The sequence below is a fragment of the Homo sapiens genome, chromosome 2 (genome assembly GCF_000001405.40).
Source record: "Homo sapiens chromosome 2, GRCh38.p14 Primary Assembly".
Classification (NCBI taxonomy): domain Eukaryota; kingdom Metazoa; phylum Chordata; class Mammalia; order Primates; family Hominidae; genus Homo; species Homo sapiens.
Window position 1 is genome coordinate 218,127,940 of NC_000002.12, and position 243,793 is coordinate 218,371,732.

Consider the following 243,793-nt stretch of genomic DNA (forward strand, 5'->3'; position numbering starts at 1 on the left):
TTTCCCTTGACTGGGGATGTAGTGAGAGAGGCAGCATGTTATCAGTGAATAAACTATTCCAGTAATAATGATCACAACAATAAAGGTTAACATTGTACTTTATGTATGTTTTACGTGATTTACAAGCAATCCCTCATTTCATCCTCACCACAACCCCATGAGTTGGATTCTGTATTGGCCCCATTTTACAGATGAGTAAACTGAGACTCAGAAAGGAAAAGTCACTTGCCCAGAATTGCTCAGCTAGCCCTGGTGTCATCTGCCTCTCTCCATATGTAATAAGCCTCTATCTGGTTTTAGCATCAACTGGCCAGGTGGCATTGCATTCTTCCCCAGCTTGGGAAAGAGAGGTGACAAAGACTAAGAAACATTTGCTGAACAGTTGGACTCAAAGATTCTTTCTTTGGGGTAGGCAGGCAATTTAAGTGCGTCTGCCACAGGGATTGAGTCCCCTCTGGGCCCTGGGATGCATGGAGCAAGAGATAGGGTAAGGAATAATGGAGGGGATTGAGGTGTTGTTCACTGGGGTGGGCACTTGTGAGACAGCAGAATTAGTGTTCATGGCTCTGCCTGGATTAATTCATTCATTTGTAATCAATAGCAAATTGATAAAATACATTCTTAGGGTCACTTAACATTGTTTTTAAAAATGCATTTGGACTTTGGTGGAATCTTCCCTTTTACCAAAAGGCTTTCTTTCCAAATTAGAGGGTCTTGGCTCCAAGGGTGGTAAGCTGCTGCAGAGTTGGTGTCCTCAGACCCAATGCCAAGTGTGCGAAACAAGAAAGAATATCAATACCCAGAGATGGACTTGTGGTCAGAGCAGATGGTTGGGGAGTGAGGGGAAAGACAAGAGGCAGGAGTGGGGCCAAGAAGTAGAGGCATCAGGTCCAGGGAGGAACGCCACCAGACTCACCAGAAGCTTTAGTCCATCTCTGTCATTTTAATGCACTGCTCCCTTTGACATGTGAAAGACATTGAAGGCTATAGTACTGCCAATGGTATGATGGGGAAGCCTGAGGCAGCTGGAATGCCAGGAGACTCAGACAAGGCAGCTGAAGGAGCCAGCGGCTCTGAGATACAGCAAAGATGAAAGAAATCCATGCAATCCTGGGCAAGCCATTTCCTTTGGGCTTCAGTTTCCCCATCTGTAAAATGGAAAGACTAGGTAGAAAACCCCTCAGGTCCCTTCCCAATATAAACTCTACGAGTCTATGAAATGACTATGCATCCGAGAGCTGATCTGGGAACTAATTATTCAAAGTTATCAAAATCACCCGCACCCTCAGGAGCTCCACCCCTGAATTGCATTGAGCAATCTAATCTACCACTCACTTCCTCCACTGTGTTCTCACCACCACCTCCCTTTCATAGGTCACAGCTGCTCTTCTGGAGGTGTCCTACAGGTGAAAAGCCCAGCGACCCAGTAAGTCTTGGAACACCCACCCTTCCCACCAGCTAGAATGTCTCTGTTCTCTGTTTCCCTTGATACCCAGCCTACATTTATCCTAAGCATCTCTCCCCACCCTTGGTGGGCCCCTCACCCTCACCCCTTGGCCTCTTCATTTTCTCCCTTTGGGGCTCTCCATCCCCAAAGGAAGAACTTCTGTTCCTCCTCCCTCACAACCCTCTCCAACCACTCAGGGCCACTTGCTGCCCATGCTTTTCCCTTGGCCTGGCAGCCTTCCAAGACTCAGCCAGCCCTCCTGGCCTGGGCTAGGACTGGGTCTGAGGATGGGCCGAACACTGTTCGCTTCCCACTTCCCGACACTAAATGCAATATTTGTGGATTATATTTATAGAGAGAAAGAATACTGGAACTGTACTAAAATGACTCTTTTGTTGTTAAAAAGATTGCCTTAGATGTTTGAGATCTTGTAAATGTCTCTCGTTCTATAGCATTTTCATGTAATAAATTAGAATTCATGCCATCATCTATGGAGTTTCCAAACTACCATGAGTCACTAAGGGGCTGGCATTTTCCCTAAGTCAAGGAAGCTCCCTTTTTATCCTGGAATATATGACTGTGTGGTCAGCCGGACCCAGCCAGTTCAAGGGTGTTTGGTTTATCATCCCTGCAAGAGCTGTTTCTTTCATTCTGGGCCAAAGAAACGGCAAAAGAAAACAATGCATAAAACATGAAAGAATGTGAGTGGACCATATACAGGTTGATTTAATGATATCTCAAGAACTTAGCTTTGCTGGGCACGGTGGCTTACACCTGTAATCTCAGCACTTTGGGAGGCTAAGGTGGGCGGATCACCTGAGGTCAGGAGTTCGAGACCAGCCCGACCAACATAGTGAAACCCCGTCTCTACTAAAATACAAAAATTGGCCGGGTGCAGTGGCAGGCGCCTGTAATCTCAGCTACTTGGGAAGCTGAGGCAGGAGAATCACTTGAACCCGGGAGGTGGAGGTTGCAGTGAGCCGAGATCACGCCATTGCACTCCAGCCTGGCAACAGAGCGAGACTGCATCAAAAAAAGAAAAAAAGAAAGAAAAAGAGAACTTAGCTTACAAATATGTTTAATAGATGAGGTGCACTTTTTTTAAGAGGAAGGGCTATAGACTACAAATAAGGCAAGTGTAGTCCTTTATACCTCACTGGAACAGTGGTTTCACCACTTCTCCACCCTGTGATCGCAGGCTGGTTACTGAGCCTCCCTGTTAGGTCAGCTGATCCTCCTTGTGCCTCAGTCTTCTAGAAACAGGGCCTAATTGTATCTATTTGTAATGAGCCATGGAGATCATGTACCTGTGAGGCACAAAGCAGACCTCAGATGTGTCATCTCCTTCCCTTAGTTTGTCCCTCTAACTGCCAAGTCATCCTCTGTAGAGATTGGTAAACTAAAAAACAACACCAACAACAAACACCCCTCTCCCTACCCTAGGAGCTGGAGGTCACTGGCCTGACCTGGTTCTCCTTGCTGAGTTCTCTACCTTCTGTCCTGACTTGCATGCTCTCCCTCTGGAACCTGAAGCTGACCCATAATGCCTGGGAGCATGAGCTCACCCATACACCTCCAGCCCACCCCCAGCACAGCTGAGCACTGGATTATCCACAGTGAGGATTTACCTGTGAAACATGCTCTGCCACTGCTGCCTGTGCTGACATGGCAGTTTCTGCAGCAGCCTCAGTCCTGGCTTCTCACAGCCAATATTCATACATACAAGGCCCTGCTCTCTAAGAGCACAAGCTCTCTGCACCCAATATGCCCTACATCTACTCTCAAAGATGGGTCTTCTGTTGGGTCATTTGTTCCCTTAAGAGCATCTGTAATCATCTGCTCCCAGAAGTGATCCACCCTTGACCTCTTGACTTCATTGGACATACCCTGGGCCTCTCAGCAAACTTGCTCTCAACCATGGGACTGAGGAGCTGGTGACTTCTTTCAGGTCTTGCTGACCATACTGGTCCAGCAAGCTGTATTCCCAGCCCTCTCAATACCTCCCCAGCCTTCTGGCCAGGCAGGGCCAGAAATGAGGGATTGCTTATAAATTACGTAAGACATACATAAAGTACAATGTTAACTTTTTTTTTTTTTTTTTTGAGACGGAGTCTCCTCTGTCGCCCAGGCTGGAGTGCAGTGGCGCCATCTCGGCTCACTGCAAGCTTCGCTTCCCGGGTTCACACCGTTCTCCTGCCTCAGCCTCCCGAGTAGCTGGGACCACAGGCGCCCGCCACCACGCCCAGCTAATTTTTTGTATTTTTAGTAGAGACGGGGTTTCACTGCATTAGCCAGGATGGTCTCGATCTCCTGACCTCATGATCCGCCCATCTCGGCCTCCCAAAGTGCTGGGAGCCACCACGCCCGGCCCAAATGTTAACTTTTATTGTTGTGATCTAGTATAGTACATTACAACTGATTGAATCTTCTCCATCAGTTGCCTCGGCATGCTGGGAAGGCAATGTATCTGGCCCCTAACTCTTAAAAGAGAAACTAAAAACTTGTCAGGAAGGTGATGGCTAAGAATTCCATCACTCTTGGGGGAAAAGTGGCATTATTTTTCCAGTTTTGCTTAATCTTCTTCAGCTTTCTTCTTTGCTACATATGATTGATGACAACAGAGACTTCCTTTCTGCTAAAAAGAAATCCTCCCTGGGACTTTTGTTGTTATTTTTGTAATATTTGTATTTGCTTTGCAAGGCCGTGTACCCTTTGATTAATCTTTTTTTTAATTAAGACATAAGTCACATACCCCAAAAGTCACCCATTTAAAGTTTTTAGCATATTCTACAACCATTGCCACTAATTCCAGAACACTTTTATCACTCAAAAGAAAAACTCCGTAGTCATTAACATTCCTCTCCCAGCTCCCCTTGACCCTGGAAACCACCAATCTACTTTCTGTCTCTACCAATTCTACCCATTTGCCTATTTTGGTCATTTCACATATATGGAATCACACAATAAGAAAACTTTTGTGTCTGCCTTTTTTCACCTAGACTAACATTTTCAAGGTTCATCCATGTTGTATTGTGTATCAGTACCTCATTCCTTCTCATGGCTGAATAATATTCTGTTGTACATAATACAGTCATAAGTTGCTTAACAATGCGGATGCATTCTGAGAAATATGTCATGTGAACATGGTAGAGTATACGATGCTATAGCCTACTACACACATGGGCTATATGGTAGAGTACTGCTCCTAGGCTACAAACCTACTCAGCATGTTACTGTACTAAATACTGTAGGTAATTATAACACAATGGTATTCTTATATATAAACATAGGAAAAGAACACTAAAAATACAGTATTATAATCTTATGGGACCACTGTGGTATTTGTGATGTGTCATTGACCAAAAAGTCTTTCAGTTGCTCATGACTGTTCCTCAATTTGTCTGTCCGTTCATCAGTTGATGGATATTTGGTTTGTTTCCACTTTTTGGCCTTAATGATGAATGCTACTATGAACATTAGCTTTCAATTCTCTTGGGTGTATACCTAGGTTGGGGTTTGCTGGTTCATGTGGTAACTCTATGTTTAACTTTTTTGAGCAACTGCTAAGCTGTTTTCCAAAGCAGCTGCACCATCTTACATTCCCACCTGCAATGTGGGAGAGTTCTGACTTTTCCACTTCCTCACCCACATTGTTCTTGGGCATCTTTTTCTGAGTGTGCCCAGCCTGGTGAGTGTGAAGTGGGTTCTGGGACCTTTAACTTCCTGGTTTTTCTCTCACACTGGGTTCCATTTTGGGGGTAGATTACGGACTTGGACATGGTTGGTGGTAGGGTGGTCATCCCTTACTCTAAGGCAATGGCCGGAGGGTGATCTATTTTGTGGTTCAGAAAGAAGCTAATTAGGGAGCTGGATTGCTTTAGTTGACTGCTTTGAGAAACTGGGATTTTTTTTTTTTTTTTTTTTTTTTTTTGAGGCAGAGTCTCGCTCTGTTGCCCAGGCTGGAGTGCAGTGATGTGATTTCGGCTCACTGCAACCTCCACCTCCTGGGTTCAAGCAATTCTTGTGCCTCAGCCTCCCAAGTAGCTGGGATTACAGGTGCACGTCACCATACCTGGCTAATTTTTGTATTATTAGTAGAGACAGTGTTTCACCATGTTAGCCAGGCTGCTCTCAAACTCCTGACCTCAAGTGATCTGCCACCTCAGCCTCCCAAAGTGCTGGGATTACAGGTGTGAGCCACCACTGGGATAATATTTTTGAATAACTGCAGCCCACCCTCCACACCCAGGCTTCCCCAGAGCAGGATCTGTGCTGTCCCTGTGGCAAGGGCAGAGCCCCAGGAGCTAGACTAAATCTGAGAGGAACAGGGGAGTCAAGGCTAGATGGAGGCACACACATGCAGGACAGGAAGGGTCTCCAGCAGGGCTGGAAAGCCACCAAGCAAGGGTAGTGCAAACCCTGTCTTCTCTGCTTCCTGCTGCCCCTCTCTTATTGGGTAGCAGACTGGCTGTGTCTGCTTATCCCGCATGGTGGCACATGGCTGCCCAGAGCTCCCCAAATAACCTGTTACGTTTCCACCCACAGGGAGAATCAGGCAGCCCGCTTGCTTATTGTTTTTAATATACTTTTCCAAACTACACAGACATTCCCAAAGCGGGTCTCCTTCTACCCAAAAGAGAAACGCTGGGCCTTACTAATTAACTGAAGACTCTGCTAGCTCGAGCCTTCCAAAACTCCATGCCACAATTGTTCAAACCATTTTCCAGAATACATCTTTTAAAATAACTTTTAGAAAATTGAACAAAGGGATTCATGTCTCAGCTTTATAGTCAAACCATGATCTTTTCTGAGGGTATAGCCCATTTGGAGTTCCTGCTTAATCCCCTGATTAAAAACTGAATGGGGCTGAGTGCAGTGGCTCATGCCTATATTCCCAGCACTTTGGGAGACAGAGGCAGGAGAATTACTTAAGGTCAGGAGTTTAAGACCATCCTGAGCAACATAACAAGTCCCCATCTCTAAGACAAAAAAAAAAGAACTGAGTGACATCTCACATCTCACATTTCTGAACATTAAACCCAGCCTTGATAGCCAAAGATGCTCGCCACTGAAGGATCCAGGTAGTATTGAGGGTTCTGTGGGGATTATCCAAAGAGAACTTTCTACAAAGTTTTAGGTGATGGCGATGCTAAAAGAAATGCTAAGAATTTCTCTCTTATATTAAAGAGAACTATGGTCCTCTCATAAAATGTACCATTTATCACCAAATTTATCTCATAACCTAAGAGCTACCACTTACAAATTTGAAGGGAAAAATTACTACATTGTAATACTCAAGCCAACACAAAGAATCCTATCCCAGTTTCTTGAGTGGATGGGCAAGAATATGGGGAATTTATTATGCAGTAACCTTCATCTCTCTTCTATAGGTCAGGATTTAAGTTTACCTCAAAAATGGAAGATTTTAACATGGAGAGTGACAGCTTTGAAGATTTCTGGAAAGGTGAAGATCTTAGTAATTACAGTTACAGCTCTACCCTGCCCCCTTTTCTACTAGATGCCGCCCCATGTGAACCAGAATCCCTGGAAATCAACAAGTATTTTGTGGTCATTATCTATGCCCTGGTATTCCTGCTGAGCCTGCTGGGAAACTCCCTCGTGATGCTGGTCATCTTATACAGCAGGGTCGGCCGCTCCGTCACTGATGTCTACCTGCTGAACCTAGCCTTGGCCGACCTACTCTTTGCCCTGACCTTGCCCATCTGGGCCGCCTCCAAGGTGAATGGCTGGATTTTTGGCACATTCCTGTGCAAGGTGGTCTCACTCCTGAAGGAAGTCAACTTCTATAGTGGCATCCTGCTACTGGCCTGCATCAGTGTGGACCGTTACCTGGCCATTGTCCATGCCACACGCACACTGACCCAGAAGCGCTACTTGGTCAAATTCATATGTCTCAGCATCTGGGGTCTGTCCTTGCTCCTGGCCCTGCCTGTCTTACTTTTCCGAAGGACCGTCTACTCATCCAATGTTAGCCCAGCCTGCTATGAGGACATGGGCAACAATACAGCAAACTGGCGGATGCTGTTACGGATCCTGCCCCAGTCCTTTGGCTTCATCGTGCCACTGCTGATCATGCTGTTCTGCTACGGATTCACCCTGCGTACGCTGTTTAAGGCCCACATGGGGCAGAAGCACCGGGCCATGCGGGTCATCTTTGCTGTCGTCCTCATCTTCCTGCTCTGCTGGCTGCCCTACAACCTGGTCCTGCTGGCAGACACCCTCATGAGGACCCAGGTGATCCAGGAGACCTGTGAGCGCCGCAATCACATCGACCGGGCTCTGGATGCCACCGAGATTCTGGGCATCCTTCACAGCTGCCTCAACCCCCTCATCTACGCCTTCATTGGCCAGAAGTTTCGCCATGGACTCCTCAAGATTCTAGCTATACATGGCTTGATCAGCAAGGACTCCCTGCCCAAAGACAGCAGGCCTTCCTTTGTTGGCTCTTCTTCAGGGCACACTTCCACTACTCTCTAAGACCTCCTGCCTAAGTGCAGCCCCGTGGGGTTCCTCCCTTCTCTTCACAGTCACATTCCAAGCCTCATGTCCACTGGTTCTTCTTGGTCTCAGTGTCAATGCAGCCCCCATTGTGGTCACAGGAAGTAGAGGAGGCCACGTTCTTACTAGTTTCCCTTGCATGGTTTAGAAAGCTTGCCCTGGTGCCTCACCCCTTGCCATAATTACTATGTCATTTGCTGGAGCTCTGCCCATCCTGCCCCTGAGCCCATGGCACTCTATGTTCTAAGAAGTGAAAATCTACACTCCAGTGAGACAGCTCTGCATACTCATTAGGATGGCTAGTATCAAAAGAAAGAAAATCAGGCTGGCCAACGGGGTGAAACCCTGTCTCTACTAAAAATACAAAAAAAAAAAAAAATTAGCCGGGCGTGGTGGTGAGTGCCTGTAATCACAGCTACTTGGGAGGCTGAGATGGGAGAATCACTTGAACCCGGGAGGCAGAGGTTGCAGTGAGCCGAGATTGTGCCCCTGCACTCCAGCCTGAGCGACAGTGAGACTCTGTCTCAGTCCATGAAGATGTAGAGGAGAAACTGGAACTCTCGAGCGTTGCTGGGGGGGATTGTAAAATGGTGTGACCACTGCAGAAGACAGTATGGCAGCTTTCCTCAAAACTTCAGACATAGAATTAACACATGATCCTGCAATTCCACTTATAGGAATTGACCCACAAGAAATGAAAGCAGGGACTTGAACCCATATTTGTACACCAATATTCATAGCAGCTTATTCACAAGACCCAAAAGGCAGAAGCAACCCAAATGTTCATCAATGAATGAATGAATGGCTAAGCAAAATGTGATATGTACCTAACGAAGTATCCTTCAGCCTGAAAGAGGAATGAAGTACTCATACATGTTACAACACGGACGAACCTTGAAAACTTTATGCTAAGTGAAATAAGCCAGACATCAACAGATAAATAGTTTATGATTCCACCTACATGAGGTACTGAGAGTGAACAAATTTACAGAGACAGAAAGCAGAACAGTGATTACCAGGGACTGAGGGGAGGGGAGCATGGGAAGTGACGGTTTAATGGGCACAGGGTTTATGTTTAGGATGTTGAAAAAGTTCTGCAGATAAACAGTAGTGATAGTTGTACCGCAATGTGACTTAATGCCACTAAATTGACACTTAAAAATGGTTTAAATGGTCAATTTTGTTATGTATATTTTATATCAATTTAAAAAAAAACCTGAGCCCCAAAAGGTATTTTAATCACCAAGGCTGATTAAACCAAGGCTAGAACCACCTGCCTATATTTTTTGTTAAATGATTTCATTCAATATCTTTTTTTTAATAAACCATTTTTACTTGGGTGTTTATATTACTGCTTCCAAATTGCTACAGAGTGGTGGGGCAAGGGTGAGTGGAGGTCTTGGGTGAGAGTCTTTACAAGAAGTAAATCTCTTTGTTATTTGCTGTGTCATAGAGAAAAGGATGGAATAGAGATGGAGCCCAGCCTTGCCATCCCCTCACCCCCAACCCAAGCTTCCTGCTGTAGACCACACATCATGGAAAGAAATGCATTCTGGGATGCTCTAGGGCGTCTCGTGTCGTTGGGTGAGGCAGTAGTCAGGAGTGTCAGGGGTGAGACTTAGAGTTAGAAGGTGCAGAGGGTTGAGTAAGTTTACCAAATCCCCCTGATCAGGTAGCAGGAAGGCAGAGAGCTCTCCCAGCTCAACCAGCAGCACCCACTGTGAGTGCCCTATCCTCTTCCCTCTCTTCCACCCAAACACACACCCATCATTCCAGGTTTGACAGGACAGCCCAAATGCAGAATGGGGAAGTGGTTTATAATCTGTCATTAGGAGAAAACAAAAGATTCGAATCATGCCTCCAACAGCATGGAGTGCTGACTGTTCGGAGAGTGGGGGGATACAGCAGAGACCACGACAGACAGTGCCTTGCCCTGGGGGAGCTCACATTCCTAGGGCTTGTCTCTGCAGGGTCTTTGTCAAGAGGGGCTCTGGGTCTGAGCAGCCTGAGAAGGAAGGAAGGAGGCAAGAGGAACTGAACGTCCGCAGTTCCCAAACAACCCCCTTCAGGTTAACAACTAAATCTAGGGGAAAACAGGGAGGCAGGAGCACACCTCTGAGTGGGAGGGCTTGAGGGGCAGAGAACTTCCACTCAAAAGCCACAGAAGTGCCTTTCCTATTGCATTCAGCAACAACAATCCCTTCTTTCCTGCTCATTCTATGCTGGGTACTTGCTAAACTCGGGACCAAGCACGACTCAACTGCTCTGGCTGAGTCTTCGGAACAGCTTCTGATTCAGTAGCAGGGAAATGCAGGGGAACGTGTATTTACCAAGGACCTGACTTGCCAGAGGAACCAATGGTGCTCTGCCTGGACAAGGCTGATGGACCAGGTGGCTCCCTGAGATGACTCCCAGAGGGAAGAGGCCAAATTACACCTCACTCTGGTTTCAGGACTCTGCTCTTTCCTCTCACAAGGACTGGAGGAAACATGGTTCTCCAAGGATAATAAAAGGATACCATCAGCCTAGGAAAATGAGGCAGAGATTAAATTATGCTTACGTGAACTCTGTTATTCATCTCTATCTCCTCTCTCTCTCTCTCTCTCTCTCTCTCTCTCTCTGTCTCTCTCTCTCTCTTTCAGACTCTCTCTCATAAGAACAGTCTTGGCACAAATAATTTACCAAACACGCCATCCCTAGGACAGGCGAGTCTGGGGATTGCCTTTGAGTTGTTGACTTCTTTCTTCCCTCTGATGTTTCTGATCCTGAGTCCCAAGGTCTCAGGGTCCAGCACCTTTCTGCCTGATCTGCCTTCTCGGTCTGTCAAAGAGGCCTGAAGTCCCCATTTCCATACATAAACGAGGAAACTGAGGCTTTACCAAAGCAACCTGGCCAAAATCTCATGGCTAGACAGTAGTGGAGCTGAAATAAGATTCCTAGTCAGTTCGTTTTTTACCAAATATTTCGCTTTTCGGTTCGAGCACCTGACAGACAAGATGGAAAATTACATGTAGACATGACCTTTTCAGACCATTTCACTCACACGGGTAAGACCAGTCTACATTTTCTGCACCTGCACTCATCTGTGCCTGGAGCTGGGGTTGCTGGAGTCTCAGTCAGCGAGGCCCAGAGGAGGCTCAGGGGCACAGGTGTGGGAGCAGCCTCAGGCTGGGTTCTCCTATTCTTGGCTGGCAGGCAGCACAGTTAAAGACACAATCGTGGCCAGGCACAGTTGGTCACACCTGTAATCCCAGCACTTTGGGAGGCCAAGGAGAGCAGATCACCTGAGGTCAGGAGTTTGAGACCAACCTGGCCAACATGGTGAAACTCAGTCTCTAATTAAAAACACAAAAATTAGTTAGGTGTGGTGGTGGGCACCTGTAATCCCAGCTACATGGAAGGCTGAGGCAGGAGAATCACTTGAACCTGGGAGGCGGAGGTTGCAGTGAGCCGAGATCATGCCATTGCACTCCAGCATGGGCAACAAGAGTGAAACTCCGTCTCATAAATAAATAAATAAAGACGCAATCAGAGCCCAAAACAAAATTCAGAGACAGGCACAACTAACCCCTCTACAGAGGACACATATCTTATCAGGCAGGGGCCAATTAAAGAAGCAAAACCACTGGGAGGAGGAATTTGTGACAGGCATTTGACCCTAGGCAACTGTGGGAGCTGGCTAAACCATTAGTGTCAGGCTGTTGGCTTTGTTTCTTGGCTGGGATCTTAAGCTGGTAGGATGGACAGCCTGGAAGGAAAGATGGATGTAAAGTGGGAATAGTGAGGAGGAGCTGGAACCTACCAGGACAGGCTGATACCTGCGTTGGTCCAAGTTCAGTATGTGAATGGCCTGTGGAGAAGCTGGCACCTGCACCAAGCAGGTAAACCCACACCTGAGGGGCTGCAGGCCAGCTCAGGCCCCATGCCTACAGGAGCCGGCAGATAAGTGACATCATATGGTGGTGTCTGGTGCCTTCCACTGACCTTCCTGAGCTGAAACAGAATGTAGATGCTGCTCCACTTCCACCTTCCAGATCTCACATACAAGGTCCCTTCTGGCCCCTCACTGACCTGGAAATGTGAAAGGAAGAGAATTTGGGGAAATACAGTTCTATCCTATCTATGCTGACTCAATACAAATCCTCTGCACAAACTTATGTGCGAACTCTAAAGAAAAAGAACGGTTCCCACAAAGGTTCAGGTGATATTTATTAAAGGGTCGGGAAAGGGAGGAACACATGGGGGCTTTAGGGGGCACTGATAATGTCCTCTCTCTTATCCTATGTGATAGATGCTTAAGAGCCATTATATTATTATTTTTTAAGCTATAAATGTTAGTTTTCTGTAATCTGTGCTATGTATGCTATTCACAAGAAAAGTGTTTTTAATCATTAAAATGAAGGGAAAAAATACAGAAACAGTGATCAGAACAAAAGGACAACCTGGGTCATTTCAAGGAACCACCACAGGGAGTGGACTGCAAGCTTTTGTGTTGTATAGTTTGGGGATCAGAATTCACCAGACTAGAAGATATTATCATCCACTGCCAGTAGGAGAGGAATTAGGAACGATCCTTCAAGAAGGCAATTTTGTGATATATACTTTAATGCATACAATCTCCAATCCAGGAATTATACACTGCTACAAATCTATCCTATAGAAATACACATCTAGGCGGACAAACGTGTACAGGATATTCATCACAGCATTTTTTATAAAAGTCAAAGCTCAGAAACAACCTAAATATCCATCAGTGGGGAATTGGTTAGAAACACTTTGAAGGTGCAGCCACACTGTGGAATACTGTGAATGCAGTGGTTTGAACATGATGTTTAAAACATGCAAAGTACGGCCAGGTGTGGGCTCACGCCTGTAATCCCAGCACTTTGGGAAGCTGAGGTGGGTGGATCACCTGAGGTCAGGAGTTTGAGACCAGCCTGGCCAACATGGTGAAACCCCGTCTCTGCTAAAAATACAAAAATCAGCCAGGCGTGGTGGTGCACACCTGTAATCCCAGCTACTCGGGAGGCTGAGGCAAGAGAATCACTTGAACCAGAGAGGCGGAAGTTACAGTGAGCCAAGATTGTGCCATTGCACTCCCGCCTGGGCAACAGATCAAGACTCCGTATCAAAAAATAAATAAATAAAATAAAAATAAAACATGCAAAGTGGAAGCCGCTGATCAGTATGATTCTATTTACATAAAATGTCCAGAAAAGACAAATCTATACAGACAGAAAGCAGATGAGCAGTTGCCTGGGGTTGAGGGTGGGAAAAGGGATTGACTACAAACAGGCACCAAGGTTCCCTTTGGAGTGATAGAAATATCCTAAACCTGGATTATGGTGATGGTTGCACAACTCTGTAAATTTACTAAAATTCACTGGATGGCATTCTTAGGACAGACTGATCTGATAATAGGTTAGTGATATCTCAGCAAACTGTTCTTTAAAAGAATCTTTAAAAATAATGAAGTAGGGCTGGGCGTAGCGGCTCACGTCTATAATCCCAGCACTTTGAGAGACCAAGGCAGGTGGATCATTTGAGCTCAGGAGTTTGAGACCAGGCTGGCCAACAAGGTGAAACCCCATCTCTACTAAAAATACAAAAATTCGCCGGGCATGGTGGCAGGTGCCTGTAATTCCAGCTACTCAGGAGGCTGAGACACAATAATCGCTTAAGCCCAGGAGGCGGAGGTTGCAGTGAGCTGAGATCACGTCACTGCACTCCAGCCCGGGTAACAGAGGGAGACTCTGTCTCAAAAAAAAAAAAAAATTAAATATAATATAATATAAAAATAATGAAGTCGTTCTATGACTGGACATGGAAAGATCTTCAACAAATAATGTTGAATGGAAAAGGAAGGCAGATGATTCATGAATTGCTGTTTGCTCAAATACAGTGTTTAAAATTGCAACGACAAAAAAGAAAAAGGAAGGTAGAACAGCATGTGTAGTAAATGGCTTACCTGCCTGTGTAAAAAACACTCTAGTCTATATGTGGGTTTGTAAATGTTCAGAAAAATGTCTGAGAGAACATATACCAAGCTGTCAATAGGAGTTATGGCTGGAGAGAGCTGGAGGATGGGGTAGCATTCATCACTGGTTTGTACAATTTTGCATTGTTTCCATTTATTTGGTTGGGGCTGGATTTTTCCAAAAATGAAGGAGCTGAAGCTGATTTTGGAGGGGTCTGCACAGGCCTTCTTATAGACAAGGGGGCTGGGCTTTGTGGACATGACCATTTCTGTGTTTTATATTCTTTCTTGAACAATATTCATATTCTTTTTTTTACTTGATTTCCTGGTGAAGTTGCTTTTTGAAAAACATCTTCTTAGTCCCAAATGAGTTAAGCAATAAAGAGACTTGTTGATATTTGACCAAAAAAGAACTAGGCACCACTGATGGCCATGGGACAGCATTTCTAAAATGTTCCATGCTTAAAATGGGCTTCTTGTCCAGGTGGTTCCTGCCTGTAATTCCTACACTTTGGGAGGCCAAGGCAGGAGGAGGATTGCTAGAGCTCAGGAGTTCGAGACCACCCTGAGCATCAGTGAGACCCCATCTCTACAAAAAATGTTTAAAATTAGCCAGACATGGTGGCATACACATCTAGTCCTAGCTACTCAGGAGGCTGAGATGGGAGGATCATTTAAGCCCAGGAGGTGGAGGCTGCAGTGAGCTGTGATCATGCCACTGCACTCCAGCTGGGACAACAGAGCAAGACCCTGTCTTAAAATAAAATAAAATATAATAAAATGGGCATCTTCTTCAAAATATAGATTTATGGATAATCCCCAGTTTCCTGGCAGAAACTAGGCAGTGCACTTGAGCTAGGCAAGGAGAGAGAGTTTTATCCACTTCAGTAAGAGTTGAATAAAGGGACCTGGAACAACAGTGTGGGAAGGATTTGGGGAAAATAATGTGAAATTCAGTACCCTAAGGACTGTGACAGTGGGGAGCAATCACTATCCCTAGGCCTAAAGCAGCAAGGTGAGGAACCATGACAGGAGCCCAAGAGAGAGCAGTATGATGTGGGCTGCCTGACAGGTGTCAACCCCAGCAACCAGCAGGGACAGGGCTGAGCAAAGAAATGCCCTGACTTGACACTGCTCCTGTTTAGGTTTCCTGAAGCCTCTCTTACCAGGGTTCCCATTGGCTGAACTCAGTCCCGTCTCCCACTTGGATCCCCCTGATACTGGGTTGAGCTCAACCCAATCTCCTACCAGTGAAAGAGGAGGAGTTCCCTTATCCCCCTCATGAGGCATACAACAGGGGTGTGTCTCGCTTCTTCAGTGCCCCACCACTCAAACCTTGAGGGGGAGCATGCAGGTGGGCAGGTCGTGGGGAGCATTTTTGGGCTCCGACACCATGACAGCACCTAGGGTTGAGTGTTTACAGCTCCCAAAACCCCAGTGGGCATGTGTTACACTGTGCTCTTTCAGTTTTGCCATCTGCAGGTGGCTTGTGTTAATCAGCTCAATTAGATCCTCTGCCTTATCACAAGGACAGAGGGCTTTCTGTAACCCAAGTTCTTGCCCTAGTGTACCAGAAAAATCAGATCACACATGGGCTTGGAGGATGGGTGCAAGGTTTTATTGAGTGGTGGAGGTAGCTCTCAGAGAGGTGGATGGGGAGCCAGAAGGAGGATGGAGTGGGAAGGTGGTCTTCCCCTGGAGTCAGGCTGCCCAGCAGCCAGACTTTCCTCCTACCACCCCCAACTGAATTCCATGTTGTCCCACCGTCAATGGCCTGCCGGTGTTCACTGGTGTCTGTTGGTGTGTTGTTCTGCTCCTCTTGATGTCCTGCTACTTGTGTGTGTACCCGCTAAGGTCTCTCGGGTTTATATGGGCACAGGATGGGGGACGTAGGGGGCCAGAGTGGGCTTGGAAAATGCAACAGGAATGGCTCTCCTCATTTAGGTCCATGGACACAGGCCCAGTGTGGAGCCCTCACCAGGGACCCCACCCTTCTCTACCCAGCACTTCCCTGCCCCACTCCCATATCACCAGGATTCCCATTGGTTGAGCTCAGAAACCAGAGGACAAGGGAGTGCCCTGAGACAGTCCATGTAGGTCAGCATCCCAGGGCACAGAATTCAGTAAAGAAAGGTAGAGAGTGTATCTGGAGGAAAACATAGATGATATCCAACTCACCACCCAAGCTTCAAGTTAAGAGTAATGGTTCCATTTCTACCAAATCTGTATGGCTGAGAGTGGATCCTGGGAATCTGGAGCCCCAGTGACTCTGATCATGACTCAAGTTTAAAACCTACCAGCCCAGAAGTAATAGCAGCAGAGCTCTCAAACTGGAGATGAGAAATGCCCTCTTGGAATCAGAATTGTTTCTGAGGGTGATCCTTTTTTTTTTTTTTTTTTTTTTTGAGGTGGAGTCTCACTCTTGCCCAGGCTGAATGTGGTGGTATGATCTTGGCTCACTGCAGCCTCTGCCTCCCAAGTTCAAGTGATTCTCCTGCCTCAGCCTCCCAAGTAGCTGGGATTACAGGTGCCTGCCACCAGGCCTAGCTAATTTTTGTATTTTTAGTAGAGACAGGGTTTCACCATGTTGGCCAGGTTGGTCTCGAACTCCTGATCTCAGGTGATCTTCCCTCTTTGGCCTCCCAAAGTGCTGGGATTACAGGCGTGACCCACCACACCCGGCTGTTGGGAACAGGCCCCTCAAAATCTGGCCATAAACTGGCCCCAAAACTGGCCATAAACAAAATCTCTGCAGCACTGTGACATGTTCTTGATGGCCATAACGCCCACACTGGAAGGTTGTGGGTTTACCAGAATGAGGGCAAGGAACACCTGGACCACCCAGGGCAGAAAACCGCTTAAAGGCATTCTTAAACCACAACAATAGCATGAGCAATCTGTGCCTTAAGGGCATGTTCCTGCTGCAGATAACTAGCCAGACCCACCCCTTTATTTCAGCCCATCCCTTCCTTTCCCATAAGGGATACTTTTAATTAATCTAATATCTATAGAAACAATGCTAATGACTGGCTTGCTGTTAATAAATACCTGGGTAAATCTCTGTTCAGGGCTCTCAGCTCTGAAGGCTGTGAGACCCCTGATTTCCCACTTCACACCTCTATATTTCTGTGTGTGTCTTTAATTCCTCTAGCGCCACTGGGTTAGGGTCTCCCCGACCGAGCTGGTCTCAGCATCCAGCCATGATTTTGGCCTAGCCAAAAAGAAGATGGCCTTGCATTGGAGCCTCTTGTGGTCATTCTGTCTTCCCTAGGTGGAGCAGCTATGGGAGTCCAGAGGGAAAACAGAGAGGAGCAGAAATCATGGCCCCAACTCAAGGGCCCTCCCCTAAGGACAGCTTCAGAGACATAAACAAAGGAGCACCTTCCGGGAGAAGACAAACACACCACTGATTTCTCAACAGGGCCTTGCTAGGTCTGATGTCAGACATGTTCCCTGCTCATAAACAGAAGAGCCAGCTTCCCATCAACACTGGCTCTGTGCCAGGCAGACCCAGAGACAGGGCTAAAGTCCTGGTTCCCACGAGGTGGTCAGTGTTTTTTCTCTATTCTGCTACAGTTATGATCCCAGCGGGCATTTCTAGAGGACTTTCTTAGAAGTCCAGCACCATGCTAAGGGATTTGCTCTACTGGACTGCACAGCTGTCTATGGCACTTGGAATACCTCGCTTCCCCATGCTTAATTCCATGCTTGCCCAACAGTCCAACCCAATTGCCAAAAATCCATAAGCAGGGGAGACAGGGAGCTTCTGCAAGGCTCAGGGGTCTCAATATCATAGTAGTTCCCAGGGACCATGGTCAGGGGTGCCCAGAAACCCTCTGTTTATGGAAAGATTCTACTCATTCAGTTTAGGACATATACACAGAAGTGTGTTATTCATATCATACTCTCCACTCTCCACTCATCACTTGTGTGAGTGGTGGCCTTGAACTGCTTTACCTAAATCCACACTGTCTGGGTGGAAGGAATCTCGAAGATCCACTTCTGAACTGACCTCCACTTTTGACAGGTGAATGACTGGAGGCCCAGAGTAGGTGGACACTTGCAAGAGATCTCAAACTACAAGTGACAGAAGCAGCACTGGACACTGGTCTCCAGATTCCCCATTCATTACCCTCCTCACTACCAGGATGCCACTCTCAAGTTACTGAGAAAATGATTCTTATGGGACTGGTGGCAAGACTCATAAGATTATTCCCATGGCCTTTTTCTTCCAGTACCTGTAGATAAAGATTCAGAGAAAAAGAAGACCCAGGAATAGAGACACAGAGTACAGTCCTAAAGCTACTCCTTCACTTATTCATTTTTTTCCTGTTCATCATGCAAGTCAAGTAAACATTTGGATCTGGTTTAGTGGTAAACATTGGCATGATGACAGCTTCTTGCAAGAGCTTTTAATGACAAGATGCCTTGTATTCAAACAGAGAGATATTTCTTTTTTTTTACCCAAAAACATAAACATGAAAGAAGTGTTAAAAGAAAAACTCTTTTAAAGTATGGTGAAACAAGACATAACTGAAATAACAACCATTAATGAATAAGTATTGGAAGAAAGGTACCAAACTGTGTCTTGAGGCAGTCTAGCAGAGTGGTTAAGGGTGTAGGCCCTGGGGCCAGAATGCTAAATGCACATCCCAACTCTAGTTACCTAAACTTTTGTGCTTCAGTTTCCTCCTGCATAAAATGGGCTTATTATAGAACTAGCCCTACAAGGTAATTTTAAGGATTAGGTTAGTTAGGAAATACATATATAAAGCACTTAGCCCAGGGCCTAGAACATGGTAAGCTCTAATAAATGTTAGCTATTGATCTTTATTTAAATCTTTAATTTTGTTTCAAGTTCACAGATAAAATAATTTGGGCTAAATTTTGTAAATAGAAATTTTGATATAAAGTTCAAACAAGATCCTAGCTATAGTATTAATACAAAATACACATAGCCATCATCAACTAGCCTGTCATATAAAGGTAGTGACTTTTTTTTTTTTTTGAGACAGAGTCTCACTATGTCGACCAGGCTGGAGTGTAGTAGCGCAATCTCAGCTCATTGCAACCTCCACCTCCCAGGCTCAATCGATTCTCCTGCCTCAACCTCTCGAGTAGCTGGGATTACAGATGTCTGCCACCACACCAGGCTAATTGTTGTATTTTTAGTAGAGATGGGGTTTTGTCATGTTGGCCAGGCTGGTCTTAAACTCCTGACATCAGGTGATCTGCCCACCTCAGCCTCCCAAAGTGCTGGGATTACAGGCGTGAGCCACAGCACCCAGTTAAAGCTTGTGACATTTTTAAATCTGTTCTAGCTAGGCACAGTGGCTCACACCTATAATCCCAGCACTTTGGAAGGCTGAGGCAGGAGGATCACTTGAGCCCAGGAGTTCAAGACCAGCCTGGGAAACATAGGGAGACCCCATCTCTACAAAAAATTTGTAAAAATTAGCCAGGCATGATGGTGCACACCTGTGATCCCAGCTACTCAGGAGTCTGAGATGGGAGGATCCCTTGAGCCCAGGAGGTGGAGGCTGCAGTGAGCCATAATCATACCCCTGCACTCCAGCCTGGGCCTCAGAACAAGACTGTCTGAATAAAAAATTAATTAAGTTAATCAAATCTGTTCTAAACCAGGCCTATTCTACTTTCAGCCATTCATTTATTTACACCACCTAATAAGTCAGATTGGGCAATTTTAATCTACAAAGCCACAGATAACCCTGTAGTATTGCGGAAAATGAATCCTAAGTTACGTAGCTTCCTGAGGGCTGATACTCCCGAGACTGATGAGCTATGAGGAACAGGCAGCCAATGCAGTAAGCAAGCTACCTGTGGTATTCTCTCTTTTTCTAACACATGCCCTGCATCCTGCCCAGGGTGGATGAAAACTAATGGGCTGTTTCACTCCTTCATTTAAAAATTGAATCTGTCGGCCGGGCGCGGTGGCTCATGCCTGTAATCCCAGCACTTTGGGAGGCCAAGGCGGGCGGATCACAAGGTCAGGAGTTCGAGACCAGCCTGACCAACATGGTGAAACCCTGTTTCTACTAAAAATACAAAAATTAGCTGGACGTAGTGGCACACACCTGTAATCCCAGCTACTCAGGAGGCTGAGGCAGGAGAATTTCTTGAACCCGGGAGGCGGAGGTTGCAGTGAGCTGAGATGGCACCACTGTACTCCAGCCTGGCTGACAGAGCGAGACTGTCTCAAAAAAAAAAAAAAAAAAAAAAATTGAATCTGTCCCTATTTTAGACCTGGCTCTTCCCCTGACTCTAGAGAAAAAGAGATGAACAGGTTCTGAGCCTACCCCCAAGGATCTCATGGTCTACTGAGAGACAGACAAGAAATCAGTGGATATGACCCAAATATGATGTGCTATAATCAAGGTTTGCTATGGTTTTACAGGAACACATGGAGGGGGCTCCTAATTCAGCCAGAGGAGGCTTCCAGGAAGGTCTAACTCTTAAGGATTTAGCCAGATGGGCCCAGTGAGGTGGCTCACCCCTGTAATCCCAGCACTTTGGGAAGCCAAGGCAGGTGGATCCCTTGGGATCAGGAGTTTGAGACCAGCCTGGCCAACATGGTGAAACCCAGTCTCTACTAAAAACACAAAAATTAGCTGGGCGTGGTGGTGCACACCTGTAGTCCCAGCTACTTGGGTGGCTGATGCAGGAGAATCGCTTGAACCCAGGAAGCAGAGGTTGCAGTCAGCTAAGATGATGCCATTGCACTCTAGCCTGGGCAACAGAGTCAGACTCTGTCTCAATTTAAAAAAAAAAAAAACAATTTAGCCAGATGAAGACACAGGGAAGGGTATCCAATGAAAAGAAATAGTATACTTAAAGATTCACGTGGAGAGTTTAGGGATTTTTCTGGGGCTGTCCTCCAAGCCTTCTTTCTCCAAGCTGTGTTTGTTCTCCATGAGGCTGCCTCCCTGACCATAACTGGGCCAATCACAATTGCTTTCCTGGAAATGGGAGACTGCGATGCTACCTGGACTTTTCAGGTGATCTGGGGTGATGTAAACTCAGGGAGTGTCTGTGGGCAGAAAAGGGCAGGGAAAGATAGTGTGCTTAGAAAGAGGAGTGACATGGATCCGCTAAATGAAGTAGAGGTGAGGAATCAGTGGCCCCAAAGAGAGTGAGCCTGACGAAGTCACCACCTTCCTACTCCTGGTGCTGGTCCCTCTTGGAATCTCAGGACCTTGGGGACCATCAGATACCCTTTGATCCTTCTGCTAAATTCCCCCTTGGCTTCAGCCTTTTCAAAGTAGGTTTCTGTCCCTTGCAACAAAAGAAACCCAGTCAAAGGCAGACGACATGAGGCATCAAGGGAAAACTAAGGAATCCAGAATGACCAGAGCAAAGGCCATTCCAGATGTGGGATGAAATAGATAAGACATGCGCCTGGCCCAGAAGGCAAGGCCAAACCACAAAGGGTTTTGAGTGCTGTGCTAAAACGTTTGCATTTTATCTCACAGGCAACGGGAGCCCTGGAAGAGCTTTCAGCAGATGCATAATGCAATCCCATCGCTCCCCTGAGCTTGTGTGTGAATGCACTGAAAGGGGTAAAGGCTCAAGGCAGGAGTCCTGTTAGGAGGCTAGAGCAGAAGTAGTGAAGACCTGGACAAAGTAACAACAATGGGGGTGGAGATGGGGGGCGAGTTCAAGAGATCTTTAAGGGAAGTCCAGACTTGGCTAGCAACTGGAAGGAGAATGGGGCAGTGAGAAAAACTGAGGGATTCAAAAAGGATTCTTCAGCCCACAGCTTGGATGAATGGCTTGAAGGGGCAGGTTTGGGGGGAAGATGCTGGCTTCAATTCTGGTCTTGTGGTGAGGGTACAAGTAGATGTGTCACTGTGCATTGGGACACTTAGCTTTGGAGCCCAGGAAAAACATTTTTCAGAGCCTCAACACACTTTTTCAAAGATCATTCTCCCAGAGATGGCAGATTAAAGCTACAAGAGGTGATGACATCGCACAGGGAAATTGGGGAACAGAGAATGGACAGAAAATGGGAGAGAGCAGAATCTTGGAGAACGCCAGCATTTGAGGGACTAAAAGAGGAAGAGGGGCTTTCAAAGGGGACTGAAAAGAAGCCAAAGACTCTGGATAAGAAGAGGAGGCCTGAGAAATAGAGCTTGAAGAAAGAGGAAGTGTAACATATGAGAAAATAATGCTCTGCTGCACTCCCAGTGGGAGTGGAAATCTGACCACCTTTCACCATCTCTTCCCCCATCACCTTCACCCAAGCCACCATCACCTCTCTCTTAGAATGACTGAAATAACCTCCTAACTGGTCTTCCTTCCTCCACCCTTTCCTGCATTCTCCCAGAGGCGCCTCCCTGGCCATAGCTGAGTCAACCACAGTTGCTTTCCTGGAAATGGGCGACTGCAATGCTATTTGGACTTTTCAGTTGATCTGGGGTGATGTAAACTCGGGGAGCATCTGCAGGCAGAAAAAAGCAGGGAAAGGTGGTGTGCCTAGAAAGAGGAGTGACACAGACCTGCCAAATGGAGTAGAGGTGAGGAATCAGTGGCCCCAGGAAGAGCGAGCCTGAGAAAGGCACCACCTTCCTGCTCCTGGTGCTGGTCCCTCTTGGAATCTCAGGAAACTTGGAAAAGTAATGACTTAGGGTTGCATCTTAGGGAGAACTTGAAGGTGACAGGAGTTTGTAAAATAACAGGAGCCTCTACACATCAGGGATAATAAGACAAAACTCGTCTTTTGAGTAAAGGTAGACTTCATCAACTCTGAATTTGCTTGGTGATATTTAGGGCTTATAGTCATAGACTTAATTATCTTCAAAAATTATCATTATGTACGTTCCTAAACAGCAATAACTGTTATTGTGAATTTGAGCTCTCTGGATTGCAACCCTTCTTCTCCCCTTTAAGATACTTTTGGTATAACGAAATTTCTTAGGAATACTATATGGTGTTTTGGCAAAACAGACTACTGAGAGAAAAACAAATAAGGCTACAAAATACCACATTTTTATTTTGTTTTTTAAAGTGTTACATGCATAGACCAAGGTACGGCAGGATATACCACGAGTAGACAGTGGTTATCTATAAGTGGGGAAATAGACTATTATGGTCTTCTTTAGTTTTTCTGAATCTTCTCATTTTTTAATGTTTTTTAATTGTGTTAATTTTTTATAGAGACAGGGGTCTCACTATGTTGCCCAGGCTGGTCTCAAACTCCTGGCTATAAATGATCCTCCCTCTTTGGCATCTCAAAACACTGGGATTATAAGTGTGAGCCACAACCCCTAACCCCCAAGATAATCTTTTATAAATTTTTTATAAATTTATAAAATTTTCTCCTTTTCATACTATGAATCTGGGGATTTGTGGTTTTTTAAAAAATCAGGCAAGAGGAGGCCGGGCATGGTGGCTCACACCTGTAATCCCAGCACTTTGGGAGGCAGAGGCGGGTGGATCACAAGGTCAGAAGATCGAGACCATCCTGGCAAACACGGTGAAACCCCGTCTCTACTAAAAATACAAAAAATTAGCTGGGCGTGGTGGTAGGCGCCTGTAGTCCCAGCTACTCAGGAGGCTGAGGCAGGAGAATGGCGTGAACCCGGGAGGCAGAGCTTGCAGTAAGCCGAGATCACGCCACTGCACTCCAGCCTGGAAGACAGAGCGAGACTCCATCTCAAAAAAAAAAAAAAATCAGGCAAGAGGTGTGGATTTAGGCTTTTGTAGGGCAGGGATTTGTGAACACTTTGCTCCTGCTGTTCCTCAGGTACTGCGGGAGGCCTGACACACAGACATTGCTCCATTTTTTTTTCATAAATGAAGAAAGGATACAAATAGGGTCAAATGCTACAGAGAGGAAGTGTTGTCCGGAAATCCCATATGCAGAGACCTAGGGAAGGAGCTGAAGACTGGGAGAGGTTGACACAACAGTGGGGTAAGAGGGGGCAGGAAGCCAGAGCAGGTTCAACATTGCTGAGGAGGTGGGTGGATCAGGCACTGCAGGGGGATTCAACCAAATAGAAGGAGCAGAGGCCACCTCCTCCCTGGACATCAGATGAGAGACAGGGAGGAGAGGAGAGTAAGTGTGGATGCTGGTGAGGCGTCAAATTGCTGAGGAGCCTCCGGCCCAGCAGCCTTAGTTTCTTAGGTCAATGGGAGGCAACTAGCTGAGAGAGAAAGCAAGACCATGCACAACCTTGGGATGGCAAGCTAGAGAGGAAAGTGACCAAAATAACAAGAGGCCAGGAGAAAGCCGGAGAAAATCACTAAGTGGGAGGAATATAACAGGCAAGGAAATGTTAAATATGATAATAACATGAAATCAAAGCATGATGTAGGCTGATTTTTAAAAATGAAAAAAGATTGAAACATAATAACATGAAAACTGCATTAAATTATTCAACGAAAATAGTATGAACCTAAGCTGTACTGACAAGACATTGTGATGCTATGACACATGACATTGAAACATTCAAGAAGAAATACCGCAATGAAAAAATGTGGCTGGGCGCAGTGGCTCACACCTTTAATCTCAGTACTTTGGGAAGCCGAGGCGGGTGTATCACCTGAGGTCAGGAGTTCAAGACTATCCTGGCCAACATGGTGAAATCCCATCGCTACTAAAAATGCAAAAATTAGCCGGGCATGATGGCAGGTGCCTGAAATCCCAGCTACTCGGGAGGCTGAGGCAGGAGAATCGCTTGAACCCAGGAGGCAGAGGTTGCAGTGTGCCGAGATCACACCATTGCACTCCAGCCTGGGCGAGAAGAGCAAAATTCTAACTCAAAAGAAAAAAAAAAGTAAAGTAAAGAAAAATTACTAGAAGGTTTTCTGTTCAATTTTGCTGTGAACCTAAAACCACTCTGAAAAATCAACTCTTTATTGTTTTTTAATGCTAGAAGGCAATAAACCAAAATGTGCACTGGGTTGACTTTGAGTGGTGGAAATATGAGTGCTTTTTTTCTTTTTTTACCCTTTTTTTGGCTCTTTCTGTGTTCACACTCTGTACCTGTGTACCCCATGAGTCAGCCTGTGACTCAGCACCTCAGGTAGCCTTCCAAGGTCCCTCCTCCCACATGCATCCCTGAGGCTGCCTGTACCCATTTGCCAAGTTTGCCTCCACCCTCTACCAGTTCCAACCCGGCCACCTGCAGGGGAACAGGGCCAGGTTTCCCTGAGTGTGTTGCTGGCACTGCCAAAATCTCCCCAGTTTTTTTCACTTTCACTCCCAGCCCCATCTCCCTACTACTTAGGTGAGAAGCCCTGGACCTGGGTTGGTCTTGGCCTCAGCACTCAACTCCTGTAGCCCTCAAGGTCTCCCTAAGCCCCAACCCTGAGGCATTGCCTTTAGCAGGCCTGTGTGCTTTCCTCCTGACCCCCAGAAATGAGCTCCTCCCTAAGAGCTCTCAACCCTTCATTTCTTTCAGGGACATTGCTTGCACTGACTTACGTGAATTCCAGAGTGAGCCCAGTTTAGGTTCAAACTGAGACTCTGCTCAATGTTGCTAATCTCCCCTCACAGACTTGAAGCACCCTTTGAGCAGTGGGCCTCAGACCTTAGCTGCAAAGTGGAGCAGAAAAATAGGACCGTAGCTGATGAGATGTGGGATCAAGGGAGGGTTGTTATAAGATGGGAACTCCTACAACAGGCTTGTGAGCTGATGGGCAATCCAGAAGAGAAAAAAATGGATGTCACAGGAACAAGGATATACCTTGATCACTTTCCAAGCTTTATCTTTTCATCTCAAAACATCTCTTGGAAAGAGGTATATCTCAACTCTCCTCCCAACTCCCTGGAGCTATGACATCATGTAGGAAACACTGCCATCACAGTTAGAGGATTTGGAGTTACATCCCGATTTCCCAGTGGACTTGCCTTTCCAAGACTTCTCTGCTGTGATAAATAATGTTTGCCATTTATGGAGACCTTAGTCTACCCTGAAAGCCTGGCATACATTACCCTGAACCTTGACAACAAGCTTCCAATGCTGCCATCCCTTCAAGGAGGGAGGGGTCCAGAGAAGTTAAATTACTTGCTCACGATCACACAAGTCGGGATAGACTAAGCCCTAGGCTACCGCAAATTCACCCTGTGGCTCTCTCTCCACCACAGCACCTCTCTGTGTGTCACACAGCAGTTGAGAGCTCAGACTCCGAAGGCAGCTGGTCCTTGACTTAAACTCCAGTTTTGCCACTTACCCGCTGCTGTTATCTTGAGTGAGGGACTTAATCTCTTTGGCCCTTATTTTCCTCTTCTGTAAAATAAGGATAATAATAATTCCTACCATCAGGTCTTGATGACCATTAAATAAAATAATTTATGTAAAAAGTGTTTTTTTCAGTGCCTGGCACAGAGTAAGTCTTCAATTATGATATCACGGGAAACACACTATACATATAAGGATTTAGATAAGGGTTCTCCTTGTGTTGTAGAATCTAAAATAGAATTCAGGGATCAAAGTGACAATTTCATGGAAATAGGGCGGAAGCAGCTGATCTTTGGGTCTTTTTTTTTTGGGGGGGGGGGGACAGAGTCTCACTCTGTCACCCAGGCTGGAGTGCAGTGGTGCGATCTCAGCTCACTGCAACCACCACCTCTTGGGCTCAAAGCGATTCTCCTGCCTCAGCCTCCCCAGTAGCTGGGAATACTACAGGTGTGCGCCACCATGCCTGGCTAATTTTTGTATTTTTAGTAGAGAAAGGGTTTTGCCATGTTGGCCAGGCTGGTCTCAAACTCCTGACCTCAAGTGATCCACCCGCCTCAGCCTCCCAAAGTGCTGGGATTACAGGTGTAAGCCACTGCACCCGGCCTGGGTGCCTTTCAACAACTCGTTGCTCTTCCCTTGCAACAAAGCCCTCAGGAATCCCAGATTGCTCCTCTCTCTGTCTCCTTGCAAAATCTTCCAACAGATTAATGTTAGCATCTAAGTCCAAAGTGCGGTCCTACCAGTGAGCACAGACCTACCTGTTAGTGAGAGGCTGAGCTTACACGTTGGACTGGAGTGTGCCCATTTGCTCATGAAGTTGAAGGCTTAGAAAAGAGGATCCTATGCTGGAGAACAATTTCAAAACTCCATTCTCATCCCTGGCTTAATGACTGAAAGAATTCCCCCAACCCAGGGGCATTTGCTCTTTTTCTAAGAGGCCTGCCTAGGCCAAATAAAAGAATGGCTGACAGACCAGGGAGGGAAATATTGGATGGGGAGGTGGAAGAGAGGAGAAAGAGAAGGGGACAGAGAGAGGCCTTCTAGGAACTCCTCAGGTCAGACTTGGTCAGCAGCTGCCTGGAAAACACATACTAAGAACTGGCCTTCACAGGGCACCTAATTGTGGATAATCACGATCTGGGCAAAGATGGATGTTTCATGTCAAGTTCACTAGAGCTATAGTCCTGTTTGTCCATCGCAGTACACTCTTAGATTTCGAGCATCTCCCATTCTTAGAACTGGAAGGAAGCTTGCCTATTCAAACTTCATTTTATGGGAGCGGAAACCAAGGTTCTGAAAATTTAAGTGAAGATTCAAGTAACACAGCAACTAAGTCTGTCTTTTTGCTCTGTTTTATTTAATTAGAAACATTTTTCCAAATCTTCAGGTTCAGCTTGTGGTACACTAGGACCCCCAGATAGATCTCTTTGTTCCAGTGACCCTACAGGAAATTTCATAAACTCCTCACATACCCTCCATTCACACATTTCCTTTGTCCCCTTAGATTTTATTTCTTTAGTACATTACTTTGTTTGTTTGTTTGTTTGTTTGTTTGTTTGTTTGTTTGAAATAGAGTCTTGCTCTGTCACCCAGGCTGAAGTGCAGTGTCACAATCTTGGTTCACTGCAACCTCTGCCTCCTGGGTTCAAGCAATTCTCCTGTCTCAGCCTCCCAAGTAGCTGGGATTACAGGTGCCCACCGCCACACCCAGGTAATTTTTTTGTATTTTTAGTAGAGACCAGGTTTCACCATGTTGGCCAGGCTGGTCTCGAACTCCTGATCTCAGATGATCCGCCCACCTCAGCTCCCAAAGTGCTGAGATTCCAGGCATGAGCCACTGAGCCTGGCCCATTACTTTGTTTTAAGACCTAGCACGGAGTTGGATGCAAACAAGCATTTGTTACATAATCAGACAACTAGCGGATTCTCACTTAGGAACATGTGGGAATGTGCACAAAGACAGTACATGCTGAGTCTTGCCAGGGTCCCACTCAGAGGAGTGCTCAAGTATGCTGGCCAAGTGGGGAACCCTGCACTGCACAGCCCTGAGACCTGTACCTGCCTAGTCTCCCCACACCCCCAATACCTTTAAAGCTGGAGCAAAGTCACCTCTTTCAGGAAGACAGCCATGTTGTTTACAGTATGGGAACCAAGGGAGAGGTACGGATGTGGCCTCTTAGGTTTCAGTTGGGCAACACAATTCCTTCCCATGTCGGAAGTGACTAGATTTCTTCAGCGGTCCCTCCCCATTTACCTTCTAGATCTTACTTCTTCCATCCCCCTGATGCAAGCCTGGCTAAAAAAAAGGGGGTGATAGTTCTGGAATAACGTTGGGTCATTCATCCCCAAAACAGACATACATATGCACCCATGCATAAGCAACATGCACGTACACACTGTGGGTTACCTAGAAATCCCGTCAATGTATCCTCCTGGGGTACATAACATTTTCTGGAAGAAGGTTTTAACATAAGAAAGGGAAATAAAAAACAAGAAAAGGAACTTTGTTTTTCGTTTGATGTGCTATCTGAATTTCTGGTCATGATAATGGGCTGGCTGAAGAGGCATAGCAGCAAATCAGCAACACAAACATGCCCTCCATAGGCATCCTAAATAACTTTTTTTTTAATTTTTAAAAAGGCTGGGCGTGGTGGCTTATGCCTGTAATCCCAACACTTTGGGAGGCCGAGGCGGGCGGATCACCTGAGGTCAGGAGTTTGAGACCAGCCTGGCCAACATGACAAAACCCCGTCTCTACTAAAAATACCAAAATTAGCTGGCATGGTGGTGGGTGCCTGTAATCCCAGCTACTTAGGAGGCTGAGGCAGGAGAATTGCTTGAACCCGGGAGGGAGAGGTTGCAGTAAGCTGAGATCACGCCACTGCACTCCAGCCTGAGAAATAGAGTGAGACTCTGTCTCAAAAATAAATGAATGAATTAATTAATTTTTAAAAATAAATATCTGAGGTCAATAGCAGGCAAGAGAGAGAGAAAAAATCTCCAAGGGCCAGAAATGAAGAGGGAGCTTAAAAATGTATGGACTTATCAGGGAGTAGGATTAAAGCCAGAGGAACCCAGAAAGATACTAGAATTGATCATGTACCTTAAGGATGGGAATGATAATACCAGTGACCCTAAAGGCCCCATGTATAGCAGAAACTACAACTTGATTGCCTATAAAATTGTCAGGACCAAGAAAGAGCTGCCATGCCCTTGAATGGGGATAGAAAAGCACTTTGCAGCCTGAGACACAACCCCCAAGTGAGCTGCCTTCCTAGGTCATGAGAGAAAAGGGGCCAATTGAGGAACATTCCAGAATCCCAAGCCCTAGTATCAAGTGATGAGGACCCAAATCTGTCATTTGCAATGGTGTGGAAACTCAGGGCCAAGAAATATCAATAACAAAAAATGCTCTGAGCTATGTAACCCAGTAAGGCCCTAGCAGGTACAGCCATAAAGCCACCCCTGAATAGACTTCTTCATAATCCAGGGCACATGCAAGACTCCCATGAAACAAAAAAATGCCTTCAAAAGATGAATTAACAATAAAATGTTACAAAGAGCTGACAATCATCACAATCAACAGTCAGTCAACAGCAAATGGGAGAATTCACACCTGAGGAGCTAAAGATAATAAAGCAATTTGGATCTGACTTTAAAATAAGTATATTTTTTGCCACGCACAGTGACTCACACCTATAATCCCAACACTTCGAGAGGCAGAGGTGGGAGAATCACTTGAGGCCAGGGGATCAAGACCAGCCTGGGAAACATAGTGAGACTCCATCTCTCCAAAAAATATTTTAAACATTAGCCAGAGATGGTGTTGCGTGCCTGTAGTCCGAGCTACCTGGGGGCTAAGGAAGGAGGATTTTTTTTTTGAGACAAGGTCTCACTCTGTTGCCCAGGCTGGAAGGCAGTGGTGCAATCTTGGCTCACTGCAACCTCTGCCTCCCAGGATCAAACAATCCTCCCACCTTAGCCCCCAGAGTAGGTGCATTCCACCATGCCCAGCTAATTTTGTGCATGTGTGTATTTTTTTGTGGAGATGGGGTTTCACCATGTTGCCCGGGCTGGCCTTGAACTCCTTGACTCAAATGATCCTCCCGCCCTGGATTCCCAAAGGGCAGGAATTATAGGCGTGAGCCACCGCACCCAGCCCCTAAATTTTTTTTTTTAAATAGGTCAAGCTTGGTGGCTCATGCCTGAAATTCCGGAAATTTGGGAGGCCAAGGAAGAAGGACTGCTTGAGCCTAGGAGTTCAAGACGAGCCTGGGCAACATAGTAAGATTCTGTCTCTACAAATTTTTTTTTAATTAGCCAAAGGTGGTGTTGCATGCCTGTAGCCCCAGCTACTCAGGAGGCTGAGGCAGGAGGATTTTTTAATTTTTTTTTTTTAAATAGGCAGGGTGCAGTGACTCAACCTGTAATCCTAGCACTTTGGAAGACAAGGAGAGGGGATCACTTGGGCCCAGGAGTTGGAGACCAGCCTGGGTGACATAGGGAGACCCCGACTCTATTTAAAAATTTAAAACTAGCCAGGCAGGCATGGTGGCACACACCTGTAGTCCCAGCTACTTAATAGGCTGAGGTAGGAGGATTCCTTGAGCCTGGGAGGTCAAGGCTGCAGTGAGCTGAGATTGGGCCACTGCATTCCAGCATAGGTGATACAGTGAGATCCTGTCTCAAAAATAAAATAAAATAGAATAATTCTTTTAAAAAAATTAAAGAATAAGGAAAACGAAGGGTGGAACACTGTCAAAGAACTAATACCAGATAAATTTACATAACCTAAATTTCCAGATTAAGAAAATTTACCAGGCGCCCAGCACAATGAATGAAGAAAAACACCACCAAGGTACACATCATGCATTCTAAAACTAAAAAGAAGATTTAAATTCTGAAATGATGGCATACAGTTAAAATCCAAAGCAATCTTTAAAAAAATCTACTAGAACCAATAAATGAATTTACTTAGGTCCCAAGTTACAAGGTCAATATACATACTGCAACTGTATTTCTATATACTATGGTAACCAAAAAAAGAACTGGAAAATGAAAACTTTTTAAGATATCATTTGTAATCGCATCCAAAAAACCCATAAAATACTTAGGGACAAATTTTGCAAAGTATGTACAAGATTTGTGTACCAAGAACTATAAAACATCCTTTGCAAAAAAATTAAAGAAGACATAAATAGAGAAAGATATCGTGCCCATGGACTGGAAGACTCAATATGACAATGTCAATTTTCTCTAAATTGATCTATGAATTCTACATAATCCAAATCAAAATCCCAGCTGGACATTATATAGAAATTGATAAGCAGATTCTAAAATTTCTCTGGAAACATAGTCAAAGCAATTTAGTAAAGAGGAACTGGCCCCTTTCCTAAGAGTCACCTGTCCAGGTTGGAAGAAGACAATGAAGGACTCCCGGAGAGAGGTCTTTGAGAAAGAAAAATTAATAGATTATCCGCTGAGTGTGAATGTATTGAGGGAGACATTGGAACTGATGTCATGATAAGTACATGGAACATCCTCTCATCAATTCCAGGGAAAACAAAACTTGTACAAAAAAAATTGGATCCTACTGTGAATAATTTTTTACATAGTCATAATAACAAAAAAATTGAATGTCGACTTAACCAAAAAATGTGGCATCTGTTTCTGGAGAATGGAGAAGGCAGTATTTGTGTTTGCTTGGATTGGGGTGAAAGCAGGAGAGGGACTGGGAGAATATTACATTCTCAAAGCCAAAAGAGAGAGTCAGTGATGATAGCTAAACCTGGAGGGGGAGAAAAACAAGAACTAGCAGAGGGCTGGTCACAGTGGCTCACACTTGTAATCCCAGCACTTTGGGAGGCTGAGGTGGGGGGATCACTTGAGGTCAGGAGTTCAAGTGATGAACTGGCCTGGCCAACATGGTGAAACCCTGTCTCTACCAAAAAATGCAATAATTAGCCAGGCGTAATGGCGGGCACCTATAGTCCCAGCTACTCAGGAGGCTGAGGTGGGAGAATGACTTAAACCAGGGAGGCGGAGGTTGCAGTGAGCTGAGATCATGCCACTGCACTCCAGCCTGGGAGACTGAGTGAGACCAAAAAAAAGAAAAAAACTAGCAGAACAAGTATGATATTTAGAAATATATAGATCACTATCCGATGAAACAGCTATGAGAGCTGACAGCTGCTGCCCTTGTCTGCAGGGATTGGAGCTGGAAGGCTGCTGGTTTTTTGTTATAAGCTTCATAAAGCCATTTCGTTTTTTCAACAATGTGTATAAAATACTTAGACAATAGAAAGAAAATTTAATCTTAAAAAGTCGAGTTAACATATTTCGATTATTTTTTATTTATTATGTCTTTGATTCATTTCTACCCTGAAGGTTGGAAGGAAGACTTTGGATTTAAAAACTGAATACCAGGCTGCAAGAAAACATTGGTGCTGAGAGCTCCGCCGTTAGCTCCTTGTGGCTTTCTGGGTGGAACCTAGAGTGGCCTCTCTGACCTCTGCATGGAAACGGCAAAAGACAGGGCTCCACCACTGTCTCTTGGTGAGTGGTCTTCTCTAGGAAGGCACCTCTTTGGGACGATCCTTAGACCAAAGAGGAGATTGTCATGTTACTCATTTGCATCTATGAGATTTTTCAGTCTCTGAAAGACTCTTATTAAAATACTACTTTGCTGAGAAAGGGGCAAATTTTACCTCTATGGCATAAAATGTTGATTGTCAATTAGTATTTTTGCTGGAATTAACAAGAATGGGCCAGGGGATGGAGGGCAAGGGGTGGTGAGAGGCTGTGGTTGGTCAGAAGTGGAACTGGTTTAGGGGAAAACAGTAGATTTTCACATTTTGATTTAGAGTCTCAAACGTTGTCACCAAGGCTACAAAACAAACTTTAGGATTTTAACATCAGGAAGCATTGTGCAGAACATGCCGTTACATCCTAATCCCCGTCCCTCACCTTACCCTGATGTACATCCCCTCTGTAATCCCAATCTCATCACTGACCCCTCCCATTTCTGACCCCCACTCCTGTCCTAAGATTCACCCCATCCCTAGTGCCAGCCCCATCCTGGACAAGGGAGTCCCTCCTTAAGGCAAACACTCTCCCTGGCTCTGACTGGATCTAATCCTCACCCTATCTAGTAATTGAAATATCAGTTTTTGGTACTTCAATATGCTGTTAACTAAGTACCAAAATCCTGACATTTTTTAAAAATCTGAAATCCAAATCATTTGTGTCTTGAGCTATACCCAGAAAATTACAGGCTGCATTAGAATTTCCAATCAGCCTGGGTGCAGTGGCTCACACCTGTAATCCCAGCACTTTAGGAGGCCGAAGCAGGCAGATCACTTGAGCTCAGGGGTCCAAGACCAGCCTGGGCAACGTGGCAAGACTCCATATCTACAAAAAATTTTAAAAATTATCTGGGCATAATGGCGCACAGCTCTGGTCCCAGCTACTCTGGAAACTGAGGTTGGAGGATCACCTGAACTCAGAAGGTTGAGGCTGCAGTGAGCTGTGTATGCACCACTGCACTCCAGCCTGGGTGACAGAGCAAGACCCTGTCTCATTAAAAAAAAAAAAAAAATCCAATCGAAAAATGTTGCACTTGTTTGAAGAGTCCACTATATCCCTCCCCTGTTTAAAACACTTCTGAGTTATTTTGTTGCTGTTTGAGCCTCATTTAGTTCCTAGTGAGACTGAGCATTTTTCATGAGGTTATGAGTCATTTGCATTTCCCCTGGACCCAGTGTGGATCCCTATTTACTTACTGAAGCCTCTGATGGAGTTGTCCTTGCAGGAGCATAAGGTGAAGAAGGAGGAAGTTGGACTTTGAGGAAACAGTAGGAGAGGTGGAGGGAGATCAGCGGAGGGAGGAGAGGAAAAGGAGGCCCCAGTTCTCAGCCTTCTGCCCTAGATTCTCTGTGCATCCTTTGCATCCTTCTTGTCTTCTCTGCTGAATCAGGTCTATCTCTTAGGGCTCGAGTGCCTAACTCCCTCCTCACTCACCTGCCTGGAGAGTCTTAAGCAGGACAGACTGAGGAGCCTCTGTCTTTTGGCCCCGGAAGAGGATCTTAGATGATGCTCCAGATAGGATGGTGACCCTACCAGGCACGTCTTCTGCTCCAGCCTTATAGCTACTAAGCCTTCCCTGATATTCATTCCAGGCCTGACACCCCCTCCCTGAGCCTCACCACTCCCCCACACTTATCCCATTCCAAAGTCTCACTCTCCATATCTGGTCCCAGCTCCATGTTGAATCTCCCTGTTCCCAACACCTCACTGTGACCCTGACTCTCACTCTCCCTCCTTGTAGATCTCTACCGATTCCTGGCATTCATCCTTCTCTGACCTCATCCCAAGCTGCCACCCCATCCCTGCCCCCATCCCAGCTTTGATTTCAACATCAATCACTGATCCCCATCTGAAGCTTGATCTAGGTCCTGTCTCTGAGCCTCACCCTATTCCCAACCTCAAGCCTTCCCTGATCCTTCCCCACACAGGCTAAACCCACACTCTCAGTTTTGCTTAAGCTAGTTTGACTTCTCTTTCTATCATTTGCCATCAGAAGAGCCCTGACATCTTAAGTCCTCACTTGGGACATTTTTACACAGATAAACATCTAATGAAGCTAAACCACAAAGGCAAACTTAATAAGTGGACAGACGGAGGCTGAAAGCGGAGAGGACAGACAAGAGGAGCTTTGAGCAGATGGTGTGCAAAAGAGTGGTCTTTTCAGCATGCATTCATTCCTGTGATCATTATTTATTGAGCATTTAGTAGGCTCCAGGCACCAAGGACATACAGTGAATAAACCGACAGGGCCCTGTCTCCAAGGAGGGAAAACAGACTAGGAAAAAACTGCAACTCATGGAAAGCATTTGGGGAGGGACTGGTGAGCTCACATAGCTTGAGGCAGGGCTATGCCTAGGCAAGGCCTAACCCAGAAGATGATGCTCACCTCAGGGTGAAGCTGAGACTCCCTGGAGGAGCATTTCCTTTTACTTGTGGACAAAGGGATCTTCCTTGGCCAGGGGTATGGGCATGAACAGGAGTTTCTGTGCCTCAAGAGACTGTTCTAGCAGGAGTTAAAGCCCCAGGGAACACTGCCCTTCAACCCAGAGAGGTGCCTTCTTAGGAGGTGCTGCCCCCATTCTACTGCAGGAACAGCCAACAATGCTGCACACACCCTTGACTCTGTCACAACCAAGATACTTCCACAGGGACAAGCACGGAACAGAAGCTTTATTAGGAACATCTGCCTGCCCAATGGACTGGTGGCTGCACATGGCTTTCTAGGGATGCTGATGCTGCACGCCAGCCTGGAAGCTGCAGAGGGGAAGGGCTAAGGGCTGCTTGTCTCGTTCCACTTGGGGCTCAGCAGGTGGCCAGCACATGTGTCTGCGATGTTGGTCATGGGGGTAAAGGGGGTTCTTGTGGCATAGATCTGGCTTCCAAACCCTCTTTCTCTTTGTTCATCCACCACCCCCAAGGGGAACATGTGTTTCCAGCTCCTCACAAGGCCAGCTGGCAGGTTGATGTTTTGGCAGTGCCTGCCTCAATGTCTCCAGCAGACACTGCAACACACCTGAGATGGGAAAACCACCCCCCTGAGCTCGGATCAGAGCACACAGAGCCACCAGCTTGGTGGCTCAACGCTTAACACTCAGAGTTGAGGAGATGCTCCTGTGAGGGTCAACGAGAGCATCCAGCCCTCATGAGGACACAGCTTCAGCCCTGTTCTCTCATCTAATGTCAGATTCGGGGCTCAGATGTGGCCATGCTAATTAGCCAGTTAGTGGGTTAAAGATGTGACGTTCAACGGGAATGATGGTGCTTCGTTTCCATGGAGGTGCAAAGGCCGGTCCTTGGAGGTACCTCAACAGCTCCTCAGAAGGTTGGTGTGGCCCCTGAAGACACCAGTTCCTAACTTCCCCACATCCTATAGCGTCCCCCCAAAACCCAGATAGTGCCTGTCCAGAGCCAGATCACCTTCCACACACAACCTCAGGGTGTTGGTTATTCTTTCCTTCTGAGAAGAGATATTCCTTCATCGATGGTTTTCAGAGGTTGGAAGAGACATTGACAGACGAAGAAGTGTAGGAGGTAACACGATGACGTGCCAAGAACTCCTTGCTGACCAGGCCATGCATAGCCAGGATCTTGAGGAATCCATGGCGAAAATTTTGGCCGATGAAGGCGTAGATGATGGGGTTGAGGCAGCTATGGAGAAATCCCAGAATCTCAGTGGCATCCAGGGCCCGGCCGATGTTGTTGCGGCGCTCACAGCTCTCCTGGATCACCTGGGTCCTCATGAGGGTGTCTGCCAGCAGGACCAGGTTGTAGGGCAGCCAGCAAAGCAGGAAGATGAGGACGACAGCAAAGATGACCCTCATGGCTCGGTGCTTCTGCCCCATGTGGGCCTTAAACAGTGTACGCAGGGTGAATCCATAGCAGAACAGCATGACAAACAGCGGCACGATGAAGCCAAAGGTGTGAGGCAGGATCCGCAACACCATCCGCCATTTTGCTGTGTCATTTCCCAGGACCTCATAGCAAACTGGACTGGAATTGTTTGGATGGTAAGCCTGGCGGAAAAGGAAGAAGGGCAGGGACAGATTCATAGACAGTCCCCAGCAGCCAAGACAAACAAACTTGACCAAGTGACGCTTCTGGGTCAGTGTGCGTGTGGCATGGACAATGGCCAGGTAACGGTCCACACTGATGCAGGCCAACAGCAGGATGCCACTGTAGAAGTTGACTTCCTTCAGGAGTGAGACCACCTTGCACAGGAATGTGCCAAAAATCCAGCCATTCACCTTGGAGGCGGCCCAGATGGGCAAGGTCAGGGCAAAGAGTAGGTCGGCCAAGGCCAGGTTCAGCAGGTAGACATCAGTGACGGAGCGGCCGACCCTGCTGTATAAGATGACCAGCATCACCAGGGAGTTTCCCAGCAGGCTCAGCAGGAACACTAGGGCATAGGCGATGATCACAACATACTTGTTGAGTGTCTCAGTTTCTAGCATACAGGGGCTGTAATCTTCATCTGCAGGTGGCATGCCAGTGAAATTTAGATCATCAAAATCCCACATCTGTGGATCTGTAATATTTGACATGTCCTCTTCAGTTTCAGCAATGGTTTGATCTAACTGGAAGGTTAGAAGGAAGGAAATGTGATTTAGTAGCTCGGATTCAAGGCATTCTCATCAATGATGTGAGAGCAGTTACTGGGATATCCTTGGCTTCCCTGTTGGTTTGGCAATGAGAGCTCTCCTTCCTCCTTTGACTCCAACCTGGTCTTCTTCGGAGGTTGGCTTCCCAGTGTTCTCCACCTTCCACAACTCTAAGGCCTGGCCTGAGTGTGGGGTAAGATGGAATATGGGGAAAACACCTTAGCCCTAGCTCAACCTACAACTGCCTCCTCTCAGCCTATGTCTCTACCTCTGTCCCTCTTTAGCCTTCTCCATCCTCAGCTGTGTCTGTGCATTTGGATGTGGGGACCAGGTTGGTCTTAGACATTCAGGGAAGGGCCAGCATTAAGCAAAATGCAAGAAGGCAAACCTGTTCCCAGGTGTCCCCTTCTACTATTTCTATTCCTATGTTCTCCCTGATTCTTGTTTACCCTCCTTAAAATCTACTGGGGGAAGGAAGTGATAACAACACATTGCATTAAACTGTATATTTTAAGCCTTCTTTAAATGAGGAGCACATATTTTGTTCCTCTGTCTAAAGGAGTTTTAAGTATTTGAGAAGATAAAGTCTCCATCTTGGTCCCTGAAACCCTCCACCCCTGAAAAAATCCACAGAATCATTCAAGAGTTTTCAAATATATTTCCTATTGTGAAATAGTTTACTGAAATAAGATCTTCCCAGAAGCCCAGTATGTGAAGCAGATAAAAGCTGAGCCACTGTGGGGCAGAGTGTGCTAATCTCCGAACCCAGATGGCCCCTAAAGAGCCCCTCAAAGCTCCAGGACTCTCCAGAGAAGTCTGAAAGCCTTTGGAAAGTCACCGAGGTTGGTTGTAAAGACACCTAGCATCCAGTCTTCATTCCATCCTGATTCTACCATTAATAAGTTTCGTGTGTAATCCCAGCCCTTTGGGAGGCCAAGGCAGGCAGATCATGAAGTCAGGAGTTCGAGACCAGCCTGACCAAAATGATGAAACCCCGTCTCTACTAAAAATACAAAAAAATTAGCTGGGTGTGGTGGCGTGCACCTGTAATCCCAACTACTCAGGAGGCTGAGGCAGGAGAATCACTTGAACCCGGGAAATGGAGGTTGCAGTGAGCCGAGATCGTGCCACAGTACTACAGCCTAGGCGACAGAGTGAGACTCCATCTCAAAATAAATAAATAAATAAATAAATAAGTCTCATGACCTTGAGTGGGGTCTCGTACCCCTATAGATTTCAGTCTTCTCATCTGCAAATCGAGGAAGACAGAATCATCCACCTCTCATTTGCTGCCAGGCCTGAGGGTGTATGATGAGTCCACTCAGATCCACACATTTTAGTGTGTTCCCTCCCTACCAGTATTTGCATTTTCACTGAAGACAAAGTCTTAAGGTGAAGCAATAAACATCAAATTGGGGAATGGTCAGCCTCTTCCCACAAAAGGGCAAGGTATAAAAAGAGGGGATGAGGAGGCTGTCCTCTTCACCTGCTAACTCCATGTATGAGTGGTGGTCACAAGAGAGGAAGCGGGCAGCAGAAATCCTCAGCTCCCACAGAAATGAATACATTTTCCAAAATAAAGTCAAGCCAAGCAGCCCTACCCCACAGAAAGTCCTAGCAAACAGAGGTGGCTTCCTACCTGAAGCACCGGCCAGGTGTGTCCAACAGTAGGAGCTGCAGTCAGAGATCAGAGTGACTTAACAGCTAGAGGGCACTTGATGAATAAACGGAAATAAGGAAACCACATCAGATGACACCTCCCTTCTGAGCCCCACCCATGTCTACATTTGGGGAAGAACAGTTTAAGTCAAGGGATCACAGACTTGTGATTAGAGACTGCCAGGGTCCATATGACCAAGTGGGGGTCCCAGGTGTGAAGCTGGGGTTGAGGGTCCATTATCTGAATTCTCCACTCTATGGATGATCATTTTTATTATTTTCCTTTTCTTGAATTTATTTCCATTTGTTTATTCCTAAATTCCCTAGTATATCACCTGTGGAAGCTTGCAACTTCCTGACCAAGTATAAAGGGCGAAGGATTTGACTTACAGCAGAGACTTCAGAAGGAGTCCCCCATAGGAGGGACTTGGGGGCAATCCAGTGGGAAAGAGGAGGAGGACTGCGCTTGAGTTGTGTTTGAACAGCAGGCACTCAATCTCTACTTATTTTGCAGGCTTCTTTGAGGTGGCCTAGCTCGGATTCAAGGCATTCTCATCAAGGATGTGAGAGCAGTTACTGGGATATCCTTGGCTTCCCTGTTGGTTTGCCAACGAGAGCTCCCCTTCCTCCTTTGCCTCCAACCTGGTCTTCTTTGGAGGTTGGCTTCCCAGTGTTCTCCACCTTCCACAACTCCAAGGCCTGGCCTCAATCTCTACTTATTTTTCAGGCTTTTTGAGGGTATTTGAATGGAACACAAACCCTCCTTTGCCGCCAGCCACTCTTTCGCACAATCACTGCCAATGACCAGTTGGTTTAAATGGCCCTGAGGCTGACGGCATAGGCCACTCCCAGAGTCTGGCTGGTTAGCAGAGAGACCACAGAGCTGGGGCAGTCCATGAATGGAAGAGCTGTGGTCAAGGTCACTGCAGCCCCCATCTCAGTAACGGAGAATGGCTTCTCTGGGAACCCACCTTAGCTGCCTCCAGCAGCTAATGGCTGTCCCCTAGCTTGAGTCTTCTGGCACCTTCGTCACTTCTCCATATAACATGAACCCTGCTGTGAGGCATTTACAAGTCAGCCCTCTTCTAGCTTGGGAGCCATGAGACAGCAAGAACCTTCTTCAATTCATGTTTATGTTCTCTTTCAGGGAATATAGTAGGTGCTCAATCAATGGTTGTGGAATAAATGAAGGGAGACATTTCTCCTGTGATTCATGGACCATAAGTCACCACCACGATTCAGTGTCTATTGCTTTTGGCTACACACTAAAGTCACTGGTATGCCTGATAGCTTCACTTCCACACAGCCCAGTTGGTCTGCCTGGCATTGCTTCTTTCCAACCTTCCTCTAATGTTTGGAGCTAATGCCAGTCTGTGCAAGTATAAATCCTGCCCTACCACAAATGCCAAATTTACCATGCCATGGATTCCTACAGTTCTGCACTGGAAAGAATTTTTTTCTTTTTTTAAGAGACAGGCTCTCACTGTGTTGCCAAGGCTAGAATGCAGTGGTGTGATCATAGCTCAGTGTAACCTCAAATGCCTGGGCTCAAGCAATCCTCCCACCTCAACCTCCTGAATAGCTGGGACTACAGGCAAGAGCCACTACATCTGGCTTTCTTTTTTTATATTATATTTTTATTTTTATTTTTTATTTAGTTATTTATTTATTTGTAGAGAAAGGGTCCTGATATACTGCCCAGGCTTATCTTGAACTCCTAGCCTCTAGTGATCCTCCTGCCTTTGCCTCCCAAAGCACTGGGATTACAGGCATAAGCCACCATGCCCAGCCGGCAAGCCTATTTTTTAAGCTAAGTTGTGCTTTCCTCCTGGGCTCTTTTATCATTCATAGATGGTAACAGGAAGTGTAAGGGGACAATAGCCACTCATGCTTTGCTTTTACTGATGTTGGACTATTGTGCTCTAACGCCTAGACTAGAAAGGAGTCAAAGATGGGGTAGTCCCAGGAGGTGGGAGACTCCCTCTATTAATCATCTAGGGAAAATCAGCCCCAAGGGCAGAAAATAGTCACTGGGGACACAGGAGAAAAAAGACGGGGGCCTAGACTGCAAAACACCTGCCTATACTCAAGAAAGACCCTGAGGCCGGGAGAAGGATAGTTTTTGCCACAAGGGGGCAGCAGTTGCTAGACAGGGAATCCCCTGTGAGACACCCCCTTGAGAAAGACCAGGGCCAAGAGCAGGTATATTTAACACCGTATGTTAAGTTCTTCTTGGTGTATAGTTCCCTTCTGCTTTTCCTAAACCCTCAGTAAGTCGGTTCACTATTCCAGTCTATTTCAAGGAATCACTGAGGGGTTAGGGAAGAGGCTGGTCTCCTGGAGCCCGAGGAGTGAAGGGGAGCAGCCCTGCTGCATGAGTGTGGTGAGGGCAACAGCAATGCTGGGGTCTCCAGGAGAAGTTGCATCTGGAGGACAAGGGTGGAAAGAACCTTTCACTTCGCAGTAGGACGAGCATTTCACTGAAGGAGGGAGAAAGCACATATAGATGAGTTTAGAATAAAATTTTACCCACTTCAAAATGTTCCAGCAAGTCAGCCCACCCAACCTATCTTCTATACCTCACTTCCCACTTATAACTGTGCCCTCTTAAAATGGCCTAGAATGTTCCTGCTGAGAAGCATTTTTCCATTCCATGTAGAGCTCCTAATGCCACAAAGAAAGCTGTGACAGGTGCAGCCCGAATGCCAGTCAACTGGCAAAATGTAGTATCTCTTTGGGTGACATCTTCTTACCACTCTGTTTTAAACATGATGACTTCTGCACAGACCATGTGAACAGCACAATGTGGCTGTAAGAACATCTATTTTGTCCCTGCATCAGCCTTATGCCAGCTTCAGCATCTCTTCTCATTCCTCCAGAAGAATCCACTTGGATCTGGGATCAAAGTAGAGGAAAGGGGTAGAGGGAGGTTTCTCCTCTCTCCCCAGTGACGTCCTCGTAACCACAGCAACAGGCTCAGGGAGTGAGTCTGTGACCCAAGATGATCCAGTCAGAGCAAAGTTCAGATGTTTGCTCAATGAATGTGGAAAAGCAAGTATATAGTCTTGTTGCAGTCAGCAGCCATTTTGCTACCATAAATGGCAAAAACAGTCCAAGGAAAAAACCAACACACAGAAGAAGGCAGAGTTGAGAGAATCAGAGAAACAGACCAAGAGTCCTGAACAAACCATGCCCAGAGGCCATCTTCTCTCTGTACTTTCTTCGGTTCCATGAGCCAATAAATTGTCTTTATTGTTAAGACCAGTTTAAGTTGACTTTTCTGTTACCAGCAACCAAAACATGCCCAACTGTGAGAGTTCTGGAAACCAAATGTGGTCTAGGATGAGAGGAGCAGGGAGTAGTGTCAGTGAGACACTGGGTCAAGGCTGCAGTGGTAAAGATACAGGGGCATTGACAGACACGTGACCTAGCCAGGTGCAGACCTCCCAGCCCTGATCTCCAGTCTCCAGAGGAAGCCAGAGAAGGACCTTGAAAAGTGAGCATATTTGTTTCCTGCAATCTCCGTTTTAAAACTAAAATTAAATTTAAAAATTATTTCCTGCAATCTCAATTTTTTTTAAAAAAATTAACAAATAAATAAATAGGCCAGGCATGGTGGCTTATGCCTGTAATCCCAACACTTTGAGAGGCCAATGTGGGAGGATTGCTTGAGTTCAGGAGTTCAAGACAAGCCTGGGCAACATAGCAAGACCTATCTCTCTAAAAATAAAAAGTAAAAGTAAAAATTAGCTGGGCATGGTGGTGTGTGCCTGTAGTCCCAGCTATTAGGGAGGGTGAGGCAGGAGGATCACTTAAGCCAGAAAGGTCAAGGCTACAATGAGCTATGATCACACCACTGCACTCCAGCCTGGGTGATGAAGTGAGATCCTGTCTCTAAATAAATAAATAAAGTGAGCCTGGGCAACGTAGTGACACCCATCTCTACAAAAATGTTTTAATTATCTGGATGTACTAGCACACACCTATAGTCCCAGCTACATGGAAAGCTGAGGCAAGAGGGTCGCTTGAGCCCAGGAGTTCGAGGCTGCAGTGAGCTACGATCACTCCACTGCACTCCAGCCTGGAAGACAGAGTGATGTACTGTCCTGAAAGAAAGAAAAATTAAAAAAGGAAAGTGAGCGTCTGAGCACTCATCTGAAGGAAACGCTCCGGAATGGATTCAGAAAATCCGCATGAAGGACCCAGAATTCCTTGCTTTGAAGTCAGACAGACCAGGATGGAAATACTGGCTCTTCTTTACTAGTTTGTGATCTTGGGTGGTGATAGGAAAGCATTTTTCTATTCTATGCAGAACACCCAGTGCCACGAAGAAAGCCGTGACAGGTGCAGCCTGAATGCCAGTCAACTGGCAAATTGTGGCATCTCTTAACATTTATCAAAATATCCTTATCTATAAAAACGGGGATAATAATACTTACCTCTCCAAGCTGTTGTGATGATGGAAGGCTTGAGCTCCAAACCAGCTGGTACAAATCCCAACTCTGTCCCTGGCTAGATGTGTGCCCTTGGGCAGCTTAGATGCTCACTCTGTGCCTCAGTTTTCTCACCTGCAAAAGGATAATAAAAGTAGGACCTAGTTTATAGGATTGGCATCAGGATCAATTAGTTAATATATGTAAAGTGGTTGGCAGATAATAAGTGTTCAGTCACTTTTAGTTCATCCTGGTCTGGCTGGCTCCAAAGCAGGGAATTCTGGGTACTTCATGAGGATTTCTGAATCGATTCCGGAGGATTTCCTTCAAATGAGTGCTCAGATGCCCACTTTCCTTTATTTTTCTTTCTTTCAGGACAGGACATCACTCTGTCTCCCAGGCTGGAGTGCAGTGGAGTGATCATAGCTCACTGCAGCCTTGAACTCCTGGGCTCAAGCGATCCTCTTGCCTCAGCCTCCCATGTAGCTGGGACTATAGGTGTGTGCCACCACAACCAGATAATTAAAACACTTTTGTAGAGATGAGGGTCTTGCTATGTTGCCCAGGCTCTTATGATCACTTTATTTATTTATTTATTTATTTATTTATTTATTTATTTATTTATTTTGTACACAACCCCCATGGTCCCGTGGGGGAGCTGTGTATCGAACACACCAAAAAATGCAGAACCTTTGATGCTGAAATTCCACTAAAAGAGGGAAGGGAGGAAGGGAGGAAGAGGAGAGAGGGAGGGAAGGAAGAAAGGAAAGAAGGAAGGAAGGAAGGAAAGAAAGGAGGAAGGAAGGAAAGTAAGTTTATCACAGGGTTGTTTATAATAATAAAACAGCAATAATCTCAATGTTCTTCAAAAAATGTTTATACAAATTATACTGGATTTATAAAATGGAATACCATGCTTCTATTTAAAATAATGTACAGCTATAATTAATGCTATAGAAAAGTGTTTGTAATAGGATGCTAAGTGGCAATAAAGATTAAAAAGTAGAATGTACAGTATTACATTTTGTATCAAATACATATATGTGTATGCACAGGGAAAACACGGGAAACGTAGTCAAATGTTAGCAGGGGTTATCTTTGGGGATTGTAGATATTTGGGATTGTAGATATTTGCTTCCTTGCTTATGTCTTTTGATGTTGCTCAATCTTTAAAATAAGCATTACTTTTGCAATCAGAAAAAAAAAAAATACACACCAGGCGCAGTGGTTCACGCCTGTAATCTCAACACTTCAGGAGGCTGAGGTGGGTGGATTGCTTGAGATCAGGAGTTCGAGACCAGCATGGTCAACATGGTGAAACCCTGTCTCCACTAAAATTACAAAAATTAGCTGGGCATGGTGGCGTGTGCCTGTACTCCCAGCTACTTGGGAGGCTGAGGCAGGAGAATCGCTTGAGCCTGGGAGGCAGAGGTGAGCTGAGATTGCACCATTGCACTCCAGCCTGGGCAGCAGAGTGAGACTCGGTCTCAAAAGATAAAAGAAAAAAAATACATATTTAGCCATTTTCATAAAAAAAATCAGTAAATAAATACCACTGTAGCAGTCATTCCCAACCCCTCACTCCAATTTGCCTGCACAGCTCTGTTTGTGAGCAGACGCCCAGGACTCTGAGCTTCCGTCCCACTGGGCTCCTCCCTCCTCAGCCCTGAAACCTGCAGGCTTTTTTGCCTCTGGGCTCCCACACCACTTAGTTCTCCACTGCTGCTGTTTTCTCAGACTGTTTTATGCTTATTTCTAGGAGTCTTTGTCTCACACTGGACTATGAGTAGGCAGGACTCAGGCACAAAGCCTGGCACCTGGTCATGATTCATAAAGCTCCCCTGCCTTCTCTCCTGGCCCCTCCTGAAGGCCAGAACTGTAAAGGATTCTAGTTTGCATCCCTGGTGCCCAGCAAAGTGTGTGACACAAGGAGGGGTGTGTGACCTCTGCAGGTGCCTGGGACCTGGGCTCAGAAAAGCCCCACCTTAGCGTCTGATATTCTACAGTCGCTGTCTTATAATTCTTAATAATTTTATCTTGGAATGTGTGTTTTATAAGTGAAGTCAGCCAGGCACAGTGACTCATGGCTGTAATCCCAGCACTTTGGGAGGTCAAGACTAGAGGATCACTTGAGCTCAGGAGTTTGAAATCAGCCTGGGCAACATAGCAAGATCCCCATCTTGACAAAAAAAAAATTTTTGGGGGTGCCGGGCACGATGGCTCAGGCCTGTAATCCCAGCACTTTGGAAGGCCGAGGCAGGTGGATCACGAGGTCAGAAGTTCAAGACCAGCCTGGCCAACATAGTGAAACCCTGTCTCTACTAAAAATACAAAAACTAGCTGGGCATGGTGGCGCGCACCTGTCATCCCAGCTATGCGGGAGGCTGAGGCAGGAGAATTGCTTGAACCTGGGAGGCAGAGGTTGCAGTGAGCTGAGATCGTGCCACTGCCCTCCAGCTTGGGCGACAGAGCAAGACTTCGTCTCAAAAAAAAAAGTTTTTTTTTTTAATTACAAGTTAGGAAAAAAACATGGGAAGTCCACTGGGTCATGCACAGATACTGGGAGCCTCAGTTCACATGCTGTCCCACCTCTGTTGCCTTGAGGGATGAGGTCTCAGCTACCCGCTCCCCAGCCTCAAGACCACCGTAGTCCTCGCTTTCATGCCCGTCCGTGTGAAGAGACCAACAAACAGGTTTTGTGTGAGCAATAAAGCTGTTTATTTCACCTGGGTGCAGGTGGGCTGAGTCCGAAAAGAGAGTCAGCAAAGGGTGGTGGATTATCATTAGTTCTTATAGGTTTTGGGATAGGCTGTGAAGTTAAGAGCAATGTTTTGCGGGCAGGGGTGGATCTCACAAAGTACATTCTCAAGGGTGGGGAGAATTACAAAGAACCATCTTAAGGGTGGGGGAGATTACAAATTACATTGATCAGTTAGGGTGGGGCAGAAACAAATCACAATGGTGGAATGTCATCAGTTAAGGCTATTTTTACTTCTTTTGTGGATCTTCAGTTACTTCGGGCCATCTGGATGTATACATGCAAGTCACAGGGGATAAGATGGCTTGGCTTGGGCTCAGAGGCCTGACATTCCTGCCTTCTTATATTAATAAGGAAAATAAAACAAAATAGTGTTAAAGTCTTGGGGTGGCGAAAATGTTTGGGGGGTTGTATGGAGAGAGAGTGGGCGATGTTTCTCAGGGCTGCTTCAAGCGGGATTAGGGGCGGCGTGGGAACCTAGAGTGGGAGAGATTAAGCTGAAGGAAGATTTTGTGGTAACGGTTGATATTGTGGGGTTGTTAGAAGAAACATTTGTCATTTAGAATTATTGGTGGTGGCCTGGATACGGTTTTGTATGAATTGAAAAACTAGATGGAATAAGAGAAGGAGAAAAACAGGTATAAAAGGTCTAAGAATTGGGAGGACCTAGGACATCTGATTAAAGACTGCCTAAGGAGATTCAGCATAGTCCTGCCAGCAAAGATTATTTATTTACTTCAAGAGTTAAGAGTGGCAGTTTGGGGATAGCATGAGGAGATATCAGCTGTGATGGCTTGGAGAAACAGTGTAAACTGGCAGTGTAAACAAGAGCAGGGCATGTATGAGTAGTTGAGAATGGTGGATAGGAGTATGAGTAGACAGAAGATAGTATGGTTGACAAGTTTTTTTGGGGCACAGTCTAAGTTGGTCTGGTGTCTGGAATGAGACTGGGGCCTAATAAAAAGGAGCTTCTATACAGGAGCTTAAATGGGCTGTACCTTGTAGCATTCTGAGGACAGGCCTGACTTCTGAGAAGGGAAAGTGGTAAAAGTATTGTCCAGTCCTTTTTAAGTTGGTGGCTGAGCTTGGTGAGGTGTGTTTTTAAAAGACCTTTAGTCCGTTCTACTTTTCTTGAAGACAGAGGACCGTAAGGGATATAAAGGTTTCACTGAATACTAAGAGCCTGAAAAACTGCTTGGCTGATTTGACTAATAAAGGCTGGTCTGTTATCAGACTGTATAGAGGTGGGAAGGCTAAACTGAGGAATTATGTCTGACAGAAGGGAAGAAATGACTGTGTGGCCTTCTCAGACCCTGTAGGAAAGGCCTCTACTTATCTAGTGAAAGTGTCTACTTAGACTAAGAGGTATTTTAGTTATCTGACTCGGGGCATGTTGAGTAAAGCTAATTTGCCAGTCCTGGGTGGGGGCAAATCTTCAAGCTTGATGTGTAGGGAAGGGAGGGGGCCTGAATAATCCCTGAGGCGTAGTAGAATAGCAGATGGAACACTGAGAAGTTATTTCCTTGAGGATAGATTTCCATGATGGAAAGGAAATGAGAGGTTCTAAGAGGCGGGCTAGTGGCTTGTGCTATAGCATAGCCTGCCTTTGCTGGTGTGTGGCAATTAGGCCTGGTGGAATTGCCATCAATAAATCAAGTGTGATCAGGGTGAGGAACAGGAAAGAAGGAAATATGGGGAAATGGGGTGAATGTCAGGTGGATCAGAGAGATACAGTCATGGGGGTCAGGTGTGGTATCAGGAATAATGTGGGAGGCCAGATTGAAGTCCGGGCCAGGAACAATGGTAATTGTGGGACTTAACAAAGAGTGAATACAGCTGAAGGAGCTGGGGAGCAGAAAGTATATGCGTCAGGTATGAGGAAGAAAATAGATTTTGGAAGTTATAAGAAATGTAGAGAATGAGTTGAGCACAGTTTGTGATTTTTAGGGCCTCTAAAAGTATTGAAGCAGCGGCAGCCGCTGCACGCAGACATGAGGGCTAGGCTAAAACAGTAAGGTCAAGTTGTTTGGACAGAAAGGCTACAGGGTGCGGTCCTGGCTCTTGTGTAAGAATTCTGACCCCACTAACCATGCCTAGGAAGGAAAGGAGTTGTTGTTTTCTAAGGGATTGAGGTTTGGAAGATTAATCAGACACGATCAGCAGAGAGAGCACGTGTGTTTTTATGAGAATTATGCCGAGATAGGTAACAGATGAGGATGAAATTTGGGCTTGACTGAAGTAATGGGGGCTGTCTGTGAAGCCTTGCAGCAGTGAAGCCCAGGTAATTTGCTGAGCCTAATGGGTGTCAGGGTCAGTCTAAGTGAAAGCAAAGAGAGGCTGGGATGACGGGTGTAAAGGAATAGTAAAGAAAGCATATTTGAGATCCAGAACAGAATAATGGGTAGTAGAGGGAGGTATTGAGGATAGGAGAGTATATGGGTTTGGCACCACAGGGTAGATAGGCGAAACAATTTGGTTGATAAGGCGCAGATCCTGAACTAACTTGTAAGGCTTGTCTGGTTTTAGGACAGGTAAAATGAGGGAATGGTAAGGAGGGTTCATAGGCTTTAAAAGGCCATGCTGTAGCAGGCGAGTGATAACAGGCTTTAATCCTGTTTAATCCTGTTAAAGCATGGTTTAAACCATGCTGTGGGATGGGATCTTGGCATTGAGTGGGGTAAGGGTGATTAGTTTTTAATGAGATGGTAAGGGGTGCCTGATCAGTCGCCAAGGGGGGAGTAGAGGTATCTTATACTTGTGGGTTAAGGTGGGGGAAAACAAGAGGAGGATGCAAAGGAAGCTTTGGATTGGGAAGAAGGGCAGCAATGAGATGCGGCTGTAGTCCAGGAATAGTCAGGGAAGCAGATAATTTGGTTAAAATATCTTGGCCTAATAAGGGAACTGGGCAGGTGGGGATAACTAAAAAAGAGTGTGTAAAAGAGTATTGTCTAAGTTGGCACCAGAGTTGGGGAGTTTTAAGAGGTTTAGAAGCCTGGCTGTCAATACCTACAACAGTTATGGAGGCAAGGGAAACAGGCCTTTGAAAAGAAGGTAATGTGGAGTGGGTAGCCTGAGTATTGATTAAGAAGGGGACAGACTTACCCTCCACTGTGAGAGTTACCTAAAGCTCGGCATCCGTGATGGTCTACGGGGCTTCCGAGGCAATAGGGCAGCATCAGTCTTCAACCGCTAAGCCAAGAAGGAGTCAGTCAGAGAGCCTTGGGCCAGAGTTCCAGGGGCTCTGGGAGTGGCTGCCAGGTGAGTTGAACAGTCAGATTTCCAGTGGCATCCTGCACAGATGGGACACGGCTTAGGAGGAATCCTGGGCTGCAGGCATTCCTTGGCCTGGTGGTCAGATTTCTGGCACTTGTAGCAAGCTCCTGGGGGAGGAGGTTCTGGAGGAACGCCTGGCCGCTGCGGTTCAGGCTTTTGGAAGTTCTTGTGTGCTGGAGATGTGGCTGGGGTTTGTCTCACAGTGGAGGCAAGGAATTGCAACTTTTTTTTATTATTGTACACCTTGAAGGTGAGGTTAATTAAGTCCTGTTGTGGGGTTTGAGGGCCAGATTCCAATTTTTGGAGTTTTATTTAATGTCAGGAGCAGATTGGGTAATAAAATGTATATTGAGAATAAGATGGCCTTTTGACCTTTTATGGTCTAGGGCTGTAAAGCATCTCAGGGTTGCTGCCGAGCAAGCCATGAACTGGGCTGGGTTTTTATACTTGATGAAAAAGAGCCTAAATGCTTCTGATTTGGGATAAAGAAAAAGGAGCATTAACCTTGACTATGCCTTTGGCTCCAGCCACCTTTTTAAGAGTAAATTGCTGGGCAGGTGGGGGAGGGCTAGTCATGGAAGGAAACTGTAAGCTGGACCAGGTGTGAGGAGGGGAGGCGATAAAAAGATTATAGGGTGGAGGAGCGGAGGCTGAGGAAGAATTGGGACCTAGCTTGGCCTGGCGAGGAGGGGAGAGGTCAGATGGGTCTGTAGAAAAGGAAGATTAGAAAGACTCAGCGACGCTTGGGGTTGGGACTGAGGGGACAGGCGGGAGGGAAAGAAGGAAGATTTGGGACGAGTTGCACTGGGGACAGAGACTAGGAAGGGACTGATGTGTAAAAGAATGCCTGGACGTCAGGCACCTCAGACCGTTTGCCTATTTTACAACAAGAATTATTTAGATCTTGTAGGATGGAAAAATTGAAAGTGCCATTTTCTGGCTATTTGGAACTACTGTCGAGTTTGTATTGGGGTCAAGCGGCATTGCGGAAGAAAATAAGATGCTTAGATTTTAGGTCAGGTGAGAGTTGAAGAGGTTTTAAGTTCTTAAGAACACAAGCTAAGGGAGAAGAAGGAGGAATGGAAGGTTGCCCATAGTGAAGGAGGCAAGCCCAGAGAAAAGAGTAGAGACACGGAGAAGGGGTGGGGGTTTCTTGCCCTCCAGAAAAGCAGAGAAAGGGTTGGGGCACGGAATTAAGGGATTGGGGGTTCCTGCCCCCTAGAAAAGTGGGACTTGCCACTAACGGTGAAGGAGAAGGGGTTGAGGGGTTCTTGCCCCTGCCCCAGAAGAGCAAAGAAAGGGTAGAGACACAGAGAGAAGGGGTTGGGGTACTTGCCCCTCCTCCAGAAAAGCAGGACTTGCCGCTAAGGGTGAAGGAGAAGGGGTTCAGGGGTACTTGCCCCTGCCCCAGAAAATCAGAGAAGGGGTAGAGACATGGAGAGAAGGGGTTGGGGTACTTGCCCCTTCTCCAGAAAAGCAGGACTTGCCGCTAAGGGTGAAGGAGAAGGGGTTGAGGGGTACTTGCCCCTCCCCCAGAAAAGCAGAGAAGGGGTAGAGACACGGAGAGAAGGGGTTGGGGTACTTGCCCCTCCCCCAGAAAAGTGGGACTTGCTGCTAAGGGTGAAGGACCAAGGCAGGTGTCCCTGCGTGGTCTGACACCTTTGAAACGTGGGTGAATAATCAGAGAGGTGTCTCTGCAATGATTAAACACCAAAGGAAGGCTGCCTTCCCAGTCTGTGACCGGCACTGGAGTTTTGGGTCCACGGATAAAACGTGTCTCCTTTTTCTCTACCAGAAAATGAAAGGAATTGAAATTAAGAGAAGGGAGAGATTGAAGTGTGGTGCCAAGATTGAAAGGAGAAAGAGGTTGAGGGATAGTGAGGGAAGTTGGAGAAGAGAGTAAAAAGAGGCCGCTTACCAGATTTGAAATTGGTGAGATGTTTCTTGGGCTGGTCAGTCTGAGGACCTGAGGTCATAGTTGGATCTTTCTCATGGAGCAAAGAGCAGGAGGACAGGGGATTGATCTCCCAAGGGAGGTCCCCCGATCCGAGTCACGGCACCAAATTTCATGTGCGTCCATGTGAAGAGACCACCAAACAGGCTTTGTGTGAGCAATAAAGCTGTTTATTTCACCTGGGTGCTGGTGGGCTGAGTCCGAAAAGAGAGTCAGCAAAGGGTGGTGGATTATCATTAGTTCTTATAGGTTTTGGGATAGGCGGTGAAGTTAAGAGCAATGTTTTGTGGGCAGGGGTGGATCTCATAAAGTACATTCTCAAGGGTGGGGAGAATTACAAAGAACCTTCTTAAGGGTACGGGAGATTACAAAGTACATTGATCAGTTAGGGTGAGGCAGACACAAATCACAATGGTGGAATGTCATCAGTTAAGGGTATTTTTACTTCTTTTGTGGATCTTCAGTTACTTCAGGCCATCTGGATGTATACGTGCAAGTCACAGGGGATGCGATGGCTTGGCTTGGGCTCAGAGGCCTGACACTCATCCCTTGGAGGTAGCTTTGGTGCAGCCACAAGGCAGGTCAACATCAGGGCCCAGGCTCCCATGACAGTCTGAACTTGCCCCACAAGTATCCCTGTGCCCCAGGGGTTGCAACATTAAAAGCAAATAAGAAACACTCTGTCCAGTGAATACAGCGATGAAATGAGCTTAGAGATGCCACAAATTCTTTTTATCCCTTCAGCTCTCGATCTGCTCTTTCTTCTTGTTACTTGGGCTGCAGGGCATATGAAGATTACCCCAGAGGTTCAAGCAGTTCTTGTCATCTCTGAAAAGATGGGGGGATGTGAAATATCCCCACCTTAACACAGTGGTTATGATTTGTCAAAGAATGTTTCGTGCCTCAAACACCAACCTGTTAGCAATGTAGCACTGTTTGATCTTGGGCACTTGTGGCATTGCCTGGCACTCAGTCTTCAGGGTCCATGACCGAGAATGCTCTTCTCAGATGCCCCTGCTCAAATGAGAGGCATGCTGGCGTCCAGAGGCCTCATATTGGACTCAGATCTAACGTGCTGGCCTCAGAGGAGGACTCGAAGAAAACGAGAGCAAAAACTACCCTCCAGCCTCATCGTGTCTCAAATGACCCCACTTCATACCAGTCACAAAGCTTGGGAAAATGGGTCCCCCAACACCGTTTCCTAAGCCCTGAGACTCTCCAAGAGAAGAATGCCTGGGGTTGGGAAGGGAACTATGTCCCTTGCTCACCATCCCTCAGGCACGTGGGCAACAGGAGATAGCACAGGATTGTGTATGGGAGGTGGACAGTCAGTGATGTAACTACCCAAGGGGTTCACCTTGCGCGCTGCCTAGATGGAGCCAATTCCTCAAGACAGAGGAACTGCAATGGAGAAAGAGGAATTCACACAGAGCTAGCTGTGTGGAAGACTGGGGTTTTATTATTACTCCAGTCAGTCTGGAACAAGCAGGGAGCAGAGTTTTTAAGGAAAACTTGGTGGGTGGGGAAAGCCAGTGAGCGAGGAGTGCTGATTGGTCAGGGACGAAATCATAGGGAGTCGAAGCTGTCATCTTGTGCTGAGTCAGTTCCTAGGTGGGGGCCACAAGTTCAGATGAGCCAGTTTATGATCTGGGTGGTGCAGCTGATCCATCAAGTGCAGAGTCTGCAAAATGTCTCAAGCACTGATCTTAGGAGCGGTTTAGGGAGGGTCAGAATCTTGTAGCCTCCAGCTGCATGACTCCTAAATTATAATTTCTAATCTTTTGGCTAATGTTAGCCCTACAAAGGCCGTCTAGTCCCCAGGCAAGAAGGTCTGCTTTGGGAAAGGGCTGTTATCGTCTTTGTTTTAAACTATAAACTCTAAACTGAGTCTCTATCAAAGTTAGTTCAGCCTATGCCCAGAAATAAACAATGACAGCTTGGAGGTTAGCAGCAAGATGGAGTTGATTAAGTTAGATCTATTTCACTGTCTCAGTCATAATTTTCCAAAGGCAGTTTCAGTGATGTGTGGGGTGAAAAAGCAGGTGATAAAGTTCCCTTGTTGGGACTCTTTTGTGGAATCAATGGCTATAAATGGTGAAGAACGTTCGCACTGCAAATACAGTGTTCTCATCTCAAAGCAAACTATACTTCCCAAGGAAACCATGTATGTCAGGGCAAGAGGACAACACCATTTTGTATCAGGATGTGTCCCTCATGCCCTGAAGCGAGGCTTCTCTTAGCTTCCCCACCAGTGACAGGTAACAGCTCCTGTTCTCAGCTGCCCTGGCTGAGCTAATCCATGAATGCTTACCTCCCTGAGGAGGCTGCCTCACATCACACCCCTGAGCGGAGGAAGTATCCTACTTCCTATCAAAGGACCTCTCTGCCAACAAACAGAACTGTTGCCTCTGCCACAGCTCTTTTGGCCAAACTGGGGATGTCCGGTGGGAGTTGCCCCACATTCCCCTCTCCTCTGCTTCTGAATGCCTTTGTCATACAAAGGGCAAGGGAAGCCAACATCCAGAGCTCTTTTGCTGGTCAGAGATTCCCCGAGTGTCTGTCCTTACCCCAGTCTGCTGCATGTGTCTGTGTCATAAAGCTTGGGACTCTGGTGGGAAATGGGGAAACGAGGATAGGTAAATGTTGCCCTAAGAATGAGTCTCATTCCTCTGTTCTTGTTGGGATGTGTTCTTGGGAAGGGTGGGAATTGGGGGAAGCTTGACTTTGTGTCTTCATCAATAAACTTATTTACACACACAGACACACATACACACACATCCCCACACCTTTTTCCAGTCAAGGGCAAGACAAAGGAAGAAAGGAAAAAGCTTTCTCCAGCATTTAAACAAGGGGCCTGGCCAGGCACAGTGGCTGATGCCTGTAATCCCAATGCTTTGGGAGGCTGAAGCAGGTGGATCACTTGAGTCCAGAAGTTTGAGACCAGCCTAGGCAACATGGCGCAACCCTGTCTCTACAAAAATACAAAAATTAGCCAGGCATGGTGGTGTGTGCCTGTAGTCCCAGCTACTTGCAGGGCTGAGGCATGACGATTGCTTGAGCCCAGGGAGTTGAGGCTGTAGTGAGCCATGATCAAGCCATTGCACTGCAGCCTGGGTAACAGAGCAAGACCCTGTCTCAAAAAAAAAATTTTTTTTAATTTTAATTTTAAAAAATTAGGACAGGCACGGTGACTCATGCCTGTAATCTCAGCACTTTGGGAGGCCAAGGTGGGAGGATCACAAGGTCAGGAGTTCAAGACCAGCCTGGCCAATATGGTGAAACCCCATCTCTACTAAAAAATACAAAAATTAGCCAGGCGTGGTGGCATGCACCTGTAGTCCCAGCTACTCAGGAGGCTGAGACAAGAGAATCACTTGAACCCGGGAGGCGGAGGTTGCAGTGAGCCAAGACTGTGCCACTGCACTCTAGCCTGGGTGACAGAGTGAGACTCTGTCTCAAAAAAAAATAATAAATAAATAAAAATTTTAAAAAAATGAAAAGAGGCTTACAATTTCATTTTGTAATGGGTACTGAAAATTATGTAGCCAGTCTTGATGCCAGTTAAATATGTGTTAGATAGATGAAATACTGAAGGAGTGGAGAGGAGAAACAGCAGAACAGAATTCTCATCTTAGCTCAATGGATGGCAACTATTCTTCCAATTGCCAAAACTCATGGACTCATCGCTGATGCATCTTTATCTCTTACACTCAGCAGTCAATCCACCAGAAACTGCTGCTGACTCTGCCAAAGTAAATTGCAGCTCCTGTTTTCTCACCAACTCCACTGCTATTGCCCTATCTTCTGCCACCCAGTGTCCCTTCTCACCTATATCATTGAAACAACCCTGCTCATCCCTGCTCCCACCCATTGTGTTCTGTGGTATATTCTCATCACACCAGAGGGAGCAATCCTTTTACAATGCATGTCAGATCATTGTCACTCCTTCTTAGTATACTGCAACTGAAGCAGGATATTTCCCTGACCCCTTTGCAGGTGGGAACTGGAGTGTAGGTGCTGGAATTAGCCAGCTGCTTTGGCGTTAGTTCAATAGACAGGGGCAAACTCTACTCACTAGGACTCACTGCACTCCTCACTCATGGGAGGGGGAGCATGCAGGTGAGCAGGTACAAGAGCCGGGGTGAGTACTTTTCAGGCACCAGCAGAAACAAATTCTATACTGGCCCCACAGCAGCATCTGGCGGGGGTGCCCACAACCCCTGAAGCCCCAGAGGAAGTGTTACAGTACTCTTTTAGCTCTGCTGTCCATGGATGGCTTAAGTGTTAACAGCTTAGTGGAGGGTTAGTGTGACAGACTTCGGCACCCACACTTGTGGCACCCCAGTTCTTGTCTGGTGTCCAAGAGAAAAGAGGTCACACGAACCAATTTGAAAGATGGTAAATGAGGGAGATTTTACTACAAATGAAGGTGGCTCTCAGCAGGATGGGGAGTTGAAAAGGGGATGGGGTGGGAAGGCAATCCTCCCCCAAAGCTATACCATCAAACTCTCCCTCTGAAGTCAAGACACTTCTCTCTGACGTCCAGCCATAGTCTCTGACATCCAGCTGCTTCTCCTCTCTCTGCCAGCTGAGCCTGGAGTTTCCATGGGCACAGGATGGGGGGTGGGGCAGGCCATGGGTGATTTGGGAAAAGGCAACATTCATGCAGGAAAACAGAGATGTATGTTCTCACTTTAGGCCGTGGTACCAGGCTTTTCGGCTTGAGGGTGGGGCCCTCGCCAAGGACCCACCCTCTTCTGCCCAGAATTTCCCTGCCTCCTGTCCCTATCACAATGTCTCCAAAGTACAAATTCTATTGCTTTAAACATTTTAAGTGCATTTTAATTAAGTTTATGGCAGAAAAACCTGGCAAACACTACCTTACCCAAGTGAGGAAGGCTCATATCACCAGGGAGGATATATAGACCTCAGGTACAACTGATACAATGTGATGAGAAGGCACCTTATCTCTGGGGTATGCCCTCCAAAACCCATAACCTCAGAGGCATCATGAGAAAAACATCAGGCAGATTGAGGGACATTCTACAGGACACCCGGCCAGTATTTCTGAAGACTGTCAAAGTCATAAAAAACAAGAAAAAAACTGAGCAAAACTGTCACAGACCACAGGAGATTGGGGAGAGCTAACAACTAAATGAAATGTAGTGTCTTGGATTGGATCCTGGAATAGAAAGAGGGGATAATGGAAAAACAGGCCAAATCCAAATAAAATCTGGAGTTTAGTTAATACTTGCTTTTAAAGCACCTACAAATGCTCCTTGACTTGCCATGGTATTATGTCCTGATAAATCCAACATAGAGTGGAAATTTTTAAGTCAAATCATCATAAGTTGGAAACCATCTGTATTTTATTTTATTAAGTTTATTCTTTAAATCAAGAATAGGTTTTGAGCCAGGCTTGGTGGTTCATGCCTGTAATCCTAGTGCTTTGGGAGGCCGAGGTGGCAGGATCCCTTGAGCCCAGGAGTTCAACACCAGCCCGGACAACATGGAGAGCCCCTCATCTATTAAAAAAAAATGGCTTTGAATTTTGTCAAAGGCTTATGAAGATAGTTATATGACTTTTTTTATTCTGAGATACATTCATATGTGAATTATGTATATTTTGTTCATGTCAGATGAGCAACGTGCTGATGTTGTGACAAGGTTTGAGGGAGGCACATCTCATGCATGCACTTGGACACTGAATCATCATGCTTATGAGCTACAAAAGTATCTAGTATGGGAATGATATTGATGGTTTTCCGGTGTTGAATAATGCTTGAATTTTTGGAATAAATCCCACTTTATCATGAGAAAAAGTGAATCTGATAAAACCTAAAGTCCTTAAAGGCCTTCAAGGCTTTACTCTATCTCCCTGCCCTCACCCTCTCCCCCCATCCCACCTCATTACCCCTCTGGATTTGTTTGCTAGGGCTGCCATAACACAGTACCACAAACTGTGCAGCTTGAACAAACGGAAATTTCTTATCTCATAGTTTTGGAGACCAGAAGTTCGAGACCAAAATGTAGCAGGGTTAGTTCCTTCCAAAGGCTATAAGGGAGAATCTAGTCTGTTCTGTGCCTCTTCCCAGCTTTGGTGCTTGCTGGCAATCTTTGGTGTTCCTTGACCAGTAGAGGCATCACCCCAATCTCTGCCTTCCACTTCACGGTGCATTCTTCCTCTGTGCATTTCTCTGTGTCCCTTTTTATATGGACAGCAGTCATATTGGATTAGTGTCCCCCCTCTAATGACATTATCTTAACTAATAACATCTGCAATGACCCCAATTCCAGATAAGGCCACCTTCTGATGTACTGGAGTTTAGAACTTCAAAATATGAATTTGCGGGGAGAGGACACTATTCAACCCATAACACCCTCTAACCACTTCCACTTCACCCCTTGTAGCTCAGCTCCAGACATACTGGCCTTGTACAGCTCTTGCCTTAGGGCATTGACTCTGGCCATTCACCCCCTCAGAAAGCTCTTCCTTAGCTGCTCCTGCAGGTAATTCCCTCACCTCTTCTAAGTGTTTTCTCCAACCCACCTTCTTGCTGAGGCCCACACTGTCCCCCATCTGCATCTGCACCTCCCCAAGACTTCCTGATATCCCTTGCCCTCATCAATTTAACACATGCTTCTTTCCTTGCTGCAGTCATCCCTTCCTAACATCCTATACCATTTGCTTGTTTATTATAGAGGCTATTGTTTATTGTCTGCCTCCTCTGGTGCATATAAGCTTCACGAAGGCAGGGATCCGTATCCATTTTGACCACTGTATCCCATGTGCCTAGGAGACATTACACATCTCCTTGGCAAGTAGAGGGTACAATAAACAGTTGTTGAAAGCAAAGCAAAAGAAGAAAAGAAGGATTCTATTTCTAGAAATTGAGGACCCACCAGTGACTTGCCCTATGTTTCTCTTGCCTCCAGTCTCTGGGAAATAACACTGGAGGGAAAGTTAAGCCCACCACGGCTGTAAGAAATGACTTAGCAGAGCAGGAGACCACTAACTGTTCTGATAACACCTGAGATCACGCAAGGTTGCTTGGTGGGGGGAGGCGGGGGCAGGTGCAGAATCTACTCTTGGAGGCCAGGGCCTGGAGTTGCAAGACCAGTCCAGGAGAGGGCAGCATTATCTTCAAATCAAACCAAATAACTGGAGGAGCACAAGGAAGTAACCCACGTGAAAATTCCTCTACCCTATGGAAGTACAACTGTAAATTGGGTTCGGCAGCCCACGTCTAGAACTTAACACCACCCTTTAAAGTTTGCAAACCCTTTCACATACATTCATTCTCCCCTTAAAGTGCTCCTAGATGAGAGTTTAGCCATTGCCGGAGTGTGAGCGGAGTTTGCACTGAGCAATTAAACGATATCACCCATGTGGTCCCATGTTCCTCAACTTGTCACAGGTTCCAAGCACTTAACAGTCCTGTCCCCATGGTCAACCCCCATTTCCAGCCCACAGACCCTTCTTCCAGAAGGTTCTCAGCCTCTCTGAGTGAACCCACACTTTCAAATACAGCACATTTGGACTTACTGGCCAAGGGATTAAAAGGTATACAGAAAGCAAGTTTCTGAGAACTGAAGATCGTTTCACAGTTTTTTGGTCCTCCAGCTTGGGCTGCCATAACAAAATACTGGTGATCTCAACAACAGAAATGTGCTTCTCACAGTCCTGGAGACTAGAAGCCCCAGATCAGGGTGCCAGCATGGTTGGGTTATGATGAGGGCACCCTCCTGGCTTGCAGATGGCTGCCTTCTCAATGTGTCCTCATGTGGTGGAGAGAAAGAAAGAGAGGTCTGGTCTCTTCCTGTTCTTATGAGGACACTAATTCCACATGGGGGCCCTACCCTCATAATCTATCACCTCTCCAAAGGCCCCACCTCCAAATACCATCACAACAGGGGTTAGGACTTCAACATATAAACTTGGTGAAGACACAAACATTTTGAGTCCATAGCAAGCACCATGTCACAGTTTAACAGGAATGATTTCCTTCCCTGATAACACTCCCTTACATATTCATGAGTCAAGGCTCTAGCAAGTTCTAACAAACTTTTATCTGTCTTTGATGCAGGCTTGCTTATTTTCTCTTACACGTGGCCAGCCGTACCAAGCTCTACCCGATATGGCCCAACCTGCATAGTCAACATTCTGTCTGATGGACTTGGCTGCCAAAGCGGTATCCATGGTTGCAGTAAAAATAAACCTCACAAATGGTGACCAGGGGGCTGGAGGGTGGAGGGGTTCTAGATGGAAACTGGGCAGATGGGAGACAGGTGGGAAGAAGACTCCTTGTGAATAGCTTTTAATTTTTTTTTTTTTGAAACATGTGACATAGTTCCCATTACATATTTTCAATGTTTAAAAAATAATTTTAAAATGTTAAACAGTCATAATTCAACCATGGTGGCAGGAGGTCTGTGGTGCAGCTGAGAAACTGCTCTAAGCTCTGGCATGTGCAGTTGTATGTCTTCTGGCTGCTCTGTCTCAATTTCCACCCACAGAGCCAAGGAAGCCTCCAGCCAATTCCAGGGAGCATCTTTCTGGGCCCTGGGTTTAGAGACCTGTGATTCTCTTTATTCCCTCTGCTCCAGATTCTCCAAATCAGCTCACTTTGGGCTCTCTTGGCCCTGTGTCTTTCCTGTCACTGGTTTGTCAACTGCCTCCACTCAGTGCCTCCCCTTAGCCCTTCCTGTCCTTACGGTTTCTAAATGCAATTCTAATAGCTTCACAAATGTGCTCCTCCACTTTCCTAGGCACCAAGGAAACCTTGACCCACAGGCTTTAATTTTACCCTTGCAGTGAATTCTTATTGACTTTCACTGACCACTGGAACCCACCTACTTGCCCTGAGAACACTCCCATTATCTTTCAATTAAAATAAGACCCTTGATTTATACTTTAATATACATATATCCAGGCTGGGCACAGTGGCTCACCCCTGTAATTCCAGCACTTTAGGAGGTCGAGGCAGGAGGATCGTTTAAGCCCAGGCATTCAAGACCAGCCTGGGCAACACAGTGGAACCTCATACCTCTACAAAGCAATTTTCAAAATTAGCCAGGTGTGGTGGAACACACCTGTGGTCCCAGCTACTCAGGAGGCTGAGGTGGGAGGATTGCTCAAGCCCAGGAGGTCAAGGATGCAATGAGCCATGATCACACCACTGCACTCCAGCCTGGGCAACAGACCAAAACCTTGTCTCAAAAAATAATTTTATATACATATATATACACACATGTATCCAGACTCCTGCTGAAACTACCTCTCCCTGTTCCAATGCCACACATCTAGTTCAGCCTGCAGATGAGTTTCTTTGACTGCCTGGGATTGGTTTCCTTGTTTGTTTAAATTAGAATTGGTTTCTGACTTTTAAACCTTGAGGCTTTTTCACATTTAAAAACATCTGGATTTATACACTCTCCTTTAAAATTTTGAAGATCTGGGCTGGGCGCCATGGCTCATGCCTGTAATCCCAGCTCTTTGGGAGGCCAAGGCGGGTGGATCACCTGAGGTCAGGAGTTCAAGAAGAGCCTGGCCAACATGGTGAAACCCTGTCTCCACTAAAAATATGAAAATTTGCTGGACATGGTGGCATGCACCTGTAATCCCAGCTACTCAGGAGGCTGAGGCGGGAGAATCACTTGAACCCGGGAGGTAGAGGTTGCAGTGAGCCGAGATCATACCATTGCACTCCAGCCTGGGAGACAAAAGCAAAACTCCATCTTAAAAAAAAAAAAAAAAAAAAAAAAAATTGAAGATTTGACAACACTGAGCTCATGGCAAAACTCAGCTAAACCTAGAATGTAAAAGAAATCCTAGAAATAGAGCCACACTTACACCATCACTTGATTTTCAACAGAAGTTCCAAAGCAATCCAGTGAGGGAAAGGAAGGTTTTATCAACAATGTGGGCCAGACACAGTGGCTCACGCCTGTAATCCACGCACTTTGGGAGGCCAAGGCAGGTGGATCACTTGAGGCCAGGAGTTTGAGACCAGCCTGGGCAGCCTGGCGAAACCCCATCTCTACAAAAAATGCAAAAATTAGCCAGGCGTGCTGATATGCACCTATAGTCCCAACTACTCAAGAGGCTGAGGTGGGAGAATTGTTTGAGCCTCGTAGGCAGAGGTTGCAGTGAGCTGAGACCCAGCCTGGGTGAAAGTGAGATTCTATCTGAAAAGAAAAAAAAGAAAGAAAAAGAAAAGAAATCTCATTACACAATCAAACATCACATCACCAGAATGACTAAAAATACAAAAGCATGATAATATCGACTATTAGTGGGTTGTAGTATAGCTGGAATCCTCACATATAATTAGTGGGAATGTAAAATGGTGCAAACACTTTGGTAAAAGGTCTGGCAGTTTCTTCTACTTTCTGACCCAGCAATCCCACTCCTAGGAATATGCCCAAGAGAAATGAAAATAATATGTTCACAAAAATATCAATAGCTTTATTGATAATTGCCAAAAACTAGAAACAGTCCAGGTGTCCATCAATAGGAGAATGGCTAAACATACAGTGGAATAGTCATACAATGGAGTCATTCTCATCAATAAAAAGGACTGAATTACTGATATACTCCACAACATGATGTATCTTAAAAACATTACACTGAGTAAAAGAAGCCTTCCACTTCTATGAAGTTCTAGAACAGGTGAAACTAATCTGAAAATAATCAGAGCAGAAGTTACCTCTGGGAGGATGGAGGCAGAGACAAACCAGCCATGGGGGGACATGAGAGGATTTTTAGGAATGATGGTAATGTTTTCTATATTGATGGGCATTGGGATTACACAGGGGCACCTATTAGTTGAAACTTAGTGAATATACACTTAAGATTTGTGCACTTCATTGTCTACAAATTTTACATCAAAAGAAAACACTAAAGGCCAGGTGCAGTGGCTCACGCCTGTAATCCTAGCACTTTAGGAGGCCAAGGTAGGAGGATCACTTGAGGTCAGGAGTTTGAGACCAGCCTGGCCAACATGGTGAAGCCCCGTCTCTACTAAAAATACAAAAATTAGCAGGGCATGGTGGCGCATGCCTGTAATCCCAGCTACTTGGGAGGCTGAGGCAGGAGAATCACTTGAATTTGGGAGGCGGAGGTTGCAGTGAGCCAAGATCGCACCACTGCACTCCAGTGTGGGCAACAGAGACTCCGTCTCAAAAAAAAAAAAAAAACTATAAACAAATATTGATCTCTAATCAATGATGTACACACTGATGTATTTAGGGAGAAGTATACTGGTGTCCACAGTTACTTTGAAACACATCCAAAAGAATAGATTAATGGCTATAGGGATGGATAATGGATAAATATGAGATAAAGCAGGTAAAATGTTAATGGCAGAATCTAGGTAGTAGATGTACAAGTAGACAGTGAAATTCTGTCAACTTTTCTTTTCTCTTTTTTTTTTTTTTTTTTTTTTGAGATGGAGTTTCACTCTTGTTGCCCAGGCTGGAGTGCGATGGCGTGATCTCAGCTCGCTGCAACCTCTGCCTCCTGGGTTCAAGCAATTCTCCTGCCTCAGCCTCCCGAGTAGTTGGGATTACAGGCATGAGCCACCACACCTGGCTAATTTTTTGTATTTTTAATAGACAGCGTTTCTCCATGTTGGTCAGGCTGGTCTCAAACTCCTGACCTCGGGTGATCCACCCACCTCGGCCTCCCAAAGTATTGGGATTACAGGCGTGAGCCACTGCGCCAGGCCCAACTTTTCTTTATGTTTAAAATTGTTCACAATAACATGTTGGGGCTATCAGCTGGCATTGTCTTGGCCAACTTCTTTAACCTGTAACTGGTTGCCACACTTTCTACCCCTCCTTGCCTCATGGCCAGAGTGCTTCACTCATTTACATTACCTAGAGTGTTTCATCCTAGACACATACTGCATATCCTAATGATTGTTAACTAAATCTCTGGAAGAAGCAGAATAGCATTGTAACAATTCTACTATTTACCAGTTTTGTAATCTCGGGAATTTTTTTTTTTTTTTTTTTTTTTTTTTTTTGAGAAGGCGTCTCACTCTGTCGCCCAGGCTGGAGTGCAGTGGCCTGATCTCGGCTCACTACAAGCTCTGCCTCCTGGGTTCAAGTGATTCTTCTACCTCAGCCTCCCAAGTAGCTGGGATTACAGGTGCATACTATCACGCCTGGCTAATTTTTGTATTTTTAGTAGAGATGGGGTTTCACCATGTTGGCCAGGCTGGTCTTGAACTCCTGACCTCAGCTGATCCACCTGCCTCAGCCTCCCAAAGTTCTGGGATTATAGGCATGAGCCACCACACCTGGCCGTGACCTTGGGAAAATTAATTCTCCTCTGAGCCTCGGTTTCCTCATCTGCAGGACGAAGTGAGATGGTGAATGCAAAGTTCCTGGCACACTGGTTGGCACCAGATATATGTTAACTACTGTTAAACAGTTTAATATATTGACTTCGTAAATGCACACAGATAAAATGATGACTGATTTTCACAGTAAGAAACTCCTGAGAGTTTAGACTCACAAGCTAAAGATGGGAATACTGTTTTCCTAAAAATTGCTCTACTTGCTTTCACTACATTTCCTCTCACATAGGAGAAGCTACCTTTATTCAACCCTGTTTAACAAGCACCTACTACTACAAATACTAGGTGAACCTGTGGGCTAAGCACAGTCTCTGCTATAGCGGAGCCACAGGGGTAACTGCAATAATACATGTACGTTCAAGCTGCAGTGACAGCAAGAAAAGCTTCCAGAAAGAGGCAACACTTGAGTTGGGTCTTGCAGGATGAATAGGGATTTTCCAGATAGACCTGGGGAAGGAGGCCTGTCTAGGCACAAAGAACAGCATGTGCAAAGGCATTGAGCAATAACAGAGCAATGGAATCCTCAGAGTTAACAGGCAGTTTGTATTATGAGCAACCAGGGAAGTAGACGAGGCCAGCAAGGGAGGTAGGAACCAAATCATGCCCTGTTTGCCATGCTACAAGAGTTTGGATTTTGCGCTGCAGATAAAGAACCACCAGCATAGTTTAGGAAGATACTTCTACAGCAGAATGGGGCTACACTGACAAGAGAGAGACCTGAAGCAAGGCCAGCCAGGTACTAGTGCTACCCACTGCTCAGAAGAATTGCCTGGGGTACTTGTTAAGTATACAGATTGCAAGGCCCCCTCCAGACCTGCTGAGTCTAGGGGAAGGGCCTGGGAACCTATATGATTAACAGGCATCCCAGGTTTTCTAACAACCAAGAAAACACAGAGTGTAGGAGATTGCGGCCACCATCCTCCGTAGGAGAATAAAGGGAAAGGGGGAGGGGCATGTTACTGTGTAATTAGGGGAAGGAATCTGCATAATGTGGTCAAAGTGTTGTGTGCCAGGGTGAGGAAAGCCTGGCATGACTGCGTAGATAGTTGTACCATTTACCAAGACAGGGAATGCAAGAGAAACAGCAAGTTTAGGGAAAATAAATCATGATTTATTTTTGACAAGGAATTGATCAAAACGTTGGCTCTCAAAGTGTTGTCTTGGCAATGATAAAAACTATTGGTGGTCGCAGCTCCCAGATGCACTTATTTTCTCTTGTGCTTCTCACACAAATCTGTGACTTGAATGGCTCACATCTTCCAACCGTGTTGAGTTATAATCGGGACAATAAATTACACACATAATGTTTGGAAATAGACAAACAGAAAACTAAACATTCCCTAGGTCTCTAAAGCCCAGTGCATGACACAGCCAAGATTTTTGCCTCCTGCCTTTTGACTTAATCCAGGGACAGGGTTGATGGGTAGCATTGACAGGCCCCAGAAGAAACTCAGTCTCTCATATATTTATTCCCTTTGTCCTGTTGGTGCTATTTAGGGAACAAACACTTCCCCTTTAAAGGTGGTAATCTTAAAAATAGGAAGACAGCATGAAAAATGTGTTAGTTGTCAGAAAACCTGGGTTACAGTCACATGGAGTTTGCCAACTTAACCCAACCTCTTGGAACCTCCTTCTCCTCTTTGTAAAATAAGGATAATAATAACTACTGTAAAGAACAAATGAGAAAACAAACTTTAAAATGTGTCCAAGGGCCGGGCACAGTGGCTCACGCCTGTAACCCCAGCACTTGGAGGCCGAGGCAGGCGGATCACCTGAGGTCGGGAGTTCGAGACCAGCCTGACCAACATGGAGAAACCCTATCTCTACTAAAAATACAAAATTAGCCGGGCGTGGTGGTGCATGCCTGTAATCCCAGCTACTCCAGAGGCTGAGGCAGGAGAATTGCTTGAACCCGGGAGGCGGAGGTTGCGGTGAGCCGAAATCGTGCCACTGCACTCCAGCCTGGGCAACAAAAGGGAAACTCTGTCTCAAAATAAAATAAAATGAAATAAAATAAAAAGTGTCCAAAACTCTGCTCCAGGCTGTAAAGAACAGAAACCAACTCCCAGGAGCTCAAGTCAAAAGAGAGTTGATGGAAACATTACAACAGGCAATCTCGCCAACTTGCAAGAACAGGCAATGCAGGACAGCTTGTCACTCAGGAACTGGAGCTGGAAGCCTGACGCTGCTCCCACTGCAGCACTCTCTCTGGGGCCATATGGTCTGCATCTCTGCTTCCCTCTATGGGTCCACGCACTCCCACATGGCAGACGTGGCAGTTGTCTATCCACCATCCATTCCCCTTCCTCCCTCACTAACAGAACCTCCATTGGATGAGGATGGTCTAAGCCAGTTATGCAACCTATTGCCCACTCTCCCAGCCTTCTTTACACCTAACGGTGGCCATGGATATGATTCTGGTCAATGAGGCTCAAGGAGAAGACTGCTGGGAACTCTGAAAAACCTCACTTTTCCTACCAAAGAGAAAGAAAGACACTGCTTGGCACCCTCTCTCCCTTTTCCTTCCTTTTGCTTGTGACTGCTAGAGCAGCAGCAACCATCATGGAACCATCGGGAGAAGGACAAAAGAACTGGGAAGACAGAAGTCAGCCCTGGACATTGCTGAGCATCCAACCAATATTAGCAAATTTTATGTGTAAAATTACAACACCAAAAAAAAAACCTCACTCCTATGTTTTTAAGCCACTGGGAGTTAGATTTTTGTTACTAGCAGCTGAAGGCACTCTTGATTAATAATACGATCATCTAATTTGGGGTCTTCCAAACTTCCATCATCCTCAAACCACCTTCAGCATTTTTGCCATGCCTGCTCAAATACCATGTTCTTCTTTAAATTGAGTCACTTTTATTAACGTGACTTAAAATAAATATGTAATGATTTAAATTAAAATAGATTCACCATGAATCACCCAAAACCATCCCATTTTTACCAATGGAACACTTTGCAAAAGCAAACCCAGCTCCAGCTATGTCCCTGATGCCCCCACCCTCAATTCCCAGGAGGGAAGGCTCTGGAGCAGGGTCTTCCCCGACTCACATGGCACCTAGGCCCACACACACCTCAGGAACTCTACAGAGATGGAGATGATCAGCAGGTCTGCTGAATAGTAAGACTTACACAGGATTTGTGGTAGTAGTATTAAATGGTCTCATTTCAAAACTAAGATGTTTGCATTTATTTCTAGGGATAAATTAGGGAATACTGGGCAGTCCTTTTTTGTGTTGGTGCAGAGAAAGCTATGTGGCTGGGGAGGAAACAGGAATACCCAGGCCAGCTGTTACCACTGGTCCAGCAAAAGCAGGAAGCTCCTTCAGATGTTCCTGAACACTTTGCTCCGCCCACCTCCCAGCATTCTCTGCTTAGTGTCCATTCAATTATGACAATAACATTTGAAGTCAGTGGAGAAAAGAGAGGTTATGCAACATGTGGTGATAGGATAGTTGGGAAATTATTAGGAAAAAATAGTTATATCCCGAACTCACTCCACTCATACACAGATGCAAAAAAAAATCAGATGGACGAAAGCCTTAAATATAAAAGAATTTATCCATAAACTATGCTACATTCATACAATAGACTATTGTGCAGCAGTCAGTTAGAAAAGGAAGAAGTAAATATATATGTACTGACAAGGAACTATCTAATGTTCAATGAAAAGCAGATTATAGGCCAGGCATGGTGGCTCACGACTATAATCCCAACACTTTGGGAGGCCAAGGCGGGCAGATCACTTCAGGTCAGGAGTTTAAGACCAGTCAGGCCAACGTGGTGAAACCCTATCTCTGCTAAAAATACAAAAATTAGCCAGGTTTGGTGGCCTATGCCTGTAATCGCAGCTACTAGGGAGGCTGAGGCAGGAGAATCACTTGAACCCAGGAGGTGGAGGTTGCAGCGAGCGAAAATCACACCATTGCACTCCAGCCTGGGCAACTAGACTCTATCTCAAAAAAAAAACCAAATTATAAATAACATACATAGAATGATACCATTTATGTTACATGTGTGCATAGATACCCATATGAACATATGAAAGAAATGCATGAATAGAGTCTGAAAGGATAAATCTTAATTGGGTAACAGTCATTCTTTTTTTCATGGAAATGCAGAATTATTTACTTATTAGTTGCATAAGATCAGCTGTTCTATTTAAGTTCACCAAAAAAAAAAAGTATTTCTCATCATCCCTCTTTTTCTCCTCTCTGCTTTTGAAGAGTGTATGAGGGCATTATGAGGAGACAAAGTGATTACATTCAAGGATGTCATTAGGATATAATCATATATTGCCACATATTGCCCATCTAATTTTAAAAAGCGGAAAAGAACAAAACTTAATGAAAAAAGCTGAACTACAAAGTAATAGAGAAAACATGAAAGAATGTTTTATAATTTTAATGTGGTAATCAGCTCTCTTAGCAATATGTCAAAGACAAAGCCATAAGAAAAGAAAAAGATTGACAAATGTGAAACTAAAATCTCTATATGGCAAAGCAAAAGACAATAAAATGGAAAGAAAACATTCGCAACATGATGGAGAAAAAGTACTATTATTAAACTGTGAATTGTTTGGAAATAATAAGAAAATTACAAACCCAGTAGGAAAATGAGTAAAAGGCATAAAGAAGCACTCTATTTTAAAAGAAGACACAAAAATGTCCAAAATTCACACTCAAGATGTTCAACTTCACTAATAATTACAGAAAAGCAAATTAAAATGAGATATTGGCCAAGCACAGTAGCTCACGCCTATAATCCCAACACTTTGGGAGGCTGAGATGAGTGGATCACCTGAGGTCAGGAGTTCGAGACCAGCCTGGCCAACACAGTGAAACCCCATCTCTACTAAAAACACAAAAAATTATCCGGGTGTGGTGGTGGGTGCCTGTAATCCCAGCTACCTGGGAGGCTGGAGCAGGAGAATCACTTGAACCCAGGATGCAGAGGTTGCAGTGAGCCTAGATCGCACCATTGCACTCCAGCCTGGGCAACAAGAGCAAAACTCTGTCTCAAAAAAAAATTAAATTAAAAATAAATAATAAATAAAATGAGATATCATTTTTCACTTAGATGGAGACAATTAAAAAGATTTCTAGTAGCCAGTTGTTGGCAAGGGCGGGACAGAAACAGGTGCACTTCCATTCTGTTGATGGAAGCCTAAACTGGCTTCAGCAGGCAAACTTGGAAGATAAGTATCAAAAGTTGAAATGCGCAGGCATGTTGCCCTCTTCTAGGAATTTAAGAAAAGAATGGTGCACGGTGCAAAGTTGTGTGAACAAGAAGGGTTATTGTACTGAAAAGTTAGAAACAGCCTGAATGCCCATCAACAGGGTTTTGGTTAAATAAATTTATGAGACTCGGAGGTGTTATGGAGACCAGGCAGGTGTTATAAAAGATAAAGAACATCTTTACATATTGACACAAAGCACATAAATGTTCACATGAGAAAAACAGCTTACACAGTTCCACATATCAAGTGATCCTCTTTTGTTTAATATATAACCTACTGGTAAGGCTGACACTTAACAGTTGTTATCCCTGCAGGTTAGAATTTGAGGGAAATTTTCTTTTATCTTTTTTCTTTTTTCTTTTTCTTTTTTTTTGAGACGAAGTTTCGCTCTTGTTGCCCAGGCTGGAGTGCAATGGCAGGATCTCGGCTCACCGCAACCTCTGCCTCCTGGGTTCAAGTGGTTCTCCTGCCTCAGCCTCCCAAGTAGCTGGGATTACAGGCATGTTCCACCATGCCCAGTTAATTTTGTATTTTTAGTAGAGACAGGGTTTCTCCATGTTGGCCAGGCTGGTCTCAAACTCCTGATCTCAGATGATCCACCCGCCTCGGCCTCCCAAAGTGCTGGGATTACAGGCGTGAGCCACCACATCTGGCCAGAAATTTTCTATATTACTGAAACTTTTTACAAACAGCATGTGTCATTTGTATGATAACAAAAGTGAAGATTTCATTTTGAAAATCTAAGGAAGGGATATGCTATTTATGCTGTCCTTTAAGGATTTATTTACCCTTTCGTTTGTTCAACAAATATGAACAGTTTATTACATAGAAGGTAGTGCCTCCAGGACTGAGGTAGAAACAAAAGACAATCGGACCTAAGCCTCTCTCTGCTTCCTGAAACCAAACCAATATTATCACTGCCCCCACCTGACACGCAGACACACAGACACACACACACACACACACACACACACACATACATACATACATACATACGTGCCTTCCTTCTGCCACAAATAAGTTGGTGTCCCTTGGCCACTCCAAACCCAATCCCAACACCTGCATCCTAGAGTCTATCTCCCCATCATTTTTCAGAAGCCTCACACTATTCATTTTTTTCTTTCTTTCTTTCTTTCTTTCTTTCTTTCCTTTCTTTCCTTTTTCTTTCCTTTCTTTCCTTTCTTTCTTTCTCTTTCTTTCTTTCCAACTTTTCCCTCTCTCTTGCATCCACCTAGTCAGCAATGAAAACCTCTTAAGTCTCTTTCATTCTAAATAAAAAGAAGGGAGGGAAGGAAGGCCATTCTGGACAGAATTATTGGGGAGAGAAGCGGGAGGAGGAAGGGGAGAGGAAAGAGATATCCAAGCATATTCTCCAAATTTGTGACTTTTAAACCTTCTTAAAGAAATATGTTAGCCTGACTATTATAAGAACATAACACCTAGTGTGGTGGCTCACGCTTCTGATCCAAGCACTTTGGGAATGGGGGTGGATCACCTAAGGTCAGGAGTTCAAGACCAGCCTGGCCAACATAGTGAAACCCCGTCTCTACTAAAAATACAAAAATTAGCTGGGCATGGTAGTGCACACCTGTAGTCCCAGCTACTCGGGAGGCTGAAGAAGGAGGATCACTTGAACCTGGGAGGTGGAGGTTGCAGTGAGCAGAGATTGCACTGCTGCACTCCAGCCTGGGCAACAGAGTAAGACTCCATCTCAAAAAAAAACAAAAGCAAAACAAAAGAACATGACAGAGACAGCAATATAAAAGCAAGACTTTGAGCTAGGCAGAGAAGGTGCTCTCTCTCTGACCCAGAGGGTGGACCCAGTCCAGAGCAACCCAGCCCCTGCCTCAGGATACACTGTTGGAGTCAGGACCTGGATGATCTCAATTGTGGATGGCTCATTTCTCTCCAGCTATCACGCAGTCCCTCCTCCCCTTCAGCCAGACTTCTAGAAAGAGTTGTCTACTTGCCTTCCATGTCCTTACCTCCTCCACTTCTCCACCACTAAGTTGGCTGCTGAGCCCCACCACTCTACCAAAACCAGTTCCCCCCAGGCACACTTCTCAGTCTTGTCTCAACTTCTCAGCAGCATTTGGCACCAGTCTTGTGTCTGTCCTCTCTTTGTATTCTTTGCCAATATTTCCTCTCCAGCCTCACTTCTCAGCCTTGGGGCTCCCAGTGCTCAGTCCCGAGACCTTTGCTTTCTTCCCTGTACCCTCTTTCTTAGGCCATCTCATCCAAGCCAGCAGGTTCATCATCATTATGCACCAATGGTGCACAAACACCACTGATTCTGAAAATGCATGGTCAGTCAACACCTCACAAATGGCATCCAGGAGATGTTGGCTTCATCAATATCTCTGCTTGGGTATCTCACAGATCTCATTCATTCATCCTATCGAGTACCTACTATGTGTCAGGAACTACACCAGGCACTGGATATAGAATGAAAAACAAAACAGGCATGGTTCATGCCCCTGAGCAGCTTAACTAAAATGTCAACAACTGAACTCAAGAGCTTTCCTCAACCAACATGCTCCTCCATGTTCTGTGTCTCAATAAATGGCACAACTTCCCCCCACCTGCTCAAGCCAGAAACTTGAATGTTATAGGTGATTCTTCACTTTCCCTTATTCTACCTGGGGGAGACACACTCTAAAGAGCACCCCCCTAACCATAATGAGGCATGCCTTTGTAGAATCCTCTCCCCTTGAGGCAGAACCTGTGACCTGCTTCTAATCAATAGAAGATAGCCAAGGTGGGCTGGGAGTGGTGGCTCACGCCTATAATCCCAGCACTTTGGGAGGCCAAGGTGGGTGGATCACTTGAGGTCAGGAGTTCTAGACCAGCCTGACCAACATGGTGAAACCCCATCTCTACTAAAAATACAAAAATTAGCCAGGTGTCATGGTACACACCTGTAATCCCAGCTACTTGGGAGGCTGAGGCATGAGAATCACTTGAACCTGGGAGGTGGAGGTTGCAATGAGCTGAGATCGCGCCACTGCACTCCAGCCTGAGTGACAGAACAAGACCCTGTCTCAAAAAAAAAAATTATATATATATACATATATATATATATATATACACACACATATATATATATATATATACATATATATATATATATGTATATATATATATATATATATATATATATATATGGCCAAGGTGATAGATGTTAGAATCTTGTTTAGGATATGTTATATGGTGATAGTGACTGGATGGCATTCCTGTGATTGCATTATGTTATATAATACTCCATCTTAGCTGACTCGAGAGAGACTCCCTTGCTGGCTTTAAAGAAGTAAGCTGTCGAAGAGTAATGTTACAGAGCAGAGAGAGCGAGGAGGCTGCGTCTGGCTCCCGCTCTCAGCCATTGCAGTACATTGAGCTCCATAGAGACTGCACCAGGGCAAGTGAGAGCCAGAGGGGCACTGGGCAACTCTGTGCCTCACTGAGGAAAAATAACTAAACATGGGCAAAGGAGATCCTAAGAAGCCGAGAGGCAAAATGTCATCATGTGCATTTTTTGTGCAAACTTGTTGGGAGGAGCATAAGAAGCAGTACCCAGATGCTTCAATCAACTTCTCAGAGTTTTCTCAGAAGTGCCCAGAGACGTGGAAGACCACGATTGCTAAAGAGAAAGGAAAATTTGAAGATATGCCAAAGGCAGACAAGGCCCATTATGAAAGAGAAATGAAAACCTATATACCCCTCCTAAACGGGAGACAAAAAAGAAGTTCCGGCCGGGCGCGGTGGCTCATGCCTGTAATCCCAGCACTTTGGGAGCCGAGACAGGTGGATTACGAGGTCAGGAATCCAAGACTACCTGGCCAAGATGGTGAAACCACATTTCTACTAAAACTACAAAAATTGGCCAGGCGCAGTAGCAGGTGCCTGTAATCCCAGCTACTCAGGAGGCTGAGGCAGGAGAACCGCTTGAACCCGGGTGGCAGAGGTTGCAGTGAGCAGAGATCGTACCACTGCACTCCAGCCTGGGTGACAGAGTGAGACTCCATCTCAAAAAAAAAAAAAAAAGAAGAAGAAGTTCAAGGATCCCAATGCACCCAAGAGGCCTCCTTCAGCCTTTTTCCTCTTCTGTTCTGAGTATTGCCTAAAAATCAAAGGAGAACATCCTGGCCTGTCCATTGGTGATGTTGGAAAGAAACTGGGAGAGATGTGGAATGACACTGCTGCAGACGACAAGCACCTTTATGAAAAGAAGACTGCCAAGCTGAAGGAAAAATATGAAAAGGATATTGCTGCATATCGAGCTAAAGCAAAGCCTGATGCAGCAAAAAAAAGGAGTTGTCCAGGCTGAAAAGGCAAGAAAAAGGAGGAAGAGGAGGAAGATGAGGAAGATGAAGAGGATAAGAAGGAGGAGGAGAAAGATGAAGAAGATGAAGATGAAGAAGATGATGATGAATAAGTTGGTTCTAGCACAGTTTTTTTTTCTTGTCTATAAAGCATTTAACCCCCCTGCACACAACTCACTCCTTTTAAAGAAAAAAAATGAAATGTAAGGCTGTGTAAGATTTTATTTTAAACTGCACAGTGTCTTTTTTTTGTATAGCTAACACACTACCGAATGTGTCTTTAGATAGCCCTATTCTGGTGGTATTTTCAGTAGCCACTAACCTTGCCTGGTACAGTATGGGGGTTGTAAATTGGCATGGAAATTTAAAGCAGGTTCTTGTTGGTGCACAGCACAAATTAGTTATATACAGGGATGGTAGTTTTTTTATCTTCAGTTGTCTCTGATGCAGCTTATATGAAATAATTGTTCTGTTAACTGAATACCGCTTTGTAATTACAAAAAAATAAAAAGTTGCAGCTGTTTTGTTGACATTCTGAATGCTTCTAAGTAAGTACAATTCTTCTATTAGAAAAAAAAAAGCTATCATGTTTATCAAGGAACTGTGGGTGGCCTCTGAGAGCCAGAAAGAAAATGGGGACCTCAGTGCTACAACTGCAAGGAGATGAATTTGCCAATAACCTGAGGAAGCTTGCAAATTGACCTTTCCCTGGTTGAGACTCTGATGAAATTACAGCCCATGTCAATACTTGGTCTGAAGTCTGGTGAGTCCCTGAGCAGGGGACCCAGTTAAGTTGTGCCTAGACTCTTGACCCATGTAAACTGTAAGATAATAAATGGGTGTTATTTGGGGCTGCTAAGTTTGTGGTAATTTGTTACTCAGCATAGAAAACTAGTGGAGCATCTGTCCATCACCAGAAATTTTTGATTTTTTCACTGAAATAATTTCTCAAAAACTCCACTTTTCTCCATCTCCACTACTCCACCCAGAGTAAACTGCCATCATCTCCTATCCAAATAGAGTATCTTTCGGCCTGGCACAGTGGCTCACACCTCCCAGCACTTTGGGAGGCTGAGGCAGGAGGACTGCTTGAGCCCAGGAGTTTGAGATCAGCCTGGGAAACATGCCAAGACCCTGTCTGTATTAAAAATCAAAAGAATTAGTCAGGCATGGTGGTGTGGACCTGTGGTCCCAGCTACTTGGCAGGCTAAGGCTGTAGGATTGCTTAAGCCTGAGAGATCAAGCCTGCAGTGAGCTATGATTACGCCACTGCACTCCAGCCTGGGTGACAGGGCAAGACCCTGTCTCGAAAATAAATAAATAAATAAATAATTTTTAAAAAATATCTCCTTAATCTCCACTGTCACATTTGCTCCTCCTAACTTAACTGGATCAAGTCATGAGAACACCTCAGGCAAGTTAATAATTTCCCGTTCCTTCAACTCAACATTTTTTCAGTAGAGACAAGGAGAAATTTTCTACTAACAAAAGTGATGCATCTCTCTTTTTTTTTTTTTTTTTGAGATGGAGTCTCGCTCTGTGACCCAGGCTGGAGTGCAATGGCCTGATCTAGGCTCCCTGCAACCTCCACCTCCTGGGTTAAAGCGATTCTCCTGCCTCAGCCTCCCGAGTAACTGGGACTACAGGCGCGTGCCAACACACTCGGCTAATTTTTTGTATTTTTAGTAGAGACGGGGTTTCACTGTGTTAGCCAGGATGGTCTCTATCTCCTGACCTCATGATCCACCCACCTCAGCCCCCCAAAGTGCTGGGATTACAGGCGTGAGCCACCGCGCCCAGCCACATCTCTTTCTATACCAAAACGAGAGGTTCAATATATGCGATTTTCCAAAGCAGGTAACTCCTTGGGAGACCCATTAAACCACTTAAAATTTAAACAACAGGCTGGGCACAGTGGATCACGCCTGTAATCCCAGCACTTTGGGAGGCTGAGGCGGGGGATCACTTAAGCCCAGGAGTTCAAGACCAGCCTGGGCAACATAGTGAGACCCCATCTCTATTAATTAAAAAAATTTTTTTTGTTTAGTCACTCATTTTCTGTAAATAGCACAACCTATTGTATTACATAGGTTCAGACCTTCAGCTTAATGTACTTGATGGCAGTTCTTGGCTGACTCATCTCAGGTTTGGAGGAACAGTTGGTACACGTCTATCACAAGTTTTTAATTTTAAGAAAGAACAATTTGGCTGGGCACAGTGGCTCACACCTGTAATCCCAGCACTTTGGGAGGCTGAGACAGGTGGATCACCTGAGGTCAGGAGTTCGCAACCAGCCTGGCCAACATGGTGAAACCCTGTCTCTACTAAAAATACAAAAATTAGCATGGCATGGTGGCGCACACCTATAGTCCCAGCTACTTGGGAGACTGAGGCAGGTGAATCACTTGAACTCGGGAGGCAGAGGTTTCGGTGAGCCGAGATCGCACCACTGCACTCCAGCCTAGGCAACAGAGTGAGACTCTGTCTCAAGAGAAAAAAAAAAGAAAGAAAGAAAGAACAAGTTATCTTTTTCTTTCTCTGTTGCTCAAGATTTGAGTGCCAAATCTGAGGTCATGAAGATTTACCTCATGTTTTCTTCTAATAGTTTTATCATTTACATTTAGGTTGTTGATCCAGTTTGAATTAGTTTTTGCATGTGGAATGAGGCAAGGGTATGAATTCATTTTTTCTTTTGCATGTGGTTATCCCATTGTCCCACCACAATCTGTTAAAGAGACTCTTCTTTCCTCCCATTAAATGGCACCCTTGTAAAAAATCAATTGACCATAGATGTTTGGTTTTATTGCTAAACTCTCAATTCTATTTTATTGGTCTATATGTGTCTGTCTTTATACAAGTACCACACTTCAGCGTGGGCAATATAGTGAGACCTCAACTCTCCAGAAAAAAAAATATTTTTTTAATTAGCCAAATGTGGTAGTGTGCACCTGTAGTCCCAGCTACTTGGGAGGCTGAGATGGGAAAATCACTTGAGTCCAGGGCCCAGGGGTTGCAGTGAGCCAAGATTGTGCCACTGCACTCCAGCCTAGGTGACAGAGTTAGGCCCTGTCTCAAAAACACCTTCCTGGGAAGTTTGGAAATCAGGTACCTTCCTGGTAAGTTTGGAAATCAGGAAGTGTGAGTCTTTCAATTTTCTTTTTCTTTTTAAATATTGTTTTGGCTATTCAGAGGTCCCTGCAGTTCTCTGGGTATTGTTTTTTGTTTTTTGTTTTTTTTCTTTTTGAGACAGAGTCTCGCTCTGTTGCCCAAGCTAGAGCGCAGTGGCGTGATCTCGGCTCACTGCAGCCTCCGCCTCCCGGGTTCAAGCAATTCTCCTGCCTCAGCCTTCCAAGTAGCTGGGACTACAGGCATGCACCACCATGCCCAACTAATTTTTGTATTTTTAGTAAAGACAGGACTTCACCATGTTGGCCAGGATGGTCTTGATCTCCTGACCCCATGATCTGCCCACCTCAGTCTACCAAAGTGCTGGAATTACAGGCATGAGCCACTGTACCCAGCCTGTCCCTGCAGTTTTATAGGAACTTGAGGATAAGTTTCAATTTCTCCAAAAAAAAGACCATTGGAATTTTGATCGGGATTACATTGAATCTATAGATTGCTTTGGGGAATATTGCCATCTTAACAATATTAACACTCCCAACCCATGAACATGGGATGTCTTTCCATTCATTTAGGTCTTCCTTAGTTTCTTCCATCAATGTTTTTAGTTTTTGGTGTACAAGTCTTTCACCTCCTCAGTTAAATTTATTCCAAGGTAATTTATTCTCTCGGATGCTACTGTAAATTGAATTGTTTTCTTAATTTCCTTTTCAGATTGTTCACTGCTAGTGTAAAGAAACAGAGCTCATGTTTGTATGTTGGCCTTGCACCAACTTTGCTTAATTCCTTTACCAGCTATAGTAGGTTTTTGAGATTCTATGGGATTTTCTATACAGAGAGCCAAGTCATCTACAAATCGTGGTAGTTTTACTTCTTATTTTGCTATTTAGAGGCCTTTTATTTATTTTTCTTGCCAAATTGCTCTGTCTAGGACTTCCAGTATAATGTTGAATAGCACAGATGACAACAGACATCTTTGTCTTGCTTCTGATTCTAGAAACTAAGCTTTTAGTCTTTCACCATTGAGAATGATGTGTTGTGGGATTTTTTTCATAAATGCCCTTTATCATGTAAAGGAAGTTCCCTTTTATCTTAACCCATTCTGCTGCTATCACAAAATACCTTAGAGTGAGTAATTTACAAATAATAGAAATGTATTTCTGCCAGGCACAATGGCTCATGCCTGTAATACCAACAATTTGGGAGGCCAAAGTGGGAAGATTATTTGAGGCCAGGAGTTCAAGACCACCTCAGGTAACATAGCGAGGACTTATCTCTATTAGACATTTAAAAATTAGCTAGGCATGATGGCAGGCACCTACAGTCCCAGCTACTTGGGAAGCTGAAGTGGGAGGACTGCTCGAGCCAAGGAGTTTGAGGCAGCAGTGAGCCAGGATCTTGTCACTGCACTCCAGCCTGGGCAACAGAGCGAGACCCTGTCTCCTCACCACCAAAAAGAAGAAAGAAATTTGCTTCTCACAGTTCTGGAGGCTGGGAAGTCCAACACCAAAATGCCAGAAGATTTGGTGTTTGGTGAGGGCCTGTTCCATATATAGCATTTTCTTGAGGCATCCTCACAATAAGCAGGAAAAGGTAGAAGGGCAAAAGGAGACCAACACGGTGTCCTCACGTAGCAGAAGAGATTAAAGGGGAAAGGGGAGCCAGTTAGTTCTCTCAAGCCCTTTTATGAGGGCACTAATAACCTCCTTCAGGACCCACATCTTAATTCTATTGCATTGGGGTTGAGTTTCAACATATGAATTTTGGAGGGACACATACATTCAAATCATAGCACCTACTATTTCCAGTGTTCTGAGTTTTTATCATCAAAAGGTGCTGAATTTTATCAAATGCTTTTTCTGCATCTATTGAGATGACCATGTTTTTTCTTGTCATTTTATTATTGTGGCATATCACATTGATTGATTTCCTTGTGTTGAACCACTCTTGGTTTCTGGGATAAATTCCACTTAGACATGGTATGTGATTCTGTTTGTTTGTTTGTTTGTTTGTTTGTTTGTTTGAGACAGGGTCTCATTCTGGTTGTCCAGGCTGGAGCACAGTGGTGCAATCTCAGCTCACTGCAACCTCTGCCTCCAGGGTTCAAGTGATTCTCATGTGTCAGCCTCCATAGCTGGAATTACAGGCACATGCCATCACACCAGCTAATTTTTGTTTTTTTGTAGAGATAGCATTCCCCATGTTGGCCAGGCTGGTCTCAAACTCCTGACCTCTAGCGATCCTCCTGCCTCAACCTCCCAAAGTCATGGGATTACAGGCGCGAGCCACCACACCCAGCCAATTATTATAAAGTGCTATTGGATTTAGTTTGCTAGCATTTGGTTGGGGATTCCTGTGTCTATTCATAGAGATATTGGCCTGAATTTCGCTTCTCTCATGGCATCTTTGTCTGGATATCAGAGTAATACTGGCCTCATAGAATGTGTTAGAAAATGTTCGTTCCTCTTCCATTTTTTGGAAATGTTTGAGTAGAGTTGGTGTTAATTCTTCTTTAAATTGGCTAAAAATGTGTTGTTCAATTTCCCTGTCTTTGTGAATTTTCCAGTTTTTTTCTTCTGCTATTTATTTGTATCTTCATTCCACTGTGGTTGAAGAGGATACTTTGTATGATTTTGATTTTTTTAATGTATTGAGAATCATTTTCTGGCCTAGCATATGTTCTATCCTAGAAACTGCTCCATGTACACTTGAGAAGTATATTCTGCTGTTGTTATGTGGAGTGATCTGTGTTATCTGCAGTCTAGTTAGTTTATGATGTTCTTCAAGTCCTCTATTTCCTTGCCAATCTTCTGTCTAGGTGTTCACTCTATTATTGAAAGTAGGACATTGAAGTCTCCAACTATTATCGTAGAACTATTTTTCCCTTTAATTCTGTCCATATTTGCTTTATATATTTTGGACTCTGTTGTTTGATGTGTATATGTTTATAATTATTATATTTTCCTGATGAATTGATCCTATTATCAATATAAACACTTTTTGTCTCTTATAACAATTCTTGACTTAAAATATATTCTTTCTGATACTAGCATAGCCATTCCAGCTCTATTTTGGTTACAGTTTGCCTAGAATATCTTTTTTTTTTTTTTCAGAGACACAGTCTCACCCTGCCACCCAGACTGGAATGTAGTGGCACAAACATAGCTCACTGCAGCCATGGCTGCATAGTATTCCCGGACTAAAGCAATCCTTCCACCTCAACCTCTCCAGTAGCTGGAACCAGGTGTGCACCACCATTCTTGGCTAATTTTTTTTATTTTTAGTAGAGACAGGGTCTTGCCATGTTACCTAGGCTGATCTCAAACTCCTGGCTCAGGTGATCTTCCTGCCTTGGTCTTCCAAAGTGCTGGGACTGGCCAGGCATGGTGGCTCATGCCTGTAATACCAGCACTTTGGGAGGCTGAGGTGGGTGGATCACTTGAGGTTAGGAGCTCGAGACTAGCCTGGCCAACATGGTGAAACCCCATCTCTACTTAAAATACAAAAAAATTAGCTGGGGTGTGGTGGTACCCACCTGCAGTCCCAGCTACTCGGGAGGCTGGGGCAGGAGAATGACTCGAACCCCAGAGACAGAGGTTGCAGTGAGCCACTTCACTCCAGCCTGGGCAACAGAGCGAGACTCTGTCTCAAAAAAAACAAAAGACAAAGTGCTGAGATTACAGGTATGAGCCACTGTGCCCAGTCCCAGAATATATTTTTCTATTCTTTGATTTTCAACCTATTTGCATCTTTGGATCTTAAGTTAGTCTCTAGTAAAAGCATATAGTTGGATCATTTTTTAAAACTTCATTTTGCTGGCCAGGTGCAGTGGCTCACGCCTGTAATCCCAGCACTTTAGGAGGCCGAGGCGGGCAGATCACTTGAGGTTGTGGTGACTCACGCCTATAATCCCAGCACTTTAGGAGGCCAAGACGGGCAGATCACTTGAGGTCAGGAGTTTGAGACCAGCCTGGCCAACATGGTGAAACCCCATTTCTACTAAAAAAAAAAAAAAAAAAATAGCTGGACATGGTAGCATGTGCCTGTAGTCCGAGCTACACATGAGGCTGAGACAGGAGACTCGCTTGAACCCGGGAGGCGGAGGTTGCAGTGAGCCAAGATCGTACCACTGCACTTCAGCCTGGGCGACAGAGCAAGATTCTGTCTCAAAAAAAAAAAAAAATTTATTTTGCCAATCTCTGTCTTTTAATTGTTTAATCCATTTACATTTTAAATGATTATCGATAATAAAGAACTTACCTCTACTATCATGCTATTTATTTTCTTTTTCTTTTTTTTTTTTTACTTTTAATTTAGGTTCAGGGTACATGTGCGGGTAATAAGCATAATACTCAATAGGTAGTTTTTTTGATCCTCACCCTCCTCCCACCCTTCACCCTCAAGTAGGCCCCGGTGTCTCTTGTTCCCTTCTTTGTGTCCATATATACTCAATGTTTACCTCCCACTTACAAGTAAGAATATGTGGTATTTGGCTGTCTTTTTTTTTTTTTTTTTGAGATGGATTTTCCCTCTCTCACCCAGGCTGGAGTTCAGTGTCCCAATCTTGGCCCACTGCAACCTCCACCTCTCAGGTTCAAGTAATTCTCCTGTCTCAGCCTCAAGAGTAGCTGCGATTACAGGCACAAGACACCAGAGCTGGCTAATTTTTGTATTTTTCGTAGAGACGGGGTTTCATCATGTTGAACAGGCTAGTCTCGAACTCCTGACCTCAGGTGATCCACCCGCCTCAGCCTCCCAAAGTGCTGGAATTAGAGGTGTGAGCCACTATGCCTGGCTCCTTCAAGTTTTGAAAGAACATTTTACAGGCTATAATATTCCTGGTTGACAGGTTTTTTTATTTCACCACTTTAAAGATATCATCATTCCACTGCCTTCATGGTTTCTGATGAAAAATTAGCTGTTGTTCTTATGCAGGAGACTTGTAAATGAGTCACTTCTCTCTTTCACTTTAAAGATTTTCTCTTTATTTCTGGCTTTCAACAGTTTTGACTATAATATGTCTCAGTGTGAATCTCTGAGTTTATCCTGCTTTAAGTTTATCAAGCTTATTAGATGTATTGATTCACATCTTTCACCACATCTGGGAACTTTATGGCCATTACTTGTTTAAATATTTTTCCTTCCCCTTTCTCTCTCTCTCCTCTTTCTGTAACTCCCATAACGTGTGTTTTGATATGCTTAATTTGTGTCCCACATGTCCAATAAGCTCTGTTCAATTGTTTTATTTTTGTTCCTCAAACTGGGTAATTTTAACTGCCCTATCTTCAAGTTCACTGATTCTTTCTTCTGCCTGCTCAAATGTGCTGTTGACCCCCTCTAGTAATTTCTGCACTTCAGCTATTGTACTTCTCAGCTCCAAAATTTTTATTTGGTTCCTTTTTATTATTTCTATCTCTTTATGATATTCTATGCTTGTATATACACCATGCTCCCGATTTTCCTTAGCTATTCTTCATGGTTTCCATGAGCTCTTTTCTTTTTTCCTTCAGCATATTTAAGACAGTTAAGTCTTTTTATATAAATCCAACATCTGGGCTCTTCACGGATAGTTTCTATCAATTTTTTTCTATATTCCTTTTACTATGAATGAACCATACTTTCATTTTATGTTGCATGCTTTATAATTTTCTGATGAGAACTGGAAATTTTGAATATTAAAATTGTAACTCTTGAAATTAGATTTTCTCTTCTGCCCCAGTTTCAGGGATTACTGTTGCCTGAAGAAAGCTACAGTCATCTGTTTATTTAGTGCCTTTTCCTAACTCTGTTGCAAAGACTATATTCCTTGGCATGTGTAGTCACTAAAGACTCATAATTTCTGCAGTCAGCCAGTGACCTAACAGAGATTTCCTTAAATGCCTGGGTCCAAAAAAGAAAAGAAAAGGCTGTTTTGTCTCTTTAAATCCCTTCCATCACTCAGGAGGCTGAGGCAGGAGGATTGCTTGAGCCCAGGAGTTTGAGTCTAGCCTGAGCAACATAGCAAGACTTCATCTTTTTTTTTTTCTTTTTGAGATAAGAGTCTCGCTCTGTCACCCAGGCTGGAGCACAGTGGCATGATCTTGGCTCACTGCACCCTCCACCTTCCAGGTTCAAGCAATTCCCCTAGCCTCAGCCTCCCGAGTAGCTGGGATTACAGGCACATAACCAAGCCTGGCTAATTTTTTTCATTTTTAGTAGAGACAGGGTTTCACCATGTTGACCAGGCTGGTCTCGAACCCCTGACATCAAGCGATCTGCCCGCCTCAGCCTCCCAAAGTGCTGGGATTATAGGTGTAAGCCACCGTGCCCGGCCAAGACCTCATCTTTAACAAAAAAAAAGAAAGAAAAAAGAAAAGAAAAAAAAAGAGCTTTTTAAATCCCCTCCACCAATAAGAAAACCATTTCAGCTGAGCCCATGGAGGCTGAAACAATAACCAACCTTAGCAGTGGCCCCTTAGCAAACTAAGGCATATCAAAATACACAAGCCTGATTTTTGGAGGACAAGGTCCCTATAGCCCACCCTCACATCGCCAAGCACATCAGGGATACAGACTGCCATCTCCACAACTGGATGCTGCTGGGAAGAATTCACCAAAATTCACCAGCCTCTTTCTTAATCAAGTACTCCCTTCAATGCTGCAAGTGCTTCACTAGAGTCTGGAGCTCCAAATAGTTGGTTCTGACAGTTCTTGCCAGCTCAATAGTGGTTTCAGTGAAGGGATCAATTCTACTCTGCTATCTTCCATGACATCACTCTTCCCCCACCCCACCACATTAGTCTTTATCCCATAGGAAACAGAAGGCACCCTCAAGATAGGATAATTTGAGAAGAATGTATTTAAGAAGGATTATTTACAAAAGTGTGGATGTAGGGGAGCCAGAAGAGGGAATGCATTAACCCAGGACTAATAGCAGCCAAGCTGATACTATCCCTAAGCCCAAAGGGTTGAGGAGAGGGATCAGGACCAGGAAGGAAGGAAAGAGTTGTGCTGAGGTGGCCACCTTGAAAGGGGCAGTGACATTTGGTTGATGAACACAGCCAGCCTGAGGCGACCTCAAAAGATGAAGGAAGCCCAAGATTAAATAGCCTGATATTACTCTTTTGCCTCCTCCTCCTACTACTACTACTTCTGTTCCCCTTCCTCCTGCTGGGGCTCCTTATTGGCCAACCAAACACCCAGGCATAAGGGAGTCCAGTTGATATAGGGGTGAAAAAGGATGAAGAGTGGATCTGGAGGACTAACTGGAGAATGGCCAGACAGCCATTCCAACCCCAAAATTACCTCTAGCCTCTATCTTCAAGATTGAATGCAGCAAATTTCTGGCTATTTAAGAACAGCCACTTTCCAAACACAACTGGAGGATTCTTCCCTGGAGAGAAGACCTCCCAATATTGACATTCGACATCTGGCACATCATCTGTGCAACTTACGGTCAACCTAGTGCTTCTCAAAACGTAATGTGCACTTGAATCACCTGGTGATATTGTTAAAATGCAGATTCTAAATCTGTAGGTTACAGTGGAACCTGGGGTTCTCCATTTCCAATGAGCTCCCAGATGATGTCAATGCTGCTGGTCCAAGGAGCTAGTCAACTCATCTTGCCCAAACACTTAGAGTCTCCACTCAGCTTTTTAGTGTCTCATCCTTAAATATGAATAGATTGCTAAAGTAGACAGAAGTTTGAGATGGCCATTAGCATGAGAGTAACCAAAATAAATTAGCATTAAAAAGGACCCAAGGAAACAGAGACAAAGTGGAGAGAAGGAAAACTAAAAACAAATTCACTAATATCCTCACAGACAGGAAAACTTATGCCTGTCCATAAAACCAGGATAGAATATTATGGAAAAGAGACAGTCAGCAGGAAAAAAAGGTCTTGGGAATTAAAAATAAGAAAACTGAGGCCGGGCGCGGTGGCTCATGCCTGTAATCCCAGCACTCTGGGAGGCCGAGGAGGGCGGATCACCTGAGGTCAGGAGTTCGAGACCAGCCTCAACATGGAGAAACCCCATCTCTACTAAAAATACAAAAATTAGCCGGGCATGGTGATGCATGCCTATAATCCCAGCTATTCGGGAGGCTGAGGCAGGAGAATTGCTTGAACCTGGGAGGCGGAGGTTGCGGTGAGCCGAGATCGCGCCATTGCACTCCAGCCTGGGCAACAGGAGCGAAACTCCATCTCAAAAAAAAAAAAAAAGAAAGAAAGAAAAAAAAGAAAACTGAAAGTTCAGCCTTGGGCAACATAGGAAGACCTCATCTCTACAAAAAATTAGCCAGATGTGGTGGCACAAGCCTGTGGTCCCAGCTACTTGGGAGGCTGAGGTGGGAGGTTCGCTTGAGCCCAGGAGGTTGAGGCTGCAGTGAGCTGAGGTTGCCCACTGCACTCTAGCCTGGGCAACAGAGCGATACCCTGTGTCAAAAACAAAACAAAACAAAACAAAAAGTTAAAATGGCTGAAGATAATGCAAGAAGATATTCCACAAAAATAGAAAAACAAAAAACAAACAATGGGTTGGTTTAGAGTTCAGTTTTGCAAGATGAAAAGAAGGTTCTTTTTTTGTGTTTTTTCTTTAAGACTCTGTCGTAAAGGCTAGAGTGCAGTGTCATGATCCTAGCTCACTGCAGCCTAAAACTCCTGGGCTCAAGCAATCTTCCCTGCTTATCCTCCCAAAGTACTGGGATTACAGGCATGAGCCACCATGCTCAGCTCTATGAATTTCTATTTTGAATCAGTGCTCAGTACAACAAATTAAGAAAGTGGTACAATAAAGCAAATCATTCTAAAATTTCTAACCAACAAGTTAAAGAGAGAATCCTAAGGCTTCCACAGATGGGGGAGATGTAACAGACAAAAGGATCAGAAACATGAATAGGAATTATACTTTTTTAATAGCAACCCTAGAAGGTGTAAGAAAATGTAGTATACCATCATTAAAAAGTCAGGAAACAACAGGTGCTAGAGAGGACGTGGAGAAATAGGAACACTTTTACGCTGTTGGTGGGACTATAAACTAGTCCAACCATTGTGGAAGTCAGTGTGGCGATTCCTCAGGGATCTAGAACTAGAAATACCACTTGACCCAGCCATCCCATTACTGGGTATATACCCAAAGGACTATAAATCATGCTGCTATAAAGACACATGCACACATGTTTATCGCGGCACTATTCACAATAGCAAAGACTTGGAACCAACCCAAATGTCCAACAATGATAGACTGGATTAAGAAAATGTGGCACATATATACCATGGAATACTATGCAGCCATAAAAAATGATGAGTTCGTGTCCTTTGTAGGGACATGGATGAAATTGGAAATCATCATTCTCAGTAAACTATCACAAGGACAAAAGAACAAACACTGCATGTTCTCACTCATAGATGGGAATTGAACAGTGAGAACACATGGACACAGGAAGGGGAACATCACACTCTGGGGACTGTTGTGGGGTGGGGGGAGGGGGGAGGGATAGCATTAGGAGATATACCTAATGCTAAATGACGAGTTAATGGGTGCAGCACACCAGCATGGCATATGTATACATATGTAACTAACCTGCACATTGTGCACATGTACCCTAAATCTTAAAGTATAATAATAATAAAAAAATAAATAAATAAAAAAGAAAATGTAGTATACCTTCAAAAAAAAAGGGAAAATTATTTTCAAACTTGAATATCTAGCCCAACAACACATCAAGTGTTAAATAGAAGTAACATATTTTCAAATATGCAAAGATTCTAACAACATATATCCCCCATCTCCCTTTCTTAGGAAGTTATTAGAGGAGATGCTTTAGCAAAACAAGGAAGTAAACCAAGAGGAAGACATGGGATCCAGGAAATGGGCAAAACCACCCCAGAACAACAATGAAGGAAAATTCCAGAATGACAACTGTACAGCAAGTCTAGCGAGCAGCCAGTCCAGATTGAAATAAGAGGAAGGAAGGCTCTGGGACAAAAACTCCAAAGAAAAAGTGGAACTTATATATTGAGTATATGGAAAACATTATTGCTAGACTTTTTGATAGTCTTAGAGCATTTGAGGGGAAAAACCAACTGTAAATACTGTTTACAGAAAATCAGACAGATGAGAGAAAAAAGGCAATAATTAACCCTAAGAAAAATGAAGGGCCATGTAAACTAGAAGTCATGATTATAGTGCATTTCTTGGCTCATCAGTAAACAATATTTGCATACATAATAATTTTAATACAGCTAGGTGCAGATTATTGGTTTTACCAAAAGTTATTACGCAGCTATATATGGTGGGAAGCAGAAGTGATAGAGTCAAGTTCTTATCTACCGTGTCAGGAAGTCAACACATAATGCTAAAAATTCACAAACCAAAAAATAATGGTATAAACATTTACTTAGAAACATGAAGGTAGGCCGGGCACGGTGACTCACACTTGTAATCCTAGCACTTTAGGAGGCTAAGGCAGGCGGATCGCTTGAGTTCAGGGGTTCGAGGCCAGCCGAAGCAACACGGTGAAACCCTGTCTCTACTAAAAATACAAAAATTAGCTGGACATATTGGTGGCCACCTGTAGTCCCAGCTAGTTGGGGTCTGAGGCCGGAGGATTGCTTGGGCCCAGGGAAATCGGGGCTTCAGTGAGCCAAGAGTGTGCCACTGCACACCAGCCTAAGTAACAAAGTGAAACCCTATCAGAAAGAAAGAAAGAAAGAAAAAGACAGAGAGAGAAAGAAAGAAAGAAAGAAAGAAAGAAAGAAAGAAAGAAAGAAAGAAAGGGATTATGAAGGTAAATATCAGGATGAATTTGTGAAAGAGTTGAGCATATTGCCTCCAAAGAGTAGGACAGGGAACTGCTTTTTTCATTACAAGCCTTTTAGTATTATAAGCATACATATTTTAAACAATTTATAAACATTATTTTAGTTCAATAGTCATTAATGTTACAAAGCTAGCTTATCGGTCGGGCATGGTGGCTCACGCCTGTAATCCCAGCACTTTAGGAGGCTAAGGCAGGTGGATCACTTGAACCCAGGAGTTTGAGACCAGCGTGCCCAATACGGCCAAACCCCGTCTCTACAAAATATACAGAAATTAGCCCAGCTTGGTGGTGCATGTCTATAGTCCCAGCTATTTGGCAGGCCGAGGCAGGAGGATCACCTGAGCTCGGGAGGCGGGCAGTGAGCAGAGATAGCAACGTCACTCCAGCTTGGGTGACAAGAGTGAGACACCATCTCAAATTAAAAAAAAAAAAAAAAAAAGGCCGGGCATGGTGGCTCACGCCTGTAATCCCAGCACTTTGGGAGGTCGAGGCAGGAGGATCATGATGTCAGGAGTTCGAGACCAGCCTGACCAACATAGTGAAACCCCGTCTCTACTAAAAATACAAAACATTAAAAGGGCATGGTGGCAGGCACCTTTAATCCCAGCTATTTGGGAGGCTGAGGCAGGAGAATCGCTTGAACCGGGGAGGCAGAGGTTGCAGTGAGCCGAGATCATGCCATTGCACTCCAGCCTGGGCAAGAGTGCAAGACTCTGTCTCAAAAAAAAAAAAATTTAAGTTAGCGTATAATTTTAGGGGATCAGCAATATCCTGAAGCTTATCCATAGCCCGTTAAGTAATGTTTCAAAGGGCTATCTGTGCCTTAATGATAGGAGCTAGTTTCTTGTTCATTTTTTTATCCCCATCCCCAAACACATAGCAGAAAATAAATTATTTCCTTGTATGTAGAACGGACTCAGCTAAGTTTATTATATTCTCCCCGGAGGAGGGAAAACACAAAACAAGGCACAAAGGCAGAAGGTGCAGATGTAGCACAACGATGAGTTAAGATTCCGCACGCAGGTAACAAGGAGGGTATGGTATATCTCTGCCAGAGGTACTGGAAGGTTTCAAAGGCAGAAAAAAATGTGTTCCGGACACCTGGACGCAGAATTGGAGGCATGACAGGAACACAGGGAGGCCCATCTAAGTTGCCTATTCACCCAGGTGACCTCTCTTTCATTTCTTTAATTGTCCTTTTAACAATATGGGGAATTTCACCCAAGGAAAGGGTCCTCTTCTCGCCCCAGCAGGCAAGGGGTGTTCCTCCAGCGCAAGTTCCGGCCCCAGCTGCCCCCACGTCCCACAGGTCTCCTGCCTTTTGGCACGCACACTCCTGACCACTCGCTGCTTCCGCATCCCTACTCTGATCCTCTCCCCATGCATCTCTGCCTCCTTAGACAACTGAGAATTTTATTGTCTGTTTCCTTTGCCAGACTGTAAGTTCCACGAGGGCAGGGCCTCGTCCATTTCATTTACCACTACATCCCCAGTATAGAGCAAGAGCCCATGAAAATGTTTGTTGGAGAAATGAATGCATGATGGTGTCGCTGGACAGCTATACCTGGAAAGAAAAAGAGGCACCCCCATCAAACAAGCTGGGAGCTAAGAAGCCCGCTGGGAGACGACAAGGGCGAGCTTCTTGCGAGGTTTCTGAAATGACAAGACCGGAAGAATGGAGTTGGATCTCTGGGACAAGCGGGAGAGAGAAGCTGAACAGTCAGGCAAGCCTCGGGGAATGACAGCTCCGCGGGGGACGCACTGGTAGGCGGTAGACGTAAGCGGGGTCGGTGGGAAAGTAGACGGTGGGGCGGCGGCATCACACATACGCAAGCGCAGCCTCCGTTTCCTCCGGCGCGCCTGCGCTCGCGTTCACGAGTGGTTGAAGCGGAAATGGCGCCGCGGGGCCGCGCGTCCAGGCGGCGAGCGGAAGTGGGTGTGAGAGCGGAAGTGGCCGGCTAGAGCCGGGGGCTGGGCGGGGACCGGGCTTGTCGGTGAAGCGGCAGTGGCGGCGGCGGCGGCGGCTCGGCAGGCGGGTTCAGGCTTCGGGGGCCAGGTCGGTTGGGTGGGTGGGTGTCTCCACAGTCTGCGTGCGTGGGCCAGCGCGTTCGTCTTACCCTTCCCTCCACCCCGGCCCCTCTCCCCTTCTCCCCTAACCTCCTACCCCACCCAGCCCCACTCAGGGGGCAGCAGGGCCGCTCCCTCCGTCCTTGCCTCCCTTACCCACCCTCACCGGCCCTTGTTTCTCCTTCCCCTGGGGGCAGCCGCCGCCATGATCCTGCTGGAGGTGAACAACCGCATCATCGAGGAGACGCTCGCGCTCAAGTTCGAGAACGCGGCCGCCGGGTGAGCGCGCGCCCGGGGCCGGGGGTGGCGGGGGAAGCAGAGTTGACCCCAGCTAATCCCCAATGTTGTCCAGTCCCCCAGACCTGGAGGAGAGAAATGGGGTGCCTGGCAGGGTGTAGGGGCTGCCCCAGCGGGGTAGACGTGGGAGGCGATTGGGCGCGGCCGGGCGAGGGGCAGAGATGCGTGGGGAGAGGCTCAGAGGAGGGATGCGGAAGCAGCGAGTGGTGAGGGCTGTGCGTGCCAAAGGGCAGGAGACCTGTGGGACGTGGGGGACCCTGGAGCCGGAACTCGCTCCGGAGTAGCCCCCTGCCCTCTGGGGCGAGAAGGGGACCCCTTCCCTGCGTGAAATTCCCCGGCATTGTTCTGAACCCAGAGAGAGCCTGTTTGGAATTGGGTTGGAAGGAGTTTTCAGGAATTCCCAGGACTGGAGGAGGGAAGGAGATGCAGGCCCACATCGCCACCAGCATTCTCGTTCCCCACCCCCATCTCCTTTAAAAGGAGCAGAAGAGAAGACTAAAAGCCGACCCAGTCTTAGAGCCGGAAAAACGCGATCTCTGGTTTCCCTTCCCCGAACCCTTCTGTGAGAGACACTGGGCCATTTTGTTACATATTTTTAAAGCAAAGCCAATTGTCCCTCGCTCCACACCCCTTCCTTATCTCTCCTTTGAGGTTCTAATGCTCTCTCCTCACCCACTAGCCTTTATCTGGTTATCTTGTAAATTCTTACATCAAGACCCTAGGTCTGTGATTTCTTCTGTGGTAGCCCTGGCCCAGTTACACACTTCAAAGACTCCAGAATCTATAAAGTTCTTAGATAACCTGTCTTTACGATTGGACTTTTTAAAAGATGGGCTTAGGGCATCTTTCCAAGGCAGCCTCTCTGCCAAACACAAGAATCAGTAGAAGACAATCTGCTCCTCCAAAGCTGCTTTGCTTTTCTAGTATAATATTTAAAACATGAGCTAAGGATTTTGGGTTCTAATTTTTGGTGGCCTGTGGCCAGTCCCTTTGCCTCATTTCCCTATGTATGAGCATGGGGCTTCACATCTGGGTTTCACAGTTAATAAGTGCAGACCGTTTCTGGTGAACTGGGAACTAGTAATAGGAAAGTGCTTGCAGATCCACAGATGGGAGAAGATTGGTAGAGGGGAATTTTTAAGTGGTCATAATGTACTTGTGGCTTGGAGGCATTAGAAAGTATTAACTGCCATTTAAATTGAATATATAGTATGTCCTGTCTCCTTTATAAGGCCACAGATTTTATCTGTAAAACAAAGCACTACTTTCCTTGAAGTAATACGTGTAGTGAGCAGTACTGTTTCCTGCCAGGGGCTGCAGTTGGTTATATTTGAGGCTGACTTGCTTCTTTCTTGTCTTAGCCTCTCTTACCAGTTTCTTTGCATTTTAAATATTCAAATGAATCAGCCCAGAGTCTTATTTTGGGTGATTGCTGTATACTTTTTTCTGAGCAGTGTAACACATAGGAGGAAGTTGAATTAACTTCTGCATTTTCATAACTGATCTTAATGCATTCTCAGGTCCAGACTAGCAAAGAATGAGACCTGGGCGGTTATAAGCTGATCTACAAGATAAATGGCTGTGTATTTTCAAGTAGAGGCATGTCTTTTAACATAGGAGTACATTCTCATCTATTTGTGTATTAATGACTTGTGATTCCAAAATGTGGCCCATTATTCGGAACTTCAGTTCTTTCTTTTTCTTTTAGAAAATTATTCTTAAAAAGAGAAGCTAACCATTTCGGAGGGATTAAATAGGCCCTCAAGTCTGGAAGACATAAGTTAGAACTTCCAGGACTTTTTTTTTTTTTTCCGAGACAGAGTCTCTCACTGGCTGGAATGCAGTGGCGCGATCTCTGCTCACTGCAACCTCGCCCTCCCAGGCTCAAGTGAGTCTCATGTCTCGGCTTCCCAAGTAGCTGGGATTACAAGCACGTGCTACCACACCTGGCTAATATTTGTATTTTTAGTAGAGATGGGGTTTCACCATGTTGGCCAGGCTGGTCTCAAACTCCTGGCCTCAAGTGACCCGCCCGCCTCGGCCTCCCAAAGTGCTGGGATTACAGCACTGCTCCTTTCCTCAGGACATTTTTTACAAAGATATGCATTGTAGGGAAGCTGTATAGGGGGTGCACTGGTGTGTATGCTTGTGCACATGTGCGGGTGTATGTGTGTATAAATCTAGGCTTTTATTCTGGCCCATCTCCCCCTTTGAGATGTGGTTTTCAATAAGCAGGCTCAAAACATTCTGCTGAAAATTTGAAACTTTGAAAATCTTTAAAAAAAAAGAGACCATGATATTGTGCCTGGTAGGCAGGGCTCTCCTGGGATTACAGATGTATCACCCAGTAGAAGCCCGAATGAAGCAAATGTAAATTATCAGACATTCCAGTAAGGTAAGGCAAGGTGCATGCCTATTCCAGAACTTACAGCAGAGTTTGCCTAGTGTGGTTATCATAAACATGTATGGGATTCTACCAGTGCTCAGCCCAGGCAGCAACAGAAAAAAAGGGGCCTCTCTGAGAGCCTATTAGCCAAGTTAGGGAGGTGCTAAGGGGTGAAAGGTGTTGGGGTGGAGATCAGAGAAAGACATTAAAGGGAGTAGTTTGGAGGAGAAACCCTGGAGATTTGAAAGGCTTTGCTGGTGTGGGAACCTGCTAGGAGAGGTCAGCTCCACCCTACTTTTTGCACTTCTCAGAATAAACCGATGGGGGAAATTACAGTTCGGAGCAGCCTTTTCCAGAGTGCATCTTCCATCTCTGTGATGTCCAATAAGATAGCCATACAAAGTGGCTGGCTAAATTTAAGTAAAAATTAAGTTGAAATAAAATTGAGTTCCTCGGTCACACTAGCCACATTTCTGGTGCTCATTTGCCACATGTGGCTGGTAGCTGTTGTATTTAGCACAGACATGGAACATTTCCATTATTGCAAAGTTCTATTAGCACTGTTCCAGCTTCTGAAAATGAAAGCATGAGATGGTCTTAAAAATAGTTCTGTGGCATATACTTCAGAATATAGTTGCATTAATTTTCCATTTGAAGTTGATTTTTTTTTTTTTTAATGATTCCTCTCAGATCATCCTGCTGGATCTTCTCACCAGTGGCCTCCTACTAAAAGTATCAGCTTTCTTTTGGGTAAAGCAGTGTTGTCATCTAAACTGTTTAAGAATACATTTGATCATAACCTTTTAATTTGGAGGCAGTTTGACAAAGCCTAAGGTTCATTCCAAACAGATTGCTTTTTAATTTTTTCCTACACACTTCTGGGAAGTGGCTTATTGAAACAACTCATAGATTGTCACAAAATAATAATTATTGGTAAATTGTCTTCCCAGCAGCCCACAAACTAAGAGAATGTGACTGACTTAAAAGCTATGCCCAACACTGCAAATAACCTCATGCACAGGTCTGATCAACAGCATTGCCTTTTCATTTGGAAATTCTTACCCAGACCCTCAAAGCAAAAGTAATCAGACAAATTAATTTAATTCTTTCGTTAGTGTACACACCAAGAACCGTTTCATAACTGAGAAGCTAGGCCTGTCAACTTAGCTGGAGTCTGGAGTCCAAAATTGAGGAAATTCTGTCAGATGCAAATTGCTGTTGGATTTAAGTGTGTGCTGGCTCCGTGCCACAGCCAGTGTATATTGCGGGGAGCTGTGGTTCCATGGGGGGGAGTGAAACTCAGTAAGCAAGCAGTGCCAGTTGGGGTGGGCGAGGATGATGGGAAGAGAAATTTGAAAAAGGAATAAATTAAATCTTGCTGATACTCTGTTCTCATTCCCAAATATATTGCATATGTCCTCAGAGAGACAGGCTGTTTGGAGTGATTTGGAATTAGGACATTGTTTAAGCATTTAGAAGAAATGGAATGTTGTGTCCAACTCAGTAAGAAGACCTGGTTGGTCTTTTTACAGGTCACTGTAGTTAATTACACACTGCCACCTGTCCTGTGGCCTACTTGGGACCACTTTGGTCCTGAAGCCCCAGAGCTGTGCTGGACCAAACTGATAACTCCTTAAGAGCTGGGTCTATCACTTTAATCATCTTTGTTTCCCCAGCATCCTCATTGTGTATATAGTCAACTCAGTAAATTGGTTTATTGAAGAAATTAATGAAGCCAGATAGAATGATTCCTTGTTTCTTTAGGAGCTGACATTTTTGTGACATTGAGTAAATCAGCTTTTAGGTCTCTGTTCTCCATATTTTGATATATGGCTTAGTGGAGAATAGGACCACCTCTTACCTAATATGATCTATTTTTTTAGGCTTTGCTCAAAAAGAATGATGGGAGCTTTATAGAAGATTTAAAGGAGAATGCTCAGAAACCTTTATAGTGAGCAGAATTCAGTAATTCCTCTAATTCAGGACATAAGAAGGGATAAGTAGGAGAGAGACATAAATGCCCAAATGGGGAATTGGGGCCAGGCACCCTGGCTCACGCCTGTAATCCCAGCACTTTGGGAGGCCAAGGAGGGCGGATCACTTGAGGTCAGGAGTTTGAGACCAGCCTGGCCAACATGACAAAACATATGTCTACTAAAAATACAAAAATTAGCCAGGTGTGGTGGCGCACACCTGTAATCCCAGCTACTCAGGAAGCTGAGGCTGGAGAATCACTTGAACCCAGGAGGCGGAGGTTGCAGTGAGCAGAGGTGGCACCACTGCACTCCAGCCTGGGTGACAGAGCGAGACCCCATCTCAAGAAAAAAGAAAAAAATGGGGAATTGGATCCTAGGGTGCATTCAGGAGTAAAAACCCCAAAGTTGTTAATGAGAAAAGAAGATGAGATAATACAGTTGCCAGAAGCCCTTTCTGGATTGATTATTGACATTCTAGAAGCTTCCTTAGAGAAAAGATAGAAGAAAATTTTTTCTAAAGGGTTTTAAGAATAGCTCTTAAAACCTGTCTGAATGAATTGATTATGTTTTAGTGTCTTGGGTTGTCCAGGCAGTAACTCTGAGGACTTACCCAGCCGGCTTGTTCTAGGATTCCAGACATTACAGCAGTCTGACACTTATAGGAGTTCTGTTTTTCCTTGTACTGCTAACCAATTCCTGATTCAGGGAATTACCGCAATCCTAAAACCTCTCCCAACCACAGCTTCAGAGTCCGATCTCTGACTCCACCTAGGAGAAGAACTAATTTATTGATTACCTTCTATGAGCTAGGCACTGTGCTATATGCCTTAACATGGTTTCATTTCATTTCTGTGACAGATAGTGGATCTCATTTACAACTGAGAAAACCAGGGCTCTTGAGGATTGGGGGTGGGGGTAGATATTGAATAAGTAACTACTACATATTAAGTAAGCACCGTGCAGGCATCCTTCACTGTGATTCTTGACCTTGTTTATCGTATGGCACACAGAACATGATTGTATTTGTATGGCACATTTGGGTAAATGGTCTAGCCTCTCAGAGATCCTGCCACCTGCTGCCTGCCCTAAGGGATATGGGGATCATTACCTCAGCATATCTATAACTTAAAAGACACCGTTTGAGAAACTTTGCTGTACAGTAGTCCCCCCTTATCTGTGGTTTTGCTTTCTGCAGTTTCAGTTACCTGCAGTGAGCAGTGAACCATGGTCTGAAAATATTAAATGGAAAATCCCAGAAATAAACAATCCATTAATTTTAAATTGTGCACCATTCTGAGTAGCATAATGAAATCTTGCGCTGTCCCGCCCAGGACATGAATCATCTTTTTGTCTAGCATATCTACAGTGTGTACGCTACCCTCTGTTAGTCGCTTAATAGCTGTCTAGGTTATCAGATTGACTGTCACAGCATTGTAGTGCTTGTGTTCAAGTTACCCTTATTTTACTTAATAATGGCTCCAAAGTACAGGAGTAATGATGCTGGCAATTTGGATATGCCAAAGAGAACCCATGAAGTGATTCCTTTAAGTAAAAAAAGTGACCTTGGTGTTTCTTTGCTACAGTTCAGTGCTATCCACACTTTTATTTATCCACTGGGTGTCTTGGAACATATCCCCCACAGATAAGGGGAGACTGCTGTACTGCTGGACATATATCATCTCAGTCTTCACACCAACCTGGGAGGTAGATGTTTTGTCCCCATTTTGTAGAAGAGGAACCTGAGGCCCGGTGACATTTGAGGAGCATTGCCTGTGGTCACATAGCCAATAAATTCTGAATTCTAAATAACTTGCTTTTTCTCACCCCCAGCATCTGAAATTTTAGCAGCTGGTAGAACAGTAAATAATGTAACTATTAATTCTGGGGGCCTATTTAGTGGAACACTTTTCCTGGGCCAGTCTTCCTCCCGCTCCTTTGTAATTTTAAACCACAGAAGTAAAATAACAAACGCCAGGTCTTGGAATTGAGAAGCAATCTTGTGATGGTATACTTCACGCTCAGCAAACTCATCGTTAAGGCACTGAGTTCTCGGACCTCTAACTCCCAGAAGACTTCCCATGAAGTCTCCTTTGGCCTAATACTCTCCTCAGCAGCCATTCTCTCTCTTCTAGCCATAAATAGTAAACTAAAATATTAATGAATGTGATTTGACAAATATTGCTAAGTCAGACAGCAGACCACTTAAGATCGATCGTAGCAACTTTTCCCACAAGGATCTGTGCTCAGGATACTTTATGCCTAGAGAAATTTGAAATTAGAGACTCAAAGTGTGTATGACTTGGAGCCCAAAGGTTATTTATTTATAGTTGGTTTTTCTCAGGTCTTTTGACAAAGTAGGAGAGTGAGGAACTCAGCCCTTCTTTGGCTGAATTAAAACCTAAAGGTTAAAAAAAAACTTACTAAGTGATGTAATAATGGGCTTTTATAAACTCCCTGACTCTTCAGCACAGTCAGCCTTCCCCAGGAAAGTATGCTTCCATGCTTCCTCCCATTGGTCATCCTCTTAATATTTCATTCAGTTGGTCCATGATTAACATTTCCATATTTTTGTTCTTTGCTCTTGTTTTCTAGAGGTGAGGAATGGTATTGGACTCGTTGCCTTTGTTTCCTGGCTACAGTTTCAAAATGAAGGCTCAGAAGCAATTTAAATTTTCATCTAGTTTTTTCCTTCTATTCTGAACTCTCTGCTTCTCCGTAAACCCACTTGATACTTCAATTCGTAGAGATACCCAGTGCGCTTTTCCTAAGTCACATATAGGGCTTTGAAGAAGCAAGGTGAAGCTTTGTATGATTCGTATAGGTTGATTTTTCAGCAGGGCTAGCATGCTTCATAGAAGCCAGTTTTTTTGAAAGGTATTGTCTGGCTTCTATATCAGCTTTTTAACACTCATAAACCATGTTATATATTCCATTATTTCCCAGCATCCCTGGAGAGCAACTTAGTCTTCGTTTCTTTCGCAGGTAATGGAGCAGAGATCGTGGAAAGATACGTACTTGATTAAGAGGTCTTGAGCAAGTTAGACAAAAATAAATGTGAAAACATGCGCATCTTGTTTGCTAGCCCCTAAAACAAAGTGGAATCATTGAGTTTACAGGTAGCTAGCTGGTAAGGCAATAGTCTTCATTTGCTTCCTACTTTGGACTTCAGGTCTGTTCTTGTGTTATATGTAGTAGTTCCATGAGGTAAATAGGTTCATTTTTATTCCCCCATTTTATTGATGATAGGGGAGAATGCAAAGGTGTAAGGGTATTTGTCCCAAAACATGAGCGTGATGAGAAAGCTAAAGTTGTAAAGCAGATGTCCTGACTATTCTTAGTGATTTCATAGTGTTATTTTGTGTTACACTGTCTATTTTAAGTTCCGAGCTGGAATTTACAAAGCAAGACAAAACTAGGGTAGAACTAAAGAGGGTTTCTTGAAGGTGAGTGGTAAGTACTTTGGTGATGTAAAGGAAGAAAGAAAGATGAGTAGGAAGGCTTACAGACGGGTTTTGAAGTGGAATAGAACTTGCCGTTTTGTTTATGGCCCGAAATCATCCTTTCTCTTTAAGCATATTAAAACCATTCTACATTATACTTAGCCATTTTCCTGCTGAACGTTTTACTCCTAATACCACTGTCCTGTGGGGAAGGCATTGACCAAAAGATGGCATTTTGTGGTATATAGCATGTTGTTAGGAAATTCAGAATTGAAAGTGAGCACCAACCAAAGCAGTAGATTCAACAGCAGGTGAAAAACAAAAGCTATAGCTGGCCTTCCTTTTTTATCTGACCTTCCTTTTTTATCCTCTACTTAAAGCAAGTCCAAAGGTTCAGGTCCATGAGAAAATGAATTGTGTACTCTGATTGGCAGTAACCTAAAATTTATACAGAATGGTCTGATCTTAAGTGAAGCTCAGGTGCCTTTCCAGTTCCCTTTGAAGGTAAGCAGCAATACAGTCATCTTAACTGAGGACCTTTTTTGTTGTTTACAGAAACAAACCGGAAGCAGTAGAAGTAACATTTGCAGGTAAGCATCTTTATCTCAGCCCTCTGAAGAGAAGGTACAATATGAAAAATAGGAAATAGGCTGGGTGCAGTGGCACATGCCTGTAATCCCAGCACTTTGGGAGTCCGAGGCAGGTGGATCACCTGATGTCAAGAGTTAAAGAACAGCCTGGCAAACATGGTGAAACCCCCTCTACTAAAAATACAAAAATTAGCCGGGCATGGTGGTGGGCACCTGTAATCCCAGCTACTCGGAAGGCTGAGGCAGGAGAATCACTTGAACTGGGAGGCAGGAGTTGCTGTGAGCTGAGATCACACCACTGCACTCCAGCCTGGGCGATACAGTGAGACTGTCTCAAAAAAAAAAAGAGAGAGACAAGAAAAGAAAATTGTACCTAAAATAAGCTTTGACATGGATTGGGTGCGGTAGCTCATGCATGTAATCCCAGCACTTTGGGAGGCCACGGCAGGCGGATCACGACGTCAGGAGATCGAGACTATCCTGGCTAACATGATGAAACCCTGTCTGTACTAAAAATACAAAAAATTAGCTGGGCATGGTGGCGGGCACCTGTAGTCCCAGCTACTCCGGAGGCCGAGGCAGGAGAATGGCATGAACCCAGGAGGCGGAGCTTGCAGTGAGCAGACATCGCGCCACTGCACTCCAGCCTGGGCGACAGTGAGACTCCATCTCAAAAAAAAAAAAAAAAAAAAAAAGCTTTGACATTTTGGATACTGTCCCTCATCAGGTCTTTTTGAGCTCTTTATAATAGATGACCATTTCATGTATTTAATCCACTGATGACTGACAATATAAAGTTACCTGCTGATAAATTAGAAGTTTGGATTTAATTTTGTGGTAAAACTGAGGTTTTTTTGTTGTGTTTTTTTTTTAATTTGGAAATATTACATTATCTTCAAGTAGCTGTCAGTCTTAGTTTGCCTAGCACTAGAGTAGTAGGGAAACATGAACAGCTAGAGATGTGTTCATCAAGTCAGAGAGAGATGTTGCTGCTTTCTGTTCCCTATAAAGAATTAGGTGTTGGTACTATTTACTTGTTAGGTGAATGAACTCAGAGGAATACAACCACCCTTTCTACAACAAGAGTCCTCGACAAGATGATCTTGGAAGACTTTTGCAGCTCTGAAGTGCTGTTACCTGGAGGCCAGGCACCATCCCTTTACCCTCCTACTAACTGGCATTGCCAGATATCCCTTCGTGATTCCCATGACAGCTCCATAAAGTGATGGCACTCAGCACCTAATTCTAGTTTCAGGAACCTATTCCTAGTTTCAGGAATTACACAGGCTGAGTCAGTCCTGTGTACTGCAGAAAGATAGAACCGAAAAAGAGGGGAGTCCTATAGATTAGAAGCAACTCAAAAGATAACCAAATGCAATGTGTGGATATTGTTTGCATCTTAATTCAAATAAGACAACAATGCTTAAAATTTTTTGAGACAGTAGAGAATATTTAAATACTTGACTGAATATTTGTTTTGTTTTTTTGAGACTGAGTCTCACTCTGTCACCCAGGCTGGAGTGCAGTGGCGTTGATAATCTGCTCACTGCCGCCTCCACCTCCCCGAGTTCAAGCGATTCTCCTGCCTCCGCCTCTCAAGTAGCTGGGACTACAGATCTCCACCACCACACCCGGCTAATTTTTTTTTTTTTTCCAGACAGCGTCTTGCTCTGTCGCCCAGGCTGGAGTGCAATGGCATGATCTTGGCTCACTGCAACCTCCACCCCCCGGGTTCAAGCGATTCTCCTGTCTCAGCCTCCCAAGTAGCTGGGATTACAGGCATGTGCCACCACACCCAGCTAATTTTTTGTAATTTTTGTAGAGACAGGGTTTCACCATGTTGGCCAGGCTGGTTTTGAACTCCTGACCTCAAGTGATCCACCCACCTCGGCCTCCCAAAGTTAACAGGCTGGGTTAACAGGCTTGAGCCACTGTGCCCGGCCTTGACTGAATATTTGATATTAAGAAATTGTTTTTAAAAATTTAGGCATGACACTAGTATCATGGTTATGTTTTTTAACAAATAGTCTTCTGTATCTTCCAAAGATATATTCTGAGTATTTATGGATGAAATTATGTGTTGTATCTGGGATTTGCTTCAAAATAAATCAATGGGAAGGAGGATGTCTAAATGAAACAAGAATTGTCCATGTGTTAATAATTGTTGAGGCTGGGCAAGGTGGTTCACGCCTGTAATCCCAGCACTTTGGGAGGCTGAGGTGGGCAGATCATGAGGTCAGGAGTTCGAGACCAGCCTGGCCAACACAGTGAAACCCCGTCTGTACTAAAAATACAAAAATTAGCTGGGTGTGGTGGCACATGCCTGTAGTCCCAGCTACTCGGGAGGCTGAGACAGGAGAATCTCTTGAACCTGGGAGGCAGAGGTTGCAGTGAGCCGAGACCACACCATTGCACTCCAGCCTGGGTGACAGAGTAAGACTCTATCTCAAAAAAAAAAAAATCGTTGAAGCCTCATGATGGAGATGAGAGTTCATTATACTGTTCGTTCTGCTTATATACATGTAAAATCCAATTATTTCAGCACCAAGCTGTGATTAAGGAAAGAATAGCTTTGTAATTTTAAGAAAGAGCAAAGAAACAAGTGCTCAGCAATTCTATCCCAGTGTTTCTGCTGATTTGTCACATGGATTTAAAATAAGTTCCATTTTACTTACATGCCTCCTTAAAAGTGGTCTTCCTTGTGGCCTACGGCAAGGTAGGCGCTTGGAGAGATTATTTCCCATTCCCAAATTGTTACGCAATCTTATTTGCTTTCCTCACAGATTTCGATGGGGTCCTCTATCATATTTCAAATCCTAATGGAGACAAAACAAAAGTGATGGTCAGTATTTCTTTGAAATTCTACAAGGAACTTCAGGCACATGGTGCTGATGAGGTAAGATCCACATCATTTTCCTTGGGACTCTTGTTTCCTCACCTTTCATTGGCAGTTTGCCATTCATGGAAGATCCATGGCACTAAATCACCCCCACATGACTACTTGCTCACCTAACTAGGGGCTCTTGACTTGATTCCTATAATGAATTGTGTTTCCTAGAAAAGGTTTTGACTCTTGCTTGCTTGCTTTAAAACAATGGAAACAAAAATAGCTTTAGTTCTCCAAAAACATAGCAAAGAATACTTTTCCTTGATCAGTACAAAAATAGCTGTTGCAAGAATTAGGTTCTGTTCTATTTTTGTAATATTATCAAGGCAGATAGATAACTTCTAGCTTGTTTAAATTTTATAGTCTCAGGTTCTCATTCTGGAGGCTTAGGCACAAATAGCTGTCTTTTGAAATTTTTAATTAAAGCTCTTTAAAGCTACCGTCTTTAAATATCTCTTCTTTATAACTACCATAGGGGAAATAAGAAAGATGTCCAGACATTATGAAACTTCGGTGGCCATGCCTTGTTCACTGGCTTCTTTAAATAGTTAAGTAGCAGGTTTGGTTCCTGTTGAACTGTATTTGCTCTGAGGAGAGCCATTTATGGAAGAAAGAAAATGCTATTACACCAGTTTGTGCACGCTGTGGTTGGGTCTCAAAGCAGGAAATATGACTCAGTTCCTGAATCAGTTTTCAAATTTCTTAGTTTTAACAAACTAGGTTCTCCTTAATCTGTTAAATGAAGATATAACCATAGCTGTTTCTTTCTGAAAAGTAGTAGCTTTTGAATTATTTAAAACTTATATAATAAAAGATGATTTGTAAAGGAATATGGTCAAAAGCTTGTTTAATTTTTTAGCATAAAAACTAAAATTAGTCTTAATACCAAGAGCCATTGGTTGCTTCCCTTAGTTATTCAAATGCAATTGATTTTCTCATAAGTTCAAAGAAAGAAGAAATATTTAGAGGATTTGGAATCCAGATTAGTTTACTGGAAAAAGAAAAGCTTCAGAAAGAAGACCTAGTGCTTTTATAAAGCTTATGAAGAATTGTTTTGTAAAAGATAGTGGCTGACACTTCTTTACCAGATAAAGAGTGAAAGAAAACAAATGGCTATTAAAGCAGCCCTGCCTCTTTTTTTTTTTTGAGGTGGAGTCTCACTCTGTTGCCCCAGGCTGTACTGCAGTGGCGCCAGCTCAGCTCACTGCAACCTCCAACTCCTGGGTTCAAGCAGTTCATCTGCCTCAGCCTCCTGAGTAGCTGGGATTACAGGCATGCACCGCTACACCTGGCTAATTTTTTGTACTTTTCATAGAGATGGCGTTTCACCACATTGGCCAGGCTGCTCTCAAACTTCTGACCTCAGGTGATCTGCCTGCCTCGACCTCCCACAGTGCTAAGATTGCAGGTGTGAGCCACCGTGCCCAGCCTTTTCTTTTTTTTTTCTTTTTTTTTTTTTTTTTTTTTTTTGACAAGGTCTTGTTCTGTCACCTAGGCTGGAGTGCAGTGGCACAATCACAGCCACTGCACCCCTCAACCTCCCAGGCTCAAGCAGTCCTCTCACCTCAGCCTCCTGAGTGTCTGGGACTACAGGCACGTGCCACCACACCTGGCTTATTTTTTGTTTGTTTGTTCTTTAGAGAGAGGAGGTTTCACTATGTTGCCCAGGCTAGTTTCAAACTCCTGGGCTCAAGCAGTCCTCCTTCCTGGGCCTCCCAAAGTGCTGGGATTATAGATGTGAGCCACCATGTCCAGCTGCATCGCTGCTTTGGATCAGCTATAACTACCTGAAAAGAAGTGTTAAAATATTTGAATAGACTTTTTTTAAATTGTGTAATCATTCTCCCCTAGACAGTCTTCACTAGGTGCAAGCCTGCACAGTGGCACACACCTGTAGTGCCAACTGTGTGTTGGGACTTCACACAGTTGGCTTGAGGGGTTCAAGTGGGGAGAGTTGCTGGAGCCCAGGAGTTCAAGTCCAGCCTGGACGACATAGTGAGATTCCACCTCAAAAAAAGGAAAAGATCTAAATGCAATAATAATAATCCTGGAAAGAAAGAGTTAAGCTAGATTTCTTAAATCTCCTTTCCATTCTGTGCTTTTCTTACGATGGAGCTCCAGAACACATTGCTATTCTTGTAGCTACCACAAGGGTCAAAGAACCAGCCCCACCCACTCAAGTGGGTGGAGTAAGTAACATTCATAGTGTTGGAGCAGAGTGCACAGTAAATGGCTCCCTGGGTTGGTTAAACAGTGACCAACCCATGATAACCACAGGAAGGTTATTACTTTGTCACAGGCCATTTTTAAAGGTGGAATGCCTCTGCTGCTAGAGTGGGAAGGTAATGGTGATGAGTGATAGGTTGCCTCCACCCATCTCCTGGTGTCATTGGGAGAGGGGGTACAAACTGAAAAGTGAATCATGGTTAAAAGTGCAAGTGAAGTGACAAGGAAGTGTTGGCTGGTTTTACCAAGGGGAGGGAGCAAAGCAGTTGAACATGATATAAATTTGGCTCTCAGTACCTCTTAGATCTCAGAATATTAACTTAGTAAGCTTGAAATTAAACTAAATCTTAGGGACTTAGGGATTTAAACTAAATCCCCACCACATCTGATTTCCCCTTCCTCGAAATACCAATAGTACGTGCAACACAGACTTGTAGCTCAGAGGTCGCATGCTGTTTCAAATTCTTGGGATATGCATGTTACTTTTTTTTAAAGAAGTGGTATATCAGACACCTGAAGGTCAAGTCTCTCTGTGCCACCAAGAAACTCTCGTGACCTTGAGCCCCTCCTCTCAATTCCTCTTCGGTAAAAGAAATACCTCACAGTGGCTGTGCAATCACCAAATAGGAACTACAGGTGGCATTATTTATCTTTTGCCCTTGTGTAAGAAAATGTAGTCTTGCAGGTTGAAAATTTCTTCCAGCTATAGGAAAATGGTTAAATAAATATGTGGAATATTAGGAAATTATTGTTCAGCCAGGCGTGGGGGCTCATTCCTGTAATCCCAGCACTTTTGGAGGCCAAGGCAGGAGCATCGCTTGAGGTCAAGAGTTCAAGCCCAGCCTGGGCAACGTAGTGAGACCCTGTCTTTGTATATAAATAAATAAGTAGGCCAGGCGCAGTGGCTCACGCCTGTAATCCCAGCACTTTGGGAGGCCAAGACAGGTGGATTGCTTGAGGTCAGGATTTCGAGCCCAGCCTGGGCAACATGGTGAAACCCCATCTCTACTAAAAAATATAAAAATTAGCTTGGTGTGGTGGTGGACACCTGTAATCCCAGCTACTAGGGAGGCTGAGGCAGGAGAATTGCTTGAACCCAGGAGGTGGAGGTTGCAATGAGCCGAGATCACGCCACTGCACTCCAGCCTGGGTGACAGAGTGAGACTCCGTCTCAAAAAAAAAGAATTAATTAAATTAAAATAAAATGTTTGTTTCTTAAGCCATGTCATTCTGGAAGCAGTTTCCACCAGGTGAAGCAGTCACGGTGACAGAGAAAAAAATAGGGAGTCTCAGTCTGTTTTTTGTTGCTATAACAGAATACCACAGACTGAATAATTTATGAAGAAAATATGTTATTTGACTCATGTTCTGGGGACTGGGAAGTCCAAGAGCGTGGCACCAGCATCTGGCAAGGGCCTTCGTGCCCTTTCCCGTCATCCTGTAGCAAAAGGCAGAAGGGCAAGAGAGGGCCAGACTCAATTTTTTTTTTTTTTTTTTTTTTTTTGAGACGGAGTCTTGCTCTGTCACCCGGGCTGGAGTGCACCCAGGCTGGAGTGCAGTGGCGCGATCTCACCTCACTGCAAGCTCTGCCTCCCGGGTTCACGCCATTCTCCCGCCTCAGCCTCCCAAGTAGCTGGTACTACAGGCGCCTGCCACCATGCCCAGCTAATTTTTTTGTTTTTGTATTTTTAGTAGACATGGGGTTTCACTGTGTTAGCCAGGATGGTCTCAATCTCCTGACCTCGTGATCACCCCGCCTCGGCCTCCCAAAGTGCTGGGATTACAGGCATGAGCCACCATACCTAGCCCAGACTCACTTTTTTAACAGCCCCTCTTGTGAATAACAAACCAACTTCCCCTATAACAACATGAATCCATTCATGAGGGCAGAGCCCTCATGGCCTAATCACCTATTACCGTCACAGTGGCAATTAAATTTCAACATGTGGCCAGGCATGGTGGCTCACTCCTGTAATCCCAGTACTTTGGGAGGCCAAGGTAGAAGGATCACTTGAGCCTAGAAGTTCAAGGCTGCAGTGAGCTATTGTATCAATGCACTGTAGCCTGGACTACAGAGTAAGACCCTGCTTCCAAAACAATAATAATAATCGTAAATTTTGGCTGGGTGTGGAAAAATTAGCCAGGCATGGTGGTGCATGCCTGTAGTCCTAGCTACTCAGGAGGCTGAGGCAGGAGAATCGCTTGAACCCAGGAGATGGAGGTTGCAGTGAGCTGAGATTGCACCACTGCATTCCAGCCTGGACAACAGAGTAAGACTCCGTCTCAAAAAAAAAAAATCATAATTTTTAACATGAGTTTTCGAAAGGACATTCAAACCATAGCAGAAGGTATAAAAGGGGTTCTTGGTTTTTTGGGTTTTTTTTGTTGTTGTTTTCATTTAATTCAAAAACCTGGAAAGTAGCCAGCAGTAGGTTCTGGTTTGGGGGGAAAGACATGGAGAGTATACAACCTTCTGGACACCAGTATTAATAGCTAGCTAAGATTTCATTATTGACTGTCCTTTGCCTTAAGAGCTGGCTATGCACTGAGTAATTTTAAAGCATACAAGATCAGCAGACAAACAGATCAGTTCCCGAGAGTCCTGGTTTTTTCTCTTTATTCACCTGGGTTAGTGGCTCAGTCTGTACTTAGGTTGATAACTAACAATCTGTTCTCTCACTTGGAATTTGGCATCCTTTTGCTCTCTTGAAAACAAAACATGATTAAGTACAATGTAGGATCTGGAGGAGAACAGAGAACATATTAAGGGTGTAGTCAAGTCCTAAAAAAGGATGAGCTTTGATTAAAGATTCTCGGCCAGGCATAGTGGCTCATGCCTATAATCCCAGCACTTTGGGAGGACGAGGCGGGTGGATCATCCAAGGTCAGTAGTTCAAGATCAGCCTGACCAACATGGAGAAACCCCATCTCAACTAAAAATACAAAAAAAAATTAGCCGGGCATGGTGGCGCATGCCTATAATCCCAGCTACTTGGGAGGCTCAGGCAGGAGAATCACTTGAACCCAGGAGGCGGAGGTTGTGGTGAGCCGAGATCGCGCCATTGCACTCTGTCCCAGGCATAAAAAGATACTCATCTCAGTTTTGTGACTTGTTTGGTGACTAAATCCACTTCCCCTCTGTCTCTACTTTCCCATCCACCAAATGAAAGTTAGGAAGAATGCCAACTTAGGAAGAGCTTGGCAAGTGCAGTACTTTAAAAATAATGAAATTATCATGGCCTTTGGATTAACGTATTTGGTTTTGTTTTGTTTTTATTTTCTAGTTATTAAAGAGGGTGTACGGGAGTTTCTTGGTAAATCCAGAATCAGGTATGTAGTCATGTGAGCAACTATGGAATGACATGGGAAGAGAGGTGTCCTTTTTATATTATGCTTTTTTTACCCAAAGGATTTCGTTTAAATATTATTACAAATATTTCTGCATGAGCCCATTCCTAATTTCAACTCCGTCCATAAAAATAGCTTTTAAGGGGCTTTGCTTTGTCCAATATGGAACACAGTAGAGGTACAAAATTGATGTGTGACATTTTTAACATTTACTTGATGGGGCCACATGACTCTTACTTAATCTTTCAGCCAGAGGGCCACATTTGTTTGTTCATGGTGATTAAAATGGCTTTGAAAAGAATGAGCAAACATTGATTCCCACCCTCGGCCCTTAGTAATTCTGCATACTACATATTTGGAGAAAGAAGAGGAATATTCACCACACTATTCTTGTGATTTCAAGTAATAAAAATCAGACCCTTTCTTAATCCAGTCTTCTAATAGGTTGTCTCAACATTCATGGCCAGAGGAATTGAAAGGCACCGTGTCATCCTTGAATAGAACAGCTATGTTATACTGCTTTAAAAAGGAGGTTTAAAGTGGAAAAACTGAACAGCCTTTTTACCCTGTGATTCAGTGGCATGTCTCAAATTCTGAGGCATTTAGCAGGACCCCAAAGTGAGAACCAGGTAGTAAGACCATTGGAACATAATATTTTTTACTCAACTATTACAACTTTGGTACCTTGATTAGAAAAGTCTTCTAAGAAGGAAGTTCTCTGTCACTCTTAACAGCAGTTACTTGTGCTAGCTTATTTCATCACCTCACCTATTTTTTCAGACAGTCTCATTCTGTTGCCCAGGCTGGAATGCAGTGGTACAGTCATAGCTCACTGCAGCCTCCTCCAAATCTTGGGCTCAAGCAATCCTCCCGCTTTAGCCTCTCCGGTAGCTGGGAACTACAGGCACATGCCACCATACCCAATTAATTTTTTTAATATTTTGTAGAAACAGAGTCTCACTGTCTGCTGCCCATACTGCCAAAACAGAGTAAGGAGGTCTCAAACTCCTAGCCTTGAGCAATCTACCCACCTCAGCCTCCGCCTCCCAGAGAGTTGGGATCACAGGCATGAGCCACCATACCCAGCACCTTTTTTTTTTTTAATCTCCAAATTGGCGGGATGAATGTGTCACAGAAATAAAAGCCAAGATAACACTGTAGGCTTTTGGCAAAATCAAGGTATTAAAAGAAAGAAACAAACAGATCTAGAACAGAAAAATCATGTCCAAAGTCTTGGGCATGCTTGTCACAGCCAACATCCTGACATGGAAAGTTTATGTTTCTGTCCCTGGGCCTCCTTCTACCTCCCACTAAATCATAGACATTGCCAGATTGCAGACCCTGTCTTCATAGAAGTGTGAAATGTAAAAGTGTGTGAAAGTAGTGTCTCAACCAGGTGCAGTGGCTCACACCTGTAATCCCAGCACTTTGGGGAGGCCAAGGTGAGTGAATTGCTTGAGCTCAGAAGTTCAGGACCAGCCTGGGCAGCATAATGAGATACCTGTCTCTATAAAAAATACAGAAATTAGCCAGGCATGGTGGCAGCCACCTGTAATACCAGGTACTCAGGTGGCTGAAGCACGAGAATCGCTTGAACCCAGGAGGCAGAGGTTGCAGTGAGCTGAGATTGCGCCACTGCCCTCTAGCCTAGGCGACAGAGCAAGATTCAGTCTCGAGAAAAAAAAAAAAAAGACCGTAGAGTCTCTCCTCCTCTTTTTTAATGGGTTTATCTAGGCACGTTTGGAAAACTCAGCAAGTTATACTAGATTTTTACTTCTCTTCATCCTCAGTATATTCTGTTCATCATGTTAGAAGCCTTACTTAAAGACAGACTTTACCTTAGCTATAGTTTTATTTGCTCTTATTTGGCTTCCTAAAACTAGCAAACCTCAGCTCTAAATCTTTTCTTTTTTAATCTAACCTTGTAATCTGTGTGCTTATTTGGTTTTCAAGTACCCAAAATAGAATGATGATTGATATTATTTAATACTGGAGTGCCTCTCCAGTATTAAATAAAATGTGCTAAGCATTATCTAGAGCAAAGATTTAGCCCATCCTCCCGAAGAGCCCATGCTCAACAAAAAACACAGACCTCAGCCGGGCGCGGTGGCTTATGCCTGTAATCCCAGCACTATCGGAGGCCAGGGCGGGCGGATCACCTGCATTCAGGAGTTCAAGACCAGCATGACCAACATGGAGAAACCCCGTCTCTACTAAAAGTACAAAATTAGCCAGGCCTGGTGGCGCATGCCTGTAATCCCAGCTGCCTAGGAGGCTGAGGCAGGAGAATCGCTTGAACCTGGGAGGCGGATGTTGTGGTGAGCCGAGATCATGCCATTGCACTCCAGCCTGGGCAATAAGAGTAAAACTCCATCTCAAAAAAAAAAAAATACAGATCTCAGGAATGCTTTTGGGAAAAAATGAAATAGTAATGAGGTTTCAGATACTTAGAAGTGTGAAAGCCATACAGTTCTGGTGAAGTTATTCCCGTCAGTTGCCTAGAATATAAAATGATCCTCAGTGATGTAGAAATATTCTTGCAAAAACATCTCTAGGCAGTTTGACACTTATTAATCATTTGATTCTATAATCAAGTGTTCCAGCCGGCTTCTGGGAATTCATAGTGGACATGCTGTAAAAAGGCAGGTCATCCAATGGTTTCAGTCCATGTTCTGCACCCGTATTGATGACCTGTCATGTTCCACACACTTTAAGTATTGAACATTCTTTTAATGCTCACAACATTCTCCCCTATCTCCGCACCCCCTGCCCTGCTCCTTTTTCTTTTTTTCTTTTTTTTTGAGACAGAATTTCACTCTTGTTGCTCAGGCTGGAGTGCCGTGGCGCGATCTCAGCTCATTACAACCTCCACCTCCCGGGTTCAAGCAATTCTCCTGCCTCAGCCTCCGGAGTACCTGGGACCACAGGCGTGTACCACCACACCCAGCTAATTTTGTATTTTTATTAGAGACGGGGTTTTGCCATATTGGCCAGGCAGGTCTCGAACTCCTGACCTCAGGTGATCCACCCACCTTGGCCTCCCAAAGTGCTGGGAATACAGGCTTGAGCCACTGTGCCCAGACCACCCTACCTGCCCCCCACCACCAATTTTTTTTTTTTTTTAACAGATGAGGAAATTAACAAGTCAGGCAATTTTTTTTGTTTTTGTTTTTTTTTTTTGGAGCTGGAGTCTCGCTCTGTTGTGCAGTGGTGCAATATCAGCTCGCTGTAACCTCCACCTCCTGGGTTCAAGCAATTCTCCTGCCTCAGCCTCCCAAGTAGCTAGGATTACAGGCGCCCGCCACCATGCCTGGCTAATATTTGTGATTTTAGTAGAGACAGGGTTTTGCCATGTTGGCCAGACTGCTCTCAAAACTCCTGACCTCAGGTGATCTGCCCACCTTGGCCTCCCAAAATGCTGGGATTACAGGTGTGAGCCACCACACCCAGCAGTTTTTTTAAGGTCACAAAATGACAAGACTAGGATTTGGACCCAGTTCTGTTCGACTCAAAATAGAGTGCCCTACACTTATGTGTCATGCTGCATTTGGCAAGTCACGTCACTTCTTTGAATCTCCTTTTCCCTCTGCAAAACAGTAACCTTATCTAGCCTGCAGACTTCAAAGGTGGTTATGGAGATCAAATGAAGTAAAATGTTTTAAAAATTGTACAATATATACCAATAAAAGCTATTGGGGAGGTATATGTATGAACAGGTAGTTGGTTTTTCTACCCTGCCACCTCATAAAGAGTTTGCAGTGGCACGTAGAAGGGTTTATCTTATTATCACAAAGCTACCCATTTGCTGGCCATACTGATACTTGGCACATTAAACTATCAGAGAAATATATGTGGCTCCTTTACAACTGTGTCTAGAAGGGTACATTTCCAATCAGAGTTCCCAGGTTCTGACTTTCTCCCATTACATATTTGTAATTAGTCATCTTTGATACTGATTCAAATTTTTGATTAACATTAATTATATATATTTACAAGAATCTTATAAAAATTAAGATTTTATTTCACCTCATTTTGCCCTGTGAGATAGATGGAAATAGACTATATTCTACCCAGGTTAAAAGTACAGATAATGAGACAAAATGTCAATAGAACCTGAAAAAAGATTTTTTTAGTTGCCTCTAGTCTCTGTTTACTTGGTATAGATAGTATGCTGCTTTTTTTTTTTTTTTTTTTTTTAAATGTAACTGCTGGGTTGTTTTTTGTTTCTTGTTTTTTCTTTCCCTCCAGGATACAATGTCTCTTTGCTATATGACCTTGAAAATCTTCCGGCATCCAAGGATTCCATTGTGCATCAAGCTGGCATGTTGAAGCGAAATTGTTTTGCCTCTGTCTTTGAAAAATACTTCCAATTCCAAGAAGAGGGCAAGGAAGGAGAGAACAGGGCAGTTATCCATTATAGGGATGATGAGACCATGTGAGTATAGAATTTGGTCCTGAAGCCTGGATATGGCTGCTACACCACCATGGCACTTACTGAAAGAAATATGGCTTGGTCAAACTTTCAGCTGTATTGCGTGAAAATGTTTTTCTCATAAAATGTCTTAAGCCAGGAAGTAGATGATAGGGCAGAAATCAGCCACTCCTCCTACTCTCCAGATACTGAGAGCTGACAGATGGTGGAAAGAGAATCCAGTGCTTTCCTTTAAGGCACCACTGTTCTGAGTCATGTTTAAGAGTATAGCCTGGATAATCAGCAGGCAGGGTGACCATAGGTCCATGTTATATTTACAAGTCAATAAAATCTACTTCTGATAATTTCCATCTGCTGCCTCTCTTAGGGCATTCATTTTGTGCACTGACTTTGTTGACCATAAATATCATCTCATTTGGCACACCTTTATATTATGATTTAAGAGATTTATGACTTTAGCCTTCTGATGTACTTGTAGATCAAGTTATTGACAAAACCCCATTCTGATTCTGTACTTATCCTCATGGATTTTGTTCCTCTCAGGTATGTTGAGTCTAAAAAGGACAGAGTCACAGTAGTCTTCAGCACAGTGTTTAAGGATGACGACGATGTGGTCATTGGAAAGGTGTTCATGCAGGTATGGAGCAGACATCTTGGGGGAAACCCATGCATGGCGACTTATACCTTTGCACCCAAACATACCATGAGCGTAGGAAAGAGATCTAGCAACTCTACTGATGTTAGAATTTTTTTTTTTTTTTTCGAGACGGAGTTTCTCTCTTGTTGCCCAGGCTGGAGTGCAATGGAGTGATCTCGGCTCACTGCAACCTCCGCCTCCCAGGTTCAAGCAATTCTCCTGCCTCAACCTCCTGAGTAGCTGGGATTGTAGGCATGCACCACCACACCCAGCTAATTTTGTATTTTTAGTAGAGACGGGGTTTCTCCATGTTGGTCAGGCTGGTCTCAAACTGCCGACCTCAGGTGATGCCCATCTCGGCCTCCCAAAGTGCTGGTATTACAGGCATGAGCCACCATGCCCAGCCTTGACGTTAGAATTTGTTGAAGATTTAATAGACAACTCCCACAAAACTCAGTGAATATTTTTTGTTGCTGCTGCTGTTGTTTTGAGGTGGAGTCTTGCTCTGTCGCCAGGCTGGAGTGTAGTGGCACGAACTCAGCTCACTGCAACCTCCGCTTCCTGGGTTCAAGCAATTTTCCTGCCTCAGCCTCCCAAGTAGCTGGGATTACAGGCACGCGCCACCACGCCCAGCTAATTTTTGTACTTTTAGTAGAGATGGGGTTTCACCGTGTTGGCCAGGATGGTCTCAATCTCCTGACCTCATGATCCGCCCGCCTCAGCCTCCCAAAGTGCTGGGATTGCAGGCATGAGCCACCGCGCCCAGCCTGATATTTTTTTTCTCAGTGGTTTAGTTTTGCAGGACAGAACTAAAGGGTAAGTTGAGAATTAAACATACTAACTATGAATGAATGTTATGCATCCTTCCTACTGTGGGGTCTTTGACCTAAAACTTTGTCAGGTTTCCTAACCCTAACCTCTTGTGTTTCCTCAGATTTCTAGTAAGGTGGCTGCTCTTGGTTTGGTCCTAAGGTCTTTTCAGAATGGACTGTATAGCCAATTATTTGGTAGTAGATAACGCATGAACAGGTAGAGTTGTTGAACTGACAGACTGAGCCTGAGTTTGGATGGGTCACCATAGAGTACTTCCCTCACAAGAAGCTCATCTTAAGAAGAGTCATGAGAGGCCAGGCGCGGTGGCTGACGCCTGTAATCCCAGCACTGTGGGAGGCCGAGGTGGGCGGATCACGAGGTCAAGAGGTCAAGACCATCCTGGCCAACATGGTGAAACCCCGTCTCTACTAAAAAAATACAAAAAATTAGCCGGGTGTGGTGGCAGGCACCTGTAATCCCAGCCACTTGGGAGGCTGAGGCAGGAGAATCTCTTGAACCTGGGAGGCAGAGGTTGCAGTGAGCCAAGATTGCACCATTGCACTCCAGCCTGGGCAAAAAGAGCGAAACTCCGACTCAAAAAAAAAGAGAGTCCTGAGAGTTAGCAGGGCATTTTGTAATTGGATTTTTGGTGTAGTTGCATTCAGGTCATTGTGTACCAGTCTGCTGGCCAGTTAGTTGCTGCCTCTAGGATGGACATGAGAGTTCATTGGTCAAGTGACATTCAGGCTGGTTTCTTCTGAGATGGCTCAGCATTCAAAATCTAGTACAATGGTAAAATTTTTTGAAAACGTTACTACCTTCATTCTGTTCCTTGGCAGGGTGGTAAAGATTTTTAAATTCTGAAGCAGAATCTCTTTTGCCAAATAGAGTTGAAAGACAGCTGTGCTTAACAGTAAAGATACTTTGCATAGCCTTCTAAGTGGCTAGGAAAATCTTCAAAAGTGATATTCTCAACTGCTCCATCCCTAGTGGCTTTTGTATTTTGGCTAATTAATCAGAAACTAGTTTGGGAGTCACTATACAGAAAAATTGGAATATTGACACTTCAGCATTTGCTAGTGCTGAACTTGATGAAGGAATATATAAATATACATGTATCTCTTGGGTCCTAAAAGTAAGCCTCTAGAGAGGCATTTCATGTGTTTTTATGCAGAATTGACAGGGGAATTAAATGCAGTAGCTCAGAAATTGGGCTAAATCCAGAGTAACAAAACTAATTTTAAAAGCTCTGAAGTATATATTTAGATTTGGCTGGTTTTTTACCAATCTTATTCCATTTTATTCCAGGAAACAACTTATTTTTATACTTTAAACAGATCTTATCTTGGAGAGTGTACCGGAGATTTGTTCCTTAGGAGAATTTTGTGTATTCTTTTTTGGCATATGATTTAAATGCCTCCTTCAGGGTACCTGTGGTAGGGCACTTACCTAAAAGGAAAGACAAAGCCTCTTTTGCATTTTGGCACTAACAGGATCTCTGGATAGTAACTGGCCTGGTGCAGTGCTAGCTAGACTCAGGAAGTCATCTGCCCTGCCACCCTTTCCAAATTCAGAGGCTTAGGTAATTTGTTGGAAATGACAATCGGAAACTGGACTTTTGCTGGATTTTCCCAAAAAATAAATAGAACTTTTTCCTAGGCCTGGAATTGTAAATTTCTCGGAAAAAGAATGAGGGACACCTGGCACAGAAAGTTGTACCCTGAGAACACTATTTGAAGTTCCTCATGGTCACTAGTCTACTTGTTGCCAGCCTTTGTGGCCTTTCCCTTCCAGCATGCACATCCAGCCTGATCAGAATTCAAGTCTTGCTTTTGTCATTTGGCAAGCAGGCTCTGAGGGATGCTTTCTACCTCTCAGAAAAAGACAGGAAGTGTATTCCTCCACACTAGTGGTATGGGCATATCAGCTGAGTACTGGAGAATGTCTGATAGAAGCCATCATTTCAATGCTTATTCCATGAAAAGCAATAGGACCAGTAATTATGCTTTTGGAGATTAGCTTATGGTGAACTAGAATTCTTTTCATATTCTAAGATTTTAAAGTCAAGTTAGTAACTAAATAACCAGGAAAAGTTAAGTGGAAACCACTGGTTTTTATATGTTCAGGGACAAAGACACAAGCACCTGCCTCTTAGGCAGTTGTAAAGATGTATTTTGAGGGCCCTTTCTGCCTGTTTGCATGTGTGGGTATGTCTGTAGGATATTTTCCTGAACTGGGAACACTGAGTCCAAGTCAGTAATTTTGGTAGACATTGCCAAACTCTTCTCCATCAGGGTAGTGGCATTTTATCATCTACCAGTGATGGAGAGGAGTGCCTGTTTTCCCAGAGTATGTTGTAAACTTGTGGATTTCTCCTGATCTGATAGGTTAAAGGTGGTATCTGTGTCTGCTTATGATGACATAAAAAGATGTTCTGAGGTCAGAACATCTTTTCTTAATGTTATAGACCATTTGATTTTCTTATGAAGTGTCTCTTTATGTCCTTTACCCATTATTCTGTAGGGTCATTGAGCTTCTCAATTTCTTTACATACTAGGGAGAGTAGCCTTTCATCTGTGATTAAGAGTTGAAATATTTTCTCCAGTTTGTCATTGGACCGTGTTTTGTGGGGTTTTTTCCACCATGTGGAAGTTTGTTTTTACATAATCAAATTAATCAGTCTTGCCTTTTATGGCTTCTAGATTTTGAGTTATAGGTAGAAAGCCCTTCCCTACTCGAAGGTTATAAAGAAATTTACCTGTTATTTTCTGAGTATTTTTACAGTTACATATTTTATACATGATTTTTTCTTATTTGTTGAGAGCTCCTCTTGTTGTATGGTATGAAAGAATGATCTTTTTTTCCTAAATGGCTATCCAGTGGTCCCAGTGGCAATTATTTCCTTTTTTACACCCCTGATTTAAGATGCTACTTTTATCATATGCTAAATGCCTTGTATATATTTGGATTTATTCCGAACTTCCTATGATAAATAGTACTTTGGAAGAGAGAAATAATCTGATGCTCAAAAGACATCCTAGCCAGAAGGAGAGTAAAAAGGCAATATTGCTTGATTACGTATAACAAAGATGCCAATGAAGATGGAGGGCTGTTTGGGTGTGTTTGTTTGTTTAAGCTTTATTTAGGAGAGAGAACTGAGGAGAAGCAAAGACATCAGAGAATCTAAAGAATAGTCCCAGTCAGGCACAGTGGCTCACGCCTGTAATCCCAGCACTTTGCGGGGCCTAGGCAGGTGGATCACTAGAGGCCAGTTTGAGACCAGCCTGGCCAACATGGTGAAACCCTGTTTCTACTTTAAAGGCCAAAAATTAGCCGGGAATGATGGCACACGCCTGTAATCTCAGCTACTCGTGAGGCTGACACATGAAAATCACTTGAACCTAGGAGGTGGAGGTTGCAGTGAGCCAAGATCACGCCACTGCACTCCAGCCTGGGTGACAGAGTGAGACCCTGTCTCAAAAAAGAAAGAAAGAATAGGCCCAAGCCAGAAACGTATCGTTGACCGAGCCTTAAATATGTTATTTTCCATATACAAAACTAATGAGTGCTAATAAGTCACCACTGGTTTATAAATACCCCATCTCATTGTGAATACCACATGTACCTGTGAATTAGAGCCTTGGAGACACTTAACAGACACAAGAAAATGCCAACAGTTACGTATCTGTTCTGTTTAATTCCTTAATACCGAAAAGTAAAACCAGTAAAAGTTAAAAAGCTTCTTAACCCCTTTGTAGAATAAAAAATGTTTTCTAGAGAAGGGCGATTTTAGAAGCTTTGCTCTAGAAATTTCCATTTGGGATAATCTTGACTCCTTCCCTTCCTTTTTGGATATTTTTCCTTCGGGGAACAAAATCTGTTCAAAAGGGGACTAATCTAACCCAGTTGATGGTCATTTCTTTTCCTACTTAAAGCTTGGTAGTGTTAGCATGAGAGGCAGTTTGTGAAATAGGTGAGGTCCCAGGCTGGGCATTGGGGCTCCTCAGCCATCATCTTTCTTTTGCCACTAATTGTCGAGAGGGCTTGCTAATCAGTGTTTATTCTTCCTGCCTGCAACTGGAAACAGCCCTTGCCTATTCCTGTACAGTGTGATGATACTAAACCAGCTAGGGTAGAAGCACTTGCTTTCTCTCAGCAAGGCATGTGCTGCATAGCCTCTTTGAAAGACAGAAGAATAAATTACAAAGATAAATTAAGCAGGATCTTTGATTTGAACTCATAACCTGGTAGGGGAGCCAGATACATTAATGAATGGTAAAATATCATAGTAGAGGTTTGTAGAAAAGACATGGCAGCTCCAGCAAGAGAGCAGTACCTGCCTGGGTTTGTTGGAGATGGTATTAGGAGGCAGTATTTGAGCAGCAGTAGAAGGGCACGCAGGCCACATGGCTGTGTAACCATGCCTTCAGAACTCCTAAAACAAGAGACCTTGGAGAGTCCTTGGCAGCATCCTCCTGCTGTCTATCATCTTGGAAGGCCCACTTGATGAATTTGGATTATCCAGTTTTACTGGCATTGCTAGAAAATCTACTTCTGTTCTTGCAGATCTGGCTGAGAGAGAGAAGCCTTGTATTACTTGTCTATTTACATAGGAATGTATGGACTGTAGAAGCTTCAGGTTTGGAGATTGGAACATAGAAGGAAGGGCTTCCTTTATGAGCACCAAGACAACTCAGCTTCTTTCATTCCATTGTCTTCTGTCCGCAAGAAGAGCTTAAGTTTGCTCTAAAGATTTTATTGATGAATTCTAAATAGCAACAGGATCCTCAGTGAAAAAAGACTCATGCAAAGTCCCAGAGCCCAGAGAAAGTATGGTAGTTTATCACCTATGTTAGTGCAAAGGAAAAGGATTATCACTACTTTTCATCACATTTTGAAGATCTGACTTATTAAGTACTTTGCAGTCTCTCCCGTTTGAATCTGAAGTGTAGTGGTAGCAGCTAGCACTTGTCATATTTCAGGTTTGGTGTAGTTTATTTTTAACCTCCTGCTGGTCTGGAGGGCTACAAAGGTCACACCACATAGAACAAACCCTATAGCTTGAGTTGCCACTCATCTTACACCCACTTCTCTTCTGGTTGCTTTTGCTTTGTCTTGGCAGGAGTTCAAAGAAGGACGCAGAGCCAGCCACACAGCCCCACAGGTCCTCTTTAGCCACAGGGAACCTCCTCTGGAGCTGAAAGACACAGACGCCGCTGTGGGTGACAACATTGGCTACATTACCTTTGGTGAGCAGGGTGCACTTGCTGCTTTTGTGCCGCTTTAATGAGTTCACACAGCAGAATACCTAAATCTGCACAGAACCTTGGTTAACATTTTAAGGTAGGCAAACGCAGGCATACCAACTTGTTCCTGTTGCCATTGCAGTGACTAAAGGAGGGATGTCACAGGGTATTAATTACAGAGCAGGCCATATGCTATTTTTGTACAGTAATCCTTTCCTTTTTTTCCCCATTTTTCTTAAATCTTAAAAATAAGACTGAATTCTGATATCAAGAGTTAAGGTCCCTTCAATAGTTCAGCTGGTAGAGCAGAGGACTATAGCTACTTCCTCAGTAGGAGACGTCCTTAGGTTGCTGGTTCGATTCCAGCTTGAAGGAGACAAGTACAGTTTTGGCTGGGCACGGTGGTTCATGGCTGTAATCACAGCACTTTGGGAGGTTAAGGCAGGTGGATCACGAGGTCAGGAGATCAAGATCATCCTGGCCAATGTGGTGAAACTCTGTCTCTACTAAAATACAAAAAAAAATTAGCTGGGCATGGTGGCGCACGTCTGTAGTCCCAGGTACTCCAGAGGCTGAGGCAGGAGAATTGCTTGAACCCGGGAGGTGGAGGTTGTAATGAGCTGAGATCGTGCCACTGGACTCCAGCCTGGGCAACAGAACAAGACTCTTGTCTCCAAAAAAAAAAAAAAAGAGTTGAGGCTGGGTGCGGTGTCTCACGCCTGTAATCCTAGCACTGTGGGAGGCCAACATGGGCAGATCACCTGAGGTCAGGAGTTCGAGACCAGCCTGACCAACATGGTGAAACACTCCGTCTCTACCAAAAAAATAACAAAGAAATTAGCTGGGCGTGGTGGTGTGCGCCTGTAATCCCAGCTACTCGGGAGGCTGAGGCACAAGAATCCCTTGGACCCAGGAGGCGGAGGTTGCAGTGAGCTGAGATCACACCATTGCACTCCAGCCTGGATGACAGAGTGAGACCTTGTCTCAAAAAGAAAAAAGAAAAGAGTAAAGGATAGGCGGGGCACAGTGGCTCATACCTGTAATCCCAGCACTTTGGGAGTCCGAGGTTGGTGGGTCACTTGGGTCCAGGAGTTTGGGACCAGCCTGGATAACATGGTGCAGGCTCATCTCTACAAAAAGCAAGGGGCCAGGCACAGTGGCTCACACCTGTAATCCCAGCACTTTAAGAGGCCAAGGCGAGCAGATCACTTGAGGTCAGAAGTTCGAGACCAACCTGGCCAACATGGTGAAACCACACCTCTACTAAAAATACAAAAATTAGTTGGACATGGTGACATGTGCCTATAGTCTATAGTCCCAGCTACTCGGGCAAGCGAGGCATGGCAATTGCTTAAACCCAGAAAGTGGAGGTTGCAGCAAGCCGAGATCATCCTGCTGCGCTCCAGCCTGGGAGACTGTCTCAAAAAAAAAGATAACTAGGCATGGTGGTGCATGACTGTAGTCATAGCTACTTGAGAGGCTGAGGTGAGAGGATCACTTGAACCCAGGAGGTAGAGGCTGCAGTGAGCTGTGATGGCACCACTACACTCCAGCCTGGGTGGCAGAGTGAGACCCTATCTCACCAAAAAAAGGAGTTAAGAAGAGAACCACCTAAGCAGCTAGATGGGGGTTCTCTGTCATTTGGCAATTCTTGGTTTTTTGCTTATTAAGCCCAAGCTCCAGCCGTGATCCACTTACTCCACTTTTTCGCGGAATAAATTCAGGTCTTCCTTCAGTTGCTCCAGCCTCATGCACTGGCTGATTATGATAGCTTACAGTTTGGAATTAATAAGCTTGTTCACACTGCACCCAATGCCACTGGAATGTCTCCTTTGTGAAATGTAATTTAATTCACCTCAGTGGTAAAGGTGAACCTGTTTATTGGTGATGAATCTGTTGATTTACCAAATTTCATTAAATCTAAACTATACACTTTTTTCTTTTTTCTTTCTCTCTGTCACCCAGGCTGGAGTGCAGTGGTGTGATCTCGGCTCACTGCAACCTCTGCTTCCCAGGCTCAAACAATTCTCGTGCCTCAGCTTCCCAGGTAGCTGGGACCACAGGCGTGTGCCACCACACCCGGCTAATTTTTGTATTTTCAGTAGAAACAGGGTTTCCAGCTGGGCACGGTGGCTCACGCCTGTAATCCCAGCACTTTGGGAGGCCGAGGCAAGTGGATCACGATGTCAGGAGATCGAGACCATCCTGGCTAACACAGTGAAACCCCATCTCTACAAAAAATACAAAAACTTAGCTGGGCGTGGTGGTGGGTGCCTGTAGTCCCAGCTACCCTGAAGGCTGAGGCAGGAGAATGGCGTGAACCTGGGAGGCGGAGCTTGCAATAGGCCAAGATCACGCGACTGCACTCCAGCCTGGGCGACAGAACAAGACTCCGTCTCAAAAAAAATTAAAAAAAAAAAAAAGAAACAGGGTTTCCATGTTGGCCAGGCTGATCTCAACTCCTGGCCTCAAGCAATCCACTCACTTCAGCCTCCCAAAGTGCTGGGATTACAGGCGTGTGCCACTGCGCCCAGCCAGCTATACCATTTTTTTCAAGTTTTTGTCTTTGAAGCTGGGATGCATCTTACAATTCATAGCATGTCACACTTTAATTGGCAGCATGTTTCTCTTGTGGTACATAAAATTATGGCAGACTTACAGTCATAAGCACCTTAGATTCTTTGAAGTATAGTTGTCTTCTGTTGTGGTGTTCATTTACTTTCAGGCCAGGGCACATTGACACAGAAATTCCACACTTCCTTAGGAGGCATTCCTTTTCATTTCAACGAAAACTTCAGACAACTGACGGGGTTTTGCAGATAGTGAGTAGAGGAGGTGCAGCAGGTAAAAACGATTCCAGAAAACCAGGGCAAGAGGGGCATGCAGGCCTGCTGTAGTGCAAAGGACTTTGTGATGAGCACACAGGTCTTTTTTTGAGATGGAGTCTTGCTCTGTCACTCAGGCTGGAGTGCAGTGGCACCGTCTTGGCTCACTGCAACCTCCACCCCCCGGGTTTAAGCGATTCTCCTGCCTCAGCCTCCTAAGTAGCTGAGATTACAGGCACACGCCATCACATGTGGCTAATTTTTATATTTTTAGTAGAGATGGGGTTTCACCATGTTGGCCAGGCTGGTCTCAAAACTCCTGATCTCAGATGATCAGCCTGCGTCAGCCTCCCAAAGTGCTGGGATTACAGGCGTGAGCCATCGCGCCCAGCCTCACACAGGTCTTTAGGTGGCTGGTGTCACAGGGTGGACTTCAGTCAGGCCCATTCAGAGCAGCTCCTCCTGCCTGGCCTATCATGAGGGTTCAGGTCCTTACACCTTATTGTCTGTTTTCACAGTGAGAATATGGGAAATTCTCTGGCATCTGTTTTCTGGGAAGGTTTACTCTATTTCAGCACCAAGGACCTAAGACAGGCAGCTGCATTTCCTAATCCTGATTCCTTAAAGTAAACTGTTACAGCCAGTTAGTGTGATCCTGGAGTGTGTCCAGCTGCAGAGGCAAGAGCTAGTACCTGTGTGGCAGACCGGAAATAGATTTCAAAATGCACAGCTGCAGAATTCAGGAGTAGAATGAAGGCCTAGGGTCAAGCCCTGTTTTTCATCGTGGGCTCCTCCATTCACGCTCGTTGACACCTTTCCTGGCCATGCTGTTTAACTTCCATGTCAAGAAAAAACCCTGACAAAGCCTGGTAATACTGACACAAGTGGAGTGTACTTAAGCAGAGAGGGAGTGATGTTCACTAGGCTGTTGTTCTTCCCCACCCTTTGGCATTTGTGTCGTGTCCTGACGCCTTGTTTGTGTCTTCCGCCTTCAGTGCTGTTCCCTCGTCACACCAATGCCAGTGCTCGAGACAACACCATCAACCTGATCCACACGTTCCGGGACTACCTGCACTACCACATCAAGTGCTCTAAGGTGAGGGGGGTGCCAGCATCTCAGCCTCTATGCTCTGGGTCTTTTCCTCCACCAGAACTCCTGACAGAAAGTCATTCCATTAGTCTACGCTGTGGATATTGACTCTTAGGTAAATAATTCTAGAGGCTTCAAGAAACCATGGTCTTTCTTCATCAAGCCACTGTCCCCCATCCCTCCCTATAGCAGAGATGAATATTTGTTTCCAGAATTGCTCACCTTCCTGCTTCCCTGCAGGGCCTGGGTCAATCCCAGGGTGTATGTTCCCAACCGCCCTTGATGACCTCTCTGATGAAAGACAGCAAAGCTGTCTTTCTAGACCATGACTGTGCTTTAGTACCTGTTATGTTTGTTCCCAGGCCTATATTCACACACGTATGCGGGCGAAAACGTCTGACTTCCTCAAGGTGCTGAACCGCGCACGCCCAGATGCCGAGAAAAAAGAAATGAAAACAATCACGTAAGTTAGGCAGCACCCCAGCGACCACCTTCCTCTCCTGAGTCACCGAGAAGGAAGCAGTGGGCGCTGGTGGCCTGGTCCTCCATGTATCTGGGCACTGGCTACATATGAGGTCAGCAGGGCTAAGTAGATAAACCAAAGGTGGGATTCCATGTTCTCACTGCCATATAGGCCAGGATGGGTTTCCTTGTTTCCGTATCTTTGTGAGCTATGAGAATGGCAGCTAGGAAATAAACAAAGTTTACCAAGAGACTGTTCTTTTTGGGCCTGAGTTATGAGGTCAGTCTTGTGCTTTTGGTGGTCTTTCTGGAGAGATGGAGTAAGTTGCTTAGGGACCTTTAATTGGGTAAATAGGCCTGAAACCACCCCACTAAGTGTTCTTTTTCCTGGTCCACTCTCAGCAGGAAGTTTGCATGCAGAGGAAGGTTCTCTTTATCAGGGATAGAATTGAGGAGAGCCGTGACGGGCGCTGTGGCTCACGCCTGTAATCCCAGCACTTTGGGAGGCTGAGATGGGTGGATCACAGGGTCAGGAGTTCAGGACCAGCCTGGCCAAGACGGTGAAACCCCATCTTTACTAAAAATACAAAAAAAATTAGCCGGTCGTGGTGGCAGGTGCCTGTAGTCCCGGCTACTCGGGAGGCTGAGGCAGAGAATTGCTTGAGCCCAGGAGGCAGAGGTCGCAGTGAGCCAAGATTGTGCCACTGCACTCCAGCCTGAGCGACAGAGTAAGACTTAGTCTCAAAAAAAAAAAAAAAAATTTGAGGAGAGCCCTAAATAGGGGTGTGGCTCTGCATGCAGGAAAGGCGAGCATGGCCTAGAGCCTAGAGAGTTCCATCTTTGTGAAAGGTGCCAGACCTTGGTTCTTCTGATGAAATTCAGGCAGTCCTGTCCTTAAGATAAGGTAATAGTGTTCATTTGCTGGTTTTTGTTTGTTTGTTTGTTTTTTGGTGGGGGTGTTGGGGGAGACAGAGTCTCACTCTGTCGCCCAGGCTGGAGTGCAGTGGCGCGATCTCAGCTCACTGCAGCCTCTGCCTCCCAACTAGCTGGGACTGCAGGTGCACACCACCACGCCCGGCTAATTTTTTGTATTTTAGTAGAGATGGGGTTTCACCATGTTGCCCAGGCTGGTCTAGAACTCGTGAGCTCAGGCAGTCCACCCACCTCGGCCTCCCATCTGCTGTCTTTTGTACCAGTTGAACTAAAAGTCTTGAGGTCATAAGCCTCCCTCACAGCCAGTGTTATTTGCCAGCACCCCAGTACTGTTGTTGTTTTGTTTTGTTGTTTTGTTTTTGTTTTTTGTTTTTTGATACAGAGTTTCGCTCTTGAAGCACAGGCTGGAGTGCAGAGGCACAATCTTAGTTCACTACGACCTCTGCCTCCTGGGTTCAAGCAATTCTCTTGCCTCAGCCTCCCAAGTAGCTGGGACTACAGGCGTGCGCCACTAAGCCCCACTAATTTATTTGTATTTTTAATAGAGACAGGGTTTCACCATATTGGCCAGGCTGGTCTTGAACTGCTGACCTCGTGATCCACCTACCTCAGCTTCCCAAAGTGTTGGGATTAAGGAGTGAGCCACCGCGCCCAGCCCAGTACTCTGTGATCCCCAGCCAGGCTCAACCTCCTGGGCTCAAGCAATCCTCCCATCTCAGCCCCCCAAGTAGCTGGGACCACAGGCATGCACCATCACAGCTGGCTAATTTTTGTATTTTTGTAGAGACGGGATTTCACCATGTTGTCCAGGCTGGTCTCGAACTCCTGGACTCAAGTGATCCTCCCACCTCAGCCTCCCAAAGTGTTGGGATAACAGACATGAGCCACCACACCTGGCCCAGCACTCAGTACTCTTGAGGCAAAGTTTTAGTGGGTGTGGTACGCCTAGGGCTTTACACTCTCTCTCTTGCATTTGAGGGCTCTTCTACCAAGTTAGTTTCTGCTGTCATTTGAAAGGATGAGAAAGAGATCAAGGACTTGAGCAGTAGGTGAGGGTTTTCAGACATTGTCAAAAAGCAGTTTAAGGCCAGGTGCGGTGGCTCACGCTTGTAATCCCAGCACTTTGGGAGGCCGAGGCAGGCGGATCACCTGAGGTCAGGAGTTGGAGACCTCCAGCCTGACCAACATGGAGAAACCCCATCTCTACTAAAAATACAGAATTAGCTAGGCATGGTAGTGCATGCCTGTAATCCCAGCTACTCTGGAGGCTGAGGCAGGAGAATCAGTTGAACCCGGGAGGCAGAGGTTGCGGTGAGCTAAGATCGCACCATTGCACTCCAGCCTGAGCAACAAGAGCGAAACTCCATCTCAAAAAAAAAAGCACTTTTTAAGTCACCTCGACTTCTTTAGGCAAAGGCCTGTCTCTGTAGCAGCTCAGAGAGGAGTGTCCAAATGCCATGCAATGAAATGGCAGCATCGTTTCTTTTCTGCAGCTTCTTGGGCAGATCTTTAAATGGGCAAAGTGACCAACAAGGTGGGTGGGCAGGTGAGAGGATGTGCTTGCTGCCTCTCCAGAACCTAGTCTCCATCCTGGTGTCTACATTTTCCCCTTTCCCTGCTTGCTCTACACAGGAGTACTTTTCTCACCGGGTACTTGTTTGGTGACCTGGAGTGTGAGGCAGTGAATTTCATGCTGCTTTCAGGGCCCAGTAGACAGGCAGTTCAGTAGAGGCCAAGAGGTAAACTGGCAGCCAGGTACAGTGAGAGGGAAGCCTGACCTGGCAGCCTGTGATAACCGGACTGGAAGGCTGGGCATCATAATAGTCTCAGGGCTGCCAGCATCACCTTTGGCACTGGTAGCTGCTTGTGCATCCAGGAGGAAGGCCTGTTAGGCAGCTGCTGCCCGATTCCACAGCCAGCAGGCAGTCGTGGGAGTCCCTGCCCAGTGAGTGCAGTTGTGTAGCGGGCAGGGATAGCTCCCTGTCCTGGTGAGAGACCCAGGAAGGGATGAATCCTTAAAATGAACAGACTGTTCATAAGCCTCCTCTCTGGGACTTAGAAAGAGCAACTTTGCCTTCTTCTGTGCTGCAGCTTCTCTTTGGCAGAGTTGGGCCCCAGAAAGGAGAAGCAGGAGACAAACAGCTGCATCCACCCTGAAAACCAGATTATGTTACTAATGGTGGGTAGGAGTTAAGTGACTCAGCTGTGGGCAGAAGCCAGGAACCCTCGATGGGCCGCCCAGAATTGAACACTCAGGAGCTTTTCATTTGGAGAGAAGGATAATAAGGTGTAGCTTCATTTTGGAATAAGCGATACATCCAAGACAGGGAAAATCTAGAGCCCATGTTTTTGCCCTGATTTCCCATAGTTCTCAGCTCTAGCTTCCAGGCTGCTTTCCCAGATACTGTTAGGTACCAGTTAGAGGCTCTGTCCTTGAGAACCACCTAGCCCATCTGGAGAAATACTGGGTGGAACAGGACACCACAATTCAGGAGCCTCGAACCAGGCAGGTGTTGTATAAGCCAGAGGAGGAGTCACCACGTGATAGCAGAAATACCTTTAGCCTTGGAAGTTCTGAGGATTGCTCTGAACCAGCCACCTGCCTTCATGGTGAGAGATAAAGGAACTGCTATCTGGGAGCCCTGAGAGGTATACACTGTGTAGGAGGAGCTGACAAATGAGGTAGTACTAAGAAGACGGTTTGAGCCTAGTCGGAAATTCAGGTACGTCTAGGCCATCCAGAAATTGTGAACAAGTGATTCTTCTATCTAACTTGGTACGTTGAATGTCCTTGTGGGCTTAACACTGATATTCCCGGGCATCCAAAGTATCCAATAGGAAGGAAGAGCTCGTGAAACCATTCTGTGAAAGCCAGATTTTAGCCGATGTCCTGTGGTTCCAGTGCCTCTGCTTAAGGAATCTAGCCCTTTCCACCTCTCATTTGGTGTTTCTTTGGGATCCCATCTAGTCTAGGAGTGTGGGGTGGGAGGAAAGGGCAGCCAGAAACTGACCTTCGCACTTATCTCTCCTTTTGAAGGGGGAAGACGTTTTCATCCCGCTAATCTTGGGAATAAGAGGAGGAAGCGGCTGGCAACTGAAGGCTGGAACACTTGCTACTGGATAATCGTAGCTTTTAATGTTGCGCCTCTTCAGGTTCTTAAGGGATTCTCCGTTTTGGTTCCATTTTGTACACGTTTGGAAAATAATCTGCAGAAACGAGCTGTGCTTGCAAAGACTTCATAGTTCCCAAGAATTAAAAAAAAAAAAAAAAGAATTCCACTTGATCAACTTAATTCCTTTTCTTTATCTTCCCTCCCTCACTTCCCTTTTCTCCCACCCTCTTTTCCAAGCTGTTTCGCTTTGCAATATATTACTGGTAATGAGTTGCAGGATAATGCAGTCATAACTTGTTTTCTCCTAAGTATTTGAGTTCAAAACTCCTGTATCTAAAGAAATACGGTTGGGGTCATTAATAAAGAAAATCTTTCTATCTTACATGAGAATTTGCTGGGTTTCTGGACTGCGAGTCCAAAGTGAGAAGAGAAGGAAGGAAGAAGGATAGACCTATACTACCCTTGAACCTGCAAACCTAAGCTGGGAAGCCCTAGTTTCAGGAGCCCATCAGGTTTAGATCCTCACCTTCCCTAGAGGAGAGAATGGCTGGCCAGTGAGCTATATTTAAACTTTTTTTTTTTCCCCCTGAGAGACAGGGTCATTACCTCCTGGGCTCGGGTGATCATCCCACCTCAGCCTCCCAAATAGCTGGGATTACAGGCGCATACCACTATGCCTGGCTAATTTTTTTTATTTTTAGTAGAGATGAGGTTTCGCCATCTTGCCCAGGCTGGTCTCAAACTCCTGGACTCAGGCAGTTTGCTTGCTTCAGCCTCTCAAAGTGCTGGGATTATAGGCATGAGCTATGGAACCCAGCGAGCTATTAATACAAACTTACATGCTTCCTTATAAAGCTTGGTCCCTGAGACTCTGTGGCTGCTCCTGAAGCTCCCTGGTCAATGACAGAGAAATTAAAGGGTTTTCTGGTTTATCTTTTTATTGTGAATAATGTGTGGAATTTCCCAAAATGTGTTCCTTAGTGTGTGGTCCTGCAGGACATTGATGAGTATTCAGGTGTGGGTCTGATGCAGACTAATTGGCCACAGTTTGTCTTTCTCACATGGCAGCCCAAAAGACTGCTCTCAGGGAGAGCAGTTGTCAAAAACAGTACAGAGCCTAGTAGAGCAGCTGTCCCCCAGCAGGACTCTGGTCCCTGAAATGAAATTGCTTCAGAAAGTTTGCTTGGTGTAAGGAATTAAGAGGAGAATTTTAGGGGCACCTGCAACGGTCTGATGGTCATTCTAATGGTTTCTGCCTTCCATCTATGGCAGTGTTTCATACTGGCTTGGGACCCATTAATTGTGGTGTGACTATATCACAACAAGCATTTTTGTTTTCTAAACTTTTGATTTTGAGATAACTGTAGATTTAAATACGGTTGTAAGAAACAATACAGAGAGATCCTGTATACCTTCCACTTGGTTCCCCCACCATGCTAACATCTTGTATAATTGTTGTATAACATCACAGCCAAGAAAAAATCATTAGTATAGTCCACACACCTTCAGATTTGGCCGGATTTACGTGCACTGTATGAGATGTACATCTGTGCATTTTTATCATACGTGTAGCTTTGTGTGACGCCAGCATTTTTAAGCAATTGAATAGTATCAGAGTGCATTACATCTGTTAAGGGTAAGTGTTGATGTGGAAACGTATTTTAGTTACATATGCACATCATGACTGGATTGTAGAAATGTCTCTTGACTGTGAGTCACAGTGGAGAATTTTGAAAACCACAGGTCGTTCAGTCATCAGACTTGATTTTATTTCACTAAAATGGGCTGCTAGAGAGCTCAAGGTACTCTGATTTCTAATTGGCTGCTCAGGGTGCCCCTGACCACTTACTTCTGGTACTTGGAAAACCTAGATTAATTGGATATATTGACAGCAACATATGCATTCTCTACCCCATGAGTTATTTAAGGGGTTTTCAAGTGTAATTTTGACTAGAAGCAGTTTTTGCTCTTTTTTTGTTTTAATTTTAGTTTTTAGAGACAGGGTCTCACTGTGTTGCCGAGGCTGTACTCAAGCTCCTGACCTCCGGAGTAGCTGGAACTACAGGCACCTGCCACTATGTCCAGCTGAGTTTTTGCTTTCTTCCTTAGTAGAACATAACTAATGTTGGAGCTCACTGTACTCTTTTGCCAGTAGTAGGAATCCGATTTCTGGTAAGTACTGTAGGTGACAGAACCAAGGTTGCTTAGAAGATATGGAGTTAGGAGAAAAATGAAAAGGCATAAATATTTTCTACAGCAGTAAATCCTAAGGAAGTAACTAGTTCCAAGACACTGTCAACATTAAAAATCCATAGTGCAGGCTGAGCACAGTGGCTCACACCTGTAATCGTAGCACTTTGTGAGGATGAGGAAGGAGGATTGCTTGATCCCGGGAGTTTGAGACCAGCCTGGGTAACGGTGAGACTCCTTCTCCATCTCTATAAAAATAAATCTGGCTGGGCACGGTGGCTCACGCCTGTAATCCCAGCACTTTGGGAGGCCAATGCGGGTGGATCACCTGAGGTCAGGAGTTTGAGACCAGCCTGGCCAACATGGTGAAACCCCATCTCTACTAAAAAAAAATTAGCTGGGCATGGTGGCGGGTGCCTGTAATCCCAGCTACTCGGGAGGCGGAGGCAGGAGAATCACTTGAACCCAGGAGGCGGAGGTTGCAGTGAGCCAAGATACGCCATTGCACTCCAGCCTGGACAACAAGAGCGAAACTCTGTCTCAAAAATAAATAAATGTGTAGTGCAGCCTGGACAACATGGCAAGACCCTGCCTCTACAAAAAATAAAAATCGGCTGGATGTGGTGGTGCATGCCTGTGGTCCCAGCTACTCAAGAGGCTGAGGCAGGAGGATTGCTTGAGCCCTGAAGGTCAAGGCTGCAATGAGCTGTGTCGTGCCACTCCACTCCAGCCTGGGCAACAGAGTGAGACCCTGTCCCAGAAAAAAGAAAAATCCATACTGGTGTAAACCCGTATCCAGATTGACTCTTCTCTTAACAAGGACACACTTGGCGTTAGTATGGATCTAGCCTCAAAGACCCTCGTCACAGATGAAGCAGCCCATCGTGACCAGTCGAGGCCTTAGGACCGCAGGAGGAATGTCTCAGGATGAGGGTCAAGCACACTGAGGGTGTGGGCTGGAAAAAAGGGATCTAGTTGTTTCTTCCTAGTCTCAGGAAGCCAGTGCCCCAAGGGTTCACACCTGGTAAGTGTAGGCGTCCTTGGATATGGGCTGTAGAGGAACAGTTTGAATCCAGGTGCCGCCATCTAATAGCTATGTGACAGCAAATTTCTTAATCTGAGCCCTGGTAGCCTCATTTAAATTGGACATAATGCCACCTACCTGAGGATTTGTAAAAGGAAAAGAGAATAAATGTCTGTTACATCATAAGCATTATGATGCCTGTAATTATAATGTCAATGAATCTTAGTTCCCTTTATACACTCAAGGGGATCAGAAGTGACAGGCTGTTGCCCCAGCAAAGTCCCACAGAAGCCAACCCTTATTCGGTGCTTGGGGTTTCCCAGGCTTTCCCCAAGGTAGTTGGTATTTTGGTATTTTCCCCTGCTTAAATGGCCCTTACTGCCGAGGCCAGGCAGGTAAGAATCTCCATGTCTGGAAAAAGTGGAACCTGGGGCAAACTGCAAGCTAAGGATAAGGAGCTTGGCAGGAAAGACGCTAAGACTCTAACAGGAAGTGGAAGGGTGGACTTGGAGGGGGAATTGAAATCAAGAAAAGGAAATAGCCCTAGCTGCTGCCTCAGCCTCCTTGAGGGGAGCTGATACTTGGAGTTGGTTGCCGTTAGGTTACCCTCATTTGGAGTAGTACTGATGAGTGCTCGACCGAAACCTGGGTCTACTCTGGTGGCGATTTTGAGTTCAAGCAGTGCTGCCCCCTACTGGGGGTTGCTAAAAGCACTGCCATTTCAGTGGGCGGGGGGTGTTGGTTCTTTTTGGTTTTTGGTTGGTTGGTTGGTTGGTTGGTTGGTTGGTTGGTTTTGAGACAGAGTCTCACTCTTCGCCCAGGCTGGAGTGCAGTGGTGCGATCTTGGCTCACTGCAACCTCCGCTTCCCGGGTTCAAGCAATTCTCCTGCCTCAGCCTCCGGAGTACCTGGGACCACAGGCCTGCACCGCCACACCCAGCTAATTTTGTATTTTTAGTAGAGGCAGGGTTTTTCCATATTGGCCAGGCTGGTCTCGAACTCCTGACAGGTGATCCACCCACCTTGGCCTCCCAAAGTGCTGGGAAAACAGGCGTGAGCCACTGTGCCCAGCCCACCCTAACCTTTTTTTTTTTTTTTTTTAACAGATGAGCGAATTAAAAGGTTAGGCGATTTTTTTTTTTTATTATTGGAGACTTGCTCTGTTGTGCAGTGGCGCAATCTCGGCTCACTGCAACCTCCCCCTCCTGGATTCAAGCGATTCTCCTGCCTCAGCCTCCTGAGCAGCTAGGATTACAGGTGCTCACCACCACACCTGGCTAATTTTTGTATTTTTAGTAGAGATGGGGTTTCACCATGTTGGCCAGACTGCTCTCAAACTCCTGACTTCAGGTGATCTGTCCACCTCGGCCTCCCAAAGTGCTGGGATTACAAGGATGAACCACCGCGCCTGGCTCTGATTTTTTTTAATCATCTTTATTTTGAGGCAGGGTCTCACTCTGTCGCCCAGGCTGCAGTGCAGTGGCGCCATGAAGGCTCACGGCAGCCTCAACCTCCTGGACTCGAGCAATCTTCACACCTCAGCCTCCTGAGTAGCTGGAACCACACAACATGTACCACTGTGCCCAGCTAATCTTTATTTTTTGTAGAGACGGAGTCTCACCACGTTGCCCAGGCCTCAGCCTCTTAAAGTGCTAGGATTACAGGCATTGAGTGTGAAGTGTTGAACAGCGGCTCAGGGAGGCCAACCAGGGTCCAGCAAACCCCGTCCCTGCTGCCTCCATTGGTCCAGAGCTGGTACCCGCAGCCAGCATGACACTCACCCAGTCCCAGACATTGTGGGTCAACAGAGAGAAATTCAGATAGCTAAGAGAATGGAAGCGGACAAAGGAGGCACAGGAGGATTCCATGCCAGAGTCTGAATTGGTCACCCCCATTCAGGCTCTGCCTGAGGAAAGGAGAATGGGGTCCGGGCACAGTCAGCTGGATGGAGCGTCTGAAGACGGCTTGCACCAGAGCCCTCCGTGGCTGAAGGGAGAAGCTAGGGGGTGAGTCAGCCCCAGGGCTTGATGGAACAGACAGGAACTAGATGATCTAGGAAGGGAGAAATGAGGCTGAGCAGGAGACAGCCCAGGCTCCCTGGCTGCCACTACCTAATCTGTCCCCCTTCACACACATCCCACACACAGTGTTTAGACAGAGCAGCAGAGAAGAAACAGACATCCTGGATCCCACAGGGAGCAGGCTGGGGCTGGGAACAGGAGGTCTGTTTATTCCTGGAAGTCACATATCAGAAGGGTCCCACACCCACTTCTGTCCAGGCCCCAGGCTGAACTCTCCCAGAGCCTGTGACTTCTGCCCGACCAGATCCCGTGGTTCTGAGGACCGGCCCTGGAACCCTGCGTCCTTCCGACCCACCAGCTCCCTCGAGGATGGACTTGAGGCTGGATGCTTTCCTCTTCCCACTTTTTGTCCCAACAGAAGTCCCTGATCTCCAGGATCCCTGACTGGCTGTGCAGAGCTGGCACAGCCACACTCCACGGGCTTCCAGCCCTTCAGGCCCAGCTCTCCCGGAGAGCACCAGAGTCCCTTTGCTCCATTTACTTGCGCTCTTCAGCCAGCAAGTGTTTCCTAATGTCTCACCCCCAGTCCCAGCTTTCCTGCTGCAATTTCCGCCTGTTCCCTCCCATTTCAGGCCTTAAGGGAGTGTGGCTGGGCTTCTCTCCTCCCCCTCACTCCAAAGCCGCACTTGATACAAGGTGGAAATCAAAGCACCACTTCTGGCTTCCCAGCCTTGAACTTGCCCTTCCCTCTCAATGTATCTGGTTTCCTCAGCTTCCCTGTGCAGCAAGAGTGTCACTCCCCTCTTGCTTTTCCCAAGCTCCCCATGCGCCCCTCTCAGCAGATCTGTCTTAGAGGGGCCAGGTGCAGAGAAAGGCAGAAATCCTAATAATGTTCCCAGCGATCGCTGCCTGTCGCGGAGTGCTGAAGGGCCAAGTGTTGATCTGAGTCCTCATCACACGGGACTTCATTTAGTCTCACGATAGGTGAGTACAACTATGGGCCCCATTTGACAGATGAGGAAACTAAGGCAAGGGAACTTTAGTCATTTGCCCAAGTTCACTGGCTTTTTTAAAAAAGGATCCAGACAGCTCTGATTCCAGCGCCAGCTCATGCCTCTTCATCATGGGGGAGGAAAGAGAGGGAGCCATTTGTTGGGGCAAACCCCCACCCATCAAGGGCCATGCACTGGGGTATATGCCGCCATATGTGTTATCCTGTGATATTCCCCACCACGACCTTAATTAGAGGTGGTTTTTCTTGTTCCCATTTTAACACAGGCAAAAACCGAGGCCCAGTAGTACCTTACCCATGGTCACATCCCCAGAGCCATTTGTCCCTCATAGTTCAGAACTTGACTCAGAAAGCAGTTGAGAAAAGTGTGGAATGACCCCAGATTCAGGAAGGCAAGTCTGGCCTTAGAAACTGAAAGGCCCATCAGGTGATGGGATGGGGGAGTGAAGATCCTCAGGCCCCAAACACCTGCCACTGCCACCATCACACACGGAAGTGTGGAGGGAGCCTGGTGTGCTGTCAGCTGGCTGGCCAGTCCAGGGGCTTAAATGTAAATGCATCAGCTGAGGCGGGAAGTCGGGAGGGGTAAGTCAATCATTATTATTCATTAACTGGAATGCATTTCTCAGATTACTCCGAGCTGGAGTAGGGAAACTGCCACCTAGGTGGCAGGGGGAGAGGGGAACTGGGTGGGAGGGGGAGGCAGGCCTCCCAGTTGCTGCAGTTTGGAATATGTCAGGTCCCACCCTCCCAGAGGCGGGGCCAGGGCTGAGTCCTGCCAGCCTCATTTCTCTATCCCTCTGAGAACCCAGACGGGCAGAGCCTGGGTAGGAGAGCCTGGCCCCGCTGTCCCCACTGGGTGGAGACACCATGCACTTGGTCCACTTGTGCTCTTCAGCCAGGACACCAGACATGGTCCAAACCGCTGCAGGGCTGGCTGCAGCAACTCCCTGACACTCAGGAAGGCCCAGGCTGGGCAGGCAATACCTGCTCCCAACAGCCATGTGAGTAGCTACTCCCCCAAACCCCCAAACCCCAGATCCTGGAGAGGCTACTACACCCAGCCCAAGCCACCAGACCCTCGGGGGTGTGCAGGTGGTACAGCCTGCACCCTGCTGGGAAATCACCCCTGGGGGCTGCTCCCTGCCTTTGTCGCTGTTCTAGTGGAGGTGGGTTGGGGGGAATCATTCCGATTAGGGCTGGGAGCTCCAGCTCAGGCCAGGTTTGGGGTAATGGACCCTGAGTCTCACGGGACTTAAGAGAGTTGATGATGCCCTGGGAAAGGGAACAGAAACTGCAAGGCCTCTAGAGAGGAAAAGACATCCTGGGTGGAGGGCACTGGAAGAGATTGAGAAAGAGAAAACATGCTTAGGGGAGGGGAAAGGGGGCATAAGGCCTTGGAGGCCCAGGCTCAGGGTGCTGGGGGAACCTGGGAAGGAAGGGGAGCATCTTCCTTCCTCTCAGCTCAGGGCAGCCATGGGGCCCTGATCCCCTGTCCTGGAGGAGGGGAGAGGTATGAATCCTTTCCTTATTGACTTGGATCCTAGCAACAGCAGCTGCTCCCCTGTTGACAGAAGCAGGAGTTCCCACAGGACCCAGGACCCCTCCCCCTGTCCCCAGGATGTGGCAGCAGAGCCATGACACTGGAGGACTGAGACCAGGGAATGACGGGAAGGACAGGGACAGATGAGAGCCACAGAGAAGCCAGACTCTGCCCAGACTCCTCTTCCCTCTCCTCTGGGCTCAGCCTCAGGCCTGGGGGTGTGGGGGAGTCCCTCTCCTTGCTGCTGGCATCTCCACGTTCACTGCCACACGTGCCCTCCAGCTGCTTCTCTCCTCCCTCCAGCTCCCAGGAAGGACCCTGTTGCTAGTGTGGAGCAAAGACGAGTCAAGTTTATGGGCTGGAAGTCCTACCCGGAGGCTGCTCACTGAGCTGTGATGGCTACAAGGACAGATGGGGGGAAGGGTGCAGGGTGCCCGAGACCTGGCCCGCTGGAGCCTGTCACCTAATGGCTGGCTGGAAGACCACTACACACCAGCCAGCCCTGGTCCATTCTCTCATTTAGAGGCCTCCCCGGTGGAGGCAGGGATACACAAAATGCTTTGGGGCTGGATGGGCCCGCCTTTCAGTCTAAACAAGAGACCTCAACACAGCTGCCCAGAAAAGGCAGATACCAGAAATGGATAAAGCTGGCTGGGTGGGGACTGTCCGAAGGGCAGCCAGCAGTGAGCTCCGGCTGGTTGCTACCACACAGGACATATGTGTTGCCAGACCTGAATTTTCAATAGAAACCAAAGATAGTTTTTTATATAAATGTTTAATTGGCAATTAATTGAAAAATTCTGTGTATCAGCGAACATGATACAGCCCACAGCCTGCGGGTCTGCGCCCCTGGATTAACATGCTGCCCTGCCAGGAGGACACGACCTGCAGCCCCATCCTAACTCTGGCCACCCCATCCTGCAGGCATGCCGGCTGCCGCTCCAGGACTCCCCTGTCCCCAGGACCAAGATGACGCCCAACAGCACTGGCGAGGTGCCCAGCCCCATTCCCAAGGGGGCTTTGGGGCTCTCCCTGGCCCTGGCAAGCCTCATCATCACCGCGAACCTGCTCCTAGCCCTGGGCATCGCCTGGGACCGCCGCCTGCGCAGCCCACCTGCTGGCTGCTTCTTCCTGAGCCTACTGCTGGCTGGGCTGCTCACGGGTCTGGCATTGCCCACATTGCCAGGGCTGTGGAACCAGAGTCGCCGGGGTTACTGGTCCTGCCTCCTCGTCTACTTGGCTCCCAACTTCTCCTTCCTCTCCCTGCTTGCCAACCTCTTGCTGGTGCACGGGGAGCGCTACATGGCAGTCCTGAGGCCACTCCAGCCCCCTGGGAGCATTCGGCTGGCCCTGCTCCTCACCTGGGCTGGTCCCCTGCTCTTTGCCAGTCTGCCCGCTCTGGGGTGGAACCACTGGACCCCTGGTGCCAACTGCAGCTCCCAGGCTATCTTCCCAGCCCCCTACCTGTACCTCGAAGTCTATGGGCTCCTGCTGCCCGCCGTGGGTGCTGCTGCCTTCCTCTCTGTCCGCGTGCTGGCCACTGCCCACCGCCAGCTGCAGGACATCTGCCGGCTGGAGCGGGCAGTGTGCCGCGATGAGCCCTCCGCCCTGGCCCGGGCCCTTACCTGGAGGCAGGCAAGGGCACAGGCTGGAGCCATGCTGCTCTTCGGGCTGTGCTGGGGGCCCTACGTGGCCACACTGCTCCTCTCAGTCCTGGCCTATGAGCAGCGCCCGCCACTGGGGCCTGGGACACTGTTGTCCCTCCTCTCCCTAGGAAGTGCCAGTGCAGCGGCAGTGCCCGTAGCCATGGGGCTGGGCGATCAGCGCTACACAGCCCCCTGGAGGGCAGCCGCCCAAAGGTGCCTGCAGGGGCTGTGGGGAAGAGCCTCCCGGGACAGTCCCGGCCCCAGCATTGCCTACCACCCAAGCAGCCAAAGCAGTGTCGACCTGGACTTGAACTAAAGGAAGGGCCTCTGCTGACTCCTACCAGAGCATCCGTCCAGCTCAGCCATCCAGCCTGTCTCTACCGGGCCCCACTTCTCTGGATCAGAGACCCTGCCTCTGTTTGACCCCGCACTGACTGAATAAAGCTCCTCTGGCCGTTTATGATTATCTCATTCCATATCTCAGGGCGAGGCAGGAGGAAATGGCTCAACACACCAACAATAGAAAGAACCTACAGACATACGCGTGGATTAAGGCAGAGTCCGACTCCAGGCAGGCAAGAAGTGTCGTGCGCACAGACCACCCCTGGAGATGGGGAGCTGGCACATCTCAACATCCAGCCGATTCTGCGGGACAGCCTTGCCCTGACGGGGCCCTCGCTAGCTCCTCCTAGGGTCCAGCCATCACAAAATCCACACAGACTCTGTCTCTGGGAAGTATATTTTATTTACATTTTTAAAATCTTTAACTAGTATCTCTTCCTCCTTTCCACCCCCAGAGACTTGGGAAGGGAAAGAACGGGAACCTCAAACACCTACTCCCCACATACAAATACACACCCCATGGCTCACACCAGCAAATGAAAGTGAAAGAGAAACAGGTCCACCCCTCCCTCTGAAGGGCCCACCAGGTCTGGACAAGGGTGGGAGGGCCCTGGGCTGGGTCTCTAAAGAGAAGAAAAGGAGAGGGGAGCAAGTCAGTTGAAGAGGCTGGAAAGTCATCCAGGGCCCCACCCTCCTCTTCCCTCTGTGCCCTACTGCCTCTGCTGGCAGACAGGGGCAGGGGTCCCTTCGTCCCCTCAACACCAGACACACAGGCAGGGGCTGCAGCCATTAACGGTCAGGCCTTTGGACACAAAATACTTTCGCTTTGTGGTCTCCTGACGTGGTCACCACCAGGGAGGCATCTCTGTAAACAGAAAGCATGTGATTGCAGAGACTGGGGGACCCAAGCCCACCACCTAGGGGCCCTAGGGTGGGCTCCTCCAGCACACCCTCAGTTCTAGGGCCCTAGTGCCTAGCACTGGGCCGACATCTCTGCAGCCAGCATGGAGGGGATTAGAGGAAGCCCCCAGCACGGGAGAAGCAGAGCTGACTCCGATGGGGAAAATCAGTCTCAGCCTCTCCCTCATGACTGAGACGTGGGGCCCCGGAGGGTCACTGTCAGCCACTGGAATGGGGGCTGGGCTGTGAACCCTCAGGCTTCTCTGCATTCCTGCCTTAGGAATCCCTTCCCACACCCCAAGGATCCTGTGTCCCCTACATACTACTGCCACCTTCCAAATACACAAAGATCCCAGCCCTTGGCCAATTCACTTACTTGCTGAGGGCAAAGTCCAGGATCTCAGCCGTGTGGCCCCGGTAGTCAGTAAGCAGGCGGCCGGTCCGGGCGTCCCAGAGGCGCACGATGCCATCCAGGCTGCAGGTATATACCACGGCAGTGCCTGCCTCCCACAGCAGCTGCACGATGCCCGACTGCCCCGAGGAATGACAGAGGCAGGGCGGAGGTTGGCAGGAGAGCTGAGAGCCATCTGCTCCCAATTCTCAAAGAGGGACAGCCACACACAAGGGCCAGGCAGGAGCCAGATCTGGGGTAGATGCTCCTGGAGGCCTGGGCTTCCCCACCACTATGGACACAGCCCACAGGGACCCCAGCTCCAGCTGCCCATACCTGGTGCTGACACTGATGCCTAAGAGTCTGCGTAGCCAGGTCATAGATGGCCAAGGTCCCATCCAGGTAGCCAACAGCTGCCAGGGGCATCCTGGCCAGAGGAGCGTACCATGAAGACTCATGAGGGCCTGGACTCACACGCCCTGCCGTCCTCCCGGGCCCCCAGCCCAGGCCCCTCCCACAAACCCCTTTCCCCATCCTCACTCACACACTGCAGAAGCCCAAGGACTCCACCGAGTTGGACTCACTCTCCTCCCCTTCTCCCAGGCTGGGCTGGGAGGCCACAGTCTCAGGTCTAAAAACACCCACCACCTGAAAGCCAGAGAGGATCAGAGGAGGACACGGAATCCGGGTGCTTGATGGAGAGAAAGACGGTGGGGAGAGGAGACAGTGAAGACCCAGGAAGGAAGGAGAGGAGTCGGGAAAGCGGAGGCCCCAGCCGGGCTCCAGGTCCACTCACCTTGCCGGTGGTGGCACTGACCAGCTTGGCCTGGCAGTCCACAGAGCCAGTTAGGATCAAGCTGCCATCCTGGTTGGCAGCAACACAGGTGAGTGGGCCCTGGTGACCCTCAGTCCCTAGCATAGAGCAGGGAGGCAGCTCAGGCTTCGTCCTACCTCCCCTCTGAGTCCTGCCCCAGGTTCTCAGCCCCTCCCTACAAAGGCCCAGGCTAACACTTCCCCCACCTCTGATACCTTTCAGTACATGGATAGGGCTTCCCTGCTTCAGGTCCCAAATCCTGATGGTCCCATCTTCATAGCCTACCACAGCTCTCTTCCCTGAAGAGAGGCACAGATGAAGAGAGGGCAGAGGGCACGCTCACATACACTAAGCAAGGGAATGGGGAGAGGGAGAGGAAAGAAGAGTGGAAGGGCCCAGACACTGCCCCAGGAATCACAGGTGAGTTCAGAGCAGGAAGGAGGCGCTGTGAACTTTGGGGCCCAGGAGGTCAGCACTGCAAACAGCAGGCCTCAGATTTTGCCGGCTGTGACCCAGAAGGCTGCTCTGGGAGGTGTATATCCCGGGATTCGGCCTCTGCACCCAGGAAAGGTCACTCAAGGGAGGTGCTCTCACCATCAGGGAGGACTCGGCCACAGGTGGCTGGGCAGTTGGGACCCTGGAAGGTCTTGCAGTCACCATTCGGGACTTTCCACATCCAGGTGTTGCCGTCAGCTGTGCCCGCCAACAGGACAGGTGCCCGAGGATGCCACTCCATCCACTGGACAGGGAGGAAGGGGCAGCAGGGAGGCCCGTCACCCCATCCCACCTAGAAGCCTGCCCCATGAGCTCCACCCAAGGTTTCCTGCCTCTGGGGTTCCGCGGGGACTTTCCAGGTAGCAGGTAGATATTCTTCCTGTGCCTTGGGGCGCATTGGCTCAGAGCTGGCTTGGCGCAATAAAGGCAGAACTGGCCTCCCAAGCTTGCACCCCCAACAACCCAAGGCCCCACAGAGCTGACTCCCGCTCTGATGATCTTACCTCCAGGTCTCCCGCTTCAAAGGACCAGACCTCCTCCTTAGTGTCCACCTGCCACACTTTCAAGAGGCCACTCATGTCCCCTGTGGCCACTAGAGTGGAGTCATGGCTGAAACCAGCACAAGTCACAGAGTCTTTATGGCCTTCAAAGAAAAGTGGGCAGAAAACAGAGGAAAAAAATAGGGTACCTGGTGCTGGGGGCATGTGATTCTGGTATCTGGCCCACTGAAAGGACCAGCTAGGAAAAAAAGAGGGGCGGGACTGAGCAGAACAGGTGCTGGAACTCACCACCACTCTAGGAACCAATACTCCCATGTCTGCTGGGAGACACTGCTGGCCCTCACTCAACCAGACCAAGTCCCAGCCTCCTATGCCTTCCCCCTTCTGTCCACTCTACACCTCTGCCCGCCTGCTCCTATACCAATGTGGCCTTCTCTGGCCTTTCCTGGATTCCCTTGGCCAATTAGTGCCTCCTGCCTCTGTGCCCAAAACACACTAGTATTCGCCCCGTGTCCCTGGGGCCCAGCACAGAGCTGGCACAAAAGAGATGTCACTAAGTGGCTGTTGGATGCACAACCTCTGCAGGTCAGCCTCCTAAGATCTCCCAAAAGAATATGACCTCTCCCAGGCCTCTACCCCAGCCCCCTCACCTGCACACTCAAAGAGCAGCTCCCCATCGCTGAGCCGCCATACGAAGGCTTTGTCATCTTCACCCCCGGTCACTGCCAAGGTATTGGTCTTGGGGTCCAGGCTCACACAAAACACAGATGCTGTCCCAAGAGATATTCCATGGGTAAGGGGACAGAGCTCCCACCTAGGGCTCTGTCCTTCACAATCTTCAGGAAACCCACCCCCTTTCACCCAAAGCGTGTCTTTCCTCCTGGAAAACACAGGTACATCCAAGTTCTTCTAAGTTTCAAGAATTGGGTTGTTAGATCCTTCCCATATTTGCCAAGCTCCCTATTTGCCAGAGTAGATCCCCTCACTGTGTGACTCCCGTCACCACCCAACACCAATGCCATGGACAAGAGGTGGGGACAGGTGCAGGGCTTACAGTTGTCAGCATGGGATGCCACCGGGGTTGGGTACAGAGCGAGGAGAGCATCACGTTAAGGGTTTTTTGTTTTTTGTTTTTTGTTTTTTGAGACAGAGTCTTGCTCTGTCGCCCAGGCTGGAGTGCAGTGGCACAATCTCAGCTCACTGCAACCTCCACCTCCCAGGTTCAAGCAATTCTCCTGCCTCAGCCCCCTGAGTAGCTGGGATTACAGGCGCCCGCCACCACAACCAGCTAATTTTTGTATTTTTAGTAGAGATGGGGTTTCATCATGTTGGTCAGGCTGGTCTCGAACTCCTAACCTTCTGATCCACCCGCCTCGGCCTCCCAAAGTGCTGGGATTACAGGCATGAGCCACCGTGCCTGGCAACAGTTTCTTACTAAGAACTAGCACTTGAGAAAGTTATATAAAATATGCTCAAAAAGATATAATTATCTCTCATTTTATTTTATTTTTTTGAGATGGAATCTTGCTCTGTCGCCCAGGCCGAAGCGCAGTGGCACAATCTCAGCTCAATGCAACCTCTGCCTCCCAGGTTCAAGTGATTCTCCTTCCTCAGCCTCCGGAGTAGCTGGGATTACAGGCACATGCCACCACACCCAGCTAATTTTTTTTTTATTTTTAGTAGAGATGAGGTTTCACCATGTCGGCCAGGCTGGTCTTGAACTCCCGACCTCAGGTGATCCACCCGCCTTGGCCTTCCAAAGTGCTGTGATTACAGGCATGAGCCACCGCACCTGGCCAATTATCTCTAATTTTATACTCACTACTTTTATTAACTTTTATCAAAGATAACTTTTTTTTTTTTTTTTTTTTTGGAGACAGACTCTCATTCTGTTGCCCAGGCTGGAGTGCAATGGCGCAGTCTTGGTCCACTGCAACCTCCGCCTCCCGGGTTCAAGCAATTCTCCTGCCTCAACCTCCCGAGGAGCTGGGACTACAGGCGCCCGCTACCACGCCCAGCTAATTTTTGTATTTTTAGTAGAGACGGGGTTTCACCATATTGGCCAGGCTGGTCTGGAACTCCCGACCTTGTGATCCGCCTGCCTGGGCCTCCTAAAGTGCTGGGATTACAGGCGTGAGCCACCATGCCCAGCCAAATTTTTGTATTTTTAGTAGAGACTGGGTTTTGCCATGTTGGCCAGGCTGGTCTCGAACTCCTGACCTCAAGTGATCCACCTGCCTCAGCCTCCTAAAGTGCTGGGATTTCAGGAGTGAGCCACCACGCCCGGCCAAAGATAACTTTTTAAAAGAAAACTAAGAGGTTAATCAAGGTTAACTGGCAAAGTAGAGGGTGTCTCGACTGATGCCAGAAGCCAAGCAATCATCCATTCTGCCACACTTTCCCACCTGTGGGCTCCTCCAGCGCAAGGCCAGCATCTTGCCCATCTCTGTGTCCCCCATAACGTTCTGTCCATGGCTGATGTTTAATGCTTACACGCCCACCTAAACTGATTTGAGGTGGATCGCCTCAAAGACCTACCTGAGTGCAATGCAAAGGTGACCTCGCTATCGTCGGGGCCCTCCATGCTGCCGACCACCCCTTCCTGGGGTTCTAGAACCCAGCCCTCTTCGTTGCCCTCTTCCTCCTCTTCTTCCTCAAAGTCCACATCTTCCATCTCCTGGGCCAGGTCATCTGCTTTGGGGAGAGGGTTAGAAGATGGGGCTCGGGAGGCGGTAAGAGGTACGGAGAGAAGCATGAGGAGGCCTGAGGCTGGGGCGGGTCATGTGGCGAGAAGGGAAGGTGGAGTCAGACACACCGGGGTCCGCGGGGGCGCGCGGGACACAGGACGGGAGGCCACGGCTGGCCAGAGACCGTGCGGTAAGGGAGGGCCAAGGGGATGATGGGAAGGGGGTGTGTGAGGGGAAGGGCCAGAGGAGGCGTCAGGGAACCCCCACCCCAGCCAGGCCTGAGAACTAAGTGTGAGGGTGGGAGTGGGGGAGGAGGGGAAGAGGGATATCGGTAGGAATGACCAGTCGGGTGTGGAGGGGAGCGGGGAAAAGCAGGAGTCAGAGGCCAGGGGTGAGCGTCTCCTGTCCCATGGCCTGAGGAGCGGCAGTTCTCACCTGGGTCCGGCGGACCGGGATCAAGTTCTACCACCTCGATAATCTCTTCATCACCATGGAAGCTTAGGGTCTCCAGTGGGGGGGTGTCAGCAGCAGCCCCGCTTTCCGATTCGGACTCCATGCGGCGCAAGCGGCGGATCCACTTCTCTGGGCCCAAACGCCTCCCAGAGTCAGCTCTGCGCGACGACGCGGAACTCGAGCCCCTCCTCCCGGCAGGAAGTAGGCGTAGGCGACTCCCCAGCAGGAAGAGCGACGGCCGTTCGGCCAATAGCTACGAAGGTTGGCTGGCCGCCTCACCAATCACAGAGCGGCATTGGAAGATGGGGCCGGGGCGTGGCGGAGAGAACCCAAACTCCGCCCCACCTGACTCCGCCCCCAACTGGAGGGAAACAAGCGAGCGCGCGCGCCTCCGGGGTCTCCTGGGAAGAGTAGTTCTCCTGGGTCCGCTCTGCGGGCTTCTGGGAGATGTAGTTTCTGGTCTGTAGGCAGGACGGAAGGAGCGGGGGAGGCCCCTTACGCAAACTACAATTCCCGGCGGGGAGCGCGGTGAAGCGGGGGTGGGATCTGAACATGGCGGCGGTGGTAGCTGCTACGGCGCTGAAGGGCCGGGGGGCGAGAAATGCCCGCGTCCTCCGGGGTAAGGAGAGGGACCCCGGGGAGGGCAGGACTGCAGAAGATCCCTTTTCTTTCACGTCCAGCCCGACGATAGCAGGAGGTCAGGGCTCTTGGTTCCTCCCCACACTTTTCTGCAAGATCTTAGAGTCTGGGGGTGCAGAGATGCTCTTTAGAGGTCACCCAGTGCATCCCCCCGCCTTCGGGTTGCTCGACACCTCCGGGGTCTTGCTGCAAGAGGGAGCTCCTAGGAAGCCTGTTGGACTCCCGCGCTCCAGGTGTTTCACACTCACCGCAGTGCAGAGGAAAGAGCCCCGGGCTTCTGGAGGTTTGAGTTCCAGCCCCGGATAATTAGCAGTTTGACCTTGGGCAAAGCAGTTTTTCTCTCAGGGCTTCAGTTTCCTCTTCCGTACAGTGCAAGGGATGGAGTAGACTATCTTTAAGGTCCCTTCCAGTGCTAACATTTGCAGTTTCAAAACCTTTTCCCGGATTTCCTTCATACGTCTTATGTGAGTCCCACTGCAGTCCTTCCCATGCTGTCGTCTGAGGAAGAACAGCGAAGCTTTTCGTCCTGGCACCAGGGTGATGAGCCCGCAGTGACGTGGAAGTGGCTTCCAAAGGTGCCACCTCGGTGGCGATTTTCCCATTTCCCTTTGGATTCTCCTTGGCACTTCTTACTTCAGACTGCAGTCACTCCCCTTCCCCAGATCTCAGCCGCTCCTCCCAAGCCCTTACTGCCCCCCACCTCCCCGCTTGCTTTCTTCTCATCTCTTCTTACTGACCTTCCTTACCTCCATCCACAGGGATTCTCGCAGGAGCCACAGCTAACAAGGCTTCTCATAACAGGACCCGGGCCCTGCAAAGCCACAGCTCCCCAGAGGGCAAGGAGGAACCTGAACCCCTATCCCCGGAGCTGGAATACATTCCCAGAAAGAGGGGCAAGAACCCCATGAAAGCTGTGGGACTGGCCTGGTGAGTTTTAACCACCCCTTTGCCCACCAACGGGGCGTGGCTTGTAGGGGAGGGCAGGACTTAGAAACTTCTCCAAGTTTCAGGTGGCGAGCTGAATCCAAAGTTGTGGGAACAGAATTGTTGGGTTCGATTGGAATCTCAGAGGGGTGGGGCAGTGGAGGTGGGAAAGTATGTGGAATTGAGAAGACAGTGGGTTTACTGTGGAGTAAGCTGAGTTGATCTGATTCAGACTTGGGTCCCTGGCCTCATCCTCCCTTTTGGGAGCTTGGAGTGAGACCCAAGTTTAAGTAAGTAGTTCGTTGAGATCATGTGAGCTTGTACTAGTTGTATAGTAGTACTCAGAAGGCGTTATGAACATTGTGATTGGGCTCTGACTCTGACCTTAATACATATTATTGACCAATATTAAAGAGAAAGGAGGAAGAAATCAACATTTTTTTCTGCATGTGAGGTGTGCCAGTACTTTGCCATGTAATGTTTTAGTGTTTGAGATAAGTATTACATCCCCATTTCACAGAGGAAGGAACTGAGACTGAGCTAGGATTCTCACCTAGTCTGTGACTCCATGCTCTTTCCCCCATACCAAAGTGCCTCCCAAGCAGTGGTTACTTAGCTTAAGAGGGGAAAACTGGGAGGGTACCTTGGCCAAGTCTCAGAGAGGGAAAGCGTCAGGGCTGCCTGGAAAATCCTGCACAGGTGCTGTTGCAGGAATGCAGGGCTCGTGCTGAGGATCAGGCTCTAGGCGGGAGGAGGAAAGAGGCAGGCAGAGACCCAGCCACACTGGGCCTTTTGTGCCATGTTTGGACTTGGCCAGGAAGTGATGGAGTTACGGGGTTTTAAGCAGGGAAGTGACAGGATCTGATTTGTGTGGGTCCCTCCAGCAGCCAGCACAGAGGATGAATAGACTATAAGAGGTATTGCAGCATTCATGCAACTGATGAAGCTAGAATGACTCCCCCCAGCTCCTCTGGCTCAGGCTTGGCCCCTCCCCAAACCCCGTGCACATCTCCCCACCCGTAGGGCCATCGGCTTCCCTTGTGGTATCCTCCTCTTCATCCTCACCAAGCGGGAAGTGGACAAGGACCGTGTGAAGCAGATGAAGGCTCGGCAGAACATGCGGTTGTCCAACACGGGCGAGTATGAGAGCCAGAGGTTCAGGGCTTCCTCCCAGAGTGCCCCGTCCCCTGATGTTGGGTCTGGGGTGCAGACCTGAGGAGCGCTGCGACCCTCCTAGGCTATTGACTGTTAAGTCCTCAGGTTTGGCCCAGATTCCAGTTCGTGCCTCTGAGGTCCACCAGAGGGCGCATGAAGCCCAGGCTGTTGCCAAACCCTACCCTGCCCCACACCAAGGAGCCAGCCAAAGGCAAATAAAGTTATTGAGTGTTTAGTAGAAAGGAACCAGGTCTGGGTTTGTGAGTCCCTTGGGATGGGAGGGGCAGAGGGTGGGGCTGGTTACTCATGTGTGCTCCCTCTCACAGAGCTCAGTGTTCCCAGCTGGATGGTGGGGCAAACCCAGAGACTTAAGTGCAACCAGCCTAGGCCCCGGGCCCTCGGGACCAAGCCCTCAGAGCTGCCGGCCAGGAGGGTGGGGTCCCGCTCAGCCTTGAAACAATAAAGAGAATCAAAGAAGGTATTCAGGGTGTGGAGGCAAAAAAAAGCACTGCTCTTTACTGAGTCCAAATGACTCGACTCTGGGCCTCAGTTTCCTCATTTGTTTTGTTTTTTGTTTTTTGTTTTTTGAGACGGAGTCTCGCTCTGTTACCCAGGCTGGAGTGCAGTGTTGTGATCGTCAGCTCACTGCAACCTCCACCTCCTGGGCTCAAGTGATCCTCCTACCTCAGCCTCCTGAGTAGCTGGGACCCCAGGTGAGTGCCACCATGCCCAGTTACTTTTTGTGTTTTTTTTTTTTTTTTGGATTTTTTTTTACTTATTTTTTTTTTTTTTTTTTGAGACAGAGTTTCACTCTTGTTGCCCAGGCTGGAGTACAATGGCATGATCTCAGCTCACTGCAACCTCCACCTTCTGGGTTCAAGTGATTCTCCTGCTTCAGCCTCCAGAGTAGCTGGGATTACAGGCACTCACCGCCACTCCCAGTTAATTTTTTTTTTTTTTTGTACTTTTAGTAGAGATGGGGTTTCACCATGTTTGGTCTGGCTGGTCTCAAACTCCTGACCTCAGGTGATTCCCCCCCACCGCCCTCGGCCTCCCAAAGTGCTGGAGTTACAGGTGTGAGCCACCGCACCAGGCCCAGTTTCCTCATTTTGTAAGATGGGACTGGAGTTGACATGGACTGAACCTGCAGTCCATCCCCTCCTCCATCTGCAAAACTGTAGGTATACATACAGCTCTTTGAGGAAGAGAGTTAGCTCTCATGAGCTTTTGGAAAGGGTCCATGGTGCAGAAAAGGTCAAGCACTACAGCCAAGAGGTCTCTTCCATATCCAGTGATCCAGTGTGATAGGGTTGAGCTCTCCCTTTCCCCACCCAACTCCTGAGCCTTCACTAGTCTATTGCATCCGTCCCCGGAAACTGCTGCAGTAAAGTGTATTTGATTACCTTGGAAAAGGTGGGACAGCCCAAGCCAGAATGCAGAAGGAAGAAGTGGATACTTTGGGCAGAGCCACACATACTCCTGGAGCCATACAGGGTTTTAACTTCTAGACATAAACTTTATTACATTTATAGTTGTATCCCTTTGTGTGATATAGTTAGGATTTCTCTATTAAGTAATTAATCCTAACTATATCCTTGGGCTGATTTGATTTCTGCCCCCACCCGACAGACTGACCCTTGTCCCCCTTCCCCATTCCAGCTCAAGGCACTTAATATTACAAAGAAGGCAGTGGCTGGCTGGAGAGATGGGCCTCAAGTCAGAAATCCCCCAGTGCAACTTAAGACAAACAGAGAGAAGTCACCTTCCTCTTAGGACCCTCCCTGGGTTAGCAGAAGGAAAGAACCCAGAAGTCTTCAGTACCACAGTAGGCTTCGGTATCTCCCTAGCCAGGTGAGGGACCCCCAGGCATTCTCCCTGCCCGCACCGAGTCTCTCTTCACCCTGGCTACTTCCTGGCCACACGTATGACTCTGCCCCTTACTTTCTGCTCTGAGCTGCCTGAATACAGGAAGCAAGAGTTCACTCTGACCAGAGATCCAGAAGCCTGCAAGGAGGCCCCAGCAGCTTTCAAGAATGGGGAGCAGATGGCCACATGTGGCCTGCTCTGTCTTATAGCGTCACAAGCCAGGAGCAAGCCCAGGGGAGATGCTGTTCCATGCTGGCCTGTATAGGTTACTTTGCTCGTTCTGTTATCTGTCCCCCATCCCTAACCCAGATAAACAATACATATGTCACTGAAACAAGAAGGGATTGAAGCAAGGAGACCCATGGGCACAGATCTCTTCTACCTTCCTGAGCTAAAAGATGCCAAGCCAAAGGAATACAGGATAATGGCCTATGTGTCCAGGAGGCCGGGGACAAAGCTCTCTGGCTTTGCTGGGGGAAGAAATAGCTCCAACTACGTAGTCAAGAAGCCTGTGACAGAGGTGGGAGGGGAACCTCGTGACCTTGAAGTCACTTCTACCTTTCATATTCCCTTCTAGCTATCGAATAGGCTCTTTTCATATTCCTCACAACCCCAGCTGTTAGGAAGAATGTGGTGTCATACAGTAGGTGGCGGGGAGAAGACACATCTTCAGCCTAGTCCCTGCCAAGCCCACCAAGAGCAACAGTTAGTCCCTAGCTCCTCCGTCCCCACCAAGTACCCACACATCCATAGCCAGAGAGGCCACCTGTCTCCAGGACAGAAAGGAAACTGGGCATGTTACTCAAGGGGAAGGAAAGGGGCCTAAAGCCCAGACCACAGTCATAGGGCCCAGCCCTCTAGCTTGGAAGGGAGAGCCCAGGATCGGGTGAAAATGGGGGCTTGCTCCTTAATTGCGATCCCCCATCAGCTGCAGCACAAAGGTGAAGATGTAGATGATGTCTGTGTAAATCTGCAGGGCGCCAGTGATGTAGTCCTCGGGGCTGATGGTGTGCTTCCGGTTCCCCAGGACCAGCTGTGTGTCGTAAGCCAGGAACTGCAAGGATAGGGAAGCCAGAAGTGAGAACTCAGGCATCAGTGTCCAGAGCTCATTTTTGGTCAGCAGATTTGTCTTGGGGGCCTATGCGCCACACAGTGCTTAGGGCCACATTAACGCACAGCATAACATATGGGCTCTATACTGTAGCTGCTCACAGTCTAGGAAAGGAGGCAGACACACCGTTCTCAATATGGCTGACTAGTGTTCTAATAGCAGGCAGCTTGAACAAGAGATGGCAAGAGTGCCCACAAAAATCAATGGAATCTCTGGACAGTAGTGAGAGGAATGGCCTGCTATGGCCCCATTCCCTGCCTCCCAGGCAGTCTAAATTCATGCCCCCTTCCCTAGATTCCTCCCCTCATCCCCTCAGCTCCCCTTCCTAGAGTGGGGCTGGGACTTACCAGGGTGAAACAAATGGCCCCCAGAGCAGCATAGAGCATGTGGAGCCAGTAAACCTGGAGAAGAAGGGGACAGAGAATGGCATTAGAAACCTCAGCAAACCACAGGCCCACAGGCCCCAGCTTCCCCCGGGATAGTGGCATGAGAGTGGGTAGAGCTGGGAAGCTAGCTCTCCATGAAAGGCTACTGCCTTTCCAGATCTTGGAGGAAATTAAGACTGGTGATATATCCAGCAGAGAAAGCAGAGGCCATCCTGCAATGGCTGTATAAAACCAATCTCCAAAGCCAGTCAAGGTACACAAGTGTCTACTATACTTCTAGAAAAAAAGCAGTTGAGTTACAGCTCTGAAAGGGGCAGACCCAGCATTCAATAGACCAGTTCCTACAGCCCAGCCTGGGAGGGGTAGACTAAGGAAGAAGGGAGGCCCCCCAACCCCTCTGGTGAGTATCAAAATCCGGGAGCACCCACAGGACAGCCCACATGACATGCCCACAGGTGGCCGTCCACAGAAGGACAGAGCTGGCCCATGGGCAGGCAGCCCTCGTGTCCCCATCCTTCCCCTTCGGCACTGTTCTCCCCCAGCTGAACAGAATAAAGGAAATAATTGGATCCAGAGACCCCCGCAAGGTCCCTTCCACCTAGGCCCATCATCTCAGTCCTCTGGGTTCCTCTCCCAGTCTGCCTCCGAGAACCTGATTCTCAGCTGCCAGCCAGATTGAACCCACCCCTTCCCCTAGGAGTGCAGTGATGCAGTCCAGGGCTTCAGGTGCTCTGGCTCCAAGGCCGCCCATCTCCACACAGAGAGTCTACCCTCACCCAGAAGGATGCTGCCTCCACGTTGGTGCCTTTGCTAGCCAGTCGAGAGGTTCTGGAGGTCAGAGCCTGCCCCGGGGACCTTTGGGGCCTGCGAGACCATGCTATATAGGAAGTCTGCCCTGAGCACTGGGTTCCCTGACCCCAGCTCTCCTGGGACACTCACGTATTGGAAGTAGAGCACAATGCTAGTGACAATCCCAGTCACCAGGAGCACAATTCCCAGGACACAGAAGAGGCCTGTGCACGAGGTGAAGTCCACCTGCCAGGAAGCAAGAAAGAGGCACCTGTCAGATGGCTGTGACAACCAGCCCAGTCAGACTGGCCCTGCCAGGGAGTCCCAGTGCTGCCTCCTAGGGGGTATGGGAATGTCCACAACATTCTAAGGACAGAAACAGGACACAGTTTTGTAGGTGCGGATGAGGAGAAGGGGATCAGGTCTCTAGGGAACATCCCTAGTGTGCCGGGGTCCGGGCCTGATAAGAAAGGGGAGTCGGGGGGCCAGGGAAGGGCCCTCCATGCCCTCACCTTGGTCTGAAAGCAGAAGATGGTGACTGAAATGGATACCACCGCAGTGATGATCATTGCAATGATGACGGCTTTGGTTTGGTACATACTGGGGAGAAGCAGGAGTTACAGACAAGAGGCATTAAGCCACGTATGAATGACTTCAAAATCACCACTTCCAGAGGGGACCTGCCCAGAATCCACCCACGCAGCTGGCTGCCGGCCCAGGAACACCCCACTCCCCACAATACACATTTCCCAAGAGTGGTGCTTTATCCCTGAATGTACCTGGAAATGGTGCCCGTCATGAAGCCCATGGCAAAAGTCTAAGGGAAGGAGAGAGACAAGAATGAAACACTTAAAAAGGAAGGAAGGCAGGGTGCTGGGGGAGTGGCCATGGTGGCCTCTGCCAGAGCTGGGGAACGCCACCAAGTTGGAAAGAGGCAGCCACAGAGGAGATCAGAACAGGCGGCCCAGATAAGGTGGAGGAGACAGCCAGGACATCCTTCTGAAATGGGTCCCCATCCCTTCCCTGGGAGCAGTCTCCCTCACAGCATCTCCACACCCTCCTGCCACCCTTCTAGACTTACAAAAAGGGTCAGCAGAATGATGTTCCATGGGAAACGGCGTCTGAAGGGAAAGAGAAGCCTTGATTAAATGACTTGGGGCCCCTCAGGCGTCAGAGGCTCCTACAGCAGAAGGAAGCGCTTGGCTCCTGTGCCTGGAGGATTAAGCCTTGACTCCAAGGAGGGAGGTTGGCATGGCCTTTGGCACCTGTTCAGGTGTGGTACGCAGGGACAACATGGGCCAATGAGACAGACCTGTGTTGTGGCGCCAGAAACACCTGGATTGGTTTGCAACTCTTAAACTGACTGCCTGTGTGATGGGGAGAAAGTTACTCAGCCTCTTTGAGCCTCGGGTTCTTCCTATTTGTTAACTGGCTAAAATGCTACCTGTCTTGCAGGGTTACTATAAGAGTGACAGCTAGTTAGCTCCTAAACACACATGGTCCTTTGTATACACCTGAACAGTAGCTGTCATCGTCATCCTCCTCCTCATTTCTTGTAAGTTTCCATTCAGCTGCTATAAAGGAATCCTTCTTTCCAAAATACTCGGCCCCCATCCCAATCCCTGTCACCCCTCTCACTGTGTTAAGTCTCTGGGACTCACCTGGGTCCCTGGCAGCAGGCAAGGATCAGGTAGGTGACAACGAAGACAGCACTAGGGACAAAGAGATGGGGAAGCAGTTCAGGCCCAAATCTGCCCCGCTTGGCAGCACACACCAGGCCAGTGATTTGGGGCCCAAATAGCCGTTTGGAAGTCTGAGGGGAAGCAACTCAACAGGAAGCAAGAACGAGATTACCCCCAGCCAGGGTCACTGAGATGCTCTGAAGCACCAGGCTCCGGCCAGGAAGGAGGTCTGGGGAGGCTGCAGCTGACGGGCTGAGAGGACATGGGGGCTGCAGCGCAGCGTGCACGCCACCACCAGCAGGTCCCACTCTTGCTCTCGAGTTCTAGGGGTCTGCTACTCATCTGGGCACGCACACCCACACCCTCTGGCACGGGAAACTGGCACCAACTTGGGGGCCCTCTCAAAAAGCATTTTGATCCTGCCCTGAGCAAAGCTGGTCACCTAGAAACAGAAGCTGCCACCCCTGCCTCCCTGCCCAACCACAGAGGAGCACACACTCACTAGGACACGTAGTAGACAGCCACATTTCTCCTCACAAAGGCGCTGACAGGTTCCCTGTGGGGCACAGGAGGACAGGAGTAGTCACCCTGAGGCTTGTCTGCCCCACCCAGGCCAGCCAGGCAGCCCTGGCTTCACCTTCTCTAATTGCCCATGGTCACCCTGAGAGCAGGGCCCACCGCCACCCACACCCCCAGCAGGTGACCCTGAACCCCCAGGGCAGTAGGAGTGGGTGGCAAAGCCTAGAGACTTACACAAAGGTGAAGATAGCAATGATGGCCACAGTGATGAGCAGCTGCACGGAGATGATGGAGTAAACCTGGACACAGACGGCCGGGCATGGGTCACCATCCGGCACCCCTGGCCTGCCCCAGGAAGCTGCCAGCCCCCAGTACTTTCCTCCCACTCAAGAACCCTCCCTAGCTGCAGCCTGGCCCAGAGGCGACCCCAGTGAGATGCCTGGCTCAGAGGCAATGTGCACTTCTTCCTCAGCCCCGCTCCCATGCTCCCTGCCATCTCCCCTCCTGTCCAACACCAGCCTCGGTGACTACTGACTTGCCCTGCCTGGCCACCATACTCTACCAGTATGGCCTCTGCACTCCCAGCAGCTCAGTCTGCACGCTCTATGCAGCTGTGAGATGGAGAGGGTGGGTTACAAGCGAGTAGGATCATTTCTGGCTCCAAGCTGCCTATAGTCTAAAGGGAGAAAGATGTCTGGGGAAGGCGGGCGCTGTGGCAGAACCCACCTAGGAGATTCTCCCAGACTGAATGTGTCCTCCCAAAACATGGTCAAGAAGAGAGGTGCAAAAAGAGAGGGAACCCTGGGGTTAGAGAAGCCAGGTGCCCCTCTGAGAAGCAGACAAGGCTAGAGAAGACAGGCAGCCAGTGTATTTCATGGAATTGATGCCCTGGGGCTACTGTGGCCTACCCACTTCCCATTCCCACAGCCTGAGGGGCCCCAGGTACACCCACCTCCCAGCGCGTATCTTACCTTTCGGATAAAAGTGTGTCGCACTTTCCGGTCATCCCACTCTCCAGGCCCGAAGCTATCACTCACTGCTCTCTCCTCCCCATCATAGCCATGGCCTGGGCCTAGGGACAGATGACACTTGACTCAGCTGGGGACCTGAGACATGTGGCGTCAATCCCAAAGCCTCCCTGACAATCTCAAAGTCTCAGGGATCTCCAGCCAAAAGACAAGTGTTATAACAGGAACTCTTCTCCCAAGCTGGGGTCTTCTAGACACCCTCAGAGTGACCCAGAGCCGGCCTGTCACGAGGGGGCTTAGGTGGGAAACGTTCCTCACGTGCATCTGTGGAGGGCTCCTGTGTGCCCAGCCCACGCCACTGGGGGTTCACTGGGGGGTCACGATGTAGTGGGGAAGCCAGGCAGGAGCAGGTATGGGCATCCACTGGGGCAGCCAGCCAGGGCAGAACAGGGGATGGGGACAGAGGGTAGGAGAAAAGGAGGGCGGCAGAGCGCAGTTTGTGCAGCAGCAGGGATAGAGGTGAAGACAGGGATCTGCATCAGCCTCACAGAGGCAGGTGTGCAAAGGGTGTGCGTGACTGTGCAGGACCCATGCGCAGATCCGCACCAGCGCACATGTCCAGGTGAGAGCTGGCTGACACCCCTCTGGGGTTCAGAGATGCTGCAGGGCTGCAAACATTCCCTGAATGCCTGAATGCCTGAATGCCTCTTTGGGAACTACTTTTAAAATCCACGCTTGAGCCACCCAGGAAGACTCACTGCACTCTAACTTCACCTCATTTCCTTTTTTTTTTTTTTTTTTTTTTTGAGATGGAGTTTCGGTCTTGTTGCCCAAGCTGGAGTGCAAAGGCGTGATCTCGGCTCACCGCAACCTCCACCTCCCGGGTTCAAGCAATTCTCCTGCCTTAGCCTCCTGAGTAGCTGGGATTACAGACGCATGCCACCACGCCCGGCTCATTTTTTGTATTTTTGGTAGAGACAGGGTTTCACCATGTTGGCCAGGCTGGTCTCAAACTCGTGATCCGCCCATCTCAGCCTCCCAAAGTGTTGAGATTACAGGCATGAGCCACCGTACCCGGCCTCTTTTTTTGTTTTGTTTTGTTTTTTGTTTTTTTTTTGGTTTTTTTTTTGAGACAGAGTCTTGCTCTGTTGCTCAGGCTGAAGTGCAGTAGTGCGATCCTGGCTCACTGCAACCTCCACCTCCTGGGATTGCAAGCGATTCTCCTGCCTCAGCCTCCTGAGTAGCTGGGATTACAGGTGCACGCCACCACACCCGGCTAAGTTTTTGTATTTTTAGTGGAGATGGGGTTTTGCCATGTTGGCCAGGCTGGTCTCGAATTCCTGACCTCAGGTGATCTGCTCGCCTCAGCCTCCCAGAGTGCTGGGATTACAGGCGTGAGCCACCGCGGCCGGCCTCACCTCATTTCTGACCAAACACAAGCATGTCCCTGCCATGATGTTTACCAAACTTGGCTCCAAATGTCTTTTGCAAAAGTCAGATTTCACTTTAAAGGATGAGGAAAGTGGTTCAGGTTCCCAAAGGAGTTCCTAAGGAAGTCGACAGGTCTGGGAGGTGGCAGCAGCTTGTTGGCCGCTTGTTGGGAAACAGAGCTGGTGCCCTGAGGTAACCCCTCAGGAGTCATTACTTGGCCCAGCCCCATTCTCCTGTGGTGTGTACGTTCTGGGACATGCCTCATGGATCTCCTTGAACAAAGGGGGCAGCAAGTGGCTGGGGGCCAGTTGCTGAGGCAAAAAGTGGAGGGTAACAAAGACAGAAACAGAGGGAGAGATCTCAACAGAGAAGATGAGAAAGGGATTTAAGGGAAACTAGAAGAGAAAAGGGGCAGGAGGCGGTGGCCTCATCTGCTCCAAGTGCTGTCCCTCCCACCCACCTTCCATCTGCCCTTCCAGGACTCACCGTAGTTCATGGGCATCGGGTGGGTGGGGGGCATGGGCTGTGGGTAGCCAGCAGGGTGACCGTAGCCAGGCTGCGGGTAGCCAGGGTAGGCAGGATACCCTCCTGGCAGGACAGATGGCTGCCCATAGCCCCCAGGGGGCGGAGGGCCTGGGTACAGGGGGTTGCGGTCTTCATATGGTGGTGGGGCGCTGGGGTTGGACATGGCTGCTCACGGGCTGAGGGGGAACCCCAGCTGCTGGGACCTGAAATGGGAGAGGAGAAAAGCAATCGTGAATGCCCAGGCCCAGCTCACTCAGCCTCATGGGCCCACTTCCAGCCTTGTCCAGGCTGCCTCCGTGGAGAGGAACACCACCTATTTTCTCCTTAGAGGGCAGCGTGTGATTTGCTGTCCACAGGCCACCTCCCCACCAACTGGGCTCCTGTCCCTCCTGCCTTTGCGCCTGCTTCTTGTCCACAGGCCTCTCACTGTGCAGCTCCCCAGCCATAGGAAAGCAGGAGGAAGGATTCGCTGAGGAGAGAGGGAACCAGGGAGCCTGGGAACTCCCTGTTGTGGTTTAAGAAAACCTTCCAGTTTTGGTGGCTTGATGGCAGAACCAGCGAAGAAGCCAGATGGGCCAGGCACAGCCTCCTGGCGACTCACAGGGCCAGCTGGGACCCTCTGAAAGGGTCAGCTCTGCCCCTGCCACAGCTGACGGGGATGCCAGGCCTGGAAGCCAGAGCTGGGTTGGAGCCAAGGCTCAAAGTGGAGAGCCGGGGGAAGAAGTGGAGGAAAACAAGCTAGCCCCAGTGCCAGAGCTGCCAGGCCCCGAGGAGGAAGGGATCCAGGGACCCGGGGGCCAGTGGCAGGCTGAGTCAGGAAGCCTGAGAAGCAGGAGTGGGTGGTACAGGGGCTGGGGGCAGGGAGGCTGTGCCAAAGGGCCAGCTTGAGACAGGACTTTCTGGTTCCTTCAAATAACAGCGGTGGCGTGTCAGAAAGGCATGCGGCAGCCTGCGACCACAGCTGCTCTCTGGCCTTGCTAGGGAAGAGAGAGTGAGTGCACGGCCCCTCGCCCTCCCCCTTACCCCCACCCTGGAGGGGGAGACAGATGTTCTGAATCCCAGGCTCTCTGTGAGTTCTACCTGTCTTCCAGGTGCAGTGCTAGCAGGGAGGACAAAGAGCTGAGGAGTCAGGCCACAAGGTCAAGGGAATGCCTTCCCTGCAGCAGGAAGAGCCCCATAGCCAGGGGAGGGCCAAGAAACCAGGGGGAGGGAACCCCAAACTGGAGTTGGAAGGGACCTCAGGGCCATAAGCCCCAAATGCTCACTTCAGATGAGAGAATGCAGGCCCTGAACAGGGAAGTGATTCCCCAGAACCCCAGAACTCGCAGGTCAGTGGCATAACCAGGACGGAGGCCTTCCAGATCCTGGGTCCAGGTCCTTCATGTTATGCGGTGCTCTTATGCCTCCTCTGCCAGTTACTGTCCTCTGGGCCTGGTGGTCCCCTCTGAGGTAGCAGAGATGCAGGCTTAGGAGGAGCTAAGGAAGCCCCTAGAGGGCCCCTGCATCCCCAGTAAGGACAAGCCCTGGCAGTCTGGGCTCGACAGGGCCACCACCTCTTCTAGAGCATCTACAGGGGGCTTTAGGATCCCCAAGGAGGACACCCCCAGATGCAGGTCAGCAGACACCAGAGGCTCTCAGAGGCTCTGCTGGAAGCAAGAGAGACCAGCGTCTCTTTTTAGGGCACATTGCATAGTTCGGGGATCAAATAAAGGACTGTCTTATCTCTTCTCTTTTATGACAACTGGGATAATTCAGAGAGGGGAAGGTGGCAGGGAGGGTTGAGGAGGGGGAATTGAATAAAAGTCCAGGTCTCTAAGTGGGTTATTTTGAGGAAAGCTGTTCTTCATCTCCCTAGAGGGGCTGGGATAGAACCAGGGCAAGAATGTCAGGTCAGAAATACAAAGCTGGCAGGGTGCGGTAACTCACGCCTGTAATCCCAGCACTTTAGAAGACTGAAGTGGGCAGATCATGAGGTCAGGAGTTCGAGACCAGCCTGGCCAACATAGTGAAAACCTGCTCTACTAAAAATGCAAAAATTAGCCAGGCATGGTGGCATGTACCTGTAGTCCCAGTTACTCAGGAGGCCGAGGCAGGAGAATCACTTGAACCTGGGAGGCAGAGGTTGTGGTGAGCTGAGATCGCGCCACCGTACTCCAGCCTGGGCAACAGAGTGAGACTCCATCTCAAAAGAAAAAAAAAAAAAAGCACTGGCCGGAAAGGCTCTGTGGGCAGAAACCCCAACCGTGATGTCACCATGACGTGTCCCAGCACCTCCTCAGGGTGCACCTCTGTGAAATAAGGTGGGGGCGACACGACCTCTAAGCCCACTGCCCCCTCTAACAACAGACTATGATTCTGGGAACTCGGCTCTGCAGGGCCTGACCTTTGCTCGGCCAGAGAGCTGCCCCTGCTCCCTCCTCTGAGCCAAGCAGGGCAAACAGCTAACTTTCCAGACCAAGGGACTGTGGCAGCCACCGGGTGAAAGGTGCCTCAGAGAGAAGGGTCAGCCTCGGATGGGCCACGGGGACTCCAAGGTTCTGGTGCAGCTCAGCGGGTGCTGACTCAGAGCTTCACTCCTGCCTCTCTTGCCCCTCCCTTTCAGGCTTTTGGTTTCAGAAGCATGTGCTAGTAGGCCTGCCTGCACTGCACACAGCAGTTTCCAGGCCAGTCCTTCGGGTACCTCAGCCACCAGCCCATCCACACCAGAAACTACCATGACCATTTCAACTCACTATGCCTCAGTTTCTTCACCTGGAAAATGGGTCTCACACTAGTAATAGTACCCTCCACGGGGTTGCTATAAAAATTAAGTGAGAAAATACACATAGAAGGCTGGGCACAGTGGCTCACGCCTGTAATCTCAACACTTTGAGAGGCCGAGGCAGGTGGATCACCTGAGATCAGGAGTTCGAGACCAGCCTGGCCAAATGGTGAAACCCCGTCTCTACTAAAAATATAAAAATTAGCTGGGCATGGCAGCAGGCGCCTAGAATCCCAGTTACTCGGGAGGCTGAGGCAGGAGAATCGATTCAACCTGGGAGGCGGAGATTCCAGTGAGCCACAATCGTGCCACTGCACTCCAGCCTGGGTGACAGAGTGAGACTTTGTCTCGAAGAAAATAAAAAAGAAAATACACATAAAGTGCTTAGAATGAAACCCGACCCCTGATCAATGGGGATAAAGGTTGGTTATTTTCATTAAATCCTTACAACAGTCCAGCAAGTTAATACTGTTATTATTATTCCCATTTACAAATGAAGAGATTGAGGCACAGAAGAATTAAATCACTTGGCCAAGATAACCTAGCTAGAGTGTGATGAAGTCAAAATGAGCCCCAAGACTGACTCCCAAGCCCCTGCTCTTAATCCCTAACCTGAAAACACCCTGTCTATCCAACCTTCTCATCACTTCTGCCATAGCTTCCATCTAAAACCCTCTCATGGGTTTTAGCCTCAACAGGAGGCTGACACAAGTGGAAGCCAAACTACTCAGGCCCTCCACACCACCACAGGGCTCACAGCCTGGCCAACGGCCCCAGGAGAAGAGGGTGGCCCAGGCTTGGAGATACATAAAGGTCAGAGCTGGAAAGAAACTCACCCAAGGACAGCCAACCCCTCACTTTACCAACTAGACAGCCACAGCACAGGAACCTGTCCTTGGTTACCGAGCTGGTCCTGGGGACAGGACGAGATCCTAGCTGTCTACATAGAGAGACCTGGGCACAGGAGAGGAAACCCCAGCATTAACGCTAGCCAGGGGAGTTGCTAAACTCAGCCACACTCACCTCTGAGCAGTGCCAAGAACACTGTCAGACTGGCAAGAGCCTCCGGGGACCAGGGCTGCCGGGTTTGGCAGCTTTAGAGCCTGCTCTTGGGCTTCTGCCCAGCCTCCATGAGGGCCCTGGCCACTTCCACATCAGCAAGGCCTCCACTAGGGATGAGGTTTGGGGCTGGCATCTGCCTAGGTAGCAGCAAAGGGGGAAAGGGTCAGTGTTTACTTTCGTAGCTATGTCTAAGGGTGGAGGCTAGAGAAGAATGGAGGGTAAGGGAAGGAGGGAGAAGGGGAGAGAGATCACGAGACTGACACAGAGTGAGGACTAGAAATCAGATCTGGGTTCTGCCAGCAGCTACTAGAGGGGCTCACAGTCTGCAGGGACTTTAAGGTCCCCACTGGAAGCCTGAATTTTCCCAAAATACAGTAGGCATTCACCTTCTGCTTGTTTTTGTTTTTCTTTTTGTTTTGGTAGAAACGGGGTTTCACCATGTTGGCCAGGCTGGCAAACTCCTGGCCTCAAGTGATCCACCCACCGAGGCCTCCCAAAGTGCTGGGATTACAGGCATGAGCCACTGTGTCTGGCCCACCTTCTGCTTGAAGGAACTCCAGCAACATGGAGCAAGCCCCTTGTCTGCAGACAGCTCGATTAGAACATTCTTCCTTGCCTCACAATGCCTGTTATCAAGGCATTCAGACTGTGCCCTATCCTTGCCCATTATAGATCTAAGTTTGCTCCTCTCTCAGGGCCCCAGTCCCCCATTAGGAAGGAACCAGAGCCCCTGCTTTCTACCACAGCAGCGGCACAAGTGGGTGAGCTCAGACAGCAGGACTTGCTGGGTGTCAAGGTTTTCAGATGCAGAGGCGGAAGCACCTCCTCCCCTGGAGCCCTCTCAGTGTGGTAATCCTGCTGTCTGCCTACTGAGGCCCCGGCTGGGGCTCTCCTGGGGGTATTTGAAGGGTTAAGGCTCCGGAATCTGCAGAGGAGGCCTGAGCTACTGGGGTTACAGCAAGAGGAGAGTATGTGTACTGGAGGGAGGGATGGAAAGGAGCAGCTGACTGGTCCAGGCAGCCTGCCCTCCTCCCTGCCAGAGACGGATGCCCAGAGTGGAAAAAAATAGCTCAGAATGCACATCTCAGGAAACCCCACCCAGCAGGCGCAGGAGCACAGCCCAGATCTGACGATTTGTTCCCCTCCCTTTTCCTTTATCTGCCCCCACAAGAAAACACTTTATCCTCCTACCCCAGGGCACAGCTGACCTCATAGCCACGAGAGCAAATGAGTAAAAAGATACACCCAGGAGTGTCTGGGCAAGTCACCAGGCCTGATTCTGCACCAAGGGGGCCCAGAATCAACTAAATATCCTTCCATCAGCCTGGACTTTGGGACTAAGAGGATGAAGCCACAGGGATCTAAACACTAAAATATCAGAGCTGGCTTAGACTTTGGATCTCACCTGGTCATTTGACAGACAAGGAAACCCCAGAGCCAAGAAAGTTCCTGCTCCACCCCAGAACAGCCCTCTTCTTCGTCATGGGTTTGGAACTTCCCTTCCCAGCCCCGCCCACTCTCTGAGTGATAGACACCAGCACACACCCTCTCCCAAGGAGGGGCCAGAACAAGCTACCATTCTCTCAGTTCTCTAGTGACCTCTCAGCTCAGAAACAGTTAAGACCGGGCCGGGTGCAGTGGCTCATGCCTGTAATCCCAGCACTTTGGGAGGCCGAGGCAGGTGGATCACGAGGTCAGGAGATCAAGACCATCGTGGCCAACATGGTCAAACCCCATGTCTACTAAAAAATACAAAAAATTAGCTGGGCGTGATATCCCACACCTGAAGTCCCAGCTACTCGGGAGGCTGAGGCAGGGGGATCGCTCGAACCCGAGAGGCAGAGGTTGCAGTGAGCCAAGAACATGCCATTGCACTCCAGCCTGGGCAACAAGAGTGAAACCCCATCTCAAAAAAAAAGACAGCCAGCCCTCGACTTCTGGCCCCCAACTCGAGGCCACCCCTCCCAGCCCCCTCTCTAGCCAGGGTGGCCTCTCTCTGGACCCATGGAGACCGAGGGGTGGCTCCAAGCTCCCAGGAGGGAGAGGCTGTCCTGGGGATCACGAGAGGACCCAGGCACCGCAGCTCCGCCACCCTTGTCTGGAGCAGAATCCTGTGATCAGAATGGTAATCTCGGGTTACCCCACCCAAGTCAGGATGGCCTGGGAGTACAGATAAGGGAAGAGGAAGCCATTAGCAGGCTGATGCTATAATACTTCTGAGCACAGTCCCTGTTCACTTCCTTCTTTGTTTCATCTCCTGTCTTTTCATTGAACTTCAAGATTAGGAGGGGAAAGAGACAGACAAAGGAGACTGATAACTAACCCCAAAAAAGAACTAGGGAAGGGGCCAGGCATGGCGGCTCACGCCTGTAATCCCAGCACTTTGGGAGGCCAAGGCGGGCGGATCACGAGGTCAGGAGATCGAGACCATCCTGGCTAACATGGTGAAACCCCATCTCTACTAAAAAATACAAAAAATTAGCTGGATGTGGTGGCGGACGCCTGTAGTCCCAGCTACTCGGGAGGCTGAGGCAGAAGAATGGCATGAACCCGGGAGGCGGAGCTTGCAGTGAGTCAAAATGGCGCCACTGCACTCCAGCCTGGGCAACAGAGGGAGACTCTGTCTCAAAAAATAAATAAATAAAATAACTAGGGAAGGAAGGGAACCACTTAGAGTAGTTGAACCACTTCCAGTACTTACTATATAACTAAGGAAGTACAGGTTGAATATCCCTCATTTCCAAAATCCAAAATGCTCCACAATCTAAAACATTTTGAGCACCAAGATGACACTCAAAGGAATGCTCACTGGAGCATTTCTGATTTCGGATTTTCAGATTAGGGACGCTCAACCAGTAAGTATAATATACATAGCCCCAAATCCGAAAAAATCCAAAATCCATGTGCTTCTGCCACTGTAGATGTCTGCCCCCATGGCTATCGTGACTATATGCTCGAGTAGGAGAGTAAAGTGTTTTCTTGGGGGTGGAAGGGAGTTGGGGTGGGTAAAAGAAAAGGGAGGGAAGGAAATTGTCAAAATGGTCCCATTTTGGATAAGAGACACTCAACCTATAGTAACTAAGGCACATCTGATCCTTGCAACAGTGCTGTGAGGTATTCTTACCCTCATCCCACTCTATAGATGAGATAACTGAAATTCAGAAAAAAAGAGATCTAGGGTCCCACAGCAGGCAAACAGCAGAGATGAGTTTAAGCATAGATCTCACACCTGATTTAAAATTCAGCCTCTTTGCTTTTATATCAGGCAGGAGTAGAAGCCCCTGAGGCATCTGTAGCACGCACCTGCGTGAATAGGCAGCACCAGGGTGGGGCCAAGGCAGTAAAGATCAAAACGATAGATAGAAAGGAGCTGAGCAAGCTGTTGTTGCTACCATTATTTCTTTCCCCTGCGGAAAGTTGATCTGAAGCCTGGGTCCTGGGCTAGGAGGTGGGGACCTGAAGTTCTTGTCCTGGCTTTGGGACTCACTCCACTGTGAGAGCCACATCTCTAGACCCAGTTTTAACATCAGTAAGACAATTCCCCTCAAATGAAAGAATGGCCAGGCGCGGTGGCTCATGCCTGTAATCCCAGCACTTTGGGAGGCCGAGCCAGGCGGATCACTTGAGGTCAGGTGTTCGAGACCAGCCTGGCCAACATGGTGAAACCTCGTCTCTACTAAAAATACAAAAATTAGCCGGGCATGGTGGCACATGCCTATAATCCCAGCTTCTCGGGAGGCTGAGGCAGGAGAATCACTTGAACCCAGGAGATGTAGGTTGCAGTGAGCCGAGACCATGCCACTGCACTCCAGCCTGGGCGACAGAAAAAAAAAAAAAAAAAAAAACTGAAAGATCAAAGTCCACTCTGCCAGTTTCTGATTCTGAATGAACAGCCTAACAGGAGGCTTCAGGGCAGAATGGCATGGCTCCCCAAGAACCTACACCAGGGGGTCACTACTGATGTGCAACTGTTTCCAAGGACATCTTCAGAGGCAGAAGTACATGGCATGTTCTCAGTATGGGGCTGTCCACACCCTCCCAAACTGTCCCCATAATGCTGTCTGGACCCTACGGCCAGCTCTTCCTGGGTGATCAGTTACGCCCGAGCTAAACAGTATATAACACTCTAGGAAAGAAAGAGTAGGAGGCAGGAAGTCCACTGACCTGGGTTCATGAACTAGCTGCAGGAATCCAGGCAAATGACCTCCCCTGGCCTCCTTTTATCCCTAAATCAGCCCACGTGGGGGAAAGGAGTAGGGACTTGTTTATGGGAGCCACAGTGGAGAAACAGAATCACCTAGCCAGGCATTTCCCAGACTGTTCTAAAGAACACGCCCCAGGAGACGTTAATGAATGAGTGCTGGAAACAGATGACTCTTGAGAAACAATCCACACCCCCTTCTTGGAAATTCACAATGGCATATTCTGCCCCTGAGAAGTCCTGCAGTAAGCAACCCTGTTCAGCTTTGTTTAACCCAGTGTTCCTTCAAACTCCCTTAAGCCTGAGCCACTTTTATCGAGGCAAACCTATTAACACCCTGTGGGATGCTGACCCAGGCCACCTTTGTATTACAGACACCCAACCCTGAGAATCATTCATATCCTAACTCCTCGTCTCTTATAACCTCTGTGCGTACACCCAGCTGCCCCTCAGAGCAGTCACATGAAGTACTAGACATGCCCTCTCACTCTCAGGGGGTCAGCCCAGTGCCAGGATCTCTGGCGAGGGTCCTCCCCTTCCCCCATTCCACACAGCTGCTATCCCACCGTGGGATTTACTGCCAAGGGCCGGGGGACATATCCAGCTACCACAGAACCAGGAAACGGGCACCCCTAACCTCACCTCTGTGCAACGGGGCAAAGCACAAATCATTACAGACAAAAGTGGGAGCTCATTAATATCTCCCTTCCCACCAATGGAGGTACCTGCCACTGTAGCCTGTCGACTTCTGGATATCATTTCTACTTCAAAACAAGACCCAGGTTTTGGCCTAGAATCCCAGAATCTTAGGGTTGGAAGATTCTGTCAAGGTCATCCCTTCCACTGTGTCCCCAACAGAATAGGTCCAGAAGGCCCATGTCATGATCAGACATGTTGTTAGCAGAACTTCTTCCCAGAGAATTGTATGAGCTTCCACTCTCTGGTCGTCCCAGTTCAGCCCTCTGAAAACACACAAGTATGTGTGTTTCCCTTCTCTGTGGCTTCTGCTTTTTCTGAAAGGCCCAGGGTGAGGCCTGCGGTTGGAGGTGCTCTGAGGTAGACAGCGTCTGGCTGAGGCACCCATTCCCAGGGGAGGAGGCTGAGCCCAGGTGGCTATTACCCCAGCTCATGACATGAGGCTCTCCCAACACTTACAGGATAACCCATCATTACCTCTCTGAAGGGCTCATTTTTACAAGTGAGGCCTTGAGGTCATAGCACAGAAAGACAGGGCCCCTGACACTGTGGTCCTGCCTCTTCCATTTAAGCTATAAACTGGTTCTCTGGATCCTCATGACTGGAGAGACAGAGAGAGGAGGCAGGTGAGAAGGAAGTATGGCTCCCCCTTTGCGCCAATAAAGCAGCCCCAGGAGGCACCTGGCTCCCCTGCCACCACTGGCCAGCCCAAAGTCGCCAGCTTGGAAACCAAAGCTCACTAATGAGATGAATATTTCAGAGCCCAGAGAACTGGACACCTGAGGGCCCTTCCATGACATCTGGCTCTGACCTGCGTTCCCAGGCCTACTTATCCCATGTCCAGGGTGCTCAGGTAGAACCCCAAACTCCTGGGTACCACGTAGAGGCCACAGAGGAGGGAGAGGAGATGGAGACCCCATAGGACAAGAATTGGTGCCGACCCCACAAGGCCAGGGCCTGGCCTCCCAGCAGCCTCCCTCTGCTTCCTCCCACTGGTCCCTGGCTCCTGCCCCAGTCTCTCCACTTGCTTTCCCTTTTCCCGTTTCTCTGTTTTGTTTTCACTCTAACCCAAAGAAGTCACGAGGAGGATGTTACTCCCCTGTAGTTCTGTGAACCCAGCCGGGAAACAGTGGCTGGAAGTGGGACTGGCAGAGGGCAAAGTCATGGTGATAGAGGTGGCCACTTCCCCATGCCAAACACTTGAGCTGCTCATTGGCTTCTGCCCCAGCTGCAAGCTAGGACCCCCCCTTCCCCACCCCTTAAATATTCACCTGTCTACACCGAGACTGGCCTCAGCGCGTGTGGGGGCAACCTGGGGTCCGTGCCAGGCCCTGGCTGTCTCCCCTCCCTCTTCCCTCTTCTCACCAGCTGAGGGCCATGAAAGCCCTCATCCCACACAGCTGGCCACTCGGGCTGGCATGGTGGATAGGCCCTGCGACAGAGAGGCCACTCGTGCCCGAAAGAGGGAACACGAGGACACCCCCAGACCCTGGCTCCGCTCACCAGTGCCCACAACACGCTGCTGGGCTCCCAAGGCTAACCAGGTGCCACAGACCCGGCCGCCCACCCGCGCGCCCAGGGAGAGCGAAACGCCAAGGGCCAGGAGGGGAGATCCCCATCTGGAACGGGCTCCTTGGGCCCAGGAGCGGGCAAGCCGGGAGCGCGCTCCGAAAAGTTTAGGCGCCCCGGCGCATGGCCGCCCCAGCCCTGGACCAGTCCCCACCGCCCACAGTCCCCAACGGCGCCGGCCCCGGCCCCCTGGCTTGCCTGCGCCGTTCCAGACGGAGCGTTCCTGGCCTCGGAGTGTTGCAAGTCCTCCGGGGCCGGGCAGGGCTAGGCTCGGCTGGGGCTCCGCGCCCCGCCCCGTCGCGCCGGCCTCGTGGGGCGGGGCCTCAGGGCGCCGCCAGGGGGCGCAGGGGTCTGTCCCGGGCGCGCGCGCCTCTCAGAGCCCCGACGACGCCTCACTAATAACACAGGGGTATTTTCGGATTTAAAGGCAATACATGATACTGATAGGAAGCTAGAAAAGACACAGAAATGCAGGGAAGAAAGTAATTTCTCTCCACCCCTCCTAGTTCCCAGGGGGAAGCGTTCGCTTTGGGTCCTTCTTTGGCTATTACATTTCTGTATGTATTTTGTTTTTCTACAGTGGGGTATATTGTATGGTGTTTTGTTTACTGCCCTTCTTTTTACTGTTTTATGATGAACATTTTTCTTCTCACTAAATAGTCTTCAAAAGCACAATCTTAATGCCGTGAAGTATTCCATTGCATGGCTATGCGGATTAAATTAATTTCCTACTGGAGGCCGTTTGTTTCCCATTTTTACATTACAAATAAATCAGTAATTAAAATCCTTGATAATTCTGTGTTTTTGAGATAAATGCACTTTTCGAGTTTAAAACTGCAAACATGCAAACCTAGAATCTCTGTTTATAATTACTCAACCAGGAAAGCAGGTGCTTTCCTCAAGTCAGAATTCAGAAGTCCTACATTGAGATGTAGATTACTACTGTTAGGTAGGTCTTAACCCTCATCTCAGTGAAGAATGCAGTAGCAAAGGAGGAAACAGTTTTGAGGAAGTTCTGAAATATTACTGGAGCCTGGGCATGGTGACTCACACCTGCGATCCTAGCACTTTTGGGAGGCCAAGGCCAGAGGATGGCTTGAGCCCAGGAGTTGGAGACCCAGCCTAGGCAACATAGAGAGACCTTGTCTCAATTTAAAAAGAGAAACATTACCGAGCCTTGCCTGAGTTTCTGTGGTTCCAAAGTCCAAGTTCTTTCCATGACACCAAGGCTGCCAGTAGTTGACCAACTCTGTTTAAAGTGCTTATCTCATGTTAATAGCTATAGGTCAGCACCACACCACCACTGAATGTCCTTTTTTTTTTTTTTTTTTTTTTCCAGACAGGGTCTCGCTCTGTCACCCAGGCTGGAGTGCAGTGGCGCCATCTCGGCTCACTGCATCCTCCTCCTGGTTTCAAGTGATTCTCCGGCCTCAGCCTCCTGAGTAGCTGGGATTACAAGTGTGTGCCACTACACCCAGCTAATTTTGTTTGTTTGCTTGTTTGTTTTGTTTGGTTTGTTTGTTTTGTAGAGATGGGTTTTCACGTTGTTGCATAGGCTGGTCTCAAACCCCTGAGCTCAAAGCAGTCAGCCCACTTTGGCCTCCCAAAGTGCTAGGATTACAGACATGAGCCACCACGTCCAGCCCCAAAACAGAGATTTAAAAAAAAAAAAAAAAAAAAAAGACAGATTTTTAAAAACTGCCCCCCATACACACACTATGTATGTTTATTTCTGTAAATATAGTTTAAGTAGGAGTTACTTAGGGGGACTAGTGGCCGTTATGGTGGGCTAGCTCCCCAGACACCCCAACCCTTCAGTGTACTTCCAGTTCCTACAGGCCAAGAACCTCATTTTAGGAAGTCCCCACCCAAGGTGTGATCTCACCAGAGCAAGTACAGTTCTGCTCAGTGTCTGTCTCCCCCTTGCTCAAGGAGTAGCGCCCTAGGTGAAATGCATGGCCCATGGAATCTGTCCAGATCCCTGACATTTTTTCATGCTCTCTACACTTGTGCTGTCTTAGTCCATCTGGGCTGCTACAACAAAAATACCTTAGAGTGGGTAATTTAGAAACAGCAGAAATGTATTGCTCACAGTTCTGGAGGGTGGGAAACGCAACATCAAGGCACCAGCAGGTTAGGTGTCTGATGAAGGCTCCCTCTGCTTCACAGATATCGTCTGAGTCCTCATATGGCCAAGGAAGGAACAAACAGACACCGCCCCCCCACCAGCCTTCCTTTTTTTTGAGATGGAATCTCACTCTGTGCAATGGCACAATTGCAGCTCACTGCAGCCTTGACCTCCCATGTACAAGCAATCCTTCCAACTCAGCCTCCTGAGTAGCTGGGACTACACACATGCACCACCACACCTGGCTAATTTTTGTATTTTTTGTAGAGACAGGGTCTCACTATGTTGCCCACGCTGGTCTTGAACTCCTGGGCTCAAGCAATTTGCCCTCCTCCACCTCCCAAAGTGCTGGGATTATAGGCGTGAGCCACTGCACCTGGCCACCAGCTTCTTTTCTAAGAGCATGAATTCCATTCCAGAGGGTTCCGCCTTCATGACCTAATCACTTCCTAAAGGCCTCACCTTTTAATACTATAACATTGAGGATTAAGTTTCAACAAATGAATGGAGTGGGGACAACAACATTCCCACCATAGCAGGCCCCTTCTCCAGAAAACACCCTCCACTTTCTAGAACCACCAGGATGGTTAATATCCAAGGAGATTCCATTTCCAACCAGCAATCACCAGCGACTCACATCTGCCCGACTGGGGGAGTGGGACATGGGGCACACGAGGCAAGCCCACACAAGCCTTGCTGCGTGCTTTTTCTCCAGAGCCCTTTTTCTGACTATAGGGTCAAAAATAACACCTGAAGCGCCTGGCCCAGAGCAGCAGTGCTTCGCTGGCAATAGGCATTCGATAAATGATGTTTTTTTCTCTTGGGCCTTATCTGCAAAATTATTAAGTAAGCTTTTATTGTCTGCCAACCAGACAGGAATTTCCGGTTCTAGAAATGAGAAGGCTGAAAGAACACAGCCCCTGCTCTCAAGAAACTCACAGTCTAAGGGAGCCAGTAAAATGACAGATTATTACAATGTTGACAGTTTGACAAGTGCTGGCAGATAAAGAAATATTCACTTGGTTCCTCCAGATCCCAGAGAAAGCTCCTAACCCAGTGTGGGGAATGGGGTGGGGGTTCGGGAAAGGAGTTCAGAGGAGGTGACACCTGAGTAGAGTGTTAGGAGGTGTTAGGAACCAGCCTATTCGGAGGAGGGGAGAAGGTTCTCCAGGCAGAGGGCAAGGGACTTAGGGCCAGTTGCCCCAGCAAGCTAGGATGGGGGGTGGAGGGTGCAGTGGGGTAGAAGGGGTAGGAAATAGGGCTGGCCAAGGAGGCAGGGGGCCAGAAATTGAGATTTTACCCTGAAAGCAATGGGGAGCCAGAAAATAACCACCTAGAGGGAGTTTGGGAGGGTTGGGGAGGCTCTGGTGGTGCCCCTGGGGTAGGGTTCCAGCTTTAGCAAATAAAGATGCAAGGCAACCAGTTTGAGCTTCAGATAAACAACAAACCTTTTTTTTTTTTTTTTTCAAGACAAGGTCTGGCTCTGCACTCCCAGGCTGGAGTACAGTAGTGCGATCTTGGCTCGCGGCAACCTCCACCTCCCAGGCTCAAGCCATCCTCCCACCTCAGCCTCTCAAGTAGCTGGGACTACAGACATGAGCACCACCACGCCCGGCTAATTTTTGTATTTTCTGTGGAGACAGGGTTTTGCCATGTTGCCCAGGCTGGTCTTGAACTCATGAGCTCAAGCAATCCATCCGCCTCACCCTCCCAAAGTGCTGGGACTACAGGCATGAGCCGCTGCGCCCGGCCAAACAATATTTTTTCATATAAGCATATCCCACTGCCCCATATAATATTTGGAAATACTTGTACTAAAAAAAAGTACTCATTGCTTATCTGAAATTCACATTTAACTGGTTGGTTGTATTTTTCCAGCAACACTACCTAGGAGGAAAGTGGAGTCAAGTCCATGGCTGCAGGAAGAGGGGTGGAGGAGTGAAAGGGATTAGACTGATGTTTATTTTAGGACTGGATGTTATTTTAGGTATTTTAGGACTAGCTAAAGCTTAGTGATTGGTGGGAGGGGGTGGTGGCAGCCTGGAAGGGGTGGGCCCAGGTGGAACCTGAAGGACATGGGCAGGAAAAACTTAATTGGAGCGGTGGATCCAGAGAACTTTCTCTGTTGCCACCCTCCAGCCCAGCCCCAGGACTCCACTAATTGGTCCTCCAAACCCTTCTCATAGCTGCCTGGTTACCTAGCATTTAATGTGTTACTCTACCCATGCATTGATCACTAACTTTCTGAAAGAAGTTGCCTTTTTTCTGTTTTTCTTTTTCTTTCTTTCTTTCTTTCTTTTTGAGATGGAGTCTCACTCTGTCACCACGGCTGGGGTGCAGTAGCATGATCTCGGCTCCCTGCAACCTCCGCCTCCTGGGTTCAAGCGATTCTCCTGCTTGGCCTCCTGAGTAGCTGAGATTACAGGCGCCCACCACAATGCCCAGCTAATTTTTGTATTTTTAGTAGAAACAGGGTTTTGCCACGTTGGCCAGGCTGGTCTTGAACTCCTGGCCTCAGGTCATCCACCTGCCTTGGCCTCCCAAAGTGCTGGGATTACAGGCAAGAGCTACCGCGCCGCCCGAAGTTGCTTGTTTTCAGAGGACGTATTTACTGAATTGAGGCATTGAACCCAGCCTGAGGTGAAAGTGCCTGTTTCTCCCCACTGGAGGGCAGAGACAATGTCTCATTCACCCCTAGGCCTGGGCACGGCCCTGACCCAGCATCTGTTGAATTGAATGCCAATGTTCCAAAGTGGGATGGAGGGAGCCTCTCAGGCTTGAATGATAGATGTGTGGGGGATAGATAAGGTAGGGGTGGGGTATGGGGGCTCCTCCCCCTTAAAATTGGCCTTATTATTCATAAACATTATTTAACACTTTCCTAAGGAAATAGAGAGTGGAAAGAATGGTGGATTTGGATGTCTCAGAAGTGAAGTTTTGTTCCAGCTTTGGCACTAAAGGACTGTGAGGCCGGGGGCCCATCTCTCTACTTAGAAATCACACTGTGGCTGGTCACAGTGGTTCATGCCTGTAATCCCAGCACTGTGGGAGGTCAGGGGGTGGATCACCTGAGGTCAGGAGTTAGAGACCGGCCTGGCTAACATATAGTGAAACCCCATCTCTACTAAAAATACAAACAATTAGCCAAGTGTGGTGGCGCATGCCTGTAGTCCCAGCTACACCGGAGGCTGAGGCAGGAGAATCGCTTGAACCTGGGAGACAGAGGTTGCAGTGAGCCGAGATCATGCCACTGCTCTCCAGCCTGGGCAACAGAAAAAGACTCCGTCTCAAAAAAAAAAAAAAAAAAAAAAAGAGAGAAGAAAAGAAATCACAGTGGCTCACGCTTGTAATCCCAGCACTTTGAGAGGCCGAGGCGGGCAGATCACAAGGTCAGGAGATCGAGACCATCCTGGCTAACATAGTGAAACCCCGTCTCTACTAAAAATAGAAAAATTAGCTGGACGTGATGGCAGGCGCCTGTGGTCCCAGCTACTCAGGAGGCTGAGGCAGGAGAATGGCATGAACCCGGGAGGCGGAGCTTGCAGTGAGCCGAGATCACGCCACTGCACTCCAGCCTGGGCAACAGAGGGAGACTCCATCTCAAAAAAAAAAAAAAAGAGAGAGAGAAATCATACTGCATTTCTCTACCTCCTGTGACTTCTGGCGCCTTCCTCAGTTGAGGTCATCTAGGTGAAAGGCAGTGAGAAAGGCACATGGCGGATGTTGATGGTGACTGAAACTGCTGTAACTGGAAGTGGGTGGCACCATGAGGAAGCCAGGCCACGGAACCAGCCTGGCATCCACCATGCTGCAGGCAGGGCCAGCGAAATGCTTTCCATTCTTCCCTGACCCTCAGAGTCACCTGAGCTGCTTGTGAAAACATGCACGTTCCCTTGGGGATACTTCTTTCCAGACCTGTGAATCAGAATCTTCAGTGGAAGCATAAACAAACGCTCCCCAGGTGAATCGCCAGCCACACCAGCAAGCTTTGGTGATAGACAGTCCTGGGTTTGAATCCAAGTTCAAATGTCTTTGGTGGCTTTGTGACCTTAGGCATATTACTTAACTGCTGTGAGCCTTGGCACCTTATCTATAAAAAGGGTGGTAATAATATAGGGTAGTTGTAAGAATGAAAAATAGCAGTTGTCAAATGCTTGGGGCAGAGTTAAAATGTTCATTGTTATTGTTGTTTGTGAGATAGAAGCCCAGTGATTCTCCCAGTGATGAACACAACCTCCTTTCACACTAAGCAGGGCCTGGAGGGATGAACTTGCCCGAGCTGGGAGCTCAGCAGGGCCAGGCTCCAGCTGTGCCCTTACACCCTGCCCTCTCGCCATGGACCTCTGCCACCTCTGCCAGCCAGAATACCGGGGGATTCTCAGCTTTCAAGCCCCTCTCCTCGTCCATCTTGGGCTTCATTCTCCCACTCTCTTGCCCCCCACCTAGGAAGCTCCTCCTCATAGATACTTGCTTTTGTCTAAACAACTCTACTCCCCAAGAAAAGCCAACAGCGATTTCCTCTTATTCCCAACCCACGATATTAGCTGCCTGAGAACCTCTCCTTACCAATAACTGCACCCCCTCCATAATCTCAATTTCAGGCACCCCACACTCTGACCACCATCTATTTTTCCAGCTCTGTGACCGTGATTTGACAATTCTGTGACCATATCAGGATCAACAATCTATTCATCTTACCACCTGTTCCTTTATTTTATTTATTTATTTTATTTTATTTTATTTATTTATTTTGAGACTGAGTTTCGCTTTTGTCACCCAGCCTAGAGTGCAATGGCAGTGCAATGGCGCGATCTTGGCTCACTGCAACCTCCGCGTCCGAGGTTTAAACGATTCTCCTGCCTCAGTCTCCTGAGTAGCTAGGATTACAGGCACCCGCCACCAGGCCCAGCTAATTTTTGTATTTTTAGTAGAGATGAGGTTTCACCACGTTGGCCAGGCTGGTCTCGAACTCCTGACCTCAGGTGATCCACCTGCCTCAGCCTCCCAGAGTGCTGGGATTACAGGCGTGAGCCACCGCACCCGACCTATTTGTTTATTCATTTATTTTTGAGACAGGGTTTCGCTCTCACCCAGGCTGGAGTGCAGCGAAGCAGTCATGGCTCTCTGCAGCCTCAGCCCCCTGGGCTCAAGCCATCCTCCCACCTCAGCCTCCCAAGTAGCTGGGACCACAGGCACACACCACTGCACCTGGCTAATTTTTGTAATTTTTTTTTTTTTTTGAGACAGAGTTTTGCTCTTGTTGCCCAGTCTGGAGTGCAATGGTGCCATGATCTCAGCTCACTACAACCTCCACCTCCCAGTTTCAAGTGATTCTCCTGCCTCAGCCTCCCAAGTAGCTGGGATTACAGGCACGTACCACCACGCCAGGCTAATTTTGTATTTTTAGTAGAGATGGGGTTTCTCCATGTTGGTCAGGCTGGTCTCGAACTCCTGACCTCAGGTGATCCGCCCGCCTCAGCCTCCCAAAGTGCTGGGATTACAGGCGTGAGCCACCGCGCCCGGCTAATTTTTGTAATTTTTTGTAAAGATGGGGTCTCCATATGTTGCCTAGGCTGGTCTCAAACTCCTGGGCTCAAGTGATCCACCTGCCTCAGCCTCCCAATGTGCTGGGATTACTGGAGTGAGCCACCGCGCCTGACCACCACCTCTTTCTTATCTCTCACATCCTCACTTTCCTCCTTGACCAGCTTGGATTCCAATATTATAATTACTCCTTTGCATGCAGCCTCAACTCTACCTTATGGTTCTCAGCAGCAAAATCTCAACTCTGCACCCACATAGCCAAAAGTGAGGGTAAAAACATGCAACGGTCCTGACTGATCTCGCTTTAAGTTCATGCACACTAACTTGTCCATTCATACTAACACACCCATCCTAGGCAATTACTCCACACTTTCTACAGTCCCTTCTGAACTCCCACACCTCCTCTGCAGCCTCACTCTCAGCCTCGACTTTGCTTCCTATGTCTCTGAGCAAGCAATCAGAGAATTGCTGCCTATATCACCACTTGGATGTCTAATAGGTGACTGCTTCTCAAACTTTAATGTGCAAATAGATCGCTTGGGGTTCATGTTAAAATGCAGATTCTGCTTCAGTAGGTTGAGAGTCTACATTTTTTTCTTTTCTTTTCTTTTCTTTTTTTTTTTTGAGATGGAGTCTCGCTCTGTTGCCCAGGCTGGAGTGCAGTGGTGCGATCTCAGCTCACTGCAACCTCCGTCTCCTGGGTTCAAGAGATTCTCCTGCCTCAGCCTCCCAGGTAGCTGGGATTACAGGCATGCCCCACCACGCCCAGCCAATTTTGTATTTTTAGTAGAGATGTGTTTTCACCATGTTGGTCAGGCTGGTCTCGAACTCCTGACCTCAAGTGATCCACCCACCTCTGCCTCCCAAAGTGCTGGGATTACAGGCATGCACCACCACGCCTGGCCATAGGTGAATTTTTAATGGGATTTTTAAATACTAAGTCTTCAAAATCTGGTATGTATTTGACACAGCATATCTCAATTAGGATGTTACTTTTTCATCAGAAATATAGGATCTGTATTTAGATCAAATCTGAAAAGTGTTTGTAAAATGTACATACTTGAGTGTTTTCCAATAACTGAAATAAGCATCAAGGTTTATTTTATTATTGTTTTATTTTTAGAGTAAAATGAAAGCAAGTTTATTAAGAAAGTAGAGGAATAAAGAATGGCTACTCCATAGACAGAGCAGCCAATGTTTAGATTTAAGTTTAAATGAATTAAAATTACATAAAATTAAAAATTCAGTTTTATAGTTGCACTAACCACATTTTATGTGCTCAGTGGCAAGTGGCTAGTGGCTACCATATGAAACAGCACAGATCTATAGCGCTGGTCATTGACTTAAGGGGGAATTCTGGGGGTCAGGGTCTAGATCGTAATTCATCTTGGCCAGATGCCTAGCCCAGGGCCTGCACTCAGTACTTTCTGCTGCGTTCCATTTACTTTTAACAAGTCAAAAACTGACATCTAGGAAGCGGTTGGAACAAGCCACAATCAGTTCCCAGACATGACCACTAGGGGGCAGAGTCTGACTAGCACTGTTTGGCTAGAAAAAGGGAGCCTTGGCCGACGCAATGGCTCACACCTGTAATTCTGCATTTTAGCCAGGCCCAGGCAGAAGCATGGCTTGAGCCCAGGAGTTCGAAACCAGCCTGTGCAACATAGTGAGACCCATCTCTTTAAAAAAATTAAAACATTAGCTGGGCATGGTTGTGCGTGCCTGTAGTCCCAGCTACTTGGAAGGATGAGGTGGGAGGTTGGCTTGACCCCAGGAGGGTCAGGGCTGCAGTGAGCTGTGATTATGCCACTCCAGCCTGGGCAACAGCCTGAGCTACCATCTGTCTCAAACAAACAAACAAAAACGGGAGAAAAGAAAGGGGCCAGGACTCAACCCCAATACCATTAAGATTTATTTAACAAGCATTTATGAGGGGCCAACTGTGTGCCAGACCTGTGGGGATACAGAAGTAAATAAAATACAGCCCCCGCTTTCTTGGAGTTTACAGTCCAGTAGGGAAGGCAGGACAGATATTAGCAACTCATCTCATAAGCAAAGGTATCTTTACAAACTGTAATACATGCACTTAAGGAAAGCTGACTCAGTGCCCTAAAAGAGTGGCACCCAAGGCAGGGAGCTGTGGCTCACGCCTGTAATCCCAGCACTTTGGGAGGCCGAGGCAGGCAGATCACCAGGTCAGGAGATCGAGACCATCCTGGCTAACACGGTGAAACCTGTCTCTACTAAAAATACAAAAAATTAGCCAGGCATGGTGGTGCGCACATGTAGTCCCAGCTACTCGGGAGGCTGAGGCAGGAGAATCACTTGAACCCAGGAGGCAGAGGTTGCAGTGAGCTGAGATAGCGCCACTGCACTCCAGCCTGAGCAACAGAGTGAGACTGCATCTCAAAAAACAAAAACAAAAGAGTGGCACCCAGGCACCTCTTATGTTGGCAGAAGGTGGCATGAAAGAGTAGCTACAGAGGGGATGGGCCGTGGGGGGTGGTGGACAATGGTGCTGTGACCCTTCTAAGCAGAAGGATCAAGCTATGTGAAGGTGTGGAGACACCCCTGAAGCTGAAAGAGCTTGGCATGTTCCAGAAACTTCCAGGAGAGTGGTGTGGCTGGAGAGTGGTGGGCACTGGGGCATGGCCCAAGAGGAGACTGGGGAGGTGGCAGGGGCCAGGTCTACAGAGTCTCAGGGCCTCTTTAAGGACTTCAAATTTCAGCCTAAAGATATCAATGAAAACATTCAAACTCTGTAAAATATTTGAAGAAATTTATTCTGAACCAAATATGAGCGACTATGGCCCTTGACACAGCCCTCAGGAGACCCTGAGAACACGTGGCCCAAGGTAGTCAGGGCGGGGGGACAGGGGCGCAGAATGTATGTGTGTGTTGAAGGGAGCTTCCAGGTTATAGGTAGATTTAAAAATTTTCTGATTGGCAATTGATTAAAAGAGTTACCTAAAGGCCTGGAGGTTTTTTTTCTGTTTGTTCGTTTGTTTGTTTGTTTGTTTTATGGAGTCTCACTCTGTTCCCCAGGCTGGAGTGCAGTTGTGCCATCTTAGCTCACTGCAACTTCTGCCTGCCAGGTTCAAGTGATTCTTCTGCCTCAGCCTCCCAAGTAGCTGGGATTACAGGTGCCCACCACCATGCCCAGCTAATTTGTTTGTATTTTTAGTAGAGACAGGTTTTCACCATGTTGGCCAGGATGGTCTTGAACTCCTGGCCTCAGTGATCTGCCCACCTTGGCCTCCCAAAAGTGTAATCCTTGGGATTACAGGTGTGAGCCACCAGCCCAGCCCTGAACCAGTCTTTCAGGTTAACTTTGGAATGCCCTGGCAGAGGAGGGAGTCCATTCAGATGGCTGAGGTGAGGGGGCATTGAATTTTATTTTTGGTTTACAAAGGAAGCCATTGAGTGATTTTGAGCAGGGCTGGGACATGGGACATGATCTGGGTGGTATTTTAGGAGAATCACCCTGGCTCTGAGCGGTGAATGGGTTGAGGGAATGGAGCCCGAGAGCAGGAAGGCCTTGAGGAGCCACCTTGGCTACAAGATGAAAGGTGGTGGCACCAGCCCCCACCCTGAGGTGTCAATACCCCACGACCCCCATCCCAGACCTGCACTTCTTTTTTTTTTTTTTTTTTTTTGAGCAGAGTCTTGCTCTGTTGCCCAGGCTGGAATGCAGTGGCATGATCTCGGCTCACTGCAACCTCTGCCTCCTGGGTTCAAGCGATTCTCTGCCTCAGCCTCCTGAGTAGCTGGGATTACAGGTGCCCACCACCATGCCCAGCTAATTTTTGTATTTTTAGTAGAGATGGGGTTTCACCATCTTGGCCAGGCTAGTCTTGAACTCCTGACCTCATGATCCACCTGCCTCAGCCTCCCAAAGTGCTGGGATTACAGGTGTGAGCCACCACGCCCGGCCAGACCCGCACTTCTTTGGTTTCATTTGGCTGGTTTCCGTTTGCTCTCCACATCCCCCTCCGTCTTCTCCACCCTGCTTGGAGCTGGTCCTATGGACACCTCAGTGGGCTCTTGGTCCTCCAGCTGCAGCTGAGTTTGGCAGTGGAGCTCTCCAGGAGGAGATGGCAGCAGAGGTGGAGGGTTTGTCTCCTTCTCCCTCCCTCAAGGCTCACCCCAGACTGGCTTATCCCTCAACCAGTGGTCACAGCCCCTATCAGTTGGGCCTGTCCACACAGCTCTGTCTTTGTTTTTTGTTTTTGAGACAGAGTTTCGCTCTTGTTGCCCAGGCTGGAGTGCAGTGGCGTGGTCTCAGCTCACTGCAACCTCCCAGTTCAAGCGATTCTCCTGCCTCAGCCTCCCAAGTAGCTGGGATTACAGATGCCTGCCACCATGCCTGATTTTTTGTATTTTTAGTAGAGACAGGGTTTCACCATGTTGACCAGGCTGGTCTGGAACTCCTAACCTCAGGTCATCCACCCGCCTCGGCCTCCCAAAGTGCTGGGATTACAGGCATGAGCCACCGCACCCAACCTGTCTTTATGTTTTATAACAGCTCCCTTCCTGACCCTTCAGGCCCAGGGGTGGCGACAGTGTCACTAGCCTGGAGAACTGTTTCCAGCACCTGCCGGTAGCCTTGCAGAGCACTAAAACTTAACTTCTCTCAAGCTCTCCTCAGCTTTCCCAGTTTGCCTGTGTCATCTGTTTCCCAGCAGACACTGACACATGTTTTCTACCCAGGCTGGTTACAGAGGATCAGTGGAAAGAGCATGGAATTGGGGGTCAAATAAAACCATAATTGAATTTGGGTTTTGTCGCCTGTGATGGTATGAGTCATTATTCTCTCCAAGCCTTCGTTTGTTCATCTCTAAAGTGGGGCGACTGGCCGGGCACAGTGGCTCATGCCTGTAATCCCAGCACTTTGGGAGGCTGAGGTGGGTGGATCACTTGAGGTCAGGAGTTCGAGACCAGCCTGGCCAACATGGTGAAACCCCATCTTGGTGAAACACAAAAATTAGCCAGGCGTGGTGGCGGGCACCTGTAGTCCCAGCTACTCGGGAGGCTAAGGCAGGAGAATCACTTGAACCTGGGAGGTAGAGGTTGCAGTGAGCTGAGATCGCGCCACTGCACTCCAGCCTGGGTGACAGAGCAAGACTCCATCTCAAAAATAAATAAATAAATAAAGTGGGGCGACCATCACCTTCCTTATAGAGTCGTGACAATGAAATCCCACGTGCAAGGGCTGTGCGCAGGCCTTGTGCTCAGTAGACAGTCTACACTCGGTTGTTCTGTTCTTCCTTCCCACACAACAGAACAAACATTTATCACACTGCATGCATCAAGCCCAGTGCAAGGTGCTGGGGATGAGGGAGAGACAAACAAGTGGAGGCCGCCATTTTTTGCCTACAGGGAGAGCTCAGTCTTGTTTTTGCCTGTTAGTTTGTATGTTTGTTTGTTTCTGAGACAGGGTCTTACTCTGTCACTCAGGCTGGAGTGCAGTGGCAAAATCATAGTTCACTGCAGCATCAACCTCTGACCTCAAGCAATCGTCTTGCCTCAGCCACTCAAGTAACTGGGACCACAGGTGCATGCCATGTCTGGCTATTTTTTTTTTTAATTTTTTGTAGAGGTGGGGTCTCACTGTGTTGCCCAGGCTGGTCTTGAATTTCTAGACAATTTTCCGATCCATCATCCCGCCTTGGCCTTCCAAAGTGCTGGGATTACATGCATGAGCCACCACCCCCAGCCCAGAGGTCAGAGTCTTGTAAAGAAAAGGCTATGGCTCCTCTGGGTGTGCCCCCTTCCGCCCCCACCATAGCCAAACCATTCGTTTCTGTTTGGCTGTGAGATGACATTTTTTCCAGGGTCTGGAGTTAGAGTAGTGACCAGGCAGTGCAAATAATTGTGGTAATCAGAAAAGCCTTCGAAGAGGAGGTTGAATTTATTTTTAGCCTTAAAGAAACTGGACTAAAAGGAAAGGCATTATCAGCCTCCTTGAGAACTGAACTCATTCTCCTCCCTCCTCTGTTGAGAGCTGCCAGACTCCCTAGATTGAGAATTGGACCTTCATTAGTTATGGTTACTCCTGGAAGGGTATCACATCCCCGGGGGCATGGTAGGGCTGGAAGGTACCTGGTATCTTGAGGAAGCTGCCTAAAAGGATTTCTCCAGGTGGCATGGGGCAGAAATCTAGGATAGTGATCAGGGCAGGCTGGCAGACGGGACACATGTGGAGGGGAGCAGCAGGAACGCCACACACTAGAGAACTGGGCTGAGACCATGTCGCTAAAACAAGGGATGCAAATTTGATTGTGTAGACACTGGCTTTGAGCAGGGGGAGCCCCTGCTTGAAACTGATGGCTAGGGGCTGCAGGTGCCTGCAATGGGCCAGGCATGAGGACCCAAGGGCCTGATTTGGGATGATGCAATGGGAAATGGAGGCAAAGGTCACACCCTCTTATCATTTCAGTCATAAAATATTTACTTGAGCACCCACCAGGACAGATGCTGATGTTGCAAGAATGAGATCAATAATATCAAGGAACATGTGTGGAGTACTTGAAACGGCCCAGGCAAGGTGTCCTTTCTCTGGGTAATCACGGTTAATCCTCCGAGTAGCTCCATGCAAATTACCAGTCCCTCGTGGAGAGAAAGAGAATGAGGTTTGAGTAGATTAAGAACATTGCCCCAAGGTGCAGAGTTCCTAGTGGAGCCAGGGTTCTAAGCTGGTCATTCCAAGTCTAGCACACAACCCCCAAACCCGATTCCACTCCCTCCCCGACAGTTCACCCTCCTTACCCACAAGGCACTTGAAGTGTTATGGGGCAGCGCCAGGAATTACTGCACAGCCTAAGGACCATCACAGAGACATGTGTGCAATGAAGTGTGCAAGTCATTACCTAGGCCTAAGAGATGCCCTCACCCAGGAGCTAGGTGTCGGGATTGGTTTGTTTGGTCATCTGACAAACACAGATGCTTCCTAACTTATAGAGTGGTTACATCCCAATAAACTCATCCTAAATTGAAAATATCCTAAGTGGAAAATGCATTAAATACACCTAAACCTACCAAACATCATAGCCTAGCCTAGCCTGCCTTAAACATGCACAAAACAATGACATTCGTTTACAGTTGGGCAAAATCATCTGGAAACACAGATGATGCCGTTGGCCAAGTTGGCAGACCTGAAGGAGAGGGTTGGGGTCACATGAGGATGAGGAGGTAGCTTTGGACAAATCAAGTTAAAGATCCCGTGTGGCAGCAGTCCCCAGCATTTTTGGCACCAGGGACCAGTTTCATGGAAGGCAGTTTTTCCAGGGACTGGGGGAGGCAATGGGGTTAGGGGGGTTCGGGATGATTCAAGCGCATTACATTTATTGTGCACTAGATTTCTATTATTATTACATTGTAATATATAATAAAATAATCATACAACTCACCATAAGGTACAATCAATGGGAACCCTGAGCTTGTTTTCCAGCAGCTGGATGGTCCCATCTGGGATTGATGGGAGACAGTGACAGATCATCAGGCATTAGATTCTCATAAGGAGCATGTAACCTACATCCCTCACATGCGCAGTTCACAATAGGGTGCGAGCTCCTATGAGAATCTAATGCTGCTGCTGATCTGACAGGAGGTGGAGCTCAGAGGGTAATGCAAGCAATGTGGAGCAGCTGTAAATACAGGTAAAGCTTTGCCTGTCCTGCTGTGTGGCCTGGCTCCTAACAGACCAAGGACCAGTATAGGGTTGGAGGGAAGCGGTTGGGGACCCCTACCGTGGGGCATCCAAGGGAGGCTCTTGTGGACATTTCTCCTTTGAAGTAATGAGTATACAGGTGGTAGCCTGTAAGTGGTGAATTTAGAGCTAGCAGAAGGGGAGCTTGTCAGAGAGGGGAGAGGAGAGCCAGAGAGACTGTGGCAGGGAAGGCAGAGGAAAAAGGCATGCTCCATTGTCATAGCTGCCACCCAGAGGTTCAGTGATAAGGGCTGAACAATGACAAATGGGTTTGACCTTCAAGGGGACAGCGCCAAATTAGGATGGAGCAGTACAGGCAGGGGCCCAGTTGAGTGGCCTGAGAATGGACGTGAAGTGAAAGGTAGAGACAGCAGAGAGGACTACTTTCTTTGTTTTAATAAAATAATAATTTTAAAAATTAAAATACTAATATGTTTTCATTATAGAAGATCAGAAAATATTTTAAAAGCACAAAAAAATAATAAACAAATGGTACCCCATGAGTCAATCAACCAAAGATTATGACTGGAAGCATTTTAGATTTTTTTTTTTTTTTTTTGAGACAGAGTCTCACTGCACATCACTCAGATGTGCAGTGGTGCCATCTCGGCTCACTGTAACCTCTGCCTCTCAGATTCAAGTGGTTTTCCTGCCTCAGCCTCCTGAGTAGCTGGGATGATTCAGGCACCCGCCACTACACCCAACTAATTTTTGTATTTTTAGTAGAGACGGGGTTTCACCATATTGGCCAGGCTGTTCTCAAACTCCTAAGCTTGTGATCTGCCCGCCTCAGCCTCCCAAAGTGCTGGGATTACAGGCACGAGCCACCGTGCCCAGCCTTAGATTTTTTTTAATCCATTTTTGTTTACAGAGGTACAATCGTATCAGTTATTCAAAATTTACCCAGTTTTGTGTCCTATTTTTTTCTCCACTACTTTCTTTCTTTCTTTTTTTTTTTTAGACGAGTATTGCTCTATCACCCAGGCTGGAGTGCAATAGCATAATCTCGGCTCACCGCAACCTCCACCTCCCGGGTTCAAGCGATTCTCCTGCCTCAGCCACCTGAGTAGCTGGGATTACAGGAGCTGCCACCACCCCTCAGCTAATTTTTGTATTTTTAGTAGACAGGGTTTCACCATGTTGGCCAGGCTGGTCTCAAACTCCTGACCTGAGGGGATCTGCCTGCCTCAACCTCCCAAAGTGCTGGGATTACAGGAGTGAGCCACCGTGCCCAGCCTCCTCCACTTCTTTCCTTCCTTTCTCTTTTTCTCTCTTTCTCTCTCTCTTTCTCTCTTTCTCCTTCCTTCCTTCCTTCCTCTTTCTGAGACAGAGTACAGTGGCGCAGTCATGTCTCACTGCAATCTTGACCTCCAGGATCAAGAGATCATTCAAGATCAGCCTGGGCAACATAGTGAGACCCTGTCTCTATTTAAATAAAAATAAAATAAAATAAGAGATCCTCCCACCACGGCCTCCCAAGTAGCTGGGACTACAGGCACCCACTACCACGTTCAGCTAATTGTCATATTTTTCGTAGAAATGGGGTTTCACAGCCGGGTGTGGTGGCCAAGACCAGCCTGGCCAACATGATGAAACCTGTTTTTATTAAAAATACAAAAAAATTAGCCGGGCGTGGTGGTGCATGCCTGTAGTCCCAGCTACTAGAGAGGCTGAGGCAGGAGAATTGCTTGAACCCAGGAGCCAGAGGTTGCAGTGAGCCAAGATTGTGTCACTGCACTCCAGCCTGGGCAACAGAGAGACTCCGCCTCAAAAAAAAAAAAAAAAAAAAAAGGAAAGAAAAGGAGAAAGAAAAAAGAAATGGGGTTTTGCTATGTTGGCCAGGTTGGTCTGGAACTCCTGACCTCAAGTGATCTGCCCCCTTGGCCTCCCAGAGTTACAGGCATGGCCACCACACCCAGCCTCCAGTTTATGGGAAAATATAAAATTTACCCAAAGTACTAGTTTGGATGCTCTTGGCTGCAGGTGTCAGAAAACCCAACTGAGGCCAGGCACAGTGGCTCAGCCTCTAATCCCAGCACTTTGGGAGGCCGAGGTGGGAGGATCATTTGACGTCAGGAGTTTGAGATCAGCCTGGCCAACATGGTGAGACCCCATCTCTACTAAAAATACAAAAAAAATTAGCCGAGCGTGGTGGTGCACACCTGTAATCCCAGCTACTCAGGAGGCTGGGGGAGGAGAATCGCTTGAACCTGGGAGGCGGAGGCTGCGGTGAGCCGAGATCGCGACATTGCACTCCAGCCTGGCGACAGAGCGAGATTACGTCTAAAAAAAAAAAAAAGAAAAGAAAACCCAACTGAAAGTGGCTTACATTATAAGCAACAAGAAGCCCAGAGCAGCGTGTAATTCCAGGATTGGTTAATTCAGGCAGTCGGTGAGGTCTCCATCACTTCTGCTCTGCCATCCTCGGGTGCTGGCATTTCCTCCTAAACAAACTGCTCCCCAACAGTCCAAGATGGCGTCTGTGGTTCCAGCATCCCAGGCAGGTGATGGCATCTTGAAGCAAGAAAATAGCCCTGTTACAGTCAAGTGCCACATGACAATGTTTTTTGTTTTTGTTTTGTTTTGTTTTTTTGAGACGGAATCTCACTCTGTCACCCAAGCTGGAGTGCAGTGGTGCAATCATGGCTCACTGCAACCTCCGCCTCCCGGATTCAAGCAATTCTCCTGCCTCAGCCTCCCAAGTAGCTGGGATTACAGGCACCCGCCACCATGCCTGGCTAATTTTTTTTATTTTTAGTAGAGATGGGGTTTCACCATATTGGCCAGGCTGGTCTCGAACTCCTGACCTTGTTATCCCCCCACCTCGACCTCTCAAAGTGCTGGGATTATAGGCGTGAGCCACTGCGCCCGGCCTACATAACAATGTTTTAATAGCGAAGGACCACATGTATAACAATGGTCCCATGAGATTATTGCTTTATTGCTTTTTTTTTTTTTTTTTGAGGTGGAGTCTCCCCCTGTCACCCGGGCTGGAGTACAGTGGCGCCATCTCGGCTCACTGCAACCTCCGCCTCCCAGGTTCAAGCGATTCTCCTGCCTCAGCCTCCTAAGTACCTGGGGTTACAGGTGCGTGCCACCACACCTGCCTAATTTTTATATTTTTAGTAGAGATGGGGTTTCACCATGTTGGTCAGGCTGGTCTCCAATTCCTGACCTCAGGTGATCTGCCCGCCTCGGCTTCCAAAAGTGCTGGGATTACAGGCGTGAGCTACCATGCGCCCCATGTTACAGCACCTTTTCTAGGTTTAGATACACAATATTTGCTATTGTGTTGTAATTGCCTACAGCATTCAGTACAGTAACATGCCGTGCAGGTTTGTGGCCTAGGAGAAATAGGCTATACCAATCAACCTAGGTTTGTGTAAGTACACACTATGATGTTTGCACAACTACAAAATCACCTGACACATCTCTCAGAATGTATTCCTGTCCTTAAGTAACACATGATTGTACATCCCTTTTTAAGAACAAGCAGAACCTTCCTAGAAGGCCTTCAGCCTATTTGCCTCCCCATCTAATCAGCTGTGTGACCTGGAGCCATTGATCTGATCTCAGTACCTCAGGGTTCCTATCTGTGTAATTGAAGGGGGCCAGCCCCTACGCACCTGTGGATATTTCTCATCAGGTGGGACGAGAGACTGAGAAAGAAATAAGACACAGAGACAAAGTATAGAGAAAGAACTGTGGGTCCAAGGGACCGGCGCTCAGCATACAGAGGACCCGCACCGGTGCCGGCCTCTGAGTTCCCTCAGTGTTTATTTTACTATCTTAGCGAGGGGAGTGTAGCAGGGCAACAGGTGGGGAGAAGGTCAGCAGGGAAACATGTGAGCAAAGGAATCTGTATCATGAATAAGTTCAAGGAAAGGTACTGTGCCTGGATGTGCACGTAGGCTAGATTTATGTTTCTCTTTACCCAAACATCTCAGTGTAGCAAAGAGCGACAGAGCAGTATTGCTGCCAGCATATCTCGCCTCCAGCCATAGGACGGTTTTCTCCTATCTCAGAATAGAACAAATGGGAATGGTCAGCTTTACACCGAGACATTCCATTCCCAGGGAAGAGCAGGAGACAGAAGCCTTCCTCTTATCTCAACTGCAAAGGGGCCTCCCTCTTTCACTACTCCTCAGCACAGACCCTTTATGGGTGTCAGGCCTTATGGTAAGGTCTTTCATTTCCCATGAGGCCATATCTCAGGCTGTCTCAGTTGGGGGAAACCTTAGACAATACCCAAGCTTTCTTGGGCAGAGGTCGGTCCCTGCGGCTTTCCGCAGTGCATTGTGTCCCTGGGTAATCGAGAATGGAGAATGGCGATGACTTTTACCAAGCATACTGCCTGCAAACATATTGTTAACAAGGCACATCCTGCACAGCCCTAAGTCCATTAAACTTTGATTCATTACAGCACATGTTTCTGTGAGCACAGGGTTGGGGCTAAAGTTACAGGTTAACAGCGTCTCAAAGCAGAAACAATTTTTCTTAGTACAGATCAAAATGGAATTTCTTCTGTCTTCCTTTTCTACATAGACACAGTAACAATCTGATCTCTCTTTCTTTTCCCCACATGTAAAGGCAAATATAATTGCATTTGTTGTGAGAGCTGAGGGTTAATCTATGTAAAGCACTTAGAACAGTGCCTTGCCTGTGATTTGTACTATATAAATATTTGCTATTACTATCTGATAGCAAGAATTACATTACATTCCTGGGTCTAACCAATAGCTTGGCTGGCAATGTGTGGCTTGGACCAAGCAAGATCCACCCATCAGGGCTGAGGAGGGACTCACTTGAAGGCTATGGCTATTCAGAGGAGAGTGGGCAAAATAGGGGTTAACAAGGAAAAAAGGGAGGGGTGAAGAATGGATATTGACCAACAGGATCTGCCACACCCATGTTGTTTAAAAAAAAAAAAAAAAGAAAACCTGGGCCGGGAGGGATGGCTCATGCCTGTAATCCCAGCACTCTGGGAGGCCAAGGTAGGTGGATCCCCTGAGCTCAGAAGTTCGAGACCAGCCTTGCCAACATGGTGAAATCCCATCCCTACTAAAATTACAAAAATTAGTTGGGTGTGGGGGTGTGCACCTGTAGTCCCAGCTACTTGGGAGGCTGAGGCACAAGAATCTCTTGAACCCGGGAAGCAGAAGTTGTAGTGAGCCTAGAACTTACCACTGCACTCCAGCCCGGGTGACAGAGTGAGACTCCACCTTAAAAAAAACAAACAAAAAAACCCTCTATCAATGTATGAGCATTATTCTCTTCGTATGTGTTCTATTTTTTTAACTTTTTTTTTTTTAGGTAATTACAGATTTACAAAATATTTGTGAAAATGTATAAGGAGATCTCATACCTGGCCCTAGCTTCCCCAAATATTAACTACCAGGAAATTAACCTTGATAAAAATGTTCACATATTATTTAACTACCAGGAAATTAATCTTTATACAATTTTTTTTTTTTTGGAGACAGTCTCACTCTGTCGCCCAGGTTGCAGGCTGGAGTGCAGTGGCGTGATCTTGGCTCACTGCAGCCTCCATCTCCCAGGTTCAAGCAATCCTCCTGTCTCAGCCTCCTGAGTAGCTGGGACTACAGGTGTACACCATCATGCCCGGCTAATTTTTGTATTTTTAGTAGAGATCTGGTTTCACCATATTGGTCAGGCTGGTCTGGAACTCCTGACCTCAGGTGATCCACCTGCCTCAGCCTCCCAAAGTACTGGGAGTACAGGCATGAGCCACTGAGCCCAGCCTTGATACAATTCTAATAACCTACCTATAGTCTTTATTGATGTTGACAGTTGTTCCCCAGTGTCTTTTTTTCTAGTCCAGGATCCAATTCAGGATCACGTACTGCATTGATTTCTAATTTAAATACCATTTAAAAGGAACACTGAGTTCCACAGAACCTAACTTTTGTTGCAAGATCTCTAGGTTGTTTGTAGAGTTTCATCATTACCAGTAACCCTGGGCCTTCAAATTTTTAATATATTTCAGAGTTTATCTTTTGGGCTGATCCCTAAAACAGAATTACTAAGTAAACAGATATGAACATTTTTAAGGCCTTGATGCATATTGGTAATTGCTTTCCAGAAAATTATACAAATTTGATGTCCCTACAAACCATGTATGAATACTCAACTTCCCATATTCTTAGAACTTCAGGATTTTATTCTTGTTTTTAATATTGGCATTTTGGTTAAGTGAAAATCAAATCTCGTTGTTTAACTGCATTTTCTTTATTTCTTTTTTTTTTTTTTTTTTTTTGAGACGGAGTTTCACTCTTGTTGCTGGAGTTTCGCTCTTGAGGCTGGAGTGCAGTGGCGCAATCTCAGCTCACCACAACCTCCGCCTCCCAGGTTCAAGCGATTCTTCTACCTCAGCCTCCTGAGTTGCTGGGATTACAGGCATGTGCCACCACACCCGGCTAATTTTTTGTATTTTTAGTAGAGACAGGGTTTCTCCATGTTGGTCAGGCTGGTCTCAAACTCCCAGCCTCAGGTGATCTGCCTGCCTCTGCCTCCCAAATTGCTGGGATTACAGGCGTGAGCCACCGCGCCCTGGCTTTTTTTTTTTTTTTTTTTTTGAGACAGAGTCTCTGTCTCCCAGGCTGGAGTGCAGTGACATGATCACAGTTTACTGCAGCCTTTACCTCCCAGGCCCAAGAGATCCTCCTACCTCAGCCTCCTGAGCAGCTGGAAGCACAGGCGTGTACCACCAAGCCTGGCTGATTTTTTAAATTTTTTGTAGAGATGAGGTCTCCCTCTGTTGCCCAGGCTGGTCTGGAACTCCTGGGCTCAAGCGATCCTCCCACCTTGGCCTCCCAAAGTGCTGGGATTACTTGTACTTTGGGTGCAAGTTAGCCACCATGCCTGGCTATACTTGGATTTTCTTGATTCTTTTGAGTTTTCACATTTTTTCATATTTATTAGCCATTTATTAATTTATTAATTGAGGTCATTGTGTTTTCACATTTATTTAAGGTCTGTAATCACTCCTTGGCCTTTTGGCTAAGATCAAGTATATTTAAGTTCGTTTTTTTTTTTCTTTTTGAGAGAGTCTCACTCTGTCGCCCAGGCTGGAGTGCAATGGGGCGATCTCGGCTTACTGGAACCTCCACCTCCTGGGTTCAAGCGATTTCTTGTGCCTCAGTGCCCAAGTAGCTAGGATTACAGACGCCTGCCACCATGCCCTGCTAATTTTTGTATTTTTAGCAGAGACTTGGTTTCACCACTTTGGACAGGCTGGCCTTGAACTCCTGGCCTCAAGTGATCCACCTGCTTCAGTCTCCCGAAGTGCTGGGATGCCAGGCATGAGCCACTATGCCCGCCTGAGGTTTTCTTTCTTTCTTTCTTTTTCTTTCTTTCTTTCTTTCTTTCTTTTTCTTTCTTTCTTTCTTTCTTCCTTCCTTCCTTCCTTTCTTTCTCTCTCTCTCTCTCCTTCCTTCCTTCCTTCCTTCCTTCCTTTCTTTCTTTCTTTCTTTCTTTCTTCTTTCTTTCTTTTTTGAGACAGTCTTGCTGTGTCACCAGGCTGGAGTGCAGTGGCGTGATCTCAGCTCACTGTGACCTCTGCCTCCCAGGTTCAAGCTATTCTCCTGCCCCAGCCTCCCAAGTAGCTGGGACTACAGGCACGCGCCACCACGCCCAGCTAATTTTTGTATTTTTAGTAGAGACGGGGTTTCACCATGTTGGCCAGGATGGTCTCAATCTCTTTGACCTCGTCATCCACCCACCTCGGCCTCCACCCGCCTCGGCCTCCCAAAGTGCTGGGATTCCAGGCATGAGCCATGGCGCCCGGCCAAGGATTTAAATTTTAAAGTAACTAAAACAGTAATTATTTCCCTTGTTAGATCTTCTGTTGCTTTTTTCTGAATAATGTATGCCTTTAAGGAATAATAGGAATAATAAATGCCTTTAAGAATAACATACGCCTATTAAGGAAAATTAGAATGACGCATTTGTTATTTTTAGCTTTAGAAAATCCTCTGCTATCCAGATTGAACATGTCTTTCATTTTCTTCTAATTTTCTGTGGTTTAATTTTATATCCTTAACCCTTTAATTCGGGTAGAATTTATTTTGGTGGATTCTGTGAGGCACGAGTCTAAATTGCTCTTTTGTAAATAGCTAGTCACTCATCCATCATGTCTTTCCAGCATCATTAATATTCTGTTTCCCTCTGTCACTGTTAACTATTATTGCAGTAATGCTGCATAAGAAGCCAGTTCAAAACTCAGAAGCCTACAATCATAAGCATGTATCTTGCTCATGCATCTGTGGGCAGGCTGAGCTTTAGCTGATCTAGCTTGGGCTCTGCTGGGCTGGGTTGACTTCCAAGCTGTGAGTGGGATCCAGGTGGCTCCATGTGCCTTTCATCTCCCTTAGACCAGCAACATCAGTGGCGTGGGAAAATATACCTCGCCTCCATTGAAGTGATGCACAGTCACAGGGTGAACGGTATGTTTACAGTGAGAGATGAATAACTGGAAACTGAAATGCCATCTACCACACCTTTGGAGACAGCCTTTCAGGAAACTAGATTGTGTTGAGATAAAGGCAGAATGGAGTCTAGAAAATGGCACAAGGTCAAGGGAAGATTTTTTTCTTTCTTTCTTTTTTTTTTTTTTTTTTTGAGACAGAGTCTCACTCTGTCACCCAGGCTGGAGTGCAGTGGCACGATCTCAGCTCACTGCAACCTCCACCTCCCAGGTTCAAGTGATTATCCTGCCTCAGCTTCCCAAGTAGCTGGGATTACAGGCACCCGCCACCATATCCAGCTAATTTTTTGTATTTTTAGTAGAGACAGGGTTTCACCTTGTTGCCCAGGCTGGTTTCGAACTCCTGAGCTCAGGCAATCCGCCTGCCTTGGCCTCCCAAAGTGCTGGGATTACAGGCGTGAGCCACTGTGCCCGGCCAGGAAGTTTTTAAGGCAGGGAGATGCTGGAATTTGCTCTTAGGCTGAGGAAAATTGCAAAATATGTAGAGGGGTAGGTAGTCACAGAAATTGTTTTCTCTAAGAAGGATATTTGTTGAAAGTAAAGGAAATGACGTTGGGGCTTGAGGTTTGGAATAACAACTGCAGATGAGATGGGGCCTCAGCAAAACGGAACTGCCAAGCACTGGTATCAGGGACTTGGGATGGCCTGAACCATCGCAGCCCTGAGTCATATGACACAGCAGTTTTCTTCAGCCCTGCCCGTGAGGTAGGAGACTGTCAGGTTGGTTCAGGTAGGTCTGAAGGTTGGTAGGTTAAGGCTGGAGGTCAAGGGGGTCAGGGGATCAGGAAGCTAACAGGTGGTAAGTAGTTCAAGGGATTGAGCCTAAGTTCAAATATAGGTGCAAGAGGGGCTGAAGGGCTGGAAGAAAACAAACTGCCTGAGGAGCTGGAACTGGAGGTCCATGTGTACTGGGGATGGGAGGGGATCAGGGAAAAGGACATTGGAATTTAGGTTCTCAGAGGCAGAGAAGTTCCAGGTGAATCTAGGGTGTGGCCATGTGAGCAAGCTGCTGAATTATGTCGAAGGCATTGGAATTGAAGTCAGGAACTGAGGTCAAGGCAGAGTTCAGAACCACCTATGCGAAATGCACACTCTTGGGCCCCAGCCAAACCTACTAAGTTTGAATCTCTGGGGGACGGACCAGAATTCCGTATTTTTACAAGCTCCCTGAGTGGTTCCTAGGCTCCCTAACACTTGAAAACTGCTGTGCTATGATGTTGAATGAGCCATGCTTGTTGGAATTACCTGATGGCAGGAATCAGGCAGGAAGACTAAAAACAGGTGTTGAAATCCTTAGAGAGTCTGGGCTGATCAGTGTATGGGACTGATGAGGAGGGGTGGAAAGAAGTTTGTACATGAGTCAGGAAGAGCAATGGCCTTGGCCTGGACTATTGCTAGTGCATTCCTTTCCAACCTGGAGACAATGTAGGAGACTAAAGGCTTCCACTGCAGAAGGCAGGGCAGTGAGAGAGAAGGTAGGGAATAGAAGACAGGGATCATATTCAGTCCAGACAGGCTGGGAGCTCTGTGAGAAGGCAGAGGACGTTGGGGAAGGATTTGTTTCAGACCAAACCAGGGTTCTGCAGGGTACAGCAAAATGGCTCGGACAGGAGTTCATGAGAAAATGGTCCACGAGGGAAAGTGAGCTTTGGTTGGGGATAACAGATGAGGGGATGGACTGGGCTAAGCAGAGGCCAGATTATCCCAGTCACCACTTCTGCACTGGGTTCACTTTTCTAAACTGAACTAATTTCTCCACCCAGGTCTGACAAGATGTCTCTTTTCTCTAACATTTAAACAGCTCCAACCATCTCAGCTCCTTCATGATTGTTTCGTCATCATCACCATCGTCACTGTCATCATCATCATCATCACCACCAGTGATTTCCTGAATGCCAACCAAGCACCAGTCATCAAGCGTGAGCCACGGTGCAAAGATGGAGGCAGGCTCTCCATTCTAAGGGAACCTCTCAGGCCAGTAGGGAAGGCAAGATTCAGACACCAGGGACAGGCAGCCTGGGATGACAGGTGGAACAAGGAGGAGACACAAGAACCCCCACCCCAACCCAGGAACCCACATCACAGGCCAGACCTGCATGATCGCCAGGCACCCGACTCGGGTTATGAAGGTGTCTCTCCTAAGAGAGTGGCAGAGGCAAACTTTAGCCTTGGCAGTGCGCCTCAAGCTGCTCAGGGGAGAAGTCACGGCCAAAGCCCTGGAGTGCATGGGTTCTTTAGCCATGGTTCTCCTGCAGCTTCCTCTGATATTATGAAGCGCCTGCCGCCACCAGGCTTGTTCTGACTCCCTTCCATGATCCACCCTTCTGAGTGGGGTTTGGCTTCTGTACAGCTCTCCTGTGGGCACTGAGCCCACTAGTCAGAGCAAGAGGGCTCCAGTCTCTGGACAGTCACAGTGCTTGGTGGCAAAACATAAATTGTCATTCATTCATGCCTTGTTTCTGTCATTCACTCATTCATTCAGCAGATACTTAACTGAACACCTGCTCTGGGCCAGGTATTATTCACACCACTGGGAATACAGTGGTGCCAACACAGGTCCCTCCCTGACTTCATGGGGCTAACATTCCAGTGGGAGTGACAGAAAAGATCCACAAAATAACATCACATTGTGAAAAGTGCTATGAAAGTGAAGGACGTAAGCACAGTAATATTAGTAATAGAGTAGAGAGTGAGGAGGTGGTGAGCAAAGGCCTCATAGAGGGAGTAACATTTTTTCTTTAATTTGATGTATACTTTACATATAGTAAAGTGCACAAATCTTTTCTTTTTTTTTTTCTTTTTTTTTTTTTTTTTTTTTTGAGACAGAGTCTTGCTCTGTCGCCCAGGCTGGAGTGCAATGGTATGATCTCGGTTCACTGTAACCTCCGCCTCCTGGGTTCAAGTGACTCTCCTGCCTCAGCCTCCCGAGTAGCTGAGACAAGAGGCTTGTGCCACCATACCCGGCTAACTTTTGTATTTTTAGTAGAGACGGGGTTTCACTATGTTGGCCAGGCTGGTCTCGAACTCCTGACCTTGTGATCCGCCCTCATCAGCCTCCCAAAGTGTTGGGATTACAGGCGTGAACCACTGCACCTGGCCATGCACAAATCTTTAATGTACAACTTGGTGAGTTTTTCAATTTGCGTATGTCAGACTCTCAACCTCTGTACTGCAGACATTGGGGCCATTTGTCCTGGGGACTGTCTTTCTTGTTTGTCTTTTTTTTTTTTTTTTTTTTTTGAGATGGAGTATTGCTTTATCGCCCAGGCTGGAGTGCCCTGGCATGATCTCGGCTCACTGCAACCTCCGCCTCTTAGGTTCAAGCAGTTCTCCTGCCTCAGCCTCCTGAGTAGCTGGGATTACAGGCACACACCACCATACCTGGCTGATTTTTGTATCTTTAGTAGAGACAGGGTTTCACTGTATTGGTCAGGCTGGTCTCAAACTCCTGACCTCGTGATCTGCCCACCTCAGCCTCCCAAAGTACTGGGATTACAGGCGTGAGCCATCGCGCTCGGCCCCGTCTTGTGTATTATAGGATGTTTAGCAGCATACCTGGCCTCTACCCACTAAATGTCAGTAACATTCCTCCCCACACAGTTGTGACCATCAAAAATGTCCCCAGACATTGCCATATATCTTCTGGGAGGCGAAATCGCCACTGTTGAAAGCCACTGGCATATGCCATGTAGCCAGCACTCAGCTCAAGATACAGGTTATTTCCACATGGAGGGGTTGGCGTTTGAGCTGACACCCAACAGCTAAGAAGCTGCCTCCAATTCAGAGAACTGGGGAAGGAATGTTCCAAGGGGAGAGAGCATAGGCAAAGGCCCTGAGGTGGGAATGAGCGTGGCACATTTGAGGAAGTGTGGCTGGTCCGTGGTGACAAGGGAAAGGCATCTGAGGAGGTTGAAGAGACAGGCTGGGCCCTATTGAGCAGGGGCTTTGTGGGATACGGTTAGGAGTCTGACATTTCAAAGAACGTTTGTGAGTATGTAATATGTACCTGGCACTATGCCAGACACTGGAGAGTTGAAGATGAATAAATTAAATCCTTGGCCCTACTCTTTTTTGCTTTTATTACTATTTTTAATTGACACACAATAATTGTACATATTTATGGGGCACAGTGTGATAGTTTGATACATGTATACAAGGCGTAATGATCAAATCAAGGTAATTAGCATATCCATCACCTCAAACATTGATCATTTCTTTGTGCTGGGAACATTCAAAGTCTGCTCTTCTAGCTATTTGAAAATATGCAGGCCAGTGCCTGTGGCTCATGCCTGGAGTCCCAACTACCGAGGAGGCTGAAGCGGGAGGATTGCTTGAACCCTGGAGTTTGAGGCTGCAGTGAGCTATGATTGTGCCACTGCACTCCAGCCTGAGTGACAGAGTGAGACCCTGTCTCTATTTTTAAAAAAAAGTATGAATAAGACCCAGAGTTGGCACAAAAGGGGACATGCTTAAGCCCATGAAGGATCCTGCTGGGAGGGTTCAAGAAGAGCTTTCTTGGAGAGATCACACCCAATTTGAGTCTTTGGGGAACAAAGAATAAATGGCACTCCACGCAGAAGGCACAGTATGTGCAAAGGCATGGGGGTGTGAAACAATATGATAGCTTGAGACAATACCTAAGTAGTTAAGTATTCTAGGGTATAAAGTACAGGAGAGGGGTAATAATAAGGCATCAGCCTGGATGGGATAGAAAATTCTTATGGCAGAGGAAGTGAAACTAAAGCCCACTTGCAGCAGACATTAGAAGTCTTCCAGAACAGTCTAAGGGTGGGGTTATGGCTCCCTGGGCCTGCATGACTCCCCTAAAACACTCACCCTCACTCCTTTTCCCAGTCCCGCCTTGACTCCATATGTTTCATCAAACATATCTTGGATTTATTATCTATAATCTTGTTAATTGTCTGGCTTGAGATTTAGAATTTGGTCATCTCTGTGTTCTCTACAAGCTCATGCTTGAGCATGCATTTCCTGTTTCAGATTACAGGACTGCATTTTAATTTCTTGATAGAATGCCTGATATAGCCTTACCTGGCACAGCCTTACCTGCAGAAAGTTGTGTGCACAATGACTTTTGATGATGCCTCCATGATCCTTCACTTTGCATGTACAGACACAGACACGGAGATGCAAACTCCTGCATCCTACAAGGGTCATCTGCAAATTGGCTTATCAGTTTTCTCACTCCTCTGTCTCCTCTGCGGTACCAGCCCTTTATATGCCAGGCACTGAGAAGCAACCTAATTACAGGCGAGGAGACAGGGAGGGAGCAGGCCATAGGCTCTGTCCCTCAAGATGTACCCACATAGAAGAAACTCCAGGTCTGTCTGGGTTTTCTGGATTAAACCCAGATTCAGGTATTGGAATTACAATTCAGTTTGAAGATAATTTAACATATCCCTCACCCATCTCCCTCCCAGAACCTCCCAGCAGCAGCAAAGGTGAGCTTGACTTTTTTTTTTTTTTTTTTTTTTGAGACGGAGTCTCACCCCTGTCACCTAGGCTGGAGTGCCGTGGCACAATCTCAGCTCACTGCAACCTCCACCTCCCGGGTTCAAGCGATTCTCTTGCCTCAGGCTCCCGAGTAGCTGGGACTACATGTGCATGCCACCATGCCAGGCTAATTTTGTATTTTTAGTAGAGATGGGGTTTCACCGTGTTAGCCAGGATGGTCTCGATCTCTTGACCTAGCGATCCGCAGGCCTCAGCCTCCCAAAGTGCTGGGATTAAGCGTGAGCCACCGCTCCCGGCCGAGCTTGACTCTTTTTTTTTTTTTTTTTTGAGCCGGAGTCTTGCTCTAGAGTGCAATGGCACGATCTCGACTCACCGCAACTTCTGCCTCCTGGGTTCAAGCGATTCTCCTGTCTCAGCCTCCCGAGTAGCTAGGATTACAGGCAGGCGCCACCATGCCTGGCTAATTTTGTATTTTTAGTAAAGACGTGGTTTCTCCATGTTGGTCAAGCTGGTCTCCAACTCCCGACCTCACGTGATCCGCCCCCCTCGGCCTCCCAAAGTGCTGGGATTACAGGCGTGAGCCACCGCGCCTGGCCGAGCTTGACTCTTTAGAGCATTTCCTTCCCTTCCTGTCCTGGGCCAGAGCTAGGGCTGGAGCCAAAACAAGCCCAGCCCTGGCTCCTGTGCCTAAATTTGTAGATTTCACCACCACCACGCCTGTCCTCACACCTGCTTCCATTCCAGGGACCTTAACAACTTCTAGAATCCATCAGGAGGGCAGCAGTGAGGGAGCTGGGAACGGTGATGTGGAAATCGCCCTGGGTTTGGGAGTGGGAATGCCCCAGCCCTAGGCCCCTCTGTGCCACCCATGGCTACATATCCTAGGTCATGTTGCTCCTCCAGAGCTTGTGTGGCCTCTTCCTATCCTTCAGGGCAGGACTTATGTCGTCCGCTGGGGAGGCCCTCCCCCATCTAAGTTGGCCCTCTCTGTGCTCCATATCATTGCCCCCTCCTTGACTTCCTTTCGCAATTTATCACGCGCATATGTATGTGTATGCATAAACAGATATAATTTTGTTTGCTCGCTTATTTGGTTCGTCGCCTCACTAGATTCCGGACTGTGGGCTCCAGGAATGCAGACAGTGTGCCTTTGACCCTTGCATCCTCCTCAGAGCCTGGCAGAGTGCCAAGTACATAGGAGGAGCTAGAAAAGTAATTCGGCGAATGAATAAATCCATGAATGGCAGCTGACCCCGATGATCTCTCAGGTTTCTGCCAGTTGAGAAAGTGTAGCAGTGCCCTGGACGGGGAGGCGGGCGGGGCGAACTGCGAGCTCCTGCCCCTTCCCAGGGCTCAGGCGACTGTGGACCCCGATCAGCGCAGGCTCGCGGCCCGCTGTGGCCCCGCCTCCTGGCCGCCAGCCGGGCGGAGCCAGGCCGCCCCCCAAGCCGGGTGGCCTTCGGGGTGCTTGCCCGGCTGGAGGTGGTGAGGGGGCGGGTCCAAAGGAGAGGTCAATGGGCGGGGCGGGGCCACAACGCCCCCACGTCCAGAGCCGGCAGGCAGGTTCCCCGCGGGGGGCCGGGGCCGGGCCGTTGCCTAGCAACGCCGAGCCCCGCCCGGCCGGCGCGTGCCTGCCCCCAGCATGGCTTGGCAGGGCTGGCCCGCGGCGTGGCAGTGGGTCGCCGGCTGCTGGCTCCTCCTCGTCCTTGTCCTCGTCCTACTTGTGAGCCCCCGCGGCTGCCGAGCGCGGCGGGGCCTCCGCGGTCTGCTCATGGCGCACAGCCAGCGGCTGCTCTTCCGAATCGGGTTAGTGCCCGGGCTCCGAAGCGTGCGGGCTCGGGAGGCGGGCGCGCTGGGAGAGGGGACTGGGAGGCGGGGGCTGGAGCTGGGGGTGGGCGTGGCGGTTAGGAAGGGGCTTGGTCTAAGGGAAGAGGGATCGAGGAGACGGACTGGAGAAGCCACTGAGTTGGGGGGCCTGAGGGATTTGGGGGGCTGGACAATTGGGATAAGCTGGGGAAGGAGGATCGGAGAGGCGGGCCAGGGTGGCCACGGAAGGAGGGCGTGAGAGGACATCTGGAGCAAAGTGCCACAGAATGGGCTGGAGACCAGGAAGCTGGACAGGGGGATAGTGCAGGAGCCAGGGCTGGGAAGACCGTCCCTGTCCGGGGGTGAGGTCAGCAGATGCCCGGGCTCCGATGGCAAGTGCCGGAGAGAAGGAATGCCTCCCACCGTCTGACATTTAAAACCGCCAACTCCTTTCGTATGTCCTTGTCCCACTCCCCAGCATCCAACTCCTCACCAGTCAAGTTAGGTTCTTCTGTCCCAAGCAAGAGTCCCAACCCTGTTGGATTCCAGTATGTCCCTTTCCTTCTAACCAAAGCCTGGCCCGTGTGGAAGCCCCAGGCTGTGAAATCTGACCCAACTGACTCTGCCCACTTTTCCAGTGATTTGTCTCCGTCGACCCTCCCCCGCTCACTCTGCCCTCCTGCCTCCCTCTACCCCTTCCTTCCTGGCCCCAGGGGAGGGTGGTGCCTAGCAAGCACTGTTCAGCCCCAGGGACACTGAGAGGCAGGGAAGAAGACAGGCCTCCGAGGCCCCCTGTCCCCTTCCTACTACCAGCCTGGCCATGGGTCAGGACCTCAAGCCCCAGTTTAGGGACAGTAATGTTGGGGATGGGAATTGTGAGAGCCCTGGCCACAGGCCAGGTTGTGGGGAGAGCCTAAGCCTGGGAATTTCCCGAGCTTCCGAGCAGACATTGTGCAATTCACCCTCTCCTCCCCAGACCACCCCACACGCCCAGAAGCTTCAGGCGCAGGATTCCACTCACAGTCTAAGAAATGCAGATATAAAGGCAGGATAACTAGAAAAACATGGTGCTGGAGGGTGGGGTGGGGATCTTGTGTTTGTGCCTTTTGGGGCATTCACATCTCTAATATCCTAAACCTTGGTCGCAGTTTAGATAATGTGCCAAGTAAGTTACCATTGCTCTGCACGTTGCATTAAAATAATGAGATTGAAAAATATTTAGGCCAGGTGCGGTGGCTCACGCCTGTAATCCCAGCACTTTGGGAGGCTGAGGCAGGTGGCTCTCCTGAGGTCAGGAATTCGAGACCAGCCTGGCCAACATGGTGAAACGCCATCTCTACTAAAAATACAAAAATTAGCTGGGCACGGTGGTAAGCGCCTGTAATCCCAGCTACTCAGGAGGCTGAGGCAGGAAAATTGCTTGAAGCCGGGAGAGGGAGGTTGCAGTAAGCCGAGATCGCAGCCATTGCACTCCAGCCTGGGCGACAGAGTGAGACTCCGTCTCAAAAAACAAAAAAAAGAAAAAGAAAAAAAAATCCCAAACATGAAGGTATCTAAATAATTTTCTTTTTTTTTTTTTTTTTTTTTTTTTTTTGAGACGGAGTCTCGCTCTGTCACCCAGGCTGGAATGCAATGGCATGATCTCAGCATGGTGAAACAGGGTTTCACCGTGTTGGTCAGGCTGGTTGCAAACTCCTGACCTCATGATCTGCCCACCTCAGCCTCCCAAAGTGCTGGGATTACAGGCATGAGCCACCGCACCCGGCCTTTTTTTTTTTTTTTTTTTTTTTTGAGACGGGCTCTTGCTCTGTTCCCTAGGCTGGAGTGGTGCAGTGGCACAATCTCAGCTCACTGCAACCTCCGCCTCCCGGGTTCAAGCAATTCTCCTGCCTCAGCCTCCTGAGTAGCTGCGACTACAGGCACCTGCTACCATACCCAGCTAATTTTTGTATTTTCAGTAGAGATGGGGTTTCATCATGTTGGTCAGGCTGGTCTTCAACTCCTGACCTCATGATCTGCCCACCTTGGCCTCCCAAAGTGCTGGGATTACAGGTGGGAGCCATTGCGCCCAGCCCATATTTGGGATTTTTAATGAAAACATTTTCTCCCCACAAAATTTCTGGGAATTTTACAGCCTTATCTGGGGAAAGATTTTTAAATCTACTTCTAGCTTTCAAAATTAGTAAGTTTGAGGTCATACAAATGGCCTGAGGAAGTGGAAAATAGAAGTTTCCATAAGGAACTGGAATCAGAATTCCTGAGATCAGAATGCCAGGATCACTATCTCAGAATCTTGAGGGTGTGGGTATGCCTGGAACTTGAGACGTGGGATTTTACAAATCTCCAAAACTCTAATCATTGGAGAGCTTCTTCAAAATGCAGTATTTCTACAGGCTTTCCTGTGTCTGGATTTCAAAGTTGCTTTGGAATCCACTCCTCAAATTTGCAGAGAGAAGGGTGCGCCTGGAGTCAGAATTCCAGACCCTGCTCCTCATAGTCTGGGAAACAATCAGTCCAGTCCCCAGGGGGAGATGCTGCTGGCTGCTGGGAGGGAAAGGAGATATTTGCAGGAAACTGTAGGGGGGAAATGGGCAGGTGTTGGTGCTAGGGGTGCCTCCAGGAAGGATGGGGAGGGAGGGGGAACGGAATGGGACAGGACATGATGGGGAGGGGGAGGGCACATGCACTACCAACCTGAAGGTGTGGCTGGGAGGATCGCAAATAGAGGATTCTACTGGGGGTGGAAAGGCAATGATGGAAACACCAGGCTCACCGGGAGGAGAGCTGTTGACCATGTTATCATTAGTAATCATCATCCCTGGTGTTTGGCAATTTAATAAAAGGCTTTCCTTAACCATAACTACAATTGTCTTAGGATGAGGATAGCTGAGCACAGTGGCCACAGGTGAAACTGGTGAGACACATGCATTTGGGGCTCTGTGGGGCCTGGGAGACAGTGTGGATTGTAGCAAAGCACACAGCATGTGGGGTCGAACAAATCTGCTTTTGCATCCTAGTTTTGTTGCTTAGTAGCCATGTGACCTTGAACAAATAACTTCTCTGTGCCTTAGTTGTTTGCATCTATAAAGTGGGGTTGGGGATGCCTACCTCATAGGGCTCCTGTGAAGATCAAATGAAACCGCATCTAAAATACACAGGGCCTGGCTCAAAAAGAGTGTTCAGGAAATGTTAGCAGGTGTTCCTGATGTGGCCTGGAGTTGGGTGGGAGAGTATCTATGGCCCTGTGTCCTTCTGGAGCTTCCTTACTTAATTCCACCCCTGTCTTCCAAGCCTGTCCTACCCACCACCCAGCAGGAAACTCCACATCCCTTCATTCAGCCAGGGAACACCTAGCTGCCCTAGGTAAGGACTGTGGGGTCCCAGATATGAACAGGTTCTGATCGCTGTTCTGCAGGGAAGGGGAAAGCACAGGTGAACAGATATAAACAAGGGCCCAAACCCGGGAGGAGGCAGGCCGTGGCAAGCTCCCCAGAAGCAGCACAATATGCCTGGGGAGTCAGATCAGGAATGTGGGACTCCCCCGTGCGTGCCCCCTGCTTCATGCCTCAGTTGCCCTTTTGCCTTCTTAGGGGTAGTGGTGGGGGTTTTGCAGAACAAAGTCTTGAGGAGAGCCTCTGTCTGCAGAGGGGAGACGAATAGGACACAGGCAGGTCTGGGAGTGTCTTGCAGAGCCGAGGAGGTGGGTAGCAGCTGGCCTGTGGAGAAAGCCAGTCCTAGTGACAGCCTTCCCTCCCTGACCAAGCCCCCTCTCCATTCCTAGGCATAGAAGGTCCTTCCTGACCCTGGCAACCCCCCCTGGGACGGACCTAGCTTGCTCTACTTCTGCAAGAGGAAAGCCGTTATCTGGGGCCAATGCGTCCCACTGGCTTGATTTCAAGAGTGGCAGAAGCCTGATGGAAGGGTCCTTGAGTGAATCCTCCCAGCCCCCCGAATGAGGCCAGGTAGATGCAGTGAGCTGGGCTATCCATGTCGCAGCCTGGCAGGAGGGGAGCAGGATCCTTTTCCTTTCTGGGGCCTGTGGGACCGTGGAGAACTGTGGCCAGAGCACCCACAGCAGCCTCATGCCTCCCTGCTGCTCTCTGCTCTCCCCACTGACACAGCTTCCCCCTGCTGCCTGGTTCGTCTTCAAAGTGTGGCTCTGATCAAGTGTCCCCTTCTGCAAGCCACATTGCCGACAGTATGGAGCCACGCCCCTCGCCCAGGCCTTTGCAGCCTTCCCACACCCCCTACAGACCTGCCCAGTTTCATCTCCCCCAGGCCTGAGCTGTTCCTGCACTTCTGTCTGACCTGTCCTGCCTTCCTTCCTCCCTACATCTCTACTGTCAAATTCTGTTGCATCTTCAAAGCTCACCTTCAAAGGTACCCAGAATGTGAACACTTCTCCCTGCCTCCACTGCCACCACTCTGGGCCAGCCAGGAGAATCGCTTGAACCCAGGAGGCAGAGGTTGCAGTGAGCCAAGATTGCGCTATTGCACTCCAGCCTGGGTGATAAGAGTGAAACTCCATCTGAAAAAAAAAAAAAAAAAGGAAACTGTTACTTAAGTCAGGAATGGATTACTTCTCTGCTCAAACTCCTCCGGCGAGTTCCCACCTCTCTCATGAAGTCCAAGTCCATTCGAAGAGTGGCTTCAGGGCCCTCTGTGACCTGCCCATCCTTACCACATCTTTTAGCACCCTTCAGCCTGTTCCTCTGTCTCAGCCACAGCTGGTGGCCTCTCCACGGTGCTTCAGTCCTAGCTGAGAGGTCTGGGCTAATTCTGTTTCTGCCGGTCGTAATCCCAGGCCTCAAATACACCAAGACAACCCTACCATCAGGCCTTTCTGTGGCTCCACATGGCTTGCTGCCTCACTTCCTTCAGGTCTCTGCTCAAATTTTGCCTTATTTGAGAGCCCTGCCCTGACCACCTCACATAAAAATAGCACCACCCTCACCCCTGCACCCTGTCCCCTCTCTGGCTTTATGTTCACCCTAGTTCACATCACCATGGGACACACTAAATGTTGATTGTTTTTCTCCCCCAACCAGAATATGGCTACACAGGGGGAGAAACTTTGTTCAAGACTGTATCCCAGATTCCAGAACAGTGCCTGGCACCTAGGTGGCCCTTACTAAATGCCTCTGAATGATCCTTTTGTAATTCCTAAGTATGACTGGGTTTTCACACACATAGGTAAGATGCACCTCCCTCAAACCTTGTGATGATGTCAGCACGGTATCCGTCTGATGTGAAAGAAAAAAAGTTTCTGAATGAATGCATGCGTGCATGAATAAATGAATGAAAAGCTTGGCTCAGGTGCCCTTTTCTCCATGAAGCCTGCCCGGCCTCCTCAGTCAAAATGAACCTCTGTCTCCAGACCGCCCCCAGCACTGTCTTCCCTCTTCGAGCTTCCCGTGCGCATTCTTGCTTGTACTGGAGTTAGGTGTTCACGGACCGGCCTTCCTGACTGCTCTGTGTTCCTAAGGGGCCTTGGGGCCGGGCACAGTGGCTCACACCTGTAATCCCAGCACTTTGGGAGGCCAAGGCAGGTGGATTTCTTGAGGCCGAGAGTTTGAGACCAGCCTGGTCAACATGGCGAAACCCCATCTCTACTAAAAGATACAAAAATTAACTGGGCATGGTCACGCACCCCTGTAATCCCAGCTACTCAGGAGGCCGAGGCAGGAGAATCGCTTCAAACTGGGAGGCAGAGGTTGCAGTGAGTGGAGATCGCGCCACTGCACTCCAGCCTGGATGACAGAGCAAGACTCTGTGTCAAAACAAACAATCAAGCAAAAACTAAGGGGCCTTGGAGCAGACCCGGCTCCACTAGAACCCTGTGTCCTTGGTGGCCCTCTGGGACCCTCAGGCCTAGCTCAGGGAGCATGATCGAATCAGGAAGGCCTGGGATTGCGATGAGCGAGGAGAGAAGGGGAAAGCCACAAGAAACAAACCAAAACTAAACAAAGCCCAGAGCCCTTGGCGGGCAGGTGGCCTGGGATTACACACATGGAGACAGAACTAGCCAAGGCCTCCCAGCCAGGGCTGAGACCATGGAGAGGCCACCAGCTCTTACTGTGCTTCTGGTCCTAGCCAAGAGCCCTCAGCAGCCCCTCCCCTTCCGTCAGTGACAGATGGGCGTCCTCTGGAGAGGGCTGTGAAGTCTGGGGAAGAACCTGTCCTGGGATGGGCAGGGCGATGGCAGACCCTGACCTGGGGATCTCCTCTTTTGACCACGGAGCAGCCCTGTCCCTCTCCTGTGCATGCGGAAGTCCCCACGCCCCCAGGCATGCTGGCAACTTCGGGGAAACCCTTACCCTCAAGGGCTTTTTAGCTGTTTTGTTATCTTCTTCAGTTTCCTCAGTTTTGAGAATGCACAAAACATGGAGCTGCTCTCTGCATTCCTGAGGGGCCTCTAAGCAGACCTCGGGTCCCATAGAACACTGTGTCCTGGTGGCCCTCCAGGTCCCTCAGCTCTCAGACAGGCACTTTCAGTTCTGTTTCATTAGGAGTGCCCTGTCGTTGGTGAGATGCAGAGCCTGGGCAGTCTGGGTCCTGAGGACATGAAGGGAGAAACCAGAACAGTCCCCGGCCAGGCCCCACCAGCCTGAGCTTGCCTGTTGGGTCCCAGTGGAGTCTGGGGCCTTGTGGGATCGGGGGGACATTTAAGGGGTGTAGGAGGAAGGGAGGAGTCAAGGCAGGTGACCCTGGCAATAGGGGCTTTCCAGATCATTCTGTGGGAGGCAGAGCCCCTGTTATGCTGCTCCCCTGCCTTCCACCCTCCTTCCTACTCCCCCTGGCCTGAGGCCGGCCCTGGGCCTAGCTGGGACAGAGGCTTGAAAACCTTCAGGCTTCTCTCAGGGCTGCCCAGGATGGTGAAATGGCCCCACGGAGGAGAGAAGAGCTTCATTGTGTGTTTTCCACTGTGTGCCAGAGGGAGGGGCGTCTGGGGGGGCAGTGGCTCACTGTCCCCAGCTGTCCCACATTGCCTCCCACGGGGCTGGAGGCTCACATTCAGATACCAGAGACACCAACTGCTGGCTCACTGAGGCAAGGAGTGGAAGGTGCACTTTGACCCTACACTGGAGGTGCTGGTGCTGTCTGCAGCTGTAACCCCACAGGGAGGGTCCCTTGGGGCAGCTGCCACTTGCCCAGGCTGGCTGCTCCCCATCTTGCAGAATGGTTTTTCTGCCTCCCACCTAAGTCCCAGAGGACCAATTGGGAAATTTTATTTTCTTTTTGGTGAGGTGATGATGGGTAGTTCCTGTCCCCAGAACTGCTGAATCAAAATCTAGGAAGAGGGAGGAGGAGAAGAAGGTCAGAATCTTTTTGTTTAACCAGCACCCCCAGATCATTCTAATATAGGTGGGCCAAGGCCCATCTTAGAGAAGCACTGTCCTGGATCCCAGCTTGCTGACTGTGCCTGGGAAGCCCATGGAGAGAGCGTGAACCCACATCTGGGCCTAGGGCATCAGTATTTTCTTGTGAGTCACATGAACTTACTGGCCCAGCCTGCAAGGGAGCACTCAATTTGACAGAAAGGGAAACTGAGGTTAGGGGAGTGAGTTCCTGCTTCTTGCCTCCAGCAACAGAAGAAGCCGTATCTCTGGTAATGGCTTAAGAAACCAGGGGCCATAACATGGGGCAGTGACATCCTGGGAAGGTGGGACGGGGGATTGAAGACAGAAGGGCACAGGTTCCAGCCGGACATGGTGGCTGATGCCTGTAATCCCAGCACTTTGGGAGGGCGAGGCAGGTGGATCACCTGAGGTCAGGAATTCAAGACCAGCCTGGCCAACATAGTGAAACCCGTCTCTACTAAAAATGCAAAAAATGTGGTAGTGGGCACCTGTAATCCCAGCTACTTCGGGAGGCTGAGGCAGAAGAATCGCTTGAACCCGGGAGGCGGTGGTTGCAGTGAGCTGAGATCATGCCATTGCACTCCAGCCTGGGCAACAAGAGCGAAGCTCTGTCTCAAAAAAAAAAACCCAAAACAAATATACAGGATTGTTTTGCATGCTTTTTATTTTTATTTTTATTTATTTATTTTTTTATTTTAGAGGGAGTCTTGCTCTGTCACCCAGGCTGGAGCGCAGTGGCACAATCTTGGCTCACTGCAACCTCTGCCTGCCAGGTTCAAGCAGTTCTGCCTCAGTCTCCCAAGTAGCTGGAATTACAGGCTTGCACCATCATGCCCGGCTAATTTTTGTATTTTTAGTAGAGACGGGGTTTCACCATATTGGTCAGACTGGTCTCCAACTCCTGACCTCAGGTGATCCATCCACCTCGGCCTCCCAAAGCACTGGGATTACAGGCGTGAGCCACCGCGCCCAGCCATGCTTTTGTATTTTTAATGAATATAGTCATATTGTTTTCTCTGTGGTATGTCTCAGCATAACAATACGTGCTTGAGCTTTGTGAATGTTGAAACCTGTTGCTCTAGATCATGTGTTTCCCTTGCTGTGCAGTTTTCCAAGGTCTGAGTATGTTGGGATTTATTTGTACATTTTGCTGGTGGCAGTCATTTAGGGGGTTTCCGCCCTTTCACTCTTGGGAGCACGGGATTATCACTGGGCGGTACAGGAGGGGAGGAGGCAGTCCCTGCTGTGGTCTCAGTTTCCAGAAGGCCTGACTGGAAGTTGGACATTTGCTAATAAGCAGTGAGGAGCCACTGAAGACTTTTGAGCAGGAGCAAGTCTCAGCAAAATGCGGCGCTTTAGGAACTTCTTTTTGCCAGTGCTTTGCAGTTTGGGTTGGAGGTAGAGAGCTGGGGGACAGAGGCTCTTGTAAGGCCCTAGGTGAGTTTCCAGGGCCTGTTCTCACAGGTGAGGCTGCGCTGGGGGCAGTGGAAGGCAAAATTGAGAGGGATCCTGTTTTGGTTGCATATGCCAGGGAGAGGGCTAAATGCAACTGCGAGGACAGGGGGCCTTTCCCAGAAAGAGAAGAAGCAGGATGGGGAGCTGACCATGGGGACTGTCACTCACCAATTCTGCAGGCAGATGGAGGGAGAGCCTAAGCTAAGTGGCTTAGAGAGTCCTGTGGAAGCCCTTGGCAGGGCAGGGCACAGGGCTGGGGAGAGCCACTAGGTCCTCAGGCTGCTCTCCCCTTCCCTTCCTCCTTCCCCATCTCAGCCCTGCCTTCTCCTGCTTTGCCCAAAGATCAAGACCTCAGGCCAGCAAGGACTGCAACCTGTCCCTAGCCCACATCCAAGCCAGGCACAGGTCTCCCATCCCCCTGCCACCCCACCCTCTCCACCTTCAGCACCCCCTCTATCCAGGCCCCTGTCTCTCTCCCACCTGGATGACTCGGTACCTCCTGCCCCTTTTCTCCACTCAGCAGCCCAGTGAGCTCTCAGAAAGGGAGTCTGATCCTGTGCACCCTGTTCTAACAACCACCAGCCATTTTCCACTCTCTGCATGGCCTGGCCCCTGCCCACCTCACCAACCCCTTCTCCAGCACTGTTGGTCCCTCCAGCCCTGCCCAAAGACTCCGAGGCCTCCTGACAATTCCTAAAATTCCACACTCCTCCTGCCTTGGTGCCACATCACCCAGAACCGTCCATGCCGCTGGCTCGGTCTTGCAGTTTCCAGCACGAATGTCACCCTCTGGGGACGAGGCCTTCCCTGGGCACCCTGTCTACAGTAGGGCCTCTTCCCTTCCGGCCACTCTTTTCCACCCCCAGCCATAGTTACTGGCAGTTTGCTGACTAATCCGGTTTCTGGTTTAATGTCTGTTGGCCCTCCCTTTCCCCACATTACAAGCTCCCCGAAAGCAGGACCCCTTCTGCCTTGTTTCTGCTGTCTCCACTGTGTCCATCATGCACAGTATTTGCCAGATACAGCGAGTGACAAGGAGGGGCCTTGTTTACTGCGGCTTCTTGGTGCAGAGTCCCTGCCCGCACAGATCTGTCCTTTCTTAGGGACAGAACCTGGGAACACGTAGTCAGCATTTAGTAAGGGGAGGCGGGGAGCTTATCACCCCTCCCAGATGTGCATGACCCTGCTCTAGCAGCTGGGAGGACTTCCTGGCTGAATTTGGGAAGGAAACAACAGTTGCTAAACATCTTCCACTTGCCAGGCTCTCGGCTGAGTGCTTTACATTAGTTTTCTTATTTTAGGCACTTAATCTTCACACAGTCCTTCGGGGTAAGTCACAGCATTGCCATGTTATAGATGAGGAACCTCATCTGTGAAACTCATGACTTGCCCAAGGTCACAGAGTCAACAGGGGCCAGGCTATGATGGGAGCCCAGATCTTTCTGTTGCCAGAGCCTCTGTTCTTTCCATAAGCCCATGTAGCGAGAAATGAAGACAGGAATGGGACTCAGGCATCGGTGCAAGGTGGTGTCTGTCAGAGGAAAGGGTGATTTTATTTAATTTTATTTTTTAACTTTTCATTTTGGGCCAGGCGCCGTGGCTCACACCTATAATCCCAACACTTTGGGAGGCCAAGGCGGGTGGATCACCTGAAGTCAGGAGTTCCAGACCAGCTTGGCCAACATGGTGAAACCCTGTCTCTACTAAAAATACAAAAATTAGCCGGGCGTGGTGGCGGGCACCTGTAATAGCAGCTTCTAAGGATGCTGAGGCAGGAGAATTGCTTAAACCCGGGAGATGGAGGTTGCAGTGAGCCGAGATCATGCCACTGCACTCCTGCCCGGATGACAGAGCAAGTCTCAGTCTAAAAACAAACAAACAAACACAACTTTTCATTTTGAAATGATTTCAGACTTGTCAAAATAGTATATAGCATTCCCATATGCCTCTCGCCCCTGAATACTATCGTCTTTCATAATCACAGTACAGTCATCAAAACCAAGAAATTAACATCAATACTATCCTATGAAGTATTCTCAGAGCTTACTCAAATTCACTATTTTTCCCTGCTGTTGCCCTTTCTCTGATCTAGAATCCAGTCCAGAATCCCACGTTGCATTTATCTCCTGGTCTCCTCCAGTCTGGGACAGTTTCTCAGTCTATCTTTCATCTTGTCAATACATTTGAAGAGTAGAGCCTGGGCAACATTTGAAGAGTAGAGCCTGGGCAATCATCTCTATACTAAAAATTTAAAAAACTAGCTGGCATGGTGGCACGCACCTGTAGTCCCAACTACTCAGGAGGCTGAGGCGGGAGGATCGCTTGAGCCCAGGACATTAAGGCTGCAGTGAGCTATGGATCACATCACCGCACTCTTGACCTGGGTGACAGAGCAAGACCCAAAAAAAGAATTATAGATTTGCATTTTTGGCACAAATACCACAGAAGTGATCTTATGCCCTCCTCAGTGCATCATACCAAGAGGCAAATGATGTCTATATATTGTTACTGGTGAGATTAACTTTGATCACTGGCTTAAGGTGGAGTTAGCCAGGTTTCTATGGCCTTTATAATTAGTGGTTATTTTGTGAAGGAGATACTTTGAGATTATGCAAATATCCTCTTTCTCATCATACTTGGGTGATTTGACTGGGGTCTCCAGGTGTTAAGAGTGTGCTCTTGTGTGTTAGAAACTCTCGGTGTTAGCCTGGGAGCGAATCAAGACATCTTCTCTTCAAAAAAATAATAAAAATAATTAGCTGGGCATGTCTGCTCATGCCTGTAGTCCCAGCTACTCGGGATACTGAGGTGGAAAATCGCTTGAACCCCAGCGTTTCAGGCTTCAGTGAGCTGTGACTGAGCCACCACACTCCAGCCTGGCTGACAGAGGAAGATCCCATCTCTTTAAAAAATAAATAAATAAATAAATAAATATAAATATAAATAAAAATGGGCTGGGCGCGGTGGCTCACGCCAGTAATCCCAGCACTTTGGGAGACTGAGGCAGGCAGATCACCTGAGGTCGGGAGCTCTAGACCAGCCTGATCAACATGGAGAAACCCTATCTCTACTAAAAATACAAAATTAGACGGGCGTGGTGTCGCATGCCTGTAATCCCAGCTACTTGGGAGGCTGAGGCAGGAGAATTGCTTGAACCTGGGAGGTGGAGGTTGCGGTGAGCCAAGATCACGCCATTGCACTCCAGCCCAGGCAACAAGAGTGAAACTCCATCTGGAAAAAAAAAATGTTAATTGTCCTGTCTGTCCTACTAGATAGAACCTTCACAAGGACAGTGAGTTTGCCTTGCTCAGTGTGTGTTCAGTGCCTGGCCAATAGCAAGGATTCAGTAAATATTGTTGAAGAAATGTAAGTTGGCCAAATCTAATTTAGAAATAAAACCAAAAAAAAAAGAAGGCCTACGAAAAAGGAACATAAAGACAAATAAAGGTTGGCAAAGCCCTTCAACCATGTGCCCAGATTGCCAATCAATATAAACCCATGGGTACATAGAGCAGACAATGCAGTGATTAAACTTTACCTAAATCATATCTACAAATTGCCATGGAAACCTGCTTGGTTTTGACCCAACTGCTTGCAGACAAATCAGCTAGCTCTCCCCTTAGGGGTCTGAAGAGCGGCTGCCCCTGCTCCCACATACACGGTCAATCCTTGTAGAGACTTAGGGTCAGCCAGGCGTGGTGGCTCATGTCTGTAATCCCAGCACTTTGGGAGGCCAAGGCGGGTTGATCATGAGGTCAAGAGATTGAGACCATCTTGGCCAACATGGTGAAACCCTGTCTCTACTAAAAGTACAAAAATTAGCCAGGCGTGGTGGTGGGTGCCTGTAATCCCAGCTACTCGGGAGGCTGAGGCAAGAGAATCACTTGAACCCGGGAGGCAGAGGTTGCAGTGAGCCAAGATCGTGCCACTGCACTCCAGCACGGTGACAGAGTGAGACTCCATCTCAAAAAAAAAAAAAAAGTTTGGAAAAAATAGCCATTAAAAGTACTAAAATATGAAGCTTTTTTTCTTCTACAATCTCTATTTTGACCTGTGATGTTTTTAATTTGCTATTTAATGTCATTCTAAGTAAGAAGCATTTAAATTATTAGCAGGAATTTTACCATTTGCTTAATATTGTGCAATGCCTGTTTTAAATACAAATATAAGGACATTTAACTCCTGTAGAATCACAGAAACGACATAATTAATATTTCTTAGCTTATACATGGATGTGTATTTAGTTCTTACCAGGAGAGGGTCTCCTCTGTCACTCAGACTGGAGTGCAGTGGTGCAAACATGGCTCACTGCAGCCTTGACCTCCTGGGTTCAAGTGATCCTCCCACCTCAGCCTCCCAAGTAGCTGGGACCACAAGTGCATGCCACCATGCCTGCCTAATTTTTGCATTTTTAGTAGAGACAGGGTCTCGCCATGTTGCCCAGTCTGGTCTCAAAATCCTGGGCTCAAGCACTTCTTCCATCACCACCTCCGAAAGTGCTGGGATTACAGGAGTGAGTCACCACACCTGGCCTTCAATTCTTTTTTTTTTTTTTTTTTTTTTTTTCAGACAGAGTTTCACTCTTGTTGCCCAGGCTGGAGTGCAATGGTGTGATCTTCTTGGCTCACCGCAACCTCCGCCTCCCAGGTTCAAGTGATTCTCCTGCCTCAGCCTCCCAAGTAGCTGGGATTACAGGCGCCCACCACCACACCCTGTTAATTTTTGTATTTTTAGCAGAGATGGGGTTTTACCATGTTGGCCAGGCTGGTCTCCAATTCCTGACCTCAAGTGATCTACCAGCCTCTGCCTTCCAAAGAGCTGGGATTACAGGTGTGTGCCACTGCACCCAGCCTTCAATTCTTTTCTTTTTTTTTATTGAGATGGAGTCTCACTCTGTCGCCCAGGCTGGAGTGCAGTGGTGAGATCTCGGCTTACTACAACCTCAGCCTCCCAAGTAGCTAGGATTACAGGCGCCTGCCACCACGCCCAGCTAATTTTTGTAGTTTTAGTAGAGATGGGGTTTCACTATCTTGGCCAGGCTGGTCTTGAACTCCTGACCATGTGATCCACCTGCCTTGGCCTCCCAAAGTTCTGAGATTACAGGCATGAGCCACCGCGCCCGGCCTTCAATTCTTAATACGTGCACATTCTGCCAGCACTGTTGGCTTGCTAGTTAATAAGGAAGGATGGAAAGGAAAAGGATGGATTGGTTACCCTATCTTCCCTTTCCTTTCTATATCGCTATTTGCAGCATAAATAGGTGGATAACACAAAAGCAAGAAAGGATGCAGCAGAGTTCCTTGGTCATTCGTGTTTCTTAGAACACCTCTGTCTTTGTGCACTTGAAGCACGTTCTAGTTTGAACTGAAAGCTTGGCCTCTTGGGTCAGTCATAGGTGTGCACTCGCCTTGTACTTGCTTTGAGTCTTGTTGAACTCCCATGCGTTGTGTGTCCCCCAGATTTGTGTGCTCATGGGCATTGCAGACTCTGTATAGGTATGATAAGCGAGGAACGGAGCACACTCACTGTGTGTGTCTCTTGCTCCCTGCATGTCCCACTGTCCTATCAGGCTCCACTTGCAAGACACAAGGTCAAAGATAAAATCATTAAGAATTTCAGGGTCGGGCACGGTGGCTCACCCCTGTAATCCCAGCACTTTGGGAGGCCAAGGTGGGCAAATCACGAGGTCAAGAGATCGAGACCATCCTGGCCCACATGGTGAAACCCCATCTCTATTAAAAATACAAAAATTAGCTGGGTGTGGTGGTGCACGCCTCTAGTCCCAGCTACTCAGGAGGCTGAGGCAGGAGAATCGCCTGAACCTGGGAGGCAGAGGTTGCAGTGAGCTGAGATTGCACCACTGCACCCCTGCCTGACGACAGAGTGAGACTCCCTCTCAAAAACAAACAAACAAACAAAAATTTCAGGCTTGGCCAGGCACAGTGGCTCACACCTGTAATCCCAGCACTTTGAAAGGCCGAGGCAGGCGGATCACCTAAGGTCAGGAGTTTGAGACCAGCCTGGCCAACGTGGCAAAACCCTGTCTCTACTAAAAATACAAAAAATTGCCGGGCATGGTGGTGTGAGCCTGTAATCCCAGCTACTCGGGAGGCTGAGGCAGGAGAATCACTTGAACCTGGGAGGTGGAGGTTGCAGTGAGCCGAGATTGCACCACTGCACTCCAGTCTGGGCAACAGAGCGAGACTCTGTCTCAAAAAAAAAAAAAAAAGAATTTCAGGTGGGACACGGTGGCTCACACCTGTAATCCTAACACTTTGGGAGGCCAAGGCAGGAGGATTTGTTGAGCCCAGGAGTTCGAGACCAGCCTAGACAACAAACTGAGACCCCATCTCTACAAAAAAGATAATTGGGATTACAGGTGCCCATCACCACACCCGGCTAATTTTTGTATTTTTAGTAGAGACGGGGTTTCACCATGTTAGTCAGGCTGGTCTTGAACTCCTGACCTCAGATGATCCACCTGCCTCGGCCTCCCAAAGTGCTGGGATTACAGGCGTGAGACACCACACCCAGCCTCAGATGATTTTTTTTTTTTTTTTTTTGAGACAGGGTCTTGTTTTGTCACCCAGGCTGGAGTACAGTGGTGCAATCATGGCTTACTGCAGCTTCACCCTCCCGGGCTCAAGCAATCCTCCTGCCTCAGCTACCTGAGTAGCTGGGACCACAGGCGTGTGCCACCACGCCCAGCTATTCTTTTTTTTGTGTGTGTAGAGACCCTATAGGGCACAATGTTGCCCAGGCTGGTCTCGAACTCCTGGGCTCAAGTGATCCTCTCTCCTTCCCTCCCAAGGTGCTGGGATTACAGGTGTGAGCCACTGTACCCAACCTTCTTCAGATGATTAGGATGCATGCTAAAGTCTGACCACCACTGTTCTTTCTGAAATATTTTTTCTACCTCATTTCAGCCTCCTAATTCCTACTCCTTCTTCCCTGCAAATGTCACTTCATCAGAGGTGCTAGACCCTGGGCTAGATTAAACCCCTCACTCTCCAAGTCTCTCTTTTTTTTTAGACAGAGTCTCACTCTTTGGCCTGGGCTGCAGTGCAGTGGTGCGATGCCCAATTCTCCTGCCTCAGCCTCCTGAGTAGCTGGGACTACAAGCGTGTGCCACCACACCCGACTAAGTTTTGTATTTTTAGTAGAGACAGGGTTTCGCCATGTTAGTCAGGCTGGTCTCGAACTCCTGACCTCAGGTGATCCGCCCACCTCGGCCTCCCAAAGTTCTGGGATTACAGGTGTGAGCCACTGCGCCTGGCCTCTCCAATTTTCTTCTGTGAGTTCCTCAGTTCATGTCTCCCTGATAGATTTTGAGTTCTAGGTGTGTCCGTCTCATTCTCCATCTTGTCCTGAGTGCTAAGCAGGGCAAACAGTAGGCACATAATAAGTGAGAGTGGAATTGCATTGGCTCACAGGGTCACCAAAGGAATGGAGATGTGGGGCCTGCAGGCATCACGAAGGAGTCTAGGGGAGCTAGGGAGAAAAGGCTAATCATAGGCCACCCACTCGCCCTCTAGGTACAGCCTGTACACCCGCACCTGGCTCGGGTACCTCTTCTACCGACAGCAGCTGCGCAGGGCTCGGAATCGCTACCCTAAAGGCCACTCGAAAACCCAGCCCCGCCTCTTCAATGGTGAGCTCTGACTGCCCCGGCCAGCATCCCCCATTCTGTGCCCCCACCCTCCCCGCCTGCTCCCCTTCACATACCCCAGCCCCTGGGCTCCCTGCCTGTTACCCCGCCCACAGCCCATCTCTGTCCCCAGGAGTGAAGGTGCTTCCCATCCCTGTCCTCTCGGACAACTACAGCTACCTCATCATCGACACCCAGGCCCAGCTGGCTGTGGCTGTGGACCCTTCAGACCCTCGGGCTGTGCAGGTGAGGGGAGGGCAGGGAGCAGGGGGTGCCTGGAGTCACCTTGGGGACTGGCAGTTTCGCCTTGCTAGAGAGGGCTGACCCTTGTCCGTCTGCCCGTGGGATGTGTCCCATATGCTCCATGTTCACACGTGCACATGCGCACACATAGCCTGGGGAAGGGGGGTACAGGGCATGGCTGGGCAGAAGGGGAGAGCAGGAGTGGGGGATGCAGAGCCAGAGGGCTGGGGGTGTTGGCCCAGGACTCTGGGTCTAGTGAGTTTCCAGGCTGGCTTTCACTCCCATTGGCCCCCTTCAGACCCCCTTTCTTTCTGTCACCTCTGTCTGTCAGTATCTGGGTCTCTCTGTCTTTCCCTCCCATTCCTTATCTCTCTGTGTCTGCCTCTCTCTATGTACAAGTGTCCCTCTGCCTCCATGTGCCCCGTGCTTCACATTCCTGGATCTCTCCCCTCCAGCTCCATCCCTTTCCTCTGCTTCATCTCTCCATGCTCTCCTCTCCTCTCCACCAGCGCCCACACTCCTGGCTCTTGCTGCTTCAAGTGCCTCTTGCATCCTGCTCCCCAGTCTCCAAACCTCCTCTCTCTCGCAGGCTTCCATTGAAAAGGAAGGGGTCACCTTGGTCGCCATTCTGTGTACTCACAAGCACTGGTAAGGGGCTCCCGTCTTCCCTGGCCCACCCTTGTCCCAGCTGGGCTTGCCAGGACTGGGCCCATTGAGGACGGCCGGGGCCAGAGATCAAGAAGTCAGTACGGGCCGGCACCCGCCTTCCTCGTGAAGTCACCTGGACACCAGCAGGGAGGGAGGAGAGGGGACAGTCTCCCACCACTCCATTGATCAAGCTTCTGAAGCCCCAGAGGGCAGGGCAGTCATTTCTCTTTCATTTCATGGGCATGTATTAGATACCTACTGCACACTGGGCATGGACAAAAGTTATGACTCTTCCATCAAGGAAATTCTAAGACCAATAGGGGAGGTAGCCCTGTATCAAAGTATATAACAGCGGAGGCAAGAGGGTTGGGAGTTCAAGCCCAACCTGGGCAACATAGTGAGACCTTGTCTTCAAAAAAGAAGTATGTGATATTTAGGTAACAGTTGGCACAGGGAACAGGGATGGGAGGCCCAGGCACGGTGTGATCAGATCCACTTGGAGAATTGAAAGATGATGACCTGAGCTGAGGGTTCAGGAAGCTCGGCTGGCATTGGCCAGCTTGAGTTGTTGGGGGCGATGTTCTGGGCAAGGGAACAGCTTGAACAAAGGCCTAGAGGTGTGGACAACTTGGCTTAGTCCAGAAGCCACAGCCCCAGCACTTAAAGGCCTGGAGATGCTGTGGTAAAGAAGGGGGCTTAGGTACAGTTGCCCCTCGAAGCCCCCTGCCTGTCTCTGCTGTCCTGCAGGGACCACAGTGGAGGGAACCGTGACCTCAGCCGGCGGCACCGGGACTGTCGGGTGTACGGGAGCCCTCAGGACGGCATCCCCTACCTCACCCAGTAAGTCCCTGACCTAGGCAAGGGATGGCCCTTCCATGGGCCCTTTCCCCCACCCCCAGCCTTCAGTGAAGTGTTTCAGGGGTATCAGCAGGTGGATCTTTGCCAGTGCCCTTCCTGGCCCAATCCCAGCCTATCTGAAGACTGGCACTGCCCATCCCCCAACTGATCCAGCCATAGTCCCCAAAAGAGGAAAGGGGGAGGGTTCGGACCTGAGACCCGAGGCACTGGGGTGACTTCTTTTGTATGGAAGCCCACTCTCTTGTGAATCACCCAGCCCCTTGGGCCTGGGATGGGGACAGGGATCAGCATGGCACAGATCCAATACCTTCTGTCCCCTGCTCCCTTGTTCCCCAGTCCCCTGTGTCATCAAGATGTGGTCAGCGTGGGACGGCTTCAGATCCGGGCCCTGGCTACACCTGGCCACACACAAGGCCATCTGGTCTACCTACTGGATGGGGAGCCCTACAAGGGTCCCTCCTGCCTCTTCTCAGGGGACCTGCTCTTCCTCTCTGGCTGTGGTGAGTTTCCCCGAAAGAGAGAGGAGCTGGGAGAGGAGGGAGAGACAGAAGCCAGGGCAGCCACAGTCCCATGGAGAGCACTGAAGCCTTAGTTTTAGCACAGATGTTGCCGTGGCAGTTACTTCCATCTGTGTTACTCAGATTGGTTTTAATCCTTGAGACTTCCCTTGGGGCACCTTGGGAGGCTGAGGCAGGAGGATCACTTGAGGCTAGGAGTTGGAGACCAGACTGGGCAAAATAGCAAGACTGTCTCTACAAAAAAATTTTAAAATAGGCCAGGCGTGGTGGCTCATGCCTGTAATCCCAGCACTTTGGGAGGCTGAGGTGGGAGGATCACCTGAGGTCAGGAGTTCAAGACCAGCCTGGTCAACATGGTGAAACCCCGTCTCTACTAAAAATACAGAAATTAGCCGGGCATGGTGGTGCATGCCTGTAATCCCAGCTACTAGGGAGGCTGAGACAGGAGAACTGCTTGAACCCGAGAGGTAGAGGTTGCAGCGAGCTGAGATCGCGCCACTGCACTCCAACCTGGAAGACAGAGTGAGACTCTGTCACAAAACAGAAAAAAAAATTTAAATAATATAAATAATATAGGCCAGGAGCAGTGACTCAGGCCTGTAATCCCAGAACTCTGGGAGGCCAAAGCAAGTGGATTGCTTGAGCCCAGGAGTTCAAGACCAGCTTGGGCAACATGGTGAAACCCCGTCTCTACAAAAAATACAAAAATTAGCCAGTGTGGTGGTGAGCCCAGGAATTCAAGGTTGCAGTGAGCTATGATTGTGCCACTGCACTGCAGCCTGGGCAACAATGAGACTCTGTCTCAAAAATAAAAAAGACTTCTGCCAGCTGCGGGACAGAATGGGAGAATGTCTGTAGCTGAGTAAAGCCCTGCAGGGAATTAGTTTCCCCTGGGTGGAGACTGGTTCTCTGATACAGTGACTGGCAGGACTAGGTTATGAAAAGTTAAGAACAGCTAGGTGAGTGGGTGGGTGAGGATCACAAGTCCCAGGCTGCATGAAATCCCAAAGGGCAGCCTAGGCGAAGAAGTGTTCCGTGGGAAAGAGCAGCCCTGCGTCTACCAAGCCTGGGGCCTGCAGCCCGAAGATTCCACAGCCCCTCCCTTCAGGTGTCACTGTGTGCAACGGAGGCCTCGGATGGGCTTGGTCAGGGGGTGACCAGTTGGGCCCAGTTCCCAGTGAGGAGGGAATAGATGCCTGGGGTGGGTCTGGAAAGTGCACAGTCAGGGCTGACGGCCAGCCAGAGCATTACAAGCTGGTTCCCACCTGTCTGGGTGTGCCTTATGCCATATTGTGTTATCCTGGCACCTTGTGACATACCCTCCAACCCCCACCCAGGGCGGACCTTTGAGGGCAATGCAGAGACCATGCTGAGCTCACTGGACACTGTGCTGGGGCTAGGGGATGACACCCTTCTGTGGCCTGGTGAGACACCCCCTTACTACTCCCCATCCTCCAGCCCCACGCTCAGCCTGGGACAAGGGCCTTCCCACCCCCTCACTCCCCTAGAAAGCAGGCCAGCCCAGTTCCTGGCCCAGAAGCGACACAGCTCCACCTCTAGGGGTAGGGACAGAGTTCTGGCCTCCCTTCTTCCTGGAGTGCTGGCTCCGTACCACCTCTGCTTCTCACACTACCTTCCCCTGCCAGTCAGCCTTCAGCCTCTTGGGAGCCTTGCAGGCCCCAGGGCATTCCAGAGAGATGTCTAATTGTTCATAGCCTTAGCCCAGAACAGAAAATAGCCTTTGCTTATCTGGGGAGAAGTCAGTAAATCCACTCTGCATGTAACCATTGCCTTGTGGTGCATAAAAACATTCACAGATATCTGTTAATCCTCAGAACATATATTCATTCATTCATTCATTCATCAAGTACTTTATGTGCACCTAACACATACCAGGCTCTGTTCCAGGCACCAGGAACACAGCAGGTACATCTGTGTCTGGTGGCATCATTGTTCTCTCCACTTGCCAAATGAGAAAATTGTGCCTCAGAGAGGGGCCATGACTAGACCGAGGTCACATGCTAGGCTTGGTGGAGTCAGGGCTAGATGCAGGCCTGCCAGCTCCAGGTCTAGTGGTTTTTTCCCCTGGAACTATTGCCACCTTTTCACCCATGGCTGACTTGTGCCCACAGTTAGAGAAGCAGCTCCTGGCAGTTGGGGTTTTCCTGGAAGTGCTGACCTCATCCCTAGTTGTCAGGTGCCCATCAGCCTGGACCTGGGGCAGGGAAGACTGTTCTGACTGTACCACCAATCTCTCTCTGCTCTGTGTCTCACCCTCATGGCTGTCGGTAGGTCATGAGTATGCAGAGGAGAACCTGGGCTTTGCAGGTGTGGTGGAGCCCGAGAACCTGGCCCGGGAGAGGAAGATGCAGTGGGTGCAGCGGCAGCGGCTGGAGCGCAAGGGCACGGTGAGGGACTCGGGGTCCAGGAGGAGCTGTGTGGGCAGGCACTCAGCCCCAACGGGAACCCATCCATGCTGACCCCAGGCCTGCGAGCACCTCCCCAAAACTCTGACCTCTTTGGCCCATGGGCCCTCAAGTCAGAACTCCTGAACTCCAGGATGGGGCAGGGGTCGGGTCAGGCTTCTCTGTCTTGGGTCCATTTCCCAGCTTCTCTCCACCAAACCTGGTTCCTCTCACCCACAGTGCCCATCTACCCTGGGAGAGGAGCGCTCCTACAACCCGTTCCTGAGAACCCACTGCCTGGCGCTACAGGAGGCTCTGGGGCCGGGGCCGGGCCCCACTGGGGATGATGACTACTCCCGGGCCCAGCTCCTGGAAGAGCTCCGCCGGCTGAAGGATATGCACAAGAGCAAGTGATGCCCCCAGCGCCCCCAGCCCAGCCCACTCCCCGCATGGGGAGGCCGCCACCACCAACACCTCATCATCCTTCTCATCGCTAACACCACCACCTCCATCGGCACCCAAGCGGGCATCATCCCCCCACACTGCTCAGGGGAGGGGAGGGATCAGGCGATGAGACTGTGAGGCCAAAAGAAGGGGGCCTGTTGGAGGCTGGGAACCCCGCAGCGCGAGGCTGCCTCATCAACGGCAAGAGGAAAGGAGGGGTCTCGGGACATCTCCAGACCCTACCAACTGGGAGGGTCCCCTCCTCCTTCCCTACTCCTGGGACGGCAGCAAGGACATGGGGGCTGCTGTTAGCTTCTCCGTCAGGAGGCCTCATCTCACTGTAGCCCTGGAACCCAGGGTCCATCTTGCCCTTCCCCCATCCATGGTTGGGAAAGAAGCTCAGCCCCTCACAGTGGCCTCAAGTGTGATGCCTTACAAAAGCACCACTCAGATGGGCAGCTGGACTCTGGTGTCCTGAGACTCTGCCCTCTTCCCACAGCCTCCCTGCCCCACCCATCCCTGCAAAGCCATTTTTCAGACAGAGCCATTCCTAAGAACACTGAAGGGCTGGAATGCTGGCTGGCCACTCTCTGCCTCAGTGGCCTCCCTACAGCCTGGAAGAAGGAGGGTCCTGATTGCCAAGGAAACCTCCTCATTGGGCTAAGGAGACACTGGAGTCTGGAGTGTGGAGCCCCACAGTCTTGCAGGTCACATGCTCTCCTTGCACATCTGGCCTGGTTGTACCCACTGGCCTCTGCCTCTGCCCTGGGCCAAAAGGGCCCCTCCTTGCCAGGGGAGAGACAGCCACGGTCCTCTTTGGCCGATGCTGTATTCTCATTTTGGCCCTTGTTCTTAGGCCCGTCTGCCCGCCTTCCTCCATCTAACCTTTCCTGTTTTATCCGCAGCCCTTTTCTTCTTTGAGTTAGTAAAGATTTATTCTGTAACCTGACACTCATCTGGCCCTTTGCAGTTTGCCAGCCATATTCCCATGTGATTTCCCACTGGATCCAGGCCCCCATCCGGCTGGCAGGAGGGGGCTCTGACGTGCAGGTTGGAAATCAGAAGTCTGTGAGAGCGCGGGAGTGCATGGCAGCTCTGGGTCCCAGACCTGGCCCGACCCCTCTGCTTCACCTCCAGCTCTGCTGCTCCTCTACTCTTGGGTCGAGATCCCTTTGGAGCCACAGCGAGGAACCCTGTGGTCCTCAGGCAGGTGTACCTTGAGTCAGCCAGGAGCCCTCTTTTCCTGTGTCAAAGCCTGCCCTCGGGCTCTGCTCACCTCTGGTGACCCTCCAAGATGCCCCTGCCCTCAGTTTCCCCTCATGATCTGGCCTCTGCCCCCTTCTCTAGCCACAGCCTCTAGTACACTTTAGCAATACCACCAGACTAGTTAGAGTTCCCCACTCACCAAGCAAGACATGCAGTTTCATGCCTCTGTGCCTTCGCTCATGCTGTTTCTTCCGACTGGAATGCCTTCCCCTGCTCCTCCTGCCTTGTCTGCCTGGCAAGTTCATCTCTCACGATCCCCTCAAAGGCCCCCTCCTCCAGGAAGGCAACCCCTGTGCCCCTCCCCTCCAGGCTACCTCTGCACTTTGTCAATGCTTCTCTTGTGGCACTTATCACACTGTATTTTACTTGTTTACATGTTTGTCTCCCCTTCTAGACTGTGAATCCTTAAGGGCATGGACTGTATCTTATGCATCTCTGTATTTCTGCGCCTAGCACGGTGCCTAGCACACAGTAGGCGCTCAATAAATGTTGAATGAATGAATGATTTAATCAAGACTTGATCACCCAACAGCTTGTCTTTGTTGCTACATGAGTGAAAACAGCAGAGAACTTTCTCACAGTTTTCCCATCTCAGTTCCAGGCCTGCTAACTTGCAGTTAGGCACTTCAAGAGTTTTGATCAGAAATGATGCCCAAAGGCTGGGCGCAGTGGCTCACACCTATAATCCCAGCTCTTTAGGAGGCTGAGGCGGGTGGATCACAAGGTCAGGAGTTCGAGACCAGTCTGGCCAACATAGTGAAACCTCATCTGTACTACAAATACAAAAAATTAGCCAGACATAGTGGCAGGAGCCTATAATCCCAGCTACTCAGGAGGCTGAGGCAGGAGAATCACGTGAACCCAGGAGGCGGAGGTTGCAGTGAGCCGAGATCGCACCACTGCACTCCAGCCTGGGCGACAGAATGAGACTCTGTCTCAAAAAAAAAAAAAATTTTTTTAAAAAGAGAGAGAGAAATGATGCCTAAAATATGTTCTTCCCAAGGCCCATGGGCATTTGTTCAGGGTTTACGATTTGCTTATCTCAATGTTTCCCAAAGCTTGAGATACACAAGTGTACCACTGGCCAAAGTAGGGTGGCTGTACATGGCCACAGCACAGCAATCAATTGGACTTCAAGGACACGGTCTTGGCACTAGTCTGTCTTTAATGTCTTTGGAAAGAAAGACCCGGGATCCAGGTTCATACTTTAGTTGGGAAATGTCTGTAGTTAAGCTTTAACAACATCGTTTTGTTTTCATTATATTTATATTTGGGTTCAATATTTATTTTTGACAAGTGACACTGGTTTTCAGTTCATAAAAATGATTAAAGGGCCGGGCGTGGTGGCTCACGCCTGTAATCCCAGCACTTTGGGAGGCTGAGGCAGGCGGATCACGAGGTCAGGAGATCACGACCATCCTGGCCAACATGGTGAAACCCCGTCTCTACTAAAAATACAAAACTTAGCAAGGCATGATGGTGAGCGCCTGTAATCCCAGCTACCCAGGAGACTGAGGCACGAGAATCGCTGAACCCGGGAGGCAGAGGTTGAAGTAGGCCAAGATCGCACCACTGTACTCCAGCCTGGGCAACAGAGGGAGATTCTGTCCCAAAAAAAAAAAAGATGAAATTTGGGTGGGGACAAAAAGCCACACCATATCATTATAATAGAACAACTTATATTCCTTTGGGTATATAACCAGTAATGGGATTGCTGGGTCGAATGGTAGTTCTGTCTTTAGGTCTTTGAGGAAACACCACACTGTCTTCCACTTTGGTTGAACAAATTTACACTCCCGCCAACAGTGTATAAGCGTTCCTTTTACTCTACAACCTTTCCAGCGTCTGTTATTTTTTGACTTTTTAATAACAGCCATTCTGACTTGTGTGAGATGGTATCTCATTGTGGTTTTGATTTGCATTTCTCTAATGATGAGTGATGTTGAGCTTTTATTCATATGTTTGTTGTCCACATGTATGTCTTCTTTTATTTATTTATTTATTTATTTTTAATTGATCATTCTTGGGTGTTTCTCGCAGAGGGGGATTTGGCAGGGTTATAGGACAATAGTGGAGGGAAGGTCAGCAGATAAACAAGTGAACAAAGGTCTCTGGTTTTCCTAGGCAGAGGACCCTGCGGCCTTCCGCAGTGTTTGTGTCCCTGGGTACTTGAGATTAGGGAGTGGTGATGACTCTTAACGAGCATGCTGCCTTCGAGCATCTGTTTAACAAAGCACATCTTGCACCGCCCTTAATCCATTTAACCCTGAGTGGACACAGCACATGTTTCAGAGAGCACAGGGTTGGGGGTAAGGTCATAGATCAACAGCATCCCAAGGCAGAAGAATTTTTCTTAGTACGGAACAAAATGGAGTCTCCTATGTCTACTTCTTTCTACACAGACACAGCAACAATCTGATTTCTCTATCTTTTCCCCGCATTTCCCCCTTTTCTATTCCACAAAACCACCATCGTCATCATGGCCCGTTCTCAATGAGCTGTTGGGTACACCTCCCAGATGGGGTGGCCGCCAGGCAGAGGGGCTCCTCACTTCCCAGAAGGGGTGGCCGGGCAGAGGCGCCCCCCACCTCCCAACGGGGCGGCGGCCGGGCGGAGGCGCCCCCAACCTCCCGGACGGGGCGGCTGGCCGGGCGGGGGCTGTCCCCCCCTCCCTCCCTGATGGGGCGGCTGGCCGGCCGGGGGCTGGACCCCGCCTCCCTCCCGGACGGGGCGGCTGTCTTCTTTTTTTTGTTTTTTGAGACAGAGTCTCCCTCTGTCACCAGGCTGGAGTGCAGTGGTGCGATCTCGGCTCACTACAACCTCCACCTCCCGGGTTCAAGCGATTCTCCTGCCTCAGCCTCCCAAGTAGCTGGGACTACAGGTGCATGCCACACACCCAGCTAATTTTTCGTATTTTTAGTCGAGACAGGGTTTCACCGTGTTAGCCAGGATGGCCTTGATCTCCTGACCTTGTGATCCGCCCACCTCAGCCTCCCAAAGTGCCAGGATTACAGGGGCGTGAGCCACCTCACCTGCCAATTTCTTTCTTTTTTTTTTTTTTTTTTTTTTGAGACTGAGTCTTGCTCTGTTGCCCAAGACTGGAGTGCAGTGGCACGATCTCTGCTCACTGCAAGCCCCGCCTCCCAGGTTCACACCATTCTCCTGCCTCAGGCTCCTGAGTAGCTGGGACTACAGGCGCCCACCACCACGCCCGGCTCATTTTTTGTATTTTTAGTAGAGGTGGGGTTTCACCGTGTTAGCCAGGATGGTCTCGATCTCCTGACCTCATGATCCACCCGCCTCAGCCTCCCGAAGTGCTGGGATTACAGGCATGAGCCACCGTGCCTGGCCTCAATTTCTTATTCTTAATAACTCCTACCACATTCCTCCCTGCGGCGATATCACGCTAACTGCTGTTAAGGGGTTTTGGGCAACGACTCTTTCTGGCTATTTCCTACTGAAAAGGGATGTTGAATGGGGAACAGCAGCCAGGGCTCCTGCTGGGGTTGATTTAGGGGTTCTTGGAAGAATGGCGTGTCCGTGTGTGGTTCAGTTTGCAGCACCATTTGGGGTTTGATTGCTTCTAGGCGAGAAGAAACAATTTGAGTTATAGTACTGAGTAGACTTCGTCCAAATATCAATACAAGACATATAAGCAAGAGAGGGCTTAATAAACGGATTAACCATTCCATAAAGAAGACTGTAATTTATTAAAGAGGGATTGTAGCCACTGAGGGCTGAAGCTGGCATTTTCCCTGAGCCTGTTAATAATTTTGATTTTATCTTTAGGTACCTGTAGATTTTCCTTTACTTTACTAGGTGTTAATCCAAAAGCAGCATGTTTCATTTAAAAGTGCATCACTAGGGCCAGGTGCGGTGGCTCATGCCTGTAATCCCAGCATTTTGGGAGGCCGAGGCGGGCGTATCATGAGGTCAGGAGATCGAGACCATCCTGGGTAACACAGTGAAACCCTGTCTCTACTAAACAAATACAAAAAATTGGCCAGGCGTGCTGGCGGGCACCTGTGGTCCCAGCTACTCAGGAGGCTGAGGCAGGAGAATGGTGTGAACCCGGAAGGCAGAGCTTGCAGTGAGTCAAGATTGCACCACTGCACTCCAGCCTGGGCAAGACAGCAAAACTCCATCCCCCACCAAAAAAAGTGCATCACTAAACCCAATTAAAAAGTCCTAGCTGACTTAGTGATAGTAAAACTTTTATGCTTCCTTTTTGTCAATAACTATTATCCCGGTTATAAGGATAATAATTAAGCAAAATAGGACAGCAATGGAAACTGTCCAATATTTTAGTTAGAAGGTGCTACTGTGTATAACACTATTGCAAATAGTAGAGTGAGGACAGCAATTTCCACAAGTGTAGTGTGGTAGATAATTTCCACCTAATATTTTACTTGCCGGCCGGACGCGGTGGCTTAAGCCTGCAATCCCAGCACTTTCGGAGGCCAAGGTGGGCAGGTCACCTAAGGTCGGGAGTTCAAGACCAGCCTGACCAACATGGAGAAACCCCGTCTCTACAAAAAAATACAAAAAATTAGCGGGGCATGGTGGTGCATGCCTGTAATCCCAGCTACTCAGAAGGCTGAGGCAGGAGAATTGCTTGAACCTGGGAGGCGGAGATTGCAGTGAGCCAAGATTGTGCCATTACACTCCAGCCTGGGCAACAAGAGTGAAATTCTGTCTCAAAAAAAATTTTTTACTTGCCAAGATATAGAATTCCCCTTTTAGGGTCTCTGAAGTTCCTTGGTTTTATTTTCCCAAACAAAGAAACCTCCCGGTTATGAGCACCTTACTCACTTTCTTTACCTGGCAAAATTTGCAAGATAATTGCCCAGAACTAGAGTATTGATTCACCTTTTTACCTTACCCATCGCTTTTTTTTTTCCAAGCTGCAGAAGATCACCTCTTGATTCACAGGAATAAGCAGGGTTAGTCTAAAATGTAAGCAAAAAGTTTAAAAACAATTAATGAAACTAGGATTTAATGACAAATGTATGATAAGCTTTGGATCAAAATTTTTCTCTTCAGTCCTCATTTTTGGTAAGCACTAATTATGAATAAACTTTAGTCCTTTTAGAAATAAATTATCAGGGCTGCAAAAGAAATAGCACTCAAGACCAGGTGCGGTGGCTCACACCTGTAATCCCAGCAATCTGGGAGGCCGATGTGGGCAGATCACAAGGTCAGGAGATCAAGGCCATCCTGGCTAACACGGTGAAACCCCGTCTCTACTAAAAACACAAAAAATTAGCCAGGCGTGGTGGTGGGCGCCCATAGTCCCATCTACTCAGGAGGCTGAGGCAGGAGAATGGTGTGAACCTGGGAGGCAGAGCTTGCAGTGAGCCGAGATCGCACCACTGCACTCCAGCCTGGGCCACAGAGTGAAACTCCATCTCAAAAAAAAAAAAAAAAAGAAAAAAGAAAAGAAATAGCACTCAAACATAAATTTAATTTTCTCAGCAAGGCAATTTTACTTCCATACAAGGGTGTGTCTCACGGATGGAGCAATGGCGAGAGCACACCTGAACAAGGGAGGGGAAGGGGTTCTTATCCTAACTCAGCTAGTCCCTACTGCTGTGTCTTTCCCCTATTGGCTAGGGTTGGACCACACAGTCTAAGCTAATTCTGATTGGCTATTTTAAAGAGAGCAGGGGTATGAGCCAGAGTGGTGGGATAGGTAGTTTGGCAGGAAGGATGGTTACAGAACAGGTGACTCAGGATGACTAACAACAGAGCAGGTGACCAAGGGTGACTAAGTTCAGAGCAGGTGATAGAGGCTAGGAGGGGGTTGTTTACTGTAACTAGGGGCAAGGAGATGTAAAGAACGAGAAACTTTAAAATGAAGAACAAAGAACAGGAGAGCTGAATATACTGATACATTGGTTCTTTGAAGAGGATCTCAGAACTCATTGTGCTTAACAATTTATAGGCTAAAACCTTTGAAGAGGAATTTATTATATCCTACAATCTTATACTTGGCCTGATTATTTGCGTAAAGTGCAGCAAGAATGGTTATTTTTACTTACATAGGCCTTTTGCATTGGCTTTAATGAAACTCTGTTTCACAAGGAATTTCAGATAAGACTTTTAAAGCCAAGCCCAGCCATGGGTTTGTATCCTCTAACACCTGTGAGTTGGGTGATCCTCTCTTGAGGTCCCAAGATAAACTCAGAGCTTCCAGACCTGTTACAAAGTTATGTGTCTGTTCTTTTACCAGTACCATGCTGTTTGGTTACTGTGGCCCTGTAGTGTAGTTTGAAGTCAGGTAGCGTGATGGATGCAGCTTTATTCTTTTTGCTTAGGATTGCTTTAGCTATTTGGGCTCTTTTTTCATCTGATATTAATTTTAAAATAGTTTTTTCTAGTTTTGTGAAGAATGACAATTGTAGTTTAATGGGGACAGCACTGAATCTATAAATTGCTTTGACTAGTATGGCCATTTTATGATATTGATTCTTCCTATCCATGAGCGTGGAATGGTTTTCCATTTGTTTGTGTCATCTCTGAGTCCTCTGCACAGTGGTTTGTAGTTATCCTTGTAGAGATCTTTCACTTTCCTTGTTAGCTGTATTCCTAGGTAGTTTATTCTTTTTGTGGCAATAGTGAATGGGAGTTCGTTCATGAATTGGCTCTCTGCTTGCCTGTTGTTGGTATATAGGAATGCTAGCGATTTTTGCACGTTGATTTTGTATCCTGAGACTTTGCTGAAGTTGCTAATGAGCTTAAGAAGCTTTTGGGCTGAGATGATGGGGTTTTCTAGATATAGGATCATGTCATCTTCAAACAGGGATAGTTTGACTTCCTCTCTTCTTATTTGAATGCCCTTTTTTTCTTTCTCTTGCCTGACTGCTCTGGCCAGAACTTCCAATACTATGTTGAATAGGAAAATATAAATTTTAAAACATAAGTATTGGCTGGGCACGGTGGCTCACGCCTGTAATCCCAGCACTTTGGGAGGCTGAGGCGGGCGGATCACGAGGTCAGGAGATCAAGACCATCCTGGCTAACGTGGTGAAACCCTGTCTCTACTAAAAATACAAAAAAATTAGCCAGGTGTGGTGGCAGGCGCCTGTAGTCCCAGTTACTCAGGAGGCTGAGAGGCAGGAGAATGGCGTGAACCCGGGAGGCAGAGCTTGCAGTGAGCCGAGATTGAGCCACTGCACTCCAGCCTGGGGGACAGAGCGAGACTGTCTCAAACAAACAAACAAAAGTATTTTTAAAACTTTTAAGTTCAACTTACCAGTCATATAATTCTCATCATAAATCTAGTGAATGTTAACATTTTTTAGAAACAGGGTCTCACTATGTTGCCCAGGCTGGTCTTCAACTCCTGGCTTCAAATCATCCACCCACCTTGGCCTCCCATGGGATTACAGGTGTAAGCCCCTGCACCCAGCCAAGGGGGCTTTAATTAATAATTGGTTGGTCTTCTTTTCAAAATTAAAACTGCTTTAGGCAGCTTATACTGCAGTTGTTCATCCAATATATTTTATTTCCTTTTTTAAAGCGATTGATTGATAAACCAGCCTCCCAAATACCTTTACTGCAACCTAATAAAAGTAAACATATAAATACAGTAAATCTTAATTTTATTTTTTTTAATGTTCTGGTTCTACTTGCAATCTCAATAAGAAACTTTAAAATTCAAAATCAATTATTCAATAACCCAATTTAAACTTGAATCTGCAGACGTATCTTTTAAGCACTCTAATATACCAATTTTAAACATTTTAAGAACCTGAAATAACAGAGTTCTTTCCTTTCGCTGCTGCAGCCGCAGCCATAAATATGCTCAGGCTTTAGAAGAGGTTCGCTTCTAGTGTCCTCTGCTGTGGCAAGAAGGTCTGGTTGGACCCCAGTGAGACCAATGAAATCGCCAATGCCAGCTCCCATCAGCAGATCCGAAAGCTAATCAAAGATGGGCTGATCATCGGCAAGCCTGTGATGGTCCATTCCCAGGCTCCATGCCAGAAAAACACCTTGGCCTCCCGGAAGGGCAGGCACACGGGCATAGGTAAGCGGAAGGGTACAGCCAACGTCCGAATGCCAGAGGTCACGTGGATAAGGAGAATGAGGATTCTGTGCTGGCTACTCAGAAGATACCGTGAATCTAAGAAGATTGATCGCCACATGTATCACAGCCTGTACCTGAAGGTGAAGGGGAATGTGTTCAAAAACAAGCGGATTATCCTGGAACACATCCACAAGCTGAAAGCAGACAAGGCCTACAAGAAGCTCCTGGCTGACCAGGCGGAGGCCCGCAGGTCTAAGACCAAGGAAGTGTGGGCAGAGGATTACCCAGGTGCCGAGGCAAGAGACTGAAGGCACAGACGGTTTCAGTATAATAAAGAAAATAGTTAGAATAAGAATAGTCATAATACAAAGTAGATATAGAGATGATCATGGATAATTATCAATCATTATTATAAACATTATTAATCATTAGCTTTTAATATTACTCTTTGTTGCATTACTAATATAACCTAGGAATAACCGGCGGGTATAGGGTCAGGTGCTGAAGTGACATTGTGAGAAGTGACCTAGAAGGCAAGAGGTGAGCCCTCTGTCACGCCCCCATAAGGACCACTTGAGGGCTCCTTGGTCAAGCGGTAGTGCCAGTGTTTGGGAAGACGCCCATTACTTAGCAGACCGCGAAAGGGAGTCACCTTTCCTTGGAGGAGTCAGGGAACACTCCGCTCCACCAGCTTCTTGTGGAAGGTTGGATATTATCCAGGCCTGCCCGCAGCCATCCGGAGGCCTAAACCCCTCCCTGTGGTGCTGTGCTCCAAAGGTCACGCTCCTTGTCCACTTTCATGTTCCTGCCGTACTCCTGGTTCCTCTTTGAAGTTTGTAGTAGATGGCGGTAGAAGAAATAGTGAAAGTCCTAAAGTCTTTGATCCTTCTTATAAGTGCATAGAAGAAAACGCTGATGTATGCTGCCGTCTCTCTCTCTGCTTCGGCTACCTAAGAGGGAAGGGCCCCCTGTCCTGTGATCATGTGACTTGCTTCACCTTGTCAATCACTTAGAAGACTCGCCCTCCTTACCGTGCCCCCTTGTCTTGTGTGCAATAAATATCAGCGCGCCCAGCCGTTCTGGGCCACTACCAGTCTCCATGTCTTGATGGTAGTGGTCTCCCGGGCCCAGCTGTTTTCTCTTTGTCTCTTTGTCTTGTGTCTTTATTTATTACAATCTCTCGTCTCCACACACAGGGAGAACACCCGCTAAGCCCCGTAGGGCTGGACTCTACAGGTGGATCACTTGAGCTCAGGAGTTCAAGACCAGCCTGGCCAACATGGTGAAACCCCATCTCTACTAAAAATACAAAAATTAGCCAGGTGTGGTGGCGGGTGCCTGTAGTCCCAGCTACTTGGGAGACTGAGGCAGGAGAATCACTTGAACCTGGCAGGAGGAGGTTGCAGCTGAGATCATGCCACTGCATTCTAGCCTGGGTGACAGAGTGAGACTCTTTCTCAAAAATAATTAAAACAAACAAATAAATAAATAAAAATAATAAAAATAAAAATACAAAAATTAGCTGGGCATGGTGGCACACTCCTGTAGTTCCAGCTACTCAGGAGGCTGAGGTAGGAGAATCACTTGAACCCAGGAGGCAGAGGTTGCAGTGAGCCAAGATGGCGCCACTGCACTCCAGACTGGCAACAGAGTGAGACTCTCTAAAAAAAAAAAAAAAAGCGCCTCACCAGGAATAAGTCCAGTCAAAGAGTTTGCTATGTTGTCATTGTTGTTATCATTATTGTTACATGTATTAGAACTGTAACTTGCAGAGATATTCATGTAGCAGCTAATTGGATAGTGTGCATTTGAGACTCTGTCTGACTTTCGTTCATATCTTCTAAGGTCATTTTTTTTTTTTTGAGACAGATTACAGGCATGTGCCACCACTCCCTGGTAATTTTTGTATTTTTAGTAGAGATGGGTTTCACCATGTTGGCCAGGCTGGATCTCAAACTCCTGGCCTCAAGTGATCCACCTGCCTGGGACTCCCAAAGTGCTGGGATTACAGGTGTGAGCCACCACACCTGGCCTCTTCTAAGGTCATTCTAATGACCCATTTCTTCACTCTGCCTCTTAAGAATATCAAATGTGGGCCAGGCGCGGTGGCTCACACCTGTAATCCCAGCACTCTGGGAGGCTGAGGCAGGAGGATCACGAGCTCAGGAATTCAAGACCAGCCTGGCCAATATGGTGAAACCCCATCTCTACTAAAAATACAAAAATTAGCTGGGCGCGGTGGTGTGCGCCTGTAGTCCCAGCTACTCGGGAGGCTGAGACCTCAAGAAGAATTGCTTGAACCCGGGAGGCAGAGGTTGCAGTGAGATGAGAATGCGCCACTGCACTCCAGCCTGGGTGACAGAGCGAGATTGCGTCTCAAAAAAGAAAAAAATATATATCAAATGCTCCCTCTGCTGGACAACACCTCAAGCTTGTGCTGAGCCCCAAACCTGCAGTGTCAGTTCCCTCCAAGGTCTGGGTGTAGTAAAGTGGGTTGATGGCCCTTTAAGAGGCACTGTCCAGCTCTGGTTGCCATGGAGACAGCTGGACACAGACCGGGTAGAGGCAGGCCCACAGCATGTCCTCCAAGGTTTACTCCACAGGTGGGAAGAGGACTGCTGGGGCTGGAGGCGGGGATCCTCTTCTTTCTTCCCAATCCACCCTCGGGGTAGTCTTAGAGGATTCTGTTCTTGGGTGCTGGGGCCAGGACTGAGGTACCCTGCCTTGCCTCCCTGACCCCTGCCCTTCTCCCCAGGGTCTGCCATCTTAGCCTCTCATCCCTCTGTAGGCTCCAGAGCTAAGGACCACCAGCCCTCGGGTCCGGAGTGTCTGCCACTCCCAGAGGCCAATGCTGAAGCCATCGACTTCCTCAGCTCCCTCCGTGAGCTCAGACAGTGTCGGGGTTGGGGGTGCGGGAGGGGTGCAAGTCTGGAGAGGAGGGAAGAAAGTCCAGTCTCTCTCTCTCTCTCTCTCTCTCTCTCTCTTCCTTGATTCTCCTGGGACTCAGAAAAGGCCTGAGGCCTGTTTGTTGACATTCTTCAAGGGAAGGCCCCCCGGGGACATGGGGACATGGGGCAGGAGTCTTCACCTGTCCGTGCCAGTGAGGAAGGCTGTGGGATGAGGAGGCAGGTGGGGACTGTGGGGACACTGGTGGTCATGGGGTCAGAGGATTGGATTGGGGCCCAGGAGCAGGGGCTTTATCTGTTCCCACGGGCCCCTCACCCCAGACAAGGAGGAGCTACAGATGCTGTTCTTCTCTGAGACGCTGGCCATGGTCTCAGACACCGGGGAGCCTCAGGGAGAGCTGACCATTGAGGTGCAGAGAGGGAAATACCAGGAAAAACTCGGCATGCTGACATACTGCCTCTTCGTGCATGCCTCTAGCCGAGGCTTCTTGGACAAAATGCTCTGCGGAAATTCCCTCCTGGGTAGCGTTCCTACTGCCTGATGCCCGTCACTCTCCCCTTCCTCCAACCCTCCCCTCCACCAATTCCTAGAATCTTTTTTCAGGACCAAGCCCTTGGCTTTGCCTTGGACCAGGACAAGGCACGGGGTGGGAGAGGGATGAGCGAGTTCCTCATGGACTCGGGATGAGGGCACATCTTACCCATCCTGTAGTTTTTCTGGGACCGTATTACACCTAGTCCTCCAGCTGCGCCACCACCTTCCCTTCCTTCAGCCTCTGACCCACATCTCCTGTGACGTCAATGCCTGTGTCCCTGCACCCCAGGCTATCTCTCAGAGAAGCTGGAGCTCATGGAACAGCACAGCCAAGACTTCATCAAGGTACTTCCCAGGGCCCCAGCCTTGACCCAATCCAGGGGAGAGAAGACAGATTTTGACTTAAAAAACAGCAGCAACAACAAACCAAAAAACCTATTACATACACAGTGAAGCTGAAGAATAGCAATCGTGTTATGATGCAATGTAAAGCTCAAAAGCAACGCACTTCAGAAAACTGATTTTAAAACACGGGGGTGGGCTGGGCACAGTGGTTCACACCTGTAATCCCAGCACTTTGGGAGGCAGAGGTGGGCGGATCACCCTGAGGTCAGGAGTTCGAGACCAGCCTGGCCAACATAGCGAAACCTCATCTGTACAAAAATTAGCCAGGCATGGTGGTGCACGCCTGTAGTCCCAGCTACTCAGAAGGCTGAGGCAGGAGAATCGCTTGAACCCAGGAGGCAGAGATTGCCGTGAGCCGAGATCGCGCCACTGCACTCCAGCCTGGGTGACAGAGCAAGACTCCGTCTCAAGAAAAAAATTAAAAAACAATGAGGGTGGGCCAGGCACAATGGCTCAAGCCTATAATCCCAGCACTTTGGGAGGCCAAAGTGGGAGGATCCCTTGAGCCCAGGAGTTTGAGCCTGGGCAACATGGCAAAACCCACCAAAAATGTTTATAAATTTTGTACAAAAAATACAAAAAGTAGCTGGGTGTGGTAATGTGTGTCTGTAGTCCCAGCTACTTGGGAGGCTGAGGTGGAAGGTTCAGCGGAGCCCAGGAGGTCAAGACTGCAGTGAGCAATGTGCGTGCCACTGTACTCCAGCCTGGGTGACAGAATGAGACCCTGTCTCAAAAAAAAAAAAAAAAGAAAAAAGAAGAAAAAAGATGTAGGTTGGGCACGGTGGCTCACGCCTGTAATCCCAGCAATTTGGGAGGCTGAGGCAGGCGGATCACCTGAGGTCGGGAGTTGAAGACCAGCCTGACCAACATGGAGAAACCCTGTCTCTACTAAAAACACAAAATTAGCCGGGCGCAGTGGCTCACACCTGTAATCCCAACACTTTGGGATGCCGAGGCAGGTGGATCATGAGGTCAGGAGTTCAAGACCAGCCTGGCCAAGATGGTGAAACCCTACCTCTACTAAAAATACAAAAAGAAAATTATCCAGGCATGGTGGTGGGCACCTGTAATCCCAGCTACACGGGAGGCTGAGACAGGAGAATTGCTTGAACCCAGGAGGCGAAGGTCGCAGTAAGCCAGGATCACACCACTGCACTCCAGCCTGGGCAACAGAGCGAGACTCTGTCTCAAAAAAAAAAAAAAAAAAAAAAATGTTGGGGATGGTTTCTGGTTTCTGTGGGAAGGTTTTTAGACTTGAGTAGTTTCCAGTGTGTAAACAGGTCATGTTCACATTCCACAAGTTAATTAAGTGGCTGGGGCTGGGTGTGAGGGGCACAGAGCTGGGAGACTTGGAGGCCAGGTGAAACAGGCCCCCAGGGAAGGCTAGGCTCTGGGAAAGGCCAGCCCACCAGGCCTCCAGGGAGGCACTGGGCTCTCAGGCTGGAGGAGGGCTGGTGTGGGCTGGGTTCAGAGTTTGGGTATCAGGAGAACTTATCAGTGGCAACCTGCTGTCCCTGCACCTGGCCCACCCCCATCTTTTAAAACCAGTGTTCTGAAGTGCACTGTTTTTGAACTTTATATTGCATCATAACACGACTGCTATTCTTCAGCTTCACTGTGTATGAAAGGTGTTTTTTGGTTTTTGTTGCTGCTGCTTTTTTTTTTTTATTTTATTATTATTATTATTTTTGAGACAGAGTCTTGCTCTTATCACCCAGGCTGGAATGCAGTGGTGCAATCTAGCTCACTGCAACCTTCACCTTCCGGGTTCAAGCAATTCTCCTGTCTCAGCCTCCCAAGTAGCTGGGAATTACAGACATGCACCACCACACCTGGTTAATTTTTGTATCTTTAATAGAGATGGGGTTTTGCCATGTTGGCCAGGCTGGTCTTGAACTCCTGACCTCAAGTGATCTGCCCGCCTGGGCCTCCCAAAGTGCTGGGATTACAGGCATGAGCCACAACACCTGGCCCTGCTGCTTGGTTTTTTGTTTGTTTGTTTGTTTGTTTTTGAGATGGAGTCTCAAAAACAGCCTGTTGCCCAGGCTGGAGTGTAGTGGTGCGATCTCGGCTCACTGCAACCTCCGCCTCCGGGTTCAAGCAATTCTTCTGCCTCAGCCTCCCAAGTAGCTGAGACTACAGGCATGTGCCACCACACCCAGCTAATTTTTGTATTTTTAGTAGAGACGGGGTTTCACCGTGTTAGCCAGGGTGGTCTCAATCTCCTGACCTCGTGATCCGCCCACCTCGGCCTCCCACAGTGCTAGGATTACAGGCGTGAGCCACTGTGCCCGGCCCGGCTGCTTTTTTTTTAAGTCACAATCTTTAAACCTCAGTTTTCTCATTAATGGAGAAGGGTCAGGTGACCTCTGGGGGACCCAGGGAGTCCCTGATCCTCCCCCGCATGCTCTGGCCCTCAGTTCCTCATCCTCCCCATGGAACGGAAGATGAGTTTGCTGAAGCAGGATGATCAGCTGGCTGTGACCAGAAGTATCAAGGAGGGTGAGGTAAGGATGAGAGCCAGATGGGAGTTGCACTACACACTGTGAACCCAGAATATCTGAGACAGGTCCAGATCAATTTAGAGAGTTTATTTTGCCAAGGTTAAGGACGCGCACATGACACAGCCTCAGGAGGTCCTGAGGAAATGGGCCCAAAGTGGTTGGGGCACAGCTTGTTTTTTTTTTTTTTTTTTGAGACAGAGTTTCACATTTGTTGCAGAGGCTGGAGTGCAATGACGTGATCTCGGCTCACTGCAACCGCCACCTCCCGGGTTCAAGTGATTCTCCTGCCTCAGCCTCCCGAGTAGCTGGGATTATGGGCATGCACCACCACGCCCGGCTAATTCTGTATTTTTAGTAGAGAGGGAGTTTCATCCCTGTTGGCCAGGCTGGTCTCAAACTCCCGACCTCAGGTGATCCGCCCGCCTCAGCCTCCCAAAGTGCTGGGATTACAGGCGTGAGCCACCACGCCCAGCCTACAGCTTGGTTTTATACATTTTAAGGAGACACGAAACATCAATCAACACGTGTAAGATGTACACTGGTTCACCAGACGTAAAAATACAAAAAATTAGCCAGGCGTGGTGGCAGGCGCCTGTAGTCCCAGCTACTCGGGAGGGTGAGGCAGGAGAACGGCGTGAACCCGGGAAGTGGAGCTTGCACTAAGCTGAGATCACGCCACTGCACTCCAGCCTGGGCGACAGAGCAAGACTCCGTCTCAAAAAAAAAAAAAGATGTACATTGGTTCATTGGAAAAGGCAGGACAACTCGAGGCAGGGAGGGGGCTTCCAAGTCATAGGTAGATAAGAGACATGCTTTTAAGTTTCCGATTAGCCTTTCACTGAATACACAATTTACATGCTATGGGGGTTAGAAAAGTAGTCACTTATGCCTTACTCTGGCTTAGTGAAACAATAGAGCAGAGAAAGCCATCAGATATGCATTTATCTCACGTGAGCAGAGGGATGACTTTGAGTTCTGTCTGTCCTTTGTCCACAAGGAATTTCCTTGTGGGCAAATAGTGAGGGAGTTATATAGCTTTTTTTTCTCTTAGTAGCTACCTTGTTTAGGAATAAAATGGGAGGCAGCTTTGCCTGAGGCAGTTCCCAGCTTGACTTCCCTTTGGCTTAGTGATTTGGGGTCCCAAGATTTATTTTTCTTTCACAATGTCCTCTTCAGAACTCTGAGCGGGGACCAGATTAGATGAAGCCAGGAGTCCAGACTAACGATTCATTCATTAGGCTGGGCGCGGTGGCTCACGCCTGTAATCCCAGCTCTCAGAAGCAAGAGGCAGGAGGATAGCTTGAGCCTAGGAGTTCGAGACTTGCCTGGGCAATATAGCGAGACCCCGTTCTCCAGAAAAAGGAAAAAAAAAAAAGACAAGGATTCATTCATTAAAAACCATATGACCGGCTGAAGGCCAGGCGTGTGGTGACTCACGCCTGTAATTTCAGCACTTTGGGAGGCCAAGGCGGGCGGATCACTTGAGGTCAGGAGTGGAGACCAGCCTGGCCAATATGGTGAAATCCCCTCTAATAAAAATACAAAAATTAGCTGGGCGTAGTGTCGTGAGCCTGTAATCCCAGCTACTCAGGAGGCTGAGGCAGGAAAGTCGCTTGAACCTGGGAGCTGGAGGTTGCAGTGAGCTGAGATCGCACCACTGCACTCCAGTCTGGGCAACAGAGCAAGACCCTGTCTCAAAAAAAAAAAAAAAAAAGGCTCACGCCTGTAATCCCAACACTTTGGGAGGCAGAGGGGGCCTATCACCTCAGGTCAGGAGTTCAAGACTAGCCTGGCCAACATGGTGAAATCCGGTCTCTACTAAAATTACAAAATTTAGCCAGGCATGGTAGCCTGTAATCCCTGCTACTTGAAAGGCTGAGGCAGGAGATCGCTTGAACCAAGGAGGCGGAGGTTGCAGTGAGCTGAGACCACGCCATTGCACTCCAGCCTGGGTGACAAAAAGCGAAACTCTGTCTCAAAAAAAAACAAAACCGTATGCCCAACACCTGGCTTGCCCACCCTCCTGTCCCCTGCCCCTTCCTGGTTCCAGGACCCTGACCCAGATCAGTTCTGAACAGGAAGTGAAGACTGGAGTGACTTCTTTCCCCTGGAGCTCAATCAAGGGCTTCATCTCAGAGGCTGCCAACCTGGTGCTGCTCAGGGTGATGGCCTGGCGGCGGATGGTGCCCAGCAATGCCCGCTTCCTGACCTTGGACACCGAGGGCAAACTCTGCTATTTGACCTATGTAAGGGGTCCCCTTGGGCAGGGGACTTGGCTTGGGAGCGAACTAGAAAAGGCGTGAAAAGCACTGAGATGGGGAACAGCTGTGGAGTAGAAAAGGGAGGCAGGTGGGGAGAAAACAGCACAGGTGGGAATGGGGCTTTCAAGGGCAGGAAAGCATGTTTGTCTGGGAGTGTGGGGCAGATGAATTGAGAGTGACTGAGAAGTGGGAACAGTTCAGAGAAGCAACCCTTCCGCACAGAAGTCAGTCCAGGAAAAATAAATATAGTGCAGGGCTGATTTAAAAAATACATCATTTTGGGCCAGGTGTGGTGGCTCACGCCTGTAATCCCAGCACTTTGGGAGGCCAAGGCGGGCCGATCACAAGGTCAGGAGATCTAGACCATCCTGGCTAACATGGTGAAACCCCGCCTCTACTAAAAATACAAAAAAAAAAAATCAGCGGGGCGTGGTGGCAGGCGCCTGTAGTCCCAGCTACTCAGGACGCTGAGGCAGGAGAATGGCGTGAACCCGGGAGGCAGAGCTTGCAGTGAGCCGAGATCGCGCCACTGCACTCCCGCCTGGGTGACAGAGCGAGACTCTGTCTCAAAAAAAAAAAACAAAAAAAAAAAAACGTCATTTTGGCCAGGCGCAGTGATTCATGCCTGTAATCCCAGCACTTTGGGAGGCCAAGGTGGGCAGATCACTTGAAGTTAGGAGGTCAAGATCAGCCTGGCCAACATGGTGAAACCCTGTCTCTACTACAAATACAAAAATTATTAGCTGCGTGTGGTGGCAAGTGCCTGTAATCCCAGCTACTCGGGAGGCTGAGGCAGGAGAAGCATCACTTGAACCCAGGAGGCGGAGGTTGCAGTGAGCTGAGATCGCACAACTGCACTCCAGCCTGGGCAACAGAGGGAGACTCTGTCTCAAAAAAATAAATAAATAAAAATAAATCATTTTTTAACTTTAGGAAGTGTAACATGTCCAACTTTACTGAAATATTCCTTTATTATTTCTTAACCCCAAAGGGTGTTCCGTTTTTGTTTTGTTTTTTGTTTTTAACTAAAATTTCATAATCAGCATGCCTAGGACTTCCTGCAATCAGTGATTTTAAAGCCATGCCACTGAACACACAATTTCCAGTGAGACACTTTGGGGGCTGATTTGTGTTTCTTTGACCATCTTTGTAAATTACATTCCAGGCTTGTCTATCAAAACACACCAAGCAGCAATGCATTTGACATGAACAAGCACAATCCATTCCCCTCCGTGTTCTTTGAAACATGTGTTTAACATTAGCACTTTTTTCTCCATAGCTGCAGCTACAACAGGGGTTTAAGTTTTAATCACAACAGGGACAGCCTGCCAGCAACAGCACAGGTCTGAGGTGGCCACAAATCTGTCTGGTCTCACACCTCTGAGCCTCACTTTACCTCCACCCACTGGCCCTAGTAGCTCATCCTACCTCTCCGCTCCCACACCCCCCCGCATACCGCTTCTCATCCCTGTAACAGAATTTGCCAACTAGAAGCACCTGGTCAGCGAGATGACATGGGAGGGGTCAGGGCAAGGGCAACCTGGAGCTAGCTCCCTATGAGGGGTCGCCAACTCAGCTTGGAGGTTTGGAGATGCAATATTAAATGTCTTGAGGTTGTTATGAGATGGAGAAAAGGCTAAGGTAAGATGATGGGGAGCCCTTGGCGGGCATCCACCTTACCTCCCACCCCCCAATTTTGGCTGTTGCCAGCAAAACCTGGGCTTCCAGACCATCCAGGTAGACCATCAGCAGGCTGAAGTCTTCATCGTGGAGCAGACTGTCCACGCGGAGGAGGGCATCCCCATGTCCTGCCAGTACTACCTGCTCTCCGATGGGTGAGCTGCTGATGGTGGGCCCAGAGGGGTGGTGCTGAGCTTGTAGGTGCTCAAGGAGACCGGCTGCTTCTGGGGATAGCACCAGGAAGAACTGGCATTGAGATAGGAGTGTCCCTCCGCTTTATCCATATCATTCACTCTTTCTTCATTTATTTGCTCGTCCTCTTAACCCTCACAGTGCCTCCCAAACCTTCTCACTGCACACCACAGGCCTGGGGTGTAGCTAGTGCAGCCACCACTGTGTAAGGGATAATACTGAAAAACACCAAGGTCTGAATGACTGCACACTTGATGAAATCACTGTGCTGGAAGAATTGCCTGTGGCAGGCTGCCGTGCAGTCTCCAGCAAAGCACTGGCTCCAAATCATAAGAAAATTCAGGGCTGGGCGTGGTGGCTCACACCTGTAATCCCAGCACTTTGGGAGGCTGAGGCGGGCGGATCATGAGGTCAGGAAATTGAGACCATCCTGGCTGACACGGTGAAACCCCATCTCTACTAAAAATACAAAAAATTAGCCAAGTGTGGTCGTGGGCGCCTGTAGTCCCAGCTACTCTGGAGGCTGAGGCAGGAGGATGGCGTGAACCCAGGAGGCAGAGCTTGCAGTGAGCCGAGATCGCGCCACTGCACTCCAGCCTGGGTGACAGCAAGACTCCGTCTCAAAAAAAAAAAAGAAAGAAAAAGAAAATTCAGGTGGAAGAAAGAGTTTCTTTCTGTTTTTTTGTTTTGTTTTGTTTTTTTGAGACAGACTCCAGTCGAGTTTATTTCTTAAAATTTCAGAATAGATATTCACATAATCACTACACTGGGGAAAAGGTAATCAAAACATTGTTGGCTTTATCTCATAACTTAGTATGTTTTCGGTTTTGGTGCGATCATAGCCCACTGCAGCCTCCAACTCCTGGGCTCAAGCAATCCACCTGCTTCAGCCTTCCTAGTAGCTGGGACTACAGGTATGCACCACAGCTCCAGGCCAACCTTTTTATTTTGAATGCCGCATAGCAGGAGATTCCATAATTTTTCTTTTCTTTCTTTCTCCTTCCTTCCTTCCTCTTTCTCTCTTTCTCTCTCTCTGTCTCTTTCTTGACAGAGTCTCGCTCTGTCACCTAGACTGGAATGTGTGGCATAATCTTGGCTAACTGCAACCTCCGCCTCCCAGGTTCAAGTGATTCCCTTGCTTCAGCCTCCCAAGTAGCCGGGACTACAGGTGCCTGCCACCACGCCTGGCTAATTTTTGTATTTTTAGTAGAAACAGGCTTTCACCATGTTGGCCAGGCTGGTCTCAAACACCTGACCTGAAGTGATCTGCCCATCTTGGCCTCCTAAAGTGCTGGGATAACAGGCGTGAGCCACTACAAGTGTGAGCCACTGCGACAGGCCTCTTTCTCTTTTTGAGACAGTCTCGCTCTGTTACCCAGACTGGAGTACAGGGATGCAATCTTGGCTCACTACAACCTCCACCTCCCAGGTTCAAGTGATTCTCATGCCACAGCCACCAAAATAGCTGGGATTACAGGCGCCCACCACCACGTCTGGCTAGTTTTTTGTATTTTTAGTAGAGACGGCGTTTCACTATGTTGGCCAGGCTGGTCTCAAACTCCTGACCTCAAGTGATCCACCCATCTCAGCCTCCCAAAGTGCTAGGATTACAGGCGTGAGCCACCGTGCCTGGCCAAGAGGCTCCATGATTTTCGAGTGCTGTACCTCTAAAGATCCTTTTTGTTTTTTTTAAACAGGGGGCCTAATACTTGCCAAGCCCTGTGCGTTATTTGGAGATCCAGAAATGAACACCACCCAGGAACTTAATAAACAAGAGAGGGAGGCAGAAGTAAAGAGGCCCGGGACAGGTCTCTCAAGGGGCACTGTCATGTAGGAGTCTGCTTAGGCTGCCATAACAAAACACCACAGGCTGGGTGGCTTCAAGAGAAATATATTTGCTGGAAGGCAGGAAGTCCAAGATCATGGTGCCATCAGGGTTGGTTTCTGGTGAGGGCTGTCTTCCTAGCTTGCAGACAAGTGCCTTCTCAATGTGTCCTCACATGGCCTTTCTTCCGTGCATGAGTGAAGAGAAAGCTCTCTGGCATCACCCTTTTCTCATAAGGGCACTAATCCTATCTGATTCGGGCCCCACCCTTATGACTGCATGTAAACGTAATGACCTCCCCAAAGCCCCTACCTCCAAATACCACCACACTGGGGGTTAGAGAGACAATTCAGTCCATAGCAGGCGGTCTGGGAAGATTCTCACTCTCACATGTTGTGTTGCACTCCAGGCACCTGGCCAAGAGAATACAGGTGGGCTCCCCAGGGTGCTGCATCATCACCAAGATGCCCATCTTGAGGGAAGAGGGTGAGTGAAGCCCAGGCCTTGTGCAGGCAGGGAGAGTTAAGGGGAGTGGGGAAACCTGGGCCTTCCAGGATGCAGGGGGCTGGACCCAGTGTGCTGTAAACGGGACAGGAGCCTGGAATCAGCTGGAGAACATCTGCCCTCCAGCCCCTGACCCCAAGCAATAAGAGGAGGATCTTTCCTACTGGAAGTCCCTTCCTGCAACTCTGCCCATGTGGGCAGAATCCTGGGGTTTCACCTGAGCCTTCTGTTTGGGTGTTCTCGGGATCTCGCTGTGTATCCAAGGAAGGTTCCGGGGTAGGGACGCCCAGCCTTCCTTGTTCCCCACCTAGATGAGATTGAGCCACGCCCAGTGTTTGAGAAGAAGCCCCTGGTATGGGAGGAGGATATGGAGCTCTATTCGAAGTTCCTGGACCGGAAGGTGAGGGGAGGCTCCACCAGCCTGGGGTTCCCATTCCCCCATGGGCCTTAAATTCATTACTGATCTCTGCACCTGATTGAAATGCACACCCGTAGGGGCTAGAAGGCTCCAGCGCCCCTTAGCTCTCCTTGGAGCGAGCGGCTGGGGGCTCCTGGGGCGCGGGGGTCCCGTCCGGCTGAGGCTCGGGCTCTGTCCCCTGCCAGGAGGAGCTCCGGCTCGGCCACGCCAGCTATCTGCGGCAGCACCCCGAAGCCCACGCGCTCATCTCCGACTTCCTGCTCTTCCTGCTGCTGCGCCAGCCGGAGGACGTGGTCACCTTCGCCGCCGAGTTCTTCGGCCCCTTCGACCCGTGGCGTCCGTCGTCACCGGCCTTGGGCTCCTCCCACCGGCCCAACCCTTTCCGCTCCCTGGAGCCGGAGGGAGACGCCCGCTCGGGGGCGGCCTAAGCGGGGCCCAGGCCCGGACAGGGCAGGAAACCAGGGGTCGGGCTGGGACGCGGGCGGGACGCGCCGGGGCGGGTGCGCTTTCCGGGCTGCGGTTTTGGGGGAATAAATGGGGCCCTCCCGCTTCTCTGCAGCGCCCGTCGACAGCGTCCCTGGCTAGCGTCTAGTGTCTCGGGCTAGAAATAGGAACCGTTACCGTCGTACCTCGAGTAGATTTCAGCCTTTCCTCCTAGATGCTGTTTTCATCATTATCCCCATTCTACAGATAAGAACACAGAGGCACAGAAAGTTTAACTTTTGGAGTTGGCAGGTGGGGAGGCAGAATTTGAACCTCAACGTTGGACTTGAAAGCCCACACTCGGCCGGGCGCGGTGGCTTAAACCTGTATTGTCGGCACTTTGGGAGGCCGAGGCGGGCGGATCACCAGGTCAGGAGATCGAGACCAGCCTGGCCAACACGGTGAAACCCCATCTTTACTAAAAATACAAAAAATAGCCGGGCATGGTGGCGCGCGCCTGTAATCCCAGTTAGGAGGCTGAGGCAGGAGGATCGCTTGAACCCCGGAGGCGGAGGTTGCAGTGAGCCGAGATGGCGCCATTGCACTCCAGCCTGGGCGACAGAGCGAGACTCCGTCTCAAAAAAAAAAAAAAGAAAAGAAAAGAAAAAAAAGAAAAAGCCCACACTCTTACTAGGTTAGCACGGAGGGGCGGGCGCCTTGGCACTCAGATCTTACGGTCGCAGAGCATAATTGCCCAACCAACCGCCCAAAGAAAAATAACAAGCGGCGGGGGGTTGGGGAGGGAGGAGGGCCGACGTGGACCACCTCTGGCTTAGCTCAAACCCCCTGAAATCTCGCAAACGCAGCTAGCACTCAGGCTCGAGCTCCTCCCGGTTCCCACTGACACAGAGGGACCCCCAGACTCCGGAGGTGGGGGGTCCGAGAGTAAAAATAATGGGCAGATGATCGTCGCATCCTCTGGGCTCCTCGTGGAACGTCAGTGCTGGCCAGTGGCTTCTGTCCGGATGCTCAGTAGCAAACTTTAGGCAAGCTCCCCTGAGGGAGTGGTGGCGGTGCAGGCTCTCTCCTTCCCTTGTTCGTTCGTCAGACCTGCTGCTGCAGACTCCAGAGACGCTTTGCTCTCTAGTGGACGGTATGACCAGACACCTACAAGGCTGGGTTGGATGCGGGGCTGGGGGGAGGACCTGAGAATCACAGACAAAAGGCTTCATGGAGGACCATCACTTGAGTTGAACCTTGAAGGATTTTTTAAAAATATTTCTTATTGTCCCTCTCCCTTATTTCAAAAGAAATACATGTTCATAAGATAAAACTTGGGAAAGGGAGATAAACCAAAAGAAGAAAACGAAATCATTTTACTCTCTCTACCTAGAAGCAGCTGCTCAACGTTTTGGCAAATATCCTCTCTACTCTCCTATGCATAAAAGCAGCTGGTGTTTGTTGAGTGTTCACTCTGTCAAGCCCTTTTCTAGATTGTTTGATCTGGTCTTTATAACTCCAGGGAACTTTATTTATTTATTTTTGACTGGTTCTTGTTCTGTCACCCAGACTGAAGTACCATGGCACAATCACTGCTCACTGCAGCCTTGACTTCCTGAGCCCAAGCGATCCTTCCACCCCAGCCTGAGTGGCTGGGACTGCAGGCATGCACCACCACACTGGGCTAAATTTTTTTTTTCTTTTTTTAAGAGATGAGGGTCTCACTATGTTGCCCAGGCTGGTCTCAAACTCCTGGCCTCAACTGACCCTTCCACCTTGGTCCCCCAAAGTTCTGGGATCACAGGCATGTGCCACTGCATCCAGCCTCAATTTCCTTTTTCTTTTTTTTTTCAGAGACCAGTCTCCCTGTGTTGCCCAGGCTGCTTTTGAACTCCTGTGCTCAAGCAATCCACCTCCCTCAGCCTCCCAAAGTGCTGAGGTTACAGGCATGAGCCACTGCACACAGCCTCTATTTTTGCTATTATAAACAGTGTTGCACTGAACATCCTTGTAGCTAAATCTTTGCATATATCAACAAGTTATTTCCTTAAGGATACATTCTGACAAGTTACATTGCTGAACTAATTTTAAGACTTTTATTTTAGCATATTGCCAAATTCTACAGGGGTTGGATTTCTGTTAAGGTGAGGTAAAGCATTCCAGGCAAAGCAAATAACATGAGCAAAGGACAGAAGTAGGAAAGTGTAATGCATGTCTGTGGTCAAGAGCAGTGGTACCCAATAGAACTTTCTGCAGTGATGGAGAGTTGAGGGTGGGGACTTCAGGAAAGGCCTCTCTAGGGTCTCAGTTGAGCTGGGACCTAAATGATAAGGAGTCAGACTTGTGAAGAGTTGAGGGAAAAGCCTTCTAGGCAGAAGGAACAGCAAGTGCAAAGGCTGTGAGCATGGCATGTTGGGAACAGGCCATTGAGGCTGGAGCATGAAGGGGCAGGAGAAAAACACGCAGTAACTGCAAGATGGGCAGGGCAGGATCACAGAGGGTCGCCTAGGCTCTGGCAAGTTCTCTTCATCTGTGGGGAACCGAAACAGGCTGACCCAACCCCATGCACCCAGAACATTCCCAGAAAGATCGACAGAGCTCCCTTTAGTCCAGAAACCCTGCAGCGGTTGGAGGAGGCCAAGGCAGCAGCTTGCAACACACGCAGGTTCATCCTTCACTGAGCTCTTACATCAGGTGCCTGCAATAGGGAGGAGGAGTTGAGCCACTTCCCTGTCTCCTCTGTGATGTCTATTTCAAAACTGGTTTATTTTAAAATCTTAGTATTTGTTCCCAGAACTACTGTGACTCCGTCCTCTTGCTCCATAATACTGACGTACATTTCTCAGCCGGCAGCAGTGGCTCATGCCTGTAATTCCAACACTTTGGGAGGCCCACGCGGCAGATCACTTGAGTCTAGAATTTTGAGACCAGCCTGGATAACACAGCAAGACCCTGTCTCTACAAAAAATACAAGAAGTCAGCTGGGCATGGTGACACAAGGCTATAGTCTCAGCTACTCAGGAGGTTGAGGGGGGAGGATTGCTTGAGCCCAGGTGTTCAAGGCTACAGTGAGCTGTGATTGCACCACTGCACTCCAGCTTGGGTGACAAAGACAGACTCTGTCTCTAAAAAAAAGTTAAAAAAAAAAAACAGAGATGCATTTCTCAGCATAAAGAAAAAAACATGTTCAGCAATTCTGAAGTGCCAGGCACTGGATCTAGGGATGCTGTGGCCAGCAAACAGGCCAGGCGCCACTTGCATCGCCCACAGTCAGCCTAGAGAGGAAGTGACAGCCCCCAGTAATCCCATGGGGGGATATAAAAGTATAGGGCATGGGAAGGGCTAAGAAGGGAATGTAGACATGCAGTGAGAGTGCCTAATGCAGCCTTGTCCTAGTATGGGGCTCCAGGGAGGAGGAAGGAAATAAACAGTAATAACAGCCTGGACTCAGTGGCTCACACCTGTAATCCCAGCAATTTGGGGGCCGAGGCCGGATGATTACTTGAGGCCAGGAATAGGAGACTGGGCTATGTAGTGAGGCCTTGTCTCTACAACAAAACTGATTTATTTATTTAGAAGCGGAGCTGTGCGTTGTCACCCAGGCTGGAGTGCAGTGACACCATCTCCGCTCACTGCAACTTCCACTTCCCAGGTTCAAGCGATTCTCCTGCCTCAGCCTCCTGAGTAGCTGTGACTACAGGCGTGGGCCACCATACCCAGCTAATTTTTGTATTTTTAGTAGAGAAGGGATTTCACCATGTTGGCCAGGCTGG

The 243,793-nt window shown here is 48.0% G+C and overlaps 8 protein-coding genes, 5 long non-coding RNA genes, 5 other non-coding genes and 2 pseudogenes across 57 annotated transcripts in view, besides 29 other annotated features; 11 read left to right on the forward strand and 9 right to left on the reverse strand.

Annotated features, from left to right (window-relative positions):
- The window catches only part of CXCR2 (C-X-C motif chemokine receptor 2), an 11,958-nt gene extending 2,646 nt beyond the window's left edge, over window positions 1-9,312 (forward strand). For 5 of the 9 annotated variants that reach the window (NM_001168298.2, XM_047444189.1, XM_047444187.1 and 2 more), the window contains 2 exons: window positions 1,375-1,426; window positions 6,838-9,312. In NM_001168298.2, coding sequence (NP_001161770.1) covers window positions 6,863-7,945 — 1,083 coding nt within the window. In that variant the 5' untranslated portion in view covers window positions 1,375-1,426; window positions 6,838-6,862 and the 3' untranslated portion in view covers window positions 7,946-9,312. Of the gene's footprint in view, window positions 1-1,370; window positions 1,427-6,837 lie in introns of those variants that run through there. The other 4 variants (XM_047444190.1, XM_047444188.1, XM_047444191.1 and 1 more) reach the window with 3 other exon arrangements.
- On the reverse strand, window positions 34,902-39,023 carry CXCR1 (C-X-C motif chemokine receptor 1). The gene is made up of 2 exons (NM_000634.3): window positions 38,969-39,023; window positions 34,902-37,305 (listed from the first exon to the last, which is right to left on the reverse strand). The coding sequence occupies exon 2, from the start codon at window positions 37,270-37,272 to the stop codon at window positions 36,220-36,222; it is 1,053 nt and encodes a 350-aa protein (NP_000625.1). The 5' UTR covers window positions 37,273-37,305; window positions 38,969-39,023; the 3' UTR covers window positions 34,902-36,219.
- Window positions 46,925-47,424: an enhancer, noted in NCBI's record as "H3K27ac hESC enhancer chr2:219039587-219040086 (GRCh37/hg19 assembly coordinates)". NCBI's record gives its function as "activates a minimal SCP1, AML or CMV promoter by ChIP-STARR-seq in primed H9 embryonic stem cells {active_cell/tissue: H9 hESC(primed)}" and the evidence as "EXISTENCE:reporter gene assay evidence [ECO:0000049][PMID:30033119]".
- On the reverse strand, window positions 57,040-57,143 carry LOC124906159 (small nucleolar RNA U13). The gene has a single exon (XR_007088747.1). It is a non-coding gene; the product is annotated as a small nucleolar RNA U13 (small nucleolar RNA).
- On the forward strand, window positions 72,337-73,906 carry HMGB1P9 (high mobility group box 1 pseudogene 9; annotated as a pseudogene).
- On the reverse strand, window positions 88,162-89,247 carry LOC101928487 (uncharacterized). 2 transcript variants are annotated; one of them, XR_923908.2, is made up of 2 exons: window positions 89,089-89,247; window positions 88,162-88,912 (listed from the first exon to the last, which is right to left on the reverse strand). It is a non-coding gene; the product is annotated as an uncharacterized LOC101928487 (long non-coding RNA). The 2 variants fall into 2 exon arrangements; XR_241416.3 differs by having other exon boundaries at window positions 89,022-89,247.
- Window positions 89,250-126,409, forward strand: ARPC2 (actin related protein 2/3 complex subunit 2). 4 transcript variants are annotated; one of them, NM_152862.3, is made up of 11 exons: window positions 89,250-89,315; window positions 89,524-89,605; window positions 97,981-98,015; window positions 100,799-100,911; window positions 106,413-106,458; window positions 110,725-110,911; window positions 111,452-111,545; window positions 117,481-117,607; window positions 121,425-121,525; window positions 121,882-121,982; window positions 125,952-126,409. In NM_152862.3, exons 2-11 carry the CDS (start codon window positions 89,532-89,534, stop codon window positions 125,974-125,976), a joined length of 903 nt encoding a protein of 300 aa, NP_690601.1. In that variant the 5' UTR covers window positions 89,250-89,315; window positions 89,524-89,531; the 3' UTR covers window positions 125,977-126,409. The 4 variants fall into 4 exon arrangements, with proteins under 4 accessions (NP_690601.1, XP_016858602.1, NP_005722.1 ...); XM_017003113.2 differs by lacking the exon at window positions 89,524-89,605; NM_005731.3 differs by lacking the exon at window positions 89,250-89,315 and having other exon boundaries at window positions 89,458-89,605.
- Window positions 89,259-89,862: an enhancer, noted in NCBI's record as "H3K27ac hESC enhancer chr2:219081921-219082524 (GRCh37/hg19 assembly coordinates)". NCBI's record gives its function as "activates a minimal SCP1, AML or CMV promoter by ChIP-STARR-seq in naive H9 embryonic stem cells {active_cell/tissue: H9 hESC(naive)}" and the evidence as "EXISTENCE:reporter gene assay evidence [ECO:0000049][PMID:30033119]".
- Window positions 89,384-89,433: a silencer, noted in NCBI's record as "silent region_12311". NCBI's record gives its function as "represses an Ori minimal core promoter by ATAC-STARR-seq in GM12878 lymphoblastoid cells {active_cell/tissue: GM12878}" and the evidence as "EXISTENCE:reporter gene assay evidence [ECO:0000049][PMID:35858748]".
- Window positions 94,881-94,930: a silencer, noted in NCBI's record as "silent region_12312". NCBI's record gives its function as "represses an Ori minimal core promoter by ATAC-STARR-seq in GM12878 lymphoblastoid cells {active_cell/tissue: GM12878}" and the evidence as "EXISTENCE:reporter gene assay evidence [ECO:0000049][PMID:35858748]".
- On the forward strand, window positions 117,887-117,979 carry TRY-ATA1-1 (tRNA-Tyr (anticodon ATA) 1-1). Its single transcript has 2 exons — window positions 117,887-117,923; window positions 117,944-117,979. It is a non-coding gene; the product is annotated as a tRNA-Tyr (tRNA).
- Window positions 126,410-131,556: 5,147 nt separating the features above from the next.
- GPBAR1 (G protein-coupled bile acid receptor 1) lies at window positions 131,557-135,922 on the forward strand. 5 transcript variants are annotated; one of them, XM_011510743.1, is made up of 2 exons: window positions 131,557-132,245; window positions 134,120-135,922. In XM_011510743.1, the coding sequence occupies exon 2, from the start codon at window positions 134,786-134,788 to the stop codon at window positions 135,776-135,778; it is 993 nt and encodes a 330-aa protein (XP_011509045.1). In that variant the 5' UTR covers window positions 131,557-132,245; window positions 134,120-134,785; the 3' UTR covers window positions 135,779-135,922. The 5 variants fall into 5 exon arrangements, with proteins under 5 accessions (XP_011509045.1, NP_001308879.1, NP_001070659.1 ...); NM_001321950.2 differs by having other exon boundaries at window positions 134,741-135,922; NM_001077191.2 differs by lacking the exon at window positions 131,557-132,245 and adding an exon at window positions 133,076-133,277.
- Window positions 133,523-134,328: an enhancer, noted in NCBI's record as "H3K27ac-H3K4me1 hESC enhancer chr2:219126185-219126990 (GRCh37/hg19 assembly coordinates)". NCBI's record gives its function as "activates a minimal SCP1, AML or CMV promoter by ChIP-STARR-seq in primed H9 embryonic stem cells {active_cell/tissue: H9 hESC(primed)}" and the evidence as "EXISTENCE:reporter gene assay evidence [ECO:0000049][PMID:30033119]".
- AAMP (angio associated migratory cell protein) lies at window positions 136,190-142,198 on the reverse strand. 2 transcript variants are annotated; one of them, NM_001087.5, is made up of 11 exons: window positions 142,027-142,198; window positions 141,443-141,595; window positions 139,555-139,674; window positions 138,908-139,047; window positions 138,504-138,648; window positions 138,125-138,208; window positions 137,892-138,007; window positions 137,640-137,743; window positions 137,432-137,522; window positions 137,081-137,235; window positions 136,190-136,669 (listed from the first exon to the last, which is right to left on the reverse strand). In NM_001087.5, exons 1-11 carry the CDS (start codon window positions 142,145-142,147, stop codon window positions 136,594-136,596), a joined length of 1,305 nt encoding a protein of 434 aa, NP_001078.2. In that variant the 5' UTR covers window positions 142,148-142,198; the 3' UTR covers window positions 136,190-136,593. The 2 variants fall into 2 exon arrangements, with proteins under 2 accessions (NP_001078.2, NP_001289474.1); NM_001302545.2 differs by having other exon boundaries at window positions 141,443-141,598.
- Window positions 136,252-136,431: an enhancer, noted in NCBI's record as "active region_17115". NCBI's record gives its function as "activates an Ori minimal core promoter by ATAC-STARR-seq in GM12878 lymphoblastoid cells {active_cell/tissue: GM12878}" and the evidence as "EXISTENCE:reporter gene assay evidence [ECO:0000049][PMID:35858748]".
- Window positions 140,491-141,376: an enhancer, noted in NCBI's record as "H3K27ac-H3K4me1 hESC enhancer chr2:219133153-219134038 (GRCh37/hg19 assembly coordinates)". NCBI's record gives its function as "activates a minimal SCP1, AML or CMV promoter by ChIP-STARR-seq in naive H9 embryonic stem cells {active_cell/tissue: H9 hESC(naive)}" and the evidence as "EXISTENCE:reporter gene assay evidence [ECO:0000049][PMID:30033119]".
- Window positions 141,945-142,264: an enhancer, noted in NCBI's record as "active region_17116". NCBI's record gives its function as "activates an Ori minimal core promoter by ATAC-STARR-seq in GM12878 lymphoblastoid cells {active_cell/tissue: GM12878}" and the evidence as "EXISTENCE:reporter gene assay evidence [ECO:0000049][PMID:35858748]".
- Window positions 142,415-142,794: an enhancer, noted in NCBI's record as "active region_17117". NCBI's record gives its function as "activates an Ori minimal core promoter by ATAC-STARR-seq in GM12878 lymphoblastoid cells {active_cell/tissue: GM12878}" and the evidence as "EXISTENCE:reporter gene assay evidence [ECO:0000049][PMID:35858748]".
- On the forward strand, window positions 142,580-218,854 carry PNKD (PNKD metallo-beta-lactamase domain containing). Of its 5 annotated transcripts, NM_015488.5 has the most exons (10): window positions 142,580-142,663; window positions 143,442-143,610; window positions 211,844-211,959; window positions 212,090-212,202; window positions 212,789-212,847; window positions 213,595-213,687; window positions 214,042-214,205; window positions 215,561-215,647; window positions 216,516-216,631; window positions 216,869-218,854. In NM_015488.5, the coding sequence occupies exons 1-10, from the start codon at window positions 142,597-142,599 to the stop codon at window positions 217,040-217,042; spliced, it is 1,158 nt and encodes a 385-aa protein (NP_056303.3). In that variant the 5' UTR covers window positions 142,580-142,596; the 3' UTR covers window positions 217,043-218,854. The 5 variants fall into 5 exon arrangements, with proteins under 5 accessions (NP_056303.3, XP_016859260.1, NP_001070867.1 ...); XM_017003771.2 differs by lacking the exon at window positions 215,561-215,647; NM_022572.4 differs by lacking the exons at window positions 142,580-142,663; window positions 143,442-143,610 and adding an exon at window positions 195,240-195,492.
- Window positions 142,825-142,874: an enhancer, noted in NCBI's record as "active region_17118". NCBI's record gives its function as "activates an Ori minimal core promoter by ATAC-STARR-seq in GM12878 lymphoblastoid cells {active_cell/tissue: GM12878}" and the evidence as "EXISTENCE:reporter gene assay evidence [ECO:0000049][PMID:35858748]".
- Window positions 146,258-164,564, reverse strand: TMBIM1 (transmembrane BAX inhibitor motif containing 1). Of its 11 annotated transcripts, none has more exons than NM_001321435.2 (13): window positions 164,531-164,564; window positions 157,824-157,999; window positions 154,001-154,242; window positions 152,087-152,187; window positions 151,350-151,414; window positions 151,099-151,152; window positions 150,576-150,626; window positions 149,996-150,035; window positions 149,694-149,731; window positions 149,427-149,514; window positions 149,065-149,160; window positions 148,087-148,140; window positions 146,258-147,682 (listed from the first exon to the last, which is right to left on the reverse strand). In NM_001321435.2, the coding sequence occupies exons 3-13, from the start codon at window positions 154,200-154,202 to the stop codon at window positions 147,536-147,538; spliced, it is 936 nt and encodes a 311-aa protein (NP_001308364.1). In that variant the 5' UTR covers window positions 154,203-154,242; window positions 157,824-157,999; window positions 164,531-164,564; the 3' UTR covers window positions 146,258-147,535. The 11 variants fall into 11 exon arrangements, 10 of the variants coding, with proteins under 10 accessions (NP_001308364.1, NP_001308362.1, NP_001308365.1 ...); NM_001321433.2 differs by lacking the exon at window positions 157,824-157,999 and adding an exon at window positions 156,100-156,197 and having other exon boundaries at window positions 164,527-164,564; NM_001321436.2 differs by having other exon boundaries at window positions 164,527-164,564.
- MIR6513 (microRNA 6513) lies at window positions 152,186-152,249 on the reverse strand. Its single transcript, NR_106768.1, has one exon. It is a non-coding gene; the product is annotated as a microRNA 6513 (primary transcript).
- Window positions 157,931-158,739: an enhancer, noted in NCBI's record as "H3K27ac-H3K4me1 hESC enhancer chr2:219150593-219151401 (GRCh37/hg19 assembly coordinates)". NCBI's record gives its function as "activates a minimal SCP1, AML or CMV promoter by ChIP-STARR-seq in naive H9 embryonic stem cells {active_cell/tissue: H9 hESC(naive)}" and the evidence as "EXISTENCE:reporter gene assay evidence [ECO:0000049][PMID:30033119]".
- Window positions 159,001-159,380: an enhancer, noted in NCBI's record as "active region_17119". NCBI's record gives its function as "activates an Ori minimal core promoter by ATAC-STARR-seq in GM12878 lymphoblastoid cells {active_cell/tissue: GM12878}" and the evidence as "EXISTENCE:reporter gene assay evidence [ECO:0000049][PMID:35858748]".
- Window positions 161,713-162,212: an enhancer, noted in NCBI's record as "H3K27ac hESC enhancer chr2:219154375-219154874 (GRCh37/hg19 assembly coordinates)". NCBI's record gives its function as "activates a minimal SCP1, AML or CMV promoter by ChIP-STARR-seq in naive H9 embryonic stem cells {active_cell/tissue: H9 hESC(naive)}" and the evidence as "EXISTENCE:reporter gene assay evidence [ECO:0000049][PMID:30033119]".
- Window positions 163,132-164,096: an enhancer, noted in NCBI's record as "H3K27ac-H3K4me1 hESC enhancer chr2:219155794-219156758 (GRCh37/hg19 assembly coordinates)". NCBI's record gives its function as "activates a minimal SCP1, AML or CMV promoter by ChIP-STARR-seq in naive H9 embryonic stem cells {active_cell/tissue: H9 hESC(naive)}" and the evidence as "EXISTENCE:reporter gene assay evidence [ECO:0000049][PMID:30033119]".
- Window positions 164,097-165,059: an enhancer, noted in NCBI's record as "H3K27ac-H3K4me1 hESC enhancer chr2:219156759-219157721 (GRCh37/hg19 assembly coordinates)". NCBI's record gives its function as "activates a minimal SCP1, AML or CMV promoter by ChIP-STARR-seq in naive H9 embryonic stem cells {active_cell/tissue: H9 hESC(naive)}" and the evidence as "EXISTENCE:reporter gene assay evidence [ECO:0000049][PMID:30033119]".
- Window positions 164,342-164,821: a silencer, noted in NCBI's record as "silent region_12313". NCBI's record gives its function as "represses an Ori minimal core promoter by ATAC-STARR-seq in GM12878 lymphoblastoid cells {active_cell/tissue: GM12878}" and the evidence as "EXISTENCE:reporter gene assay evidence [ECO:0000049][PMID:35858748]".
- Window positions 165,242-166,088: an enhancer, noted in NCBI's record as "H3K27ac hESC enhancer chr2:219157904-219158750 (GRCh37/hg19 assembly coordinates)". NCBI's record gives its function as "activates a minimal SCP1, AML or CMV promoter by ChIP-STARR-seq in naive H9 embryonic stem cells {active_cell/tissue: H9 hESC(naive)}" and the evidence as "EXISTENCE:reporter gene assay evidence [ECO:0000049][PMID:30033119]".
- On the reverse strand, window positions 178,431-194,099 carry LOC105373881 (uncharacterized). Of its 3 annotated transcripts, XR_001739884.2 has the most exons (4): window positions 194,060-194,094; window positions 193,279-193,472; window positions 182,038-182,222; window positions 178,431-178,609 (listed from the first exon to the last, which is right to left on the reverse strand). It is a non-coding gene; the product is annotated as an uncharacterized LOC105373881 (long non-coding RNA). The 3 variants fall into 3 exon arrangements; XR_923914.3 differs by lacking the exon at window positions 193,279-193,472 and having other exon boundaries at window positions 194,060-194,099; XR_923910.3 differs by lacking the exon at window positions 194,060-194,094 and having other exon boundaries at window positions 193,279-193,683.
- On the forward strand, window positions 188,811-192,278 carry LOC105373880 (uncharacterized). The gene is made up of 2 exons (XR_923909.3): window positions 188,811-188,944; window positions 190,016-192,278. It is a non-coding gene; the product is annotated as an uncharacterized LOC105373880 (long non-coding RNA).
- Window positions 194,937-195,456: a silencer, noted in NCBI's record as "silent region_12314". NCBI's record gives its function as "represses an Ori minimal core promoter by ATAC-STARR-seq in GM12878 lymphoblastoid cells {active_cell/tissue: GM12878}" and the evidence as "EXISTENCE:reporter gene assay evidence [ECO:0000049][PMID:35858748]".
- Window positions 194,937-195,534: a biological region, named in NCBI's record as "H3K27ac hESC enhancer GRCh37_chr2:219187601-219188196".
- Window positions 194,939-195,534: an enhancer, noted in NCBI's record as "H3K27ac hESC enhancer chr2:219187601-219188196 (GRCh37/hg19 assembly coordinates)". NCBI's record gives its function as "activates a minimal SCP1, AML or CMV promoter by ChIP-STARR-seq in primed H9 embryonic stem cells {active_cell/tissue: H9 hESC(primed)}" and the evidence as "EXISTENCE:reporter gene assay evidence [ECO:0000049][PMID:30033119]".
- On the reverse strand, window positions 198,302-230,027 carry CATIP-AS2 (CATIP antisense RNA 2). Its single transcript, NR_125777.1, has 4 exons — window positions 229,975-230,027; window positions 223,221-223,287; window positions 199,865-200,020; window positions 198,302-199,208 (listed from the first exon to the last, which is right to left on the reverse strand). It is a non-coding gene; the product is annotated as a CATIP antisense RNA 2 (long non-coding RNA).
- Window positions 198,570-199,314: an enhancer, noted in NCBI's record as "H3K4me1 hESC enhancer chr2:219191232-219191976 (GRCh37/hg19 assembly coordinates)". NCBI's record gives its function as "activates a minimal SCP1, AML or CMV promoter by ChIP-STARR-seq in naive H9 embryonic stem cells {active_cell/tissue: H9 hESC(naive)}" and the evidence as "EXISTENCE:reporter gene assay evidence [ECO:0000049][PMID:30033119]".
- LOC124906179 (small nucleolar RNA U13) lies at window positions 200,641-200,741 on the forward strand. Its single transcript, XR_007088764.1, has one exon. It is a non-coding gene; the product is annotated as a small nucleolar RNA U13 (small nucleolar RNA).
- Window positions 201,696-201,905: an enhancer, noted in NCBI's record as "active region_17120". NCBI's record gives its function as "activates an Ori minimal core promoter by ATAC-STARR-seq in GM12878 lymphoblastoid cells {active_cell/tissue: GM12878}" and the evidence as "EXISTENCE:reporter gene assay evidence [ECO:0000049][PMID:35858748]".
- Window positions 201,696-202,561: a biological region, named in NCBI's record as "H3K4me1 hESC enhancer GRCh37_chr2:219194397-219195223".
- Window positions 201,735-202,561: an enhancer, noted in NCBI's record as "H3K4me1 hESC enhancer chr2:219194397-219195223 (GRCh37/hg19 assembly coordinates)". NCBI's record gives its function as "activates a minimal SCP1, AML or CMV promoter by ChIP-STARR-seq in primed H9 embryonic stem cells {active_cell/tissue: H9 hESC(primed)}" and the evidence as "EXISTENCE:reporter gene assay evidence [ECO:0000049][PMID:30033119]".
- Window positions 202,646-202,695: an enhancer, noted in NCBI's record as "active region_17121". NCBI's record gives its function as "activates an Ori minimal core promoter by ATAC-STARR-seq in GM12878 lymphoblastoid cells {active_cell/tissue: GM12878}" and the evidence as "EXISTENCE:reporter gene assay evidence [ECO:0000049][PMID:35858748]".
- MIR6810 (microRNA 6810) lies at window positions 213,972-214,041 on the forward strand. Its single transcript, NR_106868.1, has one exon. It is a non-coding gene; the product is annotated as a microRNA 6810 (primary transcript).
- Window positions 215,579-216,078: an enhancer, noted in NCBI's record as "H3K4me1 hESC enhancer chr2:219208241-219208740 (GRCh37/hg19 assembly coordinates)". NCBI's record gives its function as "activates a minimal SCP1, AML or CMV promoter by ChIP-STARR-seq in primed H9 embryonic stem cells {active_cell/tissue: H9 hESC(primed)}" and the evidence as "EXISTENCE:reporter gene assay evidence [ECO:0000049][PMID:30033119]".
- Window positions 220,975-221,525: an enhancer, noted in NCBI's record as "H3K27ac-H3K4me1 hESC enhancer chr2:219213637-219214187 (GRCh37/hg19 assembly coordinates)". NCBI's record gives its function as "activates a minimal SCP1, AML or CMV promoter by ChIP-STARR-seq in naive H9 embryonic stem cells {active_cell/tissue: H9 hESC(naive)}" and the evidence as "EXISTENCE:reporter gene assay evidence [ECO:0000049][PMID:30033119]".
- RPL19P5 (ribosomal protein L19 pseudogene 5) lies at window positions 226,103-226,634 on the forward strand (annotated as a pseudogene).
- Window positions 228,813-229,324: an enhancer, noted in NCBI's record as "H3K27ac-H3K4me1 hESC enhancer chr2:219221475-219221986 (GRCh37/hg19 assembly coordinates)". NCBI's record gives its function as "activates a minimal SCP1, AML or CMV promoter by ChIP-STARR-seq in naive H9 embryonic stem cells {active_cell/tissue: H9 hESC(naive)}" and the evidence as "EXISTENCE:reporter gene assay evidence [ECO:0000049][PMID:30033119]".
- Window positions 228,918-240,155, forward strand: CATIP (ciliogenesis associated TTC17 interacting protein). 7 transcript variants are annotated; one of them, NM_001320865.2, is made up of 10 exons: window positions 228,918-228,970; window positions 229,123-229,248; window positions 229,595-229,795; window positions 230,098-230,153; window positions 232,634-232,720; window positions 234,796-234,963; window positions 236,689-236,813; window positions 239,085-239,161; window positions 239,491-239,579; window positions 239,783-240,155. In NM_001320865.2, exons 1-10 carry the CDS (start codon window positions 228,946-228,948, stop codon window positions 240,023-240,025), a joined length of 1,197 nt encoding a protein of 398 aa, NP_001307794.1. In that variant the 5' UTR covers window positions 228,918-228,945; the 3' UTR covers window positions 240,026-240,155. The 7 variants fall into 7 exon arrangements, with proteins under 7 accessions (NP_001307794.1, NP_940961.1, XP_011509450.1 ...); NM_198559.2 differs by having other exon boundaries at window positions 229,156-229,248; XM_011511148.3 differs by lacking the exon at window positions 234,796-234,963.
- Window positions 238,726-239,963, reverse strand: CATIP-AS1 (CATIP antisense RNA 1). Its single transcript, NR_110573.1, has 3 exons — window positions 239,652-239,963; window positions 238,988-239,088; window positions 238,726-238,859 (listed from the first exon to the last, which is right to left on the reverse strand). It is a non-coding gene; the product is annotated as a CATIP antisense RNA 1 (long non-coding RNA).
- Window positions 239,945-240,254: a silencer, noted in NCBI's record as "silent region_12315". NCBI's record gives its function as "represses an Ori minimal core promoter by ATAC-STARR-seq in GM12878 lymphoblastoid cells {active_cell/tissue: GM12878}" and the evidence as "EXISTENCE:reporter gene assay evidence [ECO:0000049][PMID:35858748]".

What these genes read in the sequence shown, in the direction of transcription:
- CXCR1 (NM_000634.3), bottom strand. Translation starts at nt 37,272, where the DNA reads ATGTCAAATATTACAGATCCACAGATGTGGGATTTTGATGATCTAAAT.
- ARPC2 (NM_152862.3), top strand. Translation starts at nt 89,532, where the DNA reads ATGATCCTGCTGGAGGTGAACAACCGCATCATCGAGGAGACGCTCGCG. An exon ending in AGTAGAAGTAACATTTGCAG is followed by an intron (nt 98,016 to 100,798) that starts GTAAGCATCTTT and finishes CTTTCCTCACAG; the next exon opens with ATTTCGATGGGGTCCTCTAT. An exon ending in ACCACATCAAGTGCTCTAAG is followed by an intron (nt 121,526 to 121,881) that starts GTGAGGGGGGTG and finishes GTTTGTTCCCAG; the next exon opens with GCCTATATTCACACACGTAT.
- GPBAR1 (XM_011510743.1), top strand. Translation starts at nt 134,786, where the DNA reads ATGACGCCCAACAGCACTGGCGAGGTGCCCAGCCCCATTCCCAAGGGG.
- AAMP (NM_001302545.2), bottom strand. Translation starts at nt 142,147, where the DNA reads ATGGAGTCCGAATCGGAAAGCGGGGCTGCTGCTGACACCCCCCCACTG. An exon ending in TCCCGGTCCGCCGGACCCAG is followed by an intron (nt 141,599 to 142,026) that starts GTGAGAACTGCC and finishes CTCTCCCCAAAG; the next exon opens with CAGATGACCTGGCCCAGGAG. An exon ending in GGCATCAGTGTCAGCACCAG is followed by an intron (nt 137,236 to 137,431) that starts GTATGGGCAGCT and finishes TCCTCGGGGCAG; the next exon opens with TCGGGCATCGTGCAGCTGCT.
- PNKD (NM_015488.5), top strand. Translation starts at nt 142,597, where the DNA reads ATGGCGGCGGTGGTAGCTGCTACGGCGCTGAAGGGCCGGGGGGCGAGA. An exon ending in AAATGCCCGCGTCCTCCGGG is followed by an intron (nt 142,664 to 143,441) that starts GTAAGGAGAGGG and finishes CTCCATCCACAG; the next exon opens with GGATTCTCGCAGGAGCCACA. An exon ending in CAGACCCTCGGGCTGTGCAG is followed by an intron (nt 212,203 to 212,788) that starts GTGAGGGGAGGG and finishes TCTCTCTCGCAG; the next exon opens with GCTTCCATTGAAAAGGAAGG.
- TMBIM1 (NM_001321435.2), bottom strand. Translation starts at nt 154,202, where the DNA reads ATGTCCAACCCCAGCGCCCCACCACCATATGAAGACCGCAACCCCCTG. An exon ending in CCCGATGCCCATGAACTACG is followed by an intron (nt 152,188 to 154,000) that starts GTGAGTCCTGGA and finishes ATCTGTCCCTAG; the next exon opens with GCCCAGGCCATGGCTATGAT. An exon ending in GCTGTCTACTACGTGTCCTA is followed by an intron (nt 150,627 to 151,098) that starts GTGAGTGTGTGC and finishes CTTTGTCCCTAG; the next exon opens with TGCTGTCTTCGTTGTCACCT.
- CATIP (NM_001320865.2), top strand. Translation starts at nt 228,946, where the DNA reads ATGTCCTCCAAGGTTTACTCCACAG. An exon ending in TACTACCTGCTCTCCGATGG is followed by an intron (nt 236,814 to 239,084) that starts GTGAGCTGCTGA and finishes GTTGCACTCCAG; the next exon opens with GCACCTGGCCAAGAGAATAC. An exon ending in CGAAGTTCCTGGACCGGAAG is followed by an intron (nt 239,580 to 239,782) that starts GTGAGGGGAGGC and finishes GTCCCCTGCCAG; the next exon opens with GAGGAGCTCCGGCTCGGCCA.